General features: G+C 35.3%; 2 protein-coding genes across 2 annotated transcripts; one reads left to right on the plus strand and one right to left on the minus strand.

The window, feature by feature from the left end:
- Positions 1–593: 593 nt before the first annotated feature.
- GPATCH2 (G-patch domain containing 2) lies at positions 594–118303 on the minus strand. Its single transcript, XM_082757730.1, has 10 exons — positions 118159–118303; positions 110375–111085; positions 106033–106094; positions 99519–99701; positions 98359–98438; positions 40399–40463; positions 37706–37745; positions 34575–34645; positions 17925–18007; positions 594–5938 (listed from the first exon to the last, which is right to left on the minus strand). Exons 1-10 carry the CDS (start codon positions 118212–118214, stop codon positions 5769–5771), a joined length of 1521 nt encoding a protein of 506 aa, XP_082613856.1. The 5' UTR covers positions 118215–118303; the 3' UTR covers positions 594–5768.
- Positions 118304–118576: 273 nt separating this feature from the next.
- Positions 118577–213629, plus strand: SPATA17 (spermatogenesis associated 17; the record flags this gene model as incomplete). The annotated part of the gene is given in 11 exon segments (XM_082758168.1): positions 118577–118612; positions 118614–118687; positions 123846–123935; positions 126325–126406; positions 132629–132679; positions 137272–137375; positions 157364–157487; positions 175818–176021; positions 181271–181422; positions 190391–190526; positions 213549–213629. Coding segments are annotated over 11 exon segments (1134 nt in total).
- Positions 213630–288358: the final 74729 nt, after the last annotated feature.

Raw genomic sequence — 288358 nt, forward strand, 5'->3', positions numbered from 1 at the left:
TGGAATTCAAACTTACTTTTTAACACTTGAAACTAGTAGTAAAGAATAGAAATTTTGTGAATTGCTACTTGCAAATGCAACAAGAGAAATTCCTGTGGCTTCCAGCATATTCCCTAAGAAAACAGCAAAGTTTGTGCAAGAGAGAAACCAACAGGAGTATGGTGAACTACGTAGAGAAGCCAATCAGTTGTTCTGAAGATGGGCCAGCACAATCCAGTTGACTCAAGTCACTCCAGTGACTTGCAGGAACTCTAATGCCATGGAAAATTGAGGACTCATTTCTATTACAGAGAAGGAAGTTAGGGCCCCAGTCTTCAAACATTTGCATGCATGTTTATTTTTAGACCTATGAAGTACTCCATCTTGAAGGCAATGGAGATATTTAGGTGCCGAAAGTGTTACATATCTTCCAGTCTTCATCAGTTTGGGGTTGAGCAAACACAACACCCTGTCAAGGTGGAAGAAATTTCAATTTGAAGTGTCAAAGTGTTGAACTGTAACTGACAAAGGCAGCAGTAGGCCTTTCAGAAAATTGGCCAGGTGAGGTACTGGAAAACAACTTCACTAGACTGGTACAAATGATCTTGAGCATTATCACTTAGCACATACATGAGATAACACTAAGAGAGAAACCACAGGGCATTATCACTTAACACATATATAGGACTATGCTTCTTCAGTAAAAAAGGACAAGGATGAAGGACTACGCTGATGACTTAAAGCACACTAAACTAAACATATGTATGATCAAATATTCTGAAAGATAATCTCATTTTAATAAGATCATATACTTAATCAGTGTAAATATATTACAATAAAACAAAATCCTTGAAGACTAACGACTTATATTCACAGTTTCAGAAGTCAGACTCCACATTACTTAAATTCATCATAACAATACTATAAACAGTCAAGCCAAAATCATGATTTTCTAATAGATGGCATATCTCATATTAATTCAAATCACTTTTCACAGCTTTTAATAATCACAGTTCTCATAGAGGCAGGAGATCAAGTTTAAAGAATCTGAGTGATTTTCAGTCTTTTACTTAAAGATTGACAAGCAACTTACCACCATGGTCAAAGTACCTGCAGTATCTATTTTATTGCAGTTACAGAAAGGACTCATAGGAAGCCCAAACATTTCCACTAGAGTTATCCTACTGCCAGTTAATCATGAAACTTTCACTGTTGTGGTAAAGTTTTCCTCGTTGCAGACCTACACTAAAAAGTTTGTTGACAGTTTTACCAAACTCTTATAGTGTAGATAAAGCCTATAAAAATCCATGCTGTTAAGCTTACAGTTTTTCTAGTTAAAAAAAAAAAAAAAAGGCAAAACCAACCACTTAAGCAGAACATCCATGCTGAAATTGTTGCACCTCCTCCAAGACTTTTTAAAGTATATGTCATGAAAAAACAAACCAAACCAATCCAAACAACAAAAAACAATCTTAAATACCATACCTGTAAAAACAAACAAACAAACAAACAAACAAAAACAATCACAGCAAAGCTCTTCCACAGAGAATTCAAAGCAAAAACATGACGACCTTTAAGAATGACATTTTCTCTTTTAACACGTTAGATTATCTTTACAGCTAGACAAAGAAATAATTCTGTGCTTTTCACTAAGTTGAATAGTACAGACTGAATACATACACTGCCTTTAGATATGGGACTCTACTGTGGGCACCTTTTCTATTGTAGTCACTGTGTGCTAACTATGCCACTGTTCCCAAAACCACCGTTGTGAATGAAAACCTAATTAAAAGGTCTCCTGAATTTAGTGTAAGATAGGGAAGGAATCCCCATTTCTCATACAGCTTTACTGAAACTACTCAGTGAGCATGGGGAGCAGGAAGGTAAAACAAATGTAGCGTGAATTCTCTGAGAAGCAACAGTTTTGGAGACGTGCTTGAAGAGAGAGCATACTGTCCTGGTACAGTTATCAAAGTATACACATACTTACACATACTTAAAGACTTGTATTTAAACGTCTTAGAAGAATATGATAACAACAAGAGTACTGCAAACACTTTAAACGAGGCATTTTGTGACATTGTGGTGTAATATTTTATGCTGGATAATAACCAGCTAGAAAATAAATGAGAGTAAGAAGGTACAACTCTCTAAGGTTTAGCAGAATATACATGTACTTGCTATAAGATATTAGCAACCTTAATTATATTTTCAGAAACAAAGTTTTTGCATTCACTTGAGCAATAACAATGCTATCAAAAAGTGCAGTTTAAAGAAAAGAACATACAAAACCCATGAAGAATGAAGTCTAATTGTTTTATTTCATCTTGCATTTGTGTTGTTAAAGCAAAGCATTCTATACATATTATTAGCTATTTACTGCCATTCTACACCCATTATTGACCTAATTGCAGAAAGATGGATGCAGGGACAAACTTGTTAAAATAAGCATACTGATAATGCTTCTCTGACTTCAACAAATATTTATTTAAAAACTGGATTCTGCCAGAAACCGCTCATGTGTTTCTTTTATTAACAGTTAATGGCTTAATTCACAGAACTGAGACACAATGAACATGTAGCAAAATGCAATGCCAATAATATTGTATGCACTTTTCTTTTTACTAAACATTCTGCACAGGCAGAATATTATGATATCAGCTGAACTACCAATTAATCAAACACCTAAATGGAAAGAATCTGGTGAGTGATGGTAACTTTTAGATACAAGATGATTCCATATTTATTTATATAGGCATAAAAACCTTCAGTATCACAGCCATTAGGAATTATTATCTGAAAACACTTGTATATGTATTTTAAAGTAGTGTGAGCCAGTTTTATGGCATGTGTCATATTATGAATGCAAGTTAGGTATGGGAAAAACCTGAAGAAAAAAAATTCGAGTACTTTGACTTGTTTCAAAGCCATCTAACACTGCAGTGGCTTAAAAAATGAAGAAAAAAAACCAAAAAGCGATGCGTTTTTGTTTTGTTTAACACTAGCTTTAACTGTGCACAATTACACTACTGGAATATCTTTAAAATCACTCCTGTGAGATGTGGAAAACCAGAAAAATAATAGTGTGAGCCTGAATGGGAATTTTACTGTGACATTAAAATGTCTTGAAACGCTAGCTTAATATATTTTAATAAATCAGTTTCTTCTACAGCTTCTAGAAGATGAAGTTGACTGTTAGCTGTGGCATCTATAGGAATACCTGTTGGAAAACAAAGGTTTACTTATCTCCATACCAAAATCAATGTGACTGGTTTTAACATCTAATCATTTCTAACACTGATATAAAACAAAAAGTTATAAGATTTCTGATCTTACTAAATAATTCTTCCATTAAGGCTATTTATTTTTATGCTCAAGTGTATCTGTTTGAATGGATGAATAGAGCTGAAAGCTGAAAAGAGGTTTTCTCTCAACAAGTATCCATTATTTTCCCCTTATCTTCATAAAACAGGAAATATTTTCAAGCACTTTTGGAGCTGCAGACTGATTTCTTGAGGAACTACTATGATGATAAAATGCACAGAAATACGTCAGCGTTATATATGCCATACTTAAAGTTTCCTACCCAAGATATGTTGGAGTTGTAACCAAAGAACAAGAATGAGTTTTTAAGAGAAAATCAATATTCCTCTACAGTTTTAGAGCTAGAACAATTAGAAAAATATGAATTTCCTGTCCTTAACTCACATGTTTCAAAATATTTGAAGGAATTTCTGATAGTGTACAAGACAAAGAGGTCTTCAGTTGCCCTAGCAGTACATTTGCATTGAAAGAATGGGAATGTGCCACACAAATTCATTATTGTAAAAAAAACAAAACCAACACAATTACAGAAGTGAGCACCTCTGCTGTCTGCAGAACTCCAGGTTCTTGGCCATTTGCAATTACGTGGCCCTGAAATTCTTTAGATATGGAATGTGTTTAACTCAGCTTAGTTGTGCAAGAGATATTTGAGGTGGCTAATTTACATTAAGCTATGCCCCAAAACCCTCCATAAAAGTTGCTGTTGATTATAAATATCAAGCCTGTTTAAAATTTCTTATCGTGTCAAAAAGTAAAACCACACAATGATACCAAGGCTCGAAACAACAATTGATAGTTCTTCTGAAACTCAGAGAACATGTGCATTCAGCTATCATTAAAAACAACGTTAGGTACTAATTTTTTACTCTAGGTAATTGTGAAGGAATGTTCCCAAACTGACAGTACTCACAGTGGAAAGGATGAACATTATTTTTAAGCAAATTCAGTGCTATAATGCTGCCACTTTTTCTTTTCCTAGCATTATCTTTGTGGAAATAATTGGTGAAGCTGAGAAAAAGACAAGTAATAAAAATACTTAAAATTCTTCACTATATTTCACAGTCACATGAAGGAAGCTGTGCTCCCTTTATTTTAAGGAGTCATCTTTGCAAGCATCTAGAGGTAAATATTTTTCTAAGCAGTCTGGTAGCAGAGAAGGGGAAAAAAAAAGACTGAAGAATCAAATCCTGCTCCCTGTGTAAACAGGGTAAATATTGCCAACTACTACAACAGCGTCAGGATTTTCTCCTTTGTCCAACAGTTTTCTTCAGCCCTATCACTTAATTTTAAAGTAGAATTTGTTTTATACTGCAGACCAAGAGTACCCTAGGAGCTTGATTGGTTACTGCTTAATGAAATTACTTCTGCTGACATTAGATACATTAGGATACTGATTAAAACACTTAATGATCCCTCTTGATTTTAAATTGCTAGCTTAGATTTGTGAGATGCCAAAGTATCTTTTCCCTTCCTTTCCTCCACTCTAATCTTGCTTCTCCTTGTCCTTTTTCTGTTTCTTCATGATCATTAAAGATTGTGGCTCACTCACAACAGCACGATCACAAAACGAACGCTGAACACTGACTGCATTGTTTAAAATATGCTAAACCCTGGTATATAAACACTGAAAGACAAAGTTATCTTTAAAATACAATTTCCAGGTTCAAATTTGATATTATTCTTAAATGTGGACACACTGAAGATTATTGATATAAATAGAAATCCAAACTCAGAATAAACTTTAAATTTAAATATCTGCTGAAAAAAAAGATAATCCTGTAAATGTAAAAACAATTATAAAAGCTTTACTTTTGAGCTTGAACATGGAAGACTGTGATACACTGCCAGATTACGATGTTGGAATGGCATTGCTATGATGACAAAACCATTTTTCATGCTTTTATACAAAACTATATAACATATCACCTTCCAGTTGGAAACATGTATATCTTACGGGCAAAATGACAGCTTATCCTCAAATACTGTTAAACACTAGAAATATTAGGTTTGGAAATTTTGCCTGAAAAGGGGGAAAACACAATAGCTGTATAAAGTTCCATTTTCCTTGACAAATCTTATCAAGACTCTTGAGATGAAATTATATGTACAAAAAAAATTTTGCTTAGATACTAAAATCTGCTGCGTCAGAAGCTTTTATGAAAAGAAGTGAATATACTGAATTTTATGCTTAATACAAACTCTAAGACCAGAGAAAATAAAAAAGTACAAGTGTTCATACACTTTAGCACCATTGTAAAGTTAGATTCAAACGCCGGTTCTGCCGCTGTGGCTGTAGTTTGCAGCTGGTGTAGCTGATGTGAAGCACAAAGACTTCAGTGATCTTTGAGAAGAGAATAACTGGATCTGCTGATCATAATGAATAACACAAGATAGCAACTTTTTCCCTTGTCTTTTTAAATTACTTTCGATCTTTACTTTTACTTGGCAGCCAGAGTATATTTCTGTCAGCTAAATCCAAGTCCGAGTCCTTTTGGTCTCTGGATGGCTCGTATTGGCTCTGCTATCCCTTTGCCGTCTGGTCCGAGGCCTGTGCCAGGAGTCCAGCCCATGCTCTGAAGCATTCGGTTTCCAATGTTGTTTTCTGGGATTGGTTGGGTGTTTTCACCTACAAACCCTGAGATTAAAGAAACACACAGCATTAATCAGCACTGCCTGCCATGTGGAGAATAGCAGGATAATCTCCCTTAAAGCTTTAAACCTTCTTATTCTCCTAATTCATCTAATAGGTTGCTAGAACAGGCTGTCTTTGCACATGTTGACCTCCTCACTGCTTATGAGTCTAAATAATACAGCCTAAGGTTTTGCTTTATTTTCAATGTTTCTGAAGTCTTGCTTAGTTTTTAGATGTGACAAATATTGCCGCAGATCCTTTTGTATTTCAATACAGTGGGTTGTATGTCAGTCTCAGAGGACATGTGCCCCCTTGCACAAGTCTACCAATACACAGACAAGATTGCCCAGATATGTGGTCCTATAAAATTACTAAACCAAGGCACACCATAATGTCACAACCATCTTTTCATTCTCAGCAATATTTATCAATGCTCAAGAAGATCTCTTTCAGTAAAACACATTAAATATTTTTGATTAAACAACTACAGATGCTACACAGAAGATAAAAATAGGCGGTCTAAAATTTTGAAATTCAGCCATAGCCTTACACAGTTTCTCTTTTATTAAAGATGCAAGAGATGTTTAATATATCCATCTTTATTTTTTGGTATTTTTCAGTAACATTGGGTCTCTTCCTGTACAACTGAGAACTCAGAAAAGCTGTGCACACACTACTGAAGAGATTGTCAGGACTGCAAGTATAATGTAACAGATTCATTTTCTTATGACTACAGCATAAAGAAATGTGAATGTCAAGTAACAAAACTGTTTTTTTTCCCTCATCAACCAAGATCCTCAAGCTAGACTTTTGGAGATGATGCATGGATAAGCTTTCCCATATGTAGCTGTCTTGCATGAGGAATACAAATGATATTTGTTTCAAGAATTTTCAGTAGAACTTAACGAGTTACACCATACAAAATTTTAAAAAGTGATGAAGCTTTTGAAGTAACATGAGCTTTTTTATACAGGCAGCTGTTTTTTCTTTTCAGCTCTTTTCAACACATTCCTTCCCCTGATAATAGAACAACAGAACTCACCACATGCCCAGCTTCAAACATTATCTGCTTAACTTTCTACCTACTTATTCTGACATACTGCTTCTTAAAAAATACTGTAGGAGGAGACCATGGTGTTGTGCTTTTGGAGAACATGATGTCTTCAATCAAGTATTTACTACTGACAAGCAGCTGGCTCATTGTTATATTAACTTACTAAACAGGAACACAAAAAAAGTTGAACAAGCTCTTCTGAAAATCCTAATTTATCACGCAAACATAAAATGAAAACAAAGCCCCATAGTGGAAGCCCCCCCCACAGACAGAGGGTCAAAAGGAGAGGTGCACATTAAAAACCTGATAGTGATTGAGATGATGAATGTACAGTACTCAAGCACTATTCACTACAGATCTGTTTAGATTCAGCAAAACAGTGGCCACATGAAAGGTAGGAAGCTTCCAAGCATCTCGGTCCCTGAGTCAAAGAAAAAGGGAAACGTACTGAGAGAAGGCGTCCTTTAATACTAGTTTGAAGCTATGCTTAATGCTAGGCTTAAAATAAAGGCTTTTAAGTCAGACGACTCCTGTCCCCGAGAGGGTTCCTCTTGAACTGACCAGCACAGAATTCAATGACCAAGACTTCCTTTCTTTTCAGGCCCCCACAGGCAGAGTCAATTTTCATACAGATAACTCCCTGACACTGCCTGGCATACACAACACAGGCTTTGCAACCTTCTTAGTTGTACTTTCTAGCTCAAAAAATGGTGAAAAGAAGAAAGGCTACCATTCAACAAAAATAAAGGTAAAACCTCACAAGCAAAATCCAGGAAGCGCGTTTTGGTCTACTCTTTACAACTCATGGTAAGAAATGGGATGTGGTTCTAGTGTCTGTGGTACAATTAATGGGGAAACTTCCAAGGAAAGATCCAAGAGATCCATCAAGCAGTACAGAACAAGTATACAAGTGTATTTTATAAGTATTGGGAATATTAAATGATTCATAATGCTGCTTGGCAACAAAGAGAAATGCTGCTAGGATGGCATGCAAAGCACAGCTTGAGCTAAAAAAAAAAAGCAATTTTTTTTTGTTATCCTATTTGGAGGAAAACCCATGGACTTCTTCCTGCAAAATATATACCTTCCTACATGAATTTCAATTCTCAAGACATCTAGATCAACCTCACACAAAAGATATATGAAAGAATAATCTGTACCGTAACATGTTATTTAACAAACTCATCTTTCTATTTTTGATATTCTTTGATATAGTTTTTTTTTTTTCTTTCCTGTAACTAACAGGAAAATTGGAATACTTTTTGTTTTTACAGATACAAAGTGCTTCTAAAATGTATATAAAAAATCTTTTTTACTCCACCATGCATACTTTTCTATTTCCTGTGAGAACACTAAGACCTGCCCTGAAGCCTTCTGTTTTATTCTTACATTTTGCCAATTTGTAACAAAAAGAAAGAGAGCAGAAACCACCACAAACTTGGCTTCACAACTCACTTTTGGGCAAACAATCAAACAGCGTCCACTGTCCGAAGGATACTGTGATTGGAGACTTTGTACAACAATAAGGCAAAACCAAAAAGCCACCCAACTTGCCTATTTTGTGGGCATGTACATTGACTAACTACTCTTTCATGCAAATAAGGTAGATATAGATAGCTTTTATTTCAAGTCTGAAAAAAGGTTTAGTGTATGCAGGACATTCTTTTGCAGTAGAGCCAGTTTTTATCTAAATATATATCTACATCTGTCTTAAATTTTTCAAATGATGGATGAAAATTGCAGGAATGTTAACTTGTAATGCAATATTTTACTTGAGTGAGAAGAATATGGATAGCTGTATTCATAACTGCCCTTTTCCTCCATTCCATGGCCAATAAGCAAACAGAAAAAAACAACCTTGCATCTTTGATTGACTGCATGATGGAAAAGAGCTCTTAAAAATCATGTTACGCTGTTTGTTATTCCCCTGACCCTCATTCCTATGCTTTGGGCTTTCATTTTCTAATTAAAATCAGTAATTGTCCTTGTAATATTCATCTTCAAGTTCAGTTTTTAATTCATGCCCATGGCACTTCTTGGACTAGCCAGTAGGCCCTTTTAAAGAGAATAGTCCAAGCACACTGGCCTTGAAAAGGGCTGTGCTACCTCTGGGACGTGTTCAGTCTCGACCCACCCAGGAGCAAGAACAAAATCAACCCATTGTGCCATCCCACGAAAAATAACTATGCAACATCGTATTAAGCAAAAAAGCAGGGATGCCTTTTTCTGACTTTATTGCTGTATGAGGTTTAGTGGTGTTGCAGGAGTTATACGGAAATCTCTGTAGTAAGAATTTGTTGGAATTCCCTGTGCAAAGCCTTTTCTTTTTACAGACTGAGAAGTCTTAGCAACCATAATAATCTGGTTCCTGATCTACCAGATGCTGTCTGGATGCAGGAGTGGTTGCCATTACACAACTGAGGAGCTAACACTGAGGAACAGCAGCTTGCTTGAAAGGACAGCACTATAAAATTCCTCCACTTGCATCCCTTCACTTCACAATACCAGCAATACACTTTGGTGTACATGAATGGGCATTCTTCAAGGTCTACATTTATTATGCATATGACCTTACATACACGGAGCATGGTACCTATGAGAAGGAAGAAGCAAAATTAGCACATGAAAACCAAGAAGTCATCGCATTTGTTTAATTTTGATATGATATTTATGATGGTATTAAACGCAGGCTTCAGTGAAAAATAAAGGTATGCAATTTCTTCTTAACAGCTGTTGAGACAGGTATGTCCTGGTTAAACAGTACACTAGCATTCAGTGCCATACCCTTGATTTTACAGTGATTGCCATGAATTAATTTAATTCCATCTGTAAGCTAAAATCAGATCAGAGGTCTAATGCTGCTGCAGGCTCCACATCTGTTTAATCATTTTTGGATACAACAGCTTGCAAAAGTTCAGGTTTTAAATTTGCTTCACATTTAAGAAACAATGTTGCACCATCTCAGCAGGAAACAAATGAGCCTACGTACAGTTTTTATCTGACAGATCCATTGTATTTGAAAAATGCTTCTTCTAAAATACTTAAAAGCTCACCAATTAAGTTATCATTTATTATAGAATAATAAAGCAACTGTGACCCTATTAACTATTACTGTGACAATATTTATTTGTATGGTCCAATTTCTGGATAAGACTAACATCAAGTATGTTTGGTTTAAATTGGAGTGAATAAAATCAGAATATAGCTAGGTTCAATCTCTTAAATAACCCTTATTTAAGAAAATGCTTTTTTTTAAAAAAAAAAAAATATTTTTATTCCAGTTGGAAGAAAAAAATGAAGGCATACTGAAGTAATCTCTGGCTGCTAAACTATTTTTGATGTTAAGAAAATGTTTTTTTAAACAGTTCTGAGAAAATGACACTGTACAGAAATATAGTCTTGGCCTTTCATCTTTCTTTTATATGATTAAGACCTGTGAGTAGAACAGCAATGCCTTTGCAGAGCATACCACAACTATTATTTCCTCCTCTATCGCTCCTAGCAGCCTTAAATCCTTTAAATCCTTTCCTAGAAGGATCTCTTTTTGCTTGGGTAATTTTTGCAATACATGGCCTGCTAACCCTTACCCCCTACCCTGGATCTCACTTATGTCTATCACAGCAGAGTCAGTCTTTCTACCTCAAATCTTCCAAGGAGCATTGTGGATGGTAATTCACTTGCGTAATTGGCTCAAGAGATGAAAATCTTGTATCTGCCTCTCTTAGCCACTAATCTATCCAGCTGACTGCAAGCCTAATTGGCAGCTTGTTTAGTAATTTGGCTCCTAAAGTGTTGTATTGATGTTGGATAAACAGCCAATGGAAGGCGAAACGATACATGCTGCTTCACTTTAAAAGCTAGTGCACTTTCCCCCTCATTTTCTGAAAGCATTTAATATTCCATCTCTTCTTTTTCTTTTCTGATTTCTCACTAGACAGATGAGCTCAGAACAGTAGGGACTGATCTTGATACACAATACATTTTAGAAGGAACATAATCAAAATAACATGTCGCTGTAGTGCATCTTTTTTTTAATGCCAGTTCTCTCTAACAAAATGAGAATCAGACTGCCTAGATGCTTAAAACCATTTTGGATAATTGTATAAAGTCAGCAATGTGACATAGTTGACAGACGTACTGGTATTTTTAACATCAGTACCTCCAGTGTTTTTCACAATTCAGTATTCTATAGCTGCATAAATAATAAAAAAAAATCACTTATGAAAATACCATATTATTTAGCTAAGTATTTGAGATTTGATTTTTAGAACAGACTTTTACATATGCTTCACATTGAGGTATCAAACATTGTGTCTAAAGAACAATCTTAGAATAATTATAGTCCCACTTACAGCTTGCGCTGTATTCTGCTCTAGCTGGCACAGTGTTAAGAACATCACAGAGGACAGAGTCAGAACCTCAGGTGGTGCTGGAAACCTCCATACCTACCCAGCAGTCACACCACAATGCTGTTAATGTCGGCACTGCTAGAGTTTCATTCCTATTGCCCCACTGCTGGGTGTATTAAAGGAATGGTTGCACAATTGCAGCATGGGTAGATGCATCCTTCCCTGCACTATAGACCCTAAATTTTATATTCATTTCCAACCTTCCCAATGTAAATCCACACACTGATGAAAAGTCAGGCACTGAACTGGTTTAAACTGGTCATCTCTAGCACCACAGGTCACTTGGAGCTGGGATTCCAGATGTTCTTCCCCTCCCATGCTCCATCAGACCACATTGTGGGTAAAGTACCTTTTGCCTTTTCAGTCTTGAGAGAGACAGAATTAGTAGAATCCCATTTATTCCTTGGTAAGGGTAATCTCTTGAAATTCAAGCCCATCTTTTCACTTGGGTCCAAATTGGGGTCAGATTCACTTCCCAGATATACTGACAGAAAGACTCAGTAGACTTAATTTCAGAAGAAGCATTTCCACCAGGAAGCATTCCTAAGTTCTGCTCAATACACCTAGAATTTACAGCAAAATTGCTCGCTTCTAATTAGCATTCCCTGACTTTTCTGAAAGAACTGTAACCCTGCACTGAATCCCACAGGGAAAGAACTTAAACGACAGTAATATTCTCCAAATGGACAGCTCGGTTGTCATTAATTTCAGCGGAAAGATTGAGGATTGAATGGATATTATGACTACACCCATTACAGTAGCTCTAACTGATCTTAAACCAAATTGGGATGGAGTGCCAAGATACTGGAGGTAATAGGCACTTCTATTGCCTTTTCTGTGCCTATGTGGTTGGAGTACTCTTGAGTGCACATTTTAACTCTCAAACCTTTCCTGGTCTAGAGAAGTCCTTTGGTATCAACTTAAAGCAGGGTGACAGAAGTGTCATGTGCCACTTTTATTGGTTGAGTTCTAGGAATATGAAGTGTTGCTCATTTCATTAACTCTTCCCAGTAATTTGAAGAATTTGTTAAAACAGGATTCTTATATTAAATGGGCCTGAGAAAAATAATTTCCTCTCATAACCTGCCCTTTATCTACATGCTGAAACAGGTCATCTATACCGTATTACCAACAGCGTTCTGGGGAAAACTGTATTATGGCATCAGCCCATATGGAAAAGGCGATGATTAAAAAAACAAACAAACAAACAAAGCACCACCAACAAAAAAGCATGTAAAATGGAGGTGGCTTCTCTGTGGGGCACCATTTTTTTATGGTACCTAGTGGAGAAAGAGCAGAACTTACAGAGCACCTAGAGGATGAATATTCCTACTGATACCTTCAGCTTCATTGGAAGTTATGTCTTATGCATACAATCCCCTACCAAGATGTATCTTTGGAACTTGAAAACAAAAAGTCTGGTTTAGCCTTTTTCTAGCAGAAATTTCTTAAATACTGTCTTTAAGGACACTGGGGATATTCTCTGTTAAGACGGTTTATGATTCTTGAAGGTGAAGTCCAAAAGATCGCCTTCTGTGGACAGAAGGCAATTGGAATGCTTTCCACAGCCAGAAAGTAACAACTATCTTAGGAAAGACTCCCAGAGTCATTTGGAGAATTATTTTTGAATCTTTTGCATTTTGGGAGAAGAGAGCATGTAGAAAATAGTTTTCTGCTGATCTGAAAGGTTCTTCAGTATTGGTTGTGCATAGAGCCTGAAGAATTCTGTCTTCTCTCCTTTTCTCTGTATCACAAGAAATTCCTTGGCAAATTCCCAGTATAAACTCGGTTCTTGTTGCATTGTGGATCTTTTCTTCTGAAGTTTGCTACTGAACTCTCCTTGTTACTCTGGTGACCATATGAAAGGGACCCTGCTTGAACCGATGACCTCTGCTCAACATTAAAAGTCTTTTGCTCTGCAAGGGCAGTAGTTTCAAATACTGTATGGCATTCCCCGATCTTTTAATTTTTGAACTGATTTAGTGAAACAATACGATAGCAGAAGAGAAACGAAACAGGAAGTCCCTAAAATTCCATCTCCTGAAGAAATCAGTTAATAAAAAAAAAAAAGAGTATCAAGGAGCATCCATATGTTGGAAGATCAAGCAGCTAGGCTTTGTACCCCAGAAAGGACCTTGGTAGACCAAGGAGAAGAAACACAGTAAGGTGAAGTGTTCACAACATGTCAGTGCTGTATTGCTCTGTGAAAAGTGATTTCTGTCTATGGAGTTGTACATTTAGATGGAAAAGCAATGAATCAAACTAGAAAGAAAGTAGGCATAAAATAGTTTGGCTAGCATTTTGGAAATTTACTGCCAGTTCAACCAAGTCAGCAGAAGTTTTCCCTTTCTTTGCAACTATCTCAGGAAGTTGACCTTCACTACAAACTTACCCTCAGACACCTCTGTTATCACACTGTAATCACAATCTTTTTCAAATCATCATTTTGGTACTGCAGATATTCAGGCCTGATTTTTAATCACTGACATATTAAGCATCAGCAAAATAGTTTGCTTAGCTGTTCCGTTGGCAATTTTTAAAAAGGAATGAAAACATGTACCCTTTTGATTACCTTGTTAAAGTGAGTCATGATGGCATTATAGGAGTGCTCAGTATTTCTACTGTAATTAAGAATCTGTCATATTTTTCATTAAAACACATTCTTTAAAATGAGACACTTAGCTTGGTCATTTCAGTCTGTACCAGCCTGAAGAGTAGCAACGCAACATGCTATCCAGACAAAGATGTTAACATCTGAAATGTGTTTTTCATAAAAATTATCAGTCTTAGTTAAGTTGCCCATAAAATGCATAATAACATACATTTTTAATGAAAAATCTTTGCATTTTAACTACAAAATAGCTTTATATTTTTAAAATAGATTTTGCAGACTTTCTTCCTGCTCCAAACCATGAAGCACACTAATGCAAATATCAGACAAAAAAAATCGTTTTCAAATAGAAATAAATGTTTATTTGTAATGCATACGAGCAAAACTTAACCTTTTTAATTCTGGATCCAACATTCTACACTGTGTAAATGAAGTTATTAACATCCCACAGATGTCAAGCAGAATTTGCACACCGAAGAAAATTTCCAGCAAGCAAGATTTAGAGGTTTCTGATTTAAAAACAAAAACAAACCAACCAACCAAACAAAAAAAAACATTCTAAAAGGTCTTGGGGATTGAACAGAAGTGGGGTGAGAAATAAAGCTTGCACAGAAGATGACAGTCACTAGGAAAGGAACTGGGGTGAATGCATACACAGTATATGAACATGGCATCTGAAATTCTGTAGCATCTACTGGCTTGATATGAGACTTTAACTAGGTAATCTAAGATGTTCACTGAAATTACTGTAAGCATTCCTAATGCATGCATTTCAAGTATAAACGATACTTTACTGAGAACGTCCTTTCTCTTGCATACAAATTATGATTTTTTTTTGTTTTGTTATTATTTTCATTGGTATTGGAAGCCAGTTTTGATAGCGTTATTTCCATGATTATTTATTAGCTTGCCTAAGAGTTGTTTTTTTTTTTTTTTTGTACAAACTTGAGGGCACTGTATTGCTGCAATGAAATATATCAGGGTGTCATCTGAAATTGCTCTACTGCTCAGGTAGCCGGAGAAGGTATAAAGTCATTGAGAATGACCTGGCCCCAAATCTGACTGCTGAATCACTGAAATAATATTGATTTCACGGAAGAAGCTGTGCAAAAAAGTATATATTCATAATGCATAACACTTGATTCTTAAAAAAAATTGTAGGAAGTAAACAATTTTTCCTAGTACCTTATTTAGTTGCTAAACCAATTATCTATCTAAGCTTTGGTAACACACAGATGGGGCTATATCAAGTATTCACAAATCAGAATATTTATTTCAATAAAATAAAAAAGCCAGAATAGGACCCTACCATCTCAGTACTGTCAGCTCCTAACAATCCATACCTAATATTATCTCCCATTTTCTTCATTGCTTTTCAACACAGCTTTTCTTCACCTTTACAAATGACATTTTTCAAACTGTAAAATGCACCATGCTGCTCAAGACTTTCTTGCTTCAATAGTTTCTCATTGCTGTACAAGTAAATCTACATCCTTTGTTACTAATATACACAAACCTATTGGTATGTGACTTTGACTGCAGTCTGAGAACAGGCTATAAATTTAGAAATCAATATCTAACTCTATCAATATTCATTTTACTTTTTCAATACAAAATACAAAGGTGAAAGAGCAGTAAATAAGCTGGAGTACTGAAATAAATTGGGTGTTCTTGTCACAATTAATAAATGTTTAACCAATAACATTGCTTGCTCCAGAAGGCTATAGCTCTGTAAGATGTCTGAAAGTAGCAGGTGCTACCCTTGTGAGACTCAAAAACAGAGAACACATTTCAATACTGCATCGGTATCACCAGTCATTCTTTCTGGTACTACCGAATCTAAACATTTAAATGACTATTTTCAAAACTGTGTAGAGCACTACAGGAATTACTGTACCCAGTGTCATTTTTTTCAAAAACCACGGGGTTTTGAAAATACGTTTTTTTTTTTTTTTTTTCCTTTAGTGGATTGGCTTATATTAGGTGAAACTTTACTAATACGTAACACATGCAGGTCAAGAAAAAAATTGCAGTTAATCACTCATTTACAGACAGCCTTTCAAGTTTCACTATGATGTTAAATATGGAAGATAATTAACTTTTATTTTCCAACTGGTGTTCAAGTAAGCATATATTTTTTTTTCCTCTTTCTTTCAAGAAAACAGTTTATCTACAAATTCTTTTGTATAAAATCTACTTCTTCTGTTCCTGTACCTTTGCTAAAGCCACTTAAAGGAGAATAATTCAATAATAAACATAATCATTCTTTTTATCCTTATTTCCAGATATATTTCCAATTCTACCCTGTTCCTTTCATAAAGTGGAATAAAATATTGACACGCACAAACAAACAAGGCCCATAACAGTTGAACAACAAAGTTGTAGCAAGATTAGTAGTGAAGAAAACTGTAATTTACAAAATGTTATACATTACCTATGCATATGTAAATGTTTAGTCAAAGTTTACCAAAGTTTCTATTTGCTTAAAAATTTACAGTGATGAAATGCAGAAAAAAGCTTGTGTGAGTACACAGTAAAAATCCTCCTTCCTTCTATAGGGAGCAAAATTGAAAAAGATTACCTTGAACTTGAAAAGAAAATAACCCTACATACTAGTTAAAAGGCACGTCATATGATACCTTTACCCACCATTATTCTCTGTCACCCTCCACATAAAAGAAAGTCTTAGAAATTCACAACCTCTGAAATTGTGAATATATAGATACATAACATTGAATATATTTGTTTTAGTATCAAAATATTGGCTTTGCAAAGTTACACAGAGGAACCAGCTTGTAAAATAAAATACTGAACACTGAAAGTACAAGGTAAAATGAGTAATAAAATGAATTTCATGATACTTCATACCCTCTTAGTACAAAATGACATCCTTTAGTACTTGAAAGTTGTGAAGTGAAAATCACCTTGTAGAAATAATTATATTATTCTCTCTTCAGCCATTAAGTATTTTTCTTTCTCACTTCACATATGTTCAGAGTCTTAGAACCTGACCCAGACATTCTCTTTTTCCATACTGCTGCCACTAAGGTGCTTTAATAACATTTTTAATATTATTCTTGGTCTGTTTCTGCCACTGAGGTTTAAAACAATGAAATTTCAGGAGGGGGAATTCAGCTCGAATATAAACATTAGGCTTCTCTAAAGACAGATATCTAGAATATACTTGAAGATGCATTGCATATGTTGCTATAATAATTGATATACGACTACCATGTGCAATCCAGATTTACATATTACCAATATAGAAAAAGCCCCACACAGACACACATGCAGTCTAATCCTTCCAGTATGCACAGAAATAATTAATACAAACTGACAAGAGTCCTATACATCACTGCTAGGTATTGAAAAAGTTATTTCACAGCTGTGACATCAGCAAAATACATGCAATGGTTGTGACTTCGCATCTGTAAAAATCTTTCAGAAATGTGCTTGCAACTTGCCTCCTATTTAATATACAGCACTAGTTTTAAAGCTTATCTCTACATTTTCAATTGTTTGCCCAATAATTCATATCGTGATTTAATGGTACAGGATACTTGTTATATTCATATAAATTCCTCACAGAAAAAAGATACCTTATGTCTTCTAACCTGTAATGCTTAAACAGACACAAGCAGTGATTTTTACTGCCTGTGATTCTCAGTATATGAAAAAAGATTCACTCTCTTTAAAGAAGTGCCATGTTACATAGATCTACAAATTGGGAATGTCTGAGGGAGAACTAAGTATATTTATTTCTTTAACTCCATTGTCAAGTAGGGATAGGACAAATCTGAAGTTACATAATAAGTTACTGAATTTACCCAGCGTTTCCCTGGGTCACTGACCTACTGCTTTGTATTTACAGATTTAACACTGTGTTTTGTGTTCTGTCCCACTGAAATTGGTTACCTGTGGGTCCTGGCAGGGGAGCAGCTTTCCTTCTCCGTTTGATGTCTCCCATGCACAATGATCCTAAATGCACACTGGTTTGCCTGCAAGTAATTATAGGAGAAAACTATTAACAAAGGACAAAAAATGTCACATAAATACACAGCTTGTATAATCTGAACCTATATCAAAACATTCAGCCAAGATGAAGCTGCACAATGAAGCCACCAATCTTGTTTATATCGAAGCATAATTATGTTTGTTGACAAGCGCTCAGTATCTAAATGCAGCATCATAAATTGTTCCTGGAATGAATAATATAAAAGGAATGCTTTTTAATTTTCAAAACTGGCGATCTTTCTAGCTCAACATAAAACAAAAACACTGTTGCTCCTGACAGGAAAATAGCAAAGATTAATTATCTAAAGAGATCACAATATTGTTGGTAGGCTATCAATTGGCTAGTAATGCCTAACTGTCAGAACAACATTTATTACAGGAAAAGTATTATCAATTTCTTTTAAGGTAAGATGAAGAATGAATGAGAAAACGTGAAACAGTAAACTCTTCAAAGGTATATGAAGTCAACTTGTAGCACACCAATTTGCCCTTTCCTAATTCATTGGCTAGTTGTGAGAATGATATAATAGAGCACATTATCCAGTCTGCACATTAAACAATTATGAATTTACACTTTAAGACTGGAAAATTGGTGGGGCTGTAGAAGATGACAGACAAGCACTTATTGCACTCCAGCCAGCTAGTCACAGTCAGGTACCACAAAAGAGGGTAAATTTGGAATTTTCAAATATTGAATTTTAGGAGATAATCTTAAAGGAGAATTTTAGTAATGATTTTTCTTACAGGAGTGTACAATCCCTGTAGAATGGAATATATGTAGCCTGCATTATTATTATTATTTTTTTTTGTGAAGAACTAAAACAGAAAAGGGAAAAATGGAATAATTTATGTCATACTTTTAATGTTTCCATAAATGCTATTCAAAACCATGAACTTTTTACCACAGCAGCATTGAAAGTTGATAAAAGTACAAGCTGAGAACTGCATCTGATAGTCTACTGTAGCACAGTAATACTCTGTCACTCAAGGGATCTTGTTTCAGTGTGGGTATATGACCTATCCTTTACTGCATTTAAAAACATTTTTAAGCTGTTCTGCATCTAAATGAATAGCAAATGTCCATGTATGTTGAGAGACCTCAGATCTGATCAATAATGTAAAGAGGGAAAACAATGTCTTGATAAAAAAAGCAATGTACAATCTTCTACATATGTAAGAAAAAAATACAGTAAACTAGCAAGAATGTACTTCAGTGCTTTTATTTAAATACTAAAATATGCCAGTAAAAAAAGATACACACAGAAGTGCACTCTAGCTTCAGTTATTAAGTCAACTATTTCAGCACAAATGTCTCTTACTTTAAATCAAAATTTTTCTTCCTTAGAGTTCTTCCAAGCTGAAACTGCATCTTATTTTAACACCCAGAAACCGAATGCAGTACAACCAGGATACTAGCGTGGTGCTAAATTTCAGTTCTAAATTCAGAATGAAATCAATAATTGTAACTTTTCTGTAACTGACTGTACAATAAAGAAAATTAATATTTAAACAAAATATGGAGGAATGAATATTTATATAACACCGATGTTAAACATGTTATATACCCCAATGAATAATGCACTTATATGCAGAATAAGTGGTGTGGTAAATGATACATCAAACACTGTGCAACTCTGTGTTTTCTCTTCGGAATGAAAAAGTGGGAAAGTGTCCAGGAATACAAGCAGGATGAAAGATAAAAATTAATAAAGTCAGGCAATTGAACCTGAGGACCCAAGCTACAGGAGTAACAGCTAGCAGCATTTGAGTTATTTTACCCTGGATTGATTATCTGTTACACTACATTGAGATATCTAGATTATTGATCTGTAAGATTATGGTACTTGGGTCTCCCCACTTTTCCTCCAGGCACACCAAATAGAGTTGCAACAAATAACACTAAGTAAGGACTACTTTGTTATTGTTGTCACCCTTCATGTAGAACACAGCAGTTACTTTTTAATTTAAATCAATGAATGTCTGAAAGGCAGCCTTGTTCCTTCAGCGTAAATGAATCATTCGTCTTTGCAAAGTGCAGCAGCGCGATCACCAGACAAGGTGAGAGTGGGTATTTCTTTGTTGTCGTCGAAAATACCATGTGCCACAAATAAAGAACAATACGCTACAGCCCCAATTAAGCTTTGTCAAATCCATTTTTATGGCCGCTAACATCAAACCTCAGACTAACTCTCAGTGCTAAAGCCGTGTTGTTTACTTTCACTAGGTCTCACCGTCTGATCTGCGCTGTTGGTTCAGATTGCAGCAAAACAAAAAGCCAGGGCTTTTAAGAGGAAGAGACAAGAACTATCACAGCTATTGAACTGGCAGGTTGGATGAAATGAAACATTATACTTCAGCCACACAGTACATTTTGAACTGTTAGTAATGGAGGTATTAGAAAGTAGGGAGAACTCTGACCCTCAATCAGGCTAAGTTCAGCATTATGTTCCTTAGCATTAAATCAGAAGAGCGAGGATTACAGAAAGGAATATAGCTATTTGCCTGACTTCTCTCTACTTATCCCTAGCTTGCTTCTAGCTATCATTTATAAATAGTACTCTGGAGGGGAGCCAGGCATTTTATTAGGGAAAAAATAAAACTTGTTAAGACCACCTTGCCTGAAAACTTGGCTTTTGACGTGCTGGTGACAGGGACTGGAGCAAGCAGTGTCAAATGGAATAATTTTTAAGGAACGACAACAAGAACTTGTCGCCTCATTGTATGCATTTACAAATAGAGGCTTTCCAGAGTATTAGGCCTAGTTAAAGCTGCCCTCTGGATAAAAAGTGTTCCTAAGCAGCCTCAGACAAGCTTGGGAGACAAACAGATGTGACTATGGTCCCTGGCGTTTGGCAAGAACACTCACTGTCAATAAGAAAAATATGAGCATGGACAGGGCATCAGCTGCACCATGGTGGAGCAGGCCTGCAAGTGTCACAGCCGCGGCAAACTTGTGGCAGGGGGGAATCAGAGGGCTGCAAAAGCCAGGCTGGTGTGAACTTATGCTAGCATGCCAGGAATTGTTGTTGTTGTGTCATGCCTCAACATATTAAACAAAAACACCGGAAAAACTACTGTCAATTTTTATTTATATATTTAAATCTAGTGTGCTGAATTTAGATTCTCCATTCTACGTGGTAAATAAAAAACTGAGGACAGACTGGGGAAGGCACTAACTGTAAAACAAACAAAAAAAACCTTTTTGATAATAATAAACATAATGAAAAGTAGTTTTGATACTGCAAATATGTTTCTCCTCTGTACAGAAGCAATGTCATGCAAAGCAATTCACACACATCTATACATCCCTGTGACAAACATTCACTCTGTCAAATTTTGTTTTCTTCTTCTTAAAGAGTTGCAGCTTCCCTGCAATTTCTTTTTTCAAGGTACTTGCCCTTGCTATGGTAACAAGCCAAGAATTGTCTCTTTGAACTCCCCAAATAATTCTATCCATGCCCATGCAACACAAACTTCACTTTTTCCATAACTGTCAAAGCTCAACAAGCAAGTATTTTTGATGAGTGCCTTTTTTTTCTGCTGTTACATACATTCACCTCTCCAAGACATTTCTAGTAGGTTATTTCAGATTTTTATCTAACCTGAGCTTTGCAGTCAATGGACCATTTGGTTGCATCCCCTAAATGAACTGCTGTGGGATGGAACCTACAGCTGCACTGTTCACATGGTGATCCGCCTTGTGAGCAACTGAACTCAGACAGTGGTTCCTGACTATCTCATTAGTAATTATAATCTTTGCTGCTGTTGGAGGTAGAAATTCCCTAGCCTAGTCTCTGGGAAGGCTAATGCAAAGACCTGGATCTGTTATCACTGACATTCCAAGAGTAAAGAAAGAAAGAAACAAAAACAAAACAAAACAAAGAACAACACCCAACATAAAACAAGCAACAACAAAACAAAAACAACAAAACCAACCCTAACCTCTCTCCCAAATTAAAAGAAATCCTAATAAAATCCAATAATTTATCCACAGTCTCTTCAGAAAGAAGTGAAGATAGTGTTAAATAGCAGGTAGCTTCCCTTGTCATGGCTGTCATCCCATTTTGGGAACTCTGGGTACTAGTGCATTAAAAACAAAATATTTGCATGTTTATTTTATATGCTTCATTGTAAGATGTCTGTTGCTCACTTTACTCTTTCTGCTTTTAGCAGCTGTCACTTTCCTTGCAAGCTGCAATGCTTTGATATCAGAGCAGTTGCTTTCGTTAATGCACTGTAATTGTGTTGAGCAGTTACAACGTCATTGAACGCAAGCTTCATTTTGTCCCCCAGTATATTTACTGTCAAACCATTTACCAGACTACACTATGACATTGCTAAGATAACTTCTAAGTAATGGAGACAATGGTTTTATGCTCTGTGTCAAAAATGCATAAAAGTACTGATTGCTAACAAAGCCAGATGTGGAATATTGTGTATTTTTTGTTTAACAACGTTTATTAAATTTCTGTCCTCTGATTTGGAAAATCCTATGCTGTATACTATTACGATGTAGTAATGTTTTCAAGCTTGATTTCTATATTGAAATTAGATGAATCTGCAATGATCAATACTTCTCTATCCATTATATTCCAATGAGCATCTCTCTCACCTGAGGAACAAATTCACTATAAACAGTGCCACACCATTCTGCCACAGTATCAATGCATTCCTGCAGATGGCTGTAGAACTCTTCAATTTTATCATCACAATGCTTTAGGTAATGTAAAGGCTTGACAAAAGTTTAAGTGAACTTCTTTAACAAGAGATTACAATAAGACGAGAGTTGACCTATTTGCATTTTAGAAGGGACTTGAGAGAATTATTTTGAAGTGGAGATGTAACTGTCACTGTCTTTTCATAGTCTTAAAATACAGATAAGTAATAGATATGAATATGGGTATCACTGAACAGAGAATACAGTGAGGACCATGAATCACTTTAAGTTTGAAATGGCTCTTATAAACAAAAATTGAGTAGGGAATATGTGACGTAATGTTCAGGTCAGCAGCTAAAAATTAAAAACAACAACAACAAAACAAAACAGCAACAACAAAAAAACAGAATTCACAATTGCAAAAGATAAGAAAACCAATAAAATGATTAAAAAATGAAGTGTGCTGCACAACTCAACTTTACAAAATTAAAGCATAATCTGAGTGAATCTCCAAATACTCAAGTATCTTCAGCATGAAAGTAACACTGAAAAGGATCTCAAATTCTTACACAGAATGGACCTGTAGCACAGACTCTCATTTATTACATAGCTTAAAATGAAGACACTGCTGTATGTAGTAGCCAGTGGAAGCACATGTATTGGCACTGCTTAAACAGAACTTGGATGCATTTTTAACTATTACTAATTTTTAACTCTTTAACTCAAGACCATCCAAGTCCATAGAACAGTTTATCATCAGTTTAGAGGTAAATACAATTTAAAAACTATGTATGTTTTACTAAATGTCCAATCACACTACTAGCTAATTAGATACATTGAGCAAAAACTTCTACACATCCTTTTGACTAAATCTCCAGGAGTATGGACCAAAAGCTACTACTCCCTGCACTGTCAAATATACATACTAGGCAAATGGTGCTGTAAATCTGTGAAGATGATGCTGTATTACCCTACAATTAACCAATAATTGTAAGCTTTACCACTGGCATTTACCTCAGTATAACCACAGAAATAACACATGACAATTTCATAATATAACACTGAAATAAGCAAGGCACATTTGCTTTTGGGGAAAAGAATATGAAAAACAATGGTTAGGGAATTTTATAAGGGAAGATTTACTCATAAATCTCGAATCTCCTCTTTTCCTTGTAACACACAGCTTAGTGAAAATGTGAGCACAGCCCCTGGTCTCCATGTGAATACTCAGAGAACAGTAACCCTGTGGTAACATGTGCCCCATGAGCAATTACATGGATGGAACGTTCCTTGTCCGTACTGAAAATGGTACCTACATCCTACAGTGCATGTGCAGTTCAAGTAGATATGCAGGACACTGCTGTGAGGTCATTTCCGTGGATTAAATGACAACAAATGAGAATGAGCAATATAACAATATAATGTTCATTCAACAGTGAAGCTTAGGACTCCAGATCTTAGTGTAATGATACAGAGCAATCTTGGGAAACAGTCCAGTAACATTTTGATAAAAGTATTTGAGATGTCACTCAGTATAAATTTACCTGACTTACCTATTTTGTTGTTTGTCATAGAAACATCACATGCATGTGTGCCTGGTGTTATTCTGGGCACAACGTATTAAGCGCCAGAATGGTCCGCACTACACTATAGTGTAGTCTACACTAAAGCTACCATGGTAGCTGCATTCTTGGTAAACCTTCAGAACCTTCTTCAATTAACCTATCTTCTAGAAAAAAATACATTTGGTAATGGTATGGCTGAGATCATATGTTCCAAGTATACCTGAGGTCTATCCTCTACCTCCATTATACTCTTCTGGTGCATTAGAAGGATTTTGTGGCTTTTATAGAACTTGCAAAATCTGCATTGATTATAATCTGCACCAGGAAACAGGTTCCTGCAAATCAGAAACTTAAATATCTCCCATTTGCTTGATTTTGATTTTAATATGTAACATCGTTCACAATGTATACACATTCCCTTACACTAACTTTATGGAGGTTATAGAAAGAACACCCCTCACCCTCTACTTCTCTCTTGTTTAGGAGTAGTAGACCAATACTGCTGCAAATTAGTCTTGTCTGCAAAATATGTTAAAAGTTTTCACAGAAACTTTATTCAGTGCTAAAGAATTGGCAAAATAACAATGAAATAAATGTCATTTGCAGCATAAACATTAATTTTTAATGGTTATGAAGATGAATATGGATTTCTTCTTGGTATCACTTTCTCAGACACCATTCACGTGAAATCAGTGCCACACTTGATTCCTCTACTTCCTTTACAAACACTGAACATTTCTTCAAACTTGTCTAAAGAATGATATCATCTATAGAACAGATTGCAGCATCTGCCTCCACAAGTGTGAAAAATATTACATTAACTACAAGAGCTATGCACTGTATTTTCCTTTCATTAAATTTTAAACAGATGTGATAAAACAATGCAACTCTGTCAAACTCCTTTCATACTAAGCCAATCTGTTCACAACATAACTTTAAACGTAAGGGTGACATACCTTTATATTGCAACCTTATTACGAATGAACAAAATAAAAATTTCCTTCTGTCCTCATAAGATTATCTGTATCCTAATCCTTTGTGCTATCTTTTTCAGCATTTTTAAGTGTCATTTAAGTAGTCATATAAGTAGTCCAAAATTTATCTAACTCTGCAATTCTATACAGACACAGCAAACACAATGGAAAATACAGATTTATACTACTATAGATGTTGTGACACCTAATCTCAAGTCACTTGTACTTTGTGAATCAAGAGTCTGTAAAATTTTGTTCTCTATTAGAGGCCTACTGCCCTCAGAAAGGATAATGCATTGTTTTTTCTTGTTTCTAATTAGTAATTTAAGCATATGTTCAGCATTTAACTCTAAATGTTTGCCTTTTCCCCAAGCTCTAAGACAGCTGTCCAAGATGTGAATGCCAGAAAACATTTAAATATCAACATCTGTTGAATTATGTTAATTTAGTGTAATATAATTGGGCATGAGTTGGAATTGATCAAAAGTATATGAATTACACAAAGGCAAATCCAAACCAATATCTTGGTGTATGAACAAGTCACCAAGGAACACGGAGGGAATAAAATCAAAAAATCCACTTCTGTTAAAAATTAAACAGCTAAAACTACAGCTTTCTTCAACAAATCACATGATTTCACATTTTCAAGAGAGGAAATGAATATTTATATCAGAATATTTCAAAATATTTATGACAGGATGTTCCAGTATTATTTTGAATTGAAGAACCCCTGATAAAAAATAGTAATGCTGATATTTGTGTAATTAGAAAATGTAGCTAGGAAACAGGTTGTGGTAATATTATGCCATTCTGTTACAGGGCAATATTGTTCTACAAATTCTAAAGCAAACTTTTTTTTTTTTCTCTCTTCATCTTGTGACAACATCGTTAATATCCAAAAGATATGGGTCCTGATCTATCTCTGAAATGACTCGGAAAACATCTTTTTTGACTTAAGCAATAACCATGGGTTTGAACAGATACTTTCACAGAAGGACTGGATAGCTTACTCAGCTACACTGTTTATTCCAGGTATTTCTGAATACGTATTTGTTTACTAAGTATGACTAAATATAGTCGGTACAGGACAAATGTTATGTTGTTGAAAAGACTTGCAAAACTTGTCTTACCTACAGTTCTGGATTATATTCATATAATGTTAAAACATTCCAGCATTAGTACCACATTCAAAATTCTCTTTTAGAGCAGGTACAGAACATGAATTAACAGCATAAAAATCCATCACAAATATCTAACATAGTAACTTAAAAATGGAACAAGGGAAATATAAGTTTGAAAGCACTCAACTTTTATGCCAATTTCCTCCTTTGCCTCTGTGTGGAGAAGGTGAGAAAGTATGGACAACTGGATTGTATTTGGTCCACTGTGAGAGACCAGTAATTCAATTCATGCAAGTAAACAGCCAGCACAACGTAATGATGTTCAGCTGGCCATTCAGACCTAGATCTAGACCAGTGATCCAGAAGCTTTTTGTCATATTACAAACAATGCAGTCAGTAGTTAACCTACTGCCTTTCAACTGGTTCCAAGAAAACAATCCTGAAGCTGGACCACAGCTTCACTCTCCTCAGTTCTTCTACTTCCATATTTTTAATACTAAGCTTGACAAACAACTCTTTAAACAATCTGATTGTCTGGCCAAGATAGCACCTATAAATCTGACAATAATATTGTAAACAAATATATAATTGTGTGCATGGAGAGAAGAAGGGAAAAAACAAAACACAAAAAAAAACCTAAACCTGACACTGAACATTAAGCAAATTATGCTTCCTAACTCTCTGCACCCACTCATCTTAGTAGCTGTCATGAAACCCCATTGAGTATAAGGGGCCTGCATATGTAGGAGCAAATGCAAAATCAGACTTTCTAATGACAAAGAAGAGGAGGTAGGAGAAAGTTAGAAACACTGACTTATCTCTTCCTGCTCTGTATTAATTGGTAGTATTAACATTTCTGAAAAAAAAAAAAAAAAAAAAGTAACAGAAGTCTTAGCAACACAAAATCCAAAAATCAGCATGCTGAATACCGTCTATTTCTGCCTTTTGGAAGCTACAACAGTTACTGAACAACAATTTCCAAATAGGCTGAAATGTATTATTACAATAAATGATCAGTTTCAAAATATCAAAACCAACCAAACAAACGAAAAAAACATGGAAATTCTATATAATATGAAACAAGCTAATTGTATTTTCTTCATTACTCTTCCTCTCCTTAGTTAAAACCCCAGTTTGAACAGAAGTCAGTGTGCCTGCACCTGTTGCTCAGAATTTGAGTCAGTGTGCACCAGTGGCTGCTGCTTTATATATAGAGTTCCAGGGATCCCTACAAGATCAACAGAAACTCGATGTGAAACTTACGCAGTTTAAATTACAGTAAGAACAGAAAGATGCAATCCCACCCTTCCTTAGCACATGGCTATCTATCTTTACATCAGTGGTATATAGCTTTCATGTACCTGTATGGGGAATCAGAGAGGATCCAAATTTTTGGATCATCCTAGTAGAAATCATTTCCCCAGCATGAGTCTTTCTATGACTGCATGTATGTTCATGTTGGGACAAATGAGTGCTGGAAAAACAGAACATGAAATGGCCTCTTTTGATTGCACTGTTGCTTAACAACAGACTAAACAGTTTGCAGAACTACAGCACAAGTTACTGTGCATTGCTCCTGCACTAAGCTTTAATAGCAGGAAGGGCCTTAGCTCCTCTGAAGCCCAAATGAACTTTATCCTTATGCCATTAGCATTTTAACAGGTGAACTGAAACAAAGCTTGAGTTGTGGAGTACAAACTGAAGCAAGCTGCACAAAAAAAAACGAACAAAACACAGGTGTGAGAAACAAGCATATCTTGCTGAAATTCAGGTATTTGACAGATAGAAATTTGCTGTCAATTCATCCAGGGCAAAATTCAATCCAGATTGTACATAAGGAAGATGTGGAGGTACAGCATTTCTGGAGGTTCACTGTCTCTATTTTTATTTTTTAATCATGACTAATTGACTTACTGTTAGTTCATACATTCATGTATACCTCCCATTCAATTTTAAATAATATATATATATGTATATAACTTAGGAGCCTATTTATGTACAATATTATAAATTATATTAGCTTTTAGTGTAGTAACAATGAAATTCTGCTTGTGGTTTTGTAGTTAAAACTTAGTTTTGCATTACAGATGCAATGAAACCACTCAGAGCATATCAAAGAATGTATTTTCCAAAACAGAGTATGGTCTCTTCAAATCTTCTGCTACTTCTGGAAATGTACTCATAGGGGCTGAGTTAAAATGGTATGATACTTTTAAGACAATTAGTGATTAATGTCGATTTTATTAATTGATATTTTAAATCTATCCATGAACCAATAAAAAAATATTTCCATACAACTAAATCTCTCCAAAGCACCACATACTGACTACATTTTGAAATAGCAAACTGCTCTCTCCCCTGTCCACAAAGGAAAGTCTTTTCACAATCTTAAAAATAAAGCCATAGTGCAGAAAACTCAAAGAGAAATTGCCCTCTTCCAAAATGGCACTGTCTTTTCTCAAAGAGGAGACTGATAGAATAACATTGTCCCTGAGGGTGACAGCAGGGGAAGAAAGCAACGTGTCCTCAAACATTCACATAATTTAATCTGGAACTGCAAATACTATTAAACATGAATCATAACTGTAGAGTTACTGCTTCACGGCACTCCAAAGAGGAGATAAAACTGCTTAGTAGTTAATTTCTAATGATGTAAACACATTTGGATTTTATTGTTGTATCTGGATCTCCTGCATTATTAGCTTTAGGGTTACAAGATATTAACTCACTACCTTTAATAGTTGTACATTCAAATTAAAAGGCATGTTTAAATATTACCTTTTAAAGTATTTTTGTTGGGAATATGTTCACGTGATAGCAAAAGTGAATCACCTAATAAAACAGCTATGCATTCCTTAGTTTTATTATAGTGTAACTACGTGCACTTCTTCATGTTTAATTTAAAATCATAATAAAAAAAAAAAGGCTGAATTTACCTCCTCTGGTATTGTAATTTCATTCCACAAAAGCCACATTAAACAATTACAGTTCTTGTAATTAACCAGTAGTCTAATGTACAGTTTTCTTATTCCAATCTATTAACAGCTGCTCAAAAAATGTAGTAATTAATGGTTTCATTTATTTTTGGCAAACCTGCAACACGACAAATAGTTTTGTATCTGCTGCAAATTAGGACTCTTTCCCAAACAACAGATGACACGGTGGGAAAGAGGGAGCAGACAGAATCCTTGCACATCTTTGTCTCTTTAGAAGATCAAATAAAGAGCAGCTGTAATACTACTTGTCACATCTGTTTAAAAACATACCATATCTACATCATCAGATGAAAATGAACAAGTGCTATACAAATGTACAAATAACGGTTTCCCTTCCAAACTGGGGAAGGCTGAAATTCATATTTTTAACCAGAGCAATAATACGCTTTTGAAAAACTCTCATCAGCTCTCTTGTCATTTTTCTTCTTAGGTACTTTCTTTAAGAGAATACTGTTAGTCATAAAAAGTAAAAAGCACAAACATATGTTCTTGAGAGACATCATCTTTTACAAGACACATAATTAAACTGGATTGAGAACACCTAAGAAAAGGAGTGAAGCAGTTGCAGAAAACCTGGGGAAGTCATAATTAACATTCTGTTTAACTGACACTTACCACTATTTAGTAGCATCTCCTTTACATAACACTTCTTGAACTACTTCAGTCTTCTTTCCAGAAGGTCTCTCACACTACAAAGACCTATATTTCAGCCTGGGCTATCTACTAAGGCAAGAGCAGGCTTCAAGGAATTCTTGCCATCTCAAAACAGAACCACAACAGGTTACCTTTGGAAGAATGGCTCACCATCCTCCATGTGTATTATAGAAATTGCTCAGTAGGTGCTTCTATTGAGTTTTAAATAAGAATTAAGGTTCCACCTCACGTTATGGTCTACTTTTCAGCCACAAGAAGTAGTTCATCCTAAGTTGCCGCTACATTGATAGAATAGTTAGCACAGCATCAACTACCTAGTTTAAACTTAACTAGTATAATTCTACACCACCACGAAATCACTTTTGTGAGTATGACTTAGCCTACTTTCAAGCCAGGACTGAGCTACGTAAGAATTACAAATAGCTTTTTGCCTTTTAAAGATCACTGAGGGAATTTTTGAGTGTGGAAAGCCAACATGGAATTATCAATGTATGACCAAAAAACTGGCAAACAGCAGAAGTTTGGGTAGTATTTTCTTTTCATTTTTTCTCCACTCATGTGTGTGTCATAAACTCTACTTACAGTACAATAAGAAAAAAAAAGGTAGATAAAATAATTAGCGATACTTAACAGGAACACACTGCAAAAAGAAATACGGAACAAGACCATTATGTACTGTAAAGGAAATAATTGTACAAATGTATTGGTTTAACTTACTCAGTAGTCTGCTGTTTTCCCAACCTGAAATGTTTCTAGATTATAGCAAAAAATAACTAGTTATGACATTGACTGTATAACCAAAGGCAAAGTAGTAAGTTGCTTAAGTACTCTGGTTAGTCTGTCAAGCAAGAATAAAACTACTTCCTACCTTTATAGGGATATTGTGAAGACAATACTTAAAAAATTAAGAGGCACACAGACCTCTGTGTGACAGAGGTCTTCTAAGTACTTAGCAGGATAATCACATGTTCAATATAACGATGCTATAGCAGCTTAGCAAAATATGGTTCAACTCTGTCTCCACAGCTGACCAAATGCGTGTTCTTAGCCCTGGGGAATCTTCCTTTAGGTAGAACTCATTTTTATAAAATTTTACAAAGGTGACTTAAGAAAATGTGTTTCTCCTCATGATGGGAGCATGCAAACAATGAGCACACGATCAGCTATGGCAGTTCAGCTGCCAAGCAACAACTTGTTAACTCACCATAACTCAATCATGTTCAATTGTTTGCCCACAGCCTCGGGCTACAGACAGACATTTGGTCTGCTAACAACTGCGCCAGATGAAGACATTACTATCCCAAGCTATTTGTTATCACACATCTGCTGGAGATTATCATCTCCACAGCTCTGCCGGAGGAAGAAATCATGTGAGCATTCCCTAATATGGTTTGTACAAAACCAGCCAATTTAATTTAAATAGGTGAGTTGAGCTTACCAGGCTGGTTTTGCCCAAAGCACATTAAAAAATGCAGACAAAAAAACTTCTTTACTGGCAAAAGAGCAAAGGACGAAAACAAGCAGAATTAAGAGAATTAGCACCTTCAAGCAGTGCAGCAGGCTATAGGAGGGGACTGCTTCTGTCCTAATGCAAAGAGATAATTTAAACAGAGAACTTTTTCAAGGTTTTGTAGAAGGAAAAAAAAGCTTTAAACCAGTAATATGTAGCACTGTGTATACAATTTAATTCATCAATGGCAAAAGCACTTGTAGATTAAAACTCATCTGTAAAGGTATCATAAATAGATATGTATTTTATAATGTGTCAAATACAGAAGATCACATGTTGAATTGTATCAGCATCGTATAATCTAACCAGGTTCTAAGTTTTGGGTGCAGGACTGTCCCTCCTTAACATTTTGTTCATCCGTAGCCTTAGCAGCAGTTCTCAACAATCAAATTATCCTTCCAGTAATAAATCTTGGTATTAATTTGCATAGGATTGGCTCATAATTATTAATTTTCACAGAAGAAACCTAACAAGCAACCCTGTATGGTAAACCTTACTCAGAAAGTATTCAGCGATATTCCATTATAGAGAGGCAGCTGCAGACTTCTGCAGTGTTTAGAGCTCCACACCTTTCTGATGTATTTACAGAATAAATTATTCCACAAGTCACGGATCTAACGTAATGCAGGTATTTACATATTGTCTACATGCTGAGACAAGAACTGTGTTCACTCATCCAAAAGGGGTAAAAAAAAAAAAAAAAAAAAAAAAATCGAGGCAAGCATAAAAACACACATCTTATATACATATGAAAAAAAAAGAGATGATGTCTTTCAGAACAGGAAAAGAAAAGATACAGTCCCATCAGTAGAAATACAGTTATGTGACAAATATTTAAATAAATAGCCAGAGAAATTCAGTCCTGCAGTAGGAGAATCAGATTAAACTGTATTCTGGGTAAGTATAATCATTCCATAGAATTTCCAATTCTTATCCCACTGCTGTTATCCTATCACCACATTTACCAACAGAAAAGCAAGACATATAAGGTCACAGCCACTACTACTTCTCTGCCTCTTTTTAAAGAGGTTACTCATCTCAGTGCAACTACTGTAATAGTTTAAAACATCAACTAATCTAGAGTCAATTTTAGAATGCTTCAGACTTTCAGGTGCGAGTAAACACTTGCATTCAGCAAAAGATTTAACTGCATATGAATACAGAACAATGCAATCGTGAAAGATTTGCGGCAAGGTTATTTAATTCGGAAGGAAGCGAAAATTTGCTGTAGTGTGACCTTGTGACACTTGATTGGTATCATCGTAGTTCAGTGGTTTTCAAAGTATTTGGACACAGGCAAATTCTAAATGACAGATTTCCATTTTAAGATTCCGTACACAACAATGGAAATGCTTACTTGCAACTGAGTTGGAGCTCACCATTTTATTAACTGTGAACAATATTTGCTATTAAAATAGTAACTTCTGTTAGGTACTTCATTATGCAAAAATATTTTCTTTCTCTGTCTAGACTGGTGAAACTAAGATTAACCCTTATGGTACAAGTGACACCTTAAAATTAATTTTTAACACACGCGACCTTGAACATTAACCACAGATAAATCTTACATATGTCACAATGTTATGAATTTAATTTATAAGTAAAGAAATACCAGAGAAACTGTCTTGAATTGAGTGGTGATAAGTACTATGAACACATGAGGATATAAGGTATGTATTTGTCACGTAATGATCCGATACATCTGAAACTCAATCTCTATTTTGGTCAGAACGGCTTTTGATAAAAAGTGAAATATTACGTTAACGAACATCTAAACTGTAGGAAGAAGGTAGTCACTAGAAATGTTATTGGCCTGACAGAAAGTACAGTTGCACATGATGCAAATTAAATTAAATTCTTATTTTCAGTAGTTGAACTGTTGAAAGTGTGTTAAAATTTGTTCAATATACATCTTATAAATAATTACTTGATATTCAAAGACAGCAGTCAGACTATAAAAAATATCATTGCCATAAAAACCTGAGAACTAGTCTTTAAAGTCATTCCCAAGAACTGACAAAGTTTCCATGGTACACAGAGAAAATGATGGTTTTCTGTAAAAACACAAATAATTGTTGTGAAATAACCTGATGCAAAACTTTTTTTTTTTTTCCTTAAGAGACATAGCATCTGTTTCTGAAAATGAATGACCAGCACTTGCAAAAACAATACTTTAAAGTGTGTAACCAGAACTTTTATACAATGAAATAGATTCATACTTATTGAGCATATTTTTGAGGGAACCATGGAATCAACTTTCCAGCTATTCATCAAAACAATTATTTAATCATATGAAAAACTAGTTTCACTATAACCACATATACACTAAAAGGCAAATGCTTGAAAGACAAGTTCATAGTCTCACTCAAAACCATAGTATTTTACATAAAAATTGTGTAAGGTACTATGTGTGGCAAGGGGAACATTTTCATAATTTCTCATTTTTTGAAAATACTAGAGTTAAAATAGCATTTGGCAGAATAAATTCAGCAGATAACATACAAAAAAACAACAAAAACCAAAAACATCTAAGAACAGACTCCTAGACTACTGCCTACCAGTTCAAAGTTTAACTCCTTTGTTTTTTTTAAGGGGAAGAAGCAAGCTGGAAGATAGACTAGATTTGTTTCAATAAGTCTTCACAATGAGATTTTTGTTGTCAAAACATGATATAAGAACAATTCAAGTGTTACAGTATTTGACTTATCTTCTTGATATCAAAAGCATGCATGCATGCATAATGGTAATTTCATACATTTTCAACACTTAACTTACATGCCAGAAGCACAAAATTCGTTTTGGTATCCATTTAATTCTGATGTTTACTAAAGAGATTGAGTTTAACAAGTAAAACTGGATACAGATTCAAGTAAAATCTAATATATATTTATATATATGTATGTAAGTAATACAAAGATTATGCTATATAACTGAGATTGTTTAAAGTAAATCACAAGAGCAGAAGAAAAATGAAGAATACCCCAAAAGAATGTCGTCATTTCTAATACAAAAATTTGAGAGTTAAATCAACAACTGCAAAAACAGTTTTAATGAGAGCTGCAACATTAACTTACCTGCTAGCTGTTTTTACAGAGCTGTTCTTCTTGTGTCCTCTGTCCGATCGGTTGTCTCGCAAGAGCTGAAGCTATTCAAAAAATGTTCAGAACAGTTTCACAAACAATGCCTCTATTTGCTTTTCAGAAACGTTACCCTGACAATGCCACTCTTTCCTGTCTTTTGAGTAATCTTTCAATAATAGTTTTACCCTAGACTCTAAAAGTGATAGAAACCTAATAAAATTTTACAGTAGTAACTAAGATTGCAAGATACATACACAAATATCTACCAATTACAAATTACTAAATACTTGAAAATGAAAACCATTAAGCACTCTAAAAGCAGATTAGAAGCCCATTCACAATGTCACATTTAACTTATGTGAAAAATTTTATAATTTTCACACTCAAATTTTCAAAATAAAAAGTGTTGGGGAACACCTACAAAATATTGAGGTTGGTGTTTGTATCTAAGCAATTATGAAACAGTTGTAAACTCTTCTAAGCCTCAGGAGCTTTTACAATTTGAAAGCTGCAGAAGCAACAGAAACACATTATTATAACTTCCCACGATAGTAATGAAACAGGGGTAATGAAGAAGTCACTCAATTATAGTACTGACTGAACTTCTGGAACAATCTTTGATTTACTCCTTTTTAGATAAATAAATGAAGACTTTTCATTCAGAGTATCTCCAATATTCAGAAGTCTATTTCCAGCATCGTGACATTTGTCAAGATGGGTAAAGTGGCAGTAACAGCAAAAAAGGCAAAAAGTTGCAGCAGAGAAATCATATTAATCATATATTGAATAAAGCATAAAATAAAATATTGTTTCAAAACAGACTATGGATAAATGGATCTAATATCCAAGGAAACACAGTTAAAAGTCCATTAGAAATTAGGAAGTCACGAACTTTATGAGTTGGCCAACCATACTTACTTGTTGTACAGGGAGTGCTCCTTGTCATTTCAGCTATTCAATTTTCAGATGCAGTAAACTAGTACACTCTTATTTTTAAAGGCAAAGGACATATAAAGACACTTTATTTTTATTTATTTTATACATTATTGCAAAATACTTTTTTCATTTTCTTAGAGTCAACAAATCAGGGCAATTGCAATTCTTATTTAAATGCAGCCACATGTTTTACCAGTATGACTATCATACAGTGTATGTCTGTCTCATGATGAGGCTAAGGAGAACAGTTTTATTATTATCAGCACCCTCTGGTAAGTAAAGTGCAATTATGGCATGTAAAAATACAGATCACCTGCCAGATGTTAAGAACTTGTGTGCAAATGTAATAATTTTAATTTCAGAAATAAATTTAAAGAGGATGTATTAAACACTTATATACGGTATGGATCTTCACAACTTCAGTGAGAATTCTGTAGGCTCTCAAAATTGTCATAATTACATTGCAACATCATTCTCATTTCTTTTACTGATCTAAAAAAATTATGCACCAGTAGCACATGCATGATTTGATGACTTAAGATTTACTTCAGAATTCATGAATTCAGTCTAAGTTATGAATAGAGTGAACTTAAGACAATCTCTGAAACCACATCTCTTAGGTAGTACCAAATAAACTTGTAACATTTAAAACTAAAGCTACTATTAACTGAGAAAAGATGATACTCTATTAAGAAAGACAACCAGACAACCAGTATATTAGAAAACCCACTTAAAAACAAACAAACAAACAAAAAACACACTCAGACTCATTTTAATCTAGGAAATCTGATTACTTATAGCATTTCAGGAATAGGATAAAGATACCGCAAGATGAAGCATGCTCATATTTAAAATGCTATTTTTACTGCACTTCTTCTACCAGGAAGTATGTTCAAAAAATGATGCCAGTTAAATGTGAATCACACAAAGCTGTCTGTTTAGACATTAAATAAGTGTCAGTCAGCCTCCTGCAACATGTCAGAAGTTCTCAAGTTACAGCTAAACTGTATTGTGTTTTTTTTTTTTTTCCACCCTGACAGTTCTGAGCAACTAAAATAACTTTCAGAGATTTAGTTTCACTGGAGTTTAAAAGAAGTGTGGGGCATGGAAAAGAGAACATGCTGATTAAACTCTGACTTAGCGGAGTTACAAGTGTTCATGATGGATCATTCCATGATGAACGTTTTAAAAGAGTTTATGCATCTTATTTCCTTTTGAAATTTCAAATTATTTAAATTTGTAAATGTACTACTGAATTGGCACAGATCTGATTGAATAAACTGTGTTATAACAAATTTTGCCAACTGAAAAATGTACCATGGAACCACAGTCTTTGGTGCATTCAGTAGATTTGGTGCATTGGTAGATTCAGTTACTTTTACTGGACATTTGATATTAACTATAAAAACAGATTTATTTTCACAGTTTTAAGTTCTTAGACAATATATTCTGGTTGGACCTTACAACCATCCATAAAGAAAGGTATTCCTCCATGTCTGAAAACAAGCTAAAGAATTAAGGTGTTACATTACTGATCAAATATAAAAATGCCTTCATATTCCTTTGAGCACATCCCTAGTCTTGTGCCTCTTAGGGACTACACTGCAGAGGCTCAGGAAGGAAACCTGTAGCTTTTCCTCACACAGTATCTGCATCATGACACCCTGCTTAGCTAGAAATTATGGAAATTTAACAGCTCCTTTTTGAGTGCTGTAGTCTTTTTAATCAATGAAATCTTAAAAAAAAATGGAATTGAAGATCATCCTGTAGAAGCCTGCCCACTCTTGTCCCCCTTCTGTATTTCCTGATTTTGCAAGTCAAACATTTTGCTTTGCAGTGTTTTGAGAAACAGAATATTTAGAGATATTTCTATTAACAAAATAAATTAAAAACAAACACACAAACAAAAACAAAACAACCAACCAACCAAATGCAATAAGAGATTTTTCATTTAACCTGTCAAAACTCAAGGCAACAACTGCAATTAAGTTACTGATTCAAGATTTTTAATTACCTAAAGGTCTTTTTGAAATGCATCACTGTTAATAAATTTTCTTACAAGGAAATATGGAATTATACTTGTTTTGCTCATCATCTCTTAAAATATTAGCCTGCTGCCTCTGGATTACAGTTAGTTAAATTCCTTAATACATCTCAAGTAAACTGTTTTTGATCAAAGCGGTTCTTACCTGGCTATGTTCCTTCCTAGCCCCAGGGCTAAACCAATGGCTGTGGAAGAAAAAGAAAAGACAGGTTTAACAATATAACTAACAAAGCACATGCTGTCATATGACCAGTCTGTGCGTGCTTTTGGGTATTTTATTGTCTGCCAGGAAAATACAGCCTTTGGCTATGCTTTATTTTAATGGGATATTTTTATTGAACGCTCAAAGTCTGTTTCAGCTTTGAAAGAATGCACTACAAATGTCACTTTTGAGTAGCCACTAGCTTTATAGGTAATTATATTTTTTCAAAGAAGCTAAAATAATATATAAACTATAATATTTTAATATAGTATAATGCACATGCTATACATAAAACTAATCCTGTCTTTAATCCTGGTGTTGCTTTTTAATGATTATAGCTGGAAAGATTTTTATATACTGTGGACTATCTGGTAATCGTTGCATTACTTTACTGACTCAGGTCTGAGTCTGAATCTGAAGTGACATTCAAAGTCAGTAGATTCAGTGGATTTACATATAATTGCACAATTTTAGCTATTAGCAACCTTATCTCACAGAGATGAAAATTTGGACCAAGGGGTTGATATGGAGGGACAAGAATTCACAACATGACTTTTTGACTTTTTCTTCAACAGAAGTAAAAGAATATTAATATTGGTTCGCATACAGACTTTGATCTCAAGAGCTGAATTAACATCTGTATGTAGCTGTAGCAAGCATTATACAAACTCATGGGCAAATCTTGACACTTGCAAAATAAAGAGGAGAAGGAAAAAAATCAAAGAAAGGGGATCTGAAATTATGTATAGTACCTATACATTACTCCTGTAAGTAAGCAATGGGTTTTGGGTAAAGGATAAAATAATTCCATCAATTATAATAATACACAAAAAGACCATCACATTATCAGCAATTATGATTGTATGGCTCCTCTAAAAGTGTAAACAAAGTTCATAAGCTTAACCTGGGTCACACTTTTTCATAAGTTGTTAAATTGAATACTCCTTTTTTTTTCTCCCCACAACATGGTAGAGAAGCTACCTAATGACACTAAAATGTTTAGTTTAACAAGTAAACTTTGAGAAGAAGCAAAGTTCATGGAATTGCCTGATCTAAATTACTGAACTTTTTTTTTTTTAATCACAAATCTGAAAGTTCTTAGCTGATCATCAGTCCACCCTCTCAATCTTGTATTGAGTACATAACCATACGAGACCAGTTGTGACTGAAACCTACATATTGCTAAAACCTTTTCATACTTTTAAGATGATTAAAGCAAATAAGTGTGAAATGAAATCAGAATGACAATATTAAAGTTGAAAGTATACTTTGAGATAAAAATTAGTAAGCATTAATATGCTAGATATGAAACACGTTCATCAACTGCACTGAATAGTTCAACTGTTATTGTAAAATAAAAACTGAAAAAAAACCAGAGATTTCATGCACACACAACTTTGAGTGGATGAAATGAAATAAAAAAAAAGTAGCATATCTTAGTGACCCCCCCAAAAAAAGGTTATGCACATCCAGACAATATCTTAAGAAAGCTAATGAAGCAAAGAATTATAATGGGTTACATCTAAAATCCTTGTAGCTGATTGTCAAAAGCAAATGTTCAAGGAGGAGCAGCAGACTAGAGTATGTGTAGAATCATCCTTCACAAACACTCTGCCAGTTTGTAGCTAATCAATGGATTACAGACTAAAAAATTAGTGCTACTTATTTCTATTGAAACTGCTGTGCTATATTTTTTTGTTTCGCATTTAGACATTAAATAAACCTTGATAAAGAGTAACAACCCTCGTAATGAGGGATGAATCTTTATGTCACACATCTTTATAATTTTGGCTATTCACTTAAATTACTGTTATTTATTTGTTTTAATAAAATGAACAAAAAGTGAAAACTATAAAATATTAGTTGAATTCCTTCACGGTAGAAATAACTTAAGGAATCAAAACCTCTTCAGTCAACATGCACGTTAGCAAGTTATGTGGTCTGTGTATCCCAAAATACATTATTTCCTAATCATCTGTGCCCGTGCTTTAGGTGTATGATCTGGAAAATATAGGAAATATGGAGAACTTGCATCTTCTTACCACAATTATACAAAAGAGATTACCAAGAAATAATTCTTCTAATGTTGTCAGCTAGTCAGTATAACAGTTCACATTGATTGCACACGGGAGTGCCTAAATAAACTGAATGACATTTCCTATTTACATATTTCTGAATAACTAGTATCTTCTTGCGGAATTCATGATAACCTTCTTCCTCAAACGATATACCACCTTTAAGATTCAAGAATGCGAGGCTTTTTTATTTTCATTTGTTCAAGTTCGGCATTTCTGAAATCCTTTAATTTGGAGAAAAATAAAAGTCTTTTTAAACAACCCATTACATTTGATATCTAACTTATTTCAGAGCACTGAAGGGTGCTGCTTTTTAGAAAAGCATACAGTGAGCAGGTTAATAAAAACACATTTACAAAGCACTGCACTTCATGTTTCATTAAGAAATATAAAATGAATTACAAAGGATTATAAATATTATTAAATAAAGACCATTATGTAACTGAGCTGAGGATCCCTTATCACATTTGTACAGTTGTAGAATGTTGCTTTGGGAAAGTGGTACCACTGTAAATGCAAACAGTAATAAAAAGAGTGTTAAGTCTCATCACCAGTACTCACTCATGGTGAAGAGAATCCTGGGACAAGTGAACTGTTTTCCTGCTACCACCTGGTCCTGGAGTTATCTAAAAGAGAAAAATAGGCAAAAAAAAGTTGTCTTTGAATTACAGGGCAGCACATGAACATAGAGATTGTTTATTAAGGAATCACATTGCAAGTACTAAACACTGTATATCTAATGTACTGTCTATATTTTGCAAATGCAATTAGCAATACCTGCTTTTTCTTTTTTTTTTTTTTCTTTTTTTTTTTTTTTTTTTTTTTTTTTTTTTTAAGTAAAATCTGAGTCTTTAGGTCTTTTAAGTCTAATTCTGATCAGATGTCATCCATTCACAGATGTCTGGGGCCTAAGGTACTTTTCAAAACTCCCGATGCACTTACTCTCTAAAAAATGAAAGTTTCGTGTTTTGAAAAATTATATTCAACATACTAATAAAACCACTCCCACACAGCCTTTGCATCCCCAACACTACGATTTGAAACTCAAGTTAATATAGAATAAAAAGCAAAGATAAAATTATTTTTACCACACTATACTGCAGTCCTTGTCTAGTCCCCTATATACACTGAAACCAAAATAACATAATTTGTTCAATCTAAACATGATCTTAAGAATGCGTGACAACACTTGCAGACTTTTGCTGTAATGTGTAGATGATAATATTCTGGTATTATTCAAGTAGACAAACAGCTTTATTTTTATAATCTGCTTAATAGAACTAATTTGTCTGCACATGCGGATAGGTAAAAGTAGGATTAGGGACCTCCTAATGAAACTCATGCTTGAAGAAATAGAGCAGAATTTCTGCTGGAAAGAATGCAGAAACCGATTTTCTGTTGCTTGGACATAGTTTTGTATGCAGGAGATGACCAGAGGTGGGAAAGAAGTCAGACGTTCCGCCAGTTTTGAAAGAAGGCCACAAAAATTCAACAATAATACGTTTACATGGCTCAGGCTTGCCAAAAGTACATAAGCAAAAGATTCACAGATAAAAACAGCCTACACTTTATTAAAAGAACAATGCGTTCAACTTTTAAAGAAAAAAAAACTATCTCTACTCATCTAATCTTCTGAAAAGCCAGGGCAGTTGGAGCTCCAAATCTGGAAAACTTTCAAAGAACACTTGCTAAAAAATTTAAAAGCTCCATGGCTTCAAAATAGTTGATTAAATTATGTTTCTTTGACCTTAAAAATGCTGTCACAAGGGGCCAAATCAAGGAACTCTCAAGTACTGTCACTTTTCTAGCTGGTGGTGATTCAAAAGAAGCATATAAATCTTGCAGGCATATAAATCCCCAGTAAAGGAAATCAGGGCAACTACATAATTTTGCTGTCTCAAGGATTCTCTTGAGCACAGAACACACATGGGGGGGGCAGCACCTAGTGCTTTACCAGCGTTTGCAGTTTATTGTTTTACTAGGTGGACTGAGGCTGAACATATACATGTGGTAACAATGAATCAGTGACCAAAGTTTACGCAATGTTTACGTTATCATTCATCTAATAATTAGAGCAAGAAACATGATTTCACTAAGGCAGGCCTAAAAATATGATTAAGTTGTTTAATATGCAATTCCTAAATTTTAAGATTAATAACAAAACTGTTACTTTAACACCATAGGTAAACATGTAGCTCAGCTCTCAAGAGTTACATCCTGCATTAATCTCAAAATGAGGTTTTCATGCTATTCCAGTGGGTATCCCTGGAATATAGTAATCCATTTTCTACACTATGGCTATAAGAAAAGCCGACTGTGCCTATGTCATGCTTTGTTAGAGGTTCATGATCACATTATCTCATGGTGGACCTGACACTTTTATTCAGTTTACAGTATGTTCTGTGTACAGGCAACTTATTTCCTTTGCCAGGGCTGCTGACAACCTTTTCCACACTATATTAATCTTGTTTACAGACTTTATCTCGGTACAAATATCAGAAAACTGAACTTTTTATCTCAGGGAGAAAATAAACAACATGTTGACAGAAGCAAAAGCTATTTTCTGGACTAAAATTGGTTGTTTACCTGCAGCCATACTTATGGAAACAAGTTTAAGTTTCCAGCTTACTCAAAATACATAATCTGAAATTTAATAAGCATTGAAATTCCCAGAAAAAGCACTTGATAAATTGCCAGTTTAAAAATAATATAAAAAACACAAATACATTTTTCCACTAATTTATATGAGAATATGAACCTGTTTGGAATACAGTGACAACTGATCACAGAGCACACTGTTCAGGTTTTTCTTATATACCCTAGAAAGCTTAAATTACCAAGCAGCCAAAGAATATTTATAAAATTAAGATCATAGTGCATAAATACAGATCTTTAGATAAAACAGAATGCTGATTATTCTAACGTTCACAATATGTAATGCAAATCAATTCATATTTGCAAAACTGTCCTCTAGGGTGGGAAAACAAAATTAAACAAAGAACTATCACTCATCTTGATCTGATAACTCACTATTAGAAAAATCTACTCTAAACTTCTGCTGAAGCTCCAAAGAACCGAGAACCATTTGCTCTGGAAAGAGGCAGCAGATTCAGGACACTTATGTCTAAACAAATACCTGCTCAACTGTACGTATTCTTCATTCATGTAGAAAAATTGCAGAGTTATCTGAAGCTGATTTAGAAGTCCCAGTGCACGAGAAGAAACCAGGAGTTAAAGTAATAGTTTTCCACTGAGTAACTAAGAATAAATACAGTTCAAGGTTTATAAAAGTGTTTTTTGTTTGTTTGTTTTGCAATTAAATTAATGTGTGCACGAGTCTGAGTGCATATGTGTGCATATGCAACAGGGAATCAGTTACTGTGATGGAAGACTGACCAATCTGCCCTGTTTTAAACATCTTGGCAATGGTCAATTCTTACACAGTATTAAATGTCCTCATTTCACACATGGAACTGTTAGCTTTTAACACTCCCATGCTAAAGTAGCAGTGAGCACATAGTATTATAGCACTGATGCTACGTAGTTAGCACCAATAGCTATGGTACTTGGTGGCTCTTAGCCACAGGGGTCAAGTTGGTAAGTATTGAGCCATCTGACAAGAGGAGCTGGAGTTTAAATGAGCATGTCTTCCTCAAATTCTCATCAAATTCTCCTTGCTTATATTTGGTGATTTTATGCTATTGCTCCCTCAAAAAAAAAAAAAAAAAAAAAAAAAAGTGTGGGAGGTAGTCTTCTCTTGTTAATACTAGGTACCTTGCTTTCTTTTGTCTTACTGGTCATCCTACTTTATTTTGGTGGGTGTTCTTTGTGCTCATCTTCTTCGGTTGTTGGCATCTTTTTGTTATTAGATTCCTCCTGTGTGCAAATATTCAGATGTTTCTTTATCCCTTTATGTGAATAATGATCACATAATTAAAAAATATGCTTATAAGTTGTGTCTGCCCATGCCATTATAGTGGTACAAAAGAGCTGCATACTGTTGTGACTTATACTGTTTTAGTACACCTACATGAAGGTTCAAGGCAAGCTAATAATAATTAAATCCTCTTTTGTAGGATTTATATAGGATCTACGCCCCTATCATAGCCAGAGTTTCATTGACTTGAAGGTATCTGCTTCTCTGCTTGGACAAACATAACAGCCATTGGCACTGACCTGAACTTCAACAAGTCACATTATTACATAGCTGGATGTAATCCTACTCATAATGGATCTTAGGTAGCTATAACCAATACAAAAAGTGGAAGTATTTCTAGTTCTTTATCCCAATTAAGAATAGCAGCTTTTCGAAAACTTATTAGATGTATCAAATGACTAGGAATGATGTCACAGAGGACAAGGAACAATATTGATCCTCAAAAGTACAAAAGAAATATCATACGACTTCACACAGCTCAACTGTACTGTAATCTGTAGATATGTACATATGTACATAATACTGCCATATGCTCAGCCACATAAAGCAGCAAAATAAAGTGTGCAAACGGGAGGTAGGGTGGACCTTTGAGCCTCCTCACTTCCCATGTTCCTCTTAGGCAAAGTTGCAAAGTCTTTCAAGCTACACATTGCACATGACATACTGTAACCTGCAGTTGGTATGACACGAAGAAATCTTAAGGTCATCCTTGGAACTCACTCTCTTTTGGCTCCAAGTCCTTTTTATTATTGCTTAAGTAACAAGGCCAGGCATTGGCTACAGGGTTTACAGCATCCCTGAAACACTGTCAGTCCAACTCTGAGCCAACGTACTCCTTCAGAGTGCTTTCCCAAGAATGCTCAGCCTAGGAAATTATGGCCCATATGGATGGACACAATAACATGGAAAAGTTTTAAGGAGTCTATAGCCTACTTCAGAAAGTTTTCAATATATAGCAAGCTTCAGAAGGGATATATGGAAGGATGGGGAGACTAAATGGATAAGGAAGGAAAAGAAGACTTCACTCAGCAGAAACAATATTATGTACAAGAGCTGCTGTTTTTCAGCACTAAGAATATGGAAGAAAAGATACAGAATAGACAATGCAACTGCTTTCACCTTTTTCAGTAAAGAACAAGATTACAGCAAAGCACAGAGGTCAGTCAGCCAAACTGTCCTTTCTTAGTCCAGTTTTATTCTCCCTAAACGTGGAATTGGTTATTTGCCATGTGCTGCTAAGTATTTTGAGAACTATGAAAAAATCATCTAATCTGAGATAGAATTGGCAGCAAGCTGCAGTTAAAAGCTGAAACTACTGAAGTTTTCCATTTTCAAAGTAGGCATTTTTGTCAAACAAGAATGTTGTTTACAGTTTTAAAGAACATTTCATTAAATCAGCAAGTGAGGCTAGAAGGAAAGTTTATTTTGCCAATAATAAAATATACATTTATGTATAAAACTCTTTTCAAACAATGGAACTGGTTGCCTGGAGAGGGTGTGGAGCCTACGCTCCTGGGAGTTTTCAAGACCAGCTTGGAAAAAGCCCTGGGCAACCTGGTCTGCCTCATAGTTGACACTGCTTTGAGCAGGAGGATGGAGTAAAACGACATTCAGAAGTCCCTTCCAACCTGAAATATACTATGATATTAAAGGGTGGATTTTTATGTATCTGTGTATGAGCTTATTAAAAAAAAAAAAGTACATACATAGTGGGGTATGACTTCCTTTGAAAACAAAGGTCATCAGGTAGCAGAACACTGTGTTATGTGTCTCACCTAAGCTTCAGTTTATGCCATAATAGTTGAAGTCTAGTGAAGCTCTTGCTATGCCCACATACTCTTCAGCAAGAGCAGTAAAATTTCAGCAAAATATCTCTGACCATTAGTTACACAGGTAAGACAATCACTCTTCTGTATAAAACAACTGGCCCTTTCCCTCCTCCCCTATAAATTACCAGCTATGATCAACTCCAGACTAACATATGTAAAACAAAAACAACTCTTTTTTTTTTTTTTTTTTTTTTAAATTAAGCAAATCTTTTAATTCCAGAAGATAGTTCACATATTTACAGTATCTTTCTCTAAAAACACTATTTTGATGAACACAATTTGAAAAGTTCAATAATAAATCCAATTTTCTAAGGCAGGAATTTCTGCAAAATAAGTTGTTGTCCAGAAACAAAACACAATTAAAATAAAATCCTAACACTAGGATTTTGCAGTAGAAACTATAGCATCACAATGGCACTTCTATAATTCACAGATCTGTAATTGCCAATTTACAGGAAATTAAATCAAACGATATGAAGGGAAGAAATAGAGAAAATCTATTTTCTGTGTTTTATTGCCCTGGTTAGGAACAATTTCTTATTATTTTCAGCATCAATTTATTATCACTCATTTTATGCCCTTCTTCACTAGAAGCACAGGAAATTGGCTATAATAAACAAAGCTTCGGATTTAAAATACAGCTTTTAAAAAACACAGATGCAAATCCTTTGACTTGGAGCAACAGCCAGAACTAAAAGAATAAAAACAGCTTTCACAGCATACGTTGTTGAAACACTGTCATAATCTTAGTTTGATGTTACCATTATGTTTTTATTCCCTCTAAAAGCACGCTCTTGCTGAAGGGTCCACCTGACCATTCCAGAGAAGAATCACTTTAATGTACAGATTACCTGTAGGTGACGTTCCGTCAAACCCTATTCTATGAGGTCTTCATGAAGACACGGTCCACTAGCCGAATAGTTATTTCTATGCCAGTTCCTTGATACTCCAGTTATAATTCTTTAAAATTGGCCTCCAGCACAAAGTATTGTAAAAAAATAAATGGATCATTGCTATTATGCTTGCAAAAAATAAGCAAGTGATAGGAGACGAAAAACCTCAAGAAAAATAGGTCAAAAGACTTGGACTTTAACCCTAGAGCTAACACATATCTCCCTGTATGTGTTACTGTTTTCACAAAACAAACAGAAAATCCTACACACACTAGGTAAAATGAGAATCAATAAGTTTCTAAGAGTCAAGGAATATGTCCAAGTTCTCCTATCTCTCCAGCAATTTCACAGTTAGAATTTTCTCTACATTTCTTTTTACATAACTATTCAAAATACCTGTCTTTTAAAATTTTATTTGCAATTGAGTCACTGACAGATGGAAAAGAGACTGTATCTGAGATTAAAATAAAAGTCTGCTACTGAACACAGTTCCTTCAAAGTAAGATGGAAAATTTAAATCAGGTATAAAAGCAAAACAGGGAATTTCTTTGTAAATCTACACTATTACATAGCTTTTATACAAAACCTACACTTGAAATTAACTCATTATAAAATTAAAACAAGAGTCTTTTGGAAAGTCAGTGGCTTGGGTGTGAAGTTTTTGTTTTAGTTAAAATGCTAACAGTAGTGGAAAACATCACAGACCATGTTTTGTCCTAAATCTTTGCCAAAGAGATGTGCTATTCTATGCTTTAGAATAGGAAACAGAATAAGCTTGATGATGACTCAATGATATACATTACTGCTTTAGATATAGTAACACTGGAGGAGCTATTATAGAATTATAGAACACCCCCAGTTGGAAGGGACCCACAAGGATCACTGAGTCCAACTCCTGGCACCACACAGGCCTACCCAAAAATTCAGACCATATGACTAAAAGCACAGTCCAAATGCTTCTTAAACTCCAATAGGCATGGTGCTGGTATATAATGTAAAACAACTTATTTGGTCAGTGGAGAAATCATCAGGTGAAGTGAAAACTGCAAAAGTCTATCTGAAAAAGGAGTCTTTAAAAGAGTTTCTTCTGAGATCCCTAATGCTCAATATGAAATGTGGTACCTTTGCTCCAATAGCAGCTCAGAGCACTGAAAAAAAAAAAAAGAAAAAAAAAAAAGGCTGACATTACTGGGGGTTAGTATGAAGAAAAAAATATACAATGGAAAAAAAACAACTCTTTATTAAACCAACTCCTGGTAAAGACACACCTATGAGCCTCAGGACTGCATAAACACAGCACATCACTATTTCCACTTTATATATTAGGAAAGGGAAAATCTTCAGGGTGGCTGTCTGAGTAATATTAGATATGACAACAAAACAATCGCTAAAAATTTGTGACTTCATTACTCTAAACAGCTAATATTCAACAAATTATATTTAAATTAAACCAAATTTCTGTTAGTACAAAAAGCTACCAATAAAATGCTGAGGTACACATGCTGCATATGAAAACCCTTATTATATTTTAGCTGTCTTTGTAGATATAAAACTTATTCTAGGGTGAAATCTTAGACTCACTAAGGCAACAGGGTTTTGAATTCAGTAGCATGAGGACTTCATCCCTGTTATCTAAGAATGACATAAAATGCTGAAATGATGTTTTTATATATAAAAGTATTATTGGTACCTGAAGTTACCTATTCAGTGATATAGACAGGAGGAAAGAGCAGAGCACAGTGATTAGGATACTAGCCTTGACCCGGGAGGTACAGGTTCAATTCCTTTGTCTACTGCATGCTGGCTGTTTTGACCCTTGCTAAGTTTTATCTTTAGCTCAGTTCCTCATTTAGGAGAAACAACAAAAACATACAAACAAGACACACACACACACACCAACAAATTACAGTGTTTTTATCTTTACTTCATGAGAGTAATGTAATATAGCAACAGTAAAGATTGTACCAACAACAAAGGATATAAAAAAATGCATCAAAGCATTGGCTGTAAGACTTGAAGTATACTATTGGAAGTGTTTTTTATTCTTAACATGATAAGACTTATTACAGGAAACAGAAAATGTCAATATTAAATGCATTTACATATATGAGCAGAATTACTTATAAGCAGAACTGATTTCAGGTACAAGTCATATTATGACAGCTCATTGCAGTGCAAGCTTACTCACAGTGGATTAAACAACTGATGCACACAACAAAACCCCCATTTTCAAATCACCGTCCAGCTTCAGTAGCAAGCTATGAGTGGCCTCTACTGGCTGACCAAAAGCTACATAAGGCAATAAGCTTTTGCTATGAGTTAAAACCAGGGTAGCAAATCTGTGAAGAAATGCTAACAAAGAATTTGCTCATCAGTACCAGCTAATTCACCTACATCATGACTAAAAATAAAAGGCAAACACAATATAAGTCATTCGTAGATAGGCAGTGCGTGTGCGTGGGGGGCGATTACATTCAGCCTTGGTGCTCCTAAGATTTGTCAAAATAGATACTGTAAATACAGGCATGCAATACGCGATTTTCCAAATATTGCCAAGGGAATTCAGCTGGATATACTGTGCTAGCTCTAAAGGTGGAAGCAAACGAAACTCAAGTAGTTTGCAATTTATTTTGCTTATATAACTTAAGACTGAACTACTTCAATTATGATATCAATGGTTTGATTTAGATGCAAAATTAGAAACCATGTTGTCATCTGAGAAGATAAGAAACCAGAGACTACATAACTACTCTTTTCAGAAATGAGCAATATATTTGACCTTTTCCTTATTTATAAAAATAAAATACACAATAACAGCAACAAAAAAAGACCACAAATTCGAAAGTACATCTATTGTCACAAAGGCGATCTAACATTTCCTGAAGGTACATAAATATACAGATTTTTTCATGAAAAAAGAAACATTAGATTTTCAAGTTAGTTTGTTGTTGGTGTTTTAATAAAAAAAAATATATATTAATTGTGGTCAGCACAACTTCAATAGGGGAGAGTAAAAGCAGTACAAAGCAATGTTAAAAAATACTGCATAGATTATCATGCAATATCAGTATTCAAATGCAAAACTAATACGTAATTAGATTTAAAAGAAAAAAAAAAAGGAAAGCACCACCAGTAAGGAAGTAAGTTTTTTCCTTCACCTTTCTTTTCTACAGGAGTACGTACCTGATTTGCTATTTTCTCTCATTTTCATTGTAACTTATCAAGAGGGATTATTGTCAAACATAAGTGACTATTCACACCAAAAGGTGATTGCCTTCCTAAGTAGCAGTACTGTTCTCACACATGACACTGTATGACGTTTCCAACCTCCTGTTCTGAATTCAACCCCATTGCAGAATTCTACCCCATTTCAGAATTCAGTCCTATTATCTTGACTGCTCAAAATGGTTCACAGGGATATCTAGCTGACATATGAGATAACCCTCCATCTCACCAGACACCACTGGGATATGACATACTGACCCACAGTAAGCCCTGATGATTAGCCTGAAACATACACCATATAAATGGAGCTTCTAGTCAAATAATTTGTTTTAGTCTTTTCATTTTACTTGTACATTAAAACTCATTTTTAACATGCTGACATCAATTCCATTAATGTATATAGCAATGAACATATTTACACATGTTGATGTTAGATTTCTGCTATTATCGGAAAGTACATGAAATGCATTCTATGACTAGAATGCAAACTGCAAGTATTGCCTTTTTCATTTTCAAAAGGGAAAACAGATTTTAGTGAAATAAATTATAACTCAATGAAAAACAAACAGCCTACCTCGGGAATTGAACAGAATGTATCATTGCCTATATTGCAATGAAGCCCACAGTGTACCTTACAGGAAAAAGATCCGCAGCAGACACAAGTACTACCACACTTCTAGTGTCTGAGAAAGTGGTTAAGACAAGCAACCACAGAGGTGGATTGAACACGTCTGTAAGGATAATTCACTTTCCCTCTCATCTGCAAAAGGGTTTCCTATTTTAGCACCTACAATTCCGTACAGTCTAAAAGTACAGAACCAGTCAAGTTTAATTTGCAGGAAAACCTTGTTATCTTTTATTTTTCACATGTGGCAATCAATGAGCTATATTACCGACTGGATAACAAAAAACAAACTAAACAATTTTCAGGAGAGTGAGCCAACAGAAAGATTGGGTGTAAAAGAAAGTTGTTTGCAGTATATATAAGAATTTCCCACATGAAGAAGATAATTCATGTACCAAAAAAAAATGATTTATTTTTTGGTAAGAGTGGAATAAAACAGCTTTCAAAATTTATATGGTTTGATAAATAACAAACCTTATGATATTTACACATGTGAACATTCACCCTTTTGAACAGTTAAAGAATTAATGCCCACAAAACGGTTTGTGTTCATTTCAGGTGAAATTCCCTCCTGCGAGAACCATCTCTGCCATCTGAACTTTTAATGTATAACTGTAACCACCATCTCAATTGTAAATGCCAGCAGAGATGATCAGGAGAAGCAAGTAGAAGGCTCAGAAATCAACTTTTCATTGGACACTTTTAAGGTCAAGATAAATTCTAGCTTAAGATCTCTCTACTATTTTTCTCCCTAAGCAAAGTGATGTAGAAATAAAATATGTTTTAAAATATATCACAATGTATATATTTTTTCTTTGCAAGATGCTCTCAAGCTTTTCCATCACCTTGTCTTCAAATATCAAATGTAAATAATTCATGACTTCTATTATAGAAGAAATGGAAACAAGTAGGTTCTAGTGGGCAGGGGGAGGGGGAAGAATAAATCAAAAGTGGGAATTCCACTCATACATTTTAAAAGATACTGTCAAGCTTGTTAGGCTTAATAGTGTTCCCACATCAGGACATCAACGCTAAGATAAGGTAGTGTTGCACTTCAAAATTTCTAACATAATGCAGATACCAGAGATGTATTCTACCAAAACGCTATGAATGGATTGTGCGAAGTCACCACTAACTTCGATTTGGAGACTAAATGTATTTACCTTACTATCCTAGTCAGTAAGAGTGCTTCAAGGTTCTCTTTGTATGATATCAAGCCCTATATAATGGGAAACCACATTAGACTCTTAAGAAATCCTATAGATCTTTACAGTAATTTAAACTTGTTATGCTTCAAAACAATAGCTATGCCAAAAAGCTAATTCATAAAGGAAGGCAAAGCCTGTCTTCTAGGAACAGAATGATGGTTGCATCTGCTTTCCACTCCTCTAGAAAGATTACATATCACTACTATGTTTTTTTTTGGTGTTTTCTGATTATTGAGATGAATATAAAATCCTATGGCTTTCATGGCACATATTTCCTTGGTAGTTTTACTGTGTTTTGTTAGAACAGTGGATGTTTGAATCCCTTTGCTTTGTTTGAAGCTCAAAGACACACTGATTAATCTTCTGTCCCATTCCCAAGATGACTGAGTAAATAACATAACCAACATGCTCAGTGCAATGTTTATCATTTAAGTTGGTTGTGGTAGTATCCTGGGCACAGACTGCAAAGTGAGTTAAGTTTGCATTTCATTTGCTTACAATTCATATCTGTGACATTTGCTTATTAAATGCAAGTTTCAGGACTAGCACTGTTGTACATATCATAACTTCAGGCAGGGCTGAGTTGTGCAAGGGGCCATAAGACAGGCTTCCTGATAGTATCAGTAACTAGTTACCTCTAGACGAGAAAAATACCAAACTCTTTTGAATCTTCATTAACTGATTTACTCTCTCGTTACCCAGTGAGACTATTCCTACATTAAGGCAACACAGTTTCACATTTTTCTCTGAAAAAGGCAAAAACTGGAGTCATTGGTTCATACTCTAGATACAGAACTTCGCTCCGGTCATGTTCCTCACACATACAGGAAAGAAAAAGCAATGAACTTCTTCCTAGATCAGGTCAGAAGTGAGAAATATCTTAAAAGCAGATGTTACAAAAAAAGACTTATAGGCTATACTGTACCATCCTAGAGCTATTTGGGGTCAAGCAAGGCAAGGGTATGATGTGTAGTAGTAAATATCAGTGCAAGAGATGAAACTGCAGACTAGGGGTACATTGAATATTTATGCAGAAAGAATAACAAAAACAAAAACAGAGCAATGAGGATAAAATAGTGTCAAAATGAACAGAGGGGTATTGGCAACTCTTGCATTTTTCTGAAGTTTTTTTTTTTTTTTATAGTTTGTGGTTTTAGTAGTTCAATAATTTATTCAGACTCAAACTTTGGGCACTATTATCTCTAATTTTTTCTTAAATATGTTTTCATATCAAATAATAAAAAAAACTTGGCTATCAGTTTTGAAACTTTTCTCCAAGAAACTAGTTGAACATAAATTCTAATTATGATCCAAGGTATTTAAGTAACAAAACAAAATATATTTTGAGCTTGTTTTTGTATTTTTTAAATCATACCTATGTAGTGACCTTTATCGGGAAAAGTAAATGCCATCAAAGATTTGGGAACAATTTCAAGTTCTTCCTGCATGTAACTGTGTCAAGGAAAGTAATCAACTGAACAGAGAAAACTCACATACAATTTTGGGAAGCTATCAAAGCAGTTCACATTCAAAAAGAATATTCAGCTTACTATTGAACCTGAGGTCATCTCTCCAATATTGGGTTAAGTGTTACCTACTTTGGAAATGCCCGTCCCTTGGGAAGAGTCAAAAAACAGCACTAGTTGCACAGATCAAAACAACTCCTCAGAAAGCAAAGGGCATGATTTAACGCTTAATCTTCAGAAAAGTCGTCCCAGCTCTAAAGTTAAGTGATGCAGACCTATTCCAGTTTTAACTAGATCGTCCTTATTTTTAACTAAACTAGGTTCAAACAATATCCAGTGTCCTGAACCTTGAATATTTCATATTCAAGGTCCCTGCTATAGGCAAGGATGCCACCCACTAGATCAGGTTGCCCAGGGCCTCACCCAACCTGATGTTGAACACCTCCAGTGATGGGGCAATCCACAACCTCTCTGGGCAAATATGTATTATTAAAAAAAAATGCATTATTATTTTCAAAAGGCATCAATAAAAATATTTACCTCAACTCCTTCCATAGCTAAATACTATACCTGAATCTCTGATACCAGGTAAATGAAGTGGGTGAATTCCTATTCCCATGAAATCTTTTCAGAAATATCTTTGGCATCAGTCCATTACAGGAATTCATTTTCAATTTTTGATTTCACTTGCAGACCTGTGAGATCAGCTGTGGAGCTTCACCCCTAATCAAAGTCCTGCTTACTCCTATCACCAGTGGAAGGAACTATAGAGTGGAAAGATTTTGGGGAATGAACTGCAGTTCTCAAAGTTAAAGCCTATTTTTGCTCCAGAAGTTTCCATATTGAGCTACTTCAAGTTAGATTTTGTGGCTACAATTGGTAACGATATATTTTCCATTTGTACTTTAGCTTAAAGTTTCTGAAGTTACTTTCTATAACATTGCACGATCCACCATTATAACATCCTTTTATCCTGATATATGATTCCTCTTTCCTGTTGTGAGAATTCTGCATATTCCTTGAATTCTTTGAATTGACTCCATTTATCTTTAGATAAGATCTTAGTTTACCACGTGCAAATGTAAAATAAGCACACAACACAATTTGGTGCTCTGGATTGATTCAAGAATAAAGTAACATCCTATTTTGCTAAACTTAAATATTTATTTCTACAAAATTGAACATTCCAGGCTCTTCTCTTCAACATCCAACTGGACACAGCCCTGTGCTCCCTGCTTGAGCAGAGGCTGGATCACCTGGCCTCCAGAAGTCCCTTCCAACCTCACCTGGTCAAAACTAAAACAGAACAAAAAACCTCTACCATTCAAAAAGAAAAACAAAACAAAACAACAGCAGCTAAGGAGAATACTACCTTCAGAAATTTCAGTGTCTGTTCTCCTACTCAGAGTCAATGAATGTCTTCATGTCAACAACAACAATAATAGACAAATTCCAGCATTTCATTGTCTCTGCATGAAAAATATTTTCTTTCCAATGTGCTTTACGATTCTGATCCTAAAGCAGAACCTCATTAACGTTCCAAGCCTCAGTAAGGAAACAATGGATTTAGAGTTGGTGTTAATCTCCACCACCTACCAATTTAATACAATTCTGGAAAAGCAATTCCCGAAAGCTCCAGCAGTATAAATTTTCACAGTTCCTCAGGAGTCAGATTAAGTAAACGAGTAACATTTTTTTTTGAGCTAAAAATCTCATTCCTAATACAATGGAGTTATTTCAGGACGAGGGGGAATGGGCTAAAGTTGCGCCAGGGGAGTTTTAGGTTAGATGTTAGCAAGAACTTCTTTACCGAAAGGGTTGTTGGACACTGGAACAGGCTGCCCAGGGAAATGGTGGAGTCACCATCCCTGGAAGTCTTTAAAAGATGTTTAGACGTAGATTTTAGGGATATGGTTTAGTGGGGATTGTTAGCGTTAGGTAGAGGTTGGACTCGATGATCTTGAGGTCTCTTCCAACCTAGAAATTCTGTGATTCTGTGTGATTCTATTTCCTTCAAGTTTTGGAATACATTTTTTCACCCACCAGAAAGCTAAACCTACAAGGCAGTGCTGTAGATAACAAAATGTATGGTAGACTAAAAAAAATTTTGTCTGAAGTTTACACTGAAAAGAACATGCTTATTTCATAACAGCGTGGAAAGAGCATCTTTAAATAGTAAATTACATCCCTGCCTAAGCCCACGAAACTGCAAATTCTGACACTTTAAGTTGCAGTTCTTTGACAAAGCCCCCACCTTTAGCATTACACAAGACGATGAACAATACTAGAAAGATGCTACACACTGCATATTACTTTCAGCTCTATAACTTCTGATTCCTCTTACCCTTATTTAGTTTTTTGAAGGAACTAGGCTTTCAGTTGGTATAAATATGCTCATCAGATGAGCCACATTTAATTGATAAAACTACAATCCTACTAGCTGAGTAGCCAGTTCTCCAATATTTATGTTTCTGGGACAGTAAACTTTGAATAGATTTGAAAGAAGAAAAAAGATCCAGAATACCACATCTTCCTCCATATTGTTATACTGTAACATTTATATTTAGCAGTGAGAGAAGACTAGTTGGCTTGTATTTTCAAAGTAGTTATATACATTTAAACTATAAATATCTTTTGTTTCTTTGGCAAGAACAGACTGCTGATGTTTTGAAAAAGGCAGCTGCCACATTGTTCCCTGGGTGCAACACAATGGCAGGTCAAACTTTTGTTCCTCTTGTCCTACAAACAATTTTCAAGCCCACGCTCAATAAATAAATTTGGTCTCAGCACTCCCAATCAGGGCTGCACAATCCCCTCAGTAGCAGACCTATGATAAATGGACTTATTTTCCCAAATCAAACACTTGAATTTAAATTCAGATGAGTTAATGCAAAGGTCAACATTGTAATCAGTTCTTTTGATCTTTATAGAATTTCTGGAGTAATACATAATAAATCTGAAACAAGGCAATTTGCAGCTCTGTATGTGTGGCTGGTAATAAAAATCTTAACGATTAGAGCCTTTATGTACTTAGGGAACGTTTTATAGTAATAGCTATAGTGAGAGCCTCAATGCATGGGGAATGATGGCAATAGATAACACTGAAAGACATGATTGCTTGATTGTTTATATAGTTTATACAGTATGTATAGATTATACATTATAAATTAAAGCACAATGTTTCTGAAGAGCCTCTCAATGTTTTTATAATATTCTATTTTGGATTAGTACCCTGCACAAAATATGATCTTGATAAAAAAAAATTATGAATTTAACAAAGATTTCACATACTGAGAATTTTATTATTTCACTTAGTAGTATATTGCTTCAGCAAATTTTAAAGAAAATAAGAAATGAAAATGTTTGTATGCAAAGCATATATGTGTCTTAGTACTCCTCTAAAAAGGGAAGATTCCTTTTATGAAAGCATGTATTTGGAAATACAGTATGTTACATCTCTTAAGAACACAAAACTGATCATTAGACAAAAGGTATTCCAAATGAAGATCTGAATGTACAAAACTAGAAGTGTATTAAAACATCAGAAATTATATGAGGAAATTGTTAAGATAAAGAGGGTAAAAGTCAGAAAATATTTTTAAAATGCTCCTTTAATTTTACAGCTATCTTGCTAATCATCAGATAACTAGCCAATTGGTTACTAATCTGTAAAAAACATCTTCCTTTTCCAATATTCAAAAAAGAAATGAGGCAGATAAGAACCGATATCACAGCACACCTTCCACAAACGCATTATTATGAAGTGGAGAGAATAAAGATTATAGTTTAGGAAGCGCAGAAAGAATACTTTTCCAGGAAAACTAAAACTAAGCAACTGTCAGCACAGGAAGGACCAAGAGTTCATCTATGGAAATCACAATTGAAGATCCTGCTATCAGTTAGCCTGCATCTATTCAGAGAGATTGAGAGAGAAAGAAAATTTACAATTTGTTTAATTTCTGTACTCAGAAGTCTCTTCATGGAAGACACAAGCATCTTTTTGGCAAAAGTAAAACTCTTATTTATTTCATTCTGAATTCACTGTGAGTTAATTATAGGAAAACACACACAGAAGTATTACTGATTCTAAATACTTATTTTTCACAAACAGCAAGGCTTATTAGTTTTGATGCAAGACACCATTTCTTCCATAATAAACAGAGTACTTGACAGTGATCCTCTTGGCATGCTTGAAAGAATGTCTTAAGTCTCATCAGCCAAGATAACACTACTGCTTTAATATGAATGCACTTGCTGCATCATGTAAGGGTTATGAAATACATCTAAGCCTTAAGAATTCTCTAAAGAATCTGACTTGATACTGCATGACAGGTCCATTAAAAGTTATCATTAGTCAAAAATCAATACACCACCTAGTGTATATATAAAATGGATTAAAATCACAGCTGATCATCTTCTAAAATAATTACGTATGGGGAATCTTCTTCTAATAGACATTCCTTGTGGCACTCCACAGGAGTTTTATAAAGATTCTCAAAAGGAAAAAGTCAAGAATGCAAAACTGGAAAAAAAGGAAAGCATAGCAAATACTATGCAGGTAATGTAAAGGCTGGTATTGGGGCAAGGAAAAACAATTGGTTTTCACAGCTCTCAATCTGTCCTGTGAGCTGAAAAAGACTCCTGTTTTTTGGTGGTTATGAATTATTTTGTTAAACTGACATCTTCCTTTCTCAGGACACACTGGCTTACCAAAACTTCGTTGAAGGGGATGGTCCCAATGTCCCACCCCACCCAAGGTCCATCCAACTTCACTCTATTCCATGCCCTTTCACTCTCGTTTCTTGTACAAAAAGCTGACAAAGACACATGACACAAAACAATCCTTAATCTCATAAAACAGGACACCTTCTTGGAACACACAGCCAAACAGTTGTGATGGGACACTGATTCCTCACATCTTAACTCACTAACACGCCACAGTGCTGGCTTAGTATGAAAAGGCAAAGTATGACATACAAGGCTTCAAATACAGAAATTTATTATAGAGAAAAGCACCTACAATGTCACCTATGATTGCTGGAGTAACAAATCAGGATTACAAAAAGGTACATTTTGATTAAAAAAGCAAAATAGAAAAAACTTTCCTATGATAAAGATCACTGAGCAAAATGCATAGGGAAGTGCCAAGGACAGAGATTCTTCGGCTACATAACACTGAGGGACTTAGTATTTTGAACCAGAAAGAAGGTGAGTGATAATGCAAGTGAGTAAAAGAATGACTAAAGATCCCATCATCGTACTAGAAGAGCTGCTTTTGCTTTCACTGTTGTGGTGGCAGCTTGACTGTATTCACAACAAGTGTACTTGAACAAACAAAAGGAAGCAATGTGAAACTAATCTCAGTATCCTGTACACAGAGCTACACAGAAAAACAACCCACACAAAAGCAAGGTAAAAAAGTCACTACTACCCAGAAACAAGTTATGAATCTTAAAGCAGATTTTAAACTCAGATAAGTCATTGCATTTATTTGTTAATAGCTACAAAAACAGATTTGGAAGGATCCTGAGAGAAAGAAAAGCACCTGAAGTATGAAAGAAATGGGTAAAAGAAGGCAGGGGATTGCAAAGACATTCAGCCAAGAAAACAATCTTTGTAACCACATTCTAAATGGATATAAACAGGCAAAATGATTTTGTCAAGACTAGACAAGAAACCACAATCGAAAATAGAGAAAGATGGGAGCCTGAGCAAAAGATTAAAACTGTGTAGAAAGACTGAAAAAGACAGGCTGTTTCTTAGCAAGACAGCCCAAATAACACGATTTAGAAAGAAAGCTAAGTCAAAGCTGACACACACTATTGACTGATATGACAAGGTTGGGAACATTCCCCACGGTTACTAAAAAAAAAAAGGGAGTGCCGTATGTATTTAACCAACCAACCAGCCTCCTATCCCCAACAACGGCCCAGATGGTACACAAGAATATTAGATGTGATGGTGAAGGTCTGTGTGAGGTGGGAATAAAGACTAGTTATCGGTAACTTTTTGCTGTGAAAAAAATTATTTGCGCTTTGCTAAAACAGTGTGTACGGGAGGTGATTGTCCCCCTGTACTCTGCTCTGGTGCAGCCGCACCTTGAGTACTGTGTTCAGTTTTGGGCCCCTCACTACAAGAAGGACATTGAGGTGCTTGAGAGTCCAGAGAAGGGCTATGAAGGTGGCGAAGGGCTTGGAGCACAAGTCCTGTGAGGAGCAGCTGAGGGAACTGGTGGTGTTTAGTCTGGAGAAGAGGAGGCTCAGGAGAGACCCTACTGCTCTCTGCAACTGCCTGAAAGGAAGGTGTGGGGAGCTGGGGGTCAGCCTCTTCTCACAGGTAACTAGTGATAGGACTAGAGGGAATGGACTCAAGTTGCACCACGGGAGGTTCAGGTTAGAAATGAGGAGACATTTCTTCTCAGAAAGAGCAGTCAGGTGCTGGGACGGGTTGCCCAGGGAGATGGGGGTGTTCAAGGAAAGGTTGGACATGGTACTTCCAGACATGGTTTAGGGGGTGATACTGGTGGTAGGGGGAGGGTTGGACCAGATTATCTTGGAGGGCTTTTCCAACCTTAATGACTCTATGATTCTATATTGAATTCTTTCTATTATTCCATCTGTTGGCATATTGTTATCCCAGTTTCAGCTATATCATCATGAATATTTCCTTCCTGTTCTCTTAGCAGAGAAATTCTATTTCTATTCAACTTGAAACAGTAATAGTATACCATCATTTTTATATTAAATATTTATTTTAAACAAAATTGAGTATAGAATTCTAGATATAAACTTGCATTTAGCTGGCATATTAAAGACCCGTTCCCCCTACCCTCCCTCAATACGCAACTGTAATTTAGTAATTGAACATTTTGGTAGTATAATTGGTACAAACACATAACTTGCTAAGAAATACAATAATTAAGATGTGCAATTACACGATTATCATATGTAATTGCTAAAAATTTAGGTTGACGTGATGGAAGATTGTTTTAAGAAATTCCAGTCTTTCACAATTTATCATCCAAATAACTAGTACATATCGCAGATTTAAATGATGGAATGTTTATCCTCTACAATGCAACTGCTTTCAAATGCTAACAGCACAGATAATTTAAAATATCAGTGACAACATATGTCTAGTTGAAGGAGTCTGAGGATTTTCATGAAAAAAGTCTAGACTTTCAAGGCAGTTCCTGGTGTAGAGATGCTCATAATGTAAAAAGTGCTTTTGCTCATCACATTAGAGAAAAAAAATTAAATTGCAATACTTATGTACAAAATCCCCCTAATGAGGTACAACCATAACCATTTCCATTTTTAGATTTTTATTAATATTTTTAAAAAATAAACACTAGTGGAATACAACAATACCAACAAAGCAGGAGTAAATCTGTTTTAACATGCTTGGATTGGCATAACATTTTGAAACCCTGAGCAATTTTTTATGGTATAAAGATCAACCGAGGAACAGTTATAAAAAATGGAAATGATTGTTGCAAGTAAAAGTTTGAGAGTGCTTAAGGTATGAATTACAATTGTACTGCTGAGAAGAGACTAAAAGACTTCTGACAGAAAGTACTTCTATCATCATTTTAGTTAGAGGTTTTTATGAACCAAATTATGATTTTATTTTTTTATTTTTAAACATAATAGAAGGATTGATAGGGTGTTGTAGAAGAGCAACATGACCGCACAACAGGTGCTAGGTGACAAACACAGTAGTTACAACTGATTGTGAGGTAGTGGGCTGACTGTGAGAATATCAACACTTTACACACAGGTCTTTACAAATACATCGCTGGCAATCATCACTGCCCAACATATTATCGAGAATATTTCATCACAAACTGCACGTATTCACTGGTCCTCTAATTCAATTAATAAATAATACTATAATTTAGATTACTGCTTCCAAATTAATCAGAGAACCCACTGGAGTTCTAGATGCTGCTCTTGAATATCAGCACACTGGGGAGATGCAAAATATTCTGATTCTCTTAAGATGCTATTTAAAATAGGACCAGTTCAAAAACCTACAACTGACTAATCGATCAGAATTTTGAACAGTCTTGAGAATGAATTTTACTGTCAGGGACCTAAACTGACTGGCAGAGACACTCAACAGAAGCAAAAGGGAATATATATATATATATAATTTATTTTTATTTTTTTTTAACATTTTCTTTAAAATACATTTTAAAAATGTAGCCATAAACCAAAGTGAAGAAGGTTCAGTGTTATCTGAGCACTAGCCTACCTGCATTGTATCAACTAATATTTATTAAAAAAAAACATTTTGTTACTGAAGGATAATTAAAATATGTACAAACAAATCCCATGCGTAGATCCATGCATTATAACAGACTGTCATTGGAGAAAACACAGAAATAATTCCAGAAGGGAAATCTAGGAATCTACATTCTCCTTCCTTGCTTTGCTTCCTGTCCTACTTTCTACTGCTCAGTGCCACAGCATCAGCAAGGAAGAGAAAAAGGTGTCCACACAAAACATAAGCTGGCAGTTACGGAGACTGTTGGCTGAGATGCAAGATGTGGGCTAGAGAGAACTTCTAGCAGGGATAAGCAGTGAATCTAGAGCTTGCACTTTTCCTGTTCAATACAAGAAACAGTAAGAAATTATGCGAAGACCAGATGATGCTTCTGCCACTACCACTACAGCCATTGCTTCCAAGAACACCTATGTTTTTCAGTACCCTTCACATGAGAAGGTTCAGGAATCTGAATTTTTTGTCAAGAAAGAAACTTGCCTAGAACCCTGCCTCAAATGCCCAAGCTCTGCTGGAAAGATTGGGTTTCAGACATAATTTTATATTTGCTAATTCTGTGTGTCTCTTCATTCTGTGTGACTTTTTGGTCTGACATGCTGAAATGCCTAATGACCTACATATGACCTACACGTGAAGGAACAGAACAAAAAAAATTCAAATTTTTATTGTACTCTAGCAATGAGAAGCCAACAAGGTATTTATTGAATTAAAGTTTGTAGGTGTTTACATCTTTTAAGCCTTGCAATCTTCTAAGTAGCAAAGATAAGTAGCAATACAGCTGCCTTTTGGAAAAAATGCTGCTAAAAATTACTTTATCTTCTAAACAGTTCAATTAAGATCTGATAGGCATAGAAAATGAAGACATCCAGGCGAAAATAGAAAGGAAAAGAATTATCTTCCTTCAACCACAAACGTGCATCAATTCATTTAGACAGACTAAGAATTTGCAAGTATATGGAGAAATATTTTTATAATAATTTTTCTATAAAAGGTGTAGACACAATTAAGTGCTAATACTTACTCACTACTTACATTGCCAGTTAACGTCAAAATATATCTTAATATGTTTAATATCGCCCAGATACCATTTACTGCATCCATTGTTACAAAGAAGAAAAAACAGAAGCACTTTAAAAAAAAAAAATCTCCGAATTCTTTCCACTCTGTTCCCCGTCCCTAGTCCCACCCTGTGTCCCTGCTTCTTCAGTTCATGCATGCTCTTGTATCCAAAAATCCAACTCAATCCCAACAGTACTAGGGATAGAAATAAGCACAGAAAGGAATAGAAATAAAACATATGTGTTACAAACACACTACTGACTTTTTCAGTCACAAATTATTAGTATGTGTGAGATTATCTTTTTGCTTCCATGTTTCTACTGTCTTCAGTATGTAAAGTTCCCGGGGTCTAGAATTACTCTTTTATTTTTGTATTGTCCATCCTAATTACAAGTTGAAGCTTTGTGTTTATAGGGTTTCATGATGAATTTATTAAGCTTATTTCCTTAAAAATTCCAAATTTAATTTGCACATAAAATGCACAAACAAAATCATCTTATTGTTAAAAGGAAAAAAAATAGAACAACCCTTCATTAGTGTGTCTAGCATGGATTTATTCCGATTACACAAAACTAAATTGTACTGTAAAATACCTGCTCTGGGAGCTTATGGGGGTAGCATCCATGTTCAACAGAGGATTTCAGCTGGACAATGATGAAAAGTCCATATGTTACAGTGCCACCATAAATTATGTTAGAACGTATGGTCAGGCCACAGAGGGGCTCCAAAAATAGGTTAGAAACAGCTCTCTGACTGAAAACAAATTGCCTAAACTCCAGTATGAGAAAACAGTGTTCTTGACATATATTTTCATGTGGCTACTGCTGTTTTGAGCTAAGTCTACAGAGATGGAAACCAATATGCCAGTACTTTAAATTCGGAAGTTGCTATTCCATCAAGACTCTAAAATGCAGAGAAATCTGCATGTGTCTGATGCCTCCAGGCTCAACGATTTATTATGAAATAAAGAAAACATGAGTGATCATATGTCAGTTTGCCTGGACATCAGCTATTGAACCTGCTACTACGGAAGGACAGAAATCTCAAAAGACTTTTCTTTTAATCATCACAGACATTAAAATGTTTGTTTGACAACTACTCTCACAGCTAAAGCGTATATAAAACGTTAACGCTTCTGAAATATATACAAAAGAACATACAAACCAGAATAATATTCTCCCATTGCACTTAATACTCTTAAAATTAAAAGAACACCTGACTCTACATATCTATAATGCATCACTTCACAAGTTTGAATCTTTTAAAGCTGGGATTAAGCTGTGTAAGAACCTACCATGAATGTAAAATAAGACAGCTTTAGAGAAGAAACTGCTGTTAAGCTGCTTGCAATCCAGATACTATAAAATTCTAACCTCTAATAAAATAACCTTCATTTTAAAATGATGGCATCTGAGGGGAATTTTTTTTTTCATTCCTCTTAATATCTTAAAGCACAAGAACAAAATAAATCCACAAAGTGCAATTATATTGACTTCATAAATTACTATTCAATAAACTCAATTGTTTTCTGTTGAAGAATTGCTACACCTAAGGAGGGAAAAAATAAATCAATCTGGGATTCACTGACTAACATGTTATGTTGATTAATCCTATGATCTCAATGAAAAGTCTGAAGATCAAACATATTAGATAAGATGCCATGTTAAACTAAGTTTTCACATTTTTATTTACAGTGTACAACAATTTTTTGAATAATCCTTCATGCTTGTCTAACAGATACATTTGAAAGCTACACATATGATGTAAACTCAAAAGAGTTGTATTTAGCAGAGAGAAATATTAAATTAAGATGCATTAAGACAATTAGGATTTTTAGTAATTACAGGAAACTTGCTGGGGGCTAAGCAACCCAACTATTTCTTTAACAGCAACTATGCTTCTGTATTTTTGCCAATTCGCATTGTATTTTGATATTTTCAGGTAATCTTAAGCATGCTACAGAGAAAACAGAAGCAAAAATTCTACCTTGCATGTTTTTCTGAATCTTTTTCCATTTCTACCTTAATGTTTTCAGTAACTTGGCACTGACCTGTCTAACTTGACTTCCTGGCTCAAAAAAATAAAAAGTTCTATTAATGCAGAGATGACGATCACTTCTTAGGATCACCTTTGGCTAAGGTAAAACAGAAGCTTGAAGTAAATGAAAAATTTAGTTATTTTAATTGCCATTGCTGTACCAAACAGCACAAAGCCATATTGTCCCACAGCATGAAGTGATCAGATATCTGCCCAAGATGATGGACAGCTCTGGCCCAGTGAACAGGCAAAAAAATCCCATTTACTCTGTGCCAGATGGGACCTACTGGACGCTTCAGCGCAAACAACTCATCCTTCTTCAGACCTTCTTGTCCGACTCTTGAGCTAGCTCCAGCTGATAATGATGGATATCAAGGCTACAGTAAAGTGGGTGACAACAGCAGCCTTGTTATAACTGCCAGTCTTTCAGTCTTGTCATTATTACACATTGAAGATTTATTTGAGTTTATTGTTGTGCACTGGGTCTAGCCATTTACAATTCATCACCTACTACAGAAGGTTCAAGATAGTGGCCATAGCTATAATTGCCACCTCCACCTGCTTCTGGAAATTATGAGGTCACTTGCTAGGGCAGCCTAACATCCACAGAGCTCTGCAAGTCCTGACAAGCATCTGCAGCAAACACCACTGCTGTTACTCTTGTACATTTGGAACCATTATTCTGCACATTTTGGAGTGCTGGGTTTTACCTATAGTTATGGTGCACACATGCTTCAGAGCATCCCTGAAGTCCTTTTGCAAGGTAGTAAAACTTTACACCTGCTTCATGATCCAGCCAGTCTGTGTACTAGTTCTCATGTATTTGTAAGCTAATAGCTATTTTATGTAGCTAAGATGAACTAATGTTATCCTAAGTACAATGGGAGTGTACTTTTAAGATAGGTTTTCTTAAGACTACAAAATAACACGAAGCAGAATGTGCTGAGGTAAAATAAATCAAAAATACACAGTTTAAGGAAAAAATCTTTGAAAGAATCATGTACTTTTATCATGGGTTTCTCACTGCACAAACATTTTAGAATTTGAAATGGATTACTTATTGCTTAAGTTTTCACCAGTACACATTCAAGTAGATGAACGTTAAATTCTTTCCAAAAATGCAAATGTTGTCTTGCCAGAACACTGTTTCCTCATCATCTCTTCCATTCCTACTACCCACTGAATTATTTTCTGGTTTTACTGTAATACTCAATAGCCACTTTTTTTTTTTTTTTTTTTCTTTTCATTATTAGAACAATTACTATTACCCTACGTGAAAATTTTGTAAAGCATGGATTTCTCTACTACTGGCTGTCCTGGACAGTTTATTAAGAAAACCTACTAATTTCTCTAATGTCCACAATATTCTAAAAATATTAAACTCAATATATGGAAACCAAGAGTGATGCTTCTGTTATTCATTACAGGCAGTCATTTAGGGAGGGAGGGAACAAGCCAAGGTTTTAGCCAAGGGACTTCATGAAGGAGAATTAAAATTCTCTTCAGTCTTAAGATGGACTGAAGGTCGCCAAGTAAGAGGGTTAACTAGGACCTCACAGTATGTAATAAGTAAACACAGCAGAAATGCTTTTACCTAAAAGTCACTCAAAAGATGCAGCTTTAGAAAACAAAATGCAAGTCTGAGCTGGTTAATGGGTATGTGTGCTGCTTAAGCCCAAGAAAAAAGATGTTAAGTTTTCTGGTATTGTTAGATTGGCAGTATCCTCCCAGTTCCTGTATCAGCTATATTACGTTAGGGAGAACTGTTACATTTCTGAAGAATTTAATAAGTATAAACTTACTACACACTCTCAGACTTACAGAACTATCATATGAACATCACTGTTATTAAAAAAAATAGTTCAGGGTTCAAGTCAGTCATTAAAAAGGTATTTTCCAACAATCTCATACAGAACTGCAAACATACACCGATTAAATTATTCAGAACTCAACATGACCCAGCATTATTAAAATATTACTGATGGATTTACACATTTCACTTTCAAGTAACTCCTTTCATCCTGGAGAAGCTTTGTAGTTTTTTTTTTTTGTGTGTGTTTTGTGTTTTTTTTCCTTCCCTGATGTCAAACAAGCAAGAGAAGTACAGAATTGTCTTCAAGTTGTTTGTTTCTTTTTAAAAGTAGAATTATTTAATTTCTAAGTAGAGAACCATCTAATAAAGTAAAAATTCTTTAAGATCCCAATCATAAGATTTCCAGTAAAGGTGAGTATTTTTCCTACACTATAAGATACAAATAGGCAGTATCTTAAATAGTTATTTAGACAGTCTTGCATCATTATTTCATTTGTTTGAAAGTGTAAATCAGGGCTTAATTTTATCAGGTCCAATTATGAATTAATTCTACATTACTAATTTTAAAAACACATATTGAAGTTTACTAAAAGATCTGAGAATGAAAGTGTATATTTGCTTTGAAACCTGAACAAGTATGGGGAGTTAGCAAACATAAAAGTTTAATGTTGTTTAACTCCAATCAGTTAAACGTTATGATTTTTTTTTTTTTTTTTTTTTTTTTTGAAATGTATTTAATGCAAAACGAACTGGCTTAGTCTATTTTGGAATTTCACAATTAAAAATATTTTCCTATTTTAAATGTACTAAAATATTATTTAGACTACAATTAATGCCTGGTTTGATTAGAAATCTGAGAGGCTGGTAAGAGTCAGAGTCCTCCGAAATACAAGATGGTCATTACAAGGATATCAAACTTCCCAGGTTCCACTTAAACATAAGTTGTATCTGCAAGGAGACAGTGTAGTCAAGAAACTAAGATTTCAGAATCTATTTTTTGGCAAATATATGGCATGTATTTTGTGAGCAGTGTTACCAAATAATGCTTTTTTTTTTTTTTTTTTTTTTTTTTTTTTTAGAAGAGCTATGAAAATTGTCCCCCCAGCCTTGGGATTAGTGACAGATTTTGAAATTGAAATTTCTTTTTCGCCCAGCATATTCTTAAGGTTTGTCTTGTCTCATGTGTTACTTCTGTAGCTCACCGCTTTTGGGCAGGAACACACAAATCCAGATTGTTGCTTTACAATATTAGAATGAAAAAATAACTGGTTTTATTTCAGTTTTTGGAATTGCAGCAGAATTAAAAAAAATAGGGATCTTGAAAGGAGACTGCAGTGTATGTAAGGGAAAAGCAACGACTGAGGAGGCCACGAAAAAGTGTCAGGCCAAATGGCATTAGCCATGCCTAGGCCTTCAGTTCTGCACTAACAAGCAAAGCTGGCACTCAAGAAGCCAATCTGTAAAGAGAGGGAATATTGCTTTTATTTGACACAGCATCCCTGCATACATTGCCTTCACTGTCTTTGGGCATGCTAGATCCTATGAAAAAATTATACTTACACATTCTTTTACTAGTGTCACCATACCAGATACACCTCCCACTGGTTGTACACTACAGTTCAAGAGAATTGACTTGGTTTATTTTTGAACTTTTTACACTGGAAAAAAGTTTCTTGCTCCCTTATCAGTCATTTTTTTCTGGTTGAAGGGAACACAGCAAAGGAAAATACCAACGTTAACCATCTCCAGGAATGAAGCCTTAATTAAAATGAATCCATAACTTTTTAACAAGTGATTAAAAATCCCACAGTTAAACAGAAGTTACTTAAAAGCATGCATGCACGATCAAAAAGTAGAAGATTTAAACCTAGGTATTTGTTAAATCAAATATTTATTAACAAAGTATTCAGTGGCATTTCCAATAAACTTCAATCCCAACAGAAAACTTAAAGAAAACTTAATATATTTTGGATTATAATAAAGGGCCCTTTCATTCATAACGATCAAGAGGCATGAAGAAAACTGATTAGTACATGTCTCTATGTGCTTTCAGTAAAGAGATTGCAAGAAAATGGATGTCAAGAATCTTAGAGGAAGTATTAATTAATGCTGAAAAACATAAATAAAATAGTGACAGAAATGCTATGTTACAAATTACTAAAGTAGCTTTAAAAAGTTTTTTTTTAATGCTTTAATTTGACATGTGATAAAAATCATCACTTAAAAAAGATAACATTATTTGCAAATTGAGCAAGAGGACCTGATGATAGCCATATATAATCAGTTGTCACCTTGCAGCTCAATTAGCCCTCATGTAAAAATGAGGCATGTAAGGAGAAATGAGGTTTTGACATTATCTCTGCCAGCAAGATAATTACACAGCCTTCATTTAACAGTAGGGCAACACTACTGTAGCAACAAATTAACTCAGCTCCATTTGCAATTCATGGTGTGTTTTCTCATTTAATACCATTTGTCTTACCCCAAGTGAATGTTTCCATTAGTTTTCCTCATCACAGCAAAATACTCTTTGACTTCATACATTACATCACCAACTACTTTAGTTCCAGAAAACTTTCAGAAAGCTGTATAAATTTGATTAAATGATTCCCCTTCCTACCCTCCTAGTTTTTAACTAAACCATTCTATTTTTGGTTTACAGCCAAATAATAATACAGCAGGTGCTTTTGGATTTAATGAGTAAGGAACTGATTCCATTCCACATTCATTTCATTACTTGACATCAAAAGCCCCCACCCCCTGTGCTTTATGAAAATATGTAACTGATATGAGCGTATTCATACAAGTCCGAACAAAACTTCACCAGTGTTGGTAACTAAAGTGATACACGTTGTATAATGGAAATGTAATGAAACAGAACAAGTTTGTACATAGTACTGAGACCCAAAGAAAAGGCAGATATGACATCGTGTATTTATGTTCAGAAAAGATGCAGAAAATTTTACTTTCTTGAAAACAGAGCTATAGGTAACGTCTGAATGGAGCTGTGAAGAGCTCCTTACTGCAAATACTAACCATTCATGTACAAAACTTAAGAATATCCTTCTTGACAGCAATAAGCTAGCTCTACATGTGGTTTTACAAGTTTTAAGAATAACCTTCTGGTTGCTAGACTGCAATCAACTAAGCAGAAACAACTACCATAAAAGCTTGAAAATTACCTTGTTTTGTGGCCTAAAAAAATGTTTGCATACTATTGTATACATTATGATTGATAGTCATCACTGATCAATTGCTGATCCCCTTCCTGAAGGGAATATCAATAGTTTCAAGCCCTTTCTAAATCTTTTGAGAAATTCTGTATTTGAAAGGAAGATTGACTCTCCATAGGAATTTCAATGGCACTGGACCTAGACAATACATGAGAACTCCGTCGAATGTCATTCTGCAGGAATTGAAGAAATTAATTAGCAATTCCCAAAGTTGATTTCTCAGCATCCTCATAACAACTACTTCTTTGTAATAACACCTTTTTTATTAGTTATGCAAAGCTCCAAGATGATTTATAAATTAACTATCTTCTCAAGAATTCCTACAGTTTTTCCTACAAATTCCTACTATAAAAGTACTGCAACTACTATTGTGCTGACAAATACATAAAGGAGGTAGTAGGGGATCGTCCATCACAGTGACAAGCCATCATAAAAACAACCCACCCAGAACGTGTAGGCCTAAACTTAAAATGGTCACTGTTGCTAGTACAAATTGTGGCAGCTTAGAATGGCCAGTTTTCTCAAATGCAAGGTCCCTCTTTGTCTACTTATGAAATATGGGGCTATTACTCTCTACATCAATACACAAATTTTGAAAAGAAGATATTCATTGGTTTTTAATCACATACTGTAAAAGATTAGCTGTTTTTTGCACCAGTTGTAGGTCTCTTATCATTCTCATCATATTGAAAGCTTATCCAACAGATGTCCTCCTCTTACCCTCCAGTGGTTCTTTGTGTACTCAAGATTAACACACTATCACAATGTTGTTTCTGCATTAACCAGTGCAAGATATTTGGAGAAGTCTTTGTTGCCATAAAATAAGGAAAGTTGCATTAATGGCATTCAAATTGTGTTCACTTGCAAGGAACAAGAGCAAAATACGATGCCAGCACTTTGTGTAAGGTATTCCATGCAAAAGCTAATTAAAGGGTTTGAAAAACGGTATTATAGATACTCTTTTGAAACTTTACTTCATTTAAAACCAGCTACCAATGCTGTGCTGAATGTCACCTTTTTGTAGTAAGAATGAACAACCTCTCTGATAATAATCTAAACCACTTAAAAGAAATAGTTATGTTTTTCAAAGTATTTAACAAACATGAACTCTGTGCTTGTCAAAGGAAAGCAACAACTATTTTCCAAATTAATTAAATGGAATACTAGATAGAACTGACACACAGATGATTTATCTAACTTAAGTTCACAAGATATATTTAGCCTATAGTAAAAGAAAGGGTGTCACTTTTTGTTACACGATTCCAAGGTGACTGCTTATATTTTGAACTGGTAGGCTAATTCTAGCCTGAGCACAAATCTGTCTTTTATTTCATAATTAATTCTCAGTGTCAAAACCAGTAGATGTCTTTTTTTTTTTTTTTTTTTGATCAACCTCCTCTGTCTGCTAATTACAGCACCATATGAATCAGGCTTGAAAACAGAATAGCACTGTGGTAGTATGAAAGTACAGAAAGAAACTTCTGAAGGAAACAGAATTCAGACTCAAGCAAGCAAATAAGTAAATTGAGCTCTTACCAAGCCAAGCTGTTATCTTAGCATCTAAAACAAACGGTACTGTTTTAAGTAAGCAAAGATCATATTTTATCTTGTTACCCAAAGTATTTCTACACACTGTGTGTAACCTCTACCAACAAACATCTGCTAGGGGTAGAATGGTAAGAGGAGAAATGAAAAGAAGTTGCTGAAACATACAGCTAACATTGGTGTTCTGAATCACTCTTTGAAAGTCTCACTGTTTACGTAAGTGCTGAGATTCCAAAAATAAATTATTTTATTTAGACCCTATGAAATAACTTCTCTGGGACCAGCTTCTTAACTGCTATTAGTGAACATCTCTTATACAATTAAGAAGTATGGCAATGCATGTTGTATGTGAGTCTGGACTTCACTAAAACGGAGAGCTCTAAACACCCGTTCTCCCTGAACTTTCTCCTTTGCAGATTCCCTTAGACAAATGCTAGATCTTCCAGTGTGCTCAATATGTTAGGCCATTTCAACTGGTCTGCCCAGCTAAAATGGGAAGTAATTTCAGCAACCCATTCAGAACTCTTTCAGTTTCAGCTAATTTGGACATCCATGTTGATGGTTCTCAGATGTGACTGATCTCAAATTTTCCATTTGTTAGCTTTCATCTAACCCAGTTCTCAACTCCTTTCCTAAAACTTCTCCCAAAGTTCAGTCATGTTCAGTTTAACACCAGTGAAGTCCTAATAAAAACATCAGCACGCAACCAAAACTAAACCAAACCAAACACAACCATAAAAATCTAACCAAGAACAGAAAAAACCTGGTCCTTGTTCTTATCTCCAAAACCTTCTAACAATCCTTCAGGACTGTGACTAGCAGTGATACTGATGTCTCAAATCTTCCTCCTTGCCTGCTATTCTCATTTTAGGCAAAGGTTTGTGTTTCAGACTTGCAGGCTACAGGATTAATTGAATTGTACCAGCAATATCACAAAACCTAATTCAAGCTTTCTGTCATTTTTCACGTCCCACACATATTTTGCCTTGTTTTGTTTCATGCCATCTCCCTTCCCCTTGACACAGACCAGATTCTGCAATTTTTTAATTCTTCTAGCATTTGTAGTTATTTGATTTCTTTCAGTCTCTTGTGCGCTGAACATTTTTCATTAACTCATCTGTATAGCTTTCACCCTTCCTCCAGTTAATTCCCTTTGGAAGACCCTCATCTGCAATGCTGCCCATGGGAAATCCAACTGATTTATACTGACAAGTTAATTTAAAAAAAACACAAAAACACCACACACAACAAAAGCTTATTCTTATTTACCAGCCAACGGTTAAATACCCTGCTACACTACTTCCCTCAATCTCCTCTGCACATCTGTTTTTACCTCCTTGTAGCAGGGACAGTGCTTTTTACATTTGGAAAGTACCTACTACTTTGTGAGAACACCAGAAAACAAGCACAAGCATGTAACACAAGTCTGCTAGGAACAAAAATCTTCAATTTGTAACCGCATTAGAACTGACTAACTCCTTCCAGTTACAATCGAACAAGTTAACTCTGTCCATATTTATGCTTTCTTTCAATATTTATCTTTTCTGGACTAGCAGAAATTATTACTATTTAAACAAAACTTCCTGAGTTAACTGCATACTGCAATGGGTGAGAGGAACAGGTCTCATTACCCTCTCCTTTCCTATGTTGCTCTTATAGTACTTGGCACCTTCTACCAGCCGAGCTGATTCTATGCAGTAAAATGCTGATGGTGGGGTGGTAGGAGGGTGAAAGTGAGCAGACAGATTCAAGCTGAGTAATTTTGGTGAAATACAGAACTATTCCAATAGCGGAAATGAGCAGGATCAACAGAGAATGCACATCTTCTCTTACCCTCACCCGTTTTAGGGGCTGCAAGCTGCTAAGCTAGCTGAGCTGCTTCATTTAACTTCTCCTTAAGACACTGGATAAGCTGTTAACCTTCAAGGTGCTGGTAGGGGAAGATTAAGACTATTTCAAGCTTTGTACTGAAACAAAAGCCATACTGCTGACTTAACCTATTCCACCTTGAATAAGAGAGATGGAAATAGAATCCAAAAGCCAAGAAAACATAATTTACATTAGGAAAGAAAAAGCAGGAAAACATTTCCCTGTGAAGTGGTGCTAGCATAAAAGTTCAGATGAACGATCATAGCGTTCTCAATTTTTATATTGTTGATATTAACAATTCAAATGCCTCTAAGCCAATTTTCTAATTTGAAACAGTATTTTCTTTTATATATATACATATATATATATAAATTATTTTTTTTCCTCCATTGAGGAAATAAACATATATGCATTACAAAATTTTAGGTCATTTTCTTGGACGCCAGTTACATTCTGTTTTTCTGACAACCTGTTGGATAAAAGTAATCCAACAAGGGAGCAGAAGTGGGTATTAAAAAACAAAACAGAGCTACGATTTGGTACTTCCCAATATAATAGGATCATAAGATTGGATCACCGGATAATTAAGGTTGGAAAGAACCTCAAGAGACCCCTAGTCTGGCCTTCTGCTCCAAGCAGACTCAGAACTGAGGTCAAACCAGGTTACAAAATGCTTTATTCAGCCGGGTCTTGAGAACCGCCAAAGACAGAGACTGCACACCCCTCTGGGCAACCAGTTCCATTGCCCAGTTGTCCACGTGGTGAAATGAAGCAAGACATTATCTCAAATCTGAACTTCTCATTTAAGTAGATCACCACAATTTATTCCAGTATTCCAAGCAAAACTGTTAATGACAGGCAAAATATAATACAGGTATTACGACAGCAAAAAAAAAGCTTATTTTTTCTTCCTCCAAATTAAACTGTACTACAGTCTTACATCCAGATTTTTGGTGTTTGGAAAAGATTATTTGGAGTTTCAGATTAATAACATACATAATTTCAAGGCACTTTTCCTTATTATTAACTATCATATTCGTATCTCAGTCTGATTAATACCTAAATTATCATACATTACAAATGCAAATACACTTCAGTGACACTGGATTCTGCAAGTTTAAGAAAAATGAAATATTTCAACAAAAATAATATTTCAAATATTCATGAAACAGGGAATCAAATTCAGCCACTTCTTCCTAGGCAGTAGATAATATACTCACTCTACACAGAAAGTTATGAATATTATAACGCTTGGTCATTATACAATGTGCATGCTTACATCTACACTGAAAATGCAGCGTGTTTCCCTGAAGCAGTAGTAGGCCAATGAATATGATTTTATCTTGTATATTTTATATGACAACATCTAATGTATCAACATGTGGCATTTCAAAATCGTTTGTCTATGTTATCAAATGGAAGTATTTCAATATAAGAATTTAACACAGTATTACCATTCTTGAAGGCTTACATATTAAGGTGGTTCATATTTCTAAAACTACAGATTAACATCCTAAACTGCTGTTGCTTGTTTCAGTTAGAGACAAGAGGGAAAATTTGATACTCTTATAGATAAGAACAGATTGCTATGCTTTTTGCTTTCTGCACTTCTGTTTCTGGCAATAGCAAATCAATATAACCAGGACTTCAATAAACAAACAGTATTCATTATAGTAAAGCAGTTTCTGTTTTTTTTTTTTTTTTTTTTTTTTTTGTTTTTTTTTGTTTTTTGTTTTTTGTTTTTTGTTTTTTGTTTTTTGTTTTTTTTTTTAGACTAAAAGAACATTTCTGTGAGCATATTTCAGATATTTGGTCAAATTCTCAAACAGTATAATTAATATGGGATCTACCCATACTTTAAAGTGGAAATCAAAGACCTACATGGCTTGGCACGAATAAACAAAATATAGAAGATAATGTTTATGTGTGAGCAACAGGAAGAAAGCAAAAAGGAGAGGGGGAGAATAAACCCCTCAAAACAGAGAATTTGATGCTTGGCAGGAAAGTTAAGACGACTTAACACATTAGACAGAAGTGCTAACAACGGCTGACTTTACTATAATTGGTCAGCAACTTCACAAAATGAAGGTTTTAGACAGAGTATAAAAACAGAGAAGTTTGATAAGGCAGTAAACCAGGTTGTAGACTCTGGTTAACATACTCTGCTGATTTAAAAGTGGTAATCCCCCAGACAGGCATTGCCTCTGATGCAGGACTACCAAAGCACTTGAATTTAAATGTTTCCCTGTAAAATTTAAGCACTTGGTCAAGTGCATGAATCTCTATCAAGGGGACTGCATACACCCTTTCAATACTGAGTACTATTCAGTTAGCCAAACGACTAAGTGAGATTACGTCTCTGCCAAAATTGGTTCTTAACCACTCAATTAAATCTCACATGCTTTAAGAGGCAAAAGGTGTTTAATCAGTTGTTACTTCTAACAATGCAAGCACATGCAGCCTACTCTGATCTTTCTCAAGTCAGTAACAAGAACTTCTGCAATGCTGCTTCTAGTCCAGGAAAGGCAACAAGACAAACTTCCCATGCCCACACTGGATATATACTGGTGCAAAAAATAAATATAAAGCTTCAGGTAATAGAAAAAACAAAATAAGGTGAATGGGGATGAGAAAGACTGTCATTAGCTCCCCAAACCTGGACAGGTTTTGAAACCATGGAGCTTTACTTCTCAAATCTAAGTTATATAACCGAAAACTGAAGGCAAAATCCCACCAAGAAGCATAGTCTGTCCTAAATGACTTCCTACTACTGAAAGGGAGCTGCTCCACTTCCCCCCCTTTCCATCCACATCAACTTCATGTTCTTGTCAGAGTTGATGCTCCTGAGTGGCTCCAGAAGATTTCCGGCTCACTAAAAGCTCAGAAAGCTGACCCAGACAGAAATGTCTGATTTTTAGCCCATTCTGGTGAATTGATACAGCTCAGAAATGGGTCTTACAACCCAAAGCTGTTGCAAGACATAGAAGAAGAATGAACACGGCCTGGAGCAGGTATGAAAAGGGGTTAAGAGCTAGGATATAATTAAAGAAAGCAAGATAAAAGGAAACACCTTCTGGTGTCAGGAAACCACTGGATCAACTCAACCACTCAAGAAACCTTACATATCCAGTTTTCAGACATGCTTTTCTTAAGTAGTAAAAACACAAAATACCCATTTCAATTCTCATTAACTGAACGACTGAAATAACAGAAAATCTTAACAAGCAAGCAATATTCTTCTTCCTTCAAGCTCCTGACATAATTCAAATAATGCATCACACCTGGAAAGAGGCTTACTGAATTCATACATAGCCAACTACAACTCAGTAAACAATTCACATGCAGAACTGCCTCCCTTTGCATCAAATGAATTGTGTTATAATGGAACGAGTGCGATACGCGGAAGAATTGCTTACAATTGCACATACAAGAAAAAAAGATAGCTAAGTCTAAATTAAGATGTTAGCTATGAAGTTTCCAATAGGACCTTGACATGACTGTTGACCTACTCATGACATGATCACACCAGTAAGGATTTGGAATTCTATTAGTATTACCAGAGGAAAAAAGTCAAGGAGTCATCAGGAAAACAAATCTATATCTGCTACTCCATCAGCCAATTACTGTTGTTAAAGTGGAATTAGATGGGTATTGACAATGCGAAGGGGATAAGGATTAAGCAGATGTCTGAGTATACAGCTAGCATTGCTGTTCTGTTTTTTTTTGTTGTTGTTGTTTGTTTGTTTGTTTGTTTGTTTTCCTGCTACAGAAAGCCTGAAAAAACTCAGATAGGAAGAAAATATGTACTATATAGAATATGGTACTATATCTCTGAGCATGTTCTGGAAGTACCAGTTATATACATTTCCTTCCATTAAATCGTAAAATCATGCCACAACCTAAATACAGTATAGAAGAAAAGTACCACAGCAAGAGCACATGACATGACATTAACTTGACAACTCACTTCAGCCTCAATTATCTGAAAGCTGTGAAGAAATACAAGTAAGTTATGTTAGAGGTATTTTTCTTAGTTTTTGAGAACAATTTTAATGAAATAAACAAAGCCATAAAAATTTCTCAGTTAAATGTAGCAGTCCTCATGAAGTCAGTGGACTCTAGATATTGTCAAGTTACGTTCTAAATGTTTGGGAATTTTTTTTAATATTCCAAGTAATGTTGAAAAAGGGCAGAGCTGGAATTCTTATTGGTTAATTATTGTCACTGAAATAACTGTCAGGCTGCAACCAGATTTTATCACAGGCTACAATCATCACTCTTTATTTTCTTTTTATACACAGACAAATTTGCAAAAATTGTGTTTCTGCATAGAACAACAACATGCTAAAACTAAGTAAAAGATTTCCTTCTATGGTGAACATTCACCGTTATCCAACACTTTCAGAGTAATGGATATAAGTCAATCAATGTGAATGAAGCTTGTAGTGAAGTTATGATGATGTACTAAATGTTTTAATTGTTTGTACTTCTTAACAAGGCTGTCAACACTACTGACAAATATGGCAAAACTACCAGACATTGTGTAAAATTCTCTTCTGAATTACAGCAATCTTTAATCTCCTCCATGCCCTTATTTTTGAATAACAAAAACAATTTTTTTTTCCAGCAGAAGTATTAAATTGCTACAGAATTACCCTGCTCTGAATTTTTATTTATTTTTTTTTAAACTCTATGATCAGTAGTACTGAACCACAAATTTGATTCCTACGTAAATCCAAGAAATACTTATCATACTCAAGGAGTTTTCTAGCATCATAATATTCAATAAATAGTTCAATATACTATTTCTTATTTGGTCCAAATAAGCATCCAGCATGGCAGGTGACATAATATAATGTGAAAGGAAATTAAAAGGAATGTAATTGTTAAAATTCTACAAATTCCAAGTGAGGTACAAAAAAAAAAAAAAAAAAAAAAAAAAAAAAAAAAAAGAGTATGAAGATGTATGCATAATAATTATTTCACTTTATTTAATACTTATTAGTGCTGATTGAAATAAATGTGCTTCATATACAGTCCAAATTCAAAGAATTAGTATACTATCATTTCTGTTACACACTTCAACTGAACAAAACTAGCAAAGACACAATTCTTATTCTGGGCTACCAGGAAGCACGTTTGCTTCCTCCTTGACCCATCATTCTTGAAACTCAAGGGACCTGCCCTTCTTGAAAATTTGCCAAGAAACTTCTTTTATCAGTACCTTAGGGAAATTTAACCTTAGACACTATTTAAACAGGAAAACACAACACTTTTAGAATACTCAGAGAAAAATTAAAGTAAGACTTAGAGGTCACTACAGCCATAGATCCAACTATATCACAAAAGAATCAGTACACCTTCTGAAGGTAAGCAAAGCTTTGTGTATAGTGAACTGAAATATAAATAACATTGTCAAAATAATTAAGGGTAACAGCAGACACTAATTGCTAAACATAACCGAACTTGTCAGCAAATCAATAAAATCACTGTTTCTGAAGCTTTTATTCTAGCTATCTCTACCTGTTCATAAGTGTTCTGGATACAGTAAACTGGAAAAACAAACAATAAAAACAAGCAGCTACACTTAGCTCCTTATGGCTTTACACCTGACATTTAACTGACTTTGAGATCTAATGAAGGAACAAACACTGATCAAATGTTGAAGCATTTATAAGGTCATTCCCACATGGGTTTCTCTCATGCTAATAACAGAGTTTATGTCATAGCCTTTCCTCTGGGAAGTTACTAAATCTACATTTGTCACCTCAACCTCACAACTTCTTCAAGAAACTTTAGATATTTAATAATCATTTATTTCTGTCAAATTTAACTAGGAGTTTCTGAAGTTATTAGAATGAAGCAAGAAGGAAGAAGAAAACTGATGACAGCTTACCTCATTTCCACAGAAAACGCTGTTAAGAACAACTAGAAAAAAAATTGGCTTTCCATCCAGAGAATGGTATCGGATAAAACAACCTCCTCCTCCAACCAACAAAACAGACAGGGTGCGCCAGAAGAAACAGAGGTACCAATAACACAGAGAGATGCTTTCACAAAGAAGGTTAAACACTTCTAGTTATGTATTTACATTCATCATTATTAGAAAGTCTAAGATATGATACCTGGAAGTTCAAATTAATATAAGTTGGGGAGACAAAGGAAGGTGCTGATTTATTTTTTTTCTAACTTAAAACATCTACAGATATGAAGAAGCTTTGGGAATAAATAATTTTTCTTGTGCGTGCACAGAGCAGATACCACAGAACTCAACAGCATTCTTGGATGCTCCAGTGTTACGAGGCTCTGCCTCATAACTGCATATGCAGTTTCCAGAGTGATCGTCACTTTCTTTTTCAGCTGGGAGCCCTCCACCCTGTATCCTTCATTACCAAAGACAATCTCTTGATGACTTGCTAGACTGTAAGCAACTGGAGGGTCAGCAATCAACAGAATAGGCTGAGCAGATATGAACAGATAGGGACAAAGAAATTTTAACAGAATAAGTTAGAAGATGACCCCCCAGTCTATCAACTACTATGTATTTGTTCACAGGCTTTCTTAGAATAAATCAAACAATTTAACCTTCAGGTACAGAAGAACAGAAAAGGGAGGTAAGGGGAAAGTATTTGCAATGGTAACTCTTGTACATACATTCTAACAGCAAGTGACTATTGTACAACCAGCTAGCTGATGACAAGACGTGGACAGAAAATATAGCTTCATTATCATTTCCAAAAAACAGAGAGAAAACTAAAAATTTTACTCGAGCATTTACAGTATAATCGGTCATTTTGAGAACTCATTACCATTTTATTATCATTAAGCTTAAGAGTTCTGAAGCACATTCTAAGGCTTTTTAGGTACTTGTTTAGAGTTCAGAACTCAGAAAATTTAAGCTGGGTCACATTTGAATAACTGCAGCTTTGTATGAATTCACAGTGTAACTAGCTGCATCTTTTGTCATTTAAGGGCCATTCCAAGTATCTCAAACAGTGACTGCGCACAAAGGGCAAAAGAGCAAGAATACACATATGGGTAACATGCAGAAATATAAACTTAAACTAATCCACTAAATGTAACCTGCCTTGCCAGATCTTTAACTTATTGGAAAAGTTGCTCTACGTAATATTGACAAATAGATGTATCAATCAATACATTTGGAACAAGAGATATATTTTAATTTAAAAATGTTCAAACTGCAGCAGTAAATCTATGCACTTAGCACATACAAATCAGAGGGGTTTTCGTCTTGGGTATTTTTGACAAGATAAAACAGTTTGCAACACTCAGGTGCAAGTAACATGTAAGAAAAATAAACCTTTTGGAAAACATGTACTAGCTAAAAATAGAAAAACATTGCAATGAACTCCATTAGGTAACGGCAAACTAATAGTAAATAAAGTCAAAAAAGTACAGTATAGGAAAATGATCAGAATTCTCTAAGTTTGTCTGTTTTTGCATTCTGCTCCACTTTCTTCCTATTGTCACGTAGACTCAGGCAATTTTCTGTACAATGAATGTCAGAAGAAGAAAAGCAGATAAAACAGCTCTAAAAGTCTCAAATTAAAGACTCCCCAATTGTTTTTTATGGTATAATACTGCCCCCATACATTCTCCCTTGGCTACTTCAAAACTACCTTGCTAGCTTTCCTAGTCTCACAGTCTTAGATGTAATAACTTTAATAAACTTTCAGTAAAAGTGCATAAATTTAAAATCCACAATCTCAATTCCACATTTTAACATGGGCACAAAAATATAGCTAATGTATGACATATATATATATATTTTTAAACTTACTATGGGGTAAGACCAGTCTCTTTTTGTCAGTAAAATAAACTCTTAGAAACCTTTAATTTTTGAATTTGTTATGAAATCATTAAGAAAAGGGATGATGGTGGGGAGATCCTATTAACTATGTATATAAAGAGCAATTATTTAAGAATTAGCAGGTGAGCTGGAAAAGTCTCAAAAGAATCTCAAATTTAAGAAATATTAATTAATATATTCCATAATAGCTATTTTTTGTGATTCTCATTTTTCATTCTTTAGCACTGAAGAGCAATTGTGATAGAGGGATATAATCCACTCTTAAGAAAAAATAATATATTTCAATGACATTTTCAGTATTGAATTTATAAAGTTATAATTGCTTATCTTAGAAATAATCATGTCACCTTCATTACATACCAATTTTATAGACTAAAATTCTTCTTGGCAGCACTACTGCTCTTCTTTGTGTTTGCCCTGTTTACTATAACCTAGCATATAATCAAAGGTTCTGCTGTTTCCGCAGATGAATTCATCAAGTTCATAGTGATTTGAAATTCTACTACAACTTTGATCATAACAAATTAGTGCTAAAAAGGCCAACTGTTCATTCACCATGATGCTATGCTAAATTTGCAATGAATGGTAAAGTACATTATTATTTTAAAGAGGACATTTGAACTGAGAGACAGTACTAAATAACTCAAACTGGGATTCAGTAGTTAGATTCTTATAAAGAAAAAACATTACTCTCCTCTCTTCCTCTCCATTTCCTGTAAGCAGTGAGCAGTAAAATATTCATTTCTAATAGCTAACCTGTATCTGAAGCTACAATCAAAACACGAAGTCAGAAACTGCTTCTGAGAAAGTACTGCGGATAATAAATCACAAAGGTGTTTTAAAAATCACCTCCAAACTCAGCTGGAACATGGAAACCCCAAAGTGTACTAGTATCGTTACCAACCTGTAGTATTTTCACACTAAGTTTCCCAGCTTACTGTACCTGCTCAGAGAGCTGACCAGCTAACAAAGGCTATTTAATACATCATTCTTATTTATTATCTTTAAGAGAGAACATTTACCATGATCTTGTCACTAAAAATGAAAACAATGCAACCGTGTGTTTCACATGATATTTACGGCCAGCTCATTGAAAAGCCACAAATCAAGGGTTCTGTCTTAGAGTGTCGAAGTATGACTGGACAGGGTGGGTACATTGGGGGATTTGGCTTTGGGGTAGGGAGGACTGTATGTTTGTTTATTTTATTTATTTATTTATTTATTTATTTTTAAAGTTCAGCCAGCATATCCATACACCAGGAGCTTCTCTCATGTTAAGAGAAAATGCTGTATTATTATTTTTTTTTTCAGGGGTTCAGGAAACGTGGTATATTTCATGGAAATATACCACGTGGCTTTCCTGTTTCCTCATCCAGACCTGCCTGTGCAGTGACACTAAGTTCAACACAGGACTGAAGCAAGAGAGAATGGAATTGCTGGCTTATTTTCTGTCTGAAAGCAGCAAAATTAAGCAACACATTTTAGCTCATCCTTGGGCGACAGAAAACCCTTAATATTCTTACCAATTATTTTAAGCTTAATGCCCTGGGGTCACGTAACATGTGGCTCCATGCAGTGGGGTACACGATGCAAAATCGGCTGTGGACGGAGGCTCCTTCCAGCGAGCTGGTACCTTATGCAAGGACTCTCTGAACACTTAACCCTGCTAACATGCAGATGTTAAGATGACTGCTAAGGAACCCTACACAGATTTTTCTGCAGTTTCTGGTCTAAATCAAAGAGCTGCTCAATTGGCTGAGCCTGGCACTTTAGACTGAATGCTAGGGACGAGAAGCCACAGCATCCTGTTAGAAATGGCACCGCAGTACAAAGCATCAGGCTCAGAAAAAAAACCCTCAAACATTAAGATTTGACACAGCTATTTTATACTGCTTTGCAAGATAAATACTTCATGACATTACTAGTTCCTATTAAATATAAATAATATTTAATAAAATACTTAAGCATAAATACTTTGCATTTGTTTTTGGTAACACAATATAATCTGAATAATACATTGGCAAGAACAACCTTTTATTTTCACCATACCTCCATTTTAAAATTACTTTATTTAATAAATATGCATCTTTCTGCCACATGCTCTACATCAAAGATCTTTCCTTGCTTCTTCTTTTAAGCCCATGCACTATAAACCCTATTCTGCGTCACCGATTTTAAATTTCATCTATAAAAGTCATTTTACATATACTACAAATAACAATACATGCCTCAGTTTGAATATTAAAGCTATAATTCAATTTCAAGGTTCTTCTGACAGTATTCCAGTATTGCTTTTTTTCTCCCAAGATGAATCTCTTTTTAGTAAATTCACAAACTACCAGAAATCAATAGCTTAAAAGCAGATGTATTGCTTAAAAAAGTAATCATTAGCGTTTATTGCTATCCATTCAACTAGTACTGAGGATTCAGTCCTACAGTACTAAAGAAATCAACATAAATAGCTATATGTTCATAATCCATACCCTTCCCCCTGTTTTAGGACTTGATGGGTATTCTTGCATACATATCAAATGGAAGGGAAGGCATTGCTAGTCGTCAGAGAGATAGGAAAACACACACACATGGGAACACAGACTTACAGAGTCTAAACTCTACATAAGCCCCTGTTATTCAGATTTTGGTAACTCTTTTTCAGCATCATAGAATCATAGAGGTTGAAAAAGACCTCCAAGATCATCTGGTCCAACCATCACCCTACCACCACTATCACCCACTAAACCATGTCCCTAAGCACCACGTCCAACCTTTCCTTGAACAGCCCCAGGGACGGTGATGCCACCACCTCCCTAGGCAACCCCTTCCTATGCCTGGCTGCTCTTTCTGAGAAGAAATGTCTCCTCATTTCCAACCTGAACCTACCCTGGTGCAATTTGAGGCCATTCCCTCTAGTCCCATCACTAGCTAACTGTGAGAAGAGGCTGACCCCCAGCTCCCCACAGCTTCCTTTCAGGCAGTTGCAGAGAGCAGTAGGGTCTCTCCTTAGCCTCCTCTTCTGCAGACCAAACAACCCCAGCTCCCTCAGCTGCTCCTCACAGGACTTGTGCTCCAGGCCCTTCACCAGCTTCATAGCCCTTCTCTGGACATGCTCCAGGGCCTCGATGTCCTTCTTGTCGTGAGGGGCCCAAAACTGAACACAGCACTCGAGGTGCGGCCTCACCAGAGCCAAGTACAGGGGGACAATCACCTCCCTGCTCCTGCTGGCTACGCCATTCTTGATATAAGCCAGGATGTTGTGGGCCTTCTTGGCCACCTGGGCCCACTGCCAGCTCATGTTGAGGCAAGCATCAATTAGCACCTCCAGATTCTTTTCGTCTGCACAGCTTTCCAGCTACTCTGCCTCAAGCCTGTAGCACTGCATGGGGTCATTGTGGCCAAAGTGCACGACCCTGCACTTAGCCATGTTGAACCTCATCTCATTGGCCTCTGCCCATCGACCCATTCTGTCCAGGTCCCTCTGCAGGGCCTTTCTACCCTCTGGTAGATTGACACTTCCCCCCAGCTTGGTGTCATCTGCAAACATACTGGGGGTGCACTTAATTACCTCATCCAAATCATCAATAAAGATATTAAAGAGGACCAACACCGACCCCTGGAGAACACCACTCATGACCGGTTGCCAGCTGGATTTCACTCCGTTCACCAGGTCATTCATCAGGAACTGATTCACTGGTCCATTTATCAGGAACAAGAAATGAAAATTTGTTAATCGGCAATAAACATTCTCTGACCTGAAACTGGTTTTTGGCTTGCAACATACCCATTAGCAGGAAAGCCATCAGCCTTAAAAAACAAATGTGCAAGTTTACACTGGGACCGTAGTACTTAGTAAATATAAATGGATACTTAATACTGTATTTATGCTTTATGCTGAGAACTTTCTTCCTGTAAAGACCGTTTACTACTGCGCTATTTGTTCCACACAAAGTCAGTATTCTACTTGTGCTTTCACGATATGATTTTTTAGCATGGTTTTCTGAGAGACCTGCATAACTCTCTGCAACTTTTCATCTCCCTGCCACTCCCTCACTAGCTTTCATGCTTATTAGCAAATTTCAACTGGCTCAACAAGGAGAGATGTCTTGAAAATAAGTTTCCATTTGTGACAGCGAGTGGGCAGAGATGCCCAAACTAGTACCTTCTCTCCAGGGAGACATCAGCTTCAACTCAGCCAGTTCCTGGAGTTTGGAACAATTCACATCATACACCGCTTCTTTCAAAATTAACTCTTAGCAGTTGTGAGAATTGTATGTACATATGCAGGTTTAAAGGACATATGAAAAAGGAAATGTGGGTAACACTGGGAACAGAGAAGAGAGTGAAGTCAGAAAAGTCAAGGGGGAGTGAAAGTTACTGCAGCTAAGGGATTTTGCAAAGAGGCACTAGGAAGAAGTCCTTTAGAAAGTAAAGTTCTTTGTAATGGTCAAAATGGATAATATTTACTAACTGCATGTTATACACAGTCGACCTGCAAACAGCCATTTTGTTAGATCTTCAGCAGACTCATTTTCTATAGGTTAAGTGAAACCTAAAAATATGCAGTCAGGCTGTCAAGTCTTCTGAAAGTCTTAGAAGCAGCACCCATTCTTCGATCCCAGAAAACCAAATTAGTGTTCCCCAAATTCAACAAAAATGTATGTGGAATTTAGAGACATCTAAACCAAGGAAAGCACACCAACTGATTAATATTGGAACAGTAAATCACTTGGCAAGAGAAAGATCCACACAGACCACGAACAGGTATAATTCAAAGTTCTTGGTTCAATTTGCTCACTTTGAAGCAGGTTAAACAAATTGAAACAAAGCATACAGCAAATTGTTGTGAAGAATCCTGTTGAGATTGTCCCAGTCTCAGCCTTCAACAATCTACCATCCTGCTGCATGTGACAAAACCTCAGAGTAACACATTTCAAAAGAAAACTGTCTAAACTCATTTGTTTGACAGCTCTCAAATCAGCCTTTGCCCCTGGGTAGGTAAGACCCTGCCAAATGCCTAAGAGTTTCTTGACCAGGTGTAATTAGCATATGAGAATTAATGCAGAATCCAGTTCTGGATTATTACTGCTTTTGTTGGAGAAGGCTTTAGGTACCTGGGATTTGGAAGCTTTCCCCAAACTGTTATTCAGAGACACATTCTTAAGCAAAAAGATGCTGTAGCTCAAAGAAATAACAGTAAGCAATCCTGTTTTGTCAGGCTATGCATCTGGATGATACTACCAACACTGTACATATGGATCAAATAGAGCGATGTATAGAAAGCATAAAGGCTCCTAAACTTAAAGAAACAAACCTAGGTGAAAACCGACTTCCTCAGATGCTCAGACTTAAAAGACGTATAAAGGAAAACACACAAAGCTTTCAAAAAGTCTGCTCAGAAAGAATTTGTGCCAGGCATTTTGCCAAAGAATAGATCATTAATGGTTTCAACAAACTCCCCTTGGAGAGGGGGCTGCCAAGACAAATCCTCTTAGTTATACTAGAAAGGTTAAGTGAGGTCAAAAAGTCCCACCTCTCCCCAGCTGTGTGCACTTCACCAGTTTGATAATTTTGATAAAGAAATAAATGACTGCTTTCGGTGTTTAATTAGTCTGACGCCAGTCGAGTTTCTAGTAACTGGTATTATACTTGGGTTTGTGTCTGCTTTGATTAGCTCTCTTAACAGCCGACCAGCTCAGTCACCCTACTGGAATAATCTATTTTGTGCAAGTCAAGGCCGTTTGAGACCTCTGGGCTCCGCATATGCTGACAGCACGGCTGGCCACTTTCAGCTCCTCCAGCGAGACAGAATAAAATTAAGGGGACACCAGATGTACCTGAATCTCCAGGCAGTTTTCTGTCTCCCTTTAGGTTAAGGTAGACAAGAGAGCCTGTTTATCTTCTTTGAAGGCGTAAGAAATAATTGCACTTAGTAACACTCTTTGAAAGCCACAGACAGCACAGTGTACAATACGTCAAGGATATTATTTACCTTCCAGAGGAATCTGTCTAAACATCCACCTGTTCCCTAAACATTTCTATGCACAGGAGGCAAAATTAATCTCCTTTCAAGAATAATACTTCTACAGTTGATCATCATGGCAACAAAGGCATAATTGAAAATTCAATGTAATCATAACATTGACTATCCTATCAAAACACTATGAGCCCTGAGAGCTATTGATTCAAACATGTTCTTCATAATGCAGCATGCTCATTTCAATTATTTGAGACTAAAATTTCTTTGCATTACGAGCTTAACAGAATGACTATAGAAGAAACATGCCCAAAAGAAACCTAGAATTTTTGAACATATTAAAAAGCATACAACAACATGAATAGGAAGGTTGCCATCCTCTCTTAAAGAGCCAGTAAAAAAATAGTACATTGATAGTTTGCAGTAATCTTGGATAATTTTGCTGCCGTTTTAGTGAAAGATGTCTACAAAATAAAAACATTTTTTACTCTTAGCATTGCTATATGGTAAACTAGCAGATTACAGATATAATGGATGCAATCTAATACAACACAGTAGCTTCATGTCTATTAACCTAGCATTGAAAGAACAATAAATGATTATGGACCTACTCTGCAAGGTCCCACAGCGTCTCGATACATTACTACAATTAAAGCAGGTAGTCAAATTGGAACTTCCCATATTCATGAGACATTCTGGGCCTACTTACTGTACTATAGGCCTGCTTGACAGCTGACCACATCACCTGTAGCAGTAGCTCCCCTGAAATAACTCATGTAGAATGAGCCCAGAGGAGGGCCTTAAGGATTATTGGAGGGCTGGAGCACCTCTCCTATGAAGACAGGCTGAGTTGGGATTGTTCAGCCAAAACAAGAGAAAGCTCCAAGACCTTATAGCAACCTTCCAGTAACTAAAGGGGCCCTACAGGAAAGATAAGGAGGAACTCTTTATCAGGAAGTATAGCGATAGGACAAAGGGTGATGGTTTTAAACTAAAAGAGGGTTGATTTACATTAGACAATAGAAAGAAATTATTTATTGTGAAGGTGATTAGGCCCTGGAACAGGTTGCCCCCAAGTTGTGTGCACCTTGTCCTTGGAAGTGTTCATGGCCAGGTTGGATGGGGCTTTGGGCAGCCTGATCTAGAGAGAGGTTTCTCTGCCCACGACAGGGGAGTTGGAATTAGATAATGTTTAATCTCTCTTTCAACCCAAAGCCCTGTGCACAAATCTTAGTCACCAGAAAAAAAGCAAAATAAGTTCCCTGACCAAAACGTGGAAAAAAAACATCCAAACGGACTGTTTATTGGAAAGCAACTCCCCAGTCCATAACATCTAAAGGAAAAAGACCATGCAATATCTGGATAACTACTGGAATTTGCTACTAATGGGTTATATTGGCCACTTAATGTTTTATCATTTTGTGTTGCTTTAATGTACGTAAAATTCAACATGTTTTTTGGGGGGTAATAATCTTGTTCACAAGCTCCTCGTTTTGAAGAAAACACATTTGCACTGAGAAGTTATGAGAACCATCTTCAATCCAAAATATGCATTTTCTTTAAAAAATTCAAAATAAATATTGGGAAACAGTAAGGTCTGAGGAAGATAAAATAACAAAATTCTGAGAAACTGAAAGAATTTATATGAAGTTGAAGTTATGATAGTGTTTTTCTAGTACTACAATTGTTAGATCTCAGTTCATTTGCAGTTCTGTATCAATTTACTTCATTAAATATTCATTATACCAGCCATGATTACTGAAGCTTTGTTAGTTTCGTTTCTCTTATTGCTTCTTCCAAGCACATGGCAAAAACAGTTGCTCCTTCTATATTCATACTGTCAAGCTTCTGCATTCAAAGGTAATTTCTTTCTGGACCTTTCCACTTTCCAGTTATTAGTACTAGTTAGTACTAGTTAGGTGATTTCCACTGTCCCAGGACAGTGACAAGTATGTATTTAAAGCAATTAAAACAGACATCACATTTATAACAGTTTGCCAAAGGGCAAAACCAAACACACATAATACACATAATATCTCTGTTAGGCTCTACCTCCGATTCTATGGTAGCTCACTCTGCCTTCAGCACACAGGCTGTACTCTCTACAACAGAGTATCTACCTCAGAGTAAGAGTCCTAGGGAGACTCTAGACAGATTCAGATAACTGCTGGAACCTCACCCTTTCCAGAATCATGAATTGATTTTGAGTATTTATGTAACACACTATTATAATGGGAAATAGAATAACTGGTGAGTACTGATTTTGACATTTTAAAGAGGTATTATCTATGCAACTTACTCATGAAGAGTTTTCTACATAGGTGCATTATGGCATATATAAACTTTTGTAAATACTCTGTGTATGTGTATGATTTGTATTTGTACACAGTGTAATTAAGGCCTAACAAACAGAATGGAACATCCACAGAAATATAACAAAACTTTGAGAGACATGAACATATTGACACTATTTTTAGATGAAAAGGTAAGACCTGTAATTAAAGCCTGATCTTTGCCTAAGAAAACATCTGTTTTCTTCACTGTGTAATTAGTAAAATTAATGAATTCCAATCCATCCACACAAATGATTTTTTTTAAGCCTCTGGAATCAATCACTTCAAAACCCAAGATGCTTTCAGCTATACAAATTTACCAGTAAGTGATACTGTAGATCAAGTTCAAATTATGGATGTCATTTTTTCATAGTTATATGTGAAACATTTCCTAACCCTCTCCCTCTGTTCTGCCAACACTGACATTTATATTACAAACAAAACAGATTTGTGCATTAAGAAATCTGATGCGTCTACATACTACATCAAGCTTCTCATACATAATTCTTGACAGAAAAGTGACTAAAAAATCACATTACTTAACTGGATCAGAACAGGAAATATTCTTATTGGTAGATTTTAAAAAAATTAAGGCTATCATTCTCTGACACATTTTATTATATACAGAGCAGGAAACTGCTGAACAGTGAACACAATTTCACAATGCAGATTAGTAGATCAATCATTAGTGAAAGTGGTGAAAGTTTTCTGTTAAAGTATTTTCTTCTTTAAAAACCAACAACAAAAACGTTATTTTAAGAACATGAAAAGGCAGATTATCATGCTTTAAGAGGTCAGTACTGGATAAACTATATATAGTGCTTTAGTTATTTACAGTCTTGCTGCTATAAAGAGACAACAGAAAGAGGCTTCTGTCATACTCTGGTCATAGCTGGATTTTAATTCAAAGAGGCAATTCTGATTTTCTGCACTAAAAGTCTTCAGCTAAAACCTACATATCTGTTCATTTGCTGTAATTCTTTCAATCTTCCTCTTTGAATCAGGGAGATATGCAGGAGAAAGCCAGTGAACAATCTCGTAAGTGCTTGTTTTATGAATCTGGCCCTCAGTCAAGAAGTTGCAGTGGAAAGTCTTTTAATCACCTTCTGATCAGAATTTACTGGATTGTATGCAAGTTCAAGGGTATTAAAATGTGCAAAGGAGACCATGAAAAAATGGCTAGGTTATAGATTTTAACTTCTTAACTAGAAAATTGACTCAAAATAGATTTTCTAATTTACAATGAATCAAAAGAAAAAACATTAGACCATAGCAAAAGTGGCACAAATGTATCAAAAAGCAAATGAATAAACATTTGAAAAGATTTATTATAAGAAATTGTAATAAATTTTGGAAAGATGAATCGATTTTAGTTAAAAGGTATAACTGACAATTTATTGGGCGGGAAGATGCATTATTTTCCAATTGTTATCCACCTACAGTAAAACTGATTTGTGTCCTATTGTATTTTATGGAAAAGGAGAGAGCAACTTTCAGTGATTTAGATTAAATGTATTAATCATAACCAGGCACTGTGAACTATATATCTACTATTAAAGAAGATTTTTGACATCTAATTCTGTAGCAATATTTTGGCTCTGTACCACTCTTCCTAAATCCAATTCCTGCTACAGTTGGCAGATTTCTCCCTTTTAATTTTATGGGGCTTAAAGTAGCATTTAACCACCCAAGCGGTAAATAATGCAGGATTAGAAATATTTAGTGTTTTGTTTCCCTTTGAAGAGTACTAATCCATCAACCTCCAAATATTTTAAAAACATTTTCCACATTCTAGTAATGTTAATACAAAATTCAGTAAAACACCCTATGCAAATGAAGCTAAATTTGTTTTCCTACAACAGAAATCACATTAAAGCTTAAAGAAAATATGCATATACATCACTGATATAAGGGAATTAATGTAATAAAGATATCAGTTTGTATACAAAGAAAGTGTTAATAAACCCTTTACAATTTTAAAGTATGTTGAGAAGTGCCTATTACATAGTTTAATTCACATTCTGGCAAAATATAGCAAAAGTATTCTGTTCTCCTGAACATGGGATAACAATATATTTTAAAACATTTATGCCCAACTTAACACTGAAATGCTAGCTTTTCAGAAAAATTAGTTTTTATGCAGTCATTTTTTATCTTTTACTTAAGGGCTACGTTTTAGTGCACAGGAAAGCTGCCTTATTGTAACTTTCACAGGCAATGCTCTTAAAGTTATTCTAGGTACTGTAAATTGTCTTAAATTGCCTTAGACCTACATCAATGATTAGATCCCAGATTTAAAAAGAAAAAGAGACAGGAGTATGACAAGAAAATCTCAATCACCACACACATCCTTTCTTTTTCAAAAAGTGTACTAGCATAGAACAAACAAGCAAAAAGGTTTCTCTCCAATTTGACTCCGTTCTATAGAGAATAAAAAAATAAATCAAATTATTGTAGCTATTTGTTTAGGTCTTTGTGTACTAGATCTTTTAGAGTTAAGCAATGCAACAGGAGGAGGTCAAGGGATGAAGAAAAATGGGTCATGTTTTTTCTTAATGCTCTTGAAGTTGATTTTATGAGTGTTTTAAAAATACTCATCTAAAACAAGACAGTTGCAACAGTTTGGTCATCAGTTGGAAGTAAAAAATGCCTAAATAGACAATTTTCAGTTCTCTGAACTGAGGATAAGTTTCTCCCTTAACCTTTAAAACTACTATCTGCCTGCGTGTTAAGTCAACGCTGAGAAACAACAGAAAATTGAAGTTATTTTCATAATTAGGCATACAGGTTTTAAAAGCACCTGACAAATGAGGGACAGTTAATACACAGAAAAGGACATATGAACAACTAAAATCGTATGATCAGAAGCAAGTTAAAGTTTGCAATTTTCTGAATCAAAATGCAAAGGGCTGAGTAAAACTTTTTTTGAGCAGTTATCAGAACTGTTGCACTGAAAGGGCTCATGTGATTGGTTATGAGGGTCTACAAAGGACTCTCACTTCACTTGGAAACAAACAAAAAAAACAACAAATACTGTGTCCTAAGTGAAGGGACAGTTACTAAAAGGCAAGGACCAGTAATTACTTGAAAGGCTCCAATTCATTTGTGTTGGTGTCAGCAAACCTTTTTTATTGTCCTGTTTATATACCTGTCATCTTGTTTTTGTTTTATATATGTACATATATTAAATGTTGTCCTAATATATCACATGTAATTCAGTAATAGAGCAAATGGTTTTAAGTACATACAAAACAGAAAGACCATTATGCTTTTGAAAAGATCGTATCAGTACTGTATATAGGCTTTTCCATTGAAAAATACCAGGAGACCACTAAATGCAGGTATTTCATATTTTCCTGTAACTCACCTCAAAACCTGAAGCATTATTAATTGACTGATTACCTTCACGGAATGGCCCTTCCACTCCAGAATTGCTTATAACCATTCATATAAAATTGGCATCACAGTCTGATATTGAATAAACATATTTAAGTAAGTATTCATTTCTGCAACTCATTCTATTTGAGGATTTCATAAAAACACCCTAAGCAAATCACACTGCTCTGTAAAGAAAAGGATCTATCTGTCCTGTCTTCAGTTACAAGTTTCCTTGCTGTAAATACTACATGACATTTACCGAAAATACCACAACATACCAACTATCAGCAGTCAGTCCTGAAATATTCAGAGAACCTTCTTCCCTCCTCAAAACCATGCTCACATACTTATGTTTGATTTTTTTCTTTTTTTTTATTTCAAGTAGTAGTTGTGCTTGGTTTGATGATACCAAGGTGCTTATAGTTTTTAATTAGACAATTATAAGTGACACAAAAAACTCTGCAGGTTAAAAAAAAAACACATAGGTTGAAAGACAGACTATTAAACCACTCAGATTTAATAAAGGGTAGATGGAATTCAAAGTACTTTGCATCACTGACAACTATAGTGACAAAACTGATCTTCTAATTCTGGTACACTACCTTGAATGATCACACAATATTTAACTCTGCCTTGAATGCAGTACCACTTCGAGGAATACTAACCTCCTATGAAATGTGGTACAGACACAATTACGATTCTTTTGATGGGTAATTATACAAAGCAATTACTGAAGTCACTAAGGAAGCACTTACTCTTCCACCAGGCGCTCACCATGGCAGGTAGAACAAATTATATCAAGCTTGTGTCAGTATATGTGAAAGCTTTAGCAAAAATGCACTTAAATTAATTTGTGGAAAAAATAATCTCTTGTTATGTGAAATACATGGCAGGTGTAAGAACAGTAAGCACTTCTACAATACACATTAGATACATGAAGTTAAGAACATTGTAGATAAGTTGACATCATCCCTAATGTTTACACTCCATTTTTGAAACCTACATTGTTTATAATGGAGCTTTGAGATCTGACAGCAGCTTTTTTCTTTTTGCTTTCTTAAAAAACAAAGCTATTTCAACATGATCAAGTTCTGAAGTTTAGAAGACTGCTATTTGACTCATTCCTCAGGAACACTGTAGCATTTTAGCCAACAGTGACTGAACACTGCAAGAATGAAACGTGGGGTCTAACCTGCCATTACAGCAGCACCTCCTCTGCTAACAGCCTCAATTTCTCCTCCATCTGAAAACTCCTATCTGCAGGGACCACATGAATGGAAGAAGCCACCAGCTCCACAAGAAAGTTAGTTTCATGACATAGGAAGGAAGGACAAGATACTGAGTTAACTAAAGTGAAAATTAAAAGAGTATGCCTTATTCACTACATTTTTCATAAGTAGGTATGAATTGAAAACAATTACAAAACGAGCACAAATCATAATATTTAAAAAAAAATTAAAAGGAAAAGTGGAACAAGAAATGTTTCAATGAAGAGTTAGAAATATTTTTGGTGACAAGCAACGTAACAAAAAGCCATTATAAAAAAAAAAAATAAGCAAAGGCTCCTACTCACTTAAAAGCTAATTCCTTCACAGCTTTAGCAGCATAAAGTTTCTAATGTCCTGATCTTGACTGAGAGAGACTGGAATCCAACATAAGTTTATCTTTGTCACCAGACTGTTTTGATATCCTGCTAGATAAGATAGTATCTAGTATCATCCATATCATCACCTAGTATCAAACTCTGTAGAAGAGTGAGTGAAGTAGAGACTATTGCTCCAAACGACAGAAGGTGTTATGTGAAGAAAATAAATGAAGTCTCACAGCTAAATTATATTATTCACTTAACTGAAACTGATTTATTTATTTTTTTTATCTGACTACATGTCACACATTCAGTGTGAAAGAATTGCCCATAAAACCAAATCAAATTTAAACTTGAAAAAATTTAAACTTGGTGTTTTTCCCAAGAGTTGCAGCAGAGCATTCATGAAGAGGTTTCTGACTGACCCTGTGAAAACAATGCTCAACTTGCTCTTTAAGGAAACATTCCTTTAGATCTGTAACAGGGTTACCCTTCTGGTATCACTTCACTGAATTTCCAAAATCCTTTGACAAGAAAAAAATGCCCAAACACATTTGGCTTTTTCTTCAGTTAGAAAAAAAACTTAGAAATTGATTTTCTTATTTTGAGAGCAGTTAAGAAAAAAAAGTGAGCTCTCTCTAGTTCTCTTCACTTTTTTTTTTTTTTTTTTTTTTTTTTTTTTAAATAAAAAGGAAAGCTCTTATGTTGGAACTTTTGAAAAAAGTCGCAGCATTTGACAGACATACCCTGGACACTAGATCTTTGATCTTTAGATAACAGGTATCTAGAACGTAGATTTCATTCCTTGCACACTTTTTGAATAATTACATATACATTTACTACATATAGTCAAGCTTAGTACTATAGTACAACTGTGCTAAGAATAAAATAAAATAAAATCCTACAAATACAAGATTTAAAATAGGTTTTCTTTAATACCATGAAAATCAAAACCCATGACACAGACAAAAGTAATGGATGGAAAAATAGGCAGAGCTAAGAGGAAAGCATCATTGTTACTGGTCATGCTTTTTGCACTTTAACCCAGTGAAATCACTTCCCAGATATTAGCCCAGACAGAGAATCAAGGCCGGAAAAGAAAACATGTAAGAGACCTTAGACAGAAGTGTACATCTCTCCCTATCCTGTGCAAGGAACTGTATTTAGAACTAGGTCATATGCAACCACAGAATAAAACCAAACAACTGAATTTCACGCAATCAACGTTAAAATAAAAGTTTGCTAAATACTGGTATGATTTGAAAGTACTGGTATCATGTTTCTGAGTAGAATTACCAAATTGCTACTAGAAAAATGACACAGGCAGGCACAAGCATGATCAAAACCACAGCCACAAGTTTTTCTATTTCTTTTCCAAGAATGTACTGTTACAAATGATGCTATCACAAAGCAAAGCAACAGACATGAAATGCCAGCCATTATAATTGTATGCTAAAATACATGCTCTACAAAGTATTTAATTTATGGATTCCATAAAAAAGACACCTTTCTTCAGTAAGTAGATTGAACAATGCAAAGGATAATCATCACAAGTGTTTTTATTTTCATTTTCTTGCTCTGCTTTTTCCTACCTTCTTTATGACAACTCATTCCACCTACACTTTAGATTATGCAAGGATTTCCACAGTATTTGCATTGCATTTGCATGCTTGGTTTTTACTTCTCTCATTTGACCAGTTTGTACAATTATTTAAAAAAAAAAAACGTGTTTTGACTCAAAGGCAATAAACTGATGATAGAAAGGTCCAAGAGTTTAAGTTATATAACTAGTCAATGAATTGCAGAAAGAGCATCTGGGCAAACTGCATATCAGATATGGCTACTCCAAGTTAAAGTTCACTGACTGGTGAGCAACGAGCAGCATTTTTCCCCTTGCTTTCAGTTCCCATTGCTTCTACAATTTGGGGTGAGAAAATGACTTAAAGCTGGTAGTTTCCTTAGTATGTAGCAAGTAAAAAATCATACCCTTAGGCTGATGTTTCTCTTACACTAAGACACCTGAGCAATTTTTCCTAGGGGCTAATGATCAAGGTGTTATCATAGCTATGCATTTTGCATTCCCTCAACCAGTAATCTCGTCAAGGCTTCACTAGCTGCTATAGTCATGAACCTTCAACTAAATCTTTCCAAAAAAGTTTTAGACACACACGGACTGTTTGCAAAGGGCTATGTATATTCTCACATTTCCTGGATACAAATAACACTTTCTTAGACTGAATAGAGTATATTATATATGTGATATATGTGCTTTAGGAAATCATCTTGGCAGGAAATTCCATTTTCTGTTGTGTCTCCCTTAAAAGTCTGTGTATAAGCAGTGATACAGACATCAGACTCCTTACTATTAAAAATGAAAGAAATAAGTCACACCACAACTCTGTTCAATGAGTTGAGTCTACAGTGTTCTTTTCTCAGGATATTAATCTTTCTAAAAGCATTCTTGCTCGCCTTCACTGTTACCATCTAAGAGCAGTAATTACTTCTTGTTCTGTGTTATCAGATGTCACAGGTATTAAATGACTTTCTGTTGCTGAACTATCTAAAAAAGAATTTCTTTAAGAAGCAATCACTGACATAAGTAGATGAGCTCCGGCCTATACAGCTATGGTTGCAGACAGACGCAGCAGATGTGCCCACAAACACAGTCATTACGAAGGTCAGAAAACTCTGTATCTGAAAAGCCAACTGCACATCCATTCTATATACGCACTCCTGCCTAAACATAGTGGTTTAGGTGTGTTCACATGTCAACTTTGTTTCACAACGCTATGTAAAAGATATATTTAATAACTGGAGGCAACTGAATGATCAGTCTTCAGTAGATCAGCTTGCATATTTGTTACAAAGGGAAATATGATACCGTCTTTATATATGAGAGATCATGACTGGAAGACAAAATGGGCTCCTAAAGACAATCTAGAAAGTTCAGCAGAAAATAAATATTAGGGGTTTTTTATTATATATACACATTCACAGTATATCTTCATCAACTGAAACTTAATCACCTTTTTACAATTTAGAGGAAAAGGCCTTTTTAGGGTAGTTAAGCCATGTATCATCAATACCATGAAGCTAACCTATCAGTTATAATAGCTCCTATAAAATACCAGAGTGAAATTGCAATAAGCCTAGAAAATGGGCTACAAATCCCAGATATGCTCAAGCAAGCACTGAACCAAAAATAAAAATAGGTAGATAGGAAACCAAGAACTAGATAGCATTCATCTAATTCACGACCACTAACAGCAAAGATCACAGGCCAAGGTTTTAAGGCACCTTATTCAGCTCCAAATGGCAATTACTGGACAGAGGGTTCAATTATAAAAACTGTCCCTCTTCAAAATGAGGGAAATTTCTAACAGTTCATTTTTATTCCCTGCACATGCAATAGTTCTTACATTTCTCAGAAGCACCTTATTTTGTTCAAATGAAAACATGGAAACATTTAATATTATTAAATAGAGAACATCGATGCCACAGTATTTATCACTGTGTAATAAATATATCCCAGCATAAAAGAGTTTTCCACGAGTCTTCCTTGTTTTCCCAATACTATTCTGATAAGAAAGGAACAGACTGTACTACAATGAGTATCTGTTAACATTGTAAATTAAGCTATCAACTCTCTACTCATGCCCTCCTCCAAAGAAAAAAAAAAATCTTAAGAACTCATTAGAATCTTACTTTAGAGAAAAGCTATGGGAAAATGGAATGACTTGGATTATACATAAAAGCAAAGACAGCTGGATTTTTTCCTTCACTTATAAGTATTACTCCTAGAGCTGAAGACACTTATAAAAGAAAATAACTCTTGTGTATTCATAGCCTTAGAACAGTCTCAGTCCAAAGGAATTTGTGATGTCTGTTACAGGTGTATCACTAACTGGCTTTATGTTTTTTGTGTATGCCCTCTCCCTTAGTCAACCAACAATATTTGTCAAACAAAAGAAAATAAGGGCACATTTTGAAAGCAGACCTTGGAAAGGGAAAGAATGAAAAATAAAAGTCAGTATTATAACACATACCCATCCTAGAATACTTTCAGTATTAGATAAACTTGAAATAACTTTGGTTTGATTTTCTTTTCAAGATGGGAGAAACATTTTGATACCCCCATGATATACACTGAAAATTTTGTTAATTAAAAGAAAACCAAAGATCCTTTCCCTTCATGAAGTGCACAATAAGTACTGAGGAACAATCACAGACTGTTTCTACCATTCAAGTACTCAGAAATATTCCATAGCAGCAGTGACACTGTAGTCTTACCTTTCTATTACCTATGAATAACAATATTAAACAGGCATGAGGAATATTCCTTTATAAACAAAAAAGCAACAATAGCTCATACAAGCTTATAATAATGAAAGGACCTACCAATGCATTTTGGTTTCCTGAAGCCTTTTTAATGTTTCTTGCTGGCATTCCATGAAGATGACTAAATCTACTCTGGAAACCTACAAATTAGAAGGAAGGATTGATTAAAGAATATTTCCTATACACCATACAACCAAGAAATTTTATCATTACATATCTATCTATTAATCTAACTTCAGTTAAACAAAAGTATCTTCATAAAAAAATCCCGCAGAGACAAAGAACACAGAATGGGAAATACATGAGAAAAGCTAAGCTGTCATGAAAATGAAGTCTCTCTATAGATGCCAACTTGGTTCTATGCACAACTGGCTACCTAAGCAGAACATACCAAACTACAGTAGGAAAATCATTTTGCATCACTTACAAATGTATTAGTACCAGAATGCATGTTCACCACATTTAATCCTTAGACCAAGATCAAAGAAAAAATCGCAAACATCCAGAAAATAAGTCTCACAAGAATTTAATGCATTCAGTGTGCAGAGAAATAATTTAAAGTTGATTTGACCATTGCTTACATAAAAGAATGTGAAAGGTGATCCTTGTGCAAGAGGCACAAAAAAATTCTGTGGCAACAAGCTGAGGACTGACAACTTCAGTCTTGAAACAAGAGTGGATACCTAGCTGCAATCAAATGCTGAAACAACTTACCATTGGACACACTGGATCCATGGGTGTTTAAAATGCTTTCAAGTAAATACTGAATAATTTTCTAAGTAACAACCCCAATCCGTGCTCTAAATGAACCCTTACCTCTTCTCTACAACCAATAAAGCCTGACCATTAAAGCAAAGCAGATGACCACACTAGTTTTTCAAGCCTCTGAATGTATGAATTTATAAAGTCTCTTCCCGGCTTCCGTGATGTTTAGAACTCTAGAGATTCGCTTTAAATAATGTTTAATTCTTTTCAATGCAAACATCAAGACAATAAAATAGTATGCTATAAAAATAAGCCAAGTATTACACCTTCTGACTTTTCTAATCATTGACAGTTTCTGACTATTTCTGCCTAATGATATCTCAAAAATGAAAATTCAAGAAAAACTGGTAATTCCAAGATCTTGTCAACATTCAGCACATTCTGTGTAACCCACAGACACCTTTCTACTGTACCCAAGTGATTCCACTGTTTGCATATGATTGATTGTTACTTACCTCTCCTTCCTGAATGGGACATAAGGGGGAAAGTACCCGTTAAGATACTTTCAAAGACTGGATCAGGCAATTCTCTCTCCAGTTCTGTAGAGTCTTCTTGTTCCCACCACGGAATGACCCCCGTAATTCCACATGCTCCACCAGATTCATTTTCATGAAACCAATCACTCTGCTCATCATCACCTGTGTGAGGACAGTACCCCCCAGTTCCCCCAAAGAGGGAGGAGTAGAGAAGATAAAAATCAGATGTTACCATCAATAAACACTGACAAGACAATTATTTCTTTTGCTTTATATCTGTACAACAATTACTTGTATATAGCAGTTCTATTTGGAAAACGTTTCTCAATAGTATGACAAGTGTTGCCATCAATGAAAACATAAAATGTAATGTTTTAAAACCAATCTACAATAGTGAAAAAACAATAATGAACTAGTTAATTCTTTGGCAATAACTGCAGGGAAATCCATTTAAGTTACTGCACTTTACATATTAACAAAAAACAAGTCTTATTTTCCAGCAGGGAATTAAAAGGTATAAAACTGTGAAACTAGTTCTTTGCAGTTGATAATGGTATATAATTAGCTTAATTTCATGATTTGTATGGCTAGTAAGAGGGGAAAACAATCATGAACAGATGTGACTAAATGAAGTTAATCTGATTAAGTTCATTTAGAAATAAGTTTTGAAAAAGTTCATTTTAAATGAAAACTGACAGTATCACGTGATTGAGAATTACACTGCATTATACTACAAAGTTGGTCACTTTACTAACATTTATAGATGTAGTATTTAAATACATGGCAAAGGCGAAAGACAAGACTGAAAATCTGATCTTGAACATATTTCATATGTTTCATATAAAAAACCACCAGCAATTAAAATAAATTGCTATGTTTGTTTTTAAAACACGTTCTTTTAAACAAAACAGGTAATCAATAGAATATCAGAAAGTAGCCTCATGAGACTTGGCAAGTGTCCTTTCTTACACTCAAAAATTAGATTTCGAAGGGTGTGCTCTGTATTTTAACTCTTCTTCAAAGTACCAAATCATGACTCACTATTTCTGCACATAAACCATTTGTTTTTCAATTTTTAATTATGCAAGACTAAGCAAGAGAGAAATGCAAGGTTTTAGACAACAAGAACAAAAAGCATTTGTGCAAAATTTAATTGCCACTCCATCCCCAAATGAGAAAACACAAATAACAAGAACCCAAGCCAAAACCTGAGAAAAAAAAATAAATAAATCAGAACACTTCCTCCAAATAAGTTGTGGCATGGAAAAGAATACTTTTCCAAGCACAAGAAACAATACATGCAAGTATTTGTCAGGACAAGCACTTCAAGAAACGTAGATTAATTAAGTTACATTTTACCTGCCACATTTCAATTACCAAAAAAAGGTTCTTTTCATCTTTAATTATAATACTAACAGCAAAATTATCAGAAGCTAGAGAACAGGAACTTTTAGATGAAGGAAGGGAAAAACAGGGGTGGAAAGAGATTCATAGGTCCAAACAGCATGTTAAGCATGTTGGCATTTCAGGCACAATTCAGATTATTGACTGTATTTATTCTACTCCCCAATTATAGCTATGACATTTCACAAAGGCATTCACCATTAATTCTATCCTTGTTTCATTAGTCAGGCATGGTTTCTTTGGACGATGTCAAAGTGTGCTGAGTGGCAGGGAGAAAAAAAAAAATCACACCATTTAGTTAATTCCAAACCACAGATCAATTTAAGTTTGAACTTCTTTGTTTAGATTTTTCAAATGTTTGTGTAAACATACTTTGTTTGAATATATTTTTTGTACAAAGTGAGGTCTAGATACCTTAACTAATAAGAAATACTACAGGAACTATTTAGTTAAGTAAAACTTAACTAACAAGTTAAGTCTTGTTATCCATATCTAGGAAACTAAGGAGAGAATTTTGAAATGGGATTTCACAACTGGCTCAAGGACAGAAGTCTGTAAGAGTTAGACAAAAAAAAATCTTGGAAGAAATAGCTAGAATTTAAGACAGGTTGTGTGGACTGTAAGATAAGGCAAATAGTGGCTAGTGGAAATAGTACCTTGGCTACAGTTCAGGGTAGGGGACATGACAAGAAATGGGACTTTTCATCCTTGTGCATCAAGAATATTAGTATGTCAAGCAACAAGCAGATATGACATCTTACTTGTTATGCTATTTCCTAAGCACTCCAATTACTGCCAAAGACAGAATACAAAACTTTGGATCTGCACCGTGTAGGATTTTCCCACGACCTGGGTATACCTGTTTTTTAAGCTTATCTGTCCATTTAAAACTGCTCTGAATCCTTTGTCTATTTTCAATCAGATTATCACCTCAAGATGAGCATAAGCCTATTACTGCTATTCTTATCCAGGTGAGAACACCCATGGCCATTTTGTTTAACAGCTGCTCAATCCCAAAGAGATCCCATTTTCAAAAGGAGTCAGGGAAGACAGTGTATTTAAATCAGTTCCACATCTCAGACAATATAATGCAGGGGCCTCCTTGTTTAAGAGGGGGGTAACCAAATACTTGAATTCTATTTTACTTCATTTGTAATACTTAAATCCAAATAATCATTTCTGACTTCAAAATGTTTCCAACGATTCACAGCACTGTCCTTTCCTCTTAGGGCTGTTGAACACTACTTCTATTCAGTCCAAGACTGCATCAAATCATCATATTCTTTCCACATATAGTAAAGACAAAAACATTTCTAGATCTCCAGAAACTGATCTCTGAGCCCATGCCTCCAATCCAATTATTTAAAATAAAACAAACTTGCTTGTGGATAGTACTAATGCTTCAAGGATTTACTCTGAAGCAATTTATGCTCAATTACAACAAAAAGAAAAAAAAATGAATCAATTAGAATCAATTTAAGACTTAGAAGTGTCAACTTAATTGTAAAAATTTCAAGGCACTTCAGTTCCTGGCTTAATTTTTATTTTTATTTTTAAAGCTTCCCCTCTGCACAATTACTCTTTCTATACTCTTCATTGTGGTGTTGGATCTACATAATTATCTAATTGCCATCCATTTCTGTTACATTGTAAGGCATCTCTGATAGGAAACTTAGGAAATTATTCCTGTAGGCTTCTCTGGGGACACTGAGCCAAGTGATTCCAACTGTAAATTAACCAATCACTGGTTGGAAGTCCTTCCCCCTTCCCCCCAAAAAAAACAAACAAAACCAAAACAAAAACAGCATCAACGATTAGTATTGGAATAACATTAGATTTGTTTGCACTTTGTTGAAAGCTCAACTTGTAAAGTGCCTTGAAACTTCAGGTAATCCTATTATCTAGGCCTATAATTAATGTTGTATGATATGTTGCAATAAAAGGTTAGGCCTTTCTTTTCTTTACCAAAACTGCTTACAAAAATTTCCTACACTGGACATAGCATTATTGTTAGTTTTTAATATTGTTTAAAAAAAAAAAAAAGCCATTTATAAAGATGATATTAGAAATAAAGAGTAAGGAAAAAAAGGGAAATGGCAAGAATTTCTGATAAAAAAAAAAAAGAACCGTGGCTGAAAGTTTATCGCTTTGTTGGCAAGCTCTCCCACCTCCATACTTTGGCTCATGGGCTTTATATTTGCACAGGATTTTGTTTTTTTGCTAACTACACTAAATGTCACTCCAGCGTTGGCCAGTTTACAAACCTGTGAAAACATACAATTTATAAGATCTCACTGCAGGTTTGTTAATAGTTCAGCCACTATTTTCTTCGGTGACTTTCTGCTGAATAATTCTTTTTTTTTTTTTTTTTTAAATAACAATGGTGAACATCAATCAAAATATATCTTGAATATCCCATTATTATGCCCAACTAAGTCTATACTTGGTGCTCTTAAATCAAAGTTTTAAAAGTTGAAATTCTTCTGAGAGTCTGTGAACAGAGTACATTTCATATGGTAGAAAGCAAACAAACAAAAAATTTTGGAAAGTATTAGAAGTTGCAAGGTCAGTCATTCCTGAGTTCAGAACTGAATACTGAATTATTTAACTCTGGCCAACTGCTCAGAAATTGCTGCCCTAGATCACTTTCTTTTCTATAAAGTCTGTCCTGTAGGATTAATTTAGGAATTAATTAGGATTTTATAAAGAGTATTTGTCTGCAATAAATGAGATATGCAGGTTCTTAACCTCAGAGAGGCAAAATGAACAAACGTTGCCCTGGAGAACAGGATCCTCTTATCCTCTGCTACCCAAATTTCTGAATGATGGCAGGCACATCATTTAAACTAAGCATTTCTCGAGGCAACATTAATCAATCTCAGCTTCTCCACTTGACTTAGCAGAAACCTGAAGTCAGAAGTGCAGAAAATTTGAACTACAAATGATGTCAAGACGCTGATGTTCTGAACATACATCCTGGAAGAGGGACACTGTGAAGACAGGAACTGGAGTACAGCTTTTAACGATGGCCAACAAAATCAGATAGTTCTTCCCTTAATGTTTTCATCTAGTCCTCTTCCAGATTTGTTTCTTTCACCTAGATTTCTCTTTTGTTTTTAATCAGACTTATTTTCCCCTTTCTTCACTGTTTTCAGTCTTGCTTGCATCTCAACACAGCTATAAATTAATTCAAAGAAATAAAAATATCATCTTATTTCATAAGGGGAATAAAAAGATAAAAATTACTATCAGTTTGCTTTTGGGATGGCAATAAATATTGTTAGAAAATAAGTAATTTTGTTTTTACAGTAGGGTCTGTAATAACACTTTCATGGAAAAGTCTTCACAAAAAGAAAGCTAAATGCAGATTAAAAAATATCTGAATGAGATTCATTGTGAATTTAATGGACTTCTGATCACAACCATAGAATGACCAGTGCAAACTAGAGGGAAAAAAAATAAAATTTTGTTCTGACAATACCCTCAAGATTAATTATTCTTGTTCTTTTTATTTATAATTAAGAATACTATTTCAGGTCTAACACTTTCTTCCTGACATTGAAATTGAATCAAGACTCAAAAATCAAACAGACATAAAGAAGAATTCCAACCGAGCCAACTGAAAAAAGTTTCCCATACTGAGAAAAAAAACTATTGTTCACTGATCCCTTCCCTTTCCTCCTCCCACAAAACATAAGAAAAACAGAAAGCAACTGACATTTTTGGTATTATTATTCAAAGATTCAGATAACAGAATTCACTATCTAAGGACAAAATATTGATACAAATATTCAAAGGGTACTTCAAAAATATGTAATTATGAAGTTTGGTAAGTCACCTTACATATAAATGTAGAGGAGAAATGCATTACGAACTGCAAGTCAAAAGATAAGATCATATAGGGAAGTAAAAGGAGATCTTCTGGAAGTATCTTATTTTGAAAATGTTCTCTGAAGTTAGAAGATTGATCTAAACATTCAAAGACAGCTTAAATTATTTAGAAAAGCTATGTGTTAAAACAAGTAAAAACAGAATGAGAGGTATAGTCTGCATAGCACAAGTTTTTGTTTGCCTTGGACACATGAGCAAGGAAGTCATCTCTGTTCTACGGTCTAAATAATTATCTCACTACCTAAATGTTAAAAGAGAAAAAACAGAAGAGTTTAAGAAAGAACATTCCTTTAACCTAGATCACTGCTGTGGAATAGCAAGTTTCATTTTCTTGCACAGGCTTGAGAAATAGTCTTTGATAAACTACGTAAGAAAATAGTTTACATTACCATCAACTTAGAATTGACAATGGAAAAGCAAGTCTTAATTACCTGACAGACTATTTTTGCCTCATTGTTGTGTACTGTCAAAGACAGCAGGTTCCTATTCTGTGAGATGGGTACTATAATGCCAGCATAATGTAGGTAAATGAGTTGCACTTAATTTAAGACTGCAATAAATGCTGAACTTAAAAAAAAAAAAAAAAAAAAGTCTTATACCTCAATAGCTTTATTTTATCACAAAAAGATATGAGAAGATCATGCATACTAAAGGAAATTTTGGAATCTTTAATTTAAAGTGAAATAAATATAAGTTTTTCAGAGGGAAGAGACTTAAACAGGGTGCATCTTTTGATTTCAGTTTTAGACTGCTAAAAAATGAATGGCTGCTTAGCAAATGCCATCTCTGGGTGAAAACAAATCATAAAATCCTGCTGCAACGATTTGGGAAAATAAACACAGGGAAGAGTCAAGAAAATAGCTTGAAAGCCAGTATTATGATCAGTCTTGTCAGAAAACCAGAGCCACTGAAGAATTAATTATTAGTATAGATACCTTGAACATCTCCAAAAGATTTTTTTTTTAAGTTTATTGTATTACAGAGACTGTTTCTCAAGACAGGTTTTTGATTAAGTCATGGATTCAGGACACCCACACATAACATTTCAAAAACCCTGAAAGAAAGCTATATTTCAGCTCATTAAAATAATAATAACAACTGAAATAGTAATTAACCTATGAAATAACTTGTAACGCTTACAGAATTTCAACTGATGTGGTTTGAGGAGGGGTAGAGAAGGGTAAGATTGTTTCAATACCTTGTCTTCCCTCATCATTGGTAAACAAACCAGCATCACTGCTGCTCAGACTGCTGGATTCACTGTAATAAGAGAAAGAAAGAAACAGATCAAAAGAACAATTGATCTCTCAGTCGTAAAATTTTAAGGAGACAAGGCTGTGCTCAGATGGAACTTAAGCACAACAAAGATCGGAAACAAAATAGGATTTTTTTTTTTTTAATCAAACTGCAAATATCCTAGTTCCATTAACTACAAAGCATATTATTTTTGGCACATAAAACCACAGGAATCTAATGGTACCCTGACACTAAGCCAGATGTGACTGCAACGAGGTGCTGACACAATTGATGCATTTTATTATCTGCTTCCATCAAATGCTCACTGCTCCTTTCTTATGGTGTGCAATTCAGCTTGATCCTGGAACACCACTGCTCAATAAAATAGGAGAAGTCTCAATCAAAAGCAGTCTAAGGCTCCCTTCAGCCCATGAAGTATAGGAGTCTGAAAAAAAATCATATTACCTTTCCAAACATCATTTGCAAATATTCTGGAAAAGACACCGCTTTAGGATTCATAACGTGCTACTTGGGAAGAAAGAATAAAGTTTTCAACAATGGTAGCCAATTAAGTGAAAATAAAGGTCACCCTGGAGAAAGTATGATCATTGGTCACAGCACCAACGAAAAGTGCAAGGTAGTTTACTTTTGTGTGATTTCTGTCAGGGGCTTCCAATCAGAATGCCTGTACACAACATGCACATACTTCTCTCTAAAAAATATCAATAGTTGGCAGTTTTTTGTTCTTTGCTGTATACACATTACAAGCAATATTCCAATTAAAATATTCCCTTGTCTTTTAATAACATAGATCGCTATTTGGTGAGTTTCACATGAAAGAATTTTTTGTAAACCATTTGCTTACTTTACTTCATAACAGGACTGCTCTCTTCACAGGAATCTCATCACATTTTACATACAATGAAACGTAGAACAATTTGAAAAAAATCACTTCACTTCACCATACACATTCAAATACAAGTTACAAATACTATAGTTACTTCCAACATTTCATACAAGCTACGTATGTAAAAAGAAGTTGAGGTGTGTTTATGTTTCTCCACTCACCTATATACATACAGTCTTATATTCAACTGATTTCAATTTAGTTAAGCTTTTTACACATTTAGACTAGTTTTAATTTTTGTTTCTAAATAACTAGTACACTTAAAACTATTTCCTTTTAAATGTTAATCTCAAAAATAAGCCTCTATATTTTTGAGCTGCTAAGATTAATTAGATAAAATTAGTCTAATTTGTGTTTAATTAGAACTACATTATTTGGTTTCGTATCTTCCTTTGGGAGGCATTCCAACATGATCTGAAATGATATGATATCAAGAGCCAATAAGCTGTGTAGTGTTTTTGTTTTGTTTTTTCCTTTCTCTTTTTTTTTTTTTTAAGCTTGAAAATGAAGTTTTCTTAATTTTTTGCTGTATCTTTTGCTGATATGTATTCTTACTGTATAAGCAGTACTTATAAGTACTTTTTGTACTTATAATAAAGTACGTCTTTTACACATAATATAGTAAGAACAGAGAATTAAGTACTTAACTTGTGCAATTGCCCTAAGCATAACAAAGAATTGCAAGCACTGGGGATGGAACCATCTTTCATGAGGGAGACCACAACTTGAACCTCCTGATGCTGCAAGGCCTAGAAACTGCTCTCTAGCAAGCATCCCATCCTCACTTTAATTACAACACACATGGCTTTACTTTCCTTACATTTTATTGTGCACAAGTTTACATTACACATTTCTCCAAAAAATAACACCCTCCCTCCCTTTTTCATAGGTACTTCCCACCCATTTATTAAAAATTGTTCTTTGTACTTAAAAGCCTGGAAGACCTTCAACCGTAGTATTTCAGCCACTTTTCTTGCCAAGACTTCCTATCTGAGAACAGACTTTTTTTTTTTTTTTTTTTTAATTAAATAAAACATTTGAGTTGTGCCATAATTGTCATGGAAGGACTAACCAGTTTATGAAAACAACCACTTGAAGCTTTCAAAATTATTCTTATTTTCCTTTGTCAAAAATAAATAAATAAATAAATAAACTGTAACACTGACATATCCCACAGCAGCCAGTATTCATTCCCCTTCAGCTACAGTCAAATAAGGCAGGAGCCACACCTGAGGTAACTGCCACATTGCAATCATTTCACTGAATAAATTATAAACCTCTGGAATTAACATATTAGTATCTAAGTAAATGAAAGTTGTTATGATGGAAGTTATTTATAATTTTAATACATTTTAACACTGTACTTTGCTAATTCCTCTGCTTTGTAAAGAGAATTCCCCCAGAAAGACTTCTAGGGAAAAAGAAAAATGCTACAGATCCCTTTAATTATAAAACAGCAAGCAAAAACTTGGAAGGAACACCTTTGCTACTCAAAAAGTTTTTACAACTTTATTTGCACAATTGTGGAAGCAAATAAATATTTTGATTAATAGTCATAATTACCAGCAAAGTGTCCCTTAACTTGTGACCTTGCTTCCCATTCAGTCCTGTCCCCAGAAACTGGGCAGCCTCCATACACACAGGAACTGGCAGGATGCTGGAGGGGAGGCATCTCGTGCATGAAAGGACTGAGTTCAACTGCTCTCATTTTCAAAAGCAGCAATTGAGATTTCTTCACTATTTAGCCACTTAAAAAGCAAACAAATGCCAAAGTTTGTAGGCTTTAAATCATCATCCAGAACTCCACACATTGCCAAATTTGTCTGAACTTGGCCAAGGAGTTCAGCATTAAGGATAAGGAAGAATGAGAAAGGGGCAGGCTCTGATCACAAATCTTAATTCCAGTGCTCAAAACCAAGCGCAAAGGAAATAATCTTTGGAATCATATAGATGCCAACATTTTACGAGCTTGAAGCCTGAGCACTGAACTAAAAACATAAAAGAAAAGTCTTTTAAAAATAAAAATGTGACCAGAATATGGACATAAAGTAAATTATGCAACAGTTCCTAGCTCCAAGGAAACTTTCTTTTCAGACCTGCCCATGGCAGGGGAGTTAGAACTAGATGATCTTTAAGGTTCCTTCCAACCCGAGCCTTTCTATGACTCTAATTATCTGTCTTGAAATACCAAATATGGGGGGAGGCCAATTCTCAGTATCAAAGAAGGAAAGGACATTTTCTAAAGGCTCCCTGACAAGTCAAACCCATAACTTTAACACTGAAGTGAGAAGTCTGAAATCAAACTTGCTGCCCTGAAATACTGCTTCTGTTCTACTAGTTAAGACATTAGGAATTTAAGAGTCAAGATTCACATTGCTCTTTCAACTGTTGTCTGCAGGTGAGGGACAAAACCAGCATGTAATTAAAAAAGATTTGGAAGAACTTTTCTGACAATAATTTGAGTTAGTCGCTTATCAATACTGCTGTCATTAAAGCAACCAATTTGTCTGCTCAACAGTTTATAGATAAAATACCTACAACAAATAAAACCAGAGACAGTAGTACTGTCAAGCAAGTGACTGAAGTTGCGAGTTTTAATAGGAGTCTTTCTTGTTGACAGTTCTGCATTCAGAACCAGACACATGGGATAAACATAATCAGGCTTACCAGGCCCTGCAGGTAAAGTCCCTGGTGTATGGTGGAAAAATGACTTACACCTTACTGTGTTGTCAAAATAGTACTTTCGAAACAATTACCATTGTAGTATGCCTGCTGTCTGGAATGGATGGATGAGGTGTACTGCCAAAGGGTCATCATTCCCCCATTTTTCTAATGGCAAGCTCAGGTGTTTCTGAACTGTAAATTGGTTTTTGCATTTCATAAATGATGTATGTCCTTAGCAACCTGCAGACTTTTCGTGCCCATGACACAAAGGAACATACTGTCTAAATGGCAAATCTAAACACTGACAACCTTTCTGATGAAACGAGATAACAATCAAAGCACCAATGTCTAGAAATTAGAAAATCTAAATTATTGTCTGTAAGAATGTCTGAGAACTGTCACCAGTTGAAATACCCAGAAAAAGAACGTATTAATCATCAGTGCATTCTGTCATTCTTCACCTTGAACAATTAGAATGTATTATTACTTCGTTATTCCTCTACTACATGACTATTTTATGCTGAATTCCTTTAGCCTGATCAACTCAGCTTGGTACATTAAAAATGTTAGATTTATGAGCAAAAAACCTCAACAACTCTATGAGCAACTTTTTAAAACAGATACTACTGATTTAACTTTGAAATTAAAGAAAAAAATATTTCCAACATTAGCAATAGTAACATAAGCAAACAAACAGGTAAAGTTTCTGTAAAAAAGGAAGAGAAAGAATAACCTGTCGCTCATGTTCTCATCTGAGCCTTTTTGCTCCTCATAGTCCATTTTGTCCTTATTTGCTTGGTTCACTTCTTCGTTTTCTATTACTACCCCTTCATCCAAGACTTCTGGTCCTTGTCGAACTGCAGCTACTTTCCTTTTTTTCACTTTGCTCTTGGAAAACTCTTGATGTTGGTATGATTTGTTGTCATTGTCCATTTCTTGATCTCTGTTATCCTGCTGTTGAGTTATTGTCAGTGCATTAGAAACTTCTGATGGCAGATCTATTGCCATCCTTTTCACCTTTCTTCTCCTACGCAAAGTTCTATTTCCTAAACTGTCCACAGCCAAATCTGATTCATGCCATAGAGGTCTTTTGCCTCTAATGTTATTTAGGTTTGAGGAAGGCCTACGTTTAGCAACCAGTAACTGGTCATCCGAGTCACTGTGGTCTTTCTTATTAGCATGATTCTCCCTGTAATCTTTGCTTGATTCTTCTAAACTGGAATCCGAACCTTCACTTAAACAGTGACCAGTCTCCCAAGGATGATGGGTGGTAAATGAGCGTCTTTTTCGTCCCCTCCTTTTTCTTGCCTGTCTTTTTAGAAGACAAGACACACTTCGAGAATGATCTCCAGTATCAGCAAAACCTCCTCTGGCTTGTTCTGAACTTTCTTCCAGTGCTGAGACTAGATCATGAACCAGCTCCTCCATAGTCCTACTGAAATGCCTGTATTTTCCAAGAGAAAAAGAAAACAAAGAAACCAACAAATGAATCTGAAAAGTGTCAAATACAACTTCATCTGCCAAAATAATTTTAGTCACTTTAGGCAATGGAGTCTTAATGGCCATCTTAGAACATCACCTTATTTCTGATGAGATCCAAAACCTTGCCAGCTTGTCCTACTCTACTTGCAACACACTAGTACACCTTTTAAAAGGTTACCATCCCAATTTTCTGTCTTGGAAACAAGAGCATCTTTTTTCCCCTATTTATTGTTGACCTTGCTATTATTGTTTGTATTTAATTTTTCTCATCACATTTTTATGATTTTCAGGGATTCCACATTGCAAGAACACTCACTAACTGTAGGCAGGGAGCATGTTTTAAAATTATGAATGGGAAATTGAATATGTAATATTACTCCTTGGTAGTGTATTAGCGAGTTCTGTTTAAGAGTTGTCATTGGGATAAAATCTTTAAAGGATAATTATCTCTTGATGCTACCTAGATGCCAAAACGAAGATAGCAATTCTTGGATAATAGATGACTTTTAAAATAGTAAATCCATCTTTCCAAATGGCTAATACCTATTTCATTTTTTAAAATATTGATTCAGGGAAGTGATATTAAGTTGAGAGAATACTTTGCTATGAGTAATTCTGAAGTATCAAATGCAAAGTTTCCTACCACATCTAGGCACCACCATCAACAGAATCACACGCCTGTATAAGTAAAAAGATCCCTAACCACACACACTGTCTGATGGATGCCTTAACCTTTTACATGTTTCACTCCTCTCTTCTCAAATTTCACTAGCATTTAGCATGCTTAACTCAGTGTGCTTCAGTAAGTTCACTCATACTTTATATGAACATAACTACTAAAAGAGAACATCAATAGACCGATGAACTCTAATCCTCATTCGTGGTGAATCCTCTCATTCACCACGAGCTCCAGCGTTAAAGATGCCTACCTGGTGATGATTACAAACGCAAAGAATGCAAAGAAGTGTTAAATATTAATGAAGGAACTGATGAGCACTTTAAGAATAAACCCAAGCTGGTCATGAAAACTCTTACGTAAAGACATATTATCCTTTTAAATATTTTTCACAGATACTCACACATTCCAATTGCAAGATTACCAGAAGCACAGAGTGCTACAAACTCAAGCTCATTTTGAATTCCTGAAACTAGAGTGTCACTTGCATTTGTTTCTCATATCTTTTTCTAACCTGCTCAAATCTCTAGTCCCATTACTCCCTCTTAACGTAACATTTTCTCTGGCTCATCTGCTTTCTTCTGCTCTGGTACAGCAGAATCTTTATATTATCTTGTAATGAGTGAAAACAGCTCTGGAAGAATACTACAAGTTTCCGTAAGCTATTTGGTTCCCAAGCATCATAACCTCCATAATCACATAAAAATACTTCTCAGAAACAAGAGAAAGAACAGAACAGGAAAAGTGTTTCAAATGAAGCAATAATTATCTGAAAATCCAGAGAGAGAAGAGAAAGCCAATTAATCTTGGATTCAATTTTATAGACATGTGCCATTACAATGATTTAGAGCTAATCTTGGTTTTACTTCCTAAATTTTTATTATCACAGGGTAGTGGGCTTTTTTTGTTGTTGTTTGTTTTGTCTTGGCTTTTGAAGTAGGAACTTAAATCACTGGTAAAGGCAAGTCCATGTATATTTGTACAGGCTTTTCTATTTACTTACATAGATGAACTGGCCCACATTTCTCAGCAGCTACAACCACTGCCGGGGGGGCACTAGCCACTTTAGCCTTACTGATAAACACCCAGTGAAGACAGATATCCTTTCATGTGCAGGTATCAGAAAAGATGCTCTTCTGGTTTAGGGGGCTTTCTAATCCTTCTGAGTTAATATAAAGGAGCATAAGATTCAGATGAGCTCCAGTAGATTTAGTGTGAGCCATTGTTCCCACAGCTACTAGCCCAGCCCTTCTGCTGCAGGCTTTCACATCCAGAGCAGAACTAACTAGTAGGCTTAAAGGTACCTTCATCTCCCAGAAAGAACAGATTTCTCCTGCTACCATACCAAAACATTAACTGGAACGTGTACATTCTTGCAGCCCATTCTGCTGCTTCCCCCGCAGCACAAAGTAAAATGGGGATACTAATGTCTTACACCACAGTTTATGATTAATTCATTCAATTCAGCATCCCTAATCCATATGGATAGCTATCACTAAAATCAATGTAGCTCCTACAGTGGGCATATCAATTTACTTCAGATAATGGCGCAAGTATGCTGGTAAAGTTGCTTTACTTCTATGGAATACTTCAAGATCAAACAGAATATATCCACTTTGGATTTATATATCTGATCTAACCTTGCCTTGAATTCTTCAGTAAATACTATCAATACAGATGGTGTCAGATCAAAAGACGAAACTCAAGAGGAGTGAACACCATTAAGTGTTTTGGAAGTAAAGGGACAGCATGATTCTTAAAAGGCCCCAAGCAGTAAAGTATTTAGTTTCCATTAAATTACAACTTTGAATCTTAAGCGTTTCTGCAATTTATCATTTCTATTGAATATCACAGCTCTTCGCTGATCTCAAAGCTGCAACATATAAACCAAGATCTGTATAGGGCAGTGATCTTGTTTACCCTACAAATTGCAGCCATGGTCTTGTGCATAATACAGTTGTACCTTAACTGCATTACATTTTGGATAGATCAGACAATATCACGATTACTTTAGAATGGATGATTATGAGAATTGATCAATTTGGGACACTAGAAGATCCTTTGTAGTAGCTTGGGAAAAAAACACACCATTCTTCAGCTTTTTAACCACACTGTACCTTCAACATGTCAGTGGTTCACATTAAAACTTTACTTCTCCTGAAAGCCCAAGAAATCTCTTTTGTTTCGTCTTATTGGATCTCTCATTTCTCATGCTGTAGTTGAAGCATCATCAACCAGATAGAAGAGTTAAACTGAAACCTGTTTCCAAAATTCAGGAGCATGTGTCTACTACTGCACTATTTGTCAGACAAGTCCAGTTTTGCAGCTTTCTGCCCTGATCACAACCAGCTGTCAAGGTTGTATTCCAAACCTGTGGCACATATTTCAATCATCATTGCCTACTGTAACGAAAATACTTGTGTTTGAAATTGGTTGAAAAATAATTGTGATAATGGAAGTCAGACAAAAAGTATTAAAGACATAACCAGTATCAACTGCATTCACTAAGATGAGAAATTTCACAGATTGTAATAAGGAGTGTGGAACAGCCTATTGTGGTACATAAAATATAAGTTGAGCCGTAGTTTAGCATGACTCACACAAGGCTATAAAAATGCTGTTACAGCAACAGCCCACAGCTAGCAATAAACTGTAATGTCTTCACTAGGAGAAGATTCTATTTTACTATAAGAAAATATAGTTTGCCCACACTGACCTTTACATTTATCTGAAGCAATTTTAATGTAGTTCACTAAAGGCTGACCCATTTCCTCTCTATCTTTACCAAAGCAGACCATAATAGTACTGGTTGCAGGAAACAACGTAACTGCTTTCACCTCTTCCAAAAAGGGCTAATACAGTTTGTGTTAAGCATTAACATTCAGTGTAGAAACTACTGAGGGAAGTAACAGGCACTTAATTTTTCAATGCAAGTCGACTATCATATTTTTTTTTGTTATTCACTTCCCACCTAAAACACAACAATGTAGAGCTCTGACCACTCACTGAACATGTAACAAATATTTAATACACTGATGGGACAGCTAATAGAGTTGCAGGACTCTTAAGAAGAGGTAGTATCTTCTACTAAACCATCTGACAGCTGCATTTACATTTACCTTCTGGTTCTGTAGATTTTTCTGTTAAATAGATAAAGAGTTCTTTTAAAGCAAAAGTTATATTACACCCATTTCACCAATTTGGAAAAGTAACCCTCAATAACAAATCCAAAGAAAAGCAATTTCCTCAGAACCACGATTTTTGCTGCCATCACAAACAACCTTGATCACAAGCTAAAAGAAAATCAAGTAGTTCCTCAAGTATCAGGATTATAAATCCTGACTTTATATAATCTTGTTTCTCCAACATCTTGTAAACTGGTTGTACTCGCACTGTACCTTTACTCCCAGGCAGGTGTTAATTTGAATCCCATTTCTTCGCATCAGAAGTGATTTTCTCAAAACAATAGTTTTGAGACCTCTGCTGTTTTATCGCTGAACGTGACCAAACTTTGGAGTCAACAGATGCGAGATTTTGGGAGGGTGCAGCAGATGATAAATCTCACTGTCTGGCCAGTAGAATTTACAGATTCCAAACCCAAGAGCTATCCCTGCTCTTGGGATATGCATAAAGGGGGAAACAAATTAAAGCAAGACAACTAAGTAAAAATTATTAAATAGCTAGCAAGAAACTACAGTAGGTGAGGAAATAACTTATAAACCCACGTTACATAGAAGATTATGGCATGTATAAGAAACACAAGCTGAGCCTTCATTATTTAAACTCGACAGCCATCAAACGGCCATTGCTGACAGGAGGCCACAAAGCAGTTCCATGTCTGCATCCATCTGTGTCTTTAGGTGTCCTCCCCAACACAATCAGGTTTTCAGAGTTACACAATTAGCAAACCACATTCCAGCCCTGCACCAACCGTCACGGGGGGCAGAAGAGCTAGCTGAGAGCACCAGATAATCCCTGTTCTCCTCCGCTTCTCAGGATCTGGCCCAGTGCTTCCTGTGAAGGCTAAGAGCCACCACATTCAGAGTAAGTTTCAGAAACAGATCAAAGAAACTTGATACAAAAGTAACCTTCACTTTAACATTTTAAAAACCTGAGTCAAAACAAAAACTTACAAGAACTAAGCATCAGAAAATTACTTTGACTTTCATGTAAGATATTCTGAACAAGTACAAGAACCAAGGACTCTTGAGACAAGTTAGGAGACTGTCTATGAAGCATGCCTATGTCTGAAAAAGGAAAAACAAACCCCAAATCCCAGGCTATATCTCATCTTTGAGGTATAGCAACTTTTTTTTTTTTTTGGTAGGAAGTTATGTGTATATATACAAATCAGTTTCACAAACTACTAAAAGTACAGAAGGGGGATTGAAAAAATGAAAATTTATGGAAGTCATACTTCTACAGTGAAATATGTGCACTTACTACACTTGCTGGGATTTTCTATGAACTCTTTTTGGTGCACAGCTCCTACACATTTATTTATACACAACTACAAGCAACATTTTATACCTCCTGTTACACACTGCACATCAATTCTTGGTACTGACTGTGCATTTGAGAAACTCCTTTAGACATGTTTAGGAATTCCCCTGCACTTGATCTACACGAGGAAAAGTTAATAGTATTTGAGGAAAAATGGAATTTAATCAGCTGATTATGTTGCTGGTCCTCCTGAAAATTAGGGCCAGACAAACCTGGAAGAAGTAAATCTGACTTCTAGCAGTATTTCAGAATTACTAAATTAACAATCCTATAGATAATAAATAGGGCTTCAATAATTGTGCTGAATAACTCTAGGCAGTGCATTTATATATAACTGTCTAATAACAGTTACAGAAGAATATGCCAAGCTCCTGTACCTTGTGTTGCTGAACACTGTTTTTAAAGTCTCTGGAACCAAATGAATATATATAGACACAAAATAATTAAATTTAAAGAAAAAAGACATGTTAAGTCTATAATGAAAACTTTCCCAGAATGAAGATACAAGCTATGAACGTCTTAGACAGAGTTACTACTATAGACAGTCTTGGTACTGAAATAAAAATAATTCTGCCAGAAGAGCATACCTCATTCTCAGAAGATTTACAGACTACAACCAACAGAAGTTACATTTACGGGCACATCCATATGCCTACCAATGCTGGTGTATTATTTCTAGAACTGTATACTACCTATGCAAAATGCTTTCTAATTAGGACTGTTTCTCATTTATCAAAACCTAAAAAGCCATAGAAATACTACCCCCCCCAACACACACACACACACACACAAAGTGGTGGTATCAGCTGAAATGTAGGAGGAAGAAGTTCATTCTGTAAGAAAATTAAGAACTAAGCCTCTTTCTTCCTCTTTTTTCCTGTTGCCATGTAAGAAGCAAAGTGATCTATAAAATAAAACCTGTTGAAGACCTGGCAACCCTACCTGCAGGTGACTGTATACATAACGCTCCCTCTAGAAAAAGTGGCAAAGCCTCAACCCAGGCCTCAAACTATCATCAATATTCAAGAAAAACAAAATAAAAGAAGTACCAAACTCCTCTCCACTCCCATTAGTTAAAGTGAAACAAAGGTACACACACCAAGTGGTACCTAACATACCACAAGATACTGAAAACTTCACATAGGAAATTAAAAACAGCAAGTTTTGAAGGAAACAACAATTGGTTTTTCAGCTCCGTTCCATCGAGTCTCTTCACCTACAGCCTTTACGCCTCCATGGCGTATTAATAAAACCCACATTGCTCTCTTCTGTTACCCAGTTTCCACAGTCCCATGAAGAAAGCGATACACCCTTTAGAGTCACTATGCTAATATCTGGGCTTACACACAACAGCTGACGTGTGAATTACACCGCAGCAGCACTGGCTGAGCTTTCCTTGCTCATCGGCTGCAGCCACACTTGTTGATGCTCGGTTCGCGACCGAGCAGCCTCAGGACGGCAGCCACACCTCACCGGCCGTTTCCACAACCTCCACCAAAGCGCCCGGGCCTTTGACAGGTCTGCCACAACGCAAGAAATAAAACTCCCCCGTGCCACCAGCTTTCGTTTGCGTGCCCGCCATCCTCTTCCAGCAGCGCGGGGACAATCCTTCCTCCCCCTGCTGCTGGGGAGCCTGGCAGGCGTGCAAGGGGCCCTGCACACCCCCTCCCCGAAAATAAAGCCCCCCTCCCAAGCCCCTTTCTCCTGCAGCCCCCCTCAGCCCTGCAGCCCCCCTTCCCCAGGCCAGCAGCAAGGAGCGGGGACCCCCCCGCCTCCCCGCACCTCGCCCCCTCCCCGGCTCCCAGGCGTTGCCCCGGGGCCCTCCGCGGGGCCGGCGCCCCCCGGCCCGCCCTCACCAGCTCGTCCTCGCCGCCTGAGCTGGGGTCGGGCTGTGCTCGGCGCCCCGCAACATGAACCCGGCGCCTCCCTCCCCCGGCCGCTCCCCGGGGAGGCTGCGCCGCTCCGCACACACCGGGCCGGGGGCAGGAGGCGGCCGCGCTGCTCCGCAGGCCCCCGCCGGGAGGGCCCGGAAGCGGCTCGGGCCCCGGCAGGAAGGCGGCCGCCACCATCTCTCCCATTCCCCGGCTCCTCGCCGGCAGCACCGCGCCCCCTCCTCGCTTACCGCCCCCCGCCGTCCCCTCGGTCCCTCCCCGCGGGGCTGCCGCTGCCGGCCCCGCTCCCCGCACGGCGCCGGGCCGGGCCGAGGGCGGCCTGGTCTACCCGCGGGCGGCCTGGTCTACCCGCGGGCGGCGCGGGGTGGTACGGCCCGTTGCCATGGCGGCGGCGGCGTCGGGCAGGCGGAGGCAGCGGGGGCAGCATGGCCGCCCTGGCCCGGCTGCGGGCCCGGCTGCCGGCGCTGCGGGAGGAGTGTTTCCGCAGGAACAGGTACCCGGAGGGCCCGGCTGCGAGATGGCGGCGCTCCGCCAAAAATAGGTGGCTTCGCAGCCTCCCCCCTCCGGCCCCCCGGCTCTTTTTGAGGGCAAAGGGGCGCCCGCAAAGCCAGGGGCTGGAGCCTGCGGTGGTCCCATACACCTCCCCGGCCTGGGCTTGTCAGCTGTCTGCTTATTTATTTATTTATTTACTTACTTATTTATTTAGATTGACAGAGAATCCCCCCGTCGCTGAGAGAGCTGGTGGCTCTGATCCGCACTGCTTCAAGTTGAGCTCTGTAAAGCAGACTGTACAGCTTGTGTTTCTAGTACCTGAGATACGTTTAGTCTTTTTCTGCCAAGTGAAAGATTTTTTTTTTTTTTTTATGCCAGGAGAAGAAACAGATGCTTGTCCTACCCACATCTCCACCTACAGAGCAGCACGCTGACAGGATCCCCCCGCTAGTGTCCCCTTTGTGGAGGGGCCATTTTGCATTGCAGGGTTTTCTGACCATGAAGGTGGCAACTTTTCACATGTCAGATTTTAGGAAATAAGATATTTTGAGAGCTCTTAATATTTCATGCACCTGTACTGTAAACCCTATTATTCAAATGTATTGTTGCTGCTAGTGTGCATATAACATTAATACTCAAACAGAAAAAAAAAAATCATATCCAGGATACTTCTGGTTTTTCTTCACTGTTTAATGTGTCATTTTAGAAACCAATTACAACAATGTTAGCATGACTAACACGGCTCTAACATTGCTAAAAGTTGAGAGGTCAAGTCCTGCCTGCATATAGAGCATTCCCATTCTTTTGCTGAACTTTAGCTCATACTCTCATGGCTGTACACACAGTAGTTCACTAAATGAGCATCAGTTACAGCAGACTATACTTGTATTTCACATACTTCAGGTTATAAAGAGCAGGCTGAGCCAGACGTCGAAATCCATTGGAGGGCAGCATGCTGGATGTTTGGGGATTTGTTTTTTGGCACAGCTTGCCAAAAATGAATTGTTTCCTTTTAAGAATAGGCTATAATCCATCAGCTTCTTGAAATTCAGAGCTTTTCAGCTGAGAATTTACATGAGAGCATTCCATCTGAGCAACTAAAGGCCTGATCAGTAATCTGATATTTGTTCATTAGGGTGAAAATCTTGAACTTTTTCAGCAAAGCTGTGAGTAAAACCATGAAACATATCAGAATATCTTGTTTAGAGATTTTGATGGGCCCCTTTTAAATTTAAAAAATAGACTTTGGGTATTGAAGTGTGTCAATTTTGCAGTGGTCTTTGAAGTATTTTGTGCAAAATGAAAGAACAACTTTAGTTTCAGTTGCAGAACTATTCTATATAAAGTAATACATCAGTTACAGTTGTCAAATTTGGGATGCTATGAGCATGAGTAAGGGTAATCTGTGAACTCACTCATCATTCACAAGTAGTTGGATAGTATTCATACAAAAATATGTGATATATTTAAAAACCACTTTACTCTTTAAAGCCAATATTCTGCAGTGAAATACTGGATCCCCCAAAAGACCTAACTTGTTATAAAGTATCAGACAGTGTAGAAGAATATAGATGGCAAAGTACTTGTTTGTTTGTTTGTATGAGTTGCACTGTTTGCAGCTACCTTCAGTGGTAAAGCCTGAAGGATTTCCATGTGTACCAAGCAAATTTTAAGACAAAACAAAACTCTTTCTTTCTTTGCCTATCTATCAAGACCTAAAAGCAGAACTTAGTATAACATCAAGAGCATACAGAACGTCCAGAGCAGCTTGACTTAAAGTGACTCTGGTGAGAACTAAGTACTCTTGCTAGCAATTACTGCTGCAGGGGGAGCACAGTAATTGAAGTGCCGTAAAGTAAATCCCAAATTGGAAAACCATCTTTATCTTTCAGAATGCATTTGCTGTTTCACGACTTTACATCTGTTCCATTAAAGATCAGGACAGGCTGATGACTGTAATGTCCTGCCTCTTGATTATGGTTAGACCAGTGATCGATTTAACATGGTTCTTCTTCTGATCTTAATAATGTTCCTGTCATTCTTTACACAGAATTGCATTAGTCTCAGAGCATGGGGTCTTCTAAACTGTCTGTCCTTTTAGGGAAAGTACCTTTCTAGGGGAGGACTTACCCATTTACAGTACAACACAAAGAGGCCTTAAGTCTGCACCTTGAGGCTGCAATTTCTCAGCAGAAGCATTAGAATATACAAGACCTGTTAGTATATTCACTTATTTTTCCAGGAGCCTACTTTTATATGCTGTAACATCTATATGCTAGATGTTGATCATAACTATTTTTTTTATTTTTTTTAAGTCTTTGAGAAGTATTTGGAACTCTGAAAGCTTAATTCAAACTGTATGACAACTATGCATTCTGATCAGAATGGCAGATATTGCCTTCAACGACTTAAGCCCCAAACCACTTCTTTTTCTGGCAAGGCCAGCTGTAAGTGCTTGTGGAATTATATTGCAAGAAACATAAGTCTGTTCTTGATCCACTTAAGTAAAAGTTTAAGGACTTCTAACGTCTCAGCTGGGCTTCTGCTCTTCCAGAAGCAGACCATGGCTATTGGCCAGTGCCCAATGGATAGGACTGGTTTGGGAGCTACCACCTCTGAGTAGGCCAGTCCCACATTTATTTCCAGGCTGTGATTGTGGCTGCTTGGCCAGGGCCAAATATGTTCATATTGTTTTTCAAATATGCTCATATGTTTTTCATCAAACTCATTTCTGGAAGTGGCTGCTTCCTATGAAGTCTAGGAAGCTAGACAAGAAAATAGCAAGAAAGCCCTCTAGTGTATATGTCAGCTTTAATATTGACTTGTTTTGTGGTCCTGTGTAAAAAAGAAGATCTCTTTTCCACAGTTTCTAGGTTCTGGAACATGTCTGATGTATGTCAGATGATGAGAAAAATGGGTGCTTCTGTAACGTGATGTGGAGGCACATGCTGCACCAGCTGCTATAATAGCAGCCGAGCTAACGCTTCTTGATCTCTGGTATTAAATTGGTGTTTAGTTTTTCATGACATATAATGAAGATAATACTAATTTATCAGATAAAAATTGCTTTTGTTAGTGTTTTCCAAGGCAGTTAATGTTGAAACAACAGCAAGAACTCACTAATATTAGCTAGATAAGAAAACTAATTAATAGTAGCCTAATTGTTATTCTGTGGCAGGCGCAAGAAATTTAACTATTTGGTAAACATGTTGCTAACAAAAAATAGGATAAAAATATAAAAAATATAAAATATTAAGATAAAATTTTAAGTTCATAAACTTGACTCTGACATTTGGAAAAACTAACAAACAAACAACAAATAAATAAAGCTAGAGATGATCTCATAGCTGGTTTCTACCCCTTGGCACTGAAACTCATCATAGTCATGATTTCTTCTTTAATTCTCTGAAAAATCTCTTCATTAGTCTCGTTTAGATTCACAGTTTTCCTTATGTGCCTTTTTGCTTTGTCACAATTACTGTTCTCCTAATAGCCATGGAAAGAAGACAAGCAAGACTATCTCACAGAATTACTTTCTAACTTGATGAGGATGAGGTCCTTTCACTTGTGCTTCTTTCTCTGCTTCTGCGTGTGCCTTTACTTTGTACTTCCTCATTCAACACCAGTCTTTGGCAACTAATAGTTCTTGAAGATTTCCTTGAAGTCATTAATTCTCCATCTCCATCTATCTTGCATCTTCAGCTGCCTTACTAGTATCTCTTTATAGATAACCTTTCTTCTCATGTAACTTAAAAACAAATTCTTTATCTTTCTCTGCATCATTTCTACTTCATCAGTTCTTCTGGCATCTGTATTAATCGATCATGCAATCTCAGCATGTTTTCTAATTCTTTTGGTTCATTTTGTTCCCTCCTTGCCTGCCTGCAGCACACACCAATAATCTGCCAGTTTCATTTTTACGTTATCTCCAAAATCCATGTCTTTGAATTCCCGGTGCACAAAGTCCTGTCAAGACTCAATTAACTGTTGCACTGACTACTATAATTCTGTGTAAAAGATCCCCATGATTATCGCTTTGGAATCTCTCCAAATTACTAATAACATTTGTTTCTAATTCCTGGCTTCTTCTTCCTTTTAAGCCACATTTAGATTCCATATTCTGCCATTCCAGGCCTTCTGAAATTTGCAAATTTCTACATCTAATTTCTTTCATATGCTTTCATTGTTCTAACTTGTATTTTCCCCTTACATTCGTCTCTCACTTTTCTTCATTCATCTCTTCCTCTTTTCCATATTTATCTTCTTTAAATTCCCTTCTGATATACCAGATATTTTGATATACTGATGAAGAATATTACTCTTCAAGTAATATAAAAATAAAAGTGTTGTTTGTAAAACAATGTTTTAAAACTAGTTCTTACCCTTAATAAACACTTCTTATTGATTGAATTGATATTTATTATGATAATATTGACTGTAGTTAAGTTACTTAATATTCCCAGGGATATCCAATTTTATACATAGCTGTCCAGTTTTTGTTATAAATCAGACCTAATTAAAGAATTATCCAGATTTTTCACCTACAACAGAAGAACATAATTTGCTGACATGCGTATTCAGTATTGTATGGGAATAAGAATTACACTCTTCCAAACATTATATCACCTGTAGGTTGTGATACCTTAGTGTTGCAGTAGCTTACAGTCATATTTAGTTTTCATATCTTTTAAAAAATATTTTAGTTCTGTAGTAGTAGGTAGCATGGTTTGGGTTCATTCATGTATTGTTCTGAAGCAATCTGTTGCATTTTTCCATTACTGTCTAATCCCAATAAAGTTTATAAATTTAATATTTATTTAGCAATCTTTTTTAGTCCTTCTTTCTGTACTCATTTTTAAATTTTTAAAATTGATTACAGGCTATCAAGTCTCCAGTCCTCTGTAGGGGACTTAACTTTTTTATATTCACACTATACAACTAACCTAAATTATATTGTTATGCAATATTATTAAACTTCATAGAATTAAAATTTTAACTGTAGGTGAAAAATCCAGGGAAAAACATCACAAGCTTCAACAGTAAGAAATATTTTAAAAGGACTTTTTTTTCTGTTTTGGTACTAAATTATCATGCTGATAGGTATTACTACTTTTTATATTTTCTATGATTACTGTAACTACTACTTTTCATGTTTTCAGATGTGTAGATGAAGACAGAAAAATAAAGTACAAAGCTGCTGTCAAAATTCAGAGCTGGTTTCGAGGATGCAGAGTCCGAGCCTATCTGAGGTAGTATATTAGGCTTATTTTAATCTGTATTTTGTACTTGAATTTAGTTCCAAAATTTCTCATGGTATTATTTGATTTTAATAAAATGAGAAAATTTTGAAAAAAAAAAAAACAACAAAAAAAAACAGTCTATCATTTATTCTGCTTTTAAATTGAATGAAGCATATGCTGGGCCACTGTAAAAAACAATTATTTTTGATTTTCATAGCTATATGCAATTAAAATGGCAAGATGCTAGTAAGCAGCTAATAAGTAGCAAAGAAACAGTCCGTCTTCAATATAGAATCATAAAATATCCCAAGTTGGAAGGGACCCATAAGAATTACTGTGCCTCACTCCTGGCTCCAAACAGGACCCCCAGAAATCAAACCCTATGTCTGTGAGCATTGTCCAAATGCTTCCTGAACTCTGCCAGGCTCGGTGCCGTGACATCTTCCCCAGGGAGCCTGTTTCAGTGCCTGACCACCCTCTAGGCGAAGAATCTTTTCCTACCCCCCCAGCCTGACCCTCCCCTGTCTATTTATGAGGAATACACGGCAGGGCACCTTTGACACTCTCTTATTATCCATGAATAACTTCAATGAGAAAACAAGTACTTATTTTGATACCACTTCATAAGTCAAACTCTTAGAATATAATTGGCAGTCCCACCAACGCTATGCTAATAGATACTAATAGACAGTATTGTCTGAGAGATGCTGACATGACTGGAGAAAATAACGTTCTTCAGTTAAGCTGTTTACATAGACTTTTCTTATCTCTCTTACTGTGGATCTTAGACAAAAATTGCCTAGTAAGTGTATGGTAACAGGATTCTTGCTGTAGAAAATTAACTTCCACAGCTCAGCTTGAACAAGTCGTATTTAAAGATCTTTCTTTACATATTTTTCTCCACTTACAAAACAAAGAAAAAAAAAACAATCACTCTTTCTTTAAATTGCCATATACAACATATTTTTGGAAGCAGTGTAGTTGGTCCCTCCACCCAGAAGACCCTTCTTCATTTTTGGTCATAAGCCCAATTGGTCAAACTCATTTCCTTGAATTTCCTTATCTTCATTAAACTTAAGACTGTGAAGGATAAGGATTGTTGTATCTTCTAGTTTGACCTCATGCTTGTCACAAGCCGTTCTGTATCACCCAGATATATTGTATTGAGCCTAATGAATTATTAGGCTAAAAAACATTAATCACTGAAAGACCAATGGGTACAGACTACATGTGCACTTGTTTGAAAAAGAAACACTGGTAATCCATTGTCCATTGCTGCTTCAAGTGTGTTGTCACAGGATGCAGCCATCACATGCATGTGTTCAGAAGGCAAACAAATATGGTATTTTAGCCCTCCAAGGAATATCAGCTATGCTATCCATGTCAAAAGCCCCTACAAAGACAGAGAAGACTAAGGAATGCCCTTCTGTTTCCAGCACATGAGTAACAACAGCATGCTGTAGAAGAAAGTGAAATCCCAAGTGTCTTTGCCAATCTATTTGATATGAACTTTGCTCTTCCAAACACATATCTATATTTATTAACGACATACCTGACTTTTGTAACATACGAAGAACAACATAGTCATAAGGAGCATATAAGAAAAAGTAAATCACTGAGTGTAGAAGATGATTTTCTCTGCCACCGTGTACAGTGCTCCTGCTCACAGTCCTCTTTCCAAAGATGAATGTTCTCTTTCCAAAGATGGATGGATTTAGGAGCACAATTTCAATACAGTCATTTGCGAGTGTTCTGAATTACCCTCACATTTGGCTGCTTTTAATCACCTGCTGGAAAGGCCTGCCTCCACTGAGTGACTCTTGCTGTACTACAAGGCTTCTAAATTAGATGTTCATAGTTAGGTGGTATGAATTCTTCCCCATATGGATTTTGAATTGGTCAGATAAATTGCTTAAAAGAGTTCCTAAAATCATCTATCTTGTAAATCACATTCTTACAGCTATTCCATAAATCTTTTTTTAATAATATAGAAGAAAGTTTTTCCAACAACAATGTATGTGTATAAATATTAGGTCAGAAGTGTGTATGTGTGCATATATATATACAAGCATATATACACATCTGTAGGTGTGAAGTATGTTTGCTGTGACCTTCTGTTTCAAGTATCATAAAATTATAGCATCACGGAATGGTTTGGGTTGGAAGGGGCCTTAAAGATCATCTAATTCCAACCCCCCTGCCATGGGCAGGGACACCTCCGCGTATACCAGGCTGCTCAAGGCCCCATCCAACTTGGATATGGGTAATGCAGGATATTATATCCTGTGTCCAAGTATGGATAATACAGTATACATTATTTTTAATAATAGAAAATTATGTATTTACAGTTGCATTTTAATGTTTCAAAACTATCTCTTTTTAATATATTTCATTTTAGACATCTGAACAAAATGGTGATTTGTATACAGAAGCGGTGGAGAGGTTTTCAAAGCAGAAGATACTTCCGAAAAATAGTGAAGGTAGAAAACTAGTTTTAAAATCTTGTTTACATATTTATAGAATAAGTATGAAGTAATTCATTCATTTGCTTTGAAATTAAAAAACTGAAACTTTGATCCTTGATATACACAAACACGTGCTTAACTGTTATTATCGTGAAAAGTGCCATTAACTTCAGTAAACCCACTCATGGTGGTCAAGTTAAGTTAGTGCTGAAGCATTGGCAGCTCTGGAGTATTTGTTCCCAAACCAGCAATAAGATCTGCTCATGCAGAAGCCTGCCTGCATGATGCTAATTGCAGGATTGGAGCTTTTCAAGATTTTTTTTTTCCCACTAGCAGAACTTTTAATTCTGAAAATAAAATAAGCCCATGACTGTACATACTGCTGTTCTATGTTTTAGTGGTTTAAATTTCTTACTTAATGAACCTTGAAGTATTTGAGGTTTGCCTTAAGGCACACAGCAGATCACAGTCAATCTAATTCCCTTGACAGAGTTGAAGATAGCAAAAGTATATGATAGCATACTGGCTAAAAGCTTTGTTAACAGGTTTAGGAGATTAAGAAAGAGCTAATTTGTCTTTAACATAAACCAATCAAGTTCTTAACATGTAGTTAGCTTCACTAATTTATCAATTTATGTTAATATTTTACAATATTTTTTACCTGATAGTCATTTATTCATGATGAATTTTGTTAAACAGCTGTTCTTAGTCAAAACAAACAGGTCAAGCAAAAGGAAAAAACCTGAGCCATAATGGGCTAAAGTCCATACTTCCTATGTTTTTGAGCCTAAGGACTTGTGTGCCTGAAAGTTTATCTATTACCACCACCCCCCTACCCCAATCTATCAGTAACCTAATTAAAAGTTTTAGCTCTTCCAGTTTACCTGGCTTAATTATGAATCATCCTTCCAAGCTGTGGTTTTCAGTCCATCTTCTAAAATGCTCTTATTTTTGAGTACAAGTTAGATAGCTGAATAGTTGGATTAGATAGGTTTGTTTGCTTGTTGTTGTTTTAAAAGACTGTTTTAAAACAACAACAACAACAACAACAAATAGGGGGGACTTAACTGAATATTGTCTCTGAGTTTAAGGAAATTTAGTTTAATCTAGAAAACCTTCTTTAGAAAAAGAGAGATATGATAATGTTAAAATTTGTTAATGAAAATAAAGCATCCGTGCAGCCATGTTGAAATGCTAATTTCATTGTTAATAATAATCATTTTCATATTTTAAACAAAAAGATGTCACTTCAGAGACTTATTTTTATGTAATAAGATTGTAAAAACAGTCATGCCTAGATAAGATACAAAATGAATACATCACTACCATGCCTACTGTCCATTGCAGAGTTCTGAGTGAGCCTGTAAGTGAGATGGCAAGCTAATTCTTCCCAGAGGGCCAACCTGTGGTATCACCATGAAAAGCAGTGGGCACAAATTGGAAAAAATAAAATTCCACTTAAAAATAAGGCTTGATTAACTGTGAGGGTGGTCTAATACTGGAATGAATTGTCCAGAGAGTGCAAGCCATGTCTATGGAGTCTCTGTCTTTGGAAATACTCAAAGCCTAACTGAACGAAGACCTGCACAATTTACTCTAATCAACTCTGCTTTGAGCAAGGGTTTGGAACTTCAAAGGTCACTCACAGAAGTCCCACCTCTCAATGTATCTATGATATGGAAGGTGTTTTATGTCTTGTCTTTATTATTTCTTTATTCTTTTTTACTCTTTTCTTAAATCTGCCCATTACATTTGAAGACAGTCTTTCCAATTAACATTCCCTATAATAACCCAGCCAAGGTAACTAGCATCATGAAAACTCCTTAGCTTTCCATTCTTAAAATATATTTCTGAAAAGAAAAAGAAGAAAGACTTTATGTAATAAAGCCTGGTATTTGTGCTGTTATTCAAATAGACATTACTGACAAGCCCTTGACAACTCTGAAGTTCTGTGGAATAACATATAACAAAATATTGGGTAAACCCACTTAAAACACATTCTAAATCCTACCACAAATCCATCCGGATTCTGGATACTGGCACTTATCTAGTATTAGCCAGACCTTTAAACAGAATCTGTCAGCAAGCTTATGAACTGTACAATCAACATAGAAAAACATATTTTCCATCAAAATCTTCATTTTGTGCTTGTTGTCTCTTTAGAGAGGACTAAGTAGCATAGCCTGATTGGAAGCCAACCTGAAAGCCATACAAGTAGCAGATAAAAAGGCATCTTTTTGTCCCTTTTGACTACTGTACTCGATATTGTATGTTCTCAGATTAGATTTAGATACAAAGTTCAAGTTCATTCCCTATATTCATCCCTATCTTTATACACTCAATGACTGGGTGAATTTAATTTTTTAATGAACTGGGTGAAATTTGGAAAATTTTAAAATGAAACTAAAATCTTCTCAGAAGACTAATGGAGCTTTTAAGTTAAAAGATTCATTAATATGTGTTGAAATCTTGCTAATAACACTTGTAATGACTCCTGATGATGAAATGCAGTAATACAATTGACATGACAGATTTTTTTTTATGTTTTCTTTTTGTTAAATAGAAAACTATTTGGTCACTTTAAATTTTTCTCATGATAATAACTGGATTGGTATCTGCTGCCAGCAAACAAGGCAAAGCATATGCACAAAATACCCATGATTACTTGATAATAAATCATTTTAATGATTATATTCAAAATTGTGAAATGTGAGTGGTACTGATGCGGAAAATAACAAAGGCTGAGGCTCATCAGATTGGCTGTCCATATGTGCATCACTACTAGTATTTAATTTGTAACTCCTCTAGTGCCGCTTCTGTTGATTTTTAAAATATATTAAGTCATATAATCCCACTATTTATAGTGCTTATATGACCAGAGTTACGTGCCTTTCTGTATTCTAATTATAGATGCTTTGGTAAAAAAGTTCGATTCCTAATAATGATACCAAACTAAAATTAAAAACTGAGTCCCTGTAGGTTTTTTAATGCCTTAGTTACATTGGTAGTAGTGGGTTCTGAAAGTCTTGTAATATCTGCAGGAAAGGATGAATTTTAAAACCAGGCAAACACCAGAACATGAATCAAACTGTATGTCAGTGTTCCTTGTTTTAATGCTTCTCAAAGACAAGAAATCACCTGCTAAGGCAAATAGAATTCTAACATTTCATTGGTATATGAAGTTGGTATTCATGATGGGCATATTTTCAGCTCACTTTGGAGGGATATGCATTTGTAAAAAGTGAGTTTTTTATGGCGCATAGTTTGAAATCATCTTAAATAGTTTAGCTTCAACTCAGTAACCAATTTTAAATTCCCAGTTCAATAGAAATTAGGCAAATGCATATTTGCTCTATAAAAAAAAAAAAGTGCCTGTTGACTTAGACCACATGTTCATTCCTTCTTTAAATCTACTTTCAATCAAATTTCTATTTCTCCTTTGAAATGTTACCTTGTATTATCTGTTTAAATACAAAGAAAACACTAATCATGATCAGGACACATTTGTAAGTTGTCCCCAAATGTGTTTTTAAATAGTAAGAAAATGATAAAGTAGATTAAGTTCCCAGCAGTTTATACAAAAAAGATTCAAATATATTCTGGAATCATAGCCATTAAAGTAAACTAGTGGGGAGACATATATAAACATCAGAGACAGATACAAGCACTACATAGTTTGGAAGTGGTGGGGTGGTTGTGAGTGTGAATGGGATGGTGAGATAATTCTTCCCAGAGATTCAGCCTGCAATGTGACCTTGGAACTGGCACCCAGTGAAATGATGACAGGCAACGGACACAAGTTGAAATCCAATAAATTCCACTTAAACATGAGAAAAGTGGATATGAGACATGTCTTCTGGACAATAGGGACCCAGTTTAGAAAATAATTTTTTGTTTACTAGGAAAGCTCATAAATGCAGACTTGAATTAAGCATTAAATTATGCCTATGCTTTTGTGAACAGGAATGAACACATTGTCCATCACTTGTGGTAACAGAGTTTAGGGCATGATAATCAAGATTAGAAAACAGAGGGCAAATCCATTTGCAAACAAACCTAGACGGCAACACAGACTTTGGCTGTGTCCGAGGGTAAAGTTGTAAGACAAAGTGGTAAGAGCAATTCTCCATTTGACTGAATTGTGATTTAGAGCAGTGTTGAATAAAAGCAGGAATGTATAATTCCCATTCTGTTATGTGTGACCTTGTTAAGTAGTGGTAGCATAAGGCCCAGATTTGTCACACCTAAATGGGGTATGTGAGTTAGGAGCCTAGTTGCCATTGACTATCTCTGTAAATAGCATAGAGAGATGCATTTGCAGAGCCCTTCAGTACTTCACCAAGTGCTGTGGAAAAGTGATCTCCCTGTTTCAGTAATGATGACATGAAGAACATAATGACAATAGTCCTCCCAGTTAGGGTCTTCAGTGAATTAGGGTGAATTCAGATCAAAGTGGTCACGGCCTTCAAATATGAGAAGAATAAACAAAAAAGCATGAAATTGTTTAATTTAATCACTGATGGGCAGAAATATAGCGATCGTTTTAAAGCTTAGAAATCTCCATTAAAAATGTAATGGATCTATTTGGTGGTGCTGAAACTCTTGCATTCTCTTCCAAAGAAAGAAAAGATGAGCTTCAAAGCAAAATTACATCAATTTAATTGAACTGTTTAAGCACATACCTAGACCTGGAAACCATTATTTCATTCAAATATCTACAGTTAGCATCACTTAGAAAACATTTAAGCTGAGAAAAGTGAAGATAGAGTCCACTATTTATTCTAATTCATACCTTTGTTACTGAGATTCCCTCTTACATATATATGTATGTATATATATGTATGGGTATATATAAAGTGCACTTGTGTATGTGTGTATATATATATAAGTAAAACTTTTTTTTTCTTTTTTTTAATTTAGCAGTCCTGCATTTTTCTTTCAAATAGTGAATATCTTTTCTCCTGTATCTGTTATTAGTAGATTGGTACAATATTAAAGTGAGCATTTAAAATGTACCTTAATTAAACTGCAGGAATTATGCCTTGCTTAATGTAATGAAGAAAGAGAATTTAAAATGAAGTAGCATCATTGTGTTCATTTGTAAATAACATATTGCAGCCAACTGTTTCTTAATTGCCCAGACTGTTGATAAATAATCCAGTCCTGCTGCTCTCCACAGACAATTTGCTTTGGATCAGACTAGGCAATTCAAATAACACTAATTACAGTGAAACCCTTTTATAGTGAATTCCTGTTTGCCATGGGGGAGAAAATCACTATATCAGGGGAAAGCACTTTTGCCTTTGATTTGTGTCTAAAACATGAGAAACACATAAAAGCTGCATGTTGTTCTAAATAAAGGACATACTCTTGCATTCAAAGTACTTATATTTTACTTTTTATGATACAATTGTGAATTATGTTCATTTTGCATTTGTAATTAGAGGGCGGAACAGATGTGAAAGCTTAGTTTAAAGTGATGTATCCATTAAAATAACCTATGCTGCCAAGTGATTGCTTAGTATAATAGGGGATTCGTTCACTATGAGAGGAATTCTACTTTATTGGAAAGAAACCAGGACTTCAGAAAATGTTTTCTATATCAGGGGATTCACTATAACATGGTATCATTGTATTTATGATTTTATGATGTTGAAATGAATATTAAATGAAACAAAATTCCCAAGGATTACTCAGGAGGCAGCTAAGTACATAACATTTAGTACAGATGGTTGGAAGGCACAATTTTGCTCCATCACTGCATCCGTATCCTTGAACGATTTCGACTGAAGACAGCATTTCTTTGAATTTTTCATTAAACCAGACGTCTTGAAATATGAATTCCTTTTATGTTTCTGTGAGTTTTGGCTAAAAGAACCCCAGTGAATAAATCATACAATACTATGTGTCACCAGCACTTGTGAATATTTCTGCTTTGTTATTCTACTCTCAGTAGAGCACCATTGATTATCAAACTCAGCGGAGAGCATTTTATGATCATATATCTCCATTAGCTCCTAGTTTGACTACCATAGATTTTTCTGGTTAAGCCTGCATTATGTATTAGGAAGCCTATCTCTTCAATACAAAGTTTGATTTTATTCTCTCTAAGCCTAGAACTCTTATTATGTATTATGTATAAAGATTCTTATCTTTTATATGTAAAAATAGGAGCACTGTCTTTGTGTAACTGAAATATATGCCATCTTTTTTTTTTTTTTTTTCCTTGATTCACAGACAGCATATTTTATTATGAAGATGAATTTCTACAATGAAATGGCTGTCAGGGTAAATATTTCTTCACTTGTTAAACAAATGAAAAGTCAATTGCGATCCGAATTTGCTTTTAATAAAATGAGCAAACCAGAATAATATACACTTGATTGATATGCTGATGGCAACAGCGGGAAATAGTACATAGTTAAAAATTAAAGTTACACTTAGTAGTCTGGGATGTATTTGAAAACTGTAGCTGAATTTAAGGCATTTGTGTGTGGCTTGCCCCATTTAAATGTTCATTGTACCTTACCATATACTATAATGATAAAACAAACATTCTATCTGGGAGTATTCATACAAATATAGACATATATCTAATATTCTGACAAACTATAGGACTTCAGTGTTCACTGAAGTAGTGGTACATATCTTTTTGTTAGTACATTAAAAATGAAGTATTGAATCTCGAAAGAGTTACACCACACAGGACAAGTTCATTGCTTAAATAGATTTGGAACTGCACTGATCTCATTGACAACATTACAAGTGATTTTTGCTAGATGAAGAAGACTGTAAGCAGTTCTGGAACTTTAATAAATATACAGCAAATTAAGTTTGTTGTGGAGAAAACTGCAAAATATCTTAAACTAAAATTAGAATATTTATTTTTTTCCTGAACTTTGTTACTGTACTTAAGCAAATAAAGAAAACAAACAAGGTAAGGACATTAGATAATCCTTGAGATAAAATCTTTTTACCTTCCTTAATTCTTTTGTTTTGTGAAAAAGAACTGCTTTACTTTAGTGGCTTGTATTTCTTTAGGTTAGGCATCTTACATTTTGAATTGTACCAAATGTAGAGATGTGGTGAGGATGGAGAGTAAGCCAGGGAGATTCCTGTGAAGTAGGAAGATGCCCAGAATGAAATTTAATTTTGTGGTCTCTCTCTCCCAGATAACTCAGAGTCAAGAGATGTGTCATTAGGTTCTCATCAGGTTTATGACTAGTTTCTGTTTTTTTCAAAGACACAAAAGAGAATCTTACATTTAGAGTATGTTAGAAAAATGAAAGGGGAAGGTGATCAAATTGCTCAGAAATGCACAATTGCTTTAGTTTATTACTTTGTTAGCTGGTTTGAAAGTATTCCACAGGGGATAAATATTGTATACTCATACAGTTGAAATCAGTGGGAAAACATGAGATGCAAGCCATCTCTCAAAAGTTGGCTGTGTACTTTTAGAAGGCACTTGAAGACCAAATTTCAAAGGTAATTATGTATTCTAATCAAATGGAGTTTTGCATTTGGTCTTTCATTTTTGAAAGAAATTGAATGTGTTCCCATTCATTTGTAATGGAAATGTAATGTTGAATCATTAGGTGATATAAATCTTCAAAGTACCATTTTTTCAGTCGTCCTTTTCTTTAATGGAAATTTAAATCAGTAGAAAACAAGAGAACAGACCTTTATTTAGTTGCAAATGTCAGAATCCAATTCTCCTCTATCTAAATCTTATGCAGCCATATCTGCAGAACAGATTTTAAATGCTACCATTCTGAAACACTAAATTGTTTTTTTGTCATTATCTGGTTACTGAAGAACAAACCAAGGTGCAGGTCAGTAGTGATTGAGGCCCATTGGCTTTGTGCATGGAAGATGTATGGCCAGAATTTACGTTTCCTAAGCCAACAGTGCTTTTCATTCACACATTGTGAACTTGATTCACTTCAGTATTCTGAAAATAGAAAAATAACAGTGTTTTTTTTTTTTTTTTTTTTTTTTTAATTTGACCACTTAGTTTTGCCTTATTATTGAACTGTTTATTCCAGTTGCTAGTCACTGATTAGATAGGCCCTTTTGATTTTGATATTAGAAATATTATTGAGGGTGTGCACATGCTCATAGTTTTGCAGTTAGTCTACAACTCTGTCTCCCTGTATTGCATTTAGTTGTAACCATAACTATCAATTTCACCTTTGTAAATTAAAAGAGAGAACTTGTTTCGATCAATTTTACTTTTGAGTACTAGTTTGCAAAATTATTCTCTCTCCTAAAAGATTTAAGGTATTATAAATTTTCAGCTGCAAAAGTAATCCCAGGGAAAAAAATATTTCCACGAGCAGATGGCTTTTGATATATCAAGGTTTTGCCATTTGTTTTAGTGCTTAAAATAAACATTATTTATAAGACCACTTACATTTTGATGTTACTTAATGAGGAATATGCATCATTGATTTGACTAGCTTAAGAGGTCATTTAGAACTTGCCCGTTAACAAGCTGTAATCTGCTGAGCACACAATGACTTTGTTTAAAATTATCTGTTCAGTGCTGATCAATGACAATAATTGTTTTGTACCAATCACTGTTGAAACTTGCTAATTACTTTGAAGGGCATACACATTGTCTCTTTTTTTCCTAAGAATTTTTAAAACATTCACCTTGGAATTAAAAAGAAATATTGTAATAACACATTATACTTCATTATAAAAGCAAACATTTAGAACTTTCACATTGCAAATAAGAACATCATCAGGATCTTTGTGTAAAATGCTCTTTTCCAAAGAGATTAGTCTTCAGTCTTCTAATCTCTGACACAAGTAATTAGTGAAGCTGAAATCTAGCATAAAATAATTTGAGACATAATGCAGTTTTTCTTACTTATGTTTCATTCAGTTGAAGTCAGTGAGGTCATTCTGGACAGAAAGTGGTGTAAATAAAGGTAGAATGTGGCATTTAATTGGTACACTGAGCCCATTGGAGGTAATTATAGCTTTATACAATTTTACCCTTTGTCTTTCAGTTTGAGTTTTGATCCTTTAACCCACAAATATCTAGTTCTATACTTATATCTGTAAGGTGAAGACCGTCAGAAAGAGTTTCAAAGGGACCATAATCCTGCATTAATGAGCACACAGCTATATAGGAGCCAAGTTGCTCTTGTTGAGAAATATTGAAGCCAAACAGAGAAACAAAGCTAAGATCCTTATTCACATGCAAAGGATTTTGCTTAATCCCAGATCTCTGAAGGCATACTCATTCTTTCCTCTTTCTATATCCCTTTTTAACCTGATGCACTTGTGTATGAGAAAGGGAGTTGCAAAGACTGAAATTTACTACCACCTTGTGAAAAGGAGCATGTCTAGCATTAACCTTTCTTTCTCCCATGTTCAACTGCTCACATAACTATTATTTATTCATATTGTAACAATGTCCAGAGTACAAACCTTTTTCATTAAAAGCAAATAAGTGACACATAGGTAAAAGGAAATAGCAACTTTTTGTGTTAGTTTTGAGTCGTGTTTGAGAAGACAAGAAATAAATTGTGATGCAAAAAAGGGAAATAGAAAGGTGTGCTAACACTAAAAGTAAATATCCTATTATTCCTCATAGCTTTAGTGGATCATTTTACTTTCTTGGCAACATATCACTCAAAGACTTACTGAAAGCTTTTCTGTGATGCTTATTAAATCTTAGATAAAGAGATAATCACAATTGTACCACCAGGTATCATCAGTTTAGATTAAGTGCCAGTTTTTACTTTAAACAATAGTTTTGGCTTCTGTGATTGAAAAATGGTACCAGAGAATACCAGAGTTTGAAAGAATGCAACCCTTAGACTTCATATAGGCAGCTCCACTATGTTACTGTTTTCAGCTCAGGAAATTGCAGCAGTTGCAAAATTGATACAACTTTTGTCAGTTATCATAGTTACTGGTACAGAATTGGACTGCAATGGAACTGGAAGGAGACAATTTTGCCTGTTACTTAAGAGCACTCCCAGGACTCAAAGATACAGGCTATGCAGTTGCTGAGTGCAAAGGCTGATTAGAAGTTTGGGCAAGGGGCAGCTTTTTTTCCTTGCCTTCTTCCCAATTCAAACACAATATGATGCTCTCCAAACATATACATTGTGCTCTTTCTGCCTCTTTTATACCATGCTACTTTGGAATAAGAGGTAAGGAAAGATAAAGCATTTTATAATGCATCAGACTGAATCCTTTTTTTGTGGAGGACACCATATAGTTTCTGTTCTTGCTATAATCTCTGGACTTGCTACAGATAAAAAGGATTCCTTTTCCAGTTCCTCCTGTTTGGCAGGAGGAATAGTATTGTGTGTAGAAGATTATAACTAATGTGTAACAAAGAGACACACATCATCTTACATGTGAGATGAAACAATTGCAATTTGTAAATGATGTTTTCAGAAAGCCTTATTCACTGAGTTACTGGGAGGCTTCCATTCAGATTAGATCATATCCAGAGCACATAGCAGGGGGTGTCACAGAAGATATTATTGAAGTGGATGATTGAATAAGGAATGTATTCTGTACCTTAGAAAATAGGTATCACTTCTTTATTTTTTTATTTTTATTTTTTACCATTCTGGCAGCAGCAGACTCTTTTTTTCATTGCTATACTCAAGCAAAAACTGTGGTTTAAAATTTGATATTATTTTTTAATTTTGAATTTTAATATTAAATTCATAATACCATTTAGCTACAATATGTTACATCCCACCCACATTTTCTTCACTGAAATGTAGTGGCACATCTACTTGATATCACTTTTAAAGACATGCTATTTTTTGGGAAATACTACAGACATTTAATATGCATGGAACTTTCTATTTGAAATATACTAAACAAGTTTTTATTTCCTGTAGATTCAGAAAAGATGGCGTGGATATTATGTCCGAAAATATATCCATAATTATTATGCACTGAAGAAATACCTGGAAGCCGTTTCTGTGAATAATGAGATTGTCAGGTAAAGATAAAAACTGTATGTGGTAAAACATTCATTTCCTTTTCTTTTATTTGTAAGAAGTTTATGGCAGTAATTGAATTATTTATTTGACTGTAGGATCCCTTCTATTGTCAAAAATATGCATATATTTCAGTCATTATTCTCTTTAATTTTTGGCCAGTGTATGTTGTGCCAAAATCTGTTCTCATTTACACAGTTATGAATTCTAACTTCTTTGAATGAACCGGAAGTACTCTGGTTTTATAACAGTTTAATTTATCTCTTCACCTATATTCAAAATTAATTGATCATTGTGTTCTAAATATGGTTTGTTGAACTGCTTTTTTTCCTCCAGTATACTGGAAGTAAAGATATTTTTTTGCCTTTTTTTTTTTTTTTTTAATTTGATTATTGCCAAATCATAAAAGTGTAGATTTGAGCCATAGTATAAATATTAATTGATTTTAATTGTTATTTGCCTTTGCTCAAATTCTCACAATCACTTGGGAAAAAAATTAAAAAGCTGCTGTGCTGGGATCCCTGCTTCTCATGTTGTCTTATTGGTGACTGTACATTGTAGAAGCAGACTTGAGGCTATTTTAGAAAGCAAAGAGGCTTGCTCTGTGGGGAGCATGCCTGTAAAGCAAAAGCTTAGATGAATTCCTGTACACATCGGCCTAAGTGCTGGAACAGTCACAGCACATCAGAACCTCTTCAGGCTTAAAGACTCTCTGTGGAGAATGTGTGGGCAGACCTCAGGCCTTGTGAAAGACCTTGTGTGGACACAGTTAAGGAGAATTGTCTTATGGTTATAGTACAGGTTCCCCTGTTAGAATTCTAGCTAAAACTGTTATTACTGTATGCTCCTGCTGCTACTCTATTTCTCCTATCCCCTGTCTTTCCCAGTACTTAAGTTGAAAGCTTTCTAAAATAGAGTCTAATAAAACCCCTCTAGCTCACTTGATGTCCTGGTACGTAACTATTTCTTCAGGTAACAGAAGTACTCACAAACAAAATACTCACTAGCCAAACTTAAGTATTACTTTCTCAGTGTAAGTGAAATAGTATTGCACAAAATCCATGCAGCTTTTGTTGTACAGAAACCTAGGTCAAATCTTTGCTTTTTGAAATGGAGAAATATGAGGCAGTCATATTTCTGGAAGTTTCATCTAGATCACATGGCAGGGGCATTTCAGCTAGAAGTCTGTTATAGAAAATAGCATATGCAAGTTTTTTATGTAAAACACAAATTAACCACCTTTTTTTGAAGACTAATTATTAATTTCTATTATTTTCCACTATTATTGTTGCTGCTACATCCTCTTTGTCATAGTGTCATAACTCCTGCATCACATTGAAACATGTTGATAACACATAATCTCTGATTACTGTTCATTTAAATGTATTTTTATGTAGAATGTTAGATCACAACTCGGCAAAGCCAAACTTAAAATATCTGTCATCTCTTCAACAGTACCTTCAAAGAAATCTGTCATATCTTCTTGTTTAGAGTTCCTTGGATTATTTTTTTTTTCATTTAGAAAAGATAAAATCCGAGGAAAACTAGTTTAAATCAGGGAAAGTAAAAGAAGCCATAACTTTTCTGGTTTAAAACGAAGATTAATGTATGAACGGCAGAGACACAAACTGCCTCTGTGCTCATAATAGTTCTCACTTTGCCTAAGCCTGAAACAAAGCTCACAAGTCATCAGTTACATTGATCTTTGATGTGTGCAAACAGAACAAGATAGCAAGTAGTATTCTTGCTGTACTGAATACATTGATGGGAGCTTTGTATTTTATTTCTCTACACCCACAATAGATCTCTGTTGGGTACATGTGATTTTGGAGGACTATAAAAATATTTTTGTGTTTCGGTATTTTCACATGTTCATCAAATTCCATAGTATTTATTTCAGTTCATTAAAAAACATAAGGCATATGTATTGGGTAGGTATTTTAGTCAATAAATACTTTTGTGCAGTTTTTCTTTAACAGATAAGGTGAACAATATAATTTTAAGTACATGAAAATGTGTCAAAGTTGCTCTGAGCACTTACTTGGCTACAGGTATATTGATATTCTGCCAGTCTGAATTCTGTATTCTGGAGTTCACAGGAATATTTTTCTTTCAGAAAAAAAAAATAAAAAATCTTTCAGATTAAAAAAATGAAAATAAAAATGAATTGTATGGGGAATTTGATCAAATGGAGAATAAGTGTCATTTCACTTTTAAAAATGTGTCTTTTCTCAAGTCCAATCAAGTATTCCTGCAGTAATTCTTTGCTGGAGTATATTTGAAAACTAATATGTAAATTATCTTCAACATTCTTTTGATTAAATCTAACAGATGCTTAGTGAAGATCAGGTGTAGGCCCTCAGCCAAACAGATTTTCCTGTCATTGGGCAAAGTTGCTGCCAACTGCTTTGGCCCCAAGGTGGCCCAGAGTAGGAAACACCTACTAGGAATACTGAAGGTGGAGGAGGGGTTCTCTGTATGTTTCCATCCCCCTTCACATTAAGTGGAAGAGTATAACTTCATTGTTAATAACCATTTATGTGTATATAAAATTATTGTAACAGTTCATTGTAAAAAACAGTAGGAATTGTCTGAAACTGAAGGACTGTGTTTATGAACTGGCTGTGTTTTATTCCATCTTCAGCATTATGGAAATTTACATGTTGGCAGACAGAGCCATTAATACACTTGTGCACTTACATTAAGCAGCCTTTGAGTGTTTCACACCTCCAGAACACCACAAAACAACAGAAGCATGATATGCAAACCAATGCAATTGCTTTCTCATTTGTCTTACAGTTTCATTCATCAGAATATATGCTTTAGTTCTGCGCCAGTACCAGTATAGAACCTAGTTTCTCCACAAATAGTGCTAGAACCACAGTAAAACAGAAACTGATTTTAAAAACCTGGGTGCTATAAAAAGAAAGAAACAAACAAAAAATACACATGTAAAAATTATCACTTCAAAAGTTTGTTTAAACTGTATTCTCTTTGAAATTATGATGCAGTCCTAATCTGTTTCTCAATCTTCTATAAAAATAATGATAGAATTTTTATTTATCAACAGCTGCTTGAAAGCACATTGCAAGTGCTTTCAAGGTACAGTTTTAATTTGTGTCCAGAACCAGAACTTGTGCTTATTTTTCTCATTTTTCATTAAGGAGGAGGCCATATAAAATTACCAATCACTTGCTTCTGTATAAGAAAAACTTCACAAAAGTTACTGTGGAATTTTGGGTGTTCTGTTAGTTTAAAACCCAGTATGCTACATGAATTACTGAACAGAGTTTGTTGCCTTCTCTCTCCTCCTTCTACCTCCATTTTTTTTTTTTCAATGCAAGGCACTTCTCTTACTAAGGGGTTTTCTCAACCAATAGCCACATCTTTACCATTCAGCTTTAATACAAGCCGTCCTTATTTAATAGCTGCCCTCATTTAGTAGCCAGACCTTTATCATTTGTCTTTATCGTGAAAACCCCAGGAGAAAGTAAACTTAATAGAAGCTGCCCCAGTTTAAAGCCATAGAGGGATGTAATTAAGTTTAACAGAAATTGATTTAACAGAAATTGACCTAAAATATAATTAAATAATAATAGTCATATTATGTGTGAGTTTGCACACCTTAACAGACTGTTTATCCTAACTTAAGGCGCTGTTTTCACATGAACTAAAGATAGCTGTCTGTTTTAGCTCCCAGACTGGCTGAAGAATGGAGAGATCTTCCTCCAGCACTCCCATTACTTGCCACCTCTGTAGAACCAGATAGGTTTGATGGCTGTGGGTGTCCCAAGTGGAGTCCCTAGTAGTTAAGTTAAGAAGAGATTTAAAGAGTCCCTTGACTAATGACAAAAGAATGAATTTGAACTCTAAACTCTGTCTACATAAGGATGCACTCTTTTTTTTTTTTTTTTCTTGACTTTTGCACAGTTTAGCTTTAGTGTAACTTTGAAATGAATTTCTTAGTCATGAATTCTGATATTCCTGAAAGATTTCACAAAATCACAGAATGGTTAAAATTGGACGGGACGTCTAGAGGTCATCTGATCCCAAGTCCTTGCTGAAGTAGAGACACCTGGACTAGGTTGCCTAGGACCATGTCCAGGTAGCTTTTGAAGATCTCCATGAGAGAGACTCCAAAATCTCTCTGGGCAACCTGCGCCAGTGCTCCGTTCATCTGTACAGCACAGAAATGCTTCCTGGTGTTCAGGCAGAGCCTCTTGTGTTCCAGTTTGTGCCCATTGCCTCTTGTCCTGGCACTGGACACAACTGAAAATAGCATGAAATTAGGAACTTCCAAAACAATCAAGTAGGAAACACAGTCTTAAATATTTTTTTTTCCTCCGAAATTTTGCTGTTTAGATTTTAGTAATAATTCTTCATCTATAGCACCCATTTGTACTCAATAAAATACCAATGCATACTGTATTCTTTCCAAATATGGATTAGTTGGATGGTTATATACATTATTACATGCATTAAAATAAATTCCTTTACTTCTCACTGAAGTTAGTGTATTTCATTTTGAGGAGAAATACCTTGTTTTGAAACATTCTTAAAGCTACATCCAGCATCTCTAAGACTTGGTAAAATAGTAAACAATGGTAAATAAGCCAAAAGCAATTAGCATAGACTATGACTTCATATGATGCATTAGAATTTTGTTTTATGTGAAACAATTTCCAATCCATGATAAGCAAATGGACATCAATTCACATAAATTAGCATGCTGGTGCCATTATATCAGAAGAATTTATGGATAACGTCAGTTGCCCAACAGTGTGATTAACTTACAGTTCTTTGACTAAGGTTATCTACACGGTGGCCTTTAAACTATAGTAAAGCAACTTTGCTATATGTCAGGTGTGCAAGTAGAGATAAGATTTTGGGATGTAGTGCTCCATTTGCTGATGAATGGCACCATTTAATTTTTTTCCTAGGTACAGAACTCAGTAAGATAGCACTATCAGAAAACTAACAAAGCAGTGGCAAGGTACTGGTGTAGGGGGTGCTTGTGTAATCAAGGCAGGTAGTTCAGCTTTCTTTGCTATTGAATAAACGCTGACTTAAAGGTAGCAAACTAAGACCTGAGTCTAGCTCTAACGAGCATTATAATGTATTTAAACACTGTTATGAGTATAAATCATGAATTTCACACACTTAGAGGATTAACACCAAATTTTTCTCTCCGCTACTGTTAGCTTTAGTAGTGAAAAGACCTTGAGTGTGGCCCTCAATAGTGTGATTTTCATCCAAGTTTGACTAGCTGTTGTATTAGTGGATTTAGTATCTCAGTCATTATAAAAGCTTCTTAGTCTTCTGGTATTGCAAGCAAAATAGAGAATACAAAGTGATAAAAATCACTGCCTTGTCAATACATATATCCATGTCTTTTATGCAGTCTAGTTTTTTATAATATTGTGAAATATTATGTGAAATACAATACTGTTATGTGTTGCTGGTGATCTAATCCAATGTTTAGCTTTCCTGCAAATATATCTGATCTTGTAGAACTGAAAAAAGTAAGAGCATGGAGCTTATTCTTGATTACTGGAGCATTACTGAGGCCTATTTACTTTTAACATGACAAGCACTTTGCTTCTTAAAACTTTTGAGGTATTGCTGTTTTTCATAAAGAGGGCTTGAAATAAATCATGGGTTGTCATACTAATATGAGGAGAACTTGCTCAGCCTCCATCTGTCTGCTTCTTTCTGATAAAGATAAGTCCAGGTGCTGGCTATTTTCTCAAGTGTCAAAGTGTTTTGAAGAATGTATATATTGTCTTATAATTCAATTAAAATGTTCCTCCTCATTGACTGCAGAAGCAATTGATTCTGTAGTCTATTTTCAATTAGTGCCAAAGCCTTTCAGACAGCTCCTTGGAGTTCTTGCAACAATAAAAAGCTCATTTTTGTAATGTTGTCTTTCGCTTCATGTTTAATTAACTAATTTATCTTCAACACATCTTCTTTTGCTTGTCTTCAAAGATATCTAGAAGAAACACATTATGCTTTTTAACTTATCTACCTGTATTAGAATTTTCTGAATGTAAATGTATCCTGTTAGCTTTCTTTGGGAGATAGAGAAACAAAAACAAGTGCCAATTATGCTTTCTTTAATTTAAATATTATTTTTGAGTGGTAGTACACAGAACTTGAGCCATCTATGCCTTTTCCAGAGGACTTTAGGTGTAACTGCTAGATCTGGTAGGAAACTTGGAACTAAAATCCCAGATCACTGAAGATCCCAGAGTACTTCCATGGCTACAAACCTGATGTTGTTAGGATGTTAGGATATAAAAAATGAGTTATCAGAATCCTCTTTGTGATAACATATTTAGTTATATTATCTGCAGTCATGCAATTTGTGATGGTTATTTCTTCTTAAATTTTGTTGTCCATAAATCCAGCTTTCTTCACAGATTCAGAGCATAAAAAAATTGTGAGAAATCAACCCATTTTCATGTCTTCTGTTCACCTACCTTTGTAGATATTAACACATATCTACATATACATATATCCTTTTAGACAACTTGTATGCTTTTATTCCTATAGGTTTTTAATAGTGCATTTTGCAAACCAAGACATATTAGATTAAGTTTTTGTCTTTTTAGTTTGGTCATGCAATTGAAATGAACTGGCTAAAGCTGTAGAGCAGGCAATACCTTGCTTTAACTCCATAGGAAAGCACTTTCTGATTGTACTGAGGTTACGGTAGGAGCCATTATAATTACAAAGTAAGCTAAATTCCCAGTGCAGATTCAGCTAGAAACACCTCAGTTGTGCCTTATTCTATTTATGTATGTCTTGAGCAAGTGATGAAGGCAGTCTTACCATATTTTTTAGCTAGTTCTGTGTAATATAGATCAAGTTTTTCAGATAAGCATAAATAGTATAAATAACGTAAGTAATCAGTTAGACTGTGGTCTTTAAAAATATGAAGGTTGTTTGTTGTTTTTTTTTTAATTTTATTTTTTTTGTACAGCACTAAGCACCACATTTGGACTAGTAGCTTAAGCATTAAGCTTTATTTCACCTGTATCAAAAGAAAAAAAAATTAATTGGAGTCTGTAGGAAGACAATTTAGGTCCTGGCAATAACTCATTAAACCATATTTATTTTGAAATTGGTCTGTAAAATTACTGATAGTTCATAAAACATTTTCTACAGACTGACTAACCTTAGCATTTTGTATTCTCCTACATACGCAGGCTTTACACTCTTATGTTTTGTCTGAAGCAGGATCTTGCTGTAAAATAAGTAGAAAAGGGGAAGAGGTACAGTTTCATTAAGCTCTAACATATCATTGACTGTCAGGTAGGTCTTGTTATGCTGTCCATCCTCATTTAACTATCCCACAAGATCTCTTAATGAAGTTAAGCCCCAAGTTCACTCCAGTAATTCTGTGGCAAGAGTTTGTGCAATGTAACAATTCATCACTTGTCAGGAAGGCACTTTTAGTTTATACATTTAATAAGGGCATCCTCTAGCTTGGTTAATTAGAAGTGAACAGTTTGCATATTTACTAAATGCGGAGTGTCATTGCCACCACGGCCTATTGCCTACATGAATTATTTCTCTATCTGCAATAAACAGCTGGGTAATTATTACTGCCATAATCAGATAAATTCCCTCTGTAAGGCTTTTCTTACATGGCAATTCTTTGAACTCATCCAAAGCTGAACAAAATTTATGAACTCCAGCAGCTAGGACACTTTTTCATAGTGTAGTGTCCCTGTTCCTTATTTCAAGGACATGTAGAGTATCATAAATATTGTGTAAATTAGGAGGATAAATATGATTACCTAAAGATTACATATTAATAAACTTGATTTTCAAAATATAATTCTCAGGTTGTAACTGATTAAATTATAGCAGTTCTGGTTTTATCTAATTGTAGAGACATGACAGGCCATCTATATACAGGCTATACCAGGTTATCAGGGAAGAGCTCTACCACCTGAAGACTAAAGACTTGTGAGAAAGTATATCAATATTTTTTTTTATGTGCATTTCGGAGAACTAGTCATTTCAGGTGTCTAGGTCATTAGAAATATGACAAATTTTATGTGCCATTTACTCAACTCATTTGAATAGTTTCTTCTGTCATTATAAAGAGGTGATGGTGTACAGTTCAAAAACAAAGCATAACATTTTCAGTTCAAAAACAAAGCATAACATTTAAATGCATGAATTTGTGCTACATTAAAAAATAGATTTTTGTTGTTGTTGTTGTTTGCTAAAGCAATTTGTGTACAGAGTTAAGTAACGAAGCTTGCTCTATGCTATTCAAATAGTCCAGGTCATATGTGAGGGTGTGCATCTACAGATGCATCAGTGAGTACTTAGTTTTCACATACATCTTTTCCAGAACCTGTTGGATTTAGCTTATTTTTGTGTTCTCCAAAGAAACAAAAGAAAATTGAGACACCTTTTTTTTTTTTTTTTTTATTATGTTGTAAGATACTGTGATTGAGTGAAACTAAAAATTTACCATTAACCTGCTCACTTACTTCATAGCTCAGTATTAAATAAGGAGCATACCTCAGAATTTTACAAAATGTGAGCATTTTGAGATGGCAGGTATGCTAAGGACTACCAAACTAAATAAGGTGTTCTTTCAATTGCCTTACCCAGTGAGTGGCTTCTGAGGTTAGACAGCATTTCTCATTTCACATTTACATGAGAGAAGTAGAGAGAAGTAGAAGCTACAATGGTGAAATCCTTTGAAAAGAACCACACCGCAGTTGTGTTTGTTCTTAGAAGTGTGGTATGTAACCGTTTGTATTTTTGCAAATTCAGGACCTGATTTTTCACTGAGGATAGCTTATTGATATTTCTTGGAGGTTTTTTTTTTTTTTTTATGGTGGCAAGTCATCATCTTTCCTTTTGTGTTGGTAATATTCTACAAACTCTCACAAAAACGTGTGAGATACAAAGCAGTATATAGCCTCTTATCATCACTTTGTTGTGTTTTCCTTTATTTTTTTTTTTCTCTGAAGAAAGGCCTAAATGACAAAAATGGATTAAAAAAAAAAAAAGAAGAAGAAGAATGAATACTTTTGGTTTATTACTTTTAGATTATCTAGATCAGCCACTTGTGCTATCTAAGAGTTCTCTTAATTCTGAGCTCACTCAGATAAGCAAAGGAAAAAAATAATTTTCTTATATTTTTACAGTCTAGAACAGTAAAGAGGCATGACATATGCATGGCTTTTTTTTTTTTTTTTTTTTTTTTTCCCTCTAGTGATGTTCATAGTAAATTGATATTCTGAATCAGATGGTCTAGTCTGACTTCAGATCTACCACTAATATCATATCCATCAATTTATAACAATATTTTAAAAAGCACAATAAGGTTTGGCTAAACAAGATCTAGTTTGATTTAATAACATCAAAAGATAGAAAATACCCTTTGTATTCTACTTCAGGAGTTAATTACCTTTGCCATTCAAAGTATGTCCCAAATTTCTCCATTTAATTGCTTTCATTTCATCTTTGAACCGTAGCTTCTTGTTATATCCTCCTCTACTAGTCTGAAAACACCTTTAGTATCCAGAATCCAGACATTAATATAGCAACCTTTTAGTTTTCTTTTTGATAAAGAAATAAAAATAACTTTTTTTTATTATTCTGATGTTTTTTTTTGTCAGCTTATGTATTGTTTTATATACCTTTTTATCATAGTCATAAAAAATTTTTCTTCAATTCTGTGAATTGCACTTTACAAGTCTTGCATGCAATTTGTTTGTTTGTTTGTTTTAAGCTGTGCAAAACATTTTCCTATTATTATCCCCCTTTCAAATTCTTCAGACTCTTCACCTTGTAGGGATAATTACATGAACCCATTAAGCTGTTTATCCTTGACAGTGAAGCTAAATCCCAGTTCTTTTACCTTGAACTTCATGGTTCCTTCTGCCTTCAAACCAAAACAGCTTGACAGTGTTTAAAGCAAACTTTTTCAACTTTTTTTTTTTTCTTCAGGTGGGCTATTATTTTCTTGTCTGATTTACTAGCTGTTTGAAACAAAAGCAAAAACAAAAACAAACAAACAAAAAGAAATTTACAGCTTCATCTAGTAGACACATCTGATTTTTCAGGTGCATGGCACCGAAAATGATGCAGCACTTATTAGTCTACTTGTACTTGGTGGTGGGAGGCATCACCATCATATAGCTTTGCAATGTATTTTACTCAAGAAGTCAGATTAAAAATTATATGCTTAGATATAGACAAAAGAATCTAAACATTAGAAGTACTCCTTAGCATGAATCCTTTAGGATAACTCCTTTAGGATGCCTAAATCTTTTACTGAATGTACTTTGTCTTATAAAGAAGAAACCAAATTTCAGAGAATAAACTGAGTGTCCTATTGCCTAAAAAATGCATTTTTTTTGGCATGTTGATTACTTCAATGTTTTTAAGGCAACAAGAGATACAGTATTCTAGCATTTTTAAGAATTGGGATCTAGTTGATAGATTCAGATCCCTCATTAGCCACTGCTGTGAAACAAGTACACACACACAAGTTGCACTACACACAAGTAGCACTGAAATACTTTAAAAGGTCAGATCACTTCCAGAATGATTGCATTAGCTATGTTAAAAATCCAGTTCTTTGTGGTACCTTTCATAATTTTTTATGCTTCATAATGCTTTTGTGCTTTGTTATGCTTTCTATGCTTCAGCTCTGGGGCCCTCAGCACAAGAAGGAAATATTAGAATGAGTCCAGAGGAGGGCCATGAAGATGATCAGAGATATCACCTCCACTATGAAGAAAGGCTGGGAGAGCTGGGGTTGTTCAGCCTGGAGTAGAGTAGGCTCTGGGCAGACTTTATAACAACCTTCCAATAATTAAAGGCAGAGCTGAGGAGAGACTCTTTGTCAGGGAGTGGAGAGATAGGACAAGGAGTGATGGCTTTAAACTAAAAGAAGATAGATTTTGATTGGATATTTGGAAGAAATTCTTTACTCAGAGGGTGGTGAGGCACTGGAACAGGTTGCCCAGAGAAGCTGTGGACGTCCCATCCCTGGAAATGTTCAAGGATGGGACTTTGGGCAACCTGGTTTAGTGGGAGGTGCGCCTGCCCATGGCAGGAAGGTTGAAATTGGATGATCTTTAATGTCCCTTCCAACCCAAACCATTCTATGATTCTATTAAAAAAAGACATCATAGATGCTCAATTGGTAACACAAACTCTGTAGTCAAATTCCATACTTACGGAACTTGAGAAAACTATCACTTGAGAAAACCATCACTGTGAAGTTGTGAGATTTGGCATTACTTCTGTGCTCTGTGTTATGGGTCAATACAGAAAAGCTCTCTCTGCCTTGCCATTGTAAAACCTATTTAATGTGGACAAAATGTTTGCAAACATATGCAAGCTCCTACATGAAAGTGAAAAATATGAGTCAGACAGTAGGCCTCTGAGTCAAATTGTTGCTTAATATGCTGAGAAAGAAAATCAACTTGGCTGATCACCTTTAGAAGTTATAACGTTGTGTTTGCTTTTTAAATCACATAATGTTGAATATTGTAACTGTTGCCAAGTACCATATATGAAGGTAAAAGGAATATAGGCATGTCTACATTGTCCTGCACTGCAGCAGAGAAATAACAGGTTAAAGGAGTTTGTTCTAGTAATGTGAACAGCTTTACTGTAGCAAAACATAGCAATGTGCTTTCCTCTAGTTACTACTGTGCAGATGGTAGCACATATAATCTTCTGGGAATTACAGTGCCAAAAGATAAAAAATACTTTCACGTGACATTCATTGTAAATTTTCATTGGTAGTTGTCTATGTTTAGACATCTTCTTTCATATGTTGCTGGAAAATTTAAGAACTTGACTGCTCTCTTAGCAGCTTAGCACCGACACTGTGCTAGAAATGATCACTTCTGCTGAACTGCCATCAGACTAATTTGTGTTAGGAATCTGTAATCCATTCAGGACCAGATTTCAGCTTTGTTACCCCCAGTTACTAATTTCGCTGTTTAAGCTTGTTTAAGGGTGATTTTTCCGTGAAGAGGTCAATAACAAGCACACAAGGAATGAAAAAATGTTAAATAGTTGCACCCATTTGCAAAACGAATGCTTGTCCATAGTTGTTTTTTTTTTTCTTTCCTGTTACTGTTAGCTATATTACTATAAATCTGAGCATAAGTGAAGTCAAACCAGTATACTTGGATACAGTTCCTCAACCAAGAGAAGCTTCAGTAGTGTTGATGTTCTGATGCTACATCCACAATGGGTAGATTTTAAAATTTACTTAAATCAAAATAGTTAAGCTAACAAAACTTCATTGTTTAAATCAGACCATTTACAAAAATGGCTTTCAAGTGCACAGCATTTTGTGTTGCTAATCTGTAGGAAGTAAATTCAGCTTAAGGATTTATATACTCAAGGAAAAATATTTGGACTGTTAATTTTACATGTTTCTGAAAAAATAAATAATTTGGTAGATTTTAAATATGTGTGAGGAAATGTTCTGTATAACTTGATATTTAAACCTTAATTAGAAAATTCTGTATAATAGATTAGGGAAAATAATCCCTTTTTAGTTATAAACTGGCTCAGTTACCAGTATCTTCAAAAGCTGTTGTATTCTGTTGAGTAACTGTGAAGCAGTGGAAATTGGAAGGATACATCAGTCTGTTCTTTCCTATCAGCTGATACATGCTGTGTCCTGATCTCCTGATCTACACAAGGTATTCATTCACTGTATGCCCTTCGCTGCTATGTTCATCACATTTCCTACATAGTGTATTGATCACACTGTGGACCTTGACTGTTGAACTGGTATGTCACCTAATTCCATTGTCAGTGTACGCTATGTAATTACAGGAAGTTGGGCAGAATATGTTCCACTATGCACAAAGGATAATGGAATTTTAAGGTGTTATGATTTTCTTTCTTTAAAATTAATGATAGAATCTATGGGGTGTTTTTTCACAGTTGCTTTATTTTTGTTTATTTTTTCATCCTAAGGAGTCATATTAGTTTCATGTTCACTGCACTGCAATGACAGTATGGTAATAGTCCTCCAGATTTTGAAGAGAGATGTGTCATGATTAAGTTGTCGAACAGATTGATATAATTAGTTTTGTGGTAGGTGTTCTAGACCTCATAACCCTAATAACTGACTGCACCATTGAACGTCTGTTCCATTGTAACTTGAGATCAAACATTTTGATCAAGAGTTTCTGTCAGGATGCACATGTGTATTGAGTATTCAAGGGCAGCAAGCTGCCCCTCAGTTCCTTCTACTGCCGAGCATTTTCTCTGGTTCTTGACATTGTAAGCTTTAAAAATCTAGGTATATGTGTGCTTGTGCATACAATAGTGGTAAAAATAGCATTTACCTGACTGACATAATTTTTATTACCACATCAGGTGATTATGTCAACTCAGCCTGCAGAAGTCCAGCTGCTTGTATGGGACTTTAACGTCTCAGGACAGTGGAAACATTCTTTACCTGGCAGACTGGACACCTGCTCAGAAATTGACATTAAGTGACCCTACTCTTTGGAGTCACTTAAAGTTCCCTTACAAGGATAATCACTTGGGGTTCAGTTAATTTCTCTGTGAGAAAATACTCCCTGATGCAAGGCAGATTGAGATCTGACTTTTTCTTTGCATCTCTGATCTGCAGTCTTCAGGAGAACTCCAGCCATTTATCTCCTTTCATTAGATCCCAAGGAATACTGTTAGTGTATATTCCTGCTTTTCCTTGATCCTCTACAAGCAGAAAGGAACCGAATGACAGTTGCTCCTGTCCCATCTTTTATGTTTATAAAACGTGTATGAGGAGATTGAGGACATTTAGGATATGCGTGTGAACACATACTGCGTTGCTGAGTATTATGATTTTGAACATAAAAGGCCACTTGAACAGATACATGAAGACAGCACATACCTTACAGTAATGTAAGTACCCATTTTTTAACAGGGAACTCTCTGTGGTATATGAACACAATACCTTAAAAGAAGTATAAGTATTGATTCTTGTCTGAATCTCTTGCGCAGTTCATCAGTTTCCTGATGTTTGCGAGCTGTTAAACCTATTCTCTAACCTTTTAGTTTACTTTTATTTAAACATTCAAAGTGTTGGAAAAAGTAGGAAATAGCATGCATCTTTATGTTGTAACAAATCACAACTTTAAAATACTAATCAGAATAGCGCTTTTTTTTTTTTTTTAATTATTTTTGCAAGATTCGAGTGGCTCAGCATAAGAAGTTGTGTAAAACAGAGCTAACCATTGATTTTTTTTTTTCCCAACAAAATGATTGTATAATTACTTTGAAGACTTTAAAAGTTTTCTTTTACTGAAAATGATGGGATTTTATCATTATCAAGAAGCAAATACCTGTCCTTGTATTAAACATGCATCCCAATCTGAATGTAAACTAATGCATATATCTGCAATCAGTCTGATGGGGTAGCTCTTTTAATTTTATACTAGCTAATGTCTATCTAACAAAGTAACAATGAATTATAGAAGCACTTTCTGGAACTTTTTCACTTATGTTTTGTTACACTTGGAGCAAATACACTGTGAAATCCTCTTGGTGTTTCACAGAGAAAAGAACAATTTTTATCATTACATTGCCAATGAGTGGTATAATTTTCAGGTATTTGAATAACATACTATGGCAAATATTTCAGAACAAATAATATACTTTAAGAATGGATTTATCACATATTTCACTGGGCAAGGCTTCACAGTTGCAAATATGTCATGTAACATGGTAGTATATGCCATGGTGGAGAGGAGTAGGGGGTTGCAGAGCCTCTCTGCTCTGCTCAGTAAATCTGAACAGGTTAATTTAAATGATCTAGGTGGAGGATGATCAAGCTGTGGCTAACATAAGAACGTAGTACGTGTTTTCTGTTAAAACTCTGCCTTTAAAGCATAAGCTCTCTAAACTACTTTTACATCCTGGGAAAGTCTATATATACTTCATCTTTTACCCAAATAAAATAGGTAAAGTCAAATGATAATAACATGGCAGGTCATATTCTATTCTCGCATACACCAATGTAATGTGAAATCAAGTGGCATGCAGTGGTATATGAAAAGTATTGTCCCCCTAATTTCATTTTCAGTTCCTCTTTGAGCAGGGAGGATGATACATGATCAGGAAGGTAAAATCCATTTAGTTCATCTTCTATGTTAAGGTTGCCTACTGCTGTATTGCAGGAACCATTTAAAATCACAATAACTTTGTACTCTTTCTGGGTACTCTAGAAAACAATACCAACTATTGATTTTCTCAGATGCCCTTCTGTTTAGTTATTATTATTATTTTATGGTTATCTAATCAAAGGATCACAGAATTCCAATGAAAATGCAAACGGAACACAATAGTTTAATAAAGTTCAATAAATGTAGGTCAGTATGGATTTGTAAAATGATGAAACTCTATGTAGAATTATGAAAATCTGTATTTTGCTGAAATCATCACTTCAAGCCCTTTCCAAAAGTGCCAGGAACAATATTACGTGTATATTTTTAACCTTTATACAGACAGCAGGAGTACTGTCAACCAAATTTGCATCTCATAGCTGGAACCTGCACTGCTGCCTACTGCATAATGAAGTACCAGACTAAAAATAAGTTACCTTGTCATATGAAAATGTTTTATTGTCAAACTATATAAAGCAAATAATTTTATCATTGACAAATCAATAACTACTTCACAGATTTCTTACATGTGATCATTTTTAATTGTGGTCTTTAAGCACATGAATTGATGATCCTATGCCTGGTTTCAATTGAAAGAAATATTACCTGTTTCAAAGAAAATGCACTTTATATTACTCAGTATGTTCCCTTTTTGCAAGAAAATTCATGGTAAACTTGTGCTAACAAACGTTGATATTCTTCTGAACAGTTTTTAGATTGTGATAAAGCATCGTATTTGTCAAAATTTACACATATTTCCTCTACAAAGGTATTCAGTGAAATCTCTGTGAAAGAAACACTGGTTAGACTTGTTATGTAGAGGAAGCCAAGTTTGTAGGAAGATGCAGTAGGTGCTGTTAAAATACTTAGATAAGCTTTAAGATAATGAAAAAATTATGTGTTAAAATAAATTGCTCTTTCTTTTTTTTTTTCTTCAGTTGTAAGTTAGTTTAATAAGCAGTACTATTCTAACTGTAAGTCATGCAGAAGGCAGATTATTTATGAAAATAACAAAATTATTAATTAACCTAAAACATGTTTTGCATTTATAGAACTCTTTTTCTCTCAACAAATTTGGTGAAGCTTTAATCATGCAGGCCAAAATGTTTTTCTGTATTCAGTTCTCCCCCTTCATACCAAAGCATAAAAAGTTCTTCCTGAAGCAAACTGCATTGAGAGTCCACAAACAAGAAAGTTATGGATCATGCATGATAGGCAGTATTCCTAATATCAGATGGTCCCATGAAAACATTATTTACTATCGCTGATTGAACTTGAGTGAACAAAGAGAAAGCTGGGCCTAAACTTAAGGTTTCAATCCAAAGGTCATTTAATTTCATGGAATTTTCAATTGACTTTAATGGAAAATTGGATTTGTTTTCTTTGAGCAGGGAAATATGTTGAAGGTGTAACATTAACTCCATTTAGAAGTCTAGATTTATGTCTATATCTCTTGTACACTTTTTTTTTTTCTGTATAGTAACAGTGAAACCTACTACACAATGCATAATGTGTGGGTATTAATCCACTAACAAGTGAAATAGTAGATTCATGTCTATTTTTAGAATCTCTGGCTTTGTTGCTGCTATTCAAATCTTTGAAATCCTTGAAAGTATGATAAATAAGACATATCAAATAACTTTAGAATAAATCTATGATAAAACATTTATTCTTTCCAGTCTAGCAATGTTTGCACCACTACATACCTCTTATTTTGTGTTGCTTCTCAGACAAGAATCATTTTAAGAGCTCTCTTCCCCAAGACAGAATCATCCATATATTCTGTACATCTCTACAGAACAGTATAATGTGTGATAGATATATTGTAGCACAACTGACAAAATGTATGGACTGCAAAAGTATGTTGAAGATTACTTGTAACTGCTTAAAAACCACAAACTTTTAAATGTGTTAGGGTACAGCATTAATGAAAAGGTGTAACAATCCAGAAAGGATCATGATGATTTGAATGATAGTACAATCTAAAAGGATCATGAATTGTATTGAACTTCTACAAGTATTTTAGACATTCTTTCTATTTAATTTCCTTTTTTAAAAAAAAATTATTCAGTGGTTGATTTCTATTTAATTTCAGCATATGCTGAATATTAAATATACAAAATAATTTTGTAAATTTGTATTAATGATGATGAGAAACATTTTACATCCCGTTATTATTACATTTGTAACACAAATGTATTCTTATCAATATTTTTTTTTGGAAGATTTCATCATAGATTGTATTCTAGATAACAAAGCTTCCATATTCACTGTTGGAAGAAGTGCATGAGTACACAAGAACATGAATAAACTCTATTAATATGTTGCTAGATGGTTCATCAGCTATAGATAGTGGTAAAGCTGAACAGATGCCTGTATTCAAAAAAGAACAAGAAATAGTATTAAATATGTTAAACAGATCATATGCTCTGATATTGAAAGTAAAGTGGCAAAAAATAAAAGAGCAGTGTTGATACTATGTGCTTTTTCTGTTTATCTATTTATTTATGAATGATTGATATAGAGCAAAGAGTTTTCAAGTAAAAATGCTTATGTACCTACATGCAGTGACTCTGAAATCTGTACCTTAAGGACAAAGAAAGGTCACCAATCTCTCCAACTCCTAGTTCTTTGTCAAAAATGGACACAGTTAATGAGGTTTGTTTGGTACAGCACAAATTCTCAGACACAGATAGAGATCCCTTCAATGGAAACAAATTTGTTTGGCTTTACCAGGTTACTTAGCGATTAATAATAGCCTTGAGATGCAGGTCAGAAAGGTCATCGTACCCGCTTGCCAACAGAATCTAAAATGTGCAGCTAGTCTGGCTCTGCAGGCTTTGAGGCCCCGAAACACTATGCATAAAGTAAAACAGGCTATTTTCCAACTTCTTTTTTCATATTAATAAGCAATTTTCAAGAGAAGGGTGGCAAAATGGGGGCCATGCTACTCTAAGTAATTCATTTATTTTGCAATTTAATCTTATGTTGGAAAAAAATTACACTGCTGCAAAAGCATAGCATGGTGATTTTTAAACGTCAGTGTGCTTCATAAGTAACCTTGTATGAAATATTGTATTAGCAGACTTTAACAGTAAACTGCAACAAAAAATACTTCCAGAGATTGAAAGACTTGTACGTTTTCCAATTGCTATTTCCTTTTTATTCTATTTTTTTCTTGTATGATTGAAATAAAATGTGTAAATACTTAATATTTTACTTATTATAGTTGATAAAAACTTGAAATATAGCATAAAATATATATAAATTCTACATTACAACTTGCTTTTAAGAATGCAGTTTCAGTCTTCATGTTTATAAAGCAAGTATTGCTCTTTCACATATTTTGATGAACTAATTTAACATTACAATAATTAAAATATTTAGAATAAGTCTGATTCACAGTCTTAAATACAATTCCAGGAGTAATATGAATTTCCAATGGGATTTTTCACATTAGCAAACTTACCCACATGCATATTTTGACAGGATTTGACCTTCATCCTAGAGCATCGTATTTAGTATCCATTGGAACAAGTGAGACCATTAATGTGGACCTCTCTAAATACTCAGTTTTGATGAAATATTTAAATGATCCAGATATGCGATCAGTGTATTTATCTTTGCTTTTTATTTTATCATATGCTCACATGCTAAACATACAAACAAACAAAAAAAGCCTAGAGTTTACTCACCTAATTAACTTTTAAACAATCTAAATGCTTGACTGAATATTCTTGGTGTCTTTGGCACAAAGGTTAATTTGAACTATCTATTTCGTAATAACAAAAATAACAAATGGTAATCAAACTGGCCTTTTGGAACTGGGTAATAGAATTTCATACCTGTGCACTATGCAAATAGCACAAAATTTTGTTTCTATGAAAAAAGGCATCGAGGGGGAATCCATGACCACTTGTCTTCAAAATGTTCAGTTAGAATCTCCATTCTTTGGAACTGGGATTAGCTACAATTCCTTATTTTTTGTACAATGAAATCATTTCCAGTGATCTGTGATTCACAGATCCTGTGAATCCCTTATTGAAGAGAGACCCATCTTTTTGATGGCACTGTGTGTTTGTAAACCTCTCCCATGCACTGTATTCTGAGGCAGTTATGTTGTCTCTTGTGGTGTCCTGTACCATTGCTATCAGAGCAGAGTAGAAATTGACCTGTGCAAGAAACCTAATGCTATGGAAACTCCTCTTAAGGACATAGCATGCACAAAAAGTTTACATCCAGTTCTTCTCCAACTGTATGTACTCACAAAAGGCCAAAAGGCCCAGGAGTGAATATCAACTATCACCATGTCTACTATCCTTTTTCAGGCCATAACGTCTCTCCTGTTTGCAGATAAGAAGGAAATGTCACAAAGCACTAACCAAAACACAAGTGAACAACTTTTATTTTGATACTTTTTCAAGGAACATTGCTAAATTAAAATAACTTCTGTTAGAAAAATTCAAACTAAAATGACTCTTAAAAATAACAACAAAAAGACATATATAAATGCAAGTTTATCAAACTATTAAAATACAAATTGACATAATCTTCAAAATAATAACTAAATTACATGAACTAATATACAGTTTAGAGTTTTAGCATTTTAATTCTATTTCTTCACAGTTACATCCACGCTGCTGTGGAACTGAATGAACTGTAATTTTCCATTCCAGTAGTGTCAGTATACTGCTAATAGATAATAGCCGAAAGCTATGAAGCTATAAAAGGGTTAAAGTAAAATAAAACATGATCAGGTCTTTTATTATTGGCATATAATTAGCAGAGTTATTTTATTACAGGAATGAACTCCAAGAGTACGCAGAAATGAATGAAAATGAAAGGAAAAAGAAGGACCAGGAAAAGAAAGAAAAGGAAAAGAAATACCAAGCTCGAAAGATGCATTACCTCCTTAGTACTGAGCAGGTTGGTATACCTGTCCCTGACAGCTCATGCAAACCACTTGGGCCCCCAGCCTGACAAAGATAAACTAGCAGGCTGAATGGGACATGACTTGTTGAAAAGATATCACAAAGACACTACTTCGAGTTCAATTTAGTGCTTTTCTGTAGGCAAGAGCAGGTACCATGACTATTCCATGACAGCAGCTTCATAGAGGCAGCATCAGCACTGCTGGCAGAAAGAGTCCAAGTCAGCAGTTTGATCTGCCACTGTGATAACACAACACGAAGGGCATAACCTCGCTTTAAAAACTCATTTTGACTGGCTTATTGTTGTGTTGTTGCACTTGTCAAGAACTAACAAGTTATTAAGCTGAGAAGGGATTTCATTCCCCCCCCCCCCCCTCCTTTTTTAATTGAGCTAATGCTGGGACTAGTGCTGTCTTCTGCTTGTTTTTAAGATAGATTGTAAATGCAGTTTTTCAGTGAAAGCTTTTCCTAGAACTGCCTGAATCAGCTTATTTAGAATGATTGTTTTTACATAGAAATGCCTCATAAATTTTAAATATTTACTGATTAATTTGTTTTGTATTGATAAAAGTGATATATTTTTCAAGATTTCTTATGTAAGCTGCTTTGCAGACAGGTGACCATGGCAGTATATGTATCTTATACAAAATTAATATGATTGGTAATGCTTGTGGTTTTTCCTTTTATTATTAGTCCCCTTTTTGCAAACTTTTGTAAAAAAAGATTTTGTATCCATAAATGTTTGGTAATTGGTTGTTCTTCATATGAATAAGGAACAATGGGAAATCATGGTATGCTGGTATGAACTAAATACTTGTGGTCTTTTGTTGATTCCTACTCTTCTTGCTTTTCATATCTAATTAATTATAATCTGTGTGTAAGAAATGTTAAAGCAGGAAAATACGATGTTAGTTACTGCCAAAAAAATTAATCTTTTCCTCTGTTTGGGAATCATTTGTACTCTATACATTAATAGAAATATTGTTGCACTGACTGAATATCAGTCACTAAAAAACAACTTGTAAATAAAATTTAAGTAATTTTATTTGAAACAAAAGTAATTTTATTTGAATAAAAAAAAAAAAAGCCCATTAAAATACTAGTAAATAAAAAGTTTTCTGAATAGGTTTTTGTCAAGGGAGTTTGTTAGTAGCTGAAATTACGTATGAGCAATTTATGTAAACCAAATAAGTAAACATCAATATGTTTACCTGGAGCAGAAAAAGTAGGTTGTTAGAGACATTGGAAGACTTGTGATCTAACAAAATTGTAGTAAACTTAGTTCACTTCTGATAATACTGGCTTAGCAAACTGTAATGCATTGTTAAGGAATAGCAAGCAGGCCCATATTTCAGCCGTCCACCTGGAGGACTGCAGTAGCAGGCATCAGTAACTATTATGATCTGATGAATTTGGGTCTCAATTTTGCAGAATTAGAATTTAATTAACAGTATTTTTCACAACAAAAGTATACTTGGTTTTGCCTGCTAAGATGTTTTGTGTGTATGACTCGGAGCCCACAGAAATTTTTCCTTTATCACAGAACTATGCTCCAAGAACCATCTTTTTTCTAAGCTAGTACTTTAAAACATGAATGAATGTAAATTAAAGGAACACTTACAAAAAACCTGAAAAACAGCATACATATATATGAAGTAAGTAATAATTGTAATCAAGCTATGTATTCCACAATTCTATATAGTCATAGAATTTGATATCTTCCTAAGATAGAGGGCAAATTATTTTGGTGCAGAATTTACTGTTTTGATGGTCTGCTCCTGGCATTTTGCTCTCAATATCCCTGCTGTTCTGCCCTAACTACAACTGCATCTTGCTGTCTTCAGAGGACAGTTAACTGGATTACCGAGCAAGGTCCATTCATTGTATCAGTACAACCAGGCAGCAAAAGTCAACACTTCTGAGTGAGTAAAGGAAACAATATCATTTTTAAGCAGAGGACATAGTAAATGAAAAGAGGAGAGTGATGAACTGGATTTATTGTAGAGTCATATTAACTAAAGCCCAATTAGTTGTGCAGATGATCTGCTAAAGTTTCCATAGTGATGGAGCTGAGCCATTTCAGGGATCAAGGCTACAGATATTCAGGCAAGTTATACGGAGAGCAATAAAAAAATCTATATTTGCAATAATAGTTTCAAATATATCCTATAGTTGTGAATCTTTTTATTTTACTACAAGCATGGAGAAAAGTGTGTTTACTTATGGAAAGAAAGGAATTAAGAAGTTATTGCTCCTCAATTTTAGTAAAGAAAGTTGTGTCAATTTCTATTCCTTACAAGCTGAAGCCTACAAACTCAACTCAGAAATATGTTACAGGTTAAGCAGGGAGATGATCAAGCATGTAGCACTGCATGATGTAGCAGACAATACAGAGATCCCTTCTGTCTTTAAAATTTATGAATCCTTTATTGAATGCAAAATTTTCTCTTCTTATTCCACAGATTATAAATACATATATAAGGCTGTGCCAATTTCTAATTTATAGCATTACTTTACATTTCCAAAAGTAAATCTTACAAATGCTGGTGTCATAAATATACAGGGGTTTAGAGTACTTACATAAAAGCATGGGCTATGATGAAGCCAGCATGTTATTTTTTTTGTTTTCTTATGTTAGCTTCCTATTGAGACATTTACATGTATTTCTTCCAGAAACTGTTACCTTTATAAAGTAAAAAAAATAAAAATAAAAAAATAGCATGCATTATTTGCTGTTATTGTTACCAGGTACACATAGTTATTGTATAGGTTAATACACATAGTCTTATTAGAAAGATACGAGCTTGCTTTGATTACTTTCCAAACAAAACTGGAATTATAACATGGGGCTGAACCCAAACTAATTAGCCCTGTTGAGAGGCATGGTATATTAGCTGTAGAATTAAAGCAATTACACAGCTTCAAGTCAGCTCCAAATATGAGCAGAATAAGTGTGTGCACACTTTAATCTCAAGCAAAAGGAGTTTGATCTTGCTACAAAATATTATATAGGCATACCTACATTTAAGTTGTTTTATTTACAGTTCTTCACTTTTTTTTTACCTTCTTTTTTACTTTTTAAATTTTTCTTTCTTTCTTCTGTGTGTGTGTGTACTGAATTCCATTGCTATGAAACAGTGACATTAAGGGAAATGATTTATTTATAAAAAGAGTAAACTATTATACTACACTTTACAATATTCCTATATTTTTTGCAAACAACTGAATTTATTTTGCCATGGAAACTTAACAAAATATGGCTATTTCCTATTACAAGTACACTGTATTTACACAAGCATTTTACTACACATACTCTGTTCATTTGAATTAAATAATTATTTTAGCAAAAAATTTTAAAGAAAACAAAGCTAAACAAGTTTGGCTACTTGCATAATCAATAATTACTAACAGTAATAATATTAATTTGCTGCCATAGAATTACTGTTTGTCTTTCTGTGAAAGTAGAATTTTCTATGTACCCTGCCAGCTTCCAAACACAAAAAATTGTCTTTTTGGCTTTACTAAGTAACAGTTTTTTTTTTTGTTTGTTTGTTTGTTTTGTTTTTGTTTTTGTTTTTCTCCTGTATTTCCAGCAATACCCATACAACAAAAATGTAATGCTCTTTACAGGTGTAAGAGTTGGCTTGAAAAAAAAAGAAATGAAATTTTTATTTGATTTAAACTAAGTTGGTTGCCAAATAATGTCTGGAGAAATAAAGTATGAGATCTAAAACTTCATGGTTATAAAACGTTGAGATTTTAATCAGTTTGCTATATATGTGAGTAGCTCCAGTAACTAGCCAAGAAATATCTGACTCACATGGGTTTCTTTTGTTTGAAGAAAATTTCTCCTACATAATTGTGGGAACATAATTACGAAATAAAGTCAAATTATCAGGTGATAAATTATGTTGTCTGCTCCACCTACTGGTTGCTTTTTGCAAGATTCTAGTGTAAAATACAGTAAGAAATAAATCTGAGGTGGCAACATGAGTCTTCCAAATAAAATTCTGTTTTAAAAATAACATCCTCTATTTCAATTTTTAAAATTATTTATATATGTAGCAACATTTTCCTTTTCCATTTTTAGCTTAACAGTGTGATAAATTCTGACTTTATGATGAACATAATACAAATTATAGTACAAGTTTAACAAGCCTTTGCCTTTGTTCAGAATATTTCTTGTCACTTATTATTGGTAATGCAATAGAAATAACAGCACAGATCTATTTCTGTTTATCTTTTTCATTGATTTAATCTGTCATACAATGAATGAGTTACAAGTTCTTGTTGAGACACAAAACTTAAAAATTAGATTTTTTAAAAATTATTATTCCATAATCACAATGTGCAGTTTCCACTGCAGTGTTAATGATCCTTTTTTTCAGCTATCACTAATAAATGAACTAGATATCTAATGTGGTTTTCTACTATAAGTCAATCTATACAGATCATCCATATACATGCATATATTCCTGTTGTATACATGTATACATGTATATCCCATGTATATCCTGTCTGTGTATTCAAAAAACTCACTGTAATTGAATACCTTCTGCTCTTTGTCGTACAAAAAAGGCTAACAATTTTAGGAAGCACTATCCTTTGCAAAGTGCTGTCTGTAAGGTCAACAAAAGTTGGAATCACTGAATACATTAATGGCACTTTGCAGAAGCACAGAATGGCTGAGAAGTTGGTACAAAGAGCCCTCATTTGTTGCAGTGTGGTGGAGTGATTCCTATCATTAGCATTTGATACAAATTTTGGAAATTTGGGTCATAGCATTAAAATGATGATTAATATATGATAGAATAACTCCAAAGAACTATTCAAGCTAGAATACTGACATGTATTGTTTAAGTATCTGTAGATGGACAATGATGCTGAGGTGAGTCTGATTCTGGTTGAAAACAAGCGTGTAACTGCTGTTAGCGCTACTCTAACTACCCAGGTAGAGGACCTGCATGTCGATAGTCTTGTGGTGAGGAGAAGGCAGTGGTAAGTGGAAGGAGCCAGAGCATGGGAAGTGGTGGTAGGAGCAGAGTGTTGCATGTCTTTTTAAGTCACTGAGACTGGGAAAAGACTATAGAAACAGTCTTCTGAGCCTCACAGCTTAAAAAAACTTTTAATAGCTTAAAAAAAAGCTATTATCGTTCCTTCTGTCACTGAGAAAAGTATTAGGGAACCAGAGGTGCAAAAGATCTTTTCCCTTTACTCTTTAGTTTTTTCCATACAGGCAAATGTACTGGGTGAAATAAAAGGGAATTTAATTCTCTTCTCTCCAACTTTCCTCTCCGCTTCTAAGCAGTTAAATGTATTCTGGTATAATTTTCCAAAAATTCTTAAATAATTACCTTTTTTTTTTTTAAGAGAAAAATGAATGTAAAACTAGTCCAGAAAGCAAAAGTTCTTTGTCATATAATGTCTACAAAAACTTGAAGCCTTTGTCACACAATTGCAAAACTTTGACATTATTAAGAATGTGGTGTTATACATATATCATTGCAGCTTATCATTGCTCTGGCTGGTGGACTTGTTTCCAAAACTGGATTTCATGTTCTGTGATAAAACCTGCTGAGATTAGATTGTCCTCCATTCTGTGGGATCTTTTCTCTGAATGCATTAAGTATTGAGACCTTGAAAAACATGAATTGTACACTTGTGTTTGTATGCCTACCCAGACTCTTGAATCTTCTTTCTCTTCGGCCCTGACCAATTTGAAGACTCATCTGAGTCAAACTGAAGAATCTCCTGGCCCAGCATCCTATCTTTGACAGTGGCCATCAGCACATGCTTAGGGAAAAGTGATAAAATGAGGCACTGCAGCAATATAATGAGAAGCCAAGAACACTCTCCCATTTTCTGTAGTTGAAGGACATTTGTTGTAGAGCTTTCCATTTACGGATTATTAAAGAACATTTTACAGAGCTTTTGCCTCTGTATTCCTCCAGTTCCTTTATCTCCTGATGATTCTCAGAGAAGGAGTAACTTCAACAGAAAAGAACATAAGCCCACAACACTAGCCCTTAGATTGTTGTTCATTTGAAGACCAAGTTGACTCATTCTCATTGCAGTATTGTTTTGCAGCATGCTGTTTTCACAGCATATACTGTCTCTGGTATTCTGTCATAGGGGAATATGCAATTGCAAAGTGCCTTATTCTTTCTCCTCCTTTTCATGAGTGTCTGCTGATTTCCTCTTCCACCCCAAGCAACAATAAAGCCCATCATTCTCCTTCCTCTTTAGTAATGTTGGCAATTTTCCCTGATATCATTTGGCAGTTTATGAACAGATAGCGCTCATAAGCAACTTGGTCATTTAGAGCTGCAAGAGAAAAATAAAGTCCATGTATAATAGTAGGTCTTTACTGTTTTAAAAATGAAAATAAAAAAATCTATTGCATTTCTTCAATAGCTGCCAATAAAAAGATGTGTTATCTTTTTGGACTGTAGTAGTTCCTCCAATTCTCAGTGCCTGCTGGAGTGTCTTGTCATCTTTCTGTTGAGTCAAGACTAATGTGCTTAGAAATGTGGTCAGTATTTGCTGCATATTTATCCCCATTGCCCTCATACATTGAAAAAGATGACTTGTAGTGATACAGCAGCTGATGCTGTAAAATAAGTAAGTATTTTTGGTAGAAGTAGTCTGGAAATAGGTAGAACTAGAACTGAGATAACATTTCCCAGGAGTTCGCTGCTTTTACTCTGAGTAACACTCATGCTCCATAAGCAATTCCATTTTAGGATAATGTAAGTCATTTATCAGACTTCCATGGAGTTTGGATTAGGGATTTTTTTGTACAAAGCAAAAACATGCTATGAAGTTACGTTTCAGCTTTTTTTTTTTTTTTTTTTTTTCAGAGCTTTTGTTTTGATTTTCTGTAGTTAATGTAGAACTCAAAATTATATAACTTTTATCAATTACATCAGTCTTTATTTCCTGTTTGTCAATTCATATGATAAAAATATTTTAACTCTGTATTTAAATTCAATTCAATGCTAAATTATCATAAATTTGATAATTGTATTGTTTTTATTAATTACATTTTTCCTGCCAACAGAGGTTGCAATTCATTAGCATTACATGGAGTATATGTGTCCCCTGTTTACACTACTGGAAATCAGGAGTTAGTTCTATTGAAATTACTGCGCTTATATTAGGTATAAATGCTCTAAGTGAGGAAAAATTAAATCCACAAAATTCTTCCTGGAGCAGAGTAATGAATATTCAGAGGGCACAACTGATTAAAATGCTTCTAACATAATGTGCTGTCCTGTAAGAACTTGAAAAACAATTGGTCTAAAATGACATTGTTTGACACCAACTCTGTCTCTGGACACCTGGCAGTTTTATTCTTATAAAGGTGAGGATTCAGTGGATAAAGCACTGTCCTTTGATCTTCAGAAGCACAGTTTAAGAGACAAGGCTGCAAGTTTGGTCATTTGAGCTTAGTCCCGAGTGAACAGTCCACATCACAAAATGATTATACATAATTTGTTACTATTGGCAGTGCCTGTTCAGGAAAGGCCAAGGACTGAGCTAGCATGAAGAATGAATTAGCTCTTACCTTTTACATTTTATTTCCTCCCTCTTTACTGTTGTAATTTTATTATCCTGTCTCTAAAACATTCAGGGGATTAAATTATCATTCATTATAAGTACTAATACTTCCTGAAGATGAACTAAAATGGTTAATTTTTTTTTAATGTAGGTGCCCCAATCACTGAATGTCCCCACCTATCCATGGATGTTTAATCACTCATCACTTCTCTGCCAAGAAGTCAGATGTTTCTCACTACTTTCCAAAGCTTGTACCATAAAAAATCCCATTTAAATTAAAGAGGACAGAGTGAGCTTTCCTAGCTTTCAGACAGACTTGCAGCTACATTTTAATGGCATTAGTATATAAAGCAATTTATGCTACAGTGTTCTGTTTTTATAAAATATTCTTTCAAGAGGATTCTCAATGTACATTAAATCCTTCTTGCAGTATTTCTGACAGGTATGTTTGATCAGCAAGCCTTCTTTGTATATTCACTTCCATCTTGGAAGCCAGATGTATCACTCTATTCACAGGTATTCACTATAGGAAAATAATTCAACTCTTGTGCCTCAAGGGACACTATACACACCTACAGTCTCAGTCTGCTGGTGAAGGAATATTAGTTAATGCTGTTTAATGTTCCTGTCAAAAAGAAGGACAAAATAGGGTAAACTAGAAGTGGCCAGTAACTAAGCTGTTTGTGTTTCTGAAAGGCATTGTACCTGAACAAAGAAATATTTATATCTAGAGGGTTACTCTCACTGCTTCTGAACTCAAAAAATTATTTGTATGCACACTCAGAAATGTTTGGTTCACCTAGACTTTGAGGCCAGCTTTTGCCCTTTAGGATTCTTCATTCTAGGAATACTTGAAACAAAATTGGAGAGATGGACTTGAAGAGTGGACCATTCAGTGGATAAGGAATTGGCTTGAAGGTTGCACCCAGACAGTGGTGGTCAATGGCTCTATGTCCAGCTGGAGGCTTGTGACAAGTGGTACGTGCCCCTCAGGGGTCTGTTATGGAATCGGTGCTGTTCATTATCTTTATCAGTGACATAGATGATGAGATTGAGTGCACCATCAGCAAATTTACAGATGACACCAAGCTGAGTGGTGCAATTTATGCAACTGAAGGAAGGGATGCCATCCAAACAGACCTGGACAAGCCTGAGAAGTGGGCCCATGTGAACAAACTGAGGTTCAACAAGTCCAGTGACCTACCTTCTATAAGAATTAAATGGCTATGCACCATTCCAGATGTATTTCTCCTGTCAGTGAAAAGTCAAATAGTAGTTTCCACCACTCCCTAAGACTGGGTCCTTCCCATTCACTCTTCTCAAAAGTCTTATTTAAGTACAAGTGCTAAGTGAAAGTGTTTCCAATTTCTCCCTTTCATACATTCCCTGGTAAAAAAAAAAAAGAAAAAAAAGACATTCTCATTCTCATTTCTCATTCTCATTCTATTTTGTAGAGGTAGTGAGTGAAAGAACTTAAAAATAGAACAAATTTAATCATTTTAGCCATGTTCTGCAACAGCACTACATTGTCTATTTTTCCTAGAGTCTCCTTATTATAAAATCATTTTAGATACCTTCTACTTTTAACATCAGCAAGAAAATTTTGCTGTAATTTACTGTCCAAAGAAATGAGAATGATTTTACACTGGGAAATTATCTGTTGTTAAAAAGAACTTAATACACAATAGTATGTAAAGCTGGAGTTCTTTTTTTGTTATTGATCCCATGCAAAGACCTACAACTGAGTTGTATAAAGGTTTGTCCATGTAGGCATGGTGATATTTCCCAGAGCTGCTGTTAAATAGCTTGTTACAAGGCATGTCACTCATACTAAGCATGTGCAAGCATAGCATAATAGAGATCTCTGTATTCAGAATTAGTGATTTAAAAATCCACTAGCTAGAAGGTCCCTCTACATAAACTTTTTCAGCATCTGAATTGCATAATCTGTATTTCTGTGTTTTTTTCTGGGCAACAAAATTCTTGCTCTACTCCTGTGGGTAGGATTAATGGCAGAGGTTAAAGGACAAGCTGTGTGTTCTATCAGAAGTGTACATGCTGAGAACTTAGAAAAAAAACATGACCACATTTTGTGTTTTACTGTCAATTGAGGTGGCAAAAGGGTTGGATTGCTGCAGGGTCAGAAAAATGATGAGGGAGTTATATATTGAATGGGGGCTTTGTGTATGTTGTGGTACAAACATTTAAGAAAGAATCTATATTGCAGGGAAATTACAACAGTACAAATATGAACTAAATAGCTCACACACAGAGCCACATTCGCTCACACTTGCACAGTCTGGAGCTCCACTGATGTTCCTGAAACAGTTATTGGAATACAGTCGCATGATGTGTAGTTGTCCAACTGGTTTGTATACAAGTTTGATGTGATGTGTGGTCTTCCTGAGGTAACTTTTGAACCTATAATAGCAGAAGAAGTAGATGCTAAATAAGAGATGAGTGCATAAGTAAAGGGAAGTTAAGGATGGCATGGGAGAAGTCATGAAGATAAAATGCCATACATTTCTCAACAGCGAACCTCATTGATTAAGAAGTGGCACTGATGGTATCCTTGCTTTAACGAGGCTTCAAGATGAGTGATGTACACACCAATTCTGTTGTTTTTCATCTCTTAGGCAAGTGAATAATAATAGTAAATAATAGTAAAGTTCTTTCATTAACTTGTACTGTTTCAATATTCAATTCAATATTCAATGCTTTCTTAGTATCTAATACATACTGTTGATTTGGGAAATGCATTTGTCCTGCAATGGGCATCATGAGAACTGTATATCTTCCCTCATATATTGTTTGTTTTCTTATCTTTATTTTACATTTTCTTTGCTTCCAGTTTTTCTGTTTCAACAGTCTTTTAAGAAAATGCTGTTGTTTTTTTTTGTTTGTTTGTTTTGTTATCATATTCATTTCACATATCACATATTTCTACTCATTTCTGACTGTCTGTACTAATCTAACTAACATGGCTTCATTCCCTCTTCTTTGTTCTTTCCTGTTTACAATACTAGGACCTTAAACCTCCCTTCACTTCATCGTTTATTAGTCTCTTTGAAGAGTGGTTTGTTAAACATACTGCCACTTTTTGAGGTTTTAATCATTGTCTGATCCTATAGGTTTACTGCAGCAATTTGTTTAATAAATCTGTCAGAATAAACCTGTATCAGTAAGGGAAGATTCATGTGTAAACACAATGCAACAGACATAAGGAACAATGAAAATCAATTAAATGTTACATCATTTGGTTGTGAGGTTTTTTTTGTTAGTTGAGAAGTGAATGAATTCTCTTGCCCTTTTTCTTTTTTTTTTTTTAAACAAAGTAAATTTCCACATGATTTCTATTTCTAGCAAGTAGAGGTTCTCCAGTCTTTTGGTATAATTGCCCTAGGTAACCTCTAGTGTTACAAATTCAAAGATTCAAATTCAAAATGGTATAATTACAAAAATTTTTCTCTCTCCAGTAAGAAAAAGAGTGCTTTTCAAGTTGATTTTTTTCTCATAAAGCTAATCTTTTGCATTATCACAATGAAAGCTGAAGAAAGTTTAATTTTAAAGACATAAATAATGTCACATTTACATAAGTGTGTCAAGGTTCTTTGAAACTTCTAATGAGTGTAAATAATTTTAGCCTCAAAATATTCCTGTGCAGTAAGGAAATAAAAACTGTGTTTTCACATGCAGTTATTGAGACATGGAATAATGAAACTGCTTTCAGAGATTTTTCTTCAATTTCCATTTATACAGGGTAGTTGTAGAAGCAGGATGATTCTAGAGGTTTGTAGAATTTGTACATAATCCTATATTCACTCTAGCACTTAAAGAACAAATGATAACACTAATGTAATTTACCATTCCTATTTCTAAAATAAAGTCATTAAGTAAGTTAAAATTGCTTGTTTGAAATCAGTTAGAAGTCACATGTGAAGTCAATAAAAAACTTTGAATGTCTCTTTTGTATCTTCATCATGAGTATTGTTTCCTATGCCATCACTCACTCATTCAAGTTATTATTCCTGATCTAGTCATGTCATCAAGAGCCTGCATAAGAATTAGGTTTGACAGAACATGCCTTGGTCATAGAGTCAATCAGTGAAAGAAGAATATATTTTTGGGATGCCTCAGCGTTTGTTTGTCTGCTGTGTTTTGGATATCGTGACATAGTGATCCATGCATTAAGCTATTATTTATCTTTAATCTTGTCGTCTAAACCCAAGCAATTCTTGCCTATTTGGAGACTCAGTTACAGTTCTGCTTCCTGCAACAGAGCTTAGTGTCTCTGCAGGTTTAGAGGTTGATTTTATGATCTGTGGCCAGGACAAGGGACTTGAATGTTTCCTTGACACCTCTTTGTATAGTCCATAGAATTGCAGCCTGTTTTACTTACAAATGTGTATTTAAAATGTGATTGTACTATTATTTTGGTATCAATAAAATATTTCAGAGATGAAAAGGACTGAACTAAGCTAACTAAAATCTGAAAAGCAGAATAACAATAATTAATGCTTCTATTACTCTGTTTAAACAGAATATATATTAGGCAGAAGACAGGTAATTAATCCCACTTGAAAGAATATACACTACTCATCACTCATTTATGAATTCTTCAGTCTTTACATAAAACTCTATCTCAAACAAAGCTAAAATACCTTATCTATAATAACAGGTAAGGTCCTCCAATTCTTATTTAGATACAATTCCTAAGTATGATTTTATAAGGGTTACAGGATCAGGCCCAAGGACTAGCATTAACTCAGTGAGCACTAAACTGACATTTATATATTTTGCTGGATGGGTGACATTTTTTTCTATTATCAGCTATGGTAAGGATATTTTCTTTTGAATTGGAATGTGGAATTTTTTTTTTCCAATATCTGAATAATGCTTATGCTATATCTGTTAATTCTCATATAAAAATATGTCCATATTAATCACAAAGTCACAGATTATTCCTAGGAGAAGACACTGTCATGTGGTTTAAATATTTTGAAGTTTCAAATTTGATTTAGTGGACATCATTTTATTATACTTGCTACTAGGATATTATATACAAATTTTTAATAGATGACTATTTCCCCAATACATTTTATGTTAAAGATGTTATCCCTTTATTTTCTTAATTTAAAGAAAAATTTTACAACCTGTAATAAACATAAATAGTTATTTAGAAGTTTTAAAAAAATAGTTATTTAGAAGTTTTAAATTCATTTTCTTACAGATGTTGCTGCAGCATCATTTAAACAAGATTTTTTGTTTGTTTGCTTGTTTGTTTTGTTTTGTTTTGTTTTTTCCTTGTGAATCATTAATGTTTTGAGGTATTTCTTTTACCTCCTAGAGAAACTATATCTGGGGATTAACAAGATTGTTCTTTGGAATTCATGTGGAAGCATAACTGCAGTAGCTGAGAAATGATCATATTTCCTTTTAGTTCTCAGCAAGAGTAATTGAATGTTGAATATCTTACTAAACGCTGGACTGTGACAGTGTGTTAACACTCCGACTATCTCCTAACAGCAGGGCAATTATTTGCTGAGTGGGATTTTTATAAATCCCCTGGCAGTAGTATGTCCTGATAATTATGATGAAGTGCACTGGTCAGTGTTGATTCAGCAATCCCTTCTCTAGCAAATATTTCATTCACAGCTCTCCTTCATGCTTTTACTTTTATGGCTTTTAAAGATCTCTTACCTCTTCTCTCAGCTTGCTTAGATTTATTTATTTTTTTTTTTTAGTACAAAATGTATTGGAAAAAAAAGAATTTTAAAGTTAATTCCTCATTTTGTTGAAGTATTTTCTGTCTCCTTATATGCATTTTGAAGAAGGAGTCATTTAACTCCTTATTAAAAGAGCAGACTGAGAAAGTAGAACCTTATTTAGATTCTTACCGTGGCAGTTGCTTGAAAAGGCTTCCTCCATCAAAGGTATTTTTTATTTTTCAGAAATAAATGAATGCTAAATGAAACATTTATATTCATGATATATAATGTTGATTATTTCCAACTTTCAGAGTTGATATGGAAAAATAATTAAAACAGAGCATACCTTTATTATAGTTTAGTTGAATTACAGTAAAATATATTTAAAATACATGAGGGAGGATACATTTTCTGTTAACTTCATGCTTACATTTACTCTTCAGCTCAACTTCATTGATTTTTAATTTTGCAGGTGTGATTATTTTCAGAACAGTAGCTGTTAAGTAACAGTTAACTTTTTCTCTGCTTATGGAAATGATAAACAGGAAAAGACAAAAATGCTACAGTGTAGACTAAGATTAGGATAAGAAGTGGAAGAGATACAGAATATTTAAAACATGCACACAGACATTTTTCCTTGATTCCTTTTCCTTCCTTCATTAAATTAATATATATTTTTCTGATTATTTTTTCTTTATATGCCACCATTAATTATAAAAATAAGAAAATGATTGAGAGAAAACTAAATGATAGAGTGTTAGAAATGCAAAATGATTCAAAATACTAATGTAATGCTAAGGATGACTGGGTAACAAATGATACATTTGCCAGTATGGTTGACCTGACACAATTAATATTCCAGGTCATGCTTGGGTTTCCATGATGGAAGGTCTGAGGCAGAGAATTCTAGGGGAAAAATATATCTATAGTATAACTCATTTCTCTTTCTCTCTCTCTCTCTCTTTTTTCCCCTGACGAGTCAGAACCATAGTCTTATAAAAAAAAAAAAATACAAAAATCTGTGGTTTCACACCTCATTTGCCATATTCACCATTGGGCCACCATTCAGCAGAAGAGCCTGATGTAAGGAGGTCAGTAAGAAGCTATTAGCAGAGTCCCCTCCTGAGATTTCTTTGGTCTTATTGAGTTGGAAGTCAGCATGACAGTACTGCAAATAACTCAGTTGCAGGTTTTTTAACAGTAGCACAGATTTCCCCATAGTGTTTGTCACTTTAGAAAATTGTTCCTGGAAATGGAGTCTCAGAAAGCTGGCTTTGACAGAGGACCTTCTTAGTTGTGAAGAACATAGGTACAGAAAAATGTGTCATACTCACTACAGAAGAGGTACTTTTTGTAACATATCATAACATTTGGGATGGTAGCATATTTTTGTATGGACTAAAAGTGAAGAAAATCAAAAACTACCTCATACTTTGATTCCAAAGGATGGAGTAGTATCTCAGGACATATATTTTTCTACCACTGAAAAAGCAGTATTAACTACAATGGTTTTGTAGTTGAGAGGATATTGCATTAAAGCAGTGAAAAGGTGAAATAATGCTTTTAATATATTGTACTGGTCTCAGGAAGATATGAAAAATTATTAAGTATCAAAACCTTTGATCCTCCAGATTCTTAAGATTTCTGCACACTGCTATCTTCCTGCAAAGGGTAGAATGAATAGCACATCCGTCAGCACACAACACACAAGCAAGGAGTCACAAAAATGACTCTGATTTGCAGAGATATTTTAAAGTGAAGGAATTTTGCCAGAGATTGGTCTGAACTAGAAAGTAAAACCAAACTCATCCCCTTGTCTCTGCTACCAAACTTTGCCAATTTTTAATCTAGGCTTAAATCCTAGCCACAAACCTTGGGGATTTTAGAGTAAATTAGTATTAATTTTATCCATCTAGATATGAACTCTGCTGATTGCTCTGCTATCTGTCTGTTCGAATACTTGAACATATATAATTAAAATGTAAAGTAATTAACAGGATTGCTTGAAAAATCATTAGTTAAAATGCAGTTCGTAATTAATTTTGACCCAGATCTCACAAAGAGCTTCAACTGTAGAAGAAGCAACATCTTGCAAAGTGTCTAGCTGGCCTCACTAATGTTCCTCACTAAAACTGCAAATCTGTTTTCATAGCTGATACACTATTTATGTATGTTTAACCTGATAATATATGAAAGAAAGAACAGCACAAGATGACTCTATGTTCAGGCACCTCTTCAGAAATAACAATCCAAACGACAATGAATCAGTGAGTTCCCAAAGCTATTATGGCTAATTTTGGTGTCATTAGAAGTGCTGAAAGCCAATCCTATTTGTGCACTGCATTTCAGTGTTTGAACTCTGAATACAGATTTCTCTATTGCCAAATGTTTAAACAAAGAAATGTCAAGAACATACATAGTATCGCAATATAGATTATGAAATGCCATTCCAGAAAGCCATTATACTCATAGGTCCATTAATACTTCTCTAAATGTGAATGATAGAAGTCATGCCATTTCTCAGAGCCCAGATAAACATTACTTTAAAGTTATTGTTGCCTGTATTTCTTTAAAGGAAAAATGTTTGAAATATTTAAGACGTTGTATTTTTATTCTTTGTGGAAACAAACAAGAAACAATCTTGTGCTGTGTGATTGAAGAAATCTAAATTTTCTTCTGTTAAATTTTCCTAACCAATTTGCTTTTTGGCATTTTATTATTTTATTATTTTATGTTATGTTATTTTTATATTATTTTTAAACATATCTTAAAAAGCTGTGTAAATTTTAGGATTTTTTAAAAACCCTGATCAGGGTTTCCTACTGATTAATAAATCCATGGATGAAACTTCAGCATGCCGTTTTTATGGCAGAATAGTTTATTTCAGAACACCCTGATTCTCAATGGTGAACAAGAAGATGTTTTTCTCATGGAAAACATTTGTATTTTCATTTATATTGTAGTTTTCCATAAAATGTGTGTTGCAGATATACAGTAAAAGAGCAGTATTTTTCTCACTACCTGGGGCCCTCTGCAGAGGCCATGTGGCTTGGCTAGAATGTACTCTCCACATTAGTCAGGATATAACAACTGAACACAGAGGACATAGGAATGGATGGAAAGATAAAGTATCAGTACAGTGAAATTCAGTGAAATGTACAAAGATGGTAATCACAATTACTTTTCTATTTTACTGTCATCAGCAAAATAAAGGCAAAAATTCATAGTATAGACAGATCCGATGGCATGGTAGGACTAATGGGTGAAGAGCTATATGACCATGGTTGGTTTGGAATCTAATTTGTTTGGAAGACCTTGACTGTGTCATTTTATATATGAGAGAACTTGTGTAACAAATACATAGCAGGAATGCATTCAATAGTTCAAAAAAGCCTGAGACAACATATGGAATTTGTGCTTATGGAAGACTTGCATGTCACTGAATGTTCACAAGCAAAACTATGCTGCACTGATAAGAAAATTGTAACAAGGTAATGGATGAAATACAACAAAAAATAAATCATAAGGAGAATCCGCAAGTTTATGAGATGTTTAGGTGAATAAGAGCAAGAGGTGTAGAACCAAACCTTGAAATGCAGCTGGATTTTACAGATCACAGAGATGGACCTGCAATTTTGCAGTCACCCCTTCAATCCTGCTTATCTGCTATTTGAAACATGGATCTCTGCCATTATAGTTGACATCCTGAAAACTAAAGGAACAACCAGTGACTGATGTCTTTTTTATTCTATGTTTATTCAATGCTTCAAAGCAAATAAATATGATAAATGCAAAACATGATATATTATAACTGAGCAAAACTGATCTACCGTCAAAGTCTGTTATACTGTATATGGTTACAGAAAATACAATCTTCCTTAAAGCAAAGCAGTTTATTTATTTATTTTGCCAATGTTTTTTAAGCATCTCGTCTGTTTTATTGGAAATTTGGAAATTTAGTGGCTTTGTGGAATCTGGTACACCAATTCTCATGTTTAGCACATAGTAATTATTAACTAGAATGGATATAACTTGTTCAGTAAACTCACATATGCTTGAGTGTTGTTTATATACAACTGATAAAATTCCTACATTTCTAAGAATGTAGAATGATCATCATTCAGAATGATTTGGGACCAGTCTACCATATAATTTTGTCTTGCCAGATATTCACAGACTGTTAATGATAGAGATTACTAGCTAAGAATTTGAAATGTATGCTTTATATTAGAAATTATTATATTACATCACACTACTAATGCAACTACTGATGTAATAGCATATTGTTTCTTTGTTCTGAAAAAAAAAAGAAACTAAATTAAATGAAGAATGTAAATTTTTAGTTCAATTCAAAATTCATATTTTTTAATCTTAATTTTTGTTTTTCACAGTTTTTATACTAGTAAAACTAAATAGATGTGAGTGGTTAAAGAAATGTAATAAAACATTTTGCTGAAAAAAAACACACAACAAACAACAGTTACTATTTTTTGGTATTCAATAAATGTTCTTGTGTTTCCCTGTAGCCAGTCTCTCAGTTTTACTTTTAAATATGTTGTAATTTCAACCATCTTATGCCAAACTGCGAGTTAGCTAACACAGTGTCTAAAGGGACAAAAATTATCTTTTTCCTTGTATGGATATTTATTTTAGCCTTTACATATGTGCTTAGAAATAATAAGTAATATACATTTTTATTTCTGTTATGCATACTAATTTAAAATGGCTTTTAAAGAAACATAAACAAGTTTAAATTTCAAAACAAGCATAATACTTGTCTTTAAAGCTAGTTGTAATTTTGTACAATTTACCTTATTTTTAAGGAAAAAACGGTATATTTCTTTGACTATTACTGTAGAAGAGGAAAGATGTGACCAAAAGAAAAGAGGGTTTGAGGTCCACGAAAATCAGCTGTGTATTTCTTGCTTGAATAAAATGAAAATTATACCCACTGGGAGGGCTAAAACAGATTATGTGTTACACTATCCTATTTAAACACTTTTGTAACTGCAACTGTGAGTTAATTGAAGTCAAAGGTAAACCCATCTTCTATTCAGATTGCAGGCATATATAATTCGCCGTTCAGAAAATCCCCAGATCCAATGGAACTGCTGCTCCGGCAGTCAAAGCCACTGAGCCACAGGCAGCAGCAAGTGAAGAGTCCCTTCACAGATGAACTTTATGACTGGCCAACTTGTAAAAGGCCTCCAACTTTCCATGCAGGAGAACCCCTGCCACCTATTGGCAGACAGAAACCTCAGGTAGCAGTTTTCAGTGTCTCTTTTTGGTAAAATATTTTGTGTATGTTCTTTATTTATAGAACTAGTGCTTGCTTTCACAATGTAATTCTTTGACACAAATTTGTTTTAAGGAAAAAGAGATGTATGTGGTATGTAAAACAAGGAAATGTGTCTTTGCTTTTGTCTTTTTGGAAAAAAAACAACAAAGTCACCTCTGAGATTTCAAAGAGAAGATCTGACATAACTGAGTATCATCCTGATTCATCAGAAGGAGAATTCCTAAGTTCCAATTTTAAATCAATGAAAAATAGGAGAAATTAAAGATAAAATTAACCAGTTGAAATAACTTATTACTCTTTTTGTGTTTTCCACGTGGAGACCAAGAGACATCCTCGCAGTATAAAGTAGTTCCTGTACTTTTACATCAACTAGCTGTGTGTCAGTAATTACAATTTTCTACATGTTCTGCATCAACTGTCTAGATGCCTAGCTCCCTTCCTTAACTGTCATGGTCTGGATTTTGATTTCAGTTGATTTCAGCATATGTTGCAGATAACCTTTTTCCTCTCCCATAAATTAATGGAGATCTCTGAGGTAATATGTCAGAGATGTCCCATTAAACGGCAAAAGAGCATTTGCCACCTTATTATCTAAACCTGCTGGGAATATGACCAATATTTATAAACTTTTGAGACCCTTATGTTCCTCAGTTGATGATGAGTGGATATTTATCCAGACATGTAGCTTTTGCCAGTGAATATCTGATGTTTTTGAGGTAGACATACACTGTCTTTCTATCTCTTCTGAAGATTTTTTTTCAGTTTGCATGGTCTACTGAACTTCTGCTTTATGTACCTCATACATATATGTTTAGTGCCAGCTTGACTTTGAACACTTGCAATAACTTCAGAACTTCTTGTACATTATTTTGAACTCCATGCTATCTTTAAATTTTCTCTTCCATGTTTAGCCTAGAGAAGTGAAGGCTCTGGGGCAACCTCACTGCAGCCTTTCAGTACTTACAGGTTGCTTATAGGAAAGATGGTGAATGACCTTTTTACATGGGTATATTGTGATAGGACAAGGGGCAGTGCTTTCAGTCTGAAAGAGGAGAGATTTAGGCTAGAAGTTAGGAGGAAATTCTTTACTCATATGGTGGTGAAGCACTGTTACAGACTGCACAGAGAAATCATGGATGCCCCATCTCTGTATGTGTTCAAGGCCAGGTTGGATAGAGCCCTGGGTGACCAGATCTAGTGGAAGGTGTCCCTGGTCATGGTAGGGGGCTTGAAACCAGATGATCTTGAAGGTTCCTTCCAAACCAAGCCATTCTATGATTGTATAATTCTACAGCTGAATTCAAACTATCTGTAGCCATGCAATTTGCCTGTGTTTTACTGATTGAAACGACATTGTTCTTCAGTGGAAACAGCCATAGGCTCATGGGCTAACTGACACGGAAGAGGCTTTTCTCACCTTTATATCATATCTGACTTCTCTGTATCAACATGAGTTGATATCAGTGGTGGGATGTGAATGCAAAGGTAATTGGGTTCAAGCATGAGGAACAGATACAGATCTGCCAAAATATATCTGAATAAATAGAGGTGAGCCTCACAGAGATCCATACTGCTTATAACTTATATATGTATATATATATGTGTGTCCATATGTAAGGATCAACTTCAAGGTAGTTCACCTTTGTCCTTCCCTCCTTCCATCCCCACACCTTGACTATTTGAGCTTCCTCATATAACGATCTCATTGACTCATATTAGAACCAAGTCAAAGCATGAGTCAACGGTTTAGTGATCAGGGATTTTGGAGTTGAAAGTAAATTCAAAAACAGATACATATGACATTATAGCCTTACCTTCTGGGACCAACGGGGCTATTATAGTCCTTCAGTGGGATGTGACTGGGTGCGTTGTCAGTACAGAAGTCATGCTTTTTAAATAAAGAGGGAACTCAGAGTTGTTAAGCTGCTCTTTCAAAATCACTTTACTTTATATAAAGTATCTTACAAGATTCTGTTTGGGTTTGGAATATTTTATAGACCTTTCTAAGTTCAGATGCATTCACAGCAGTAGCGCACAGATAGCCTTTTAGAACAAACCAGAAGAGCCCTGTTTATTTTCTGCACCTCAAAGAGGGAATTTACTATATAATACTTTAATCCTTTCAGCACCCTGGGATGTACACTGTGGGGTAAATTTTCAAAGCACAGCACGTGGATTTAGCTGCGCGACTCTTATTGATGTTAATGGGAGTCACACGGCTAAATCCCTACACAACACTTTGACAATTTAGGGTTGTATTGTCTAAGGAAAGGACACTGGTTTGAGATGATGAAACAGCTGGAAATGAAAACCCATCAGAACATATCACCCTGAAAGTTGTCCAGTGTGACAATAAGGAATTTAATTACTACCTATACTTGTGTCCTAGTTCTCTGTGATAACATTTTATATATCTCAGGTCCAGTGTGAGCCACTTGTTACTCTATTGATTTTTCAGGTATCTAAAAATTGTGTTGCCCATATGCCTGGATATTTTATACGAGAATGTAAATTACATAAGCTTAAGAGAACAAAAAATAGCTAACTACTAGCTTTCTCTTGGGAAAGTTGGTATTTAGCATTTTATATATAACTCCATGTATGTGAGATATAGTGTATTTAAAAGAAAATTTTTAACGATGATTATACATTAGTTATAACAGACCTATCAGTTTTATTACTGAATTAACTAGAATTACAGTTTGATAGAAGAATGGATAATTCTAAAATTAGTCAAGTGTTCTTTCAAAGGCATTAATAACAGAAAGTACATCCCCATTTTTAGGGAATTATATATATATATATATATTTTCTTGTATGCTGGTGGCTGTCATGGAATAGGAACAGCGAAGAACACAAGATTTCATTTTTTTTTTTTTCATGAGTTTCTTATGGTAAAGTAGTAAGACTGCCTCCCTGCTAACCATTTTACTTGGCAGACCAGTCAGTAGCAAGAATTTTTATACTATTCATTCCAAAATAGAACATGGAGTTGTTTGAGTTGCTTTCAGGGTGAAAACTGTTGGTTCCCTTTTGAAGCCAGATGCCCAAAATGCTTGTGGGCACTGCAGATATGAAAATATTTATGAGCGCCATTTTACTGCAGATTACATACATTTTAAAGTTCAACTTGTAAAATGCAAATAGGCAAATGGATTTTTTAGAGGCCTTGTCATCTTACATAGATTCAGTAATTGTTTATTGCTGGGCAAGTTTCATCAAATATGTGTTTTAGAGAAATGCAGGGAAGGCTTAGAATTAACTTCATATTCTACAATATGCACCACCATTAATGATGACAACCTTATTGGAGAGACCTTTGCATAGTTTATATACTCCTTTTTCCCCCCTTCCATTAGTATTTGCTGTGCTTTATTAATTTCACTTGAACTATGAATTGAGAAAGTTACAAGTTTTTAGAAATTAAAAATAGAAAAAAAAAAAGCTTGCTTAGACATCTGATTTGGCCCTTACTCTGGTGGAATATGAATAAATATTTTATAATGAAGAAGACTATTTTCTAAAAGAAAAAAAATCTATCATTATAATATTTGATAACACTACACTTCTTTCTTCTTTTCTCTGCAAACATCTTGCAATACAAAGTATTCATCTTTTCATTAGCAAGTTAAACCTTATTTTATATCTTGATCATTAGATTATGTGTTACTAGAACATTGTTTACCAGTTTTAATGATCTTCTCTAGTATTGATTATTTTCTTAAGGGCAATAACGATTTTTATTCTGTTTTAAAAAAAAACCTTTATTGTGGTCATACTAAATGAATGCATATTTTTTGTGGACACTTTTAGAAAGTAAAAGCAAGAAAATATTTGCAAGTAGTATAAATGCTATCATTACTTCCTTACTATGATCTTTAAAAATATCTCCAAATCATGATGCTGTACCTTTAAAAAGTAAAGTTACAATAAAAATCCATTAACTACTTTCAAATATAGCAATCCTCCTGTCCAGCTGTGAAAAGTACTAGATGATACTTATTTGCCATTTGTGTTATTTACGGTCCATGACTTTTATGGTAACTGGTTCCTATTATTGGTTTCTATTAATGTAAAACATAAGTGAACATAAATGAGGCGTGAATCATTTCTTTTTATTAGCCCCACAGTCTTCACTCAGTGCTTGCAGTAACTCCAGCTGTGACTTGTTAGTGATAACCTATTTAAAGAAGGATATCTTTAAGAATAAAGCCTGTGATTAGGAGTCTTTGTCTGCTTATAGTTTCAGAAGGTTTTACTAGTTTGTTGCAGGTTCAGTAATGGTGAAAATAAAATAAAAATTAATTAGTAACACTTCTAAATCTAGACTTGCCACTAAATTGTCTTGAGCATAGTATGGCACTAATTATACTTGAGGTAAGTTCAGTGGTTAGTGCTAAAAGGAAGACATAACATACATCACTTTGACAGTGTAGAAAAAGACTTTCTGTTGCTCTCTATCTCTGTTGTTAAATGGCAAATAGTGGTTTGATCAGTTATTAAATAGTCTGCTTTAAAAAAACCAACATATATATACATATACACATATGTTCTTTTGTGTGTGTAGGTGTATATATGTTATATATACACACATCTCTGAAATAATTATGAGCTTTTAGTTTTTTTTAAGACTACTGAGATTAATGTGGAATTAGACATTTCAAAAATAGACTATATAGTCCCATTTTTGTAGACATTAGTTTGAATTATATTAGAGGAATTGTATTTTAAGTCACGTATTAAGTTCTCTTCCACATAGTTTTATAGTTAAATTGAAAAGAGCGTGTTCTTTAAGGTAAAACATGATTTATCCCGTGAAAAGGAAGAGACTTCCTGCTTAAACAGAATCTAGATGAAGTTAACACTTATATATCAAATTTTATTTCACCAGTATTTTTTCCAAGGAAAAAAATAAGGTCTCCTAATAAGTTCTAACAATGTATTGTTTCAAATAATAAATATTTATGAGTAGCTAAATAAATCCGGAGTACGCATTTCTCATTCTCTCTTTGGGGCTTTAGAGCATGTTATCAACCTTTGTGTTATCTGTAACTCTCTATCAAAACGAACTGCTTTAATTATTTTGGAAGAAAAGTCTTGCTACACTTCCCAGACACTTTGTGTCCTCATTCATTGGTGATGTCTCATGAATAAAAGAAAGAACTATAGCCCCACAATAAAACACTTACGTTATCCTATACTTTTCATCAGGGGCCTTTCCGTGATACCGCTGAAGTATTGCGGCAGCGCTATAAGCCTTTGGAACCAACCTTGCGAGTGGCAGCATCAATCGATTCACCACTAGGGAAGGCCAGAGCAGAAATGAAAAGGGAGGAATGGAGAAACCATATACATGACAATGAGTAAGTTTTTTTCTTTTTTTTTTTTTCTTGTATTGTTATGAGGATGTTATCTTTATTTCATTGGTTTCAAAAACCTTTCATGCCTGACAAAATGAAATGTCAAACCTGACAGCTCAGTAGCAAACGTTCTCTGTATATACTTCCAAATTCTATGTTCTTAGATTATAAACTTCCCAGGGCAGAGACCCTATCTTGTATTTGTATGACATGTGCCATCCGTATCTATGAATCAATAGAACATGCCATAATAATAATATGTGATACAACAGATGAACTTACTGGGAAATTAGTAAACAAATGCAAATTCCTTTTTGCCATATGCACCTTGTCAAGGAACAAATACTATTTCTGTCTTCCTATTAAAAGATTTTAAAGACTATGGGAGGAAATATGTTCTTGCATGCCACTGAGACATGCTTTCTTTCCAGTAAACTACAAAAGCTCACTTGGAAGGGAAGGGAGCATAGGTTGCATGTTAGAACATGATGTAAAAACTGTTTTACAAGTAAAAAACTGTTTTACAAGTAAAAAAAAAAACTGTAAAATCTTTGTGGCAGTTTGGTTTCCTGAGCCATGGCATCTGTAATAGCATCAGAGGGGCCTCGTCTTTTCCATACAAACCAAAATTACAGACATAATCCGTCCCCCAGCATTTAAGGCAATCACCAAAATATTCCCAATTCTTTTTTTATTGGGATGGAACTCCTTTGCCCAATCATAATAAAACCTATTAATTAACTTTTTCTGGGTTTGTAGTTAACTAAAAACAAATGATGTTTTGTCAACTTTACCCTTGAATTCACTGTTCTTGGCAATTCTTTGACACTTCAGTAACAGAATTCAGCACAGAAAGGAATCCCTTTTCCTTGTGGGCAGCCTGTGATCTACTGATTTACTGGAAATGAATAATACTTTGCTATCAGCCCCATATTGCCTGCGTCAATTTAAGGACTGGCACTTAAGAATGCGAAAATCAACTGCATTTGCATGTTTTAGCATTTGTTTTAATTGCTGGATCTTTTTTTCCCATGTTTTCCCTGATTTAATAGTGGCTTTCAAAGGAGCTTCTACTTAAAAACAATTTTGAAAGAAAATCTTTTAATTCAGCAACTTTTCCACATTTGTACAATGTCATTTGTGATATTTGGTTACAAAAACTGTATGTAGTATTTTTTACCCCTTTTATACCAAAAGTGTAATAGGGAATAGTTACAAGTGTACTTCAGGTTTCTCTTCTTTCCTTTTTTTTTTTTTTTTTTTTTTTTTTATTGTTGGAGAAGGGGAAAAGCAGCTTAACTTTCAAATCTCATCTGTGATCTTTGCTATTATTTTTTAAAAATATTTTTATTTTTAGCTTTCACGACTGAAATCTAGAAAACACTGGGTAATAATTAAGATTCTTTCTTTCAGCTAACGTGTTCTTTACACTGGATAGGCTTTGATTATATATTCCAAATGAGGGGGGATTATATTTTTCATTTATGGGAATGACTATATGGCCTGGTCTTTATTTGATATGATTTACACCAGAAGTCATTATGTCAACAGTTTCAGAAGGTCATATGTTGAAATATTTATTTTGCTGTTTCTTCCCACTTAGTGAATTGTAAAGGCTTTGGTCTTGTACACTTCAAATTTGGAGTCTCCAACTTTGACAGATATTAATTGATTGGGGATATTAATTGACTGGGGATATTAGTTGATTGGGGGACAGATATTAATTGGAGGTCTTTATTTACCTTAAGGGCAAGGAAGCATTTCATTCCATCCTTAATACACAGAAGCAGTGATTCTCAGCTTCACGTGCACTAAATGCATAGTGTATTATACGTTTTCAGGCTGTGATCATTCCGTTTGTGCTTCAGATTCAACCAACCATGCAAGGGTCACATCTGTAACCTTGAAAAGGTGATGACAGAGCTGCAGGTCATCATCAGGACTAAGACTCACTAGCAGTGCTGCAGCTGCTTTGTGGTATGCTGGTCTCCAGGGAGGAGTCAACAAAGGGTTACTCAGATTCTACAGTATTTTTTTCTCAGCAGTGCCTATTATGAACTGACAGATTTCCGTCTCTTTACATGTAATTGTATACTTTGGGACTGTATTTCTTCCTGGTTGTATGCTGATCATTCTTCTATTTTAGGAAGTAAGGAGAGAAAGAAATGAGGAAGTGTGTGGAGTTTGTGGAGAAAGCTAGTATTTGCATAAAAATGACAAACTCAATCCTTGATCTTATTTTTGCAGAATGAGTATTGTGCATTATCTTTTAAGATAGCAGGTATAAAACATCAATATTTTTTCTATATCAGACGTTAAGAATTCCCACCCACCTCTGATTTCTGTTTCTTTTTTTTTTTTTTTTTTTTTAAGAGGTAATATGTTTTCTCTAAACATTTCAAGCTCTGAGAAACTTCTTGCTTCTGATGAATGCAGAAATAAGAGAGAAAGCCAAGGAAGAGGTTGAGGCAGGCAGAAGCAGTACAAATCCAAAACAAGAAAATGATGTGTGTGCTTGAAGCAACTGCTGGAATTTCCTATTTTGTAATGAAACAGCAACTGGGTAATCTAGCCTAATAAGAGTGATACCTCTTTCTCATGTAATTGAAGCTGTTACTGCCTTATTGTGCTATTTTTCATACAAATGGAGTGATTTCCCCCTACACTTGGATAGGAATGACAATTGGACTCCTTTGGGATGACCGCTTAATAAACTAGTGTCTAGTTTGAGACACCAACTGCTGGATCCAGCAGATTTAGATCACTAAGCATGAAAAGTTCTTTACTCAGTTGCGTGCAGCAGTGTGCTTGCCTAATTTTCCAGAGAACGAAAATGTAAATTATTTTCATTAAGTGCTGAAATCTGCCTCACATAATATGCCTCATGACTGAGAGTGTAGTATTAAACATCTATATAAAGTCAACATATGTCAGAATGAGTTGCAATGTGGTGATAGAATAGGGATAAGCCAGCAATAGTGTAAAGCTGAGCATTTCTGATCCATTGTAGGCTGCTGGTATGACAACAGGCAAGTCATCTCAGTTTCTGGCTCTCTCTGCGCTCAGTGCTGTACCAGTTGCTGTAGCCAAGCTAGTCCTGAACACACTGGTTCACCTGTGTGCAGCACAGTGCATTGTTTGCATACCCCATGCCTCACACATTGTGTGAGTGTTGTAGTACCAAGCTCCTCACAAGTTTGTTTTTGGCAAGACAATGTTTTCCTTTAGAACCACTGTAGGTACTTCTGCACTACACAGTGCTGTGCGCAAAGGATGGACTTACAGAAAGGTTAATGACTTGGAGTCATCAGTATCATGACATGCCCAGTATAAATGGCATTTTAAATTAAAATTTAAAAAGCAAGTCACTTCGTTTTGATGAGATTGTGTGATTTTAAGAAATCTTTTCATTTGCATGTTTTTAAGATTTTTTTTACTGTATTTCTGAATTAGCCTAGTGAAAATGGCCACTACGTTTTATGTCATGCAAATATAACACATCTGAAAACTTTGTTCAAATTATGCTTAGTTTTTCATATGCTTTGCAACTTTAGCGATTTGCATATTTTCCGGACTGTTATTGTATTATGATAAACAGGGATTATCATATATTTTCAGATAATGTTTTCTTAACAATTCAACTTCTATTTGTAACTCTTCCATTTATTTTAATTACTAGCACAGTGTGCAACATTTATTAATCAGTAGAGTCTTTTTAAGTTAAAATACTAAATTAGCTAACCCCATTAACACAGAATACTCCAAACAAGCAGTAATAGGAGAGGTAGTTACTGTGCAAATCGTATTATACATGCGGGTGCTCTAGGGCACAGTTAAGCATGATTACCCTCTTTTGATCCAGTATTCCTCTGCTTCTTCCAGCTAATTTCCACTGGAAATTTACAAAGTAGTGCCTTCATTTTTCCATCTTAATTTTTCTAATGAAGTTCTAGTACTTTATAACACTGGGGATGCAGATAAGTCAGTGTATAATTAAGTTCCAGAATTTGCTGCAGAAGAGATCTTTTACTTTCTACAAGAACTGGACGATTTTTTTCTTTTGCCACTTTACATTATTGCAAACATGGGTTAAATAAAAACAGACAGAGGCTTCTTGGATTTGCTGCTGTTAGGATAAAAATGACTGAGAGCTTACTGAAAAAGCATCGATATTTAGTATATTGCACACAACATAATAATGCACCCAAAATTTCTCATGGAAAAAATACTGTGCTAAACATAATCTGACTAGATACAGTAAGTAAAATGTGCTGTCTTTATACTGTGAATTACACTTTGATTTGTAATGTGCACTCATTATGAACTATGTAATGACTGTCCTGTTGCAATTGTTTTGCTGTGGAAAACCATTTTGATTCTTGCTTTGTTCACTAAGTGAAAAGATAGTCTGTTGGATTAGATTGAGCAATGACTTTAGGCGAAACCCAAATCTGAAAGTTTAAAATGAATTACGCATTTTCTTTAATAAATTAAAGAAAAACAAACAAACAAACAAAAAAACAAACAACAACACATCAGATTCACAGCTTCCAGAAGGTGAAGCATAGTTTGTTTGGAGCTAATTGCTCGTGGTCTTCTTTAAAGTGAGAGGATTTTTTTTTTTTTTTTTTCAGTTAGGTCAAGACAATAAAAAATGAATTACTGTAATTACTGTTACACGGAACCAGTTTAGGTACAAATTTAACAGCACTATCACACATCTAGAGCTAAAATTTTGGTAGTGTTTTTATATCTAAGTTACCAAAACATACAATACATACAAATATTGTGCAAGTTTGAAAAATCTAGGAATATTTACCCTACCTTTCTTTGGTGTTAATATTTCTTACAGTGCCAAGTGGTGTGGGATAGTCTAGCAGTAGATCTCCTACCTGATCTTTCTCAGTAGCCTGGGTGAAGTGAAGCATTTCTGCTATCAATATTATATGTTTGCACTGCTAGACTGCTTTTCAGAGATCCAGAGAACCTGCTGAAGGCCTGCCCTGTTGCTTGCTGCCATTTAGACAGAAGAAAAAGTGAATACTGCTGAATTTTATCCTGAAGAGGCAGAGTCACCTTCCACCTAATCAGTTTGTCCAGGGCCCCATCCAACTTGGCATTGAACACTTCCAGGGATGGGGCATCCTCAACTTCTCTGGGAGGCCCTGGTAGTGCCTCATCACCCTCATTATACGAAGTTTCTTCCTTATATCTAATCTAAACCTATCTTCTTTTAGTTTAAAACTGTTACCCTTTGTTCTATCACTACACTCCCTGACAAATCCTCCTTCCTGTTTGTGCTCCTGCATAGGAAGATTTTTCTCTCCTCTTGCATTGCCATAGACACCAGAGTCCAGTAGTACCTTCTACAGCATCTATCAAGAACAACTAGAAAGCCTTTAGCATCTAAGAGGCCTCTTCCATCTCCTGTCAAAATAGCAAGAAATAATGGAATAAGAGACAGAATGGGAGGAAGAAATAATAGGTGATGAAATGAAAGAAGAAAGAGAACAAGGGGGCTGAAATGTGTGGAAAAGAAGGATTAGAAAGATTAAATTAGTGGTAGCAAAGAGGTACAGGATAGAAAGGAGAGAGAACACAATTTTAGTTAACAACAAAGGATATCAAGGATATCTTTTGAAATATAAATATATACTGCTATAAACTGTCAGGTCTAGGATTACCTACTAAGTCAAAGGCTCCGAGGCTTTTTGGTCCCAACTCTTTCACCCTATCTTGATTGTATTATTTGTCATAACTCTCATTGAAGCTTTTGCAGTGGGTGGAATGAAATAATTTTTCATTTTTTAAGTGTATTTCTTTGGGGAGAATTCACCTTCCATTAAATCATACAGTTTTGGAAAGGTGCAGATTATACTGATTACGCTTTATGGCACAATATGACAGTAATGTGGAATTTGATTCGTCTTTCATCCCGCTATTTCCGTCTCTGTCAGTTTTACTGAAAGCTTTCAAGAACTTTTGAATTTACACTGAAATCACAAAGAAAAGCTGAAACCCAGATATAAGAATCCCACTGAAGTGAGCTTATTATGGGGAAAAAACTACTGAGGTCTAAGGTTGGGCAGTTTATAATGTTATCATACCATTGTCTGGATTTAATTTTCTTCTCCTTCCATCACTCTCTTCTGTCACATTCAGAACACATACTGTCATTAATTTGGGGAAAAGCTGTGTCAGGTATAGAGAGAGAACTACAGAACACAATGCCATTACTGAAGTATATTGCAGTGCTCTTGCTTTTTACTATTATCATTGGTTGGTAGAGGTATTATGATGCTCGTATGATTCCTATTAATTTGCTTATCTACCTAAAACAAATAAACAACATTTAGTATTTTTATTAGTTATTTACATAAAATTATGACAATATTTGGTTGCTTTAAACAGACATTGCATTTGTGATTATGATCCTTTCTTGTCATTAGATCATTGTCCCTATCAACAACTGCTCAGGTGGCTCTAACTGTGGATCTACAGACAGAAGAAAAAATAATTACTACGTTATGCCATTATACCCATTAACATATTGTTAATGTTCTTACATTTCATTTTCAGTATTTTTTTTACTATTCAATGTTCTTTCTCAAAAACTCATTGTTGCTTTAACTTTTTCCTCAACCATAGACATACATTCCAGGCTGTACAGCACATAGACCAGCCAATGGTCTTACAGGAGATAAGCAGTAGAATGTGGAAGATTACATTTGTGCTAAGCTACATGTAGTACAAGATGTTAGTTGTGACCTAAAATGTTAGAATATATGCATAGATATTTAAGTTCGGAAATGTGGTAAAACATAAATTACTCAGATTTGCCAAACTCTGATTTGATCAATAGATTTGCCAAAAAAGATGAAGCTGAACTGGTCCACAGTAAAATCAAGCCCTTCACGTAGAACATGTTATAGGGGAAACAACTAGAATCCTTATTGTTTTCTTTACTTTATCTTCTACTTCTCTCATTTATTTTTATTTTTTTTTGCTGTTTTGTGTATAAATTTTACAGATGTGGTATTCATATTGAATTATGAATGTTATGGCTCAACTAAATTATATGCATATATGGGCAAATCCCTAAACTGCTAGCCTTCTCAGATATCCAATCCCCCGAGAAAGCCAATTTTCTTTCATGTCTGAACAAAAGAAAAATGTACTATTAAAATGCAATTCAGAAGTGATAAAAACTGCAAGTGGAGCAGCCGGCTCACAGCACCTTCGATGTATTCTCTGGGACACTGGGGCCACATTAATTTTTGTGTGCATGTGATGTCCATCCCATGTGCAAATTAGCATTACAAGTACCATAATCTGTCTTATGTGAGTGTCCTTTCCCATGAGTATACACATACTACTATAGCTTTGTATAATTTAAGTCTGCTAACTCAGTGTTTTTCTTTTTGCTAACTTTACATGACATTTGACTGTGGTACTAGATAGAATAAATTGATATAGCTAGGAATATTGTTAAATAGTTTCTTTTTATGAAGTGGAAAGAGAGGCATATAATTTAAGACAAATAAACAAGCTCACCCAAACAGTTCTTGATTTATTGGTTAGTGTAAACAAATCATTTTGTGAGTATCAACTGAGAAACAGGAAGAAACATTTTTATCCCCATCTTTATCAAAAATGTGTTTGACTATAACTTGTATTGGCACTCTGGGTTCTGAAAAACTTTCACCTAGTAAAAGGTTTTAGTTAACTACACCTATTATTGTGGCTGTTAAAGTGATATTTTAAACTCTTCAAACTTATTTCTAATTTTACCATGTAATATTTTTTCTGCACTTGTAGAATCAAGAACACCCATTTCTTTCTTTTTGAAATACCAGAGATGATAAGCTTCATTTATGGGATTTTCCTTCATATTAAAATGTATCTTTTTGCTCTTGTAACTCTCTTGCAAACTAAAATGGGCAGATGGAACTGATATCTTTGTAGGATCGCTTGCAGATCTGTTATATATGAGATGTCTTTCACCCTCCTCCATACAGTTTACTGTGGGGCCTACCCAGAAAATGTGTAGGTGTCCACAAGCTTTATGAATATCTATCTTAAAACAACCTCTATAACCAAAGAAGGCATCTGGAATTTCACTGTTCAGTGGTAGTATGCAAGAAGGGAGTTCACCCTCAGTATGACTAAAGGTGAAAGAATCAAATCCCAAAAGATTGATGGTTAGGGCATACTGATAACTTCAAAGTACATGATTGGTGTATTTAGGACTAATCATTGATTTGCTTTGTGGTCTGCTAATACATGAAAGCCAACAGTACTATCTGTATAAATTTCTATTTGTCTAAACTAGACTACAGCTTCTATAGCATTGGTTAACGGTTATCAAAGGATACATTTTCTACTTTAAGGTACAAAAGAAGTTCTTTCTGCTGTGAATTAGTCTTGGTTTATACTTACACTGCCGGTAGGCTTGAAATGCATCCATCCTGATGGAATGGAATGATCAGGTTGAGGTTGTGTTGGTTGCCTTTTAGAGTACACTACTTGTAAGGTGGATGAAAGGTTCTACAGAAGTGAACTCTACTTTTGCATGGTGGAGGCCTCCATTGACTGATGGCACATACTGCATTGCACATGTCAATAAGGAAAACACAGCAAACCAGTCCCTGTTCATTCCCTCTTTAAACCACACCAGTTAGCAGTGCAAATATAGCCAAAGTACTAATCTGGTAATGCAAGTGCGCCACGTTCTATCTTCTTACAAGGCTTCATTTTATCTATTGAAGATCTCTATCACTTTGCTCCAAATTTTATTAAAAAGCAATTATCAAAGAAATTGCAGTAGCTCTGCCACAGTACCATCAAGGTGGTAGAGGAAAATAGCATAAACTTGTGTCCACCTCATTTTCTGCTTCATTGATATCTTATTTACATGATTTCTGTGGCATCCAGAGTAGGCCATAATTTTAAAATATGTTTTGAATTTCAGATTTTTGCCATTTTCTTCATATCATAAAAATGAGAAGTATGATCCATCAATTCATAGGTCAGGCAAATATGGCGAAGAAACTTATGGAATTAAACATTTCCGAGAAGTACAGCTGAATAAGTGGGTAACAGGCAAGGTAAGTCACTACAAAAATTAAAGAATGGCTTACTTTTTTAGATTGCTATTATATGTGAGTTTGAGCCTGATTCTGAGATCATTGAATCCACTGGGTATCTTTGGGCCATCAACAATTCTCTGACCTAGAAGGTAAGGATTAAGAGCATGTATAAGTACAGATCTGGTTATATCAGTTTTGCAAATTTTTTTGTTTCTGTTATGCCTTTCCTGATTTAAGACAACATATGGCATACAATATAACATATGTATATTTATTCTTACATGCTAAACCTTTAGAAAATTATGGAAGAAAAATGGAGAAAATATAAAATATTGTATTGCTTAAGTTCATTGGGTGAAAAAGGGTGAAAATGAACCTAAACAGTGTTCTAACATGAATTTGTGCATATATTTGCATTACTTATTTTTCTGTTAGGAATCATAATCACATTAAAATTTCTCAGTACAAGAAATATATAGACTTGACAGAACAGTTCCAGCACATGGCCTCAAAGGGAGTAGAATACCTTTTCTATGAGAACAGGCTGAGAGAGCTGGAACCCTTCAATGTGGAGAAGAGAAGGCTCAGGGCTCATACAGGCTCATTGATATATACGTTTATATTAATGTATATAAACACCGATGGGAGGAAATGAAGATGGAACCAGCATGATATATAAAAAAAAATGATATAAAATTTGTTGGTCCTACTTGTTTTATACTGTAAAGACGTTTCCAGTCTTTAGCAGTTTTTGATCAGGCTCAGATACCAATATCAACCAAAGTAAAGGTATTTCTACTGTTTATCATATGTATATGATGCATATAATATAAATTACAGGACATAGTTTATACCACTAAAATTGCTTGTCTCTCTATCTTGGATAGATTTCAGCCTAAATCTCTGTGGGTATATAGCTGTATGCATTAATCCAACACAACCTACAGTCTTCCAACCCCTGTTCTAAATTAAAATGAAGCTTCAGTTAGGAGCTGCTTACTCAGACAGAGCGATAAGAGGGGAAAATATCTCCTTCTGACCTACCCACTTATTTAATGAGTCATTATTACTGTTAAAAGAAAAAGAAAAGAAAAAAAACCCTCCACCTCCTTTCTTCATTTTAATGGAAGAGGTCCTATAGGCAGGTACAAGGTCATACTTTCAGAACTAAAATTTCAGTGAATTCTGTTACTTTATTTCCCAAATCTAGTAAAATTTTCCATACGTCAGGGCTCTGAACAAAATTATCTTCTATTAATTAATCACCAGGCTAATTGGCATGTGTGAAGATATTTCCAAAAACAATCTGAGTTTTGCTTAACATGTTGCTTAACACAACCCTTTTTTGGGGTTTTCCATTAGGTGATATTTATGTGAATGCAGTGTTTATTACAACCTGAATAGCTGATAACCCAGCCAGGTTGTATAGTTGGCTTCTTAAAGTATTCTAGTAAAGAAGTCCATCTAATCATTGCTGGTAAGAAAAACTGTAATTTCTTCCAAGGAGGCAGTGCAGTGATCAGTGGGTCAATGACCACTGAGCTGCTGAAGTATTATTCGATATTAGCTGCTTTTTTAATATAAACTCAGTATTAAAAAGTTTCTCTGTTTATGTACATGAGCGTGTCTGAGTTCTATTTCCTTCAGATTTTTATGTGTTTATATGTGTGCATTTTAATTCAGGTCTCAAAAAGATTACTATGTAAATTATATAACTACTTTAGAAGCAAAATGAGCAACAATGACAAATATTGTATTGTTATATTTCCTCTGGAAAATGAAACAGTGTTAGCATAGACTTCCTCTAAACGTAGTAATTACCACTGGTATGTGAGAAAAGTTAATAGTTCCTTTCATCTAGTTATAATCTGAAAATCATTCCACATAGATTTCTAAGAAGTTACTAAACTAATGGAAAAAACAGTTGTACTCTAAATCTTCATTAAAAATAAATGAGTTAAGAAATGGAAATATTATACTTCTAGTGAAACAATCTAGTTATCCTAGTTAACTACTATGAAAATATAAAATGCTTGCCTATTTTTAAAGTTGTATTAATATATGTCTAAATACCTTGGAATGCCTTTGATTTCTGTAAGAAGTATTGATATAAAGAAAAAAAAATTACTAGTCACTGTGAGTTTAATCTAGAGTGATAGGTCCCAGAGTAGCTGGACAGTCAGGGGATCAAATACGCTAACTATAATCTTTCAGTTGTCAAAACACTCACATATGTTCATATTTACTGAAGCAGAAATGATAGTTTATGGCCTTTAATTGGTATTGGAGTTAGTTTGCATATGCATTTTAGAAAACTGACTTAAATGACAGCATTTACTGTTTTCTTATTTGGAAAATTAGGGACATGACATTTGAAGGCATTCCTTGTTGATAGATTCTTTCCTTTGATACCTTATTATAGGTGAATTACAGTACAACTGCATCACTGTTTCGTTATTTGCACAGGCATTTTGGCCCTAAACAGAATTTTATTATCTACAAAGCATAAAAATATCCAGTACTGCAAGGAATTAATTTAGAGAACCTAAGCATATTGCACAGAACATAAAGTTGACCTTTACCGTCTACAGCTTTTGGAATGGAGTGGGATGTGGAACACATCATAGATTTAATGTGGCACAACGCTGTCTGCAGAAACTTGGGTGGGACTGCGACTGCCTGCCCATTGCACCCGATGATTGAATCTGCTGTCACCAGCATCCTGATAATAATGAACATTCAGCTTAACGACCGTGATTATGATTATCATAATTGATGTGCAAGTGCAGTGTGTGGGGATCATTACAGCTGAACTGTACAGCAGAGAAACATGCCTTAGTTATGGATAATTTTACTTTTATGCATTGATTGGGATAAAATATGCTTTTCAAGTTCAACAGGCCAGTGTAATATAATTTTAGGAAGATTTCTACATGTATGAATTGATGATTATGAGCTTCTTGCAAAACAGTCATTCTAGCTGTTTGTTTTGAATTGTTTCATTCCATTAATAACAGGAAATAAATAATTAGACGTTGAGTAGAAATCACTTATAGAGTACTGCCAGCATTAATCAAATATCAAGTTCAAATATTTCTGATTATGATGGCCTCACATAGGCAAGAAAAAATACCATTTGTAATGCACCACCAACACAATTCTGTTTTTGTTGGAGAAGTAGAAACTGGGCAACAACATTGTCATTTTCATGTTGTGTTGTGTAATTGCTAGAGCAGGCAATAGTTGTTATAAAAATTATACTGCTTCCACTTTTGCCACCAGAGGCAGAGGTGACAGGTCCACATTCAGCCAGAGTAGATAAAAGCAAAATCAACATCTTCAATCAATGTAGTTGGGTGGTGGTTGCCTTCAGCTGAGATTATATGAATTTGCAGAAGTATTTAATTAAATTGTACAATAATATAACAGAAAACCAGGTGTGTGTAAGTACTTTAGCCTGAGTTTATAAAGGACATTAGGATAATACAATGTATAGAGTTTCATTGATATACAGTAGGTGTAAATTTGTCTTTGTCTAAGAATTGGCAGAAGTGTCCCATTTAGGATAACAGACAATAGGAAATTTCTTGATCTTTAACTAACTTGCTTTCTGCCATAAAGAAGTTTGCAAGGATCAAGTCACTCTGAATGTCTCATCTGCATAATTCCTCTCACATTATTTTACTAAGTTTGGACTTTCTGTGGTGCAAAAGAGTACTCTCTGTAGGTCCAGAAAAATCATGCTATTTTGTATAAAGTCTTTTACCTCTAAAACTTCAATAGCCTCAGCAGTTTTCATTCTTACTCAAGTTATGGCACAAGTGGCATAACTTTATCAGGTAGGACCTGAAGTTCCAGCTATGTGGGAAGAATTACATAAGTGTATTACAAGGCCTGAAAATCTCAGTGCCTTCCACAGCAGGCTTGACTGTTCTACATGGCCAACCCATTCTCTTTCACATTCTTCTGAGGCCACTGTGTCCTATGGTTTTACGGATAATTTACATTTACATAGTATTACTGAAAAGAAAAAACTGGAGAGGGCGAAGTGACTTGTTCTGTTTGAAAACTAGTTTTATCCCACATGGGACTAACAGCATATTATAATTATGTCTATTGGTCAATGTCATATGGCAGAATTGGTACACTACTAATGTTCTTCCATCCCTATCTTATACAGAAACTTAACTAAATTTCATTTTAACTTGACTTTTCTTAATATTGCAGAAATTATAATTGAGATAAGTATAATGTATATGTGAAGTTTTAAACTTTTTCTCTCAAGACTGTGACTGTGACTCCTGGACAATTTTTAAGGGAGTTTGCTTGGTTTCTATTCCTTTTAATCAGAGAAGAAATATACAAGAATATTTTCTAATACAGTGTGGTATTCCTGAGGAATGTGGATCTATGTTGTCAGCCGTATTACATGTTTTGAAACTTTTAAGGCCATATTTACTAGTATGCTTTCTGACAAAATTACAAATATACAATGAGAAGAGCCAGGACACTTTCAATAACAGTTCTTAGTTTCCCCAATGCAAATGCAACATGTTTTCCTAAGCAAAGCAGAATTGACATAATGTGGCAGCTAGAAGTGACTCTATTGTAGGAGAATTATTAGGTGATCTTTTAAGAGTTTGCGTTTTACACTACCAATTTCCTCATGAGCCGTGTCAGGAATAATAAGGGTTGTTACCAAATTGTGTTGCACTTCAGCAATCTCCAGCCAATGACATGGCTCCTGTATAATTATTGCTGCTGGCATAACTTGATGGATCTATTTGGATGCTCCAAATGCACCTTTAGTTTGAATTATCAGCTATCTGATTCCAAGGTAAAGTTGCTTTCCTTCACTTTGCTTCTTACCATACGTCCTACACCAAACCAAACAATTTAAATCCAAGGATCTGGTCCTACAGCAGTGCATTCTGTATTATTCATAAAAAGTCAATATTCTGTAGCGTGTATCTCTCTGCTGTCTTCAGAACAACCCCCGAGAGTCAGAACACTTTGTGTCTTCTTGTGATAATTGGCTTGTGGAACTGCCTGCCTTCACATAGGATGATTCTTACAACAGCATTACTTTGCAGAATTGTGAGCTCCTTGAAGCTCAGGCATTTAGCTACATTCTTGGACAGGTAGTGTTTTTTTAAAAAAAAAAAAAAAAAAAGCAGTGGTGCCCAAGCTAATATCATGGACCAGATTAATGAGCAAGATGTCTCTGAAACTGGGTAACAAAAAAAATTGCTTTTGCAAAGTCTACTACTTCTAAATTTTGCCCCTCTTGAGAAGCAAACATTCAGAAAGCCAAGAGTATGTCAATTCAACAGCAGGAACAGCAGACATTACCTCTGACCCACTGGACTAGAATCTCTTTCATAAGATGAATCCATTCAGCCTTCTAGGAAAGTATATTAAAATTTCAACTTGTGGCAGTTGACATAATGATTTTTCCAGATATAAGCCATCTCTTAAATGATTTTCTTAGGTGTAGAAAGAAGGTTAAAATTATGAAGCAAATTAAAATATACAAAATGGCTACTGTTTAACTAAATGTAGAAAATGATGTGTTGATACTTAGAAGGATGAAAAGAAAGGCTGGAATAGCTTTCTGATGAAGGTTACTGGTGACTTACAGGGTACAATGAAGAAGGAATAAAACAATGCAGTGACTAGGAAGAGTCAAACCATTCAGATGGATATTTGCATAAAAAAGATACTGTCACCACTTTTCTAATCAAATCCATTCTAGTGGTTATTTGTAAGGGTTTGTCAGCAACTAGTTGAATATTTTATAAAACCTGATTTTCAGTTCTGTGATTTCTCAGTGGGAAAATTCAGTCCCTTGATGATGATCCAGGGCTTTGAAGAATAAATTGATTCAAAAGAGAAAATTAGATGGTCCTTATTATACTGTCTAACTAGCAATCCGGTGTCATTTGTCTGTAGGATGATAAATGTCTTGCTTTTCCTACCTTCCTCATTTAATAATGCAACATGTATGTTAGTGGCATAGAAAGAAAATCTTCCATTTTAGTAAGAGCTAACTTTAACCACTGTTTTTTGAGGGAGATATATGTATGTTTTTTACCTTCATAAATAATTCCCATTGTATACATTGCTTAAACATTTTAAAGCCTCTTGTTTAATGAGAAAAAGCTTTAGAAACACAGTATCTTGCCTAATTCCTTCATTATACACTTCGAGTACATTGCACTAAGGTGTGGTAGAACTTTTAGTGCAAACATCAGTTGAGCTGGAAATGTTAGTGTGAAATTTTTAAATTGATGTTAGTTTTAGGTGTTCACTATTCTGAAGTTATTTGGTTTGTTGGACTTGCAAATCCTTGCACTAAACTGGGAAGTGCTTGGCTTTGACTTTTGATGACAGTTTTGGAAGGACTGTTCAGTATTCTTGGGATTCAGGAAATTTGCTTATACATCTGGCAAATATAATGCATTTCAACACAGCCAATTAATCTTTATTTTGAATTTAAAAACAAAAATCTAGATATTGAAGTCACTAGCAATTACTGATGTAACATATCTGCAAAAGCTGGGGGGAAGTGTCGATCTGCCAGAGGGTAGAAAGGCCTTTCAGAGGGACCTGGACAGGTTGGGTTGATGGGCAGAGGCCAATGGGATGAGGACCAACATGGCCAAGTGCCTGGTCCTGCGCTTTGGCCACAATAACCCCATGCAATGGCTTGGGGCAGAGTGGCTGGAAAGCTGTGCAGACGAAAAGAATCTGGGGGTGCTGATTGATGCTCGCCTCAACGTGAGCTGGCAGTGTGCCCAGGTGGACAAGAAGGCCAACGGCATCCTGGCTGTGTCAGGAATGGTACAGCCAGCAGGAGCAGGGAGGTGATCGTACCCCTGTACTCTGCTCTGGTGCAGCCGCACCTCGAGTGCTGTGTTCAGTTTTGGGCCCCTCACTACAAGGACATTGAGGCCCTGGAGTGGAGCATGTCCAGAGAAGGGCTATGAAGCTGGTGAAGGGCCTGGAGTACAAGTCCTGTGAGGAATGGCTGAGGGAGCTGGTTTCTCCAGCTTGTTTAGTCTGGAGAAGAGGAGGCTTGGGGGAAACCTTTACAGGCTCTCTAAAGGTACATGAAAGGAAACTGTGGGGAGCTGAAGGTCAGCCTCTTCTCTCAGGTAACTAGTGATAGGACTAGAGGGAATGGTCTCAAGTTGTGTGAGGGAAGGGTCAGGTTGGAACTTGGGAGAAATTTCTTCTCAGAATGAGTAGTCAGGCATTGGAAACAGTTGACCAGGGACAAAGCTTTTCACAACTCTCTAAGATTGAGATTACCTATATAAGTATTCAAAAATGCCTCTGAGATATTAGGACTGATCCTCAATGCTTGTTTAGAAAAGGTATGTTCGTGGAGTTAGGCTAATTGTTTCATCAGGTAACAATCTGGCCAGTGATTAATATAATCAATATATAGATAAATGCAACCTGCTTCCTATTCCTTAGAAATAATATTGTTACCCATCTTTGCAGGGAAGAAAAAAAAACACTTTTAAAATCTCATCGTTAAGTGCACATTGCTGTTGGGTTTACTAATTGAAGTCTAAGAATCACATTCTGTTGGCTTCTTGCAACAGGCACACTTAGGAGTGCAGAATGTCACATCTTGAAATGACAGTTGAATGAAATATTTCATAGCACTGATCTATTATGATTGAATAGTTGTACTATTTATGGTGTTTTTAATGCCTATAGCTACTCCAAATAATGGGTTATGTCAGGTATATGCCCAAGCTGAGTGAAAGGCTGGACGTTTTTGTTGTTTTGAGAGCAAGTGTACGTTTTTCTCAGAACAGTAAAATTCAGTGCAGTAAAATATACTAAATTCTTATGGTGCTCTAGAATCTTGGAGTAGTCTACATTACCTGAGTAGGGAAAAATCATAGTAAAATTGCATAGTTTTGTGCACTGGCATTGGAGTGAATGAGAGACTGCAAGTAAGACCACTGCTTGTCTTAATGGTTTGACATAAGCAGCTACTGCTACTTTAAAATTTAGATCATGAATCAACTCTGGACTTGTTTGCTCCATTTTAATAGTAATATGATATTCACTTTGGAATACACTTTAGTATTTATTCATTTAATGCCAATGAAGATCTATTTTCAAAATGCCCTTTACAAACACAAGTTAAAAGGATGTTCCACCATGATCAAGAATAGAAACTGTGTTCTTTCTTCTCCTACATACTTTATGGGTTTTGTTCATCTTAACATAAAATATGTATGGAAACTGAAAAGCAGAACCACATAAGGAGTTATTTATGAACAAGTGTATTAGCATGTGTTAATATTCAAGAATGAGATTTATGGAATTATTCAAGAATAACTTTTGCACTTCAAATTCAGTCTTCATTTTCATTTAAACAACCTTACAAACTCTGAGTTAACATACAGGGGTAACAGCAGATAAGGTACATAGGTTAAGCTAAAAACTGTGATGTACACAGTGTCTGTTTCCTAACTGTACTGTTTTTGTTTTCCACGATGAGTCTATCTGAGTAAGAATTTACATTTTGACTATGATAATAGGAACTAACAATATTTCCAGCCCATGGCCTTGAGTTTTGTTAGGATCTCTCTTACCTGTATGAAGTATTTTGTATGAAGTATATGAAGTATACTGTATATGGCAGTATAAGTGATAAACATTGATCGTTAGCAACTGAATACCCTGCTTTTTCAGAGTGTAACTTGTTAGGTATGAGAGGCTCAAACTTAGAAAACAAAATAAAGAGAAACAATAAAACCACTGCATATTAACAGACTTTGTACACTAATGTGAAGCTGCTTGATTGAGCAGTGCAGTGTCAACCATGTCTTTCTTCTAATGCTAAAAGTAATGCACATAGACAGAGTGACAATCAGAGTACAGCCTCCCATCAGCTGTAATTAATCTTTCAGTTAACAGAGACTAGAAAAGCTTCTCATCAGTCCCTTCTGAAGTCAGAGGCACCCTGTTTTTTGATGTTTGCATTCTGAGTAAAATTGTCCCCACCAGTTCTAACAAATTGAAACACCAGGCTAATTATGGCAGCTAATGAAGTGTGTGGAATGGTCACAGCTTGTCGTGAAACTGTTCCTTCAGCTCAGATTAGAGTTTCATCAATCACTTTTTTAAACTGATCCAGAATTGCTTCTGCCCAGTGCTTGGCATTTTTAATGCTGTTTCTGTAATTGTTTTTTTCCCCAAAGCTTAGGCTATTTTTTGAAATATTACAGTCTCAGGACAGGACTTACAAACTACAGTTTATAAAAAAAAAAAAAAAAAAAAAAAAAAATTCATTATTGCCTCTATCAGCTGATCAAGTGCTAGAAAGCTAATAAAAGAGGCAGAAATATAAAACTTGATATATTGCTTTTAATCCAGCTAAAGGTAGCAATAAAGCACATACACATATATGTATATGAATCATTATTACAGTGGGCTGAATGTATACTGCAATCTCATGAGACATGGTTTGTGGGCTGGATGGTTCAAATCCTACTGAAGGACCTAAATGAAATGAATGAGTTGGTCTTAGCTTATTTCCTAGTGGATTGTGGTCCTCCATATATCACTCAAAGAGTTTGTCATGATTTGTAGTTTTTGCAGATGCCCAAGCCTTTGGCAGCAGAAAAACCAAAATGTGTTGCTATTCAAAGTATTTCAGCACGTCAGGTCAAATCCAAAATCCTCAAAGAAGTATGGGAAACTTTACAGTATAACTGATGTTGCTACTACACCATCAATGAATAAATTAGCATATGAAACATTTCAAAAATTCCTATTTCATTTTCATTTATAAGATAAAATAGTATTCAGCTATACATTGAAAGTTCTGCATAGACATTAAAGGCATAGATGTTAAATTATAATGCTAAATTCTTTCCTCAGCATATACAGCAGAATGTAGAATTTGGTTTTGAAGTTATACAGATTAAAAATGAAATAAACTTTTGCATGCATACTACCATAGAGTATGTTTGCACAAGTTGTCATGCTTACTATATATGACACGTATTTATATCAGAACCAAGACAGCATGATTTTAGTTCAAGTGTGCTAAGTAATCTATTTATTGAATTTGTGCTAATAACTGTAATTAATTTCATTTTTCTGAACACTGTTGAAACTAAAATAATGTTTGTCTCTCTATATATCTCAAACGTTTATCTCCCTGAAATGTCTTAATCATGTGATATTTGACAGAACTAGTTTCATGTCAGTGCCAAAACAAATCTGTGGCACGAGTGAATTATCTTTGATGCTGATGCTTTTCCTTGAACTGTACCAAGGAACCAGTAGATTTACAAAGGAGAGTAAGCAGTACTGAAAATTTTTAAAAAGACATGCAAAAATATGCTATTATATATAAATAAAAGATGGGGAAGAAAAGACAATAGATATTAGCCTAGGACCTATTGATTAGTTATAGCATTTGTGAACATAGGGTAGGAGATGACTAGTTTTCCTAGTGTTAGCAGATCTTCAGAGTAGTTGCATAAAAAGTGAGAAAGTCCTCTTTCTCCTGTTCTGTCATTTCAGTTTCTTCAGTTTCTGAAGGTAGCTTATATTCACAAAACAGGAAACTTGGAGTGTGCCACGGGAAAGTAATTTATTGAGAGAATAAAGAATGTTTATTTTGCTGTAAGCCCCTTTGACTAATCATATCCACTTTTGGAATGAGAATGCAAGGAATAGGAGCAGGAGACCTTCATCACCATGAGGAACCCTCTTTGACATCTTTACTCTTCTTTCTGACATGCCATGAATTTTGTTCAAGTTCCTTTAAATATCATCCAGAAAAAGTACACCCTGCATGGAACATGACAGTGGACACATCTTTCTTATAGCTCCAACAGGCATGAAGACATCACCTCCCTGAGCATTCTGGCAAAGGGCTCTGGCAGCAGTCTGTGCAAGGAAGTGTATGCTTGGAATTAGACCCATAAAGTCTTGTGAACTCTTATCTCTGAAGTACTGGTACATACTTCATAACTTACCTCTATTATGCCATAATATATTTCTATTAGCTTTCAAAGAAAAAAAAAAGTGAGAAAAGTAGCACAGTATTTAGCACATCCTTTCCCAAATACAGAGAAAGCTTTTGATCAAGTTAAATGATGCTCTGTGAAAAGAGTAATTGAGAAAGTAAGCTGAGAAGGCAGAGTTTTTGTTGTAGAGTGAATTTAGCTCATAATAATCATATGATTTAGCTCATAATAATGATATGATTATTATGAGCTAAACTCATTTGATGGCACCAAAATAAGAATCTATTCTCTTCTTGAATAGAGTTGGTTGTTTTCAAGTTACTTCTTTTGTTAAAGCTAAAAGTTGTTTTCTTAAACAATCATACACAAATTCTATAACAAAGCAATATGATATATAAAATTGCACTCTTATTCACACTAGGTGGCTATAGAGCTCACCAATCATTAATTTTCCATGTTGTACAGAATATCTAATAAGTAACTTTATTTTACACTACATTTTAAATATACTTTTTTTTTCTCCTTAAAAACGGAGTTGGTTGAAATCCCTGTTAAACTGTTTATTTATTTATTTATTTATTTATTTATTTATTTATTTTCTTGTGGAGCATAAAAGACAAATATAAAAATGATTCAACAAAAAGTAGTATTGCAGCTGGGAAACACAATTATGCTAAACTTTACATAACTTTCAAAAATGCTTTTCATGTTTCTAACTTACCATCTAGTGGGATCCTTCTTGCGATTGCCAATTCTTATCAATTGAAGATGAAGGCAACTAGTATAGCAGACTCTCAGATGATAATAGTGTAAACTCAGTTGCTAACAAGTATTGTGGTGTGATGATCATATACACCGATATGTTAAAAAAACAAATAAATCCTTATTCCAATAACAACGTTATGTTTAGTGAAACTATAAAGATCAAATACATTGTGTTGATGAAACAGTCTTTTTCTATAAAGAGCTGGCTGAGCACTTCAGTAACTTCAGTAACTTCAGGTTCACTTCAGTAACCTTTTTCTCTGTGTAAAAGTTCTGTTTTTTTTTTCATTTGAAGTTAGGACAAAATGCTTGTAAGAATTGTGTGGGAAAAAAAATATAATTGCTGTACCTGCCCCTTCTCACTTAATAAAGATTTTACCTATACTTATGTCAATTGTCCTAAATCACTAAGAACTGGAAGTTTTTCCAAATATACTTCCCAGAAATTGAAGTAATTATTCATTACATTATTCATTTACATATTCAAGTAAATATCTTTGAGCTAAGTGAATACCAACCCTGTTTTGTATTTAGAGAAACTGGCAAACTAAGAACTGAATATAATTAATTGTAGTTAGGTGAACAAATGAGGAGACTTTCTCAAGAAGGAAATGTCATTTAAATAACAATTTGTGACAGTCTGTCCTTCTGTGTTACTATAGAGAAATGTTGCTTTAAATCCTTGCTTTACTAGTACAGTATATCCTCTCAATTTATAAAGGTTTTCAGGCATTTCAGATGCTTGCTATGAAGAGTGAGATATAAGAAAATGTACTGCATACCTGGCTGGATGTACCATATGAAAACACGGATCCTACACATGATATAATAAAAAGTTAAGCTTAATCTTATTGTTCAGTTGCTACTTATAAAGGTGCTAAGGTATTAAAAGTACTCCTACTAAAGTGGAAGACTCATTTCTCTCAAAAAATTTGCATCAAGATGTGAATTTGAGTCTGAAAACCTTGAAAATATCTGATAATAGAGATGTTCAGAAATATCTAGCGCATGTTGATATTGGAAAAACAAACTATAACTACTAATATGCTAGAAGTTACTCTCTGTACAACACAAGATTTCCTAAAAATCTAAGGAAATTTTAAAAATTTTAAAGTCTAAAGTTTCTCTCGTTGTTTTTTTTTTGTTTTTTTTTTTTGTTTTTTTGTTTTTTTTGCCAGTTTATCGTAAACTTTTAAAAGCATATATATATATTTTTTATAACTAAAGTAAAATATAATATATATATAATATTTATATAATATATAATATATATAATATATAATATATATAATATATTATACATATTATATATATATAATAAATATATATAATATATATAAATACATATATTTCTGATGAGGATTTAGATTCAAAATTTTTCTCCTTAATTCCTAGTGGCATAATTTTGTCAAATTAGAGGTAGTTGCAACTTGATCTTGGCAGGTTAAACATCTTTTGGATATAGTCCAGCAGGTTAAAAGTGGTTCTGAGTTTGTCTTGGCAGTCAGCGCTTGGCACTGACTTAATTTTCTACTGGAATCAGAATGTTATGGTTGAACAGATTAGACAATGAAAGGGGCAGCTTATAAATGGCATAAGTCAAGATACTTATCCCTAAGTGCATTATTTTCTAGTGCATGTCCTCTTGCTAGCAGAATGTGTGTGATGGACAAGATAAGGAATGGTTTTAAAAATATGCCCACTATAATAAAAATGTGTCCTTTAATTTTCATCAGATGCTTTTAAAGCTCTGTACATTTTCTGTACATTGGAATGTAGTTTTAGGTGTCGTTCTATCTCAGATTTAGTAACTTCATAAGTTTATACATTACTCATCAGTGTATTTTCATACCCAATAAAATGTTATTTATGTATCTTAAATTAAGATGAACATCTACTCTTCAAATATATATATAGTTTTTTAACACCCTGCAAGAAGTAGAGATTTGCATAACAATAGCAAATAAACACCTCTTGGTATTATGAGTACTAACAACTATTTCCAAGTGCACATTTGCTTTTTAGCCCAGTTTCAGTAAAGTTCAAGGGTATCCAAGTATGAAATAGCTTGAGGAGAAATTCACACTGCTTTCTTAATTCAATTTACTTGTAAAAAATAGAATAGGTAAAAAAAAAATAGAATATCTTTAACAATTTTGGTTCAAATGCAGACATTAGGCAGAACAGAATTTGGGTGATGTTGTTTCATAACATTGAACAAAGTACCACATGCACTATAACTTTGTGTAGCAAACTATACTTATAATATTGATACTGACTCTGAATATGTCTAAGAGTACCTGAAAAGTGTCTACATAAAGGTTATTCATTCTTTCTCATTAATTAGCTATATATACATACATAAACTCATTATCTACATAGTAACTTATAAAGAAGAATTCATATGTGTATATATTTAAGCATCACAGAGCTAGAACATGTCTGGGAGGAAGAACCAGGAAGTGTCTGGCTATCAGGTCATCCATAAATGGACTAAATGAGCTTAGAAGGTACAGTTGGGAATTCTACCCTTCTTACCCTATTGGGCAACTGCAGTCACCGTAGGGTGCTAAGTAAATTTAATGAATACAAATTCAGATCACAAATCTCCATTGCTGGTTATATTGTACATGACAAAAAGGACAAGCTTGCTTCAGATCCCAGATTAATTTTAGAGAAACAAAATTTAAGAAAAATAATTAATTGGACCAAATACTTCTCATTTTTTTCTTTGCCCTTCATTACACAAAACTTTTATCAAAGACAAGAAATAACTTGCCTTTGCTTGTGAGAAAGCACAGTAGGTTATGAAGTAATCCTTAATAAACACAGATATTGAAAAATATGTTGTTCATTCAGTAATATTTGTGTTTTTCTGTAGAATGGCTCAAACCATTGTGTTCTCAAAAGGATTGTTACTTTCTATCATGCCATAGCTTAATTTGAGCCACTGTGGAAAGGTATAGTGGGATATGCTTTTCTTCCTTTGTTTGAGGTGCTTCTAACCGTATATGAGCAGAAATAGACTCTTTTCAAGGATAGAACTCCTCCCCTTTCCTACCTTACACTGATGAGAAGAACAAAAAGTTTTAGAGCTTGTCTTGCATTAGCCAGTTATCTCTAAAGCACCAATTAATGCAGCTTAGCTGCTAAGCTAAGAAAGAAAACTTCAGTGAGCCCACATTAGTAGCAGAATGCTTCCTCCTCAGAATATTAGAGGAAGTGAGGAATAGAGTTATAATTTCCATGTTTGGCTGTCACAGAAGAGCATAGACTGTTGTGCTGTTCATAATGGACACATCATACAGGAAGTATGAAAAACCTGTATGCTTATCAGACGTGTTTTTTTGAATTCATGAGCCAGAACATTTCATAATTTTTGGCAAACCGTGTTTGATTTTGGTTTCATTATTTATAATTCCAAAAGATTTAAAGTGTAAAAGCCAGTAGTAATTGTAAAGCTCCATGAAAATTTAATAATAATTAAATGTTTTTTATATAAATTATATAGCAATTATTTTTTTCTGCCTCTGTTTGGAAGATAGGATATTAAAATGGTGTTGTTAGATTTCCTACTGTGAACATAATTTTCTGATTTGTTTTTACAACACATTATAATAATGTCAATAAAAGATTAAAACTAACAAGTAGGAAAAAACTTGTCTGATGTAAGTGTAACACAGAACGTTATAAAGTTCCCTTTTATGATGTCTATGCAATATCATTTTATCTTGAGATCTAATGGCAAGTTGATTCAAAGGGTAAGATTTGCTCTTACAAAGCCATTAAAGCAAGTATAAAATTGTCTTCTACCGTAGTCACCCAGTCTTTTTAAATCAAAGAGTTTTATTGTTGTTGATGTTGTTTGCATTCACAGGAGATAATTAGGGAAGGAGTTAGACATCACACTCGGAGCCCTCAACAATCATAAACTTCAATTGAGGAAAAACAACAACAGCAACAAAAAAAAACATTTTAGGAGGGAAATTGTTGAGAATGGAGGGAAACAGTTTCATAACATCTTAGGTCAGTTTGACTGTTATTGTGTTGATCAACATGATATGGAGATAACGTTTTCCAAGTTTTCATGGAAACACTGTGTTGGTTTTTTTATCATTGCACTTACCCAAAAGAACATGGTGTAGTGGGTTTAGAATAAGTTATGGTAGTAGACAGTCCAAGTGGGAAGATGCTGACTCCTTTGCCTTTCTTGTCTGTACTGTGTTGACAGGCTGAAGTAGGGAAGGGCATAACTTTACCCCCTTCATCACAGCAGTGGTCACTTGTCTACTATAGTTCAGGGATCTCCGATTAAGCATGCTTTTCTCTGCAAGTCAATACCTCTGCACTGACACAATGAGATCCAGTCCCTAAGGCATGATCCAGGCTTTTGTTATTATCTCTTTTTTGATGGGGCTAGTTGACCTAATTGGTTAACACATTAGCTTTTCAATTTTATAGCCTTAAGCCACAGAAGACCTATTCCTCATTTTTGGAAAGCAGAACTGGCAATCTGTGCCCACTAGCCACAACAACAACAACATAAAAAACAAAACAATAACAAAACAAAACAAAAAAACAGAGCTATGCCAAAAAACTATATCTTGAAGTTTATGTCTAATTAGCTATTGAAGCTATGCACAAGAAATAGGTTTTGTTGCCCATGGGGAAGAAGCCATTATTAATGTCCCAGCTCATATCTCTCAATAGGTGTTATGAGCAATGCTGCTTAAAGAGTCTTAATGTACAACAGGGAATTAAAAATTATACTACCCCTTTCACTAACTGAAATATTGTAAACTTGTTTCACTGGGGCCAGGATTGGTGTCAATGTACTTTGTGTGAAAAGTGCAATAGAAGCATTAGTATTTGACAGCCCTGGTTGAAATAAGTGAAATTAATGGAGCTCTTTTCATATACGACAAGGCCATGGCACCCCTTTCATGCTGCTTACAGACAGAGAAAAGTCAATACTTTTTTATTACTTGATGCTGACCTACATTCTGCACTACAAGTGCCAGGCCCACTAATTGGTTTCAGTTGTAAGAAAAGTTTGCCCCAAAGAAACACTGGAGCAGATAAATCAATCTTTTTTAGGGTAGCTTAGTGGGTTTTGAGCACTTGAAATGACATTTGTGTTGTATTGACAGAATGGGTTGTTACACTCATTTTGTCATGTCAGAAGGCCCTGTAATAGTTGGAAGTATTGTTAACCAGTATTGATAAATTTGCTAAGAATAAAAGTTATCTGGATCAACGTTTCACTTGAGTAACAACTTGCCATTTCTAGTTTGCTTCCTTGTTATAGACCTCTGTGCCTATTAATAGGTCAAGAGGCTTACAATGACAGTTCAATTTAAAACTCTAATTTTACTATTACAAGAATTAGGATCATAGGGAATACTTAAATATGGCTGCTTAGTTTTAAACAGAGAGGGCTGTAGACTATGGCTGTACAATGGCAGTGCTGCCTGATTTTCCAATCAGGTATGCACATGAGCTTTGTGCTAGTATTATGGAAAAAGTGAGATGGCACAGAGTGCCTGCCATAAACTACGGACATTGCTACAGTATGTGTTTTTTTTTTTTGTTTTGTTTTGTTTTGTTTTTTTGTTTTGTTTTGTTTTGTTTTTCAGAATTTCTCATTGCATTTTCTAAAATCTTATAATTTATCTGTAGATATTGATTTCAAGTTAGGGAAAAGTGAGTTTTGTTCCCTGTTTTTACTATTCAGTAGCATGAAGATAAATCTATGATTCTAACAGCTGTGCCCACTTTTCAGTTATTCCTTCTGCCATTGATTCCTAACAGAAATTATGTACAGTTGTGGGTCTCTACAGGAGCAACAGATATCCCAGCACTCAAAAAAAGTTCTGAGATCCAAACTTTGCATGGATTGTTTTAACATTGCATAGCACATGACATCATGTTTGACATCATGCAATCATACCACATCTTCTATATTTTTAGACTGGCTCAGAAACGAACTTTGTGCTCTGAACCAACACTACGGGGATAATACTGCTGTAGTGAGGTGGGGGTTGGTCTGTTCTCCCATGTGCCTGGTGACAGGACAAGGTCTTTAAAAAGACATTTTAAAAGGTCTTTTAAAAGACGTTTAGATGTTGAACTTAGTGATATGGTTTAGTGGAGGACTTGTTAGTGTTAGGTCAGAGGTTGGACTCGATGATCTTGAGGTCTCTTCCACACAGAATCACACAGAATTTTCTAGGTTGATACTTTCCTTTCGACAGGTTATACAACTTATCTTTGAAGTAGTTTTTCATGCTACTTTTCCTAACCTATGAAGGAATTCTACATTCATACAACCGTATGCAACAACTTTAATTTGTGTAACCAGATCTCTATTTATACAATCATAGAATCATCTAGGTTGGAAAAGACCTTCAAGATCATCTGCTCCAACTATGAACCTGACCTACCAAGCCCCATCAATAAACCATTCCCCTTAGTGCTGTGTTCATATGTCTTTCATCATAGAATTATAGACTCATTTAGGCTGGAAAAGACCCTTATGATCATTATGTTCAGCCACCACCTAACACTACCAACTGCACCACTAAACCATGTCCCTAAACACTACATCAGTGTTTCTCTTAAATACCTCTACTGATAGCAACTCCACCATCTCCCTAGGCAGCCTGCTCCAACCTAAGCAGCTTTTCTGTGAAAAAATTCTTCCTGATACTCAATCTAAAACTCCTGTGGCACAACTTGAGGCTGTTGTTTCACATCCTATCACTTGTCACTTGAGAAAAGAAACTGACAACCTCCTCACTGCAACCTCCTTTCAGGTAGCTGTAGAGAGCAATAACGTCTCCCCTCAGCCTTCTTTTCTCCAGGTTAAAAAATCCTAGTTGCCTCAACTGCCTCTCATATTTCTTGTTTTTTAGTCCCTTCACTAGCTTCACTGCTTTTCTCCGAAGATATTCCAGCAGCTCATTATTTTTCTTGCAGCAAGGGGTGCAAAACTGAATACAATACTAAAGGTGTAATCTTACCAGCGCAAAGTACAAGGGGACAATCACTTCCAGAGTCCTGCTGGCCACATTATTTCTGGTGCAGATCAGGATGCCATTGGCCTTCTTGGCCACCTGGACACACTGCTGGCTCAGCTGGCTGTTGGCCAGCACCCCCAGGTCATTTTCTGCCAGGCAACTTTCCAGCTACTCTTCCCCAAGCTTATACCACTGCATGGGGTTGTTATCACCCAAGTGCAGCATCTGGCATTTAGCCTTGTTGAATGCCATGTAACTGGACATGGCCCATCGATCTAGCCTGTCCAGATCCCTCTGCAGAGCTTTCCTGTCCTCATAGCCTCCTCTTCTCCAGACTAAACAATGCAAATTCCCTCAGCTGCTCCTTATAACTCTTGTTTTCTAGTCCATTCAGGAGCTTTGTTGCTCCTCTCTGAATATGCTCAAGCAACTCAATATCCTTATAGTGAGGGGCCCCAAACTGGACAAAATACTCAACAAAATGAAAAAAAAAAAAAAAAAAGAGAGAAAAATTATGCAAGATTATAAGGCAGAAACTAGTTTATTGTAAGCTTACTGTTCCAAGTTTGTCATGTGCTTATCAGCTTTGTAATTATTATGTACCCGATAGATTTGCTGTAGAAAGATATCTGAAGTGTGTATAGAGGAGTGTGTATAAATGATTGTAACAATGCTTTCTGGACTTAACATATATGAGTGGATATGCTGCTGCCGTTTGCCTCTCCCTACTTTGGACTGAAGTAGTTGACTTTCCACTTCATTACATTTCTAAGATGATACTTCCTAACTCATTCCAAAGTGAATTTTTATATTACAAGAAATTGCACTATACACTCAAGACTGTTTGGAAAGAAATATTTTTAGTGCAAATTCATCAACAGAAATATGAGGCAATTTTTAAAGTCCTTTAAGCTGATACTCATACGTGCATGTATAGTTCTGCAAGCTTTGGTTGGTTTGCCCCTGTTGTTTTTGTCTGTATGTTGTGTTTGTATTTATGTATGTCCACATAATCAGATGCAAAATTTCTTTAGAATTTGCTTTAGTAATAACATTTCAAAGATACTGTATAAGCATTTGACATGTCAAATCTATGACATCAGAGTGTGCAAATTGAGACAAATCTTTGGTGGTTTTATGTCACCTTTTTTACTCCGTTGTTTGGAACTGATGAGCATACATGACAGTCAAGTAGTCAAATATACATAAAAGGTCCATAGGTCTTGTTAAGCTTTGTCAGATTGAGTCACTTACAATTTGATAGAGTAAAAAGACTCAAAGCTTGACAAGTTTAAAAAGGAAGTGTTGCATTAACTTGTTTTGGGAATTTAAAAGTAGTTCTCAGGTTCTGAGAATTACAGGTCTCCAATGCTGAGAATTATATGGTACAATATGAGAATGCATTGTGGAAAAAAATCAATAAGAGTCAGCTCTGTACTCCTATGATCTTGAGATTGAGAAACTCTATTTCACCAATACATGGGAATTGGTATTTGTAATCTAATTCATTCCAGCTACCAACAATGAGGGACTGACAGGATGAAAACAATGTTGAAGGAGCCTGGTTTTCTACATTCACAACTGTTGTTCTTGCAGCTTCAAAAGAATTATCTGTATTACTTTGTAAATTCTATACCCTGTAGCAATCAGCTTAAACTTCAGGTGATCCTGCTGGGGCTCGATATACCAGTGTACCAGAATCAAAAAGCAGTGCAATTCAGTGTATCGCTGGAAGATCTGAACCTACATTTCATTATCAAATTTTACAGACATGAGATTCTGACTTCCAATTTTTTTCCCTTCTTTGCTGCTACAATGATACAATGGGATAGACTCTCTTCAGTGCTATAAGAAAGATCTTGCAAGGCTAAGTGGTATTTTCAGGCTTTAATTTCTTACACCACTCAAAACTGAATAAAACCTGTATCTTTAAATACAAAAATGACTGGGTATGTTTTCCTAAAATATATTTGTATTTTTTGTGCATTTCGTGCAACATTCATCTTGTATTCATTATAAACTTCTTTAATTAGTCAAACTGTAAAGCCAGCAATAATTTAATTATCCATCAGACTGTGTGATGTTTCCTAAATGTGGTCAAGCATAACTGTTGTCGTCATAATCAGAGCCAGTTGTTTAAATGCTCAGTTGTGAGTATCTAGTGAAATAGCTTTAAATAACAAGATAAACAGTACAGCTGCCAACCCAAAGTAATCTTACACTGAGGGGGCGTGTGGCACAGAAAATTTCCTCTTTGTCATCTTGATTTGAGTTTGAAGCTGGACCTGGGCTTAGTTCCAGCTCAAAAAACTGTTCACTTCAAAGGCTTCTAAATCGTCCCAAGGAGCTAATTTTGGCAGCCAATTGTTTTTGTTTGGCCAGGCATCCTAATAGCAAAAGCCGTCTGCTCCAGCAAATGTGGACTTCTTCAATGCTCAGACTCACCATTCCTGATTTTATCCTGATGTTGGGGGTGTATACTGGTTTCTTCATCTCACCCTGTCTACTTTTATCCAAATTGTTAAACTGTACCTCACTGTCCTGCATGTAGATAAGAAGCATATTTCCTACTTTCAAAATAAATAATAGGATTTTCTTCTCTGAATTGTTGTTTGATCCTAAATTATAGCTGTATTATCTGTTTGCTTTCTCTCCAACTAGAGCTTCCTTTATGAGTTTTGTTATTTTTCCCCATTCAAATAACAAATATTAGCCCAGTGAATTTACTAAATTAAATGTAACTAGCTTCACTTTAGAAGGCAACTATTTACAGTTATGCTAAATTTATAACAACACTTATAATAATTATATGGATTTTTTTCCCCTGCATTAAGAAGGTGCTTGTGATGCCAAACACACAATGAAAATTAAAATTCTGTGCCATTCTTAAGGTATAATGTAAAGATATGCAAATAGGTTATTTGTGTTGGATAAGATAATGTGAGGTACAAGTCATTAAAGATACATTAGAAATTAAATCTTCTAAAAAGTTAAGAATGGGGCATTTTCATACCACATAGGGAATATTTCAGTTTGAATGTGAATGCCTACCTTGCTATTTTAATAATTATGCAATAGAGTGTTGAAGGAATTACTCCAAACAACTTTAAGGTTGAGATTTAAGAAATAATATGGTCACAGTTTGGCAATATGCAGTGTAGATGAAACTTAGGTGAGCCTGAGTTTGCAGGGAGCTTACAAGAAATAATAGCTGCTTGCTTATGGAGGTTCAGCTGGACAGGGGGCTGTGATCTAGGTTAAGTCTAATATCCAGGAAATGATAATTCTGCTTTATGTCTTCTTTCGGAAAAGAAAAAAAAAAAAAATAATTCTGTTTTTGAGAGAGAACCAAACATTTCAAATTGTGAAATGTGTCGAGAAAGTACTAATTTTAGCTTTCATCCAGTCATGGCACCAGCCATTACAAAATGACTCATTGTGTTTCCATGAAACACTTTCATAGAGGTCTTGCTAATTGTTCGCTACAATTGAAACAATGATTTATTAGTAAATAGCTAAATGAAAATAATGTTTAGGATAATTATCTTATTTGTCTTTCCTGTTTGTGATATGTACTTTCATTGTACTCTAAGGCACAGGTTCAATTATTTTTCCCTGACTCAATTCAGATTTGTAAGCATTTGCATTAAAAAAAAAATAATAAAAAAAATCAATGTAAGAACCAAGAACTTTTCCTTTGAAAAAAAAAAAGTGTTTGGAAATCATCCTGCCTGTATTCTTTCTACCACAGCTCCATGGTCAATTTTTTTTTTTTAATTTATTTTTTATTTTTTTAACCCTTTCTCATGTTATTTTAATATTTGCATTTTAAGTTCAACCAAGATAGAAAAGTTAAAATATTGTGAGAGTAACTTTCTGTCTTTAACTTACCTGTTTCTCACAGAGAACAGAATTTCATATACCATGAGTCAAAAAAGACTATAGAATCTGGTTTGTGGGACAGGAAGTCTTTGCAGTGTTTATAGGTACTTAGAAATACATTTGATGCACATAGTTGCTTGCAATTAAGTCATTTAATTATTGTTTTCTTCTCCAAATTCCTATCCATAAATGTGCATTTCATATGTTCATTATTTTTCATATTTTACATTCTAATTTATACAATGAAATTTAACCAGAAGACAATATTTAGTGCTTTAAAGTACTATAAAAAATGAAATGTAAAGCCATGAAAACTAAACACTTTTTTTGTTTGTTTGTTTGTTTCTCTTTTATTTCTTTAGGACTTTCAAACAGTGTCACCATCGATTGTACTCTTTGAGAAGTTTGGAAAAACTTATTCCAGATGTGGACAAATAACATAATCATTCTGTAAACTATACAATGTAAGACACTTGATAAGTAATCAGTAAATGCTTTTCAAGAAATGCATAGCAGTATGTCAACTGAATGTCCCATAAACTATTATTTCTGTAAAGTGATGCATGCTTCGTCTGAAGTACTGTTAATTGATTTTGCTTGATCTTTAAGCAATACAGCTTTCCACATTAATCAAAGACTGTTGTTGTTGTTGTTTTGAAAAAAAAGTCAGTATTATCATAAGAAAATGGAATGGCTCTTAGAAATGACTTCTGAAAATGCTATCTTTTATTTAAATGTATCCTATAGGATACAAGGTAAAAAAAGACTCAGAAACATGTGGTATTTATTACAGATTTGTAAGTGAAATTAACACTGAGAAAAACATCTATCTTTTCCCTCGCAATTGTAGATATGTTTCATCATTGTTGTTTGTCATCCTTTATGTTAGTATACATGTTTTTTTGTATACTGCTCCATCTCTTCATATGATCAATAAACTTAGGTAGGCTAAGTTTATACTATTTTTATAGTATATATAGTTTATACAAGGATAATACTATTTTAAAGCCTTTTAGCTCTTCTGTGTGTGATGTAACTTCACAGCTGAAAAATTAAAATTCTAACAGCTTCATATATACCTTACTATTTAATCAATTTTCCTATATCCTCTTAATTTTTATTTATTTATTTATTTATTTATTTTGCTAATATCTATGTGTTTACTCTTGGTCCCGTGTCAGTCTTATCATGATCATGTGATGCTTAACAAAGAAGAACACATCTGAGCACACAAAACTGATATTTGACTGCTGTGTTTGCTAGCATGCAATTGAACTGCAAAATGTTGAATGTCTTCAGAGCGCATTAATTTAAAAGACTCAAAAAACTTCAGGATTTTCTGGGACCAAATCATAACCTAATTCTTCAAATTATGCAAGTGAATTTTTACAGGAGTTTTCTGCTGAGTTTTCTAGGATACCATGCTTTCTCCTCATATCATTTGGATGTATTTGAATCAAATGTTATTAGATCAAATAGTATTTGATTATAATATTTGAATCAGATAATCAGTGTTAGGCTTTTCATTACTGAATTTTTATTTTTATTTTTTTTCAATTCTTTTGTTCTCTCCAAATGTGCAGGAAGATCCATGTGATGATGGTTTGTATAAATGCATATATACGCATTCTGAACTAGGAGTCAAAAATTTTGCTTCCATGGAGTTTCAGCTGTTTGGTTCTATGGAAATGTTTTAGGGCTATCATACACAAAAATACTGTAGTTCCACTATAGTAAATAATGAGTGCAGAACCTGAGCTGTAGTATTGCTACTTTCTGGAGTGTGTTGTTGTCAAGCTTTGAAAAGTTTATTCTTCTGCATGGAAATGAGAAATTAATTCTGGGAAGTGAGAAGCAACCGCCTCACTGGCTAAGTCTCCCCATTAAGATTTAATCTGATCAAATGTAGCTAGAGTGCTTTAGTTGTTTGTGGAAGGGATTGAACATGATACACTTGTGCAAAACTGTTGATGAATAAAGATGCCACAGTAATTTTTAGATGCGAGAGCTATCTATTTGATTGCTTCCGCTTTAAGGTAGTTCATCACTTCACAGTAATTCACTCTGTGCTGCCTCTTGAGCTCCATACCACAATTTCCCATCAGTCCGATTAGAAATGGCAATGGCTTTATCAGATTAATCTTTCTTTCTCTTCCTTCCTTTCAGTATGTCTGACCTGAGGACAAAACAAAGCCTACCATATAGGCCAGCGCTGCAATACTGCTCTATAGCTAAGACCCTGCAGCACAAGTGAAGGTTAAAAGTAACACTTCTATAATTTATTTTAATTGTTTGACTGATCTATACCTAATCTATATCTATATCTAATCTATATCTATATCTATATCATCTATATCTATATCTATATCTATATCTATATCTATATCTAATCATCTATATCTATATATCTATAGCAATCAAAAGACGTGTATATATATATAATATACTTTTTCCTCCACTTAACAAGTTAAAAAACAAACAAGCAAAAAAAAATCAACAAAACAAACAAAAAAACCTTTTTAGTTTCTAAGCTACTACCTACTTCCTGGAAACCTTCTGACACACAAATAAGTCTGTTCATTTTATTAGATAAATAAGCATCCACCCTCACCTTGCCTCACCTCACCTCACCTCACCTCACCTCCCCTCTCCACTCCTCCCCTCTCTGCTCCTCCTCTTCGACATGTTGGACTACATTTAGAAAAGATGCTCAGAATTATATAGTACAGGAACACCAGTAGTGTTTTGTTATGTAGAGGAATCAGACATCATGACAATTGAGAAAATAATATGCAAGTGAATACAAGAATCTCTACAGCATGTAGAAATCGAAGGCAAAATTTAGCCCTGGGACAGATTAGCACTTCTATTTGGTAATCTGCTCTGGCAAGCAAGTGAAAGTGACTTGTGAAGAAAATGTTGTTTTGCTCTCTTGTTTAAATTAAAATGTTTGCACGTTGCAAACTTACAGTTTTTGTCTAAGCCAGTTAAAGCTAAAATTTTGATATTTTTAATCACTACAATAATATAGAGACCATCACAATAAGGATTTTGATGAAATCATTATGTAACCAGTCTGTCTATCAATAAATGATTGTGTAAGTGATTTTAATTTACTCTTGATTATCTTTCTTACTGATGTAGTTTACCATATCACTTTGAATTATAAAATTAATTCTTGAAATGTTTTTAATAATATGTTGTAAATATTTTATTTACTGTAGGCTTTCTTTATTAAGAAAATTGTGACTGAATGGTGTGTACTTCAGAGAAGATCTTTTTGTTTTATAAGGGACATTGCAGTCTATTCTTACATTTCAATGTTTTAATAACATGGGATATATATAGATAGAGACATGGGAAAAGAAACACTAAAAATTTGAAATAAACTCATGGATTTTGATGAGTCTGAAAGATATGTATCTCTTTCAAAACGTGGTGGGATATGACATTTAGCATACTACTCACAACAGTATCTAAAAATCAAAAGAATCACTGCAATGCCAAAGAAAGAGATAAATATAAGAAGTTGCTTATAAGTCCTCAGAAAAAATAAAAAGACCAGTTACTCTAATTGTCTCATTAAATGTAATCTAATTAATTGTGTTCGAAAAAATGTGAATACTAATACATATATACTATATGCTAATACTATACATATATATTAATACATATACCAAAACATCCTCGTTGCCGATTCCTACAATAACAAAATATATCTTCAGTGGACAGCTGTAGGTGTGTAATCCTTGCTGCTCAGCCATAGAAACACTTTTTTTTTTTTTTTTGATTTGGACTGATTTAATCCACGTGCAAAGAGGAAAAAAAGTACTGTTGATCATTTCCGTATTGCATGGCTAAAGAGGCTTATCAAACACCTTTAAGAAGCAGCAGATACGGGGAAGAACCTCATTAGCAGAATATTGCTATGCCATGTAGATACCTTTGTCTAATGCATAAGAAGCCTGGAACTTAATACTTTGACACACACTGCTATTGGAGTAACATTAGATCATCATAGATCTTGACAGAGTCAAATAATAATGTTATTTATTCCAATACTGGATACACTGCCCTACATGACAGGTGCTAAGGATTCAAGACATTTATGCTAATGGTCGATGTCCTGATGATCTTTGGGTTTAACCACCAATGAGGATCACAGCACTTATAAAAAGAATTCAGGTGAAGTCATTAAAATGGAACAGTTATCTGCTACAAGTTGCTCACAGGATCTCATACCATGAGAAGTTTCAGGGATATTTGAAAATATCTGGCAACCTTTCTTCTTACAAAATCTGTCTGCGGTTACTCTGTGGATTAAAGATCTTTCAGTGTTGCTGCCCAATAATTTTGTTTGACTCCTACATAACTGATGTTGTAAACACAGAAAATCTCTTAATTTAAGCAATTTATGGACTATCTTCTGATCTGATCCAAGATGCTCTCAACACTTGTCATAGAAAACATTTAGCTTGTAATGCCCTCTACAGGTAAAATTACTATAAGAGTGTTTACCACATTTTGATTTGCTCTGTACACTTTTCTTGCTCAAATATGATGCAGCAGCTTTCAAGCAACAGTTTTGTTTGTTTATTTGTAGTTGCTTTTTAAAGTAAGTCACGCTTCACATTTATACAGGAGCAGAAGTTCTGACAGTAGGGGTTATGCAACTGATCTAGATTCTTCATTCTGGATTTATAATGAAGGTTGTCTCCAGCTGAGATGTAACCACATTTAAACAGCAAAGCAAAATGGTAATGCTTGTAAATAATAATGGAGTTTGACCTACCAATGCTTGACATTCAATAAGATCCCGAGAAGGTCAAATTTCAGAAATATTTCTGTCAGATTAATTGTATTCCAAAAGAAGTATCTGCCACTTGTCATGGAATCACAGAATCACTGGATGGCCGATGTTGGAAGGGACCTCTGAAGATCATCTAGTCCAACCCCCCTGCCGAGCAGGATCACCTAGAGCACATTGCACAGCATGGCATCCAGGTGGGTTTTGAATATCTCCAGAGAAGTAGACTCCACAACCTCCCTGGGCAACCTGTTCCAGTGCTCTGTCACCCTCACAGCAAAGAAGTGACCTCTCATATTGAGATGGAACTTCCTCTGCTTCAGTTTGTGCCTGTTGCCTCTTGTCCTCTTGCTGGGTGCAATTGAAAAGAGACTGGCTTCGTCCTCTTGACACCCTCCCCTCAGGTATTTATACACATTGATGAGGTATCCCCTCAGTCCTCTCTTTTCCAGGACCAGTTCTCTCAGCCTGTCCTCGTATGGCAGGTGCTCCAGTCCTCTAATCATCTTTGTAGCCCTCCTCTGGACTCAATCTAGTAGTTCTGTGTGTCTTGTACTGGGGAGCCCAGAACTAGACACAATACTCCAGATGTGGCCTCACTAGGGCTGAGAAGAGGGAGAGGATCACCTCCCTTGACCTGCTGGCAACACTCTTCCTAATACACCCCAGGATACCACTGTCCTTCTTGGCCACAAAGGCACATGGTCAACCTGCTGTCCACCAGGACTTTCAGGTCCCACTCTGCAGAGCTGCTTTTCAGCAGGACAGCCCCCAGCCTGTACCAGTGCTTGGTATTATTCCTCCCTAGGTGCAGGACCCTGCCATTTACTCTTGTTGAACTTCATGAGGTTCCTCTTGGCCTATCCCTCCAGCCAAGAAGTTCTGTATAGAGGAGTCTGTTAGGAGAATGAGGTGCTGGGTCTCCAGCTGTAGAGACTGGTAGAATGATAGAGACTGAAAAGCAGAAGATGTCTGTAACTCCATAATTTTAAAATTTGGATATTAAAACAGAAACACTACAACCACAAAAGAACCATATCCATCTAATCAGAAACAAAATTTGGGCCTTGGAGCTTTTATTTGTCTTAACTGCATTTTTTAAACACATTTTGAAGTATTTTCTTTCACCAGTTGACAAAGGTTATTGGTCAGCAAAGAAGCTCAGACAATGCAAAACTGGCTTGGCTTCATATTCTTCTATCTTTTAATAGTTCAGCTCATTAATGAGAAAATCATCTGGCTGCTGGCACAATCAGATGCAGTCACTTATCAGTACATTGAGTTCAGTTTATAGTACTCCGATTCATATTCATGATCAGAGGATGCAGTGGAGCAATTCATTAGTGCACTGCTGCATTAAGCAATCACTGCCAAAATGTGACATATTGAGAGTTTGCATTAAACTGCTTCCTTTGAGAATTTTTTGGTTAAGAAATTCCTAAGTGCAGTAGTCTGTTGAGATAAATCACTCAGGCACTTCAAGAAAAAAAAACACCAAGGCTTCATGTGTATACCATTCAGTTAAAAAAAAAACAAAAACATTTACTGGTGCTGTTATATGTGTGGCATGATAGCATCCTCACATGTAATTTTACTATTATAACAGCCAATAACACACATAAACTAGGTTTGAATTATCCCAAACTGAACCCTCTTTCTTACACTTCATTATTTTATGCTGTCTAATGAATCTTAAGATTCCTTTCATTTTGGGTCACACTATTCAACAACATAAAACAAAACAAACAAAACAAAACAACTCTACATTCTGTATATCTGCTCGTAGTACAAGTAAGGACCACTTGTAATTACAAGCTGTTTGTGCTCATGCCACAATGATTATATCTTTAAAGCAGGACTGTGCTTACAAATTAGAAAAACATGCTATTTTTGTACTATTTTGAAAAGAAGGTAAGGCCAGGTTTAGCTGTCTTTTCTCTTTTTTCTGTGTAGGTCTGTGTGTGGTGTGATGGTGATTCCTTGTCTAAATGTTTCACTTGATTCCATCATATTGTTTTCTAGTAACAATGGTTCTTTCAGTTCATTGTCATTTTTTTAGATTTATAGTCTGAGGTACTCTGGTAGAAAGGTGCAGAAAGGAAGGAAGGAAGGAAGGAAGGAAGGAAGGAAGGAAGGAAGGAAGGAAGGAAGGAAGGAAGGAGTAGAACTGTAGATATTAATAATTTATATATAAGCAAAACAGGTGCAAAACATTAATAATAATAATAATAATAACAATAACAATAACAATAACAATAACAATAATAATAATAATAATAATAATAATAATAATGTACCCTTGGTATATGTGCTCTGTCTTGAACAGGACCATTATCAGTTTTTCTTACTGATACTTTAACCAAAATCTGGGCCAGTGAGTCACTGCTAAGATGTGCATAGTATGTAAAACCAATATAAGACAGACTGCCCATAATTTGTGCTTTTTGCAGCAATAATTATCTCACATGTGTCTACTAGTTTTGAATAAAACTATTTAGTTAACTCTTTTTGATGTTGGCCAAACAGACTGACATGGCCTCTTGTTACTTCAGAAGACATTTGCTGGCTCCATTTTGCCTATTTGCCAAAGCTGTGTGCCAGATAGATGAGATTACTATGTTCCTGCTAGGAATCATTCACCCTCTTGCATTTTTCTGTGTTTGATCTTTGCTTTCTGTCCTCTCACTTGCTCCATGTTCACTGCAACATAGCATACCTCTAGTTTATGCTGACATTTAAAAAAAACAAACACATTTGACAGAAACTAGTTAAAGATCATTTGGGAGTAAAAAAGCTTAAATATTCAAGAAATTTGTTTCTTGTAAGATTTCTTTCTCTCCTGTAATACAAGCTCCTGTATTAATGTATTGATTTCCTCCACCACAAAATGTTGCCATCTGCAGATGAGGCAAAAATTGGTTTGCCATCAATCTTTTACTTTCGACAACAGAGAAAATGGAGAATTCTGAAGCAGTCAGTGTGGATTTTGTACCACATCTAAACATTTCTTCAAAACAGACAGGTCTTGCTGATTTCTTCACAGTCCCCTGAACACACTTATGACAGTGACATAAACATGAACATTTTGCAACCATTGGTCTGAATGGACAGCTTATTTCTAAATCACATAATATATTGAGTGACAACTGCATTTTCTAAAACTTAAATTTCATCACCAACTCCTCTTTAGTCCAGATGATTACTTAAACTAGCCAAATTTCTGGGCTTTGTTTCCAAAGTAATTTACAGTGATGCAATCAGATGCAAGCACACTGAAATACATAGTTGTTTCAGTAATAGAAACTAGATATGGAAGATGTTGGAGCTAAATTCCATATATGTAAGGACTTGTCAGGGTCTCTGTCCATCACATTTTTGTGGGAATTGTACTGTGAGGATAGAGACTGTTTTTGTTCCACAAAGAAGGTTCAGATGCCCTATTCAGAACAGACACCCTTCCATGCTTTTGTTGTACAAATGTAAAGAACAAAGAAATTAGTTGAAAAGGGAAAAGACCATAGAGAAAGCTTAAGAACCACGGCAAACAAGCAAAGAAAGTAGTGACTGGAAGAACCATGGAAACAATCTTCCCTGTGAAATCTAGCCAGTGACACATATTACAAGTTGTGGGAACATTTAATCCAAATGCCAAACAGGAAAATGGAAGAGGAAGAATTTTTCTGGGTGAGGGTGTTAATCATTCCCTGTTGTATTCAAACCTGTCATGTCAATAGTTATAAATCTACAGTGGGGTGACTCAAATCAGCGTCTCTGCAGTAAGAAATGAACTGAAAAATCACTGTTGTCTCTGAGAATGCAGAAATTCTGACTGAGACCACTTTTCACATAGATACTTGGGGCCACAGCTCCTGCAACTTGTTAGTTTGTCACTTGCAGTCTAATGACAGTTGAAGAGGATGACCGTGACAGGCAGCTGTGTCTGTAAACATCAAGAGAGAGCTTATGTTTGACCTAGTTCTGGGAATGATTAACACATGATTTAGCTCTCATTCATTTCTATTCATGGTCATATATCTCACAGCTGTTGCCAAACACTGAGAATAAGGAAAGATTTTTGACGACTTTATACTTTATGCATGCATAATCAAATGGTGTGATCTGAGCATTTAAGACAACAAGGTACGTTTCTTGTTAAAAGATAAGAATATTTGCTCCAGTTCTCAAGTTTTTATTTCCATTTAACCCCCAGCATATTCTAGTAATGTGAAAACAGTGATGGTATATTTAATTTCTCATAAAATATATCCATATGTTTATTTAATCCTTCATCGCTACTATGCTTTAAGAAGAAATCAACTGTTGTAAAAAATGTTGAATCACCCTCCCCTAAAAATCTTTAATATACTTGAAACATTCCAAAGTGCAGTTCTTTTTTAATATAATGTTTTTAGTGAAGACTGCATGATTCCTCCTCAAGTACAATAGTATCTAAAATGACAAGGTGCTTTTACTACATCAGTATTTAATCCACTTACATCTCTCATGATAATATACTTCACATATGCTACTGATATAGGTAACCTTGTGACGGAGTTCACATGCATATGATTTTCAAAGCCACACTAGCTGAAGTTGTTCAAGCATGCAAAAATGCAGCCTTTCATCATAGCTTCTTATAAGAACAGATGAAGATTTGTCAAAGAAAATACAGTTTGTTTGCTTGTTTGTTTGTCTGTTTTTTTACAAAGCTGATTGTCTTAACAAGGGTAAAAAAAATTGCTCTGTCAATTTAAGAACTTAGAAAAATAGAAACTTCAGGGAATTGTTATTATGTTATTTTGGTATTTTTTTCCCAAAAGATTCTATTGTAATATTAAAGGCTCATATAAACAGCTGAAATTTGAAAGACTCATTTTTTTTTCCTCATTATGTTATACATACATGGATTATGCTGCACTGGATAATTTTAATTCAAATCTAAATTAGTCATAAATTCTAGATTACTCATAGTTTAGAAGAGAGGCAAACATTTTCTCAGTAACATAATTCTCTGGTCACAAAGCCTAAAGTGACAGTTAAGAGAAGATTCACCTTGAACAAGTCACTACTAACCCTCGGTTGTGCTTGACAACTAGTAGGTTGCCCCAGTTGTTACATTGATAAAAGGAATCTGGCCATGATGTTTCTCAAAATATGTTGATAAACTGACTCTTCACAGCATGAACACATTTAGCTGATACATCTGTTACTCAGATTGTCAAATAGAATTAGCAAATCAATTCAAATATTGAGTATTTTATTGCTATCTTGTTAGAAGCAAGGACTAGGAGGATAGGCTTTGGCACTTTTCTATGAAAAAAATGTAAGTGAATAAGCTTAGAAACAACTGAGTCATTTTCTCCTACAAAAGCCTTGTATGAATTGCTGCTAAAGCATAAAAATATTTCAGAAAAACCCTGTTATTAGGGCAGCATCCAATAGATTTTCATATAGAAATAAAAATTCTTCCATTAAGAAAGAAAATGTTAGAGAAGATAGGACTAAGAGGACCACTCACTACTTGTTTCAAATACATATCTCTTCAGTGCTTCTCAGTTTCTCTGGAGTCAATTTTGGACTATAGATAGTACAGCCCGGTACTTCAACAAGCATTAGAAACTAATCTATCAGAACACAGTTTTGCACAGTATGCAGTACAATAGTTTAATTCAGAAGTGATCAACATAAGAACCTGGAATTACATGTGGTTCCCAAGCAATTTAAAGCAGAAGGTATGTTTTCCTGCTTACTAGTGGGACTGCAATGTAGCACAAAGCTAAAGAGGTAAATAAATTACCAGCTGTGGAGCAGAATCAGAAGAACTATGGAGGTTAACTTAGGGTCTCAGCTGTGGGCCTAACCCTACCTGTCTTGGTTTACTGGGACTATTCAGAAGCATTTTGCTTTCACTTGTTTTGAAACATTCCTAGAATGTCAGAAGTAAGCATTGTGTGTTTTATAGCTCTCTGTCCTTTGATAGGTTGCTTGAAGAATTTGCAAAATGGAGTATTTTAACACTTTTTTTTTTGACAGAGCTGACTTTGAAAAATACACTTAAGAAAATATTTCTACAACATCATATCGAATTAAAAGCTGAAAATAATTTATTCATCTTTGTGATCCTAATGATGCCCCTTCTGATAATGAAACCTACTTGTATTTGTTACTTGGTGATGGATTCTAGGACAGATATAATCTGGATTTTAATGAGTCAAAAAAAAGGATTGTGTTGATTTTTTTCCCAAATACAATAGCACTATTAGTGACCAAATAATACAAACTTTCATTTGGAGACCTGAAGTGGAACTTATCAGGAAAGAGGAAGGTGTGGAGAAATGCAAATCTTTATGTGAATCTCTGCTCCATTGAAAACTATAACAGGGAGCTTCAAGTAGAATTTAGTTTGCACTTGGTCAAAATTGATCTTTTCTAAACCAACAATAACAGAAAACAAAACAAAACAAAACAAAACAGAACTAAACAAACAAAACAAAACAGACAGGAAAAGTAGTGATGCATGTCTCATATTGATGGAAAGCAAGTACATACCTCATCCATTCAAAACATTGATCAAGGCCACTTTGGTCTTTTTAGTGATGGCCACATAAATCTGCCAGTATCAATGAAAGTCACCGTTATCTACCTGAAGTTTTAAACAGCTAAGCTAAGGAAGCTAAGTCATAGATAATGTTTCTTTACATCCAGGGACCATATTTTAATACTTGTATCTTGAAACTATCCTTTATTGTTGTCAGTGGTTTTGTTTGTTTTTGTTTAACAAATGAACAAAAAATAATATACATTATAAGAGAGGAAGAAATTCCACATACCCATCACAATTTTTAATGGAATAATTTTAATGTTCAAAGATTTTTTGTGTATCTCTTGTCTCAATGGCTCTCAGACAAAAAGAATGAGAAACAAACAGGATGTACCATTTTTCCATGCATACAGTCTATTTACTATAGCAAATAAATTTGAATAAAAAAGGTATGGAAATGTGATATTCACTGTATACTTTGTGGAGCGAGAAGTAAGTTTTCAATCCAATAGCAATGAAACTTTAAAAATTGTTTCATATCAAAATACTATGAAAAATAGTTTGTTAACTCGGGATCTTCACCCAGTGATAGACAGAAGCCTGTGACTGACACAAAATTTCATATGGACTGTAATTCCCAGGATCTTTTTAATATCTTCCAACCCAGATCAGAACAGAATGATGGGAATGGGCTTGAAATGATGAAATAAATACATGTTAGGTGACTGGGTGTGACTTTCTATAACTTATTTTTGTCTTCTCTGAGTAATAGGGTGAGGGCAGTGGTTAAAACAAAGAGTGTGCTATGTCTGGAACAGAATCCACATAACAGGGGCTTCAACCACTAGGTTGCTCCAAATAAGCCATTTTGTATGGGTTAAAGGGAGAAGACAGGGAAGTCTAGTTATCAGGATATATGATCATTTAAAAAAGCCACCATATAACAACAGCTGAGAAAACATTGCAACTGTCAGAATTCCCTCTAGCAAAATTCCCTCTAGCATCCTGTACCCTGTTTAGCAAGTCAATCAAATGCACTCCAATGCATTCAATTTGTCTAATAAAGTCAGTGAGGTGTCAGACACTATATGTGGGGTTTTAGGGGGATATGAGAGGTGTGCCTGTTCAATAAGGCCAAGCACAAGGTCCTGCACCTGGGTCAGGACAATCCCAAGCACAAATACAGACTGAGTAAAGAATGGATTGAGCTCGAAGGAGAATAACTTGTGGTGTTGGCTGATGAGCCAGGAACGTGCACTTAAAGCCCAGAAAGCCAACAATATCTTGGGCTGTACCAAAAGCAGCCTGGCCAGTAGGCTGAGGAAGGTGATTCTCCCCCTCTACTTCAGCCTTCATGAGACCCCACCTGGAATATTGCTTTCAGCTCTGGGGTCCCCAACAGAAGAAGGTCATGGACCTGTTGGAGCAAGTCCAGAGGAGGGCCATGAAGATGATCAGACGGCTGGAGCACCTTTCCTTTGAAGACAGGTTGAGAGATCTGGGATTATTAAGCCTGAAGAAGAGAAGGCTCCAGGGAGACCTTATAGCAGCCTTCCAGTACTTAAAGAGAGCCTACAGGAAAGCTGAGGAAGGACTCTTTGTCAGGGAGTGCAATTAAGCACGTGGGACTGAGGTCACGATAGATCAGGAACTGAGTTTTAATAAGTGGGATTGTTGTACACAACCTTACTGACTGTCAGTAACATAGTTCCATAGTTTCCATTATTTCATCTTTGTCAGGGACACCTCAGTAATATTCAGGGTAGGCTGAAGTATAAAACATGTATTACCATTCACATGTATCCATATCACCATGTATCACCATCACATGTATCACAGTATAAAACATAGATCACCATTTCAATATTTTAAACTAAATATAATCAGTGCTGAGTTATATCCTCAGTGGAAGACTTCACCTCACACAGTGGGAAACAATAAACACTCCTACCCTGAAGAGATGTTGATAACATTTTGGAAAGGACTTTTTTATTTTTTATTTTTTTGGCCTTGAGAATATCAAAGAGATTCTCTAGACAGATCTGACTGTATTTCTGCTATCTTGGCAGTGAAATCCCTCCTTAGCTTTGCCCCAGCACACATTCTTGTGTAATATGTACAAGAATTTCAGAAACAGATGGAGTGCACTTTACTCAGAGTCTAATCCTAGTGAGGTAGAGAGGCCAGATGGTCTCACTTTCCAAATGAAAACTTTCAGATAGTCCTTAAACTAAGCAAAGATTTTATTAACATTGATAGCTGAGTATAGTGTAATACACAAAGAAGATTAATTAGAAACCCTAATTAAATGTAACAGTGTAAAAAAACCAGAGCACTATTTGGCTTCAAACAGCTTTTTAAGATTCTTGTTGAAACCTGAAATGTGCAGCATGGCTGAGCTGCAAAATGAACAACAGAAAAGCAGAAACAATGCAGTTTACCAAAAGGTGCCAAGCTCAATTCTATATGCAATCATTTTGTGTATTTTTTTTTAATAGAATAGTAGGAAAGAGGGCTGAAAGGAAGCTTTAGAGGTCGTCTAGTTCATCCCCCTACCCCAAGGCAAGATCAGCTATACCTAAATCATTCCTGACAGATGTTTGTCTAACCTGTTCTTATAAAGCTCCAATCATGGAGATTCCAAAATATCCCTAGGCAATATATTCCAATGTTTAACTATCCTTGTTAGTTGAAAGTTTTCCTAACGTTTAAATCTGAATCACCATTGTTCCAGTTTAAACTTGCTATTTTTTTTCTGTTGACCAAGGGCACAGAGAAAAGTTTATTTCTTTCTATTTTACCATGTGCCTTTTAGAAATATAAAGATCACTCGTACGTTTCTTTTGTATCTTCTTTTTGTTAAAAAATGCAATCAAAATTCTTTGATTTTCTTTCTATTTAGACGTTTGATCATTTGGTTGCCCTCTCTTAGGCTACATCTCTGTCAGAAGAGGCATCTGAAACTCAACATTGTAGCTGTACTCTCAGCTGTGCTGAGTAGAAAAAAAGGACTGTATCACACCTATTATGGACAGCATTCCTTCTATGTCTACTTCTAAGAGGGTTGCTTCTTTTCTAAGGTTTAGGTTTGTTCATTTATGCTAAATTCATGTTCCTTTCCTACAGAACTCTTGCATCGTCACTCACTTCCAGGTTGATTTTAATAAAAGTTGATGGAAACTGTTGAATTCAACAAAAACAAAACAAACAAACAAAAAAACACCATGAAGATGCATGAAGATATCATCAAAAAATGAGGTGAAAGAGTCAATTTTCCTCAGCCTGGTAAAGGAATGTAGATCAGGAAATAATGATTTAACTCTCAAACACACAGAGTGGAGAGATTGAGGATATAAACATCACACATCTCTTCTCCCTTTGCATTCTGTGCTCATTTCTGGCTTACAGCAAGATGTCTTGCGGACCATGCACGGTAAACAGAAAAATGTTGCCACATTGCCATAACATCCTAAGTTATAGGCTGTTACTTAGTTGGTAATGCCACTGCTCTCCTTACAAAGTCATACCATCTTACTAAAATTCGTTTGGATCTTCAAGAAGCGAACTGCATACCTAGCTAAAACAACTGCAGCTAGTTGCTGGTTGCCTGCCTACAGCACGAAGAATGACTTCCAAGAGCCTCCTCCATCTCCCACCCACAAAGTGTGCTTCTACTCCAGCTTCAGCTATGTGCTGATTCAAGGAATTTATTCCCTTCCAAATGCCGAAGTCACAGCTAAGGAAGTAAAACGATGATGTTGTGGGAGCAGCATTGATAGCAAACATTAATGCTTAAAGGGTGCAGAGGGGGAGGAGAGGACAACTTATCACAGAAGCGAGGATAACTGAGGTGGGCATTAATTATATACTTCCCTAAAGTAGCAACAGCACCCAAATAGCCTATCTTAACAAGTTTCCTCTTCTGTAGTTTCCCAGCATCAGCTGCATATCACCCTTTCCCTCTACTAGTGTGTGGCACATATGGCCGCCTTGGAAGAATCACACAAATCATCCAGTAAGTTCATTTTTATTAGTAGCTTCTGCTTAATTAAAGAATGAATCATGCTTCATCAATCAGCTTTGAGTTTAGTCTCAGCCACTCAACTGATTCAGACTCAAAGATAATGCATTTCTTGTGCTGTAGGCAAGAAGAGGGTGGATACTTTGGGAACCCAGGGGCAGAACTTGTATCCCTGATACATTAAAGAGAAGTTTCCTGCCACAGATACAGCAGCAGTAGATCCACAAAGACTCAGTGCTATAGTACACTAAAATAATGATGCCAAATGATAATGTGAAGAAAAAAGTTAGTGATGAATAGTGAAAAGCATTGCTACAGATTGAAAACTGTTGCTAAGTTATGAAGGTTAACTTTTTTTAGCTTTCTGTTACTTTTCCCTTCCCTTCCCTTCCCTTCCCTTCCCTTCCCTTCCCTTCCCTTCCCTTCCCTTCCCTTCCCTTCCCTTCCCTTCCCTTCCCTTCCCTTCCCTTCCCTTCCCTTCCCTTCCCTTCCCTTCCCTTCCCTTCCCTTCCCTTCCCTTCCCTTCCCTTCCCTTCCCTTCCCTTCCCGGAGTCAATGCTGGTCTATGTCAGTGCATTTCAGCCCTGTTTAAGAAATTCCTGCACAGGTGCTAAGCAGACAGGTGTGTCTAACACAGCACAGTGCAATGCTAAATGGAGATAGTGTGGACACAGTACAACTTTTCTTCCCAGAATGGACACGAGTCTACACAAGAGTGCTGGAATCAACTATCCTGGGATTGACTTGGGATCTCTTCATGATGCTGCACATTGAAACGTTTACGTCATTACAAATAATCATATTTCCTGGTCCTTCAGTTAATGATAAAAAAGGCTGTCTGTTATTGCCAGTCCATTACTGGCTCCTGAGTAATGCTCACAGTGAGCAACTCAGTGGATTATTTTGTATTTACTTAATGACATTAAAGACACAATAGGTCAGATAGAAGATTTGCAGTTTAGCTTTACCATCACAACCTCTTTCATGGCCATGAATGCACTTTTCCTGGGTTCTTCCTTTGCAGGAAAGATTAATGCTGATTAATTACATCGAACTGTATTTTCGTTTTTCTGCTCGAGAGATTCATTTAGAAGGGGAACCCACCAAAACACAACTGACTACCTTCAGTATTCTGACATGAAAAACTATTGCATAAACTCATTATGAGATCTAATCTTTAAATAAAATATAAAAGTATATATAATTAAATAGAATATAAAACATTAAACCTTAACAATAAATCATTAACTGATTGTAAGTAGCACCACAACATATGTAAGCTACATCATCTAAAATATATAACCTGTATATTAAAAATATACATAAAATATAAAATACATATAATATACATACACAAATAATATATATATAAAGGAATATATATATAAAAAATACATAACCTATATATAATACAGGTCATCTTTTTCCTCTGCCATTTTCATGGTATCTTATCATTTGCATATTTTATTATTAATTTTTATGATAGCTATTAAAGGCCTTCAGATGCTCTATGGCTTGCGTGCAAAATAACCTATGCACAGTATATATGTTTTTTAATAGTGCAATTATGGTAGATCCATCAGCTTAACTGTATTATTAGATATATCTCTGCATCACATATTAGTGCCACAGACCATTTTACAGTTGTGGTGAGAAGTTATGTGTAGAATTTATGCATTCTACGTAGGATGCAACAGAGATAGAGAGTCACATGCAGTTTTGTAGACATCAATGTCAGGATCTACTGGAAACTGACTATTCCAATCAAATTTATTTCCAAGGAAATAAATCTGTGAAGCAGACAATGTGGAGCTGTGGATTGCTGCGTTCTATTAGGTAGAAAGGAACAGTGATGATCCAGTTTGTTGCCTGACTGTCATAAATTAGTCACAAACAGTATATCCTTTTCCCACATTCTGGTTTTCTTTGTTGTATTGTCCCTACAGTTGCAAAAACCTCCTTGGAAAATAGATCAAGCTGCTTCTGAGCTCTGCTGTAAATAGATTTCTAATGGCCATGCATTTTAGTATGTTCCTAGCTAGCTGATATTTCTGTATTAAAAGTAAATTTATATGAAACTCGCTGTTTTATCTGGGGCTCTTTTGTGCCCAGATGCTCAAGGGGAACAGAGCTGTGCTTTTAAAGTTGTATTAAAGAAAACAAAAGAAAGAAGACCAATATGCAATCAGCCTTCATTCTTTCATCATCTATCAGTTACGAAACTAGGACTGTTCAACAGTCCTTACGAGCCTCTTGGCACTACACAGACTCAAAATGAGCTTTTTCCACAAACATCTGTGATTAGAAGGGACCCTTCACATAAGCTCCTCACACATTCAGGAATATAAAGAATTAATGTCCACCTTTTCTATGTTAGTTAGGTGTTCTAAGTCTCAAGGTGGAGGGAAAGTAGAGAAATCAGGCTGCAAACTGGGAAAGATAGCCCAAAATAATTCATGTCATATTCTTCCATCTGCTTGGTTACCTTATCACAGTGGGTCTGTGAAAAGTACCATGGAGATATGTTGGCAACTTATGAGCAGAACAAAATTGCAGCTCTTAGAGGAGTTCCCCACAAATTTTGAGGGATTTCTGATTTTGATCAAGTTCTGGACCTGAAATGTATCTGTCATTTATCAACTAATAGATTGGTAGGTAAATTTAGCAGAAGATTCATTCATAACTGTGTAATATTAAGGCACATTAAGACCTCTGTTTTCAGGCTTTTTTTTTTTTTTTTTTTTTTTTTTTCAGTACAATGCAACTAAACTTATTCAGAGAAAACAGCAAACTTGCAAACTTTTTACATCAAAGACATGTTCCCAAATAACTGACTGATGTATTTTGCTGGGGAATCATGCTCAGCATATAGGGATGGAGAAAAAGTCCCAATAATCTATGACAATAGCTGTTTCTAAGTGACTCTGGCTGTGTCAATAAACTGTGCACAACTCTAATTGTGTTAATGAATTGAACATAATTAAACTTACAGCATGTCGCAAGCTTCATCTGGCAGCTCTAGTAGTTTTCTTAAGTAACAGTTCAGGGTGGTAGAAGTGACTTCAGTACAGCCTTATATCTCCCTAGACTTCCACAGAATAAAACTCACCTGAGACTTGACTTAAAATCCATCTTTTATATTTATCATGGAGGGGAGGGGAAAAGGGAAGGGGAAGTATGGAAAATATACTTTTCTTAAAATAGATCAAAGAAGAGTGCCTCACTCAGTTTTCACCAAACATTTAGCTGGGATGAGATATAACATTGTTCATACCTGCACACCTAGGAGTAATAGATATTTTCATCCATCCACACTGAGGTTTTTGTGAGTCATCCTATCTTCAACTACTCTACTTACCATGGACTTAAAGAATTTTAATCAATGCTTTTTTTTTTTAAAACCTATTTCATTTTCCTTGGATATCCCTTTTGTCAAACCTCAGACAAAACATGAAATGTGTTATGCAATGATATCAAATGATATTGATAGCAGGATATCATGACTTCTTTTCTAAATTATATTGCCAGTAAAATTTACCCTTAACCTTGTATCTTATTCTTCTGTTTATTTTCACGTTAACACAGTTTTCTTAACAACTTGTACAGTATTCACAGTGGTTTTTATATTTAATTTAAAATGTGATTAAGAAATAGTGGCTATCCACCCTTTACTGGTAACATTCTCATTTGTTGAAGTACCTGGATAGTATATATAGGTACAGCTGAATAAAATTGATAATACAGGTGTGTTACTTTTTAATCAATAGGCCCTTTCTATAAAAACACTGATTCTGTTTCAGTGTTTTCATAAAAGCTCAAAGCCTTGTAGTAATTACTGATCATGCAGAACATTATCAGGTGCACACAACATGATGTCTGCACTGTTTTCATAATGTAACTTTTAAAGAAATTCCAGCAAACTAAACCCTTTTGATGCAGCAGGAGATAAAAATGTGGAACAAATAAGATGATCTAGGAGAAATGTTGCCTCTAGCACTAATGACTGAATCTCATTAATATCTATGCAGTTATTTGTAGACCACAAAAAATACATCTCTATGTGTTAGCTAGCACTGACACCTCTGTGCAGTACTGCATTTAGAGATTATAGAGATGCACAAAGTATTTTCTGATTAAACTAAACTGTGTCAGGTTCTTAAGGTGTTCTTTCTTGTACATTCGTACCTAGGCTGAGCACTAAGGTAAGCATTATTTTCAGTATATGCTGTAATAAACATTTTGTTATGATTCTCTCAGAAAAATCCGTGCTATGAATATTTTCATAACTACATTGTTCTCTATAGACTAAACAGTATCAAACTCTCAGTGCAACTTAACCTTTTTCCAGTACTAGGAGAAGGTTGGGTAAAATCTTAAGTGAGTAGATAGGAACAACACAAATACTTGTAGGGTGCACACGAACCACATATGTGTCAGAGACTTTGTGTGATAAATTACACAGACCATGTGGTAAATTGCAGTTTGAGCTTTTGACTGCCTCATCTACCCTCTGCTTACTATTCCAACTCCACTGGGATCCCTTCTATCGCTTAAAAGATCTGATCAACATCAAATAGCTACCTAAAAAAAAAAACAAACAAAAAAAACCCAACAACCTGCCACTATACATAAAGCATGTTTATCTTACAGTAGTAAACACTGGATATGTTAACAACCTTCAGCTAACCCATTTTGTGTCATTTTGAAGGGTCATAAATGGCAAAAAAAAAAAGAACAATGTAAGTAAAAGCCTTACCTGAGCTCTTAATAGAAATAACAATGACCCTTAAAAAATCTGAATGGTTGGCCTGAGAGATGATGAGGTCACTCTCCCAGTATGTTCTGGGAAGAATATTGCAGTTATATTCAAAAGAAAATAAATAAATAAATATATTTAAAAAAAAAAAAAAAGATGAAAGAGAAAGGAAATTAATCACATTCCTATTCCCTACATTCATCCAGAACAGTTCCTCAAACTCTCAAAATGTTAAGACAGAAAAGTAATCTGACATCAAATGTAATATCAAGACTAATATGTTAATTTCATATGGTTAGATTAATACATTAATCATAGCTAAAAATAATTGTGCATATTGTGTACTTACCTAAATTAGCTGGATCTTTTTTACGAGAAGCAAAGAATAAAAGCCTTTATAATATTAAAAGTAATTTCTGTGCCTTATAAATAGCATTCTATTTAAATTCTTATTCTTACAGTGGTGCTCTCCCTTGGAAAAACCAAAGCCATGTCCTCTTCTTCACTGAACATGGTATTAGCACCTCAGAAATGCACTGCTCTGGAGCCCAGACTTAATTTAAAAACAAAGTTAGTATCAGACAATATATCAAGGTTGAGCTCAAAATGGAGCTCTAACCTTCTGGAGGGGAAATATTCTTAGCTCTCCAATGGAAATATAATTTTGTGTCTCTATTTGGAAGGTCCTCAGAGAACAAACTTTAGGATCGGTATGAAGTACAGAGAATGTAATTTAGGTATGATTAGCCTCTTTTTTTCCCCTGTCTGGGTTCACAACTGGAGGTTATGGGTGTGCAGTGACAGTGCTGCTATAACTAATAACACCACCAAAAATGAGAACAGGCTGATTTACAGCCCAGAATGCCAACTGCATTCTGGACTGCAGCAAAAGAGGTGTGGTCAATAGTGGTGATTGTCCTCTACTCTGCCCTTGTGAGGCCCCACACAGAGTACTTCACCCAAGTTTGGGGCCCCCAACACAAGAAAGACGTGGATCTGTTAAGAATCCAGAAGATGGCCACAAAGATGATCAGAGGGCTGGAGCACCTCTCCTGTGGAGAAAGGCTGAAAGAGCTGGAGATATTCAGCCTGGAGAAGAGAAGGCTCCAGGTAGACCTCATTGCAGTTTTCAGTACTTAAAGGGGTCTAATAAAAAGTACTTTTTACTTGTGTAGATAGCAATGGTTTTAAAATAAAAGAAGATAGATTTAGACTATTTATTAGGAGGAAATTCTTCACTGTAAGGGTAGTGAGGTGGTGAAACAGGTTGCCAAGAGAAGTTGTGGATGCTCCATCCCTGGAGATGTTCAAGGCTAGGGCCTTGGCCAAACAGTGGGCAGCATCCCTGCCTATGGTGTTGGAACTAAATGGTCTTTAATGTCCCTTCCAACGCAAGCCATTCTATAATTCTATGATTTCCAGGAGCCTTAAATCAAGCCCCAAATTACTGTAGTGGGTGGCTGTTCTTCAGAAAGAGAACCAAAGGGACTTAAATTCAGGATCCTTTCTTCTGTCTTCCCTCTGCCCACTATTTGATTTAATTCCATTCAGCGGTGCTGCTGACAACATCTGGCTCCAGAGTTCTCCCTAGCACCAAAGACACTAGTAGGTGTGCAGTAGCTATTCCAAAAACGTGCATCTCCATAAGAAAAAAAGCTTATCTTAGGCCAATATTTACAGGGAAAAGTCTTTTCTGAAATATGCAGCTGTTGACAGAAAACAGAGAAAAACAAACAAGCAAACAAACAAAAAACTAATTCTTTTGCTTCTGACCAAGCATCTTTACCTTGCTAATAATCTCCTAGACACAGTGGTGGCTGCTATTGGAGGTATGATATACAGATCAGAAAATACCAGCTGTGTGTTGCCCTGCGGATTAGTAAGTCTGTTCATAGAGGAAGCTGCTTTATAAAACAGGCAGAGACCAAAAGTGTTCAGCTGAGGGGAGATTGTCTGGTGTAATATCTCCGTTTGTCTGGTGAGACCCAGGGAAATAGTACAAACTAGACAAGTAATCAATAACATTCAGATTTCTGAGAGAACAATGTGGAATAGAAACCTCAAACTCATTTAATTGTATCTCTGTAAAGTTTCCTTCTGCTCCAAATTACAACAAAGCTTGTTATAGTTTTGTAAAATATATTCTTAATTTAATTGCATTTGCTTTTCTAAAAAGAACATAATGCATCATTTTTAATTTTTCATGCAAACTATTATGCATGGAGTAACTCATTATGAAAGAACTATTATATTTCTGGAGTCAATACTTGAAAGATTAATAGCACTTCATTGAAACAAAGGTTTAAAGGTCTGAAGATACATAGTGAAAGCTTGGCTAAACAACAAATAGGAGAGGATGAGATAATGGTTTGCAAAGATCTGTAGGGTGGATGAGTCAGAATCAAGGATTATAGAAAGGTACAGTAAAGTGCAGCAGAGGATAATGGAATGAAAATAAGAAATAGAAAATTTAGGCTGAGCACATCAGGAAAAAATTATTGACAAAAACTTTTAGAAGGCTGAACAGCCTCTCAAAAATATATGCCAGAACTGATGAAATTCCCTGAAATATCTACACTATATATCTAAAATCTTCATTGAACTGTCCTTTGACTCCACTGGAAGTTCCATAAGTGGGAAGAGCAGAAATAGCTGGTTAAGGAAAAACAAAATCACATTTGCATAGGCTTTGTGCCTTTCTCAAAAGAAAAACAAAATTAAATTGAAAATGCTTTTCTATTCCTTAAAGCAATGTGAATTTTACAAATATGGTCCCTGATCAGCTTGGGAGCATTGACATTCCACAAATAACTATTTTAGGTTCCACATCAGTGAGTTTCCAGGCTGAAACTGGTTCTTTGTCTGGCAACCCAATTTTGATGACATCAGGTCAATTCTTCCTTTGCTGAAAGTCCTCACAAATTCTATATGTTCTTCCAGGCTGATCTATCTGCCTAACATCATGTTTTGTTGTAGAAAAGATCTTTTCAATGTGTACATGTAGAAGAATTAATTCGTAATCAAACTTCTTCAGATAACAACATTTGCTAAGTCAGTTTATTCGTTCAAGGCCTGCCATTGAAATCCATATAAACAGGATACTTGTGGACACTTCACCTAATAGCATTGCTAACCATATATGGCACTGTAACTTGTAAAGAGTAGAAAACCTGGGCTCAGGTACACAACACACCTGCTAAGAATATACCCAAATATATGTTGAGGTTGCTGTTATTGGGATACTGATTGAAAGAACTCAAAATTGAAAGTCCCCAAATAAGGTTATGAATCTAGCATGTTTTACTGGCTAACATGAAAAGATAAATGGACTATTAAATGCTGTCAAAACTTTTTTGAAAGCAACATAACTAGACAACAGTGATCCTATCAGTGGTGCTTCATGTTTCATGTGGCTTGTTTGATTTCTGCTTCTGCTGTGAAGATAGACAGATGTGAGCTTGAACTCATATGAAGTTAGAAAATATAAGAACGTCTGATGACTAAACATTTTCATATCTGGTGAGAGAATTTTGACACCTGAATTTTTTTGAACATCCTTCTCTTAGTAATTGAATACTGCTACTATTTTTTTATCAGCATACTTAATCATCTAATATAAAAATAGAACCTGTTTGACATTAACTGTAATTATTGACTGTAGCCCCTAGTGTGCCCTATTGCAGTCTGTGGAGAGTTGTATAGTTAAATGTGCCATTAAAAGTCTGTGACAATGCTGTATAGACTCTTTCATGTTGAAAAAGAAGCAAATTGTAATAAATTACTCAAGTGACTTACCTTATAAGATGAAGACTAGGAATTATTATAAAAACCAATTTCATAAGTTTACAAATATACGTATTTATGGGAAACCACCCTTAGTAATTAAAAATGGTAATATTTCACCTAATATTGACTACTTTGTTATTAATAGACAAAGTAATAATATCACTTTTATGCAATTGTTCAATTGGTGACATACATTCTGTTGTGTTTGAACAATAGAAACAACTCCAGCTTGTCTGCACCTAAGAATAGTTATGCTTTATAACTCTGTTGAGGAAGGATCTAGTCTTAGAGACTGGTGATTATCCTTCAACTTAAAAATGATTATCCCTTACCTTTATGGAACTTAACGCACAACAGAAATGAACCTGACACCACTCTGCTCTTGAAAGATCTTCCTCAATTATTTTAAGAATGAAGTCTACCACTAGAAAAATTATAAATTATGGAATTCCCCCACTCCCAGGTTTACTTTGATTCTGTGCAAATTTGCCAGAATGAAAAGATTACATCTGTAAAGTAATCAAGTGGAAAAAAAAAAAAAAAGTACGTTGAGGTTTTTAAATTAAAATATTTCTTTTGACGAAGGGATTAGTCTAAGTTTGCACACTCAGTGTAATTAGTGCATATGGTCCAGCTGTGAAGAAATAGCTGAGGACTTCTAACTTATTATTAATTAGGCTCATTAAAATGCAAGTAAGAGAACGATGCCTAGATAAACAATACCTTATGTCATAAAGTCATTACTTGACAAGAGCTAGTCTTGCTAACAGAAGTCATTACTGATATTTTAAAGGAGCTTTTTTTTTAGACTCCATGGGTGCCAGTTAACTACTTTTGACTGACATCAAGGACAGACATGCAAAGCTGTATGGAGCCAGCCGTACAGCACAGCAATTCTTTTCACATCATTTCAAAATATGTCTGGTTGAGGTCAAAGGTTGACAACCAAATGACAGGCCTTCTTCAATTGCTGTGGTGTCACAGCAGGAGTGTGTCAGGGAAATTTTCCTGGGCCCCTCTGTGAATTTTTACATGTTCACATTTCTTTCCTTGTCTTGTAAGTGGGACAGAATTGGCAGATTTGTGATTAACACCTCAGAAGGAGAAGTGTAGACACCATCCCAAGTTGGGAGCTCATGGTAACTGCAGCTAATAATCAAAAGGTTCTCCTTCCACATTAGTACGGTACAAGATACCAGCATTTTATTTGTGTTCATTGCTATTATAAAGTAGATGTGAGATTAGCAAGGATTTTAGCTGTGCACATTGGTAGGATTTACTGCATTTCTCACTATGAGCACATCTCCCAGTTATGCTAGTGTAATGAGAATTTTCCTCTAGACAAAGAATAAAAAAGGTTTATTTTATTAAATACCAATAAGCCAGAAACCAGATTGGATTCAGAGCTTTAGAAATGTTTCCATTTCTTCAAACTCCATGCATGCTCACTTGCTGATACTGAGCAATCACTCTACTGCTACAACCTTCACTCTAAATGCATCAAAAGGTGCTATTGACAGATGCTGAAATGAAGGTCTACCTTTAACACAGGGTCAATTGATAAGTGCCTGACCCAGACTTTTGACTGACATGAAGAGCTGTCAGGAAAGGTGCATCATTATAAGTGGTGAGTAAGCACTGAAGAAGTCTGAGTCATTGGTATGTTCGGAAAAATAACTTGCAATAGAAAGAAGAGGTTTGCAAGATTGCAAGAAAGTAAGAATGCAAAAAAAAAAATTCATTTTACTGCAATTTAAACTATTAAAGGTTGATGTAGTAAAGATGTTCCATTGTCCTTTATCATATCTTTAAATCATTCTGTCTGGTGAATAAATCAAGAGAGACATCCTGAGTGGATCTGAGAACAACTGTAGATGCCAAAGTATTTCTTATCTTGCTCCATCTCAGAGAATCTGCACACTTTGTACCATCCATGCTCACCGTCCTTAAAAGATGTAAGGTTTCCAAAAAAATAATTAAATAGATACAGTTGGGTTCTTGAGACTATTTTTCAGCATGTACTTGGATTACACATTTTACTAACCAAATATTTTCATGGCTTGATGTCTGGAAAGTTATTTCAGTAGTGGAAATGATATATGATACGGAACTGTGAGTAAGCAGAGAAATACCTGGGAGATACAATGAATTAAGCAACTGAGAAAAAATAGGTAGATCTACATCATTAGATAAGTATCTGACGTTTAAATTAAATATTACAAAACCAGGACTTTGAAAGTCCTAAGAAGCAGATGCCTCCTATGTTTGGGCAGTAACCATTCACATGCGAATCTACTCCTCTTCATGGCTGCAGAAAAAGATGTGTATGTCCTCCTTAAGAAAATGCAGAAATATCACAGGTGCTGGATACTACCTTTAGTCAGATCTTAACCTTACAAGTACAGTTCTGCTGTACTACAAATGGCAAAACCATTTGTCTTTAACCATTGGAAATTCTAACAAACTTGAAAATATTCTGGGCCAATCTTAAAATGTCTTCTTTCACTTCAGAATAATGGGAAGACTTCAAAATTTAGTCAAGACCATCTTGGCTTATTCTACCTTTATTTACTCTTTAAGCACACGTGGAGAACAGTGGTAACAGAGAGCGGATAATGAAGTACTATATGCTTCAAGATGGAAGTGGAGAATTGAATTAGAGCTGAAGATATCACCAAGACTTTGCAATTAATGCAAATCAAGACAAATTATACTCAAATCTTATGATAAATATTTATGATTAAATTGGGCCACCCAACATGAGACTCTATGACCCGGTGAACAAACCTATTTGAAGAAAAACCCATGAAGTTGATATATACATGAAATGAAAGATGAAAAATTGGGGGGAACACTCGAATATTCTACAGGGACAAATGGAAGTTCAACCTCAGAAGGAGGTGTCCTGAGTTGCCACATCTGTCCTGGAAGCTGGGACTATATGTCATCACACACACACACACACACACACACATATTTATATGCACGTAGCTAGCTTGCTGCAGTAGAGCAAATAATTTGCATTGAAATAATAGATAATCTAAACTGTCTATAGTCTACCATATTCTTGAATGTATTAATTGCTCAAACTAATCCCCCGAGATAAGCTCATGATGCATAGCTAACTGTTTTCATTTTTTTCAAGTTTAATGTGAGCATTTGATAGTACAATCAGAGTGCATTGATTATCTTTGATAGGATAAGTCTGTTATAGTGTCCACTTGTGAGTGAATACTAACTTTTATAGACTAAAACTTCTGCTTTCTGAGAATATTTCATAACATTCTCTCAAAATAATTTGCTTACATACATAGAGTAATTCGTAAGCTTCTATGAGCAAATATACACACAAATGAAGGTAATTTTTTGTCTATTTTATTTTATTTTATTTTATTTTATTTTATTTTATTTTATATTTATTTTATTTTATTATTTTATTTCTAAATGGCTATTTCTAAATTTTTTTTGTCTTCATCTAAATGCAGTAGTAGTCCACTGTTCTAATTCTTTTACATGTAACCTAAGGACTATCCGAAGATTCTTTATGTTTATCACTGGAGAATATTAAGACAAAGACACTGCAGAATGTGAAGCACCAACTTACTCATACATTCTATAAATACACAATTTATGAATGTGCAAAGAATAAGAGCAAAACCAGAAGAAACAGCAAACATCCATAGCACAAACAGAGCTTGCAAGGCTTGAATCTCAGCTTGTTCTCATTCAGCTGTGCTAGCAGTAGTTTTAGGAATATTTCAGCAAACATTTTCCTCTCTACTTCAGGCAACAAGAAATAAGAAGGAGAGTGAGGGAACTGTGATGCTGTGCACCAGCTGTGGCAAGTCCTAAATGACCAAATACTGTGATAATTAAAATGGTAGCACTGTGGCAAATGTGTGTTGGGAGGCAAGAGTGGCCTCCTCACAAACTTCTGTAACCTACAAATTAAAATACTGTCTAGCCATACTTTTCAGCTATCTGCTGACCTGAGTATGACTGGCAAGAAGCTAAAACACAGCTGTATTTTATCCCTCTGTTGGCAACCACTTTGGAGGTTTTACTGGTGCGATGCAGACATATCTGTCATGCATAAGGATGTGAGTACATAGGCTGAGAGCAGTGGGAAGGCTCGGTGCACATTGAGCGTCTCCCTCAGTTGCAGGGCTTTTGTGCCTCTTGCAGCAGGCAGAAGCTTTCTTGCCCTCAATTTCCATGCTGTGAGCATCTTCTGAATGCCTCCATGACCTTCTCTCTCCCTCCCCAGTGCACACTGACACATTGAGCCTAAATTTGCGTCTCACATCACCTCAGGATACTCATGGCTAATTTCATTATTTTGGAGAGAAAATGCAAATGAAGCCAGACAGCTGGTGCTCTCCTTGTGGCTAGGAGTGATGGAGGGGCCCGAGGCCTACCTCATCAGAGGCTCTCGTACCCTTCTGCTTAGACAGGCCCTGGTGGGAGGAGAGCGGGGAGGCTGCAGGAGCAGCAGGAACAGATGGCAAGGAAGGTAAAAAGATGGAGAAGCAAGACCGGCTTGAGTTATTTAGAGGAAGTTGCAGTGTCAGTTACCTGTAGACTGATACAGCGCTACAGGACAGTTCTGCATCTTTCAGGCTCCTCTGCTTTGCAGGCTTGTTATTTTTAATCTGCTGGGGATCGGAAAGTCGGTCACTGATTAGGCTTCGCATTGCTTCTTTACACTCAGGATGTTTGAGAGCCTGCTAATACTGCATTAAACCAGCAAGAAGCTTGGTTATCTATTAATGCTGGCCTATGGGCTGCTAACTCCAAACAGCAGTGTAATTCCAGCAATTCCAACTGCAGGAGTTTTGGAAGCATTTTTTTTTTTAATTGCCTTTCAAAAGTAGGTAAAGACTTAAAAATATTTTTTTTTTTCTCAATGCACAAGAGAGGGAGAGATTTTTAATCAATTTTTCCAATTATTCATAGAAGAAGGAAGGGAAAACAAAATCATGCCTGTAAAAATCTGTCAAAACATCATCTGATAAAACACCTTTACAAGAGGTCTGCAATAGTAATGCCACTCAACACAAACCACTGAGCATTTCAGAGCAGTTCAGACTAGCTTGTAAGAACACATTTCATGGAAATGTTTTCTGACATCTAAAAAGGTAACAAGACCAGGGGCATCTTATTCGGTAGGAGTTTTTATATTAGTATTTTATTATTAATATTTTTAGTGAAGTTGTTTCTGGAGAAGTCTGAAATCTTCTTTCATTCAACATACCTGCAGGCAAACAGAAAATGTAGAATTTTGAATACACTAATTGGAAAGGTAGGCACTTTCAAGGGAGTGAATTCCTCTTTCTTTATGGGTGATGTAAAAAGATCTTTTTACCAAAAGAATGAGAGAAACAACAGATTTGAAGATGTTAAGTTGAATAGCTGTTAATGAGCATTAAATAGGAGCTGGAAAAAGTGAAAACAAAACAAAACAAAACAAAACACAACTAGTATCTTAAACATATGTAGACCTTTTCTCTGCAATATTTTAACAAATTAATTACCAGAGCTTCATGAGTATCATATGTTAATTAAAAAAAAAAGGGAAAGGGAAAGGAAAAAAAAAGCACCTCTATATCCACAACAGAGTTACCACAGGCCACCCTGTTTAATAATTTGTCAGATGATCTGCCTATAAGTTGTAATAATATATTGACTGAGTATGAAAGCTAATCTCTGATCCATCAGAAAAATAAGCAAAAGGTCAAAAGGTCAGTATTATCACTAAAGCAGATTCATAGACTTTAGGGAAGACAACTGATGCTCTGGTAAAAGAACTAATAACTGTGGTCTGGCAAGAAAACTAGTAACACAGCATTCCAGAGACTTTTTTTCCAGCACTTTACAGACACAAATCTGAAGTTAACCTTCTACTGTAAATCTTGTGGTCATCAGTTTAAAAATATACAGAAATACATGTTTTAGATCCTGCTTTGTACAGGGTGCAAAGGACTGTTAAGGACTGTTAATGAGGAACTCTCCCAGTTCTTCCCTCTTCCCCAGCCCTTGGTGACACCTGTACAGAGTTGGCCAGCTTTTCATCCTCCTACTTCATATTACTTTTCCATCTTTCCCCTGTGACTATTCTCAATCTGTTTCTTCTCCTGTCTCTTAACACAAGACTGTTCAAGATCTTTCCATTCTTTTTTTTTTTTTTTTTGCTTCCAACACTGACTGGCACAAGGGCTCCTTGTGGTACTGCCTGTGCTGTTCATCCCCCAGATGTTGCATGACTTGTGTGCAAAAGGCTACTCCCATTCCCTTCTAAATTTTTAATTGCTTTTTTTTTTTTTTTTTTTTTTTTTTTTTCAGTTGAGGATTCAGTTTCTCTCTTTTTCAGTCACCATCTAATTCTGCTGCCACAAGTTTCATTTGGTCCCTTCCCTTAGTATTCCTCTCTGATTTTGACTGATGGCTTCCTTGTTCTTCTCCTCACCCACTTTCTTCCTCTCATACTGCATCATCCATGATGAAGAGTCAGCTGAACATCAGGTGCATTTACCTGTCTTGACTTGCTCCATTTGCATTTGTCCTGTAACCTTATATCATCACTCCTACTTTCTCTCTTAGAAGATAGCTCCTCATTTTACCTTCTCTATGTTAACTATTGTTTCTCCCTGGTCTCTTTGCTGCTAAATCCCATCTCTCTAATTTGATCCCTTTCAGCATTGTCCATCAACCTGGCATCTTGCCATGACTTTCAGCTCATCAGCTTTGACACATTCTCCTCTTACCTCCCTAAACATACTGCTCGGGAGTTCTCTTTATCCTTGCTTACTTTTTTGCAAAAGTTGGGAGCAAACTCTCTTTTAGTCCATGTAGTAGAATAGCTCTTAAGCAAAACCAGCTTCTACTACCTATGATAATGTAAAAAAGATATAAATAATGATATTATAAAAAAAAAGCAGCCCTCACCACCTCACCAAAAAGTGAGTGCAGAGAAATATGGGATTGTGCTCATGTACCTGCTTGTTGTTAGAAGAAGGACCTGGAAAATATCAGAAGAAACCTAGATTTCTAGGTTGGTTATTCTCCTTCTTTCCTACAGACCCCTCCTTTAAATAAAACAATGCCAAGTCTCTTTGGGGAAAGGATAGGGATTTTCCATCTCAAGGAACAGGATGTTCATCAGAAAAAATGTCATCCTTGAGTCAACTTTCAAGGATCAATTATAAATTTCTATTATGCAGTCACTAAAAAGACTGTTCAAATAAGAGCTGCAAGGCATACAAATGACAGGACTTGGTCATTATGGACATGTTTAAATTTCGCCAAGTGGGAAGTAGTTCTGGGCTGAAGCATCAACAGAGTGGTAAATACTGCAGGAACTCTACAAGTAGACATGTCAGCGCCAAGCAGAAATGAGCTGTATTAGCAGTCCCTTTGCCAGATCTCAGTGAGACTGACGCATGGCACAGCACAGCTCTGTGCAAGAGACACTGGCTGAGGACTAAAAGTATTTTAGTCTAATCTGCTCTACACTTCCAGCTGTGCAAATAACACTCACACAAGACCATGCTGACAGATCCCTGCTGCATCCTGTTCTGGAGAGAATTTAAGAGACTAGCTGTATTTCTGCACAACCATGCGTTATAATATGTAGGATAACATTGGGCACTGAAGATTACAGCTCCCTAAGGAGTTGTGATTTTTATTTTGTTATTTTTTAAGACTATAGAATTAGAAAATATTTATTCTTTAAATCTCCTGGCTCAGGAAGATTGCCAAAGTCACACTTGATAGTCAATCAGCTTTCTATTGATTAGGCAAGTAAATGATGCATCATTTACTGTAACAACCATATCAACATTCCTAAGATACATAGAACCTTTTTTTTTTTTTTTTTTTTGCAGGGGCAGCAGTTTCACATTACTGCTTTGGATCTGTGGATTCCATATTTTAGTTGCTTTTAAGGTGCTCTCTGCTGTAGAGCTCTTTCTAATATCGGCCTTTCTTGAATCCTGCTCTGACTACACAGCCAGTTCGTTTGGCTCACAGCAATTTGCACTTGAGCATGAGCTGGTTCCTCTGGTTTCACCAAGGCTGCATACCATTCCACCTTCTGATTTCACATACTTGTGTGTACATCAGGAAAGAAGCAATCCCATGGTGTCTGAAATAAAGGGTGCTGTCTGTGAAGTAGAAAGCAGACCTGGTCCCGAATCACAAGGCTCTGGATATTTAATTTTAAATGTTTCTTGCTGCCCCTCTTTTCCATGAGAGGTCCATTTAACCTAAAACATATGGCAAATGTGGTGTTAAGCATGCTGTGTTTGTCCTGCAAAGCACCTTCTGTGTGCATGGAGAAGATAAGAAGAACTCATCTGTTCTCATTGTTTTTTTTTGGATTCTAGTGGAAACTAAGGGTTCTGGAAGGTATTCCTCTTCCTGTAGATGAATCCATGGTTTGATATTTTTGACAATATATATAGCAAATGTCCCCAAGTCTAGAAGACTGGCAACCTTGCCGTCTTGGAGCTTGAACACATGCCATTAAACTAGAAAAGGAAAGGGGCTGACCATGTACCTTCAAAATACTGTTATGTAAAAACAACTGCAGTCAACCCTGCACTGGGTTCCACCATGGTCAATATGATTTCTTGTTAGTAAATTCACAGGCCTGAATATCACATGAACCTTCAAGGATCAGGTTAATACAGTACTTTCTAAAAATAATTTATTTGGTCAATAGGTCCTATTTATGGAGAAGAGTCTCCTTATAGTGTGTGCTGTAGAAATGTATGAATGACAGTCTTTATTTGTTATAGCATTTTAAAATGCAAAAGAAAGAAGTACATAATACATCACTGGTCATAATACCAGGGCAGAAACTGGAAGGTATGGATTTAATACATTTCAGGTGAATCATGTATTTGTTATGCTGTTGGGTGCTCAGAGGTAAGGGTGTGCTCAGCCTTTTTGTCTGTCTGCAAAAGGTGGTAGAAGCAAAGCAGGAGAGCAAATTGTGTGCCATCATATCTACATGACAGGTGCAATATCTAGCTCAAAGTTCTGGCAAAATTCATCTCCTTCAATTTTTGCAGAGGAATTCCCCCAGTTCATTGAAGTAACAACAAAAAACACATTCTTTTAAAAAAAGTCAGGATTACTCCAGTCTGTTTCATAAACCACCTCTGTCCCCACATACAGTAGTGTAGAATCAAAAGGGTTGTGAAAATTATGAAACACACAGCTTAACTTGTACAGGTCAGAGAAAAAAAGATTTACAGTTAAAGTGCTCACAGTTATGAACCTCACCTTGCTACAGTCTTGGAAACAATACTGAATGATTCTCTCTTGGCAAACATTTTTGTAATGATAAGATTTCCTTCTATATAATTTAGATTTTAAAATTGATTGATGAAAGGGAAAAACAGCAATGCATATTACTGTCACAGCAAATTTATGAAAATATGGAGAAAAAAAATTACTATGAAATAGTAATTAGAATAATAGTTTATGAGACTGTTTCTAAGTTTACTGACCAAGAAGTCTTCCTCATATAAGAAAAAGCAAAAATATTGCAGGCATGGGAGAGAAATCTAGAAAGTAACCAACATAGTGTTGGTTCTAAGTTTCTGAGAGATTCATTTATGGAACTGATTGTAAATTCCTTTCCATTTTAATCATTTCTTTTGAGCTACTTTATAAGGACAGCTTTATAAAGAGCACTGGCTTTCTCAGTGTTGTGTTGACTTACCCATAAAACAACCCTGTATAATCCACATCTACCAGTACAATTAACAAGTAAATGAATCAAAGAATTCAGACTATTTAAACTACATTTTTCTTCTCTCTAACCATTAAGCACATGAAGCAGATATGATTTAGCAACTCATGAACTAACTTTAACCGTATGAGAAATCTCAAAGAAGTTGATGGAATTGCTTCAATGCTCATCATTAAGCTATGCTTAAATACCTGGTTGTAATAATATATCATCTGTCACTCTTTCTTCTACAAAGAAGAGGCTCAGGGAAAGAAAACTTACAGTGAATGTAATGCATCTTCAGTTATGAGTTAGTTTACTTCTGTTTCACCTAAAAGAATCAAGAATTCCAAGTGTAAAACAGAAACTGTATACTGAAAGCTATAGGATTTCTTAGTCCAGATCTCCAGTTTCATAGTATATCAGAAGTCAAGACTGAAATGATTTTATATAGACAAAATGGGATTAATTGATTCTGGACATAATCTTGTCTTCCCTGATCTTTTGGCAGAGATCATTTTCATGGGGGAGCCAACTTTCTGCGGAGGTAAAAGTAGAATGTCAAAAAGTTGGTGCCTTTTTTGAACTGGCAAAAGCATTTGTAATCCATGGAGAAAGGCCATGGAGGAACAGATCAGTGGACAGTTGACATCAGTCACAGGAGGTGACATGAAGCAGTGGGGGTCACATGAGTTAGATGGCTCATGGTGGGTAGCTCTGTACTTCATCTTTTGTCCTCTTCAAGGTATTATTCAAATATAATTCCTCTGTACATCGTATGACATTTACCAAGATTTTAAAAACAGTCTGTCTGAGCATTAATCTAAATGATCCAGACAATGACAGACAGCCATTTTCATAAGGAATATTGCTGTTACATGTAAACATTTGGCAACCATGAATTATCCACAGGAGTGAGAGTTCATAGAGTCTCACACTCCATGCCCAATCTACAAATGATTTAAGTAAAAGTTTGACTAATTTGACTGAGAATATAATTAAAAACAAGAACAAGAACAAGAACAAGAACAAGAACAAGAACAAGAAGAACAATAACAAAAGATTTCATGATTAGAACACTTGCTTTAAGATGGTTCTTTCTAATTTTTGGAAAAAACTCAGCTGGGACCAGACTCTTTTAGGTTTGTAAAGTGTAGTCCACACCCAGAATCATTATGCTGGTTTCAACTTAATTCATATTAAATTAGTTTAATCAATGTTAAAACTGTGCTTGAACAGAGGATATGAGAGTAGATGCTGTCAGAATTAGGTACTACTTCCATAGAAGTCAATAGCTAGACTGCACTGCTCCTGAAGGCAGCAGGGCACTAATTAATTTATTAAATATAAGGCATACAAATGCTGAAAAATAAAACAGAAGAGAAAAATAAAAAATAGTGGATAAAGTATATCTTACCATATATATCAATGGTTTCTTTAGAGTTGAAGGATGTGTCAGTTGAAGGATTCAATTAACGAGTAAAATGAATATCAGTTTTTAAACCCATTTAAAATACAATCTGAAAAGGGATGATTTCCCTTTTCAGAGGGATGAGTAAGCCCTCAAGCACTGCTCTGTGCTCAACAAATACAGCAATACAAGAATATTAATGTCTATCTGAAATTAACTGAATTCCTTTCACCATCACTCTCTGATCTTTAAAATCTGCATTCTGTTTTGACCGCTATCCTGAAGCTGCAATTTGATATCTCATTCATAGCCCAGCTGTGCATGAACTCCGCTTAGTGCAAAGCTTTGCAAAAAGAAAAAAAAATATCTTATTTGACCATGAACTTTAGATGATCTAGTTAGCGTTACTGTCAAGCATCCCGCGGTCTTTTTGAAAAGCAGGACTTGTCCATGTTGCCCTCTGGCCAACTTCAGTGGGATTGAAGTACTAGCGAGAGCCATCAAACTGCCTGACAGCTTGTCACCAGTAAGACTCCATTAATTTACACACATTTTCCACTGTTTGGCATTTACCATGATAACTCTTTTCTTTCCAAGCAGCTCCTGTTTGCATTTAACACTCGGGTTAATTTTCATCAGAGTTTAAATTTAGCCATCAGTTATTTCAGGGGAGCTGTCAGCCAACATATGGAGGAAAAAAATCCTTCTGAATTTATAATAAAGTGGAATCTGTTGAATGCGAAACAAAAAATCAACTGCAATATACTGCAAGGCCCCGATGGGGGGACCAGGGTCAGCAAAGAATAGCAGAGTGGATTAGTTGTTCTATTCACCAGAGTGGCATCTGAGCACCTCAGGAGCTTCTGGATATATCAAAAAATGATGGAAAGACACAGTTCAATTTGTCCCCCTTTTATAAAGGATAATTAACCTGTCAGTCTTGCTACTTTAACAACTTCATTAAATTGGAGCAGAAATGGGTGCAGGGAGCCCCTGTCTTTTCCAAAAAGAACACAGGGCATTTGTTTAAATGGTTGAATAGATGCCTTCATCCATTCTCCTCCACCCTAGAACAACTTGATGTTACTTTTTTTAGATGTAATTAAACACCCTTCCTAAAAATATAGAATTAATTGCCTTTCAGATGTCCAACACTAGAAGTTTTCTTAACTCCAAATGATGAGAACAATCAGATTTGCCGATAAGGAAAGAAAGCCGTATGAATTAAAGATGGAGTTTGAAGGGTTGTTGCAAAATTTCAAAGATGTTGTGATTCTTCTTAAAGGTGAGATAAGTCACAGATAAGTCTGAAAGAGATAAACTTCTGTTTTCTTCAGAAGAAAATATAAGCTTTATCATCTATGTTCTGAACTTGGTTAAAAATGCTGCCTATAAACTGAAAAGTCTCTTGGTAATTTTATAATGAAAAAAAAATATCGAATTAATGCGTATACCTCTGGAAGATATATTGAAGATTCTGTAAATAATACTTCTTATAAATAATTACTTTGGTATGGACTAAATTACTGGTCAGTGCGTCAGCGCAAAAGCTTCATGCAGTACTTAAATGCACACTACATTTTCCTATAAATTTTTTTATGCACATTATAATATTTTCCTCTCCAGAACAATCATATGGGCACAGACATATTTATAATAAAGCGAAACTAAACTATTTCCCAGCTTTCAAAACAACAAGAAGAGTGAATATTCAAGTATACTACATTGTAATCTTGCATTTTAGAAATTGAAGCTTTTCTTTATGATTAGTCAGAGAAGCATCCTGTCATTATTATTGAAAATAAATCCTCGTACCATGTTCTATGTAAAAAATCTTAATGATTTTACCCAGAAACTAGGCTTTAAATAACATGGCCAAATCTTCAAATGAAAACAATGATATAGATTCACTTATTGCAGGTGAGACTGATTCCATTTGATTTAAGATTATAAATAAATCAAACTAAAATATTATTTTTTTTCTTGGTTGATATATGCTTATGAATAAAACTCCATTGTCAAAGAGAATAGAATTTCAGTATCTAAACAAAGCAAGAGAAACATAATTGAAAATTATTGCCACCACAAATTCCATCTAAGAATAATAAAACTTACTCTTATGTGTATTAATTATTTTAATGGACTGTTTTGTTACCTTTCATAGGCAACACACTAATGAAATAATGTGATTATTCTTTAATTCTGTATGTACAGACTCAATTACATCACAGCATATTTTTGGCTTGATTTTAATACTCACTTTTTGGAACTTTATACAATTTGCAGCTACAATTAAAAGTCACCTTAATTTTAATGCTTTAACTTACATTTAAAAATTCAGGCAGACTTTTCAGATCAGCAATATTAATGTGTCAGAGCAGATTGATGTGCCACATTGGACTTATATTTTAACTAGATAAACATACTCATTGCCACACACACTAACAAAAATTTAAAGGTAAATTAGTTATAAGAGGTTATTAGTATTCTCGATCATATGTGAAATAAATTAAAATCACATCAGTTTGAGGATAACGGTCATCCACACAACAATATAAGAAAGTTTTTTGTACTTCAAGTAATGGGGAAGCTTTATTTTCTCTAATTTATTGAATTGTATTCTTCAGCAAAAAGACAACTGCTTCCTGATAAAATGAATTCTGAATTTAAACTCTGTAATGTCAGGAAAATATCTCATAAAACACAAGCTTGGTTATCTCTACACTTATAATTCATCAATTTGCAAATAAATAAAAGGCTAAAATTTCCCTTTATTCATCTCTTATCTGTTTCATTTTTATTTACTTACATGTTTTAAAGGACATATCTGGTGGACATCAAGCTCTCTCTATACGGATAAAAACTGTGCAGCCCCCAGACTTATACAGTAATTGATTTGGCATGTTTTGCATCATTCCAACTTAGGCCACTGTCTACCTGCATTTGTAAACAGAAACTAAAAGCTTGATAGTATCTTCTGTGGTGTTACTGTGAGAGTTGGAATAAAATTCAAAATGGCAACTGCTCTTGCCACTGGTGGTTTTCCAACTTGTACACTGCCTTAAAAAATATGGGTTGTAGACATGGAATGTCAGTATTTCTCCAGAGCCCTGACATCCCACTTTTTTATACCACTTGGCATGTTTGTTCGCTTTTTTCTTTTAAAGAAAGACCCAGAGGCCAGAAATAGAGGAAACATCCTGTGCTCTGTTAGACATGTAAGCAAGGCTAACATTAGAGACATCACAGTCAGGACAGAAAATGACTCAAATTCCTTATGAAACAATGTTGGAAGATTAGAAATGTTGTGGTGGCATCAAAAGGGAAAAGCTATCAGTCAAGGCTTATCGGACTTCCTTTAGAAGTAGATGAAGTACAGTGGGTGTAAAGTCTGAGAACCCATTATGTAGATCTTGCTCTGTATTTGAAACATAGTGGAGAGCCTCATGGTAAGGTTTCTATAATTAAAATGTATTAATTCCATGGGCCTAATTAAAAAAAAAAAAGAAAAAAAAAAGTATTAATATCTATGAATATATGTGTATGTTAATCACTGCTTAGACAAAGAAATAAATGTTTTCTGTTCTCCAACACTCTCTTTCTTTATGTGTTCATGATTTAAGGCACTTTAGTTTTCACGTCAAACTCTTACTTGATTATTCTTCTAGTTTATTTCTTAAACTCATTTAAAAGTTATCCTATAAGATAATACTCTTCATCAATATAGCTTTGGAATGGAAGATATTTAGAGTCACTAAAAGTTTTTACGAACATCTAAAACAGGGGAATAATGACTACTATGGCTAGTAATAAGAAGCAAAAAAACTCAGCTAGCAATGAATTGAAATCATACATAGATACCAACATAATCCTTCATGTTTAATGAAATGCTTAAATTGACTTAGATTTAATCACTATAATTTACACATTTTAAAATCAAGGGTCAGTTACTCAGTAGCTGTAGTATCTTTATAAATGCCGGAGATATTTTTCTTTAATGAATGTTTTTTAATTCACAATTGTTTTGTTCCAACATTGAAATGAGAAATACAATTCAAAACATATAACAAAAATAGCACTGGCAGTCCAATCTTTTGAATGACTATTAAGGTTCACTAACTACAGTGATATAATCATATAAAAATGATATCATATTAACATGAGGATGATTTGGAATTATACTAACATAGCAGAGCTATAGGTCATGTTAGTTCTAGGTCAAAACATAGAAAAATCTGAGCTGATGTATTTTAACTGCAACTTCCCCGTCCATCTTACACCAATTTTCTGGTGTATCACAACAAGATAAATTAAAGATTTAGGAGTACTTAGTACAGTGAGGCATAGAGAACAAGATCTGGAGTCTCATCATTTTTTTTGGCCATAATTCCTTCTCTAGAGAGAAAGAAAAAAAAATAATAATATAATAATAATCTCTCCTGATCTGGAAGCAGATGGATTTTTCAAACAGGGATTACTCTCATAAAATTTCAGTCCAACAGAAAATTAATGTTAAATCTCAGATAATAAAGTTTACATTTGGTAACATTTCCTCTTACATTGCATAAAAGATGTCATAAAGCAGATACTAATCAATTTGTTCTGATTTGATTTTTCATTTAAATGACTCAATTTTAGTGAAATGTCAGATTCAATTATTGACTCTTTTTCTCTTTTAGGGTGCTTCCATACTTCCATGTATGTTTTGAAGGCATGTTGTTTCTGATGAGCAATCCAGCAAAGACTCAAGTGTGATTCAAGTTATAAAACAGTAACTTAAATACATAGAAGTCAGAGATATTAAAGACATACCAAATATCTTTCTGCTAGTATAAGATTGTTTCTTATTAAATGTTTTCTTATGTTTTCAACAGAATGTTATTAAAAGATCTAATTGATGTTTTTCTACAGTTCACTTTAATTTCTTTAGACTAAATATTCTCTTTATTAATTGTTCACTGTAATATTTATACCATCTTTATCACACATTCTTTTATTCATTTTCCTTTCTTCCACTTTGGTTGCTGCTTATGGTTTGTGCTATGAAATGGATCAATGGAATGAGAGTAGTGATATTTGACTTTGACTACTCAGGGTCTGAATGAGGTTTAATCCTGGCAAAGTCTACAGGGGAGAGGAAAACAAGGCCTACTTTGGGCTTTCAATGTCAGAAATCAGGACCAATTGGATTGTATTTCTGTTAGGGGCTCACCTTGTGCTAGTCAGCCTCAGTTTTAGTTTGGATTGTTCACAGCTGTCTGTTCCCAAGTTTTAGCTGGTAGCTTGAAAGTATTATAGTTTTTGTTCCAGTGGACAATTACTCAAAATTCAGAGTGAGGAAGTTAATGAAGAGAAAGTTGTCATGTCATTTGAACAGAGAAGAAATACTGGTTCGCCAAACACCAGAAGAAAGGAAATACTATCAGATTGCTTAAAAACTATAGGCGGGATTAGTTTCTGAATCAGATATGAGCCTCTTCAATATTTGGTATGTTTTTATGAAGTTTTCTTCTTTGTAGTAAAAAATATATATTGCAGTTTTCTGTTGTATTTCCCCCTTCCATTCTTGTATTCACAAGTGCAATTATTAAAAATCTTTGGAAAAGTTGTGTATATGTAGAAATACTCTTTCTGTTTTTTAAAAACGAGACCCAAGCCATATTGATGTGAGCCATCCTTGATGACACAGAACAAAAAATTGAATTTACATTTAGAGTAGCAGATGAGTAAGATGCAGTCACAGATAAGAGAAGATGCAATCACTTATCTGCACATTTTACTTTTCTCATGAAGCATTCAGTTAACTTGGGCAGTACACTGCACCAAAGACATGGGAACTTCATTGACCCTTTATTATTATTATTATTATTATTATTGACCCCTTATTTAGAGAGTGCATTGTGAACATTTTTGCAACAGATTTTTGACACAGTATTTTTAGGGTGTAAATGACAAGGATTTGTTCAGATTGTATCTTCTAACCCTCTTATTTATCATGTGCAAGAGTAGTTAGAACTAATTATTTGGTAGGTGTCAGATTTTTGTCCACTCTAACACGAAATTCTCTTGTGATGAATATGTGATCACCTACAAAAAAAAAAAATCACCTGCTATCTAGGCTGAGTTTCTGCACCTGCAAAAAAGAACAGTCTCCTAAAATGAGCAGTCTCATAAAATGTAAGTGATGCTACTCACTGGAGAAAGATTGCAGTATCACAAACTTACACAGCCATCTAAAACAATAATGTGATGCTATAACAAAACAAAGTAGACAGTATAGATGGGAATGACAGTGCTGGTATAAAATGCAATCTCTTACTTCCAAGAATAAAATTGCTTGGATCTCATTGATGCTATTTTTGAACACAAAATTATGATAGTTTTTATTATTTTGTGGCTGTATACACATGCTGAATATACAATATATAATGCTGGTAAGCATTACAGAAAAATCTTTTACATTTTTGAATGGTTAATTTTTCAATTTGAGTGCTTTTATAAGGTTGGGGACTCTATTTTAGCCATCATGTATCCATAGATTCAAACTGTTGGTTTATTATACCTACTCTGGCAGGTACAGTCTATCTGTATATTTAAGGAAAACACATTTTTTATTGACATGTTAACTCCCAAGTACAGTGCAGATAAAACCTCTCCTTTCATAAAATGATTTTACATGACAGATTTTTATTAAAAGTGCTGTTTACAATTGTTATTTATTGTACATGATTAAAAAAAAAAGTATATTTATGCAGAGAAAAACATTTATATCCCAAACTATAGTTGAGATTCAAACAGCGTTTCAATGACTGATGTACCCGCATTGATGTAATATGAGATCTTTTGTCAGCAATCTGGTAATATCTGGAAAATCTGAAAACTTTATTTTCCAGCTAAACAAAATAATGCATCCTCCTCAAATTTCATTCTTCCCTACACTTCATCCTACTCCAAGATAGGCGAAATAAAGACTTTAGATGTTACAACAGTTCACTCAGCATACAACATGGTATTACAGCAGGGATGGAAGGAGCCAAGAGAAATAAAGCAACCACAAGGAACGTCAACAAAACGTGCAAAATTAGTGATGGTCTCTTGCATTACCCAGTGATTGATGTATTCACCTAATAGGAAGGAGACCCCAATTCACATCTCTTCCCCATATTGCTTTAGAAATCTGTCCCCTTTACTGAAAACCCTGACCTTCAGGATGAGCTGTTGTGTTTCCTGTTCAGTAAATGTTCAAATTTACTATGTTAAATTGCCAAGTTTTTGTGGGAAGGAAAAGGTAATACATAGATTTTTTTTAGGACCCTCTGAGTATAAACTTTAGAAAGGTATGTTGTCCTGCTTCACTGAATCAGAAGTAGACAGAAAGATCTGAGTATGGCCTGACCTGCAGACAGCAGTATTACCCTGCTACTTACAAAATTCAAGGTTAATCTTTCATGAGAATGAAGTTTGGAGCTGTACTCTACAAAAAGGAGACTGTTGATTTGCTGTCAGTTTGCTTTTTCTAGGAGTGTGCTGCTAATGCTCAGAAGACAGCTTCACTAATGTTTCAGTAATGATGGGAGTATCTCTACAGCTGTTCTTCACAGAAAAAAAGTTAGTCAGACTAAATGACAAGAAATTGAAGTTTTCAGCTGAAGTGCTTTGCTTGTAGCCACTTCCACCAAGCTACACAGTCAATAGTAAGAGCCAAATGGTGTCATGTGCCAAAATAAAATCATGAAACCACCCTTCAGCGGTCAGAGATGTGTTTCAGTTTCTGGAAATTTTCAGAAGCTTTAGAACTGAAAAGGACAACAAAGGGTTAGCAGCTTGGTCTTGAGTTCCTTCACAGCATTTCCTGCATGGGAGTTAGTACAGGACAGGCAATTCATAGGAAGATTACTATAACATTCCCTGGCTGTTGTGTTTCTTAGAATTACAAGGCAATGTATATTTGACATTTTTGTATTCTACTATATCAGATTTCTCTCTTTAGCAGCTGGTACCTGGATATTTACGCTGTACACTGATCTTTTAACCATGTATGCATCTAAATGAAAAGAATTGAATAAATTTTAATAGTATCTTATATATTTGTATATATATAACTATTTTTATACTTGTATAGAATAGTTATTTTAAAAGTAACAGTGTACACAAAGTTAAACGTAACTGTTACTGTGTACACAGAATTATTACTGTTAAAATGTATTCCACTCTTTGTATTTGGATGTGAGGCTATTAAAAATCTACCCCTGACAAATGAAAGCTGTTTTCCAGGTAACCCGGTGCTTTGTATTTCCTAATATTGCTGCTATCTTCACATGCTGGCAGAAGTAGTCTATACACAATAGATTAAGTCACACATTTCAGAAACTACCTCTGTCTTTCTGAGAGTGCGACCCACTCTGTCTGTGTATGGGGAGGCTCCAGGAAAGGCACCTGTGGTGAGGGATGAATATTCCAATGCTTCTGAACCTTTTGGTGAAGGTGAAGGGGGCTTGTTGAAAACATTGCTGTGAGCAGATGGACCCCTGAAACCATCTGCTAGCGAAGCAACTAAATGTTCAATGATGCATTACGAAATTATTTAGCTCTCAAAGAGCCTGAAAGTAGTTAGTAATGATGGCATCTGTACTGAGAGCAAACAACCTATTTATATATGATCTATCACTTCATAAACCATTTGGAGATCTTCTTTCCTTAAAGCAGCAGTAGTCTTGTTCACTCCCAGAATAAAATACTGAGTTACATGTGATAATTTGTAAAATACTAGCTATTTATTTTTTCTTTCGTTGTGAGAGCACACACTCTAGGCTTACCATGCTGGAATACAAGATTTGACTTGGAGAAGAGGGATTGGACTGTGTTTTAGAGCTACTTTCTGTATCAGTGCACCAAAATAGTAAATGTAAAAAATAAATAAATAAATAAATAAATACCACCTTGTTTACTTGGTCTTAATCAAATTGGGATCCTACCTTTTTCTTTCCTGGGAAATATTTCATTCCATTTAGTAACATCAGAAAAATAATGGACATTTAGAAATCAAGTCATCCAAGTATGAATTGATTTTTGTTTTATCTACTTAGATGATTCTTAGGTAATTACCATGGGAACTATTAAAACTTGTTTGAATGGATTCAGTTATGTTCTGTGCATGTAGTCAGCCGTTTACGAGGTATATGAAGATATTATACATTCTAGTTTAGATGTTTTTACACCTGGAAAACACTGTATTTTAATTCATATTCTGGGTTACACTGGTTTCTAAGCATTTACACAAATAATGACCTTTATATGAATGTTTCTTCAAACCCAGCTGGCATATTACGTGCATTAAATATTGTAATCAAAGAAAGTAGAAAGCTACAGGTATGAATGACCCTGACAAGTATCACATGGGGGCCCCTACCCATAACCTCTGCCCATGATTCCCCAGCGTTTCCTGGGGCTGCTGGTGGCCTCTAGCTCTGGTTGTCCATTTTTGCCCCTGTGCGAGTGTGCTGTGATAGTTAACAGCACTGACCTGCTGGGGTCACCCTCTGCTCCTGGTTTGTTCCCCATCATGGGGCAGCTCTGTTCCTGCTGCTGCCTGGCAGGAAAGTCCCTCCCCATAACCTTAGAATTTTTTACTACAGATAGTCAAAAATGAAGGAAATTATTTCTTTTATTTTTATTTTTTTTCTCTTAAAATGACTGGACATTTGTAGAAACTTACTTAAAAAATGATGACTGCTTAGTCTGAAAGCTCTTCCAACTACGTAGAAAACCTGGATTTCAGTAACTGCTCTTTATGTAACCATGATGCAATGCACTGCTAAGTTTTAAACAGAAATCCCCATTAATATCAAAAGGGACTGCTTACCAGCTATTTTGGTTTAATGTAGGTACTGTACAAGATATTGTAATATTTTATTTAGAAACAACAGTCCTGGTGCTGAAATCAAAGAATGTTTTGCCCAAGGAGAAACTTCAGCTTAATGTACAAACTGTACCCAAGCAGAACCAGGAAGGCCTAATTTAGACGCAGACAAGCCACTTCATGAGCATGGATTGTCCCACTCACAAAGCCTTCACTGGGGTAAAATTTAGTCCACTGCAATGAAAAGGATATATTTTTTAACTTCTATGTTTTCAGGCACAGTCACTAGATGCTATTTACTATCTTGAGCTGCTTCAAGAGGATTTGTTGCCTTCCTGACATGTTTCCTGATCTTGGAGCCTTCCTGCCCCATCCTCTCTCAGTTTGGAATAGCCCCTACAAGCAACCATCTCTGCCATCTGGCTGCTTGTCAGCCCCAGGACTGTACCAGTGAAACCTCAAGTCCTGTGTTCAGTAAAGATGGCTTAATCACAAGTAACTTTAAGTATTTTCATTAGAATATATGCAAGTACAATGTAGAAAAAATGTGTCCTACTCACTCATGTAATGTGGAGCCCTGATAGAGACCACTCGCAGAGTGTACATGATCCAGCTCTGCAGCCCTTTGCCAAGTATTTGTAGTTCTAAACTTCAGTTCACTCTATTCATATTTAAAGAAAGCAAACCTTGCTCAACAGAATTAAAGGCTAAGGCACCTCAAATTTTCAGGGTGACAAAAACACTTCAGTCCCACATATTTTGTTGAACTGCAGCAATTTGGACCCTTCCAAGACTAATTTAAGTTTATTTTAATATGCCCTATCAATTAAGTTTCTGCTTATTAATTAAATACATTTAGAAAATGTGTTATTAAATTTCTATAATGTTTAAAGTTGTTATAAACTAAATGTAGCAGAAAAAAAGTTAATTTCTACAGCCTTTGGAAAAGTGCTTATGTGAGAAAGTGAGGATGGGACAAAATATCTTCTTTAAATTACACTGTTAGTTTGTCATGAAATTAAGCTGCATTGCTTTCCAAGAGTCTAAGTGTTTGACCAAACACTCTCCCTACCCTCCTGCTCTTTTCTGCAGACTTCAGGCCAACTTGAAATAGATGCTGCAATGCCAATGAGAGTGAAAGAAAAATTGCCCCCATGATAGCTATACACATGACAAAAAATACAAGACTGAAACAAAAGGTTTGCATAGCTGGTTGACATGCTGTATCCCTTTTCTCTCCACAACCTGTCAATCAATCACCAGTCAATCCCAGATAGCCACAATCAGCTACTTAATGACAGCCAGATGGCATCTACTTCTCATGAACTGTACTCCTGAAGTCATACTCACTGCCTGTAACCAGCAACATTTCCTATCCAGGGTAATAATGAAGTGTTTTTTGTATTCAGACTAGGCTGTAATGGCTTGCACCTCTGACAGGACACCCCTGTGAACAGAATACATGTTCTGCTAGAAGCCTTGTGAAAGAATCAATGCTGCTCTAGAAATATTGATACCCTCACCTCTGCAGCCGCACATGTACCTCAAACATTGGTCAGAGAGAGATGTGCTGGCTTGTGAATTGTAATTGTGAATAACATGGAAATTTTAGTAGACATTCATTTTCTCTTTCTTATTGCTCTACAGTCCTGACACAGGGAGGAAATCCATGTAGAGACCGATGTGATCTTCTTCACATTGGTTTACCAATGATTTCAACCTTGACCCAAAGGGAACGCTTTTTCTGGAAGTGACAGGCAATTTAGCTTTCTTGCTTAGTTCTGGGGCTCTCTTGTGGTGAATTATGTATAGTGCTTCTGTGATATGGACCTTTGTCCATGAAGGACCCAGCTGAGGCTGTTAAACTTCTTTTAAAAGCATTTTATCCATATATTATTTATTTATTTATTTATTTATATGGTCTCAGGATAAAACGGCAAAGTCAGTTTTGAAGTAACCAACTTTTGGTCCTTCAAGACTAAAACTGGATTTTCACCTCCCCTGTTTACATGGCTTTTCACAGAGTGGAGTAGTGGCTGGAGTTTTTTCTCCATTATGCTACACAGTTTCTGCATTGTAACTGGTACATTTCAGTGAGTTAGTTGAAATCCAATGAAAAAAGTAAGTAACTTCTATGATCACCACACACTCTCAGAGCAACACTGTTCATTGTCTCATCCAGTCTAGCAGAAGAGGACATACTTATGGCCCAACAAGCATGATTGCAGTATGTGAATTTTAGCAGGCACAGCCACTTTTGCCCAGATTTTCAGCTTCCAGGAATTCTCATCTTCTTTATAAAAGCTGGCATTGTCTCTATACAGCTGAGAATGATAAGTGTTGCTTTTATAGAGGATTAAGAATAAATTGGATGACACAGATCATCACTGCTCTTTCTTTCTACCTTTAGAAACTTGTAGGCTCTGTATTGACATGGCACGTACCATAAGCCTTTTGCCTAACAAAACAAATTTATCTGGAGTTCCTTTTGTCAATTGAAACTCAGGCACATCTCTCCAACACATGCTCCTTCCACAGAAGGATATCTTATCAGGCATGAAACACAATACCTTCACAAGAAGTTTCCTCCCTGTTCCTGCTTCTGTGTTTATGTGGTTGCCATATTAAAGATAAAACAAAGTTAAATGAATTTATTTTTTCTTGCCAATTTCAGAAGCTTCTCCCTCAAGAAATCTTTTGGTGGTAGATAACTTGCGACTCAAGGACAGGCAGATTTTATCCATTAAAGATGGGATGTAAATGGAGGCAACCTTCCACAACATTCTCCCCCCTTCCTCACATATACATACATCTTCAGCCCCGTTTCTGGAGTGCAGACAGAGAATCTCATTAGGAATCTAATATAATAAGGGCATGTAGATACTGGGGTTGGGGGTGGAAATCAGATTAGCTTCATTACTTTATTCTGCACCTCACAGCGCTTCTGCCAGTGGACAATTGCATTAGATCAGAGAGGAGATCAAAAGGCAAAAGCTCCCCAGAAATACTGCTGCTCACTGTCTGAGACAGGAATGGAAAAAGTGTATTGATGGAGGACACAGGCCCACAGAAGATATCAGAGACCGGGGAAGGACACTATTTTTTTTTTTCTTTAAATTTATATGGTGTTTTTGCTTGATGAACTCATAGCACTTAAAAGGCCAATCTAGAGTCTGATACAGAGGCATGGAAATAAAGCAACTTGTCCAAGGTTATGCAATTAGGTACCTGAAGAGCCAAGAGGGAGATGATACTCCAAGTGCCAGACATAGGTCCTGCTTGCAGAGCTCCACTACTGCACTCACCATTACCCCAGTAATCTCTCAGTTTTGGACATGGGAGCAACAGCTCAGCTGCACGCGCTTATTCAGCTGCACTAACCTGACCAAGAAACACACAGGAATGCATGAGGCTTGCTATATAAAAGAAGCAAATTCCAGGCATCTGAACCTTTGTAAAGTAACACAGGAGAAGGACTAGCTTAGAGAGAAAACAGAGTGTTTCTTGGAGCTTGACCAACATGAGTAAGCCATGCTGGTTGTATGCAAGACCATTGGATGCATTGTCAATTTTTTTTATTTTTACTTTTTAATTTGCTAGGGTTACTAGCTGTTCTTATGCACAGCTGGTGCTGTTTTTCTTCTACAGCCATTTTCTTCTTCATTACTCCTAATGGAAACCCTGCCTCTACTCTTCCCGGGGACTCTTTACTGATGTAAATAATGATAGGATAAGGAGGAACTGTCTTAAACTAAAAGAGGACAGACTTAGACTAGACATTAGGAGGAAATACTTCATTGTAAGGGTAGTGAGGCACTGGAACATCTTCTGGAAAGAGTCCAGTGGAGGGCTACAAAGATGATATGGGGCATGGAGTATTTTCCCTGTGAAGAAAGGCTGAGAGACCTGGGTCTGTTCAGCCTGGAGAAAAGAAGACTGAGAGGGAATCTTATCAATGTAGATAAATACCTGAAGTGTGGGAGGCAGAGGGATTTAGCCAACCTCTTTTCAGTGGATTGTGGGGACAGGACAAGGGGCAATGGCCACAAAATGGATCACAGGAAGTTCCGCACCAACATGCAAAAGAACTTCTTCATGGTGAGGGTGATGGAGCACTGGTACAGGCTGCCCAGGGAGGTTGTGGAGTCTCCTTCTCTGGAGATATTCAAGGCCCGTCTGGACACCTACCTGGGTAGCCTGCTCTGAGGAACCTGCTTTGGCAGGGGGGTTGGACCCGATGATCTTTTGAGGTCCTTTCCAACCCCTACAATTCTGTGATTCTCTGATTCTGTGATACTGTTATACTGTGATACTGTTATACATCTTCTGAAAGTGTTATAGGACCCCTGAAGTTTATCATTATTGCTCCAATATTTAATCAAATGTCAAATTCAGTGGGACTTGTCCTACAAAAATCTGTGTCCTCAAACACATTTTTTTTCATATTGCAGTTTGTGGTTCATAGTCAAATGTTTTTCAGGTTGCAATTATAAATCTAAATATACAAAACCCTTGAATTATTATTTACATGAAAAAAAAAATCATAATCTATATTTTTATACTTACCAAGATTACAAATTTTTCTGAAATACACAAATAATCTCAGATTTTTAGGTGATTCCAGGCTTGCATATGTTATAAAATTATTTGATAACTTAGCAGCATAAATGAACGTATACTATGGTATTAAATGTCCTTTTGCCTCTTATTATATGTCTTTAGATAAAATTTAACCTAATCTATAAATGTTACCCTAATTTAAAAGTAAGTATACTCACTTAGAAAGTACGCTCATCCAGTAAGTACCCAGAAAGATCATCTATTTTTGTCAAATTTCTCTTATGTTGAGAAATTAGTGTTCAGCTACTGTTCTAGAAGTAGTGCTATTAAAGATAAACCAGTGAAGATTTTATCACCATGAGTGAAACATACATCTGCTTCTTCAGCAAACACATTTGTGGATGACAGAGAAACAGAAGGTATCAGTAAAAACATGACAAGAAAAAAAACTGAGCACTCAGGGGTACAAAGAGACTAAACAATGACAAGATGCTTGAGGCAGTCAATAACATGGATAGTCCAATAATAATGACAGCAATAAGAAGTTTTCTTCAAGCTGTTTCTTCACAAGTGTGTACAGAAAAATCTATATTGCAAATTTTACTGACAGGCATATCCTTTTATATATTCTTCCGTATTTTTAAAAGTCTAATGAAAAGCTTGCTCTAGGGTTTCCACAGACATCAGTACTTATGTACTTTATCCCTTCCCTAACACCACCAATCAAATAGAAAATACTTTCCCTGAATTCTCTTCATTCCCCCTTCTCTTCTTATTTCTTTATGCTAAAACCTCCATATGCTTGTGTGTTAACTTCTGAACTGCCTGAAAATGCTTGGAGGTAAGATGTACTGGCAGGGAAAATTCATTGCTTAAAAGCTCAAGTCATTGGGCACCTTTAATTAAAAATTGTATTGATTTTTTACCTTTGCTTTTAATGACAGGCACTAGTCTGTGAATTCCATTGTTAGCCATTGACAGTTTAAGTAGTGAAACAAAGGGCATTTATACAGCACTTAGTGCAAAATTATGACTGATTAAAAAGTGATTTGTCATGGTAACAGCATCTGCTTAGACTTTGCAAATTTTTAAATGCACTCTTGCATGCAGTGTATAGGAAGGTGTGGTACAAGTCTCCCTAGCCACGTCACTCAACAATTTAAATACGTTGTTAAAGTGCCATGTGAATCACATTCTTTAAACAGCAACCAATTTCTCACATTTGCTGAAAAAGTTTGAGCCTCTGCAAAAGATTCAGTGCTTGCCCACAAAGGGAAATGTAGTAGAAACCTGGACACCCATGTTAAAACCTTTCAGAAAAGTTACAAATCTCAGAAAGAATCCAGGGCTTTTACTTAAGATGGCTTTTAAACAATTGACTCTCAGTTTTGGTACCTGCATATTCCTGTCTTTTCTCAGTCAGGCTCCTGTCTTCAGATACGTTTAGAGTGGTTAGCATACCAAAGTGCAGATAGACAATTTAGTTAAATCAATGTTGTTCAATTACTATCCAAAGAACACAGCTACTAGCACTTGTTGATCAACTCAATAAAGAAATGAGCACAATTATTATTATTATTATTATTATTAATTATATTATATTATATTATATTATATTATATTATATTATATTATATTATATTATATTATATTATATTATATTATATTATAATAATATAATATAATATAATATAATATAATATAATATAATATAATATAATATAATATAATATAATATAATATAATATAATATAATAATAATATATTTTTAACTATATGCATCAGTAACAATGCAACTAAAAGCAGATGTACTGTGTAGCTCACATACACATATATACAGAAAGTGCACCAATATTCACTGTGTAGTGCAAAGCTGAAAGTGATCTGAGAAATCTGAAGGACATTGAGTGTGGAAAAGACAATGGGTGGAATCTGAATATTTCCCCTAGGCTCAGCATTATATTCTGGGGCAAACAAACAGACTGGAGTCCTCTTCTCCTTCATGAGTACATAAAGGGTTTTAGATTTTTTAATTTCTTTAAAATAAATTAAGACATATTCTGTATTCTTACATATTCTACACTATTTCCTTTGCATCGTGTGTTGGAAGATTTGTTCATTTCCTGGAGATACCCACCCTCCCATAAGTTGAGCCTAAAAATTATTTCCAGAGATGGCTGGTATATTTTAGACTGATTTCTTCTCCCTTTGTGTGGAAATAACGGGGGAACCTTTTTCTAGGAAGATCAACAGCTATGAAAACATGTAAGATATTTTCCTCCCTACTTTGTCCCTGGCCTTGTCTGACAACTGTTTCTAAACTGACATTTTTAATGCATTTTGGATCATGCCCCAGAAGTATTTTGCTGAAAAATATATATTTACATATACACGTACATACATATATATATGATATATCAATGATAGATCTAGTCTTGACATGGTAAAAGTGCCCTCCGACTTCTATTCTTTTATTCCTTTTTCCTAGGTTTCACCTTTCCTTCTCCTCAGAGTACTGCTGCTCTGTTGCATGCCATCTCAACCTTCGTTTGACCTCAGCTTCTCCAACAGCCTAAGCTATGAGGAAGAAAGGACTGTCTTGTATGTCAAGAGTTTAAAAAATACATTATTAGCCATAAAGCATACTTTCTCTTGTGCTGGTAGTGAGAGAGCAAAGTAAGTACAGTCAGTATAACTGCCTGATAAGACAATATTAGCCCTTTAAAGTACTGTTAAATAAATTTGAGCCAACCAAGAATACTTGCACTAAATCGGCACTTTATGCCATGTTAACACTGAGGTTTTGATTTCAGTCAATCACTCTTAAGTCAGACTATTCCACAGACTTACAGTATGAAATTCATGTTCATTAATGTAGTGATACATAGGCCAAGAAAGAGACAGTTTCTCACTACAGTTGAGGACATTCATTAATATTTCTTCTAAAATTATTTCTCCTTCCTCACAGAGGAATTTCATTCATTTTCTTCCTCTGTTGATTTAATTTCTAGCCTTTAAAAATGTCCGTGCACATAATGTAACTTCGTGCTCCTTAGTCTGTGCCTAGTGCAGGCAGGCTGTGCCAATCCATTGATTTATCCTCACTGTCTCTGTTGGAGGCATGTATTAGGAGAATCAAAGTTAGGAAATGCCAGCTTGTGTTATGCGTGCTGCTCAATTTTCTTTCTAATACTGCAGAGGGAAGATCCAGAGCTTGTCATGACAGGATTATGGGGTTTTATTCTATTTTGGCCAACCTCCTGTACCACCATTTAAGGCTGGGAACCCCGGAAGATGCAGACACTAGCCATATTTAATCCCACCCACTCCAGATCTGAAACATCACTGAACTTTTGTACATGTCTGATTTTTTATTTTTATTTTTACTTTTTAAGGAAAGCTCAAGTATTAAATAAAACTTGAAGAACTCATTACTGTGAAAGTTATATAGTGCTTGTGAGTATGATTCACCTGTATTTAACACTTTTTCTTACAAAATGCCTGATAGCAGTAGTATGTTGTTAACAACTCTGAATTCATAATAAAAGAGAGATGAAAAAATCAATTTAACCAGTAGATACCACATTCATTTGCTAGTTCTGAAGGAGTAGTCAGGTCTAGAAATATTTGGTTCCATTCTGTTTGGAAAGCGTTGTGTATTTTTTTTTTTTTCTCAAATCTGATTCATGAGGACCTATCTATTGGAATCTAGGCCATTTATGTGCCAAAGTCTCTGCAGATCATACAGGAACTGACATTTTGCAGAAGTGCACAGCTTTCTCAAATATGGCTGCATTCCCATTCCTGACAAAAAGACCAGCCTTGAAAATCCCAAATATGGCTTCTCAGTGGCAACCTTTTAAAGATTTGTAAGAAGTAAAACACTTTATTTTTCCCTAATAATTTCAGCTGAAATAGTTAACTTATCTTGAATTAATCTTTATGAATTAAAATTTTGACATATATATGAAGTGACAAATTTTATATATTTTTTTGCAATTGATTCAAATATTACCATTTCAAGAGCAAAATCTGTAATATTTGATGTAGTTTTAAATAACTAAACACTGAGTCTTAGAAGGATTTTTAGGACTAATATTGGGCAGTCATTGCTGTTTCCCCTGCAATCTGCAGGATAGTGCTGCTTGGAAGTTTTCTAGAAATTTCGTACTAGATTTTAACTTTAAGAGTAACCGACTTATGTGCCATAAAAATTTCTAAGATATGGAACACGGCAAATGAATCCTTTGTAAGTGAACTGTAATTATGTATATTTTGTATGTGGTGAAGAAACTAACCAAGTAAATGATGACAGCTAATTATATACAGCTCTCCTGGGCATTAGTATCACTCTCCCTGACAGCGTACTCCTCTTTAAGATTTTTTCTTCTTTGTATATAGGTTACTATTTCTGCACATTCCTTAAGGGAATTATGCTGTTACCTTTGCACTGGTTAAATGAAAACTAAATGTATTTTATCACAGAAATCCTTAATGTAATCTAATTTCTCCATTGTTGTGTTAATAACTCAAATCTGTGTCTCTTTTTTACTGGTGTAGAGCCAGACTAATTCAACTGATTTCAATGAAGTTGCTGTGGATTTGCACATGCAAAGCCATCAGCAGATATTTGGCTTCTGGTTTTAATCCTCTGGGAGAGCTGGAGATTACAGCCTGCAGAATTTCTTCAGTGAATAATATTGGTTTGGATCAAGGCCTGCCCTGGAGGGTGTGGGGGGAGCCATGCAAGGGAGGAATTTGGGGACAGTAAAACCTTGAAAATTTTCTCTGAAAGAATTCCCTCCAACTTCTTCCAGCTTAAAAAAGGTGGGAGGTGCATGTGGAGCAGTGGGAAGGAGGGCTAAGCAGGGGTAAACATGGTCTTTTTGCATAACTCTAACATGCAAGAGATTCTGACAAAATCAATCTCTGTTTCAGGCTATCTTTGAAAGGGCTTGTAGAGACATTGCCTGTGGGTCACCACTGCCATTTTGATAACCTTTTTTCTTTGGAACACTGTTACTTTCCAAAGCTAACCTGGCTCTTTTAAAGTCAGCTACATTTTAGACTCTTGGTTAAAAACATGCAGAAGGGTCTCCTTTGTCAGTGATTACAAGAAGAATAAAGGCAGTACATAGAACATTGTAACAAGTCTCCATGATAAAAACAAAGAAAAAACTTGCACATCTTCAAACAGAAAATTGGTTCAGTATTTCTGTTACTGTAAGGGATTAGTGATTTAACTTCATTTTCTTCCCCATGGACAAAGCAACAAACGAGTTCCTTGGGCAGCCTGTTCTCTTCTTGTGTACTAGACCAAGTTCTCCCTCAAACACCTCAAACATTGTTTCATTCAGAACTTCCTCCTGCTTTTTGTTTTGTTTTGTTTTGTCACCAACAGTCAACTGTGGTAATGCAGTTCATCCATTAGTTCTGCTTTTTTTTTTTTTTTTTTGTCATGATTTTAATATTTCCAAATTCTATCTAGAAGGTCAGTTCAGATGAAACATTCAATGTCTATCTGATAGCAAAGGATGAAAAAATTGAGTTGTTGCATTTCTTCTGAATTGTGTTTTACAGTGTTTTATAAAGCACATACTTATTGTGCAAACACATAATCCAGCTCACTGTCCTTGGCTTGCTTTAAATCTCCATTAGGACTTCACATGTAAGAATGCAGACGACAGACATGATATTCAGACTGATGTGTCCAAACCTACTCTCCTTTAGAAAGAGTCTCGTAAGCTCTGGTCCTTTGGAAGATAACATTTGAAAGATGATCTCTGAGTTTTGAAAGCATACACAAAAGCACTTTCTCTAAAAATTTGAAAGCATTTCCTCAGAGACCTTAAGCAAAAGTCGATGTGTTCTACTTGTGCAGACCTAGCTGCCTAGTCATAGGTGGCTATTACCTGTTCACTGTTTCAATACGAAAAGAAAATATATGCAAAACAGAACATGAAAGCAATAATATATTTGTTCTAAACATACACACATAATATCTTAGAAGCAGTCACTTTAGGAAATTCAAGCAACTCACAGAAATTAATTATTTGGAATATACATTAGGTGATCCTACTTGGCAGGGGGTTTGGACTAGATGATCTCTAGAGGTCCCTTCCAATCTAAACTATTCTGTGATTCTGGGATTTGGTTCCTTGGTTTTCTGTTTGTATGAGCAGGATGATAACATCTTACTCTTCCTGTTGTGGGGCTACAGTTTTGCTAATTTCAGAGTCTGTATGTAAGATCTATTAAAACACTGGCCTGATTAAGTAATTACTGGCCTCAGAAACTCCTTGCGCTTTTCATGCACACACATATGTTCCTACCTCATACCCCCACCCCCATTTTTCATAGCAGATTATCTCATTAAGCAGTCATCAGTCCTGTGAGTCCTAAGATGTTTGCCAAGGTCACACAGGTAGTTTTCAGCAGAGTCAGGAGTAGTTTCCATCTCCCAATTCCCAGACCTATGCTCTGGCTACAATTTCATAGGAGTGATTTGTACACATATAAACAAATTATGTATCTTGCAAAACAAATACAACCAATTTTGTTCAATGGTAAGATGTATGTTATATATATACCATGATTTACAGAATATAACTTCTTAATGGCTTGTTTTCAGCCTACACATGAAGCAGCCTTTACCACAGAAGGGAAAAAATAGAAGTGCTTTTATTTTCTTTTGAGCATGTTTATAAAAGTATTTTCTTAATTTGAGAAGAAATATTAGTAATAGGGTTTCTACTCCCTGCAATTATCTGAAACAGCAGTAAGAAAATCTTTCTGTTGTTTTTAATAAACAGAGAGCAATCTCAGTAGATGTAAATCAGGATTGTTTCTCAGGCACCTTAGAAGTTGTACTGGATTACATTAGCTCAAATCCACCCAGAATTTTAATCTGACAGTGGTTTTTTTTTTGTTTGTTTTGTTTTGGGGGGGGGGGGGAAGTGGTGGGAAGACTGAAATACTTAAAGGCAGACATTAAACCTAAACATCATGATATAATACAAATTTAGGAAAGGTAAGAAGAGGGATTTAAAAAGTAAAGGAAATCTAATAATGGCAGGAGCTGGGATTCTTGTATGCAATGAAATGTTTGGGAGAGAGATACATGAGTCTTATAGTAAATGCTTTGTTTTCTGTATAATGATATCTCAGATAGATTAATTTTCTTTGATGTCTGCATCTTTTGTTGTTGTTTTGTTCTGTTTCCTGTGAAAGAAAATTTGTTGGCTCTGTGGCATACACTGTAAACACAGGTGTCTTGGAAGAGCTGCAGGTGTTCACCCTCCTCAGCTTATTGTAGTCCCTATGGGTATGCGGGGAGGGAAGGGAACTTGTCTTACCAGAAAAATATTCTCTGCATGACCTTGAAAATAACGTCTAAATCTCTGAAGCATGTGATTATGCATTGGCACATGAGCAGTACTTGGCCAACATATGACCTAAATGTGGTTTTCAAGTACAGACATAGGGCTTTTCTTTTTGTGTTTGTGTTTATTATGGTTTTTGCTTTACTTATGGTAAAGAAGGGATTTGAAAATATTTCAGTATTCATAGTTATTACACTTCGCTAATCAGCGAAGATTTCCTGTACCTTGGATATTACAGAATAATTAAATACAGACATGGAAGATGAGGCCTGAAAATTTGTCTTCTCTTTACTTCCTTTGGCACATTCTTATTTTGGTATCTTGATATCCCTGTCAGACAGAAGAGGAAGCTGTGCACAGAAAGAGAAAAAAGCTCTCTTTCTCTTCGCCTCTCATCAAAGCCCTTTGGACAAGTAGAAACAGAATAGGCAGTTTAGCTGCAAAAGCATTAAATTAGGAGGATTTCTTAGCCCAAAAGAAGGCTAATACATGAAGGTGAGGTGTGACAAAATTCTGGTTGATGCAACTGAATATGAAATCCATCTTCCTTTTCCTTTTCCTTTTCCTTTTCCTTTTCCTTTTCCTTTTCCTTTTCCTTTTCCTTTTCCTTTTCCTTTTCCTTTTCCTTTTCCTTTTCCTTTTCCTTTCCCTTTCCCTTTCCCTTTCCCTTTCCCTTTCCCTTTCCCTTTCCCTTTTCCTTCTATTTTCCTCTATTGCACACTTTTCTGTAAGACACTGGGGCTTCCTTTAAGCACAGTTTGACTCAGAAGGAGAGGTAGTAGTTGCTGGAGGCAGTTGAGAAACAGGGTGGCAGAGACCTGGGCAAATCATGGGATGTGGACACCCCAGAGAGTGCTGCCCATTCGGGGTAGAAAGAGGAAGATTCCTTTCCGAGTGCTGCTAATGACCTGCGGAGGAGCTGCACAGCAGTCATTTCACAGATACGATGGCAGGTCACTGCGACAGATGTTCCCAACATATGTGGAGAATTAATTACCCACTAGTAAACAAAATCTGTGATGCGGAGAGTCATTTTGTCCAAATTTCTTTCGATTTTGCTGTTATTAGGAGCTTAATTTTTCTTGATTAGCCAGACCCTCTTGAATTAAAGTGTTCCTTAATGGGGTGTACTGAACATTTTCTGAAGTAAAGTGCATAGAGAAAGTGGCAAGGAGTGGGTCAGGGGAGATGAATTTAGCTGAAAGTGTTGATTGTGAAGCTGTACCACAGTGAGTGATTAGTCAATTATTTGATTAAAAGGTTGGATGCCAGTCATATGTGTTTTTTTTTTTTTTTTTTTTTTTTTGTGTGTGTGTTTTGTGTGTGTGTGTGTGTGTGTGTGTGTGTGCGCATTTTTGTTTTGTTTTGTTTTAGAAAAAATAAATATAATTTTTAACTTGCATTCAAAAACATTTATGCTTAACTTAAAAGCATACAGTAGAATGTCTGGACCTTCTGGGGAGAAGAAAATGTTTTAAGAGAAAGAGCTTTAGAAAATAGGTTTTATTTTTCCTTTTCTGTCAATATTCTGAATGTGTTAATCTCTTGGGGCCATATTGTGTCATTGATTTTTAAGCAGAACTCTCCATTTAAATCAATGGCAAAATCTGCTTAAAAAAAATCAATGGCATGATATGGCTCCAGGACACTAGAATGAAATTCTTATATTCATGACCCAGATAACAAATCAGAAAGCCATAAATCCCCTGTTGTTTCTTAAAACTCATTCAGTACATTGATACCTGTGAACTAAACGGTGCATGGAAATGAAAGTCCTGTAATAGGGGGATATTGAGGATCAAAATATTTATCTGTTTTGGTTGATTGTACTTTCAAATTCTTCCCTGTGTTTCAATCCTTGGTACATTACTTAGGACTTGAGTTCAGATCTCTCTTTTGATCCCACATATCTTCCATAACTGGTAAATTGAAATAAAAATCCTGTTGCTAATTCTAAGAGATGTAGAATTTTGCCATTCCCCAGAATTTGAAATTAATTTCTTCAGGTCTGTCAAATTTAAACACTGGTTTCCAAACAGAGATGATGAAAGATATTTCCCTGACATCCCAGAATCTACACACACTGTAAAATATTGGACCAAAAATAAAATTTGTGGGTTAATGATATTTATTACATTTCTATAATCTGCAACATGAAGGTTGATCATATGGTCAGATGAACAAGAATATTTTATTAGGACAGTGAAAACCCATTCTGTTGGCATTAAGTGTTAATGCACAGTCTGTCAGCACCAGTTACACCTCAATTTAGAAAACCAGGATGTTTTCTGAGAGATATGAACAACTGCCAAGTACCACAAATGCCCAATTTTTTTTGCCACACTGACAAACTTCAGGTGCAAAGAAAATGAGGTTTCAGGGACCACTGCAAAGCAACAGAGAAAAGTCAAATTGCCAGAAAGTTGCCAGAGTAGAATAAGTGAAATAAGTTCAAGTGAAATTGAGAGACACAAACATTGTTGTCTGGAAAGAGTAAAGGATGACTGAAGTGCAGCAATTTAGTATCCAGTCTCGATTCTGGTATTGATTTCTGTTTTACTTACTTAAGTCATTTAGCCTGTTTTTACCATTTTCCTTCATGAATACTATTTTTCTTTACTAATAACACTTTTCTACCTCCTTGATTCTAAGAACAAAGGATTCTAGAACTTGGGACAGAATTCACCATAGAAATTCCATAGATATTAAATTGTTTATCGCTTAAATAAAAATAATTAAATCAGGTTTTAAATTATTCAGATGTGGATATGCACATTTCTGAATATAAACAGGTACTAAAGCTGATTAAAATATTAGTTTCCGAAAGGTTATCTTTCCACAGATGGAAGTCCATTATTGTCAGTATGCACAGATACCTCCACAAAAATCTCTCTTCTTTAAGTACAATGTGCTTAAGGCATTGACTGAAGGAGTATTGCTGCAGAGAAAGTTACAATAGATGGGAAGTTATAAGTGGATGAAACTCTTCCCCACAGAGGTAGAGGTGAGAGCATGGTTCAGTGGAGCTCACCAGCATGCTGGACCAGTTAGCTACATTGCTGGACAAGTCACTCCAAGTAGCTCAAGTGCTACTTCTAAGTCGTCTTGCTGCCAGCACTTGAATGAGGACATCTGAGATAGAGTAATTTAAAAGGAGATAGCCTGGGACAATTAATAGAGTTAAGACATTCATTAAAGCATTGTAGGAATTAGTGTAGTGGTGTATTTCCCCTCTTTATAGAGTGGGATTTTAGCTGAGCACTGTGTCTGCACAGAGAACATTTAAAATATCTTTCCATATGGTTCAAAATCAGACAATCATAGAATCATAGAATCATAGAATATCCTGAGTTGGAAGGGACCCTTAAGGATCATCAAGTCCAACTCTTGACACCGCACAGGTCTACCCAAAAGTTCAGACCATGTGACTAAGTGCACAGTCCAATCTTTTCTTAAATTCAGACAGGCTCGGTGCAGTGACCACTTCCCTGGGGAGCCTGTTCCAGTGTGCAACCACCCTCTCTGTGAAGAACCCCCTCCTGATGTCAAGCCTAAATTTCCCCTGCCTCAGCTTAACCCCGTTCCCACGGGTCCTGTCACTAGTGTTAATGGAGAAAAGGTCTCCTGCCTCTCGACACCCCCTTATGAGGAAGTTGTAGACTGTGATGAGGTCTCCCCTCAGCCTCCTCTTCTCCAGGCTGAACAGGCCCAGTGACCTCAACCGTTCTTCGTACGTCTTCCCCTCCAGGCCTTTCACCATCTTCGTAGCCCTCCTCTGGACACTCTCCAACAGTTTCATGTCCTTTTTATACTGTGGTGCCCAGAACTGCACACAGTACTCAAGGTGAGGCCGCACCAGCACAGAGTAGAGCGGGACAATCACCTCCCTTGACCTACTAGCGATGCCATGCTTGATGCACCCCAGGACACGGTTGGCCCTCCTGTCTGCCAGGACACACTGCTGGCTCATATTCAACTTGCTGTCTACCACGACCCCCAGATCCCTCTCTTCTAGGCTGCTCTCCAGCGTCTCATCGCCCAGTCTGTACGTGCAGCCAGGGTTTCCCCGTCCCAGGTGCAGGACCCGGCACTTGCTCTTATTGAACTTCATGCGGTTGGTGATCGCCCAGCTCTCCAACCTATCCAGATCCCTCTGCAAGGCCTTTCCACCCTCATTCGAGTCCACAACTCCTCCAAGTTTGGTGTCATCAGCAAACTTGCTCAAAATACCTTCTATTCCTACATCCAGATCGTTTGTAAAAATATTGAAAAGTACCGGCCCTAAAATGGAGCCTTGAGGGACCCCACTGGTGACCGCCCGCCAGCCTGAAGCAGCTGACAATATTTGTGTCAGAAACTAATAGTGAAGATTCATGTTCCACTACTCCTGAGGTCTGTGTAATATGGAAAGGCAACAGGTTTTACTTCAGATAATTTTTGTATCATTGTTTTCTCATATCATTGTGTCTTACATTTTATATGTAAAAGTACTTGAAAAATCTATGAAGGATTATCAGTTCAGAGTGGCCTGGCCATGGATCTTATACTCTGTTTGCTCTTCTTGAATCAGAAGTCATCACAGAGTATGAAGAAAATTTATTCAGCAGCAGGCAGATAGTTACAAGTCATAAAATGCTTGCTTATGTCATTGATGGAGGAAAAACATCCTGCCTAAACCAGGTCCACTTTTTATTTCATTTCTTGGTCTATTTATTGATTTTCTGACCATTTTTGTTCTGCAGAACTGACCCATCACAGGGGATGCAGAATGCTCTGAATAAAGGTACATGACATACAACTACAGTTAGTATTAGTTTTCTGAGGTCAGTACTCACATATCGACAGCTGAATTTTATCTAGGTAAAAGCTGTCTATGTTACATTTCTCTTTCTTTAATATACTTTGCTGAAGAGACAAAGTCCATTTGTAAAGAAGTCCATTATCGAGAGAAACTAGGAAATTGACTTCTGTCTGAAAGCGTGCTTGTGTGTGCATGCAAATATATTGTTTTTAAATAATAAATAAAACAATGCTATTTGTATTATTGGTATTAAAAAAGAAATAGTTAATAGGGCACTATTCAGATGACAAAGTTAAGATCTCTGACTTTAGCGAACATAAGCATTAACAGTGCCTACAATTTCATTTTCAAATTGCATATTCAGCCAACAAAAACCTTTCCTCATAATAGAACATTTTTTTTTAGGTACGATTTTCTATTTTCTCAGCTTGTCTTCAGCCTTATTAGGTAAATAAAGGTTCTATAATTTATAGTCACTTTACAATCATATAAGTGATATTTAATCTAGATTCATTTTTCTAAATATTTTTTAAAATTTATTTATGTTGATATTTGTATCTGAAATGACACAAAAAAAATAGTCACATTGACACCCAATTTATAATTCTCAATTCTTAAAGCATGGACTTCAGAGTTATTATCTCAGTAGAAAAGTCGTAATATATTGGAATAAAGTTGGTAGATTATTAATTATCTTTGTCCAGAGTACATCTCCAATGTAGAATTTTATCATGACTCCATTATTCAAAATGCCAGCTAATAATATTAATATGCCTCGGTACATTAGTTCCTAATATTTGCCTACTGTCTGTGAATACAAAAAAAGAAATTAAATGTTGGACAGATACAACAGCAAACTATCTCAAACACTTCAAACAGAGCAGTGAGGACTTATAGACAAAATATATTGCTGAATATTCTTATTCACATAAGCAGTTCCTCTGAATCCGTAGAAATGTCTGTGATATCAGACTCATAGTTCAGCAGACAGCATTATGGACTTCGTCTGCATTAATTTATTATTCCTAGCAACAAATGATTAAACCAATTTTCTGATTAATCAAAACCATGCTTTGCAACCATCCATGTGAGATCAGAATTTTTAATCACTCTGCATGAGCTGTAGCAATATGAAGAACAAGATTGAAAAATTATTTTATAAGAAATATTTAGCAAATAAAATCTAACCCTCATTCAGAGTTAGCATCACTGTGAAGTATCTCTTATTCCATAATTGCACACTTGAAAGTTTCTTGCTGCTCTCTTTGAAGAATGTTACCAGTGATACAGAAACTTGTCTTGAAATGACTGGTAGTCCTTATCAATGAGGCTGTTTCTATGATCCAAAGAATAGATAGACAGTAATCACCCTTGCACAAATGAAGCTATGAAAGGAAAAATCAGAAACAATGGAAAGGTTGAGAGAATCAGACTAGATTTCAGAGATTACAGGTATTCTGTATGCTGTTGAACTAATCATTCTCTGATTCAATTTTGGACTCGAGACTCATGCTGATTCACACTGCAAGTTCATTTGCAGCTACTTGAGCCCTCTAACACTGTCCCAGAAAGTTTCTTACATAAATAAAATTAGAGGTAGTTTACAACAAAGTCTAATTCTTAGACAAAAATCTCTTAAGGTTCATCATAAGAATGTTGAAGGAAGGGATTTTTTCCTTGAAAGCATTGAAAGATACACCACCCTGTTTCTTTTACCCTCTGAGATTTAGAAATATACTAGCATGCTCTTCCATACAAAATCCAAATGTATAAGCACCTTTTTAATGAATCAACATGCTTAAGTATCTGAATACAGCTATACTTCAAGCTGGTTTGTGATGTACTTGGTGGCCAATATTACTGTTAGCATGAATGTAACTGGCTTAAAAAATTTATTTCCTGCTTGCAAAGGATTGTGCAGAGAAGGGCGACTCTCCTGCTTGTGCAGAGAAGGGCGACGAAGCTGGTGAGGGGCCTGGAGAACAACCCCTAAGAGGAGCGGCTGAGGGAGCTGGGCTTGTTCAGCCTGGAGAAGAGGAGGCTCAGGGGTGACCTTATTGCTCTCTACAGGTACCTTAAAGGAGGCTGTAGCGAGGTGGGGGTTGGTCTGTTCTCCCACGTGCCTGGTGACAGGATGAGGGGGAATGGGCTTAAGTTGAGTCAGGGGAGTTTTAGGTTAGATGTTAGGAAGAACTTCTTTACTGAAAGGGTTGTGAGGCATTGGAACAGGCTGCCCAGGGAAGTGGTGGAGTCACCATCCCTGGAAGTCTTTAAAAGACGTTTAGATGTAGAGCTTAGGGATATGGTTTAGTGGGGACTGTTAGCGTTAGGTCAGAGGTTGGACTCGATGATCTTGAGGTCTCTTCCAACCTAGAAATTCTGTGATTCTGTGATTCTGTGATTCTTATCCTCCCACTGCATTTTATGCCCAGTGCCATATAGTTCTGCAAATAACCAAGATGCTATTAACATGTATTTATGCTTATTGCATCCTATTCATGGTATGAACATAGTTGGATACCACCTAAAGATGATGATGCCCAAGGAGATATCTGTCATTTGCTGTGCTCTTCTCTGTGTTTTTTTTTCTGCCAGGAAAATTTCCCAACAGCAATGCGATTAAGCAGCAGTAGAGCTGGCACAAGCTGACTACATAAAAAATGGCAAATGAGTTTTAAAACACAGAAGGCTACCTATTTCCAGGTCTTGCAAGACTGGCTTAGTGGTTCCAGGGTTTATTCTGTGGCCAGTCTTTGACAGATACTAGCTAGAAGTAAGTTATCAAGCTGAGAAGGAAGAAACACCTCGCTTTGTTGATCACTGAACTCCTACGTTAACAGTGCCATATTTATTTACAAAGGTGAAATGTCTGGCTTAAAGGTACTGTTACACTAGTGACAATAGTATCAAGAATTGCATCACATATTTGGTAGGTCAGGAACCAGTAAGCCTATGGACCTACATACCCCCAAGTGTTCACAGGGTTGTCTAACCTAAGCTTATGGGAGCCAAACCAAGCCTGCATTTTGACTTCTGAAACATTTAAAGAAACTAAAAGTACAGATAAGGGACTGTCTTCATGGGTTCAACCATAACCCTATAATCAGAAGCCAAACAGAGAAAAACAGGCCAGTTAACCACCTTTGACAAGGCACTATCTCCACTAATGTACAGTGTTATCATTCAGTTATCCATATTTTGGGGGCGTCTGAGAGGATGCAAGAAGCATATGAGTTTGGTAAGGGTTATATGAAGCTAGTTTGTACATTGGACACATATGGTGTGTCTCATGTGGCACCCAAAGGCAAGGACTGTTGTTTAGTACCTCATCTATCTATTCCTCAGTGTACCTTCAGGTTCCTCCTTCACCAAAGGCTGAAGACAGAAGACAACTGCCTCTGCATGTGTTGCTTGGGTCACTGACACAGCTAGCAGCTCTAAGTGCACAGGAGAGAAAGTAATTGAAACAGATGACACAGTGAATTGGTAAGTCAAAACAGTCAGGCATGTCAAATTCCTGGAGAATTACTCCATTTTTGCTGTTTGAAACTAATTTATATTGGTATACATGGTCTAGACATTTTTTTTTTTTTTTAGAACATTTTCTTAATGTCATCATCCTCCTGAATTGCTCTGGCTCTCTGCCTGGCTGCAGATGGGGAACACCAGAACACCAGGACAACAGTAAGAAGGCAGTGCAAGTAGACTAGAGGGGGATTCCTTACAACTATGAAAAGGGAACATTCACCAGGTGGGCAGAGTATTTCTGAAAAGAGCACTTTTCATTCTTGTCTCAAAATGAGAGAGAAAGTGGAGTTAGTTTGTGTCAAAGATGAATGCAAAGACGAATGTGCTGGTGTAGGGAAGAAAACAGGGTTGTATAAAAATGTACAGAGACAAGGGTATATTCATTTGTTACAGAAGGGTCTCCTAACTTGTCATGCAAGTTGCACGGGGTGGAATAATACAAAAGTGAAAGTTGTCATTCAGATCTTTGACATAGATTTCTCACCCAGGTCTCTTCATGCTTATTCTTCTGAGCCCATCCGTGGGCTCACTGTGAATCTTGCTTTCCTGCTTATTGTTTCAAGTGCAACTGTCAAGAATTCCTGAAAATCTCTCTCCCCTTACTTCCAAGATATGACCACAGAAAGTTATAAGGGCAAAAGCAGGGAGAAAAGAATAAGGCAGTTGCCTTTGTTTCATAAGGCTGCATAGGATCTGCAGACTCCTGCCCAGCACGATTATCTGTCAGGATCTTTAAGCATTCTATTAGCATAGAAGTATTTTGATCAGACATATTCAGCTCATTTAGCATTTTGTTAGAAAATATACCTTTATTTCAATGTCTTATTGAAAGGGTACCATTCTGAAAGGTAGTATTTAGTTTCTGAAAGGTAGTATTTAGTTAACAAATGAGTAAGAAAATTTAGACAGACCCACTTTATCCCAGGAAATTTACCACCAGCAATGGAAATTCAGAAGTTACAGGTTCTTAACCAAATGGGTTGGGACTTATGAGGTGAGATACTCAAGATGCCTGGGACAGCAGTTACAGTGACTGAGTATTAACTGATCTGCATGTAGGATGGTCACTCAGTTCTGCTAGTTTTCAGTCATAATTTTGATAATTTTTGAGAATTTTGACAGTCAGCTGTAAATATGGCCTGAACATCTATTTGAATATCTCTCTGAACATCTTTTTGAATATCTAAATCCCTGTGCATATCCTTTTAATGTACAGTGAAAGTGATTGAATGACAAGCCATCTCCTGGCTAAGACTTCATTGCTACAATGGGACTTTGAGACTGGGGTTAGTTGTTGCAAGACAAACCTACTTTCTCTGAATGAAGTACTGCAAGGAGTATTATTTGCATTGCAGAGTGTTAGAAGTGCAATGTTTAAGTGGACTTGCTGAGGAATGGTTGAGGAATCAACTAAGCTAAGAGTGTGATCTCATGTACCTCTTATAAAATGGAAAGGATTCCCAACTCCTGAAACGTGGAAAAGAAATTCTATTGCAACTAACTCTCTAGTTAAGCATCATATAATTAATCCATATGAAAAATATGTGAACATATCATACATGCACTTGAGCTAAACCACTACTCCTACTGAAAGGGCTAGAACTTAGTAATATTACTGTGTAAGTATTCCTTTACAAAGTTGAGCTGTTAAATCATAACCAAAATTCCACCTCAACTTACAACATTACTGTAAGAAATAATGCTTAAAGAATCTCTTTAAATATTTTTTAAAGAGAACATAGGCAGACGAAAACCTATCCCTTATGTGCACTACAAGATCGTTATTTACAGTACTTGACCAATTACATTGTCTATTCCCCTTTAAGAAGGTACAAGAAAAGATTATTCAGTAAAAAATGTTTTTTGTTACCTGGAAGCCTTACACACAAATTTTACCTTCAGGTGTCAGTGTCTTCAGGTTTTTCTATTATGGTTGCAGATAAAGAAATTACCCTCAATTCTATGAGGTAAAGTCTGTCAGTAACATGTATTTGGTTCTCATTTTTGTATTTCAGTTAACTTAGATTGTCGTAACTTACTCTATTTTAATTTCTTATTGTTGATAAACATTTTGTTTCAAAACAAATCCCTAAAAAACCCTTGATGTGACAAACTTCAAGAGAACTAATCAGAAATGTCTGTCTTTTTTGTTCACCATTAAAAAAAAATAAAAATAAATAAAATAAGTATTGGGTTACCTGTAAGGGTGAAATCATTTATAGAACAAGTTACATAATGGTACTACAATTTTCCAATTAGTCACAGGTTCAAATGATACTGGTATTGCTTTATGCTTCAGGGCATGAACAGCACTGAATTAACTGAATAAACTTATTATAAACTGGTAATTAATGATAATTACAAAATGGGAAGAAGAATAGTGATATGATTGGCTAAGAGTGGTAAGTGCTGAAATTAATACAGCATAATTTCCTGCTCAGTACATGTTAGCCTTGTAGCTAAATTAACACAAGTAATTTTAAAACATTTTATAAGAAAACTTAAACTTTATAATTGCAATGAGTCATTATGTTGTATTAGTTCATGCTTAGCTTCACTGATGGTAATCAGCTGGTATTAATTTTTGCTTGGTGCATTGGTCGTTTATTGACAATAAATAGAAGATGTGAATAAATAAAAGATGTGAATGAACATACAAAGATTCATGTTTGGAGCATTAGTATTTTTTAGTTTTCATATTTCTCAAATCTGAAAATTTCAGATGTATGAATACGGATAGATCTTCTGAGCTAGAAATCAGAGAGGTCAGTGCCAAAATGATCAATGTCATTAGATAAGTGCCATGGCTCTGCTAACCAAAACTGGAAAACACCATCTTGCCAAATCTCTTCAGAACAGTGACAAAATAGCAAAATTCATTTTTCTCAGAACAGGAAAACAGAATAATGTTTTGTGCAAGTTGGGTTTTAGATCAGGTATCTCAAACCATTCTTACAAAGCTGTGTGTTTCAAGTACTAAGAGCACATATTTAATGAACTGTAAATGACTTATTTGAATATGCTTTTGAGAAGTATTAAGAGATCATTAACTTACTGCTGACCAGCCACCCGAGGTGAGTAGGAGACAGAGCTTAGCTTACTGGGTCAGTGCACAGTACTCATAATAGAGTTTTTTTACTTATCACTTCATTGTAATATTACACTGACTGTGGGTTCAAGTTCTGTAGTTCCTGAGCCACACACAGCCTTCAATATAACAAAAACTATTTGGGCTGCTTCTATATTCTGTTTCTCTTACTACATTTCCATGCTCAGGTAGAGCAGAGCAACAATCAGAACATTTTTCCATGCTGAAAGACACAGCTTCCTGGTACCAAAAAAATATTTTGACAATTTATAACAATTTCAGACAGTTGCTACAGCCGAAAAATAAGGATGAATAAAAATGCCTCTTAAAACACATAGATAAAATAGTGCATTTCAATATTCTCTGGATCAACAACAGGTCTTTCATAGCACATGTTTTCGTTTCAGCACTTTCTATGTGAAACTGTTCCCCTATCTTTGAAATAATGCATAACCCAGAAACAAATTTAAAATTTTTTACAAGAAGGAAGGAAGGAAGGAAGGAAGGAAGGAAGGAAGGAAGGAAGGAAGGAGGGAAGGAAGGAGGGAAGGAAGGAAGGAAGGAAGGAAGGAAGAAAGGAAGGAAGGAAGGAAGGAAGGAAGGAAGGAAGGAAGGAAGGAAGGAAGGAAGGAAGGAAGGAAGGAAAAGTCATAAATGAAGCATCCTGTTCTGTACATATTGACAATTTTCAACTTCTCAATTCTCAACTATTATTTTAAATTATTATTATTTTAATAATAATAATAATTATTATTACTCAGATTTAGAGATGTAGAAAACAGCACTTAACATTATATGTCATGCTGCTTCTAAGATGGCTTTATTATCTCCACTGCAGTCATAGGCAGAGGAAAGGCACAGATATTCAAAATATCGTGTTTTCTCCCTGTTTAGCAGCTTGACTCCCAAACCTCAAGGGAGTTACTAAGAAATCAATACAGGAATGTAGATGACTTAATAAATACCACACAAGAAGCTTCAGGAAACCCTCTGCCTCATCCCTGATCCTTTCTTTAGTTCCTCTGAAAAACAAAGCTGGCATTCTTCTGGAAAAGGTCTTCTGTTATACAACACCCTGATACATCATGAGAGCAGGTTTCCTTATGCAATGAACAAAGAAAGAGATCAGATGAAAAATTTATTGTGCTAAATAATTAAACATTAGGAGGCATAAATAAAAGACGCTGATGTTAGATTGTAAGTAATTTATTCCTGATGTTCTAATACTGAGGTCTTTGATTTACCATCTTCATGGCACATTTGTGAATGGCCTGGTATTTCCTTTGTAAGGTGTATGCCCAAGTTTTTCTCTGATGAACTTTCAAGCAAGTCTTTGACATAGAATCTATGGATGTGTACATAAAAAGAGGTATCACTACAACCCATCTCTGTTTTATATTATCAGTGCTTGGGGCTCCAGTTGTGGATGTGCAGTTCATGCATGTATTGCTTTAGAGACTGAGAGCCTGGTCTCTACTTCACAATTAATTATTCTCCTCAGGGGCTGGGATGTCTCTGATGCACAAAATTGTGATCTCAAAGATTTTATTGCAAGTAAATGTATATCTAGACACAGAACCATCATGTTTTTAAAATCTTTTTGAAATCTGTCACAGGAGGAAAGACACTTTGGGGTTGAGCAGTGAAAAAAGCAGCACTGAGAATATAGGTCAAGACATTAATATAAATTTGATCACTTTCTTTTTATTCACCAACATTCCTCACAATAAATCAGATCACCTCCTCACCCACACACCCCCCGCACACTTCACCCTTCCTGTCCTGATTTCGGATCACCGAATGTAAATCTGTGACAAGGGTATCTATATATAATATTAATGGTGCTGAGGAGTGTTGGTGTGAAGCGTGAGTACTTGCCAAGTAAGGAGTGATCAGAGCAAAGCCGTTCATCCTCTGCAGCATGCTCTACATCATCTGCAGGACAAATGTAACATCATTAGGCAAAAAAAGGCAGCCATTCTGCAAGGAAATGGCTAAGTTGGAGGTACCAATCAATCTAACCAAGCGAGGTTCCCTGTGATACTGTCAGAAGCAACAGACAAAACAGATTGCAGTGTAGATCACAGGGTGGTTAAAAAAAAAAAAAAAAAAAAAAAGCAACAAACACTTTCTCTCTCACCTTTTCTCATATTTCTCCCTTACTAGCTAAGATTAACTCATGTAACCAGTTGCCACTGATCTGAATCAATTTACCAGACTGTTCATATTTTAATGCTTTATCCTTAAAAACACAGGAATAATTTCTGATGTTTAGGTGTTAATTTAGTAAGCCATACAGTATCTGCTGAAGGAAGGGTCTATCAGTATTATATTGGGCTTTATTAAAGTCAATAGGCATGAATTGTGAGCTTAAAAAGAGTCATTAACAGGCTCCTGAAAACAAGTTACTATAAATAAATAAAAAGTAAATTAAAGCAGTTCTAGTTATCATCATTATTTAAACCTAAATTCCAATTAAATCATTTTCTCAGATATTTACAATTCTTATTGACTTTTTAACTTGATAAATGTCTGCTTTCAAGCTATAGCTTTCTCCATATCTAGGACCTGTGCATGCACATATTGAAGTCAGTGGTAATATTCATGCTGTCTACAATGCACAGTGAAAGAGAGACCAATCATATGACTGAAGCAAGGCTGTGGTAACTTTTTTGTATGATACACATTCAGCTTTCTTTGCTGCTGAATGGAAATTAAGTGCAGCTGTACAAGCTGTAAAATAAAATGTTCCCTCTAATCTTTTATATTAACTAAAAACACATTTATTAACAAAGAACCAGAGCATTCATCTGTTTCCCATGGATAAGCTCATTTTAAAAAAATAAAAATAAAAATTGAACTTGAATTAATATTCACAGCCTAGAAGTTCTTCTGTCTGACTACAATTCATGTTTCTTTTAACAGGAATTTGTTTTTAGAATCAGCAAGGGTTAAATCTACCATTCGCTGTTTCTGTTCTTGCATCAAGGTCAGAATGAGCAGGTAGCCCAGTTCACAGTTTGCAGGACTAATAAATCTTTCCAAAGGTCAGCATCTGCAGTCATTATCAACTAATCAGTTTTAATTTGGTTTTTAATATATAAACACTTGGGATCATGTAGAAAACATCATGCATGTTGTTGAAATCTGATATATTTTTTTAACATAACTTGTTTTAGTCAGTTCATTAATATTTTAAATAAAGGAAATCAATAGGTGCATTAAAGCTACCTGCCTTCAAGTCTTTCTTGTTTTTATGAAATATTAAAGATAACAATAAATTGGTGTGCTTTTTTGAAGTGAGGCTTTTATTAGAGCTGCCACCTCTCTTATGAGACTAATCAGATGAACAGTGATGTAAATCAGTATACATGGATTCACTTGAGAGAACTGACTTGATCCAACTGACTTTCAACTATTACAGGCACAGTCTTTACCATTTAGGTTATTACAATCTAGGAGTGTAAGAATAGCAGTGTGAAATGCCATGGTACAATGTTGTCTAATATCAAAATGCAGGGTTTAAAAACCTTTTGAGAAATATATTTTTATAGCACAGTATTTGAAGAGTTTCACTTTAACTTATTTTGTGATGTAAAATATTTCCACTTTTAGTCATGTTTTCTCATCAGAATTAACCTCCAGAAATTCAGCAGAGTGACACCACACAACCCTCACAGCCAACAAGATCACAAGTGCTGAGTTGATAAAGTCTATTATTCTGGTCTGCCACATCGTTGCCACATTAGGGATCTACATCAAAATTTGAGATTTTTCAGAAATATCTGCTCAAATGGTAATATCAGAGAAGCTCTTAAATCTGATGAATTTCTTCAAATGTTAAGCTTTCTTTTCATTTAGAATAGACATGTCTGTAGTCACACAAACCACTGAAGTCTCAAGACTAGCTGAGGGCAACTGTTGAAAGAGTTTAGGTGCTCCTAGTCCCAGGACAGCCATGGAATGAGCTTAGATATAAGCCTTCTGGCATCCACTTCTGCTTTCTGGTGTCATTTGAATTAATTTAAATGATTTTTTCTTTCTTGAAGTAGATCTTTGGGATTGGATGTGGGACAAATTTGTGTGGTTTTACTTCCTTGCTTGTCCTGTTTGTGTCTCAGACACACCTACTGTCAAGAAGAGTGAGTCATCAAGATGAATGAGATCTTTCTTCTTTCATCCTCCTTGTTGCTTTCAAGGACACTTCCTCCCAGTCTGGACAGTGCAGAGTGAATCTGCCATCCAACTAGAGGAGAAGCTGGAGTTTCCAGGCTCATCTGTCTTGTGAAACTGCAGCCTGATTTGAGAATGAGTAAATATGGACAGAAAATTACTTTTATGAGTACTGTACATGCTCTTAAAGTACGGTAGTTTGTGAAGTCCTATTATTATATAAATATTTTAAAATTCAGTAGTTATCAATAAAAATACTCAATACTAAGCTGATGTTTTCAGCATAGAATATATATATAACGTTTCTATAATATATCTAAATATTTTATGTTGTGTTTCTAAACCCTATGTTCATATCAGGTTTCACTGAAATATTAAAGCCACTGTGTGATCTACCTATATAATAATTTCCAACACTTTTAAAAACTTTTCATCTAAAAATGCTTCAAAGAAACGTTGTCATTGCAACATTTCATGTCAGAGTATAACACCTCTGAGTATATAATCTGTTAGGAATGCAGGCAATCCTAGACCTTGGTAAACGTGTGTCTAATCAGATGGTGTCTGAATGACTTCCTATAGGACTGGATCCACCACCTATGCAAAATGATGTAGAATATTTCCTTCTGATTGAAATATGAAATGGTTTACATTATGAACTGCAGGGCTTCCCTAAAAATTCACCTGCCTTTTCAAATTGTTAATTAATTAAAATCACCAGTTAGAGAAAAAGTTAAGCACATGAAAATTAGAGACCACAGTGTGACTATAGTAGGTGAATGATAAGGATATTAATAAGAATATAATACAGAGAGTATTAAGGAGAGATCTATAGCTATGCAGGTAAGGCTGATACTGCAGAGAATATTGGGAAATTCAAGAGCTAAAGCTGGCCAGAACTTTGACTGCTGAACAGACACAAAAGCTGGCATTCTCAGCAGCACAATGTCATTCTCTTCAAGCATTATATCATCTGTGGAAGAAAGGTAGCACTGCCTAAATTTCTGGCACCATTTTCTGGAGCAGTATGGAACTCTTGCAGAGGTGTCCAGTTTAGATATTAAACTTTTTAGATTCATGACTTGTCAAATGAAGTAGAATAAATATCTGAAAGAAATGGTACAGCTTCAGAAAGATGCCAGATTTTTTCAATTTGCATTATTCACAAATACAGTAGTAAAGTAATTCTTACATATTAATTAGACAATATGTGTCATGAACAGGCAGCAGATGAACACTCACTGGGGAATCTAACACTCAGGAAACTCTATGTCTATTACATCCAGAGGGTGCCTTATCTTTCCATGGCTTAGTCAGTACTTGGACCTTTAGATGTCTCAGCTCTAAGGATACAAAACTGGCAAATTCATTTTGAATACCTACATACAACATACAAATCAATAGATTATTGGATGAGCTGTACATTCTACAAAACTAATGAAATGCAAAGGGATATTCTTGAACTAGTATTAGGTGAGGTTATGTCACAGTGGAAAAATTAAAGAAGGAAAATATTACGAGAAGTTAATAGACATGAAAATCATTTACTCTGAAACTGGTTCCTTACCTTCTTTCAAAAGAAGCCAGTTGTATAAGTATATTTTAGACAGGGAGATATTTCCAAGGTTGATTTTGAATAATTTATTCAGAGGACTGGTCTTCTCTTTTTTCAAAGTCATTGGATGCAGAACACTTGCTTGACTCTGAAGAATTACAAGCAAAGATTAAAAGAACTATGGGTGCAGTCTTACTCTCATTCAAACCAGTAAGAAACTTTCCAGTGATTCTGGGGGGGATGGAACAAGCTCTCTATCCTTTGTATATATGACCTTTCCCACAATGCTATCCTATCAATTTGAATATCTGCAGTGGGAGTGAATGAAGGAAGATGTTGACTAAAGAAAGAGTGCTCCTTCTACTTTTCAGTTGAGAAACCAGATTTTTTGTATGTGTAAAAGCTGTTTGTCAATGAATACAACCACGTTCACTGTGAGCCAAAGTACACTGATATCAGAAAATGAGTCAGTTCAACTTCAGGTGACTTTGTAACAATCCACAACACTTATTCTTCATGAGACAGTTCTTTAAAAAGGTGCAAGATCATTAACCTGCATTTCTACCACATCTTCTGGTCATTTTTACTCACAGAATATTCCTACTAAAACCAGTTAGAGTCTGGATTTAGTGGGAGTTAAAGAAGTTTAGAGGCAGTTTTAAATCTGAAGTAGCACTAAAGAATAAAAGTAGATTTCTGGACAAGAGGAAGCCAGGAAAGCTCAAGAAGGCTGGACAAAGGCTGAGCTACCTCTGCTGTCCAGACTCAGCCTCTGAGCTATAACTTAGAACTTAGATGTCATCCATAAAAAGATATTTGTAAGCTACTCATGAATATCATAAGTGAGGGCTTCCACCTACTGCCTTCTCTATTTTCTCCACACTATGGTAATTTTGATTCCATTCAGTAGAATCGTTTCCATTGTTGTACAAGACACCATAAGTCACTCCGGTACTTAAACTACTAAAACTGTACAACTATAGAAGTCCTTGAAAATGAATGTTACATTATGTGTAGGGGTTGTCTTATCACTTAGTGTACAGTTTAGAGATAATAAATCTAATTGATCCTCCCTTCTGTTATCTTAACACTAGAGTCCAACCCAAACTGTACAGCAATATTTAAATGACCACAACACAAAGTCAACATGATGCTGTGGAAAAGA

This window comes from Aythya marila (genome assembly GCF_965140915.1).
Source record: "Aythya marila genome assembly, chromosome: 3".
Taxonomy (NCBI): Eukaryota; Metazoa; Chordata; class Aves; order Anseriformes; family Anatidae; genus Aythya; species Aythya marila.

Excerpts from the sequence above, each read along its gene's own strand:
- GPATCH2 (XM_082757730.1), bottom strand. The coding sequence starts at position 118,214 with ATGTTGCGGGGCGCCGAGCACAGCCCGACCCCAGCTCAGGCGGCGAGG. Across the intron at positions 98,439-99,518 it reads GTCCCATTCAGGAAGGAGAG|GTTTCCAGAGTAGATTTAGT; the intron begins GTAAGTAACAAT and ends TCTAATTTGTAG. Across the intron at positions 34,646-37,705 it reads CTAGGAAGGAACATAGCCAG|CTTCAGCTCTTGCGAGACAA; the intron begins GTAAGAACCGCT and ends TTTTTTGAATAG.